Here is a 243793-nt window from a genome sequence, read left to right as displayed (position 1 = left end):
GAGACATGGTAAAATTGGATACAATTAAGAATGAATAACTCATTTTATCTCATCATAGCATGTCTGGTGTTTTTGTAGTCCTTCCAAGCTGGACGTGCTGGAAAGCTGCCTCCTGGAGGCCACAGGTACTTGGAGAAGCCGCTGGCCCAGGACCAGCGGAGCCTTCTCCCCAGCTACCTCCTCGGGTCATTTACCACATCTCTCTAGGCCTCCGTTCAATTATTTCTGAATCGACGGATAAATTCCTTGGTCCCTGAGACTCTTTCTGAAGGTGATTCTATGAGCCTTTCCCCTATAAGAAATACTGCTCTTGAATTTTAAAACACTTTTTGTTTTGGGTTTTTTTTTTTAATGACTTTAAATTTTGCTGGAAAATATTCCTTGGAAAGTATATAAAGCCTGTTAGATGGTTTTAAGATTCTTTTTTATTTTTTAATCCCAGAGCATGATGCACATGTAAAACGTTCGAATTCCCAGGGTACCAAGGCCTCAGGCACGGGCGCTGGAACCTCCGTGGGTTCAGCCAAGCCTCACAGAGAGGAACAGGAGAAAGGGCGGCTTGGCAGCTGCTGGGGTAAACAGGCCTGCAGGAAAATGAACTATGAGCCAGCCAGTTTCTCTTTTTCTTGCTTAGGAAACTTGTGCCCACAGGGAAGGGCTGTGGAGCCTCTGCAAGAGCGATGGCCCAGTGCGGAGGGGGTGTCTCCTGCCTCCCCACCTGCTGGACCGAGTCCTCCCGGGCCGGCAGTGTCTGCGAAGCGCTCGGCCCCCTCCCCCTCCCTCGCCTCCTCGCCTAGTCCCGCTGCCGTCCTAGCAAGTGATGTTGTCGGAGCAGGCGCGGGCCGCGGAGCAGGCAGCGCCCGCGCTCCGCTCGGCCGCGGGCCGACTCATCGCAGTCGCAGCCGCTGTGGGCTGGAGGGTGGGCGGCGGAGCGGCGGCTTCGGCTACGGTCTCCAAGGGCCGGGTGTCGGCCACGCCGCGGGGTCCTCCTCGCCCCCCGCCCGGGGCTGCGCTCGGGCGCCCGGGCCGCAGGGGCCGCGGGAGGCGGGCCGGGGGCGCGGCGGGGAGACGGCGCGGCGGAGGCCCGCGGGAGGCATCTCTGCGCTCGGACCGTGGCCGGCGTGATGTCCACCAAGGTCAGGAAGTGCAAGGAGCAGGCGAGGGTGACCTTCCCCGCACCCGAGGAAGAGGAGGAGGAGGGCGAGGACGTGGACGCCGAGCCGCAGCGCCGCCCGCGGGGCTGGAGGGGCGTCAACGGGGGGCTGGAGCCGCGCTCGGCGCCCTGGCCGCGGGAACCGCTCGGCCACCGCCCGCCGCCCTGGTCTCCGGGGCCGGACATGTGAGTACCGGCGGCTGCAGCCCGAGAGGGAGGCGCCCCCGCCGCCCCGCGACGTGCCCGGGACCCCAGACCCAATCCTGTCCGATTCTGGGACCGCGCCCTGGGTCTTGTGCGGCGTGGAACCGCCCCGGGAGCGGACGCCGCGCGTGGACACTCCAGCCCTTGGACACTTCCCTCCTACAGCCACGGACATCGCGCGACGGCCCGCGGGCTGGGAACCCCTGGGAGAATGGCCCCGGGGTGCCCGCGCCCCCCGGGGGGGTTCAAGGAAGGCACAGTGCGCCCGCCGCGGGCACGCGCGCTGCCCCGACTCGTGCCCGCGTCCCGGCGCGGAGCTACCCCGGGAACGTGGGTCCCCGCGGCCGCACGGGGCCGTCGGGGCGCGGGGAGGGGCCGTGCGCCACGCGGACGCGGTGGACGGTGCGCCGGGTCGCCTGGGTTGCCGACGGCCCGGTCACAGGGAAGTCCGGGTCCCGAGCCCCAGCGGGTCCCCCGGGAGAGAGCGGCGCGGGAACCGCTTCGCCGGTGACCTGGCTGCAGTCCCCGGGCGGCTCGGGGTCGGCAGCTGTGTCTTTTTTAAGGGAAGGTCGAGGTCGGCGCTCGGGTCTGTCCGAAGCAGCAACTTTGCTGCATTCCCAGACCCGCGAGACGCAGAGAGGATGGGAGAGAGGGCGACTCGTTTCGCAGGGCGCGGGCTCTCGGCTTCTCTAGTCGCGTGCCTGGGGCGGTGTGCGGGCTTTACTGTCTGTTTTAGGGGGGCGCGCACGTCTAGGTGGGACCCTGCGGTCGGACCAGGCTGCCACCTGGGCCCGGGGAGGTGGCTCTGCAGCGCCCCCTGCTGCCGCGCCATCCAGGACGCGGGGGCCGCCCCGGACACACAGACCCTGGGAACAGGCCTCAGAGGCTGGGAGTAGAAGGCGCAGGGCAGGGTCCTGCTGGAACGTGAGCGGCGCGTCCCGTGATTGTGTTCAGTTATTGCTGAAGATCGGCCTGGAGTGGAAGTGGCCCAGCCGATGGGGGGAAGTAAGGGGATCCCCGGGGAATAAAGCACCACCAGCTCACCTCCCTGCCTCCCTGGGGTTTTAAGACATGCTCCATTTTTTTTGTCTTTCGTCGATTAGGTTTTTGGAACGCTGCTCAATTTCTTGATTCTTTAACATTTTTTTTCTTACACCTTAAATTCACACTAAATCGGACACCAGAGCGCTCTTAGCTGAGAAAGTAGGGCGGAGCAGAAATTACTCGCGCTTGGCCTTTTGAAGTTCGAGGGCAATCACACAACGAGGCGAATGATCTAGCGGACTGCCTGGTCCGCGGGGGGCTAACCGGACGCCTTCCTGTCTGTGGGCTGAGCTTGCACAAGGACGTACTGCAGGGTACTGATTTCCTCAAGTGGCTGAGAAGACCCAGTCGTCCTCAGGAGCTAGACGGAAAGCAACATTTCTTCTGGAGGCAGGGCAGCAAGCTCTCCGTGTTTATTTGAGGCCTGTGACTAGGTAAGGTCGGAGACTGGCTGGCTCTCCCTTGCAGACGCAGCTCTTTATTCCATCTGAGTAGAACGGCCAGGTTTCATAGCTCAGGGCGTGAAGCAGCCGCCCTGGTGCAGGGAGTGGGGGCGCGGACGGAGAAGGATGGCCCCGGGGACACCGAGAATGGAGCCCCCTTCCACCGAGAAGATTCCTCAGGGTGCTGTGTTGTTCATTTCACTGCTCCACGCTGCGGGGTTTTATTTGGGAATTTTAAACAGACTGACTTAGCAGGAGGAATGTCATCTGTTACATCACTGACAAGACTTAAAAAAAAATAGAACTCACATCAATCATTGATTCAAGATTTCCTTTATTCTAATTATTTGCTGGCCTCAGACCAAATCCTGGGTCGTTGGCAAGATGACCTCATTTCTGGAAAAAAAAAATCTGGGGGTTGTAATATAGCTGATGAACTCCAAAAAGGTATTTGAAGGCACTCTCATGAGTTTCAATTCAAAGATATTTCTTAAGAATTTGCACGTGCAAAGCACAGCCTAGGCACAGCATGCTGAGAGGTGAGCATGGCATCTTGTCTGCACTCAAGGAATTTAAAGTCTCAGGAGGGGGAGGTGGAAATAAAACTGATCGAGAACACATATGTTAAGTTAGAGTAGGATGAGCACCATAAACACACACACACACACACAAGGATAGAGCTATGAAGTGTCAAGTGCAAAGGAGAGACTGACGATATAAGGTTGTGGAGAAAGCGAGGAAACCTTTGTGGCCCTTACAAGATGGATAGGCCACTAGACAGAGAGAGAATGCGTGATTAGTTCGAGTCCTCTCCCTCCTTCATCCCCCTCGACATGCCAGTCATGTCTAGGGAATATGAGCTGAGTTTGGTTGGAACACAGAGCGTGTGTAGGAAAGCAGAGTGATGTGGCCATATGTGTTGGTTTGGGGCATCAAGGTGCAGGATCTTGTGTTCCAGGAGGAGGTACTAGGGAGTCATTGATTGTTTCAAAGCAACAGAGTGATCAGAGCCACTCTGAGAGCTGGATGGATTGAAGTGGCAGTTGGCAGATGTGAATGAATGGATTAGGGGCCATTGCAGCTATCCAGGCTGAGATTAGGACCTGTAACAGTGCTGTGGGTGGGGCGGATAGAGGCAGTGAGATCAGAAGAGGGAATAGACAAATAGAATCTTTGGGAATTTGCAACTAACTGCCCAGGAGGTGTTTAGAGAGAAAGCCGGGTCTGAGATGACTTGGTGCCTTTTACCCAGATGACTCAGAGATCACCAATGTCATTGTCAGAAAGAGAAGAACAGGAGGAGGGTCTGTTTTTTTCAGATAATCCCGACAGAGATGCCAAACAGAAAGGTGGACATGCAAATTCACAGAGAATTTGAAAGTCTACTACCTGATGGGAATTGTTCCAGAGTCCTGTGAGCACAAGGAATGTGATGGGAAAAATAAAGGAAGCCTTGGTGCCCTTATCGAGGGGAAAATATTTTGTTAGAGGCAGAGAGAGAGAGAGAAAGGACACAGAAAGGGAGGAAGGCACAAGTGGTAGTAAGGCCTGCCTGCCTAGAGAGGAGCTTCAAAAAGAGGGGAGAACTGACCCAAGGTTGTCAAAAAATCGATAAATCAAGAAAGAAACTCAGGGGTCTACTTTTAGTAAGAAGAATCGATCCTCGGAGTAACATCTGTGAAAAAAAATACCCCCCAAACCTTAGGTCTCCATGCTGTTATCTTCCACAGAGAAAGTTTCTAGAAAAGAGCATTCTGTTTTAGTTTTCCTTCCGAGGAAGTGCTTCCATAATAAAAGCAGTAGTTGGTGTTTGCATAATACTTCATGCTGTCATTTATACAAATTAACTGGAATCACACCTCTGTAAAGCAGGTTTTATCATTGTCATCCCTTGGCAAAGGAGAACATTGGTACACAGAGGAGTAAAGTCACTTTCAAAAGGTCACTTGGCAGATTGGTGACAGAGCTTCCGTATGCCATGCAGTGTTACTAAGGACGATGGCCGTGCTGGCCATTGGAGCGCTGGACTCGTCTGCCCTGCATCTCTGCAGCCTGGTCCCCTCTGCCCGGCACCTCCCGTTCCCACACCCCGAGCCCCCGGCATACTCTCCACTTCCCGTTAGGTGGTGTTTTTAGATTCCACGTAAGTGAGGTCATGTACTGTTTCTCTTTTTGTGTCTGGCTTATTTCACTTTGCGGACTGTCTTCCAGGTTTATCTACGTTGTCACAAGTGGCAACATCTCCTTTGTTGAGTTGAATAATATTCCATTGAGATATATATATTCGTTATCACAGTTTCTTTGTCCACGTAGCATTTAATGGTCACTGTTGAGTCAAGTGGTGTAGTTTGATAACGTTTCTTTTTTAATTACTTGTTTTCCTTGGAGCAAAGATTTGTCTGATCTGTTCTTGGTTGCTTCTTTAGCTACATCTTCAGCCTCTGTGTGTATTTCCTGTACACATTCCTTTTAAAACCCTCTGACTTCTTTTGAATGGGATTTTCAATTACTGCTTTCCTTCAGGAAGCTTTTAGAAAAAAATAATTGTCTCTCTATTAGTGCTATTCTGAAATTGCAAGATAACATCCTTGGCATTGGTCTTCTTCAGTATGTGAGCGGGACATTTGATGAATCCTTTCACTGTCTGGGGATCATGCCCTGTGGTTCTGGAATGTTTTCATGTATTATTTCTTTTATTATTTCCTACCCACTATGTCCAGTCTTCTTTCTGGAATCCCTGTTATGGATGCTGGACCTCCTGAACCAACCTCTGTTTTTTTCTCTCTCCTCTTGTTTTCCAGTGCTTATCTTTCTGTTCTTTCTGAAATGTTTCCTCGACTCCATCTCCGGATTCTTCCACTGATTATTTTCCATTTGAGCTATTATATTTTTGCTGTCTAAGAGCTCCTTCTTGTCTTATGACTATTCCTTTTTATAGCATTCTTCCTGATTTCAAAAATCCAATATCTTTTAAAATATTTCTTAGGGGAGGAAGGATTGGGAGGTAATAAGCCTGGAGCTGTTATTCTGGAGATGGGCAGGGCCCCCTGGTCTTGGCTCCGCCCCCCGACCCCGGAGCCTGCACTCCCACAGCTAGAACGTCTCTCCCTATTTCTCCAGCTATTTCACAGCCTGTCTTTTTTTTTCTATTGATTATGCTGTTACAGTTGTTCTATTCCCCCCTTCATTCCCCTCCACCCTACCCCCCCATCCCCACCATTACCCTCCCTTTAGTTTATGACCATGTGTCTCAAGTCTTTAGATTCTATATTTCCCATGCTATTCTTGCCCCCCCCAATCTATTTTCTATCTACTGTCTGTGCTACTTATTTTCTGTACCTTCTCCCCCCATCTCCTCCTCCCACTCCCCTGTTGCTAACCCTCCTTGAGATTTTCATTTCTATGTTTCCACTCCTGATCTAGCTGTCCTTTTAGTTTGCTTTCGTTTTAGGTGTGGTTGTTAATAACTGTGAGTTTGCTGTCCTTTCACTGTTCATGTTTCTTTAACTTCTTTTTCTTAGATAAGTCCCTTTAACATTTCATATAATAAGGGCTTGGTGATGATGAACTCCTTGAATTTGGTCTTATCTGAGAAGCACCTTATCTGTCCTTCCATTCTAAATGAAAGCTTTGCTGGATAGAGCAATCTTGGTTGTAGGTCTTTGGATTTCATGACTTGGAATACCTCTTTCCAGCCCCTTCTTGCCTGTAAGGTCTCTTTTGAGAAATCTGCTGACAGTCTGATGGGGACTCCTTTGTGGGTGACTGTCCCCTTAGCTCTTGCTGCTTCTAGGATTCTCTCCTTCATTTTAATCTTGGCTAATGTAATGATGATGTGCCTTGGTGTGTTCCTTCTTGGGTCCAACTTCTTTGGTACTCTCTGAGCTTCCTGGATTTCCTGGAAGTCTATTTCCTTTGCCAGATTGGGGAAATTCTCCTTTATTATTTGTTCAAATAAGTTTTCCACTGGTGGCTGTGCCTTTCCCCCTTCTGGTACCCCTATAATTCGGATATTGGAGCGTTTAAAGATGTCCTGGAGGTTCCTAAGACTCTCCTCATTTCTTTGAATTCTTGCTTCCTGACTCTTTTCTGTTTGGCCATTATTTGCTTTCTTCTGGTCCACTCCATTGATTTGAGTCCCAGTTTCCTTTTCATTGCTATTGGTGTCCTGTGCAATTCCATTCATTTCAATTAGTTTCACCTTCATATATTTGTCTAATTTGTGGCTATAATCAACCAGTTCTGTGAGGATCCTGATGACCAGTGTTTTAAACTGTGCGTCTGAGAGTTTTGCTATTTCTTCATCGCTTAGATCTATGGGCTCTGGGGCTTTGAAATCTTGCGACATTTTTGGTCTGTTCTGGCCCTTTAAGTGTGAGAAGCAGTGCCTTGGACTCTCACGTCGCTGGGTTGTGACGCTGTATGTGGGGGCGTGGTCAGAGCGGGAAATGGCGGCGCCCTCTACTGCCCCTTGCCGCGGGGACCCGCCTCCCCGGTCCAACCGCCCACTCCCTTGCCTGTCCGGTCGCGCACAAATGTGCGACCACAGTCAACACGCAGCACTGCTCCTCCGCTGTCTCCCCCCGCGGTTGCTCGCCTGGTGGCTCGCTCGGTCACTCACTAGGTCCAACCCTGCGCCTGGATTCCGCGCCTGAGTCCGGCTGACCGAGTCCTCCTGTGCAACCCCTCACCAGCTGCTGGTTTCACCCCTTACCGGTCAGGCCGAAGAATTTGTTGTTAACAGACTTCCGAAAAGTTCAATTTTCCGTGTTCTGGCTGTGTTTTCTGTTGCTAATATTTAGTTGTCTCTAAACTTGGTTGTGTGAGAAGGCACGGCACATCCACCTATGCCTCCATCTTGGCAGAAGTCCCTAGAAGTCACAGCCTGTCTTTCTTATAGGCATGAGATTTGTCATTTGATCATGTCACAGTGGGGTTAGAGATCTGGGGGAAGGGTCTCTACCTACTCATTATACACAGGTTGAGCCAACTCCCCATTTTTGGCTCCTGCCCATCTCTACTTTCTGAAATTTCTTTGGCCTTCAATTCCTGGGCCATCTCTGATGCAGCGTAGGGTGGATCAGCTTCTTATCACAGGCTCTGTCGCTGGACCTCCCTTCTCTCCGCTAAGTGTCATTCCCCAGTCTCTGCCCAAGTCCTTTCCGTCTACCCTCACGGACTGTGGGTGAGGTTACAGATGTCTTTGGGTTTCAGGAAGATGAAATCTATGTTGCTGTTCTTTGTTCTCCCTGTTGTTTAGTGATGCGGACTCTGGCCAGTGGTGTTTGCGGTGTTGTGGATGCGATGAACAAATTCACACGGACTACAGAAGTCCTGTGGAGAAAAAAGGACAGCACAGCCACTCTGAGTGAGAGAGAGCCCCAACCCTTGCCTGCTTTTATTGCCTTCTAATAGCATACATCAAAGAAGATTTTCATTCATTATGCTCAGGTTTGCTTTAGGTGAATACTTTTTACAGAATACAAAGGAAAGGATGTTACTGATTACTTTTCATAGATTAACAAAGGGAAAATGTTGCCAATGCAAAACAACAATAAGAGTGATTGATCTGGTTACACTCCATCCTTGGGAGAATTAGCACAGGCTTCAGGAAGTTACTTTAAAAATATGCAGTAAACATTTGCAACTTCAATTCAGGGCGAGGGAGTTTTAGCAGAAGCAGCCTAGGTATAGTGCAAGCCTGGTTCCCCATGGGAAAACCTGTCCGTGGGTTTGGCTCCTGTGTGCTGACTTGAGCCTGTTGGTTTTCCGATAGGGCTGGGCTACATTTGCCACACCAAGCTGATCCGTTCCCTGTGGTTTAGGGCAGTAATTTTGGAGAGGAGATGGGGTAGGAAGGGCCTTTTTATTCCATTATCTTGAAACCAGGCACCCCTACGATGTGTTCATGGCATTCACTTAGGGCCTCAGGAAGACAGTGTTAGAAAATGAACCGAAGTCACAGAGGGAAGAGTATTCCGAATCGTGAGCATTCTTACTAGGCAAGTGGAGTAGAGTGACCTGTGTGGTGTGGACTGAGGGTTGTCTGAGGTCCCGCCTCAAATCACCTGTGTCCCACCCGAACAGGACCGGCTCCCCTTCAGGAGCATTGCCCAAGCGACAGTGAATGGCCACTGGGCAGCCTTCCTTTTCAGCACGCCCTCCGCACTGCACGGCAGCAGCCTGGCCTGGGCAGTGTGGACGCGGATGGCCTGGGCCCCGGTAGGAGGCCTGGGCCCCCGTAGGAGGCCTGGGGGTGTGAGCCGTGGGGTGGCCGACTCACACTGGTGCATGAGGGGATCAGCAGTGACTTTGTGAGGATAATTAGGATTTCATAGCATCTTGTCTTTAATGCAGCATCTAGGTCAGGGATCTTCATCTACAATGATCTCGTCCAAAAGAATTCCCCTTTTTTACTTTGTACTATTCAAATACTAGGTGGCAATATGGGTTTGGTTCTAGATCTTCTTAAACAAAAATATCCCCAAGAGTGTGACCTGTCAAGGAAAGAGTGTGACCATGGTAATATTCCTTTGCATTTCTAAATATATTTTTTCAAGTAGGACTGATTCTCTGTTGGATGTGGATTCTCTGTGGAAAAGTAGGTCGCAGGGTGATGAGACGGGTGCAAGCATCTCAGACCCCAGACTTCTGACCTTGGAGACTGGTAGAAAACCAGGTCCCTTTGCTTCTAATAACATCAGCTGTGTGTGTGTATAAAATCGATACCAATATATATATATATATATATTAGTGTATAACATCAGCAGCATGTATATATTTGACACTAATATGTTCAAATAGAGCTTCTTCTGGGTATGAAGAAGTTTTTTATTGTGTTTTTTGAGTGCCATCAGCCGCGTACCAGAAGCCAGACACGCAGAGTGTGGGGCGCCAGTCTCTGCTCTCAAGGGTGCGGAGTGTGCTCCAGGAGACGAGTGGGAGAGCAGTCGATGGCCAGAGCAGGCTCCGGGGAGTCCCTCGCCAGGGGCCTTTCTGGGACACGGAAACCTCCAAGTTCCAGAAGGCATCTGCTCCACTACGTTCTTGCGTACCTGTGTCTAAGAAATATTACCAGATGCCATGCTGGCAATGGTTAGGGTGGACTTTCAGAAGGAACACACTGGGAAGTGGCTTCTTGCCTCTGTGGTTTCAGCTGCTGAGGGACCCGGCACAGCCTTAGTGAGCCCACTGACGGGGGTGGGGGGACGGTGGAGAGAGGGGCCCAGAGCCCCCCTCCTTGAATACACACAGCCCCTCTGGCTAGTCGCGAGGACATCTGCCAGATTCGCGTGTCTACTAGATGAAGCTAAATGCTGTGTGAAGAGTTGTGACGTAACACAGGCAACACAGCCTCTCAGGATGTTCTTGGCTGCGGAGACCTGACTCTCTCTAGAGATGCTGGCGTCTCTATGTTTTAGTTTTTTTGTAGCATCTTTAGGGATGAAAGCAGCACTTTCCTGCTTCTCCAGAGTGCTGTGCCTGGCCAGTGGGGTTGGTCCTGTGACATTGTTGTCACTCAGCTGATCGTGGTGTCGAGATGCAGCCTCAGGGTCGGAGCTGTGGGGCATGGCCCTGCGGGAACATGTGTCCCGTCCACCAGACTCCGGTCACACTGATGGGGTGCTGTCCTCGAGCCTTGCACGCTGCATACTTAGGGGCTCTAGAGCCACAGCGTGGCTCCCAGCCCACAAACACACACATTAACAGATGGCCCCAGTGTGTGTTTTGATGATGTGACCGAGACCCTTCATCAGCTGCCCTTTCCTCCAACCAGGCACACTGGCAGCTAAGATGCCTGAGTAGAGGCAGGTGTCCCCAGGGGCAGCTGCCTGCTTGCCAGGGGGACAGTGGGGTCTATCTTTGACTTTTTTTCTAGGATTTTCATGTCCTCTGTCAGTGCCTGCTGCTGCCCATGGTCATTACCACTTCCGATCAGCACTGTCCCAGCACCGTCCCCAGCCTGGTGGTCACTGGCTGACACTCTGCCCCTCCCCTGTGCTTTGCTCACCACTTGTCTTTCTCGGCTTCTTCTGCCCTTCACACGTTGACAGACGGGACCCTCGCCAGTCAGCACACTTTCTTCAGTGTGAGGAACGGATTAGTCCAAATCCTTCGCGTGTGATTCTTGTTGCCTTGGCGCGTGTGGGTGGTGGCATCGCTTGGCCTGCGTTCTTGCTGGGTGGATGGAGCAGTTGGTTAAGTCTTCACCTTTCAATAAAGGACTTCAGGTGACTTCTCTGATAATGTCAGTCATTGCTGAGAGCTACAGAGTTGGCGATTCGGTCCAGAGAGCCACTGAAACTGTTTTCGACAGAACCGAAACATTCCAACATGTAAACTAAACATGGACTTTAATAGTTTGATCTGCACACTGGTGCTCATTTTTCTTGCTCCCCAGACGCAGCGTGGTGAGGTGGAGAGAGCCTGGCACAGAACCTCAGAGTCCTGTCTCCGGCTCTCTGCCCTTCAGCGACCTTGAAGCAGTTACTGTTCTACCAAGTCTCTGCATCCGGGGAGCTGGGGTCAGTTCACAGCATTTTTGAACATCTGCTGCATGGTGTCAGGCTCTGTCGAGGTGACCGAAGTATGAAACAAAGTAGGAAGCATGAAGCATTTATCTTCAGTTGACCTTAGGGGACATGAGTATCCAAGGAGACAATAAACAAGGAGATGAAATAAAGTTAAGTGCACAGATTCAGGGCAGACCAGCGGTGTTACAAAGTGTGGGCTGGAGTGGCCAGGAGGGGTTCCAGCAAGGGTCAGAAGGGCTCAGTGCTGCAGAATGAGCAGAATCTTGCAGGTGTTCTAGTGGTTACCTGTGAAACCTTACCCCTAGCTGATGGACCTGTAAGGCAGGCTGGACGGTGGAAGGTAGGGTTTCAGCCGGAGAAGGGCGGAAGCAAAAGCACGCCCCCAGGTGGGAACAAAAGGCAGGTGGAGCAGGTCGAGAAAGCAGACAACTTGCAGGAGCAGCCACGCGGTGCTCTTCTAACTCACCTGCAACAACAGGCCTTCCTCCCGAGCCCCCCGCCTGCTGACCGGGAGAGACAAAACTGAACCAAGGTCCAATCCGTGGTTCAAGTTAGTTTGTAAAATTTTGTTTCGTGTTTTGCTTGCTCAAAAGACACTTACTCTCATTCAACAAATGAATTAAGCAATCGATAAAATAAGCAAAAGGCTGGCCCTGCATTCCCCAGCCTGGCCAGCTAGGGCAATGAGTCTGTGCCTTTAGCCTGTGTCTAAGGGGCCTGTGCTGGCTGATTGCCACCCCCACCCCTCCGTCCCCAAAAGAGGTCGGAGTCTGTTTATGGTCCACGTGTCCGCCCTGGTTCGGGGCACTCCAGAGAGTTGCTACAAGGCCGATTTCACTGACCTCGGGTGGACAGTATAAAGCACATTTTCTTTTTCAAGAAATTCTCTCTCTTAGATGGAATCACTCAGACTCGCGGAAAGCTGGCCTTCCCCGTGTTCTCCTCTGTAGCATCTGGGCTTGGGGGAGGGGGTCCTCTGTGTCCCCTGGAGAGGGAAGTGTGTACGTGGTGTCCTCTGGCTCTTCCGGTCTCTGGGCGATGTTTGCTGTCTACTCGGGTGCTGTCTGTTAGCGGAAGTGACTTGACCTGGGCCGACCTGCCTTTGTTAGAACCCGGCTGGGCTCCCACGGGCAGCGGAGCGGGACCCCCGCAGCATGTAGCCTGTGTCCCGCTCAGAGCGCGGCGGCCGTCCTAGTCTTGGTGTGGGCTCCCTGGCTGTCACTGGAAGGGTCCACACTGTGTGGAGCTGCCGGTGGCCCGAGAGCCCCCACTGTTCTGTTACTTGGCCAGACTGGGCCGGCCCAGACGTGCAAATGAAACGTGCAGGGCAAGACCGCCGCCTTCGGTGGCTCCTCAGCCCATCGGACCCATGTGCTGACTTCTCCCCTCCCTCTTGCTTGGTCTTGTCCTCCTGCCACAGCACCGGCGGTGCAGCTGCCGTGGGGGAGGGGTCTCGTCTTCTGTGACAAGGGCACCACGGGACCAGGCTCCTTCAGAGCCAGTTAGAGAAAAAAGGAATGGGGCAAATCCTTCCTCAAGACCATTTCCCTCTTCCCAAATTCTGTTTGCAAAATCTCATTTTTTCCTGCAAAGAGCTGCAAATGATCTTGATCTTGCTCTTTGCGCTTGCCCTCTAAAATCTGTCTTCTGCACCGCTCCTGGACACACCCACTCACCCAACTCTATGGGACACCCCGCACTCCCGGGCAGGGGTCCTGAGTCAGCCAGGGCAAAGACCTTATACTTGGAAAGACACGGAGAGCAGTGCTTTACTCGTTTTTCAAAAAACACCCTTCTCATCCAGGCATGCCCTTGATGGCACAGAAGTGAGCTGAGTGATGTGTTCACAGGCAGCAAATGGCAGGGGAAGAAGGCTGGCGGGGCCTCTGAAAGTCCACCAGGGGTCCCAGTATTTTTTTTGTGCTTTTAAGACACAAGTGAGGGTGGGAGCAGAGTTGAAGAGGAGCGAGGTGGGGGGATGATGACTGTGGGGCCCACGGAGGAGTCGGAGTCAGACCCGGCAGAACCCCAGGCTGTGTCTTACCTGGGGCACCCTCTTGTAAGCTCGGTTCTATTATGTAGGAAATAGGAAATAATTCCTGCATCAGAGCATTGTAGGAGAGTCCCACACGACAGTGTGTGAGACATACGTGCACCTCAGGTCCTCGGTCAAGGGTGCTTGCCTTCCCTCACTCGGTCTCTGCGGACAGTGGCTATGACGATCCAGCCGTGACCTTGGAAGGTGACGCGGGTGGTGAGGCCTGGAGGGAGGGTCCTAGACGAGAAGATCTGAGTGCAGTGACTGACAGGGTCCAGACAGTGAGTTGCAGATGACCTTGGAGTTGCTGAACCTGGATGAGCAGCCTGAGACACTGGGCACTGGCCTCAGGGAGAAGGGATTGCATCTGTGGGACCTGAGGTCAAGTGAGAAGACAGGGCGGGGGAAGAGACTGGGGAACTCAATGGGACAGACACTTGTTGAGTATGTGCCCCCGGGGGACACAGGCTGATGACAGATGAAGCATGACCTTACGCTGCAGAGACTGGCAGTGGCTGCTTCTATGAGGAAGCATTTACTGTATGAACACTCTATTTTTAAAAAAGAATTTAGATAACCATAAAACAGGTCTAAAACACATGGAATATAGATAGGGTGATTGATTTAAAGTCTATATGAGAAAAAAGGACTCATGGACGTGGACAACAGTGTGGTGACTGCTGGGGGGAGGGGGGTCTAAGGGGACCAAATGGTGATGGAAAAATATCAAAACATTAAATGTTTAAAAGTCCATGTGAGAGATCATTTAGGAAAGAAAAGACTGTCAGCAGTCGGGAATAGGACTGGGAAGGTAATGGGCAGTTTAAGCTCTACACTAAGTTCCTGGATACCGTGGGCCAAGAAAAAAAATTTAAAAGGCCACGGCGACATAGTTTATATTGTTAAATTAAAGGAAGCAAACTTATCTAGAGTGAGGGTCACAGGCAAGCGCCGGTGTCTGGAAACGAACGGTCTCTGGTCCTGTTCCTCTGGAAAGCCTTTTATTGCGGACCCGAGGTCGGGTCTGAACGGCTCCCAGGGTTCGGGTTCAGGCGGCCCCGGCTAGGGGTGCGCGCGAGGGGCGCTGTTAGCCGCCCACGGGGCGCTGCGGCCTCCAGCCAGGTCAGCCGCCCGCGGGCAGCAGCCATTCCCCCTAATCGCCTGCAGCTGCTCTTTGCGTTGCTGCCCGCCAGGTCCATGGACGGAAGCCCATCCCTGAGGCGCAAGACGGTGATGCGGGAGAAGGGCCGGCGCCAGGCCGTGCGCGGCCCGGCCTTCATGTTCAACGACCGCGGCCCCAGCCTCACGGCCGAGGAGGAGCGCTTCCTGGACGCGGCCGAGTACGGCAACATCCCCGTGGTGCGCAAGATGCTGGAGGAGTCGCAGACGCTCAATGTCAACTGCGTGGACTACATGGGCCAGAACGCGCTGCAGCTGGCGGTGGGCAACGAGCACCTGGAGGTGACGGAGCTGCTGCTCAAGAAGGAGAACCTGGCGCGCATCGGGGACGCGCTGCTGCTGGCCATCAGCAAGGGCTACGTGCGCATCGTGGAGGCCATCCTCAACCACCCGGGCTTCGCGGCCAGCGGGCGCCTGACGCTCAGCCCCTGCGAGCAGGAGCTGCAGGACGACGACTTCTACGCCTACGACGAGGACGGCACGCGCTTCTCGCCAGACATCACGCCCATCATCCTGGCGGCGCACTGCCAGAAGTACGAGGTGGTGCACATGCTGCTGCTGCGTGGCGCGCGCATCGAGCGGCCGCACGACTACTTCTGCAAGTGCGCGGACTGCACGGAGAAGCAGCGGCACGACTCCTTCAGCCACTCGCGCTCCAGGATCAACGCCTACAGGGGCCTGGCCAGCCCGGCCTACCTGTCCCTGTCCAGCGAGGACCCCGTGCTCACCGCCCTGGAGCTCAGCAACGAACTGGCCAAGCTGGCCAACATCGAGAAGGAGTTCAAGGTAGGCCGGGCGCCCGCCCTGCTCTGCTCTGCTCCCCAACCAGTGGCCCCCCCAGGGGATTTTAGGTGGCCGGGATTGGAAGAGTCCTTCAGAAGGGACGCCAGGATTTTCCCTGCTGAGCGTGGTGCTGTGGAAAATGCGCTTTTGGCATGGGGCATGCTGGATCCAAGAGCGATAATTCCGGGGCTGCTCTGTGTTCTCGATAAGCTCTGAGCAGAACGCAGAGACTTCTCTTTTGTCTAAAGGAGATACTGGGTGTGACCGTCTCCCTTCCAAATTCTTCCTCCTTTTTTGTCATTAGTTGTCTGGTGGGACCCAACTTGCGAGTAGTTACTAGTTCGCGGCTCATCGGCCCAAACACTCATCTATCCCCTTTAGAGTGAAAGTCAAAAGACAGATGGAAGTGCTACCAAGGCCCTTTCATGACTATGATGAAAGTGCCTCTCCCAGAAATCCACGGTCTCCTGTTCAGCCTGGCCGATATAGCCCCATAGACATCGGTCTGCCCAGAAAAACAAGGACAGAGGGGTGTTTTGCATTAGTGGACTTTTAAAAAATGAGTGAACTTTTTTCCTGGACATCATCTCCAAGCAACCAGTATTATTTATTTCTTTTTAAAAAAATATTTTTTATTGATTATGCTATTACAGTTGTCCCATTTTCCCCCCTTCACTCCCCTCCACCCTGCACACCCCTCCCACCCACACTCCCCTCCTTTAGTTCATGTCCATGGGTCGTACATAAAAGTTCTTTGGCTTCTCCATTTCCCATACCGTTCTTACCCTCCTGTTGTCTATTTTCTACCTACCATCTATGCTACTTATTCTCTGTACCTTCCCCCCTCTCTCCCCCCTCATTCCCCTGCTGATAACCTTCCATGTGATCTCCATTTCTGTGGTTCTGTTCCTGTTCTACTTGTTTGCTTTTGTTTTGTTTTAGGTGTGATTGTTAATCGTTGTGAGTTTGCTGTCATTTTACTGTACATGTTTTTATCTTCTTGTTCTTAGATAAATCCCTTTAACATTTCATATTTCTGAAAACATTACACATTAGTGTGGGCCGTTTTAAGAATTCGGTTGCTACATCCTTCTCTGCCCTTTGGGTGGTTCCACCATTAACTCTGGGGCAGAGGAGCCGGCGCAAGCTGTGGGCACAGGTGGTCAGGCTGGTTGCCCCAGGATCTTGTCTCCCGCTGTCCACCTCAGAGGGGGGCTGCCGACATCAGTTCCCTGACTCATTCTCTGGATGCTACGTTTCCCTTCTTCTTAGTTCCGTGTTCCGATGACAGACACCAGGCAGAGTGATTGATTATTGTCTTCAGATCTTACTGCAGTTTTTCATGCTTATGTGAGATTTACACAAATGCAACAAGCAACACAAGTCAGGCCAGGGGGCTGCGAGAAAATGGGAGGGAAGTTTTGTGGGTTTTTTCTCTCCTCCATACACACCAAATCCCTAGATATTTATCATCCTTCATCTTGTCCAAGAGGAGCCCTGGCTGCAGGATAATCTCATTTGTTATTACATTAAATTTTTTCTTATATAAAAGCCACAAAATTTTTATATTTACTATGAACATTTTGGAAAATGTGGAAAAATACAAAGAATAGAATAAATGTTGCCTTATATCTACTCCCTTTGAAGAGATTCAGTACATGATATTTGAAAGACTTATTTCCTTGGACCCATAACTCAGAACAAATCAAAACCTCAAATCCTGTTTAGAGAGAATAGGAAAACATTCAGGTAACGTAGTTCAAAATGTTACCTCTTTATATTGGCATAGGAATAAAAATATAACTGTAAATTTATTTGTGACTTTAAAATATTATTCTAAACTTTTTATACATTTTGCCTGATATATATTGAAAAGCGTATAAAAGAGATTCTACAAAAGGGGATATTTTCTCAGACTACATTTTGATATTTATGAAAGGTGGTAAAGTATGCAGTTCTGCTCAGAGAAGTCATCTCAGTGAAGCCAGGGTTAAAAATTCTGTCATTCAAGTGTTCCTCAGAAGTCGGCTAAGTCTATATTGATAATACTTAGAATCTCCTTTACCCCAACTGAAAGAATCACCTCTGATAACCTTTCAAAGGTAGAAGAATATCACAAGTAAAGAGGCAAAAAAAAAAAAGAAGGAGAAAACACAATCAAGTTTGAGAAGGCATGCACAAAAGCCACCAGAAGTCCCAGGATCCCCGAAAGTCATCTGATCTCACCGTGTATCTGAATTATATAGGAAGCACTTGGGTAGCAGAACCTTCTCTGAGTCAAAGCAGAGTCAGCTCTTCTGAAGTCGTGATCCCCAGGGCCCACGGGCCCTCCCTGGGCTGAATGTCCCTTTCCTCCCCACTCGCACCGTCCTGTTAGTGCCTTTCTCCCTGCCCTCCCCTCCCCTCCCGGCCCTCTTGTTCCACATACATGTCATGTGTCAGGGCTTTAGACAGACGGAGAGAGTGGCTCCCACAGCTGTGACCCTGGACTCCCCGCTCCGAGGGGCCGTGGACGCAGACACTGGTGGCGGAGACGAGCAGCTGACCTCCTCTGCCCTGTTTTGTGGTGTCCTCTGTGTTCCTTCCACAGGGACTGGGAGCTCGAAGTCCCAGCTCTGAAATGAAATCGTAGACAGTGTGTTCCCCAGTGAAAAGCAGGTGATTGTCCCCTTTTCCAACAGCTCTCCCTCTGTCCCCACCCCCCCATGTCATGGCCTGTCGGAGCCAGCGCCTCACCCCTCACGCTGCTCAGGCAGGGGCTTCGGGGGACATTCCGGTTGCCGTGTCGTTTCCAGAATTCCTGGAAGAATACAGGAGCCCTGCTGCAGAAAATACGTGGAAGTCATTACCCCAAGAGGCTGAACGTTCTCAGATAGATTTAGATGAATCGGTGGAGGACAGCATGGTGACAGGTCATTAGAGACCGGCGGACGTGGCCTGCAGCTGTTCAGAGAGACGGAGCACTGGGCGGGATGGGCTGGGGCCCAGGCCTCCACCCGTCAGAGGCAAGCAAGCCGGCCACTTAGTAGGCCGTGAAAGTGCAAAGTGAAATTTCCTAATTCTGAACCAGGGATGCATTTGTTTGCAAAAAAAATAAAAAGGAAAGGAAGAAAAAAAAACTATTTGCCTTTCCTGTGCCACAGTTTTCCTCTCTTTAAAGTAGAAAAGCAATTTCAACTATTATCATGGTAGGGCTGTAAGGAAGAGAAAAATGATTATAACCCTAAAGCAAGGTAGCATTTTATGGCAGGATGACAGTCTAGGAGTCATTGGGCTAACCAGACCTCTCATTTTACAAATGCAAAGCCAGAGGCTATCCCCTAGGTCCCATCTGGCAGGCCTAGGTTTGGGAGTCTTGGGTCCCAGTCCTAAATATTCCATCTCACCTGCCATACCTGGTAATACTGAAGCCCTACTATAGTACTTGATGTGTGCTAAGCACGTTCTAAGCATTTAATCCAGTAGCAGTATTAGGTAGGCTTATCCTCAACAGAGAAGCTGAGTAACTTTCACAAGACCACACAGCTAGTAAGTGGTAGGTGCAGCATTTGATCCCAGAACCCCTGGCTTCCGATTGATGCTGCAACCACTACACTGTCTTTGTTATTAGGGAAAGTTTCGTCAGGACCCAGCCTGCTTCGAGTTGCATTTCCATTTCCCCCTTCAGGATAAAAAGGGGTTAAAGAGAGGACAAAAAGGAATGACAACAATGAGGAATATCGTTGATATGTGTGTGCTGAAGGCCCCAGACAGGCTGCCGTGAGGACAGAGCGCCGTTGCTCCCCCCTGCCTTGTGCGGGGGCTTGGGCTTCGGCTTCCACTCCAAAATGCGCAGCCGGGCCGTCCGATAACTTTGAGATGGCCCATGTGATGATGAGTGAGGACAATGGAGCAAAAGCAAATTAGGAGACAATTACCAGAAAACGCAGAGCAGACAAGTGGTCTGAGTTGTGAGGCAGCACCCCCTGGCAGAACTAGCTGGTCAGCAGACTGCAGGGGGTCCCTTTTGCCCCTGGGGAAGGGCTGTCTGCTCCCGTTTGCCCGGGAGCTCTGTGCATGTTGACGACTTGCTATCACACGACCGCAATAAAAGAAATGCCTGTTATCTCCAGTTCTGATCATTATCTACACAGGGTAGCAGACTCCTTCCAGCAGGAAATGTTTAAATTGTTAGGAAAACAAAGTGCTGTCCTTGCAACTTGTATCACTGATCTTTCAGTGGATGTGAAAAAAACCAAACCAACCCCATTGTCCAGCTTTCTTCAAGACTGAACAGTGTACAGAGTATGCTTTTTAAAGATAATGAGTCATTATTTGGGTATTACTGCAGAAGTGGTTCCTATGTGTTCTTCAGGCATAGAAAATAGTCTCTTTTCTCTCTGCTCAATGGTGCCGCGGCCATCCTAGGTTGTACCAAATCTTACAGAGCAGTGCAAGCTGAAGAGTAATGCAAGGAAATTTCATCTAAAAAATTGTATTAAAAGGGGAGCTTTCTATAGAGACAGACGTGGATTTAATACTTCTGGACGCTCTAATAAAATATTTCATCAGGCTTTCAGGCATGGCAGGCAGATGGATATGTAACTGACACTCTGCATAGAAACCAGAGGCTGAGCATTTTATTAATTTTATCAGTTGCCTGGTCCCAACTTGAATGGAAAGCAGACAGAAGTTTTTATTCATTTTATCTGTTCCCTTATAAGGGGAAAAGGATTAACTGTAACTGTTCTTTATCTGAATGTCTGATATCTGAAATGGAAACTATTCTAGTCTGTGTAGCCTTTAAACAGTGTCTCTCTTTGTGTTTATTTTAGCAGGTGATGTGATTTTTGCCCATCACATTGCATAGATTAATTATTCAAGGGCCAAAATTGGAATTCTTCATGCCTTTTTAAAAAGTATCATTTAAAATGTAGTTTTTAGATGCCCAGAATCTGGAAATTCTGCTGTGCAGTGTTATTTGGTTGGTTATCAGAAAAATACCGTGTCTCAGGACATGTGGAAAGGAGGAATTCTGTTTTCCCTGAGTGCACCAGATTAGGTCACCATCCAGTTAACCTTCTTAATGGGCTGGAATTTTAGTGAAAGCCATAGAAATGGAACTGGGGTTTCTGAAAGGAAGACCCTTGCCCAGGGACAGTTGTTGACACGGTGACAGGAACCTAAGGGAGAACTGGAGCTCCATCCGGGAGGTGACAGGGAGGCTGCAGAGTGGCCTCTCCATACCGGCCCATGCACTACATGCATTTGCTAAAGATGTGAAAGATGAACAGGTGATTTTTAGCAGGTGTCAGTTCCAGTGGCCTGGACCTTTTCTCTCAAGTGTCGATACTCAGCAGCCCTTGCCAATGCAGTGACGTATAGTCAGACACTTTTCTTCCTTCAGGTTCTGCAGGACATGAATGTGTGCCCTGTAGACAAAGAAGGAAAAATAACCTGCTCTCTATGCTGGCACCTGCCCATCTCTTTACATCTCTCGCACACCAGTCATTCCCAGACGTCGGGACTGGGGTCTGAGAATGGCTGTTCTGACGCGTGGCCAGGTGCTGCAGACACCGCAGGTGTGTGGGCTGCACGGTGAGAAGCAAAGTGTCCATCGGGGCAGGGGCTCAGGAACCAGTCATGTTAGTCTCCCCTGCGGCCAATCTTCTACGTCAAATCGCCGCTTTAGAAAAATCACCATTTAAAATGTTTTCATTGTACAACAACTGTAGTTTTTTAATACAATTTAAATAAAATAACCGATAACAATTTTTTCACTATACAAAATGGCTTTGTGTGGGCTTTAAAGAAAACTGTTGTTTATCTGCACAAAAGAGCTACAACTCTTTTGGATCCTTTAGTCTTTCAGTGGTAGCGTTTAGCCAACACCACTCACTACATACAGACCAGTGACCTAAGTGCACAGTGGTTTGGGAGCTGTCTCGTATGGTGGGCAGCTTGCAGAAGGTCCTGGCTCAGGGGGTGGGGGGTCAGATCCAGCCACGTCTAACTCAGCAAGCCTAGCATCCACATAGGGACCGCAGCTCCCCAACCGGAGGACGGGACACCTTGCTCTAATGCACAGAAAAACCTCAACACTTCCCATGGGATTAAAGCCAATTCTTTGTATTAAACTCCAAACCTCTCATTCGTAGAATGACTATCGGAAGTTGTCCATGCAATGCAAAGACTTCGTGGTGGGTGTGCTGGATTTGTGCCGAGACTCGGAAGAGGTGGAAGCCATTCTGAACGGAGACCTGGAGTCGGTGGAGCCCGCGGAGGCGCACAGACACAAGGCCTCCCTGAGTCGTGTCAAACTGGCCATTAAGTATGAAGTCAAAAAGGTGAGCGGCCCTCTTCCTTCCTGCGCCAGCGTGGAAGAGGCGCGGAATACCCACCATGCCATAATTCTAGGACGTTTTCTCTTCCATAATGAGAATAGACATTATTAGAAAATAATGAGAGATTTTTCTTTATGAGAGAGATGAAGGGAAGTATGGAAATGTTGGGAGTCAAATATCGAGCTTCTGATCCTTCCCATTTGTTGTTGGTTGTGAAACCTTGGATAAATTATAAGACATATTTAAATTTCAGTGTTTCCCATACAAGGAGGATAAAATATTTCTTATCTACCTCAGAGTAGTGGTGGGATTTCAATGGATTAAGATATGACAAAGACATCTGTACACCGCTGGTTACAATGCAGTTAACAGGCTGGAGAACGGGGAAGGTCCTCAGCTGTGAAAGGCCTGTCAGTTACAAGATAATGGCGGGGCTGGCAGAGGTTTTGTCCTCTCAGGGAAAAGAAGAGAATGTTGAGTAAGATTGATGTTGAAGCACTTTTAGAAATCCGTCTGGATGTTTATTCACAGGTCTTGCCATTCACATCTCTTCTCGCGTGCTCCTGAAAGAGGAGGATTGATTTCCGTTGTCACAGGTTCTCGCTCCTGGCTTTGGAAGCGTCACATTAACAGTGACAGCTCAACTGCAGGTGTGCGTGTGTTAACCAGGCCGTCTCACGGAGCGCGTGTCCCCCTGCACGTCCACTTTAAGTAAATCGATGTATAAATGATAATGTATGAGGCGTCAGCAATAATCACCTTGCTGCCAGTCAGCTCTCAGGACACAACAACAAAAAGAATAAATTGGGAACTGAAAGGAGGTTGAAGACTTTGCAGGTGATTCTGGGTAGTTTGTTTTGTGCTACCCAGTGAATAGCAGTAAAAGTTTTAACTTGGAATATTCATTTGATCAGCGTGTATGAGAACTCTATTCTGGAATTGCCCCAAAAGCCCCAAGTCAAAAAAAAAAAAAAAAAGCCCTTTTTTCTCTTAAAGGCTACCTTTATCGTTCATTCAGCACTCACCCATTTCCACTCCAGCAAAGAGGGAAAATACGACACCCATCCTTCCACCCTCCTTCCCACCACCTCCTTTGTAGTCCCCAAGAAAAATCTCTTCCTGGGTCACAAGGCCGCATGACCCCCCTCCGCCAGCTGTGGTGCTGGAGCAGTCAATGGCCGTGGGAAAGGCATTTCAAAATAACGTTAGGGTACAGAACTTTCCCCCCAATAACAAAGCAAGCTCATGTTTATTCAGATCAACTCCTAATTTCACCAAGGAGCCCAGTGTGATGTCATGGTGGCCTGGTAGGTCCCCGAAGAGACTCAGGCAGCTGCTCTGGCCACTGCCCAAATCCGCCCCAGGCCTGGGTCCGGGCCTGAGTCTGCTGACCTCTCGCTGGCTCCAGGCTCCCGGGCTGGGGTCTTCCCTAAAAACCGCACCTGGGGCTCCCCGGGGCCTGAGAGACTCAGTGGCAATTCATGCAGAAATGAAAATATAAACACTGCGTGGGAGGGATCTGAGCAAGGATTTAAGGAGTGCTTCCTCCTGCTCTCCTGTTCTCTCCACGACAGGGGTAAGTGTAGCTGCAGAACGATCATCTGGAGGGGAGACAGGCTGCAGTTTAAACACACACGATTACCCCTGTGTGTGCAAGAAAGCTCAGAAGTGGAGCCAGGCAGCGGGAGCATGAGGGCTGCGTGCCCCGCAGAGGTTTCGGGTGCGTGTGCCAGTGCAGCCCCGACCTGACCCTGACCCCAGGCAGCCCCGGGGCCGGGTGTGTGCCCGACTCCAAGAGGTAGCAGAGCATTTTACACCTGGCCGGTTCAGAATCCAGAAAACTGCCATGTAAGTTCTCTGTTCATGTGCCACGAGTCAAGGACGTTAAAAAGAATGTCATGATCTAGGTTCTACCCACGAGAGTATTTTCTTTTAAAGTGTGTGAACCAGGGCTCCAGCAACGAAGTCACAAACCAAGCAGAGCGCTCCTTCCCTGCTTCTGTCCCGAGGACACCCACATGGGCAGCTCTGGTAAAGGCTGATCTGATGAAAAGACAGTGTAACGTGAATTCTTTTTTTTAAGTTGAAAATTATCTACAAGTTGTTTTCCATCCCTGCCCTAAATGGTGGCTCAGTGTATAAGAATCTGTCGGTCATCTTTAGCAGGAAAAAACTCAGTGCCACCGTAGTGCTGTTTGTGGAGAGACTGAGATGTTCTTGTGTGTCAGTCATTCTGCCTTCAAATCAGAAAGCCTCGAATAAGGGTTTCATTTTTGGGATGATCTCAGTGTGCTGGCCGCCGGGGTCAGGACGCCGCAGGCAGATTTCCTGAGGCTGGCTGGGGCTGGCGCTGCAGCATTACGGGGGCTTTCAGGGGATGATGCAGTCGAGGGTGGGGGGGTGAGGTCGCTTCCCTGTTGTGAAGTCATTGAAAGGAGCAAAACTCTTCTCTGAGAGGGATTAGCTTGTCTGCCCTCAGCCACTGCTATTGCATTAGTTTTATTTTCCTTTTCAAATGTTCCCTGTGTGCCTTGTTAGGGTTTAAAATCATTGGAGGAAAACAGCCATTTGTGTTTTCTTTCTGTGGATTAAAAGAAGTCACAGAAAGTGATGTATGAGATAACGGACACCATACAGTGGGGAGGGCAAAATTAGGAGGATAGCAAACATGCCTGTTAAGCAGAAGGGTAAAGGATGACAAGAAAAGCGTGAACATGATTGGGCTGCTGTGTAACACAGACAAAGTGTCTGCACTGCGTGTACAATCCTCTGTGCGTCACCTGTGTGCTGTGCGGAAAGGATCCATTTCCATCCGGTCTTCCAGTGGCCTTATTTGGTATAATTAATGCCATACAGCACATCAGCAAATTTAAAGACTGGCTTGAGGAGGAGGACTGAGGTGAGGGAGCAGCCAAACTACAACATGAATATTTCTGTCCCCGAAAGCCTAAAACCTGCGAAAGAAAGGCTGGACACTCCCAAGAGGGAAATCTGCCTGCCAGTTCCATACAGTCACGCCCACCTGCCTGTTAACTTTGTGGGCATTTTCTGTCCTGCTCAAACCCTTGGCCTATACAACATGCAGGTTGACTTCCCAAGCAGTGGTCTGATTTGGTGACATCACATCCTGTGGTTGGATTTCCCAGGATGCACCTCTCCCCATACAAGCCAAGCCTGGCTACTGTCACGGGCCCGCCTTGTCTTTGCATCCACCCAACTTCCCACAAATGCAGACCCTGGAAACATGTCAGACACCAAGACATTTGGACCAACATTCAAATTAGGAGTATGTTAAATGCTGATCATTTATCTTGGCAAGCATAGGGGTGCAGGCCTCCATTCTAATGGCTGTTTTTCACGTGTATTGATAGTGTCCTGTGTGCCTGTGACTGGGGACCACTCATCACTCAACAGGGTGCTGATGCCTCATTCTCATCTTCCTGTACCTGGGGCCTAGCTAGGCTCCTCGCAGGGGCTTATGCCGACTTGGAGGATGAGAGAGTGTGTTGAGTGAATGAGACAAACAGTTAGGGACGTGGAGGGGATGAGGGAGGAGGAGGGGTGAGCAGGAAGGAAATGATCCAGTAGCCACAGGGGCAGCCGCAGGAATATGCAGTTTTGGAAATCCCAGGAAATGGTCGCAGAGACCCTGGAAGGCTTCAACCTTGATTATATCCACACGTACCATGAGTGCAAATAATGACCCCATTGACCTTGAAATAGAGTTTCCCCAAACCAGAACTTTGGGACAGTGGCAGAATCTTGAGTTTGGAAAGAAGGTCTCATATAATTTCATGGCTGGCAATGACCAGTGACCCCCAGGACCTAGGAGTTTTATAATTGAGTTGAAAGTAATTTATAAGATCCGATATTCTTTTTCATATGGAGCTCATCAAGCCAGAAAACATAGTATCTTCCTTTTAGTACTTTTAACTCTCCCAAACCCTACCAGTTTGTATTATTGAAAAAAAAATGCAGTCAGGTATTTCAAATCTGGTATCTGTAGACTCAACCTCAACCACACCTGTCATCGACCTCTCCTCCTGCCACCAGTGGGGTCACCGTGGGAGTGGGAGCGGGGTCTGGGGAAAGCTGTGCATCCACTGCCTGCCCTGGGGGCTGAGGTTTTATTTTTTATTAGCGCTGTTTTAGTTGAAAGTGCCGATGGAAAACTCTACACCAGTAAACGGGAACCTCTCTGCCACCCTGGAGCTGTGCTCTTGGTACGGAGCCTGACAGTGTGCAGAAGTGTCTGGAGTCGCTACGAATCATGAGGGTCGGTCGGTTCAGGAACCAGGGCTTGGTTGTAGATGAGCCCCGTGTCCGCTGGGCACTGCCGCTGCTCCCTCTGCCTCCCCGAGTTTGCAGACACCTCTCAGGGTGCTTCCTAATGGGTTTGCTGTTGCCGTTTATCCTGCTTGTTGGAAGACAGCGATGCTTTGATGTTTGCATTGCTAAACTCTTTTTCTGAAACTCTGTTGGCACTTCCTGTTGATGTGTGAATGACCCTGAATAATTCCCGAGCTTGGGCAAACTGCACCTGACTATTCAGAGACAGGCAGATCCAGCTGCAAGGGGGCACCTTTTGGCGTCGGGACCTTTACGTGGGCCGGGTGACGTGTACAGTCTGCTCCCTGAACAAGGACAGGGCCTTATAGAAGTCCCAGTTCTTCTCAATAGATTCAGGCAGATGGGTTAACAAAACCAGATGGCAAAATCAAACACGATGGTGGGGACGAAGGAAGTCTACATTGTTCATTTTCCCTGATTAGAACTGTAGTTGTGAAATCACTACTGCAGGTAAATGTGGCTTTTTTCTGACCTGTGGCCGAGGAAGCAATAAAAAGAGCGCAGATTACTCAACAGGAAGGAAGCGACATTGGATGCCAGCTCCTAGAGCCCTGCAGTGTGGACTGAGCACAGAGCCAGCGGGCTCACTGACTTATTGCGACTCTCGTGCAGGTTTGCAGCAATTGTACATTTGTACACACCAGCCCCATCCTGTATGTATTTTCCCACAGTGCTTTAGGGCTCGCTCAAGAACTTAACACATTTCCCTTTTCACCGTAGTCTACAATAAACCAAATGACTCTTTCCTCTTTCCTGGGAACTGAAAGCCAGGATGTGACGTGTCCATAAAGGAGGGACTCTGTCCCCAGATTCCAGAAAGCCTGAATTACTGAGAGCTTCAGGTAGAAAGAGCTGGTTCAGGACAACATCAGTTTCGCCCTCTTGTTTCCACTTTTGTCCTTCTATGAGTCCTGGAGCAGTGTGGGAAGATGGAGGGAAGGCGATGGAGGATAGGACCAGAACCTTCCAGCACCCATGTCCTGGGAGCATGCGCATTAATATCTTTAGGAGGTTAATCTTAACATTCAGCAGTCGAACTGTGGCTGATGGCATAGTAACTCTCCTCCTTCTCTCTCCCCCCAGTTTGTGGCTCACCCCAACTGCCAGCAGCAGCTCCTGACCATCTGGTACGAGAACCTCTCAGGGCTGCGGGAGCAGACCACAGCCGTCAAGTGTCTGGTTGTGCTAGTGGTGGCCTTGGGCCTTCCGTTCCTCGCCATCGGCTACTGGATTGCGCCTTGCAGCCGGGTACAGCTTTCTTACACTCTGTGTTACTATGTCCTTTTGGGATGAAAAAGAACAAAGCTGCCTACTCCAGGCTCTTAGCAGTTCCATCCTGAAAGTTAATTGACTCCAGCATGCAGATGCTGCTTTGTAATGACCGGATCCATTAAAAAAAGGGGTGAGAAGGCATTCGGTGCCAGTGGGATAGATGGCCTTTGCAGGCACATAATGCTTAGGCTTTTAAGATAAAAATCCCCATGGTGGGCAGTACGAAGAGCTGCCAGAGTGAAGGAGCAGGTGCTCTGGTTCTGTTGACAGCTTGATAAACGGAGAGCCAATGGCCCGGCCCAGCCTGGGGGGGGACGCGGGAAGGCCCCACTGCAAGGGCTCTAAGACACATCAGCCCGTCTGCCCAGGGTGCTCGTTGGGACCTGTCCACGCCATCCGTGGCTGGTGTGCGAAGCCCAGCTGCAGGCGTGGTGTTTCCCAGAGTCCAAGAAAGTGCAGGTCACGTGCCCCAAGCTCTTTGTTCTTCTTCAGAAGAACAAATGTAGACTTTGGGCCTGGGGGCTTTGGCATCTTTAGATGGTTTGTTTAGTTTTGCTTGACTCGTTTTGTTCACGACCTTTCTCCCTCTCTCCACTTGCCTGTGGAAAGTCAGTCTCGTTGCGCCTTGGAGGACTGCTGACCACGATGGGGAGAGGGACACTGGGCACGCTCACAGAACTGGGCATGCTCACAGGACACTGGGCACGCTCACAGAACTGGGCATGCTCACAGACTCCGCATAGGTTCCCAGGGGGCACTGCCAGGGACAAGAGGCTGTTCTGAGATCCGTTAATCCTGTTTTTATATTTGGAAATCTGGTTTTGTTTAGGTCAGAGGTAGTTTCAGGCAAAATGAGTCAGGGCTCTGGTACAGCCCTGGAAGTCCAGCATCTCTCTGGCTTTTGTCGTATATTATGGAAAAGTATGTTACAACTCCTCAAATGCTAAAAGACTAAAGACTAAAAACTAGAAATAACGTGAGAGAGCATACCTTAAACGCAAAAATCACACCTCATGCCAATAATTCCCCTTTCTGGGGAAGAGGTGTTGGGGTCCAGTTTTCAAGTGTTGGTCTCTCCGGGCAGCTCAGCCAGTGGACACGTGACATCAGGTCCGGTGAGGGCATCTTCAGTCCGCTGGCCTGTTTCTCTCCACCCAGAGAAGCACAGCTTCTGGCCTGGGGACTCGGCCCAGCAGAGGAGCAAAAGGAGGGACCTGAGCCGTTTCTACCCCCGTTCACACCTGCCACAGGCCCTCTGCCCTGTGGGGAAAAGACCATGTAGCCAGAATTCTCTGCACGTGCCCCATTTTTACGATAGGCATGCTGCTTTCTTTTCATGTTACTTAAAGTTTTAAAAGACCAACCTTTTAGAGACTTGGCAAGTCCCAAGAAATCACTCAGTGCTACGAATGTGGTCCCCCCCGCCCCCCCCCCACACACACAGTGTACAGCTGCGGAACAGCACGGTGACATGTGAAAGCATTGTTTGTTTTCCGGTAGAAAATGTGACGTTCATCTGTGTGCATTTATGGCCCATCCCAGGAGAGCTTGACAGCTCGTGGCTGTTTGTTAACATCAAGTCAAGGTTGTGGACGTACAAAAACACTTGTTTGAACTTGCAGTCTTTTGAGTGTGGACTGTGGTACTTGTTAAGGGCACAGACGGAGTTTAAAAGTGGGGTTTGAGCGTGTGGAATGGAGCACTTCCCTGATAAATCTACCAAATGTGCCTAAATCATGGGCCACAGAAGCCCTGGGGACAGGAGGAATTGTTTTCATTTCTCCTGGAACATGGGGCTTTTAAGGACATCAGATCACATGGGATTTTAAAGAAGTTACCTTAAAATAACTATAAAATGAACTTTAAGATGATCTTGTACTATTTATATACTTTTCCAGACTCAAGCATGACTTTCAATTAAATTGACCTACTTAGAGGTTTTAATCATTGTGTATCTACCTCTCTCTTCTAATTGGGATAGTAACAGACAAAATATTTATCCTGATTATAGTATTTTCTGCCTTTCTTCTATCATGCAAAGCATGACTTGCATGAATATTTAGAAATGAGAACTAAAATTTACTTCTATAGTGGTTGGGTTTTTTTTTAATTTTTGAAGGGTTTTCAGTGTGCTGCAGACACAGCATAACATTTCAGGGATAAATGAACAAGTCTACAAATTTATTGTAACATTTCAATTATAAAGCAGTAGAGGATTATACACTGCAAACTTGGAATTTCTATCCCTAAACCCTAAAAACCTTGACATTGCACAGTCTTTCAATGTAAAAATAAGAACAGCCAGCGTAGGCCCCGTGATTTTCAGAAACGCGTCTGTGAATGCAGTACATTCTAGGACGAGCTGGGTGTTTAGAAACAGTGAAGGCCGAAACCTTTGTAACTTATTTTTGTGGGAAACACCCTTTAAGAGGAGTGATTTTCACAATGTATGGCTTTTCAAAACCAGAAGCAAAGCTTTGAAAGTGTTCTCATTTCATCTGTTTTTAATCCTGTGTAGTGATTTGCGTAGGCGGAAGCCGGATTTTCAAAAGTGAAAACAAAACATTTTTTTTGCCTTATCACAGCTGGGGAAGGTTCTGCGAAGCCCCTTCATGAAGTTTGTGGCTCACGCCGCTTCCTTCATCATCTTCCTGGGCCTGCTGGTGTTCAATGCCTCTGACCGATTCGAAGGCATCAGAACGCTGCCCAACATCACGGTCATCGACTACCCCAAACAGATCTTCAGGGTCAAGACCACCCAGTTCACGTGGACCGAGATGCTCATCATGGTGTGGGTTCTTGGTAAGCCCTCTGAGAGCCACCCAAAACAATGCTCATTTGCCATTTTCACTCTCTTTTTTTTTAAGTTGAATTTATTGGGGTACCATTGGCTAATAAAATATGGGTTTAAGGTATACAATTCTGTAATGCACCATCTGTGTAGTAAGTTGTGTGTCCACCAGCCCAATGTCATTTTCTATTTAAAATGTTATTTTACATTGGATGGCAGCAATATCACCATGGTTAGATTAGTGAAAGAGTGAAATAATCAAATAATTTGTCAGCTTGATAATGCTAAAAGGTATCCTAACACTAAAGCTAAAATTTTGTAAGTAACACGAACCTAGTACTAATATACTATGTTTCAGAAATTGAACTTCAATTATTGAATAAAAACGTAAGATTTTTAATGTGACTCACTGTGACAATCCCATAGTTAATTGAAATTCTCGTGAAGTAACCCCAATGGCTATTAACTGATGAGTAAAGAACGCTTATATTATTTTAGTTTGTGAGGTTTTCGGGGAGAGTGTCCATTGTCAGAATGGCTGTCACTCCCCCTGGTGACAGCCCATTTGGTGTAGCTGTGTTACAGGGGAAACTGAGCAGTGTGGGAAAACAATGGGTACGGGACCCGCGTACTAGTTGACCGCTAATCCGAAGCCGTCTTTATACGCCCTCTGTTTTGCCCAGTGAGTTCCGTGGTGTCCTCTCAGTCCCTGATTGAGTGGGCTCCTTCCTCCCCCTCCTGCATGGCCATGGCCTCCGTCTGGGTCCAGCAGTTATTTTATACATTTTACGTTGAGCTGTAACATTTCTTTGAAAAATCCCACAGTATTTTCTCCTGCTGTAGTCAAGGCAAGGAGCGCCCTCCCTCCCAGAGTAGAGTGTGCTGCCTCCCATTCCTCCCCACCCGCCGACTCCCAACTGCAGGGCCTCCCCTTTTCCTCACCCACCTGCCTACGGTGGGGGCCCAGGGTACAGGGCAAGAGGCGTGATGGAAGGTCTCCCGGGGGGCGGGGGAGACAGTTACTCTTACAAGTCCACAGTGAGGTGCTCACTCCGGCACTGTTTCTCCATTGACCACTGGGGTTTGATAACGAACCAGTGTCATTTCATAAACGTGAATTTGTCTGGTCCCCAAAAGCCTCATGGGGCAAACTCTGTTGACTCTGTGGCATTCTCCTCCTTCCTGCCCTCCCCCGTCTGCCTGAGCGGCGGACGTTTGGGCCCACGTGGCGGGGGGCCTGTTTCCCCCAATGTCAGACTGGCGGAGGGAGTCGTTCCTGTAGTGGGAGCTTCCTCTTCTGTTGACTCTGCCCGGTGAGCTGGACAGTCCGGGCTTTGGGGCGCCCTGGGGTTGGTGCTTCGCAGACGGGCCATTGTGTCAATGGGGATGCACGACTTTCTGGGGCCACGCCGTGAAGCCTGACATGTGCCCTCCGTGTGTGTTGTGACAGGAATGATGTGGTCTGAGTGCAAGGAGCTCTGGCTGGAAGGGCCGAGGGAATACATTCTGCAGCTGTGGAACGTGCTGGACTTCGGGATGCTCTCCATCTTCATCGCCGCCTTCACGGCCAGATTCCTGGCTTTCATCCAGGCCACAAAAGCACAGCAGTACGTGGACAGCTACGTCCAGGAGAGTGACCTCAGCGAAGTCACCCTTCCCCCAGAGATACAGTACTTCACTTACGGTGAGTCACCTGCCGCTGGGTCCCCATGTTTCAGGAAGGCTGTGGGAGCCGCACTTCGGAAAGAAATGTTGAGACGGTCATGTCGGTGTGAGAGGTGCGCTGAATGCTTCTGCACAGTAGAAGCAGCAGGAGCTTTCGAGCTGGATTCATAGCCAGGCTGTGACTCTCCCGGGCCCTGTGACTTTGTTCAGGTTCATTTAGTTTCGTGTGCCTTAGTTTTCACATCCATAAAAAGAAGGTGCTGCAAGGTGGGAGAAAAGTGGCCTTTCAGCCTCACAACCTAATTCACCCTGATGTACTGTGTTAGGTCATGAAACTGTCGTAACTGGGGAAATAGCTGGAGAAAGAGAGTGACAGAGTGACGGGGAAGGCGAGTCGCTGAGAGTGCGTCTTCCTGGAGGCAAGGCAGTAAAAGGTGCTAAACTGCCCGCGTAGGGGAAGAGGACAGAGACGCAGAGGAGCAGGAGCTACTCTGGCCTTCAGACGTGAGCCCGGAGAACCGGCAGGAATCCCAGAGGGGGGGGGGGGGGATGCTCACAATACACCTCTTACTGCCGGCGAGCAAGGGTGTGTTTGTGCCCCGGAGACCAGATCCAATGAACAAACGATCGCCCTTTATCATTAAAGAATTATAATTAAAGAATGTGTGTTGCACGTTCATGTAATATAAACCTCGAGTATCACAATCACCTGTTTATTTATGTGTATTCACGTGTCTTTGATGGCTGTCGCCTGAAGGGAAATCACATGTGCGATTTCAATCAAATTTTTAACCTTTCTCAGTCTCGGTGTCTGCACCTCTGCAAGAAGATGGTAGGGACACCAGAACCATTGGGTCTGTTGAAAACTCAGCGTCTGGTGCATATCAGACATTCGGTAAATGGTCACCTGTGTTGTTGTAATCAGATGTCTACGAGGCGTGCACTTTTCTGGGAGAGGCCCGGTTCACACAAAACTAACCACAGGGCGCTGCATCGACCTTCCGGGGAAGTGAGTGTAGTCTGCTGTGACCTTCCTATGTGACCTTCATAGGGTGTTCAGGGTCCTCATTTGGAATCTGTCTCCAAAACAAGGGGCACCTCAGTAGCAGTTTTTGATTTCCGGGAAGAATTGTGTTGTTCAGATACTGTGCGGACAGCGCTGTTGTGATTCGGTGACATTCTCACTTCTCTGACCACGACCCTTGACTTGCATCTGCCGTGAGACGAACCCACGTCCCCCCTGTGAGATGCAGAAGTTGTGGGGCAGCTGAGTTGCCAGGCTGAGAAACTGACCGGCCGATAAACCTAGTCAGTGAGGGGAACTCAGTGAGGCCGTCGCTTTGCAGTCCTGACCCAGGCTGTGTGCATCCGAGGAAGTGAGAAATCTTTCTCCATTCTTTGTTTTGCTCTGTTTCTGCTCAGTGTGAAGTCAGCCGAGTGTCTTTCTAATGGTATTTTCTCCACTGAGATAACTAATCTGGGCGTAGAATTCATATGTTTCTTATTTAACGTGACAAAGGAGAGCCCATACTGGTCATCGGTTCTAGAGTGTTTCTGACTGAGAGGTTAAGCACCCACCCACAAGACAGACCCTATGTAAGGTACTGACTCTGCATTGTGGGCGATGAGTGGAAAGTCAGCTTTCATCTCCCCCCTCTCTTCCCAGCCCGAGATAAGTGGCTCCCTTCGGACCCGCAGATCATATCTGAAGGCCTCTACGCCATCGCCGTTGTGCTCAGCTTCTCCCGAATCGCCTACATCCTCCCCGCCAACGAGAGCTTCGGCCCCTTGCAGATCTCTCTCGGCAGGACCGTGAAGGACATCTTCAAGTTCATGGTCCTCTTCATTATGGTGTTTCTTGCCTTTATGATTGGCATGTTCATACTTTACTCTTACTACCTTGGGGCCAAAGTTAACGCTGCTTTTACCACGTAAGTAAGATATCCAGAAAAAAAGCAGTACGAGGAAGAGCGGCCCCAACACGTCTAGAGGGAGCAGAGGAAAAGGTGCAATGATCGGAATGCAGACGGTGTTAAGAGTGGGAAAAAATCCACTAAAAATAATTAGCGCCTGTGTGTAATTACATTGCTCCAAAGATTCCTCTTTTGGAGCTTAGTGAGCATTTGACCCCAGAATGAGTCAGCATTCAGAAAAATCCTAGACAAAATTGGCTATTTTGAGAGAGTTGGGTAATAAAATTTTAATGCTGGATGTCTCTTACATCACGTATGACATTAAATTTAGTTTCATCATTTTGTAGCCATTACTGTTATTTCAAAAAAGAGGCGTCAGCTCTCACTTTAATGCATCACTAATTAGTCCAGGGAGTGGAGGAAGAGAAATCACAGCTAAGTGCATAGAGCCCGCTGTGAGGGCAATGCTGTTCCCTTCCTTTAGCTGTGCTGGTGACCACTGTGGAGACCCCCTCCCCCAGGAAGTCTTCCTTGATTAAGCTCCCTTAGTCTTTGTCCTTTTTAAGTTCTCTCAGCATGGAGACATCTGGACTGTAAGTTCACTGTCACCTATCTGGGTCTGGTTGTCACGAGGGGTGGCTCTCCTGTGCTGCAGTCCTTGCAAGTGGGGAGGTCGTAACCCCGCTGTCCGCCTTTGTGCCCTGTAATGCCACACCGGACACCAGCTGGACAGTCAGCAAGTTCCCCGTGGGCTCAGGCGGAACCTCCTGCCCTCCCAGGCATCAAGTTGTTTTGAAGTGAATGTCTTCAAATACTCAGTATGGAGCAGGTCTTAGGGGTGAAAGAGATCTGAAGCTCACTTGCTTTCAGTGAAGAAAAAACTCTGTTTGAACCCTGTGGGGAGGCACAGAGAGACATGCACACAACCCCCCCCTCCCCCAGAACTCTGAGAACTCACTTGACGCCTGGCATTTTCTTCGGGTTCTATGTGAGGACGGGGCAACCTGCTGAGGTGGAAAGAACACGGGCTTGAAAATCAGACCTGGTTGGGAATGCAGGCCTGCTGGGCTCTAGCTGTGGCCTTTTGATTAAGTTACTTAATGTGTCTCTGGGTGAGTTTCCCTACTTGCAAAACAAGCACAGAAAAGGTTTAAATCAGGTCGTAGTGAGGGTTACACGAGGTATTTGTAGAAAGCCTCTTGCCCACAGTGCGGGGCTCAGGACCTGCCGGCATCTGTCCCCTCTCCCCACCCAGGGAGAGACTTCACTGCAGACAGAGAGAGTGAAGGTGGGGTGCAAAGCAGCAAGAAGGAGAAAGCAAGGCAGGGAGTTTGTGACGTGTGAAATTAGCGGTGGTAACGCGGAGGTCGTAGTTCCTCTGTCCCCGCCTGGCATGCGCAGTATGACATCACATGGTCCAGTATTTTATGATAGAGCGACTGCAGGAACAGCAGTTTCACTCTGCCCTCTACCCCCAGGGTGTAGCACAACTTCTAGAACATAATAGGAGCTCCATCGATATTTGTTGAACCAATGAATTAATAAACTAGTACCGAAGCCTATAAATCTAGAATTATTTAGAAGCTGTTATAAGAAACCAAAAAAAGTTTTCATAAATCTTTTCTTCAGAAAAAGAACTTCCTTTTGTCCTCTCCTTTGCGATGGAATTGTACGTGCATAATTGTTTAGTTTAAGGATTGCCTTGCTGTTCATAGTGGTTACAACTGGGTTAAGTGACAAACCAGCCAGATTCAGCTGGCGACGCCCGCTGAAGGGGTAAAAGCAGGGACTTAGCCTGCTTTTGAGGGCCTCTGTGCTCTGGGTGGGGGTGGAAGAGTCGGGGGGGCGGCTAATTTAAATTGAGGGGAAAGAAGAGGAATCTTTCATTCTGTTGCCTCCTGTTCTCTCGCAGCTAAGCATGACTTTCAGCTAGGTAATCAATTCTTGTGACACATCATTCACTTGGGGCAGTGTCTGCGGCGAACAGCCTGTCCTCTCTCGCTCGCCCTTGGGCCTCAGGCTCTGAGTGCGCCTTTGTCCCCACGGGCGCTCACAGAGACAGCAGTGTCCGCCTACTCCCCTTTCTTGTTCAAATGGTAGAATATTTGTTACTCGCTACACCTTATTTTTTCACTTCAGACTACATCACCGCTACCATTTTGTCTAAGCCCGTGAGGCTAGACCGGTCTCCTTTTCCCCAAGGCTGCACTGTGCTGTGCCCCTGGGTGGGCATCTAGGGTGGTCTCACTCTTCCTGACTGCCGGGCTGCAAGGACGATGCTGGAAAACCCAATGTAGATTCTAAGCCACCTACAAAATCACAGGAGAAGGGGCTGGGAATTGTATGACTTCTTCCCCCGCTGACTTCAGGGAATTCTTTCCTGGTAACTTACAGAAAAGCTGGGCTTTGGCACCGTTCGGTTGCGAGTTCCTGAAAACCCGACAGAATGCTTTCTGTTAAATGTTACAAGAAAATGGCTCTGCTCCCGGGTTTGTGCTAGTGCTATTTCATGATGGCGTTTTGCATCTGTGTTCAGAGCCTAACTTGGTTTTGCCTTTGACTTTCTAACATTGAAAACTACTCATGTGTTGACTATGTACCTTATTCTTTCAACAGCGTGGAAGAAAGTTTCAAGACGTTGTTCTGGTCCATATTTGGGCTGTCTGAAGTGACTTCTGTCGTGCTCAAATATGATCACAAATTCATAGAGAATATTGGATACGTTCTTTATGGAATATACAATGTCACTATGGTGGTCGTTTTACTCAACATGTTGATTGCTATGATTAACAGTTCGTACCAAGAAATTGAGGTAAGCATGATTCCTACCTGTGGCGTCTCTCCTCGCCACCTGTTCTACTCACACGATCACACATGTGCTGTAAGCCCTGGGGATGCCCAGCTTGTGTGAACCAGGAGGCTGGACCCTTCTCTGCGTCTTCCTCCTGGGTGGATAGCCACACGCCTCCCATTGTCTTCCAGGAGCACGGTGGGGCCCGTGACCTCACCCTCACTCCCAGGGTGTATTTCGGAAGTTTTGAAGTCAGTGCTAGCAGAACCACTGGCCGTTGGGAAGTTACTCTCTCCTAGGTTAGCCAGCCAACTGCCTGAAAGGCCCCGGTTGAGGAATTACTAGACACCTGGCTAACATTGGTGATGTTCTTATCCAGTCAGAATTTTCAATATTCTAGAAATCCCTTTGTTTTTTGTTTTGGACTGGGCTCATTTGGAACCTTCTTTACCACTGTGTACGTGTTTTATGTCCTCCGGTTTAGTGTTGGGCATCTGCTTAGTGCTTCGCTGTCTGTTAAGCCCAGTGAGTCTCTGTGTGCTTCAGAAATATGCAAGATGGCGCTGTCAAAGCGAGGTCCTCCAGAACGGAAGCAGGGGCTTTGCACACCGGGTTGGGTGTGGCGATGGCAGTCCGGGGCGTGTGAGCCGAGTGAGCCCGCTTCCTCCACCTGGGGCCGCCTCCTGTCCTGTCTTCTGTCCACCCTTCTCCGGTCAGCATGTTATGCCCATCCCTGTGGGTAGTACCGGGGGTCAAAGGAGATACAGGACAGGAGTGGGCCATGGAGGGCCTCTTGTGACATTTGAGGACGTACGGCAGGCACATAAACCCCAAAGTGCAATTTCACCTGAGTGCGTTTTCCCCTTTGCTCGTGGGGTGTAAGGTGCTGTATCCACAGCCTACTGGAGGGGCAAGAGGGAGAAGGAGGGTGATCAGAGAGTGGGGACCTATTGTCGGACATGCAGAGTTGGCAGGGGAAAGAGGAATGAGTCCTTCCATCCTTCCTCGGTCCTGAATTACTCTCGTGCTTTCGCTTTGTTTTTGCACGGGGGACAGAAGTTCTGGTTGTTTCAGTGGGTGCACACAGAAGCTTATGGGAGAGAAAAATTTTTAAGAAATGGATATTAAGAAAGTGATAAAATATTATATGGGATAATAGAGACTAATAAGTCACTTATCTATTTCAAGAGCATAATTTAGGTTCGTTGTAAGACCCTACAGGAATCAATTACTAGAATTTTTAGTTTTTAAAATGAGTTCTTTCTTTTCTGTCTTGTGACACAGGATGACAGTGATGTAGAATGGAAGTTTGCTCGTTCAAAACTTTGGCTATCTTATTTTGATGATGGAAAAACATTACCTCCACCCTTCAGTCTAGTCCCCAGTCCAAAGTCATTTGTTTATTTCATCATGCGGATCATTAACTTTTCCAAATGCAGACGGAGAAGGCTTCAGAAGGACATAGAAATGGGACTGGGGAACTCGAAGTCCAGGGTAGGTATCGGACCCCAATCTTATGATAAATGTCATCTTTCTCCTTGTCTTTGATGTGTGTTCAGTAGTTTTTATGTGTGAACTTAGAGCTGGAAGTATTGTCTGTTCCATAGTCTTCCATAGACTAATACTTAATACCTTTACATCGTTTCCAGAAGTCACTTAGTCTATGCCTTGCTTTTGGTCATAACTGCATGTAAACTAACAGATTCAAAACAAACAAACAAGAAACCTCTTTAACTCGTCAGAAGTGGACAGAACTCTTTGTTCCTTGTGTCCGTGCGTCTCAGTTGTCCTGAAGTGAAACGGTTCGGATGGCATGTTTTCCTCGTGGCTGCACTTGCAGTCCGCACGACCACGGTCTTACTGGAACAGACCCATTGGGGGCTAAAAACATTTTCCTTCATTATAAAATCACCGCAAGCCTATGGGCACCCTCAAATATTCACCGGAAATGCCCCTTTTATAAATAATCAAGAATGGTCTGTCCTTGAGTGGTCTCGGTAGAGTCAAACTCATCAACAGAGGTGAGTTTCGTGACAGCAGTTCACTGTCGTGACCTTAGTTTTCAGAGACAGCCTGGGCATAGGAGACAGAAGGACACGGGCAGAACCTCAGATCTTAGTGAGCAAGGCAGCAGGAGTGAATGCGCCAGGCTGTGAACACGGCCGGCAGCAGGGAGCCCCGACACAGCAAGGCCATCTTCGTGAAAGACGGGCCCTCCAGAACAGGAGATGCATTTGCTCGGCTGCATCTGGGCAGAGGCTGGATTGGTGCAATTTAATTTCTCACTTCCTAAAACAGATGTGCCTTTCCAAGATTTGTAAAACCCTGGCCTCTTATTTTTTAAGAAGGTGGCCTTTGACACCTTTACACCTGGCGGTGGGCTCTTGAGGCTGCAGGGCAGCGACTGGCTGGGACATTCCTTGATTCCGAACGAGGCCCTGTCTGTGCACTGAGAGCAACAGTGTAGTGTAAGGAAGAAGCCTCAGCGTCACACCAGATTTGATTTCTGGTGCTTGTGGCTCATTAGCACGCACCATGGAGAAGGCTCTTCCTCAAGCTGAGCCTCACCTGTCCCAACCGAAAGAGGAGACTTCCTAGGGTTCTTATGGGGATGACAGAGGTACAAAGTTCCAGCCTCAACAAATGCCAGTGCCCTTCCTCGTTCACAGTTTACAGAGTGCTTTGCTGTACGTTTGAACCTCATGCAACATTGTGAGGTAGGTGTGACTGTCACTCCCATTTTATAGGTAAGACCACCGAAGCTGTTAAGTGACTCACTCGTGCAAGGTCACGGTGCTAGCCAGCTCGGGGCGGGTGTGGGGTTCAAGTCAGTGGTGGATGCCTAGCTCTTCCTGCTCCACCTGCCCCGCTGCACATGGCTGCCTCCTGCTCACAGCTGTGCTCTGGCTCGCTTCCTGCCCCACCCTCCTCCCCACCAGCTGCACCTTCCACCGCAGGGTGGCTGGTCTCTTAAAGGGGCCAGGCTCTGAATGCCGCCTTGGGCAAATTCTGCTGCTGCCGAAATGGACTTTGTTTCTCTAGGCGTTTAGTCACCGAGCCTTTATTATTGTCAAAGGAAGCCTCTCAAGAATGGGAAGACACGGCTCTTACACTTCACCCCTTAGAGGCATCGTTCTGTAGGCAACCGGTTCCACTGACTCTGTGCCTGATGTTGTGGTGATGTAGAGGACAGACACTAACAGAGACGGCATGTAGATGCCAGGGGGCTTCCTGGACCCCCTAAAGGACAGGTGGCATGCCCCACTCAGGGGTCAGTGGGAAGGACAGCTGTTCTCCTCGGAGAGGTGGCTGGAAATGCAGCGAAGGCTGGGCTCTGAGCTCAGGGGCCACGCCCCTGGATGCCCGACCCAGTCTCTGGTTAAAAACTGCCATTTTGATTTTATGTCTTAAATTGTATGTGGAGCTGCACTTCAAAATCTCATAGACACAGATACTCTCTGTGTACTGACTGAACTTAGCACAAATTTGGATGAATCATGCTTCCGTTTTGTTTTTTTTTTTTTTTAGAAGAAAGGAAGGAGCCTCCAGAACTCTTTTGTAATCCAGCCTCAGTCGGTGGTCTGAGACTGACCCCCAGTGGCTCCTAGGAGAGTTCTCTTCGCCAGCTGAAGTTTCCTCCTGGCTCCACGGTGGCAGGACAGAGTGGGGAGGGTCCCCTTCCTTCGTCAGGCACCCACATTCCCTGAGTCATATCCCTGGAAGACAGGCAGGCTGGTGGGGGCGGGGCGCTGACTTTGGAGCACACCTTGTGTGGGGAGAGTGGGCCCCTCGCTGCCCCAGGCAGAATGGTGGTGACCACATGTGCCTCCTGCCTTGGGGACTTACCTGCCCAAATTAAAACTGAGAAAGAAAAAAGGAAAAAAAAAACAAAATTCTTCAGCCCAGTCCTCTCCAAAGTTGTGAAGTCTGTTAAAGACTCCCGAGCCTCCGGGCTCTTTGGGCCCATGTGTGGGTCACCAATTCTGAAGGCTGCCCTCCGAGCGTGCGGGTTTCTGTTCAGGTGGAGGAGAGGAGCAGGGCTGGGAGCAGGGCCGTCACTCACTCCCGTGCAGCTTCACGGTGTCCCAAATTCATTGTGACTAAGCGGCCACGATTCTGGGAACAGTGACGCTTGCTCGGCACGAGCCAACTTTTCAAAGAATTTTTACGGTTAATCAGCTCTGCTGCAGCGCACGCTGCCAACATGCCGATAAACGTGAGCGTGTTGCTCACACTGATTTTTACCTTTGGAAACATATCAGATCACTCACAAAACTCGACTTCCACAAAATGTTCCTCCAAAGGGTGGACTCCAGAAGTGTTACCAAGGAGAGTAAAGTAGATTATATTTTTGATTTTCCAAATGAATGTATTCTAATTTACTAGGTTAATTGTATTTTTTCCTAGTTAAACCTCTTCACTCAGTCTAACCCGAGAGTTTTTGAATCACACAGTTTTAACAGCATTCTCAATCAGCCAACACGCTATCAGGTAAGCATCCATTAGACATCTCTCCTTGTCTATCTGTAATTCTGTGTGTGTCTGTGTGTGTGTGTGTGTCATGGGGACAATTAGATTTTTCAGATATACTATGAAGATAGAAGAGAGTATGTCCAACTATAGAGGGAATTTTATAAATCAGAGCCCAAGTTCTTTTTTTTTTTTTTAACTTGAGGAGGAATTTGTTTTGCTCTGTTGAAAACAAAGTTGTTGCCACGATTTCTGAAGGACACTTCCCCTGAGCTGGAGGAAGTGGGGTGAGATCCGGTGCATTTGGAAAATAATGTTCTGATTCACTTCTTCAAATTCATTTTCTCAAATGGATTCTTAGGCTGCGCTGTCTCATCGGTGCTACTTTAAAATACCTTTTGCATTTTGATGTCGGATGTGACATGTGAACACTATTTTCCAATTCAGAAGAGGTTCTAGTCCTTAATTTTCCATTTGGTTGATCACTTTTGATTATCCAATCTTTAGATTTATGATGTGCACAAGATCACAAGAACAAGGAATGAGGAATTTATAATGTGTGATAATGAATGATTATCATTGTTTATGGAGTTTTTCTATAGCAGCAAATTCTGCAAAGTTGCTGGCCCACTGCCAAAGCCTGACTTTTTAATGGTTATATATTCCATTATGTGACCTTACTTAGTCAGTCTTCTGTTGATGGAAATGGGTGCTATTGCCCGTTTTAGCTGCTGCAAGCCACACTGCAGTAAGTAACCTTGCACATGTGACATTTGAAGTGTGGAAATCTGTAGCACTCTCTGGTTCAAGTGTAAGTGCACTCTGATTTTTTTATTATCATCAAACTGATTTTGATGCAATGTGTACCAATTTAAATTCTTAAACTAAATCCATGAGAGTGCCCATAGCCTCCTTCATTCCCCAACAGCGTGTTACCAAAGATGTTTGTCTTGGCCTGATGGTGAAGATGGTATCGAAGTGTAGTTTCACTTCGCATTCTTTATCGTGAATGAACTTGACCCTCTCTTTACTTTTAGTGTTCTCTATACTTAAGACCCAATATATACTCACCTCTCTTGGTGGGCTTTTTGCTATGGATTAAGAGGAATTCTCTTAAAAATTACTTTAAGAAATCGACCCTTTATCTGTGGTATGAACTGAATTCTCCACCTCCCGCCCCAGTGTGTTGTGTCTTTTTAATGGTTACGAGTGTTTTTTCCAACTTTCTGATTTTTGTGTAGTCAATTTTACAAATGTCGTTATGATGTCAGATTGTGTGTCCTATTTAGAAAGATCTTCCACCATATGAGAAAAAAATTTGGAAAAACTACGTATTTTCTTTAGTACTCTCCTGGTTTAACTTTTTACTGGAAGATGTCTGACCCACAGAGAAGACCTTTCCATGCACATGTGAGACGAGGGTTCCAGTTTATTTTCCAGGTGATGACACCTGCTGGCCATGTTGAGTCCTCTACCTTTTCTATCCATTGAAAACACCACCTTTATCATTTACTGAATTCCTGTGTCTGTTTCGAGATGGTTCTGGGCTTTCTGTGCTGTAGAACCACATTATTTTAATTATTATAATTTAAAGGAAAATCACACAAATGAAATACATACACACCTTCACATGTCCTTACTTGAGGATTCTTACATGGTTTTTTAGGCTCTTCTGTTGGTTTATTTGTTTGAACTTTTGAGTCAGCTTGGGTAGTTTGTTTGCAAAATATCCTGTTGGTGTTTTTCCTGTGATCGTGTTCATCCAGGAATGGACATCTTTATAGTGTTCTGCCTTTCTTGTCAAGAACACGATGCATGCCTTTCCATGCATTCAGGTCTTCTCCGGTGTGCTTACTATCACTTCAGAGTGATCCTCATAATGCTCATATTAATTAGGATTAAGTTTGGTGCGAATGACACAGAACCACCAAATATACCAGCCACTGAGTGGCTCAGAGAAGATAGAAATGTCTTTCTCACGTTCAGGAAGTCAGGAGGTGGCCATTCCAGGCCTGGTATGGTCCCTAACGATGCCTGGGACCCACGCCTTCTCCACTGTGTCAAGCCTCGGGTTCTCATGGCCCAGGAAAGCTATTGGAGCCCTGGTTATTGTTTCTGGGTTCCAAGATACAATTAGAAGGCAACAGGGAAGAAAGAGAGGCCTCTTCCCTAGAAGGAGCTTCTATAAAGTAGCGCAGATAGCTCATCTGCAGGGGAAACTAAGAAAGAAAGTTTCAATTCCAAGTGGCCTTGTGCCAAGCCAAAAAACAAACCAAAACAAAAAACAGGGAAGGGAACTGATAGTCCCTGCTGAAGTGGATTATATTGTTTGTCTTAGGCTTATCTTTCTGTCTTTACCGGTAATGATATCTCTGTTACTTGGTTTCCAAGTTTCAAGTGCTATCTTTTGACCCCCCAGCCCTAAAAGATGAGAAAATCAATGTGCTTGTTTATCTTGCATCACGTTCCCCCTTCTCCTCCTAGTTTTTGCTAGTTAAATCATTAGAACTGTAGGAGAGGGGGGGAAAAACCCTTCCTCTACCCATCAGGTTTGGTACTGAAGGCCTATGAATTAAACTTACAGAAGACAGATTAATTGGAGGGGGGAAATACAGCTTATTTATACATGCAGAGCTTGGAGGCACAGGAAATAAGTAACTCGAAAGGGGCAGTTAGAATGTGGGGTTCAGATACCTTCCGGGAGAAGCGGCAAGACAAAGGAATGGAGGTTTGGGCTCCTGGGGGTGGGAAGTCCTGGGAAGGTAAATAAGTACGTTTGCAGGAGGCTGCTGGGAGAGACTGGGAGAGACTGGTCCGGGGCTCTAGGAAGGCTGGTTTGTGCAGACCTGTCTCCGAGCCAGCCTTCTGTCCCGGTGACGGTGCGGGAGGCTGGAGGGCCAGCCCTTCCCCTAGGGAAGCCGAAGTCCTGCTTTTAGGTGGGTGGGAGGGGGCAGAGATCGCTTTCCTCATTTTCTGCTTCTCAGTTGCCTTCGGTTCAAAATAAGCCCCTGTGGCATGTTTTGGGGTGGCCTCTTCTGGTCCCCTTCACCACCCTGTCAGGAGTGCAACCCATGTTGGTGTTAGTTTGAGCCCCGCAGCTAGTCCGTTTGCCAGTTGTTGCCATAGTTTTCTATTCATTGCTTTGTTGCCAATTTATCTCCTTATAGAGTCTTCAAGAAGAGATCATGGAAACTACGTTTTCTGAGTTACTTCGTGTTCTCAACTGTTTTCTATTTTCTGTACGTTTATACTGACCGGCTCTAAAAATTTTGGACATGACTTTATTTCTTAAGGCATTTGTGAACCTTGTCCCCACTCCTGCAGTGGCGGGTTCATGGGGACACTTTGAGGCCAGGCTGGTTGTTTTCCGGCTGAGGTTGCAGTTTGAAGGACCCAGGTTTTTTGTCTTTTGGCTTTTTTAATCTTTTAAATTCAATAATTTGCTCTTGGTTGTTCCATGGATGGCTCTGTGCGAATTTTTCTGACACACAGTATGGCCATTCCATCTGCACATTCAAGTCTTCTCTTATCTCTGAATGATCTTCTTATGTCTTGAAACCTTGTTTGTGCTCCATTGTCTGGGGCTCCGTCTTCGAAGACTCCAGCTAGATGCCTGCTGCGTCTCCCCTGTCTTCCATGGCTACCATTTTCTTCTCTGTTCCCTTTCCATTTTCATCCATGTCTCCTTTGGCCTCTTCTTTCTAAACTGTATTTTGTCTCGTCCCTTTTCAGGTATGCTACCTCTGATTTACCTTTCATTCTGGTGATGATTTTGGTTTTCCCTTCTTGAAAGTTTTCAGCTTATACATCATCTCTATTTCACTGAGTGCTTCTGGAAAACATGACTTTTCTTTATAATTCCTCTTTCAACCCTGTATTCTAAGCTTCTGTAGACTTTATTTCAAAAGGTCAAGGGAAGTTCTCAGCCATGAATGTTAGCTCTTAATATTTCCCCACACCCCCAGCTGACCTTTTCTTAAAATCTTACTTAAGGGGAAAAAAAAGGTAAGTATTTCTCTGAATTCCATTAAAGAAAGAGTTTGTTTTTCTGTTTATGATTCTCCTTGTTGCTTTTGAGTAATTGAGAAGTGGAGAAATTCCTAAATTCCCTGTCAAATTCAAACTTCTTGTGGCTGAAAATTGTGTTGCTTCTAAGTGAGGTGATTCTTGCTAAACGCCTGGAGACCCCGAATCCTGCGTCTTTCACATGTTTTCCAAGGAGAAGGTTCCCTCTGCCTGTGGAGTCATCCTCCGCGCCTCCCGGAAATCGGTAGTAGAGAAAGAAACTCGGAGGGAAAAAGTCTCAGCTTTTCGCACACCAAACTTGACCCAAATGTCTTACTTATATTTAGATAAAACCTCTTTATTACGGACTCTGTGAGTGATAACAACAATTACTTGTTGTGTATTTTTGTTTTATGCCGTGTGATTATAATATGCAACTTACCTTAAAGAAATTCCAGGTCTTAGTCTGCTACACGGGGATTTCTCCTTTAAGGTGGTCCCTGTGGGACACAGTAATTCTAACGCTGCTATCAGGATTCGGAGCATTTTCAGAGTATCTCTGAAGAGTCAGTCACCTGACACCCTGGACAGGCTGACCTTTGCCCCTGGTACCAGCTGCACGTCATTTTGGCATTCGCATGAGTTGTCTTTCCACCATGAGCTGAGGGACAGGCGGTTTCCACGTAGCGTCACGTGTGGGGTAAGCCGGATTGCAGTTCTGTGTGCGGTGTCTGCTCGCCCTGTAGAGAGGCTCAAACGCAGTGCAGTGGTGCGTAAGTGTATTTACGCCGCAGATGTTAAGGTGAAACTTTTTGCGGGGCACACAGAAAGCTGAAAACACACCTGGTTTTGAAGGGGGAAAACTCTAGGCTGGTACCCACCATCTTCCCTGCAGCTGAAGGGAGACATGGAGAGAGGTGCGCCTGCCTGCTTCCCTCTCTTGGTGAGGGGATGTGGTCCGAGGGCCTTGGCTCGGGGTGCTTCCAGGAAGCCGGAGCACCGTGTGAACTTTCCACATACTTTCTTCTCCCATTATCATCCCTCTGGACATAAATGTTAGTTTTCATAGACTTCTTCTAGCATGGTTTCAGATAATGCTACAGAAATAGTTTAGAGACTGTACTAGGGAATGTAGCGATCTTAGTCTTCAGATTTTATCTTTGCAAATGATGCTCACAAGAGCTGACCTTTTCTAAGCAGGAGCTCTGCTTTTACGTGCTTCTGACAGCTTCATCCACGCAGGGCGGGAGTGGAGTCTCATGGCCCCCGGGAAGTAGATGAGGAAATGGAAGCTTTAAGAGTTGAAGCCAACTTTTGTTCCCTCGGCTACAAAAGAAGTCATGTATCCAGGAAGAAGCCAAAGGGCAGACACGCTTTCACCTGCGCTCACTGTGGGCTGGGAAAGCGCCCTGGTGTCGGTCACCGCCGCCCTAACAGTGACCACAGTTCCACGTCCTCTGCCCTCTGCGTGGCAGGCCCCGAAGGGCCGCCTCTCTGACTGGGCGGGGTGGGTCTCCAGGCTTTGAGAGGCCGCGTGGGCTGCCTCCCCTTGCACGGCTCCCTGAGCTGGAAGTCGGGCTCCGACTTGGGGTGGATCTGGTTGTACCCCTTTCCCCACGGACAGCCAAGGACCCAGGCCCGTTTGTTGAACAGACAATACTTTCCCCCTGATGGGGGTGGCTGCCTTCCACGCAGCCAAGTGGAAATTTACGTTTGCCAAGGAAAGAAAGCACAGATGGCCCCAAGGGCTGTTTCTCTCTTACCCTCGTTCCTTTTGCCCCGACAGTTGCCAGGGGCAGGTCTGCTGGCCAAGATGGGTGACGGGGGCACGACGCCAGGCTCCCTTCTGTATAATCAACCCTAATCTTCAGGAGTCGTTGCCTTGGGCGCCCCACTTCCCTTGGCTTGGGGGGGGCACCACCCTCCTTTCCATGCCGGGGGAAAAAGCTTGTGATTCCCGTCCGTGTCTCAGTGTTTTTCTTGTTGGGGAAGGAGGAAGCATGTGGTGGGTTCAGTGCTGGCCTAGTGACTGAGTGAGCCTGACAGGAGGTGGCTGGCCCCAACTGCTGGTGGCAACCTGGACTTAGATCCTGGGCGCCTTAGCGTCCTTGGTCATCACCAGTTGGGGTTGATGAACAATTCCAGGACAATAGGAAAAGTCCACTTGGACATAAGGTTCTCTTTTATTGGTGCCCTTTCGTGTATAAATGTGTTGAATTGTCTTAATGGAGTCAGATTTATCGATCTTTTCTGTATGGTTTATTCTTTATGCTACCCTTTTTGAGACGTGTTTCCCTTTTCCTTTAGAAGGTGTCACTTGCTACATTTAGGTCTTTAGTCCAGTTGGTGTGTGGTGTGAGGCAGGGGTCCGGGCTCACCCTTCCCTCCGGCACAGTCCATCGTGTCAGCGCCACTCGTTGAAGGGTCTCTCCCTCCAGCCACTTTCACTGACACACATTTCTTCATACAGGAATCTGCCCTCACTGTCCCCTAAACTGAATTACACCCTGGATATGTCCACCTGTCCTAGTGAATTGTCCCAGTGATGTTTCACTGGAGTAGGAGCTGTGTTCATTGTTGTATACTGGGTACCTAGTTCCCTGGCCAGCACGGAGCGGGCTTTCCGTAAATGTTGGTACAGGAATGAGCGAGTTCAGGCGAATGGTGTCCACCCAGCTGTGAGTCTGTCCCACAGTCTGGATTCCACAGAACTCGACTGGTTTTTCTATTGTACCGTGGCTGGGACGGTCAGCTTTGCCTGTGAGCCGCCTCTAGATCGGTCATTATTTTCTGAGACAGGTGTTTCGGATCTTCCCAGATCCTTTTACTTGACATTGACCCCTCCTGGGTCGCTCAGGTCTGTAATTTCTACGTCTTTAAAATGGAGATCTGCTTTTCATTCTCATTCCACAGGAGTCCTTCCTCATCTGGGGTTTCAGTCACCTGCCACCAACTGCGATCCAAAAATGTCATGTGGGAAACTCGAGAAATAAACAGTCCATCAGTTGAATTGTGTGCGTTCTGAGGAGCAGGATGAACTCTCTAGCCGTTTTGCTCCATCCCACACAGGATGTGAATCAGCCCTTTGTCCAGCTTGATGTCCTGCCTGTTGGTCACTCAGTAGCTGCCTCAGTTATCATGGGGACTGTCAAGGTGTCACAGTGCTTATGTTCAAGTCACTCCGATTTGACTTAGTGACAAGAACAGTGATGAGGGCAATTTGGATATGACAGAGAGAAGCCGTAAAGTGCTTCCTTTAAGGGAAGAGGTGGAGGGTCTCCATTTAACATGGAGAGAAAAAAGACCACACACTGAGGTTGCTGACATCCCAGGAGAATGAGCCTTCTCTCCATGAAGTTGCCTAATTTAGAAAGTCAACTTTATTGTAGGTTTCTGTGTGTAGGAAAGAAGAGTATATATGCAGTTTAGTACTATCTGTGGTTTCAGACATCCACTGGGAGTTCTTGGAAGCTGTCCCCTTGGACAAGGGGGGACAACTGTGTCTGCATTTGAGCTCAGGTCACTGTATTCTTTATTATCTTCTCAATGTGGTATTTGCTATGTGCCCAAGAATACGTGTACCATAGGAAGTTTTGGAGTATAACTATGGGCACACCTAGGAAGCCACCTCCTGCCATAGAAGAGCATTACTGGTCCACCACCTCTACCGTGGGCACTGCCCCCCAGCCCACACCCTTGCTGCCGGGTCATTGGAGCCTGAAGTTGGGATCTCTCCCCCTCTCACTTTGGTTTTCTTTCCAAATAATAGGCTTATTGCATTTGTAGATCATCCTGAAAGTGCATTAGGCAGACTGACTTCTTATTGAGCTTTGTAAGAATGATTTTATACTTTGTGAATTCAGCTGGAATTTCCTGTTTGACACTTATGCTTCTAAGATTCTACCCATGCTGTTGTATGTGGCTATGGTTCATTAATTTCATTAGTGAACACAGTAACATCATATTGTGTTACCTACCATGACCTGTCTGGTCTCTTGTTGATACTTGTTTACACTGCTTTCAGTTTTTGTTTTTTGGAGTATGTTTTGCTATTTTGAACAAGATTGCTATAAATGTTGTTTCTGACTCTTGGTCCACATACACGGATGAAGTTTTTCCAGGTGCTGTGCGAAGGGGCAGACTTGCTGGGTGAAAGAGCCCACCATGTTCAGCTCTAAACGGAAGCGCCAGACTGCTTTTCATGGGGGTTTATTTATACTCATGCCGCCATAGCATCGATTCTCAGCTGCCACGAGAATGTTTAAAACACGCAGCACCTGACTACCTAGTCATGGGCACTGGCCTCGTTTCCCTTAGATTGTCAGATAAGAAATGACAACAGCCAACACAACAGTAGCCATCCAGTGTGCATGAATCAAAATTATACCTATACTTTTGTCAGATCAGCAAAAAACATATTTTTTGGTGTGCCGAGGAATTTTATTAATTAGTTTATGCGTGCCATTACATGGAAGAGGTTGAAAATCTCTGCACAGAAGTATGAAAATCCTATTGGTCCACACCTTCTCCATCACTTGGTATTATAAGATTTATTATTTTTTTCCTTTTTGATGTAAAATTCCATTTTCCTTGTAATTTACATTTTCCTAAGAAAAGAGTTGAAGATTTTATATGTTTGTTGAACATTCATGGTTCCTTTTCTGTGAAATCTCTGTCTTTTGCCCCTTTTTCTATTGGCTTATTGAGTTTGTCGTATGGAATTAAAGTTCTTCATACACTGGATCCAAATTCATGATCAGTTATGAGTATTGCCAATATTTTCTCCCAGTTTGTGGCTTGCCTTTCTACTTTCTTTATGGTATCTTTATAAACAGAAGTTTTAATAAAGTTTTAATTGTAACGAAGTTGAATTTATCACCTTTTCTATTGTAATTGGATTTTTTATCTTGTGAGAAAACATGCAGGTCTACAGTGAGTTCACATCCTTCTGTACTGTCTTTGAAGAATGTAAAAGCTTTGTCTTTCATATTAAGATCAGGTGGAATTCATTTCTGGGCCTGGTAGGAGGCAGAGCTCGGATGTAAATTTTCCCATAGGGATAAACCATTATCCTGTGTGAGTGTTCATTGTGATTGAATATGTTCACCCTACATCTTGCTATGCAAGGACAGTGCACAACCTAGCAGAATAAAAGAAAAGGTATTGGAAGGAAATACACCAAAATAGCAATGGAGATTCTCTTTGGTGGTGGGATAATTGAATTTATTTCTTTTGCTCTTCTCTGTATTTTCCAAGTTCTCTCTACTGAGCACAGACTCAGTTTTGTTTTGTTTTTAATGGAGAGAAATAAGGTCATGTCCATGATGATGGTGTAGGGCCAGCACACCTTAGAGAATCCATACTGGAAAAAGAAGTCAGGAATTCAAATCTTCCAACTTAACCTTTTTAAAAAGCTTCTTCCATTCCTGGGGGTGGGGAGGTGCTTGTGAATTATGCAGTTGGTCTCAGTGGAAGGTAACAGTTAAATTCCACAACCTGCGTGATTCCTCTGTGGAGAGTCATATAAACTCTCTCCCCGAGCTGTTTGCGTGGCAGGTATGTAAGACTCTTCAGAGAGTAGCGCCCAGGTTACTCGTGTGCCTCACTGCTGATACACTCATCTCTTCTTCTCCAACAGCAAATAATGAAAAGACTCATAAAACGCTACGTCCTGAAAGCACAAGTAGACAAAGAGAATGACGAAGTAAATGAAGGTAAGCATCTCCAAACCGAGAAACACCCCCTTCCAAACTTACATAATGAACTTGGAAAACTTCACAGGGAGGGAGACTTTAAAAATCCAATCTTAGGTAACAGTGTGGGTCCCTCCAAGACTGGCAGGAGAATCTTAGGTTTCATTTCCAAAACTCTGTCTCTTTAAAGAAACAGCTCGACCAAGTCAATCAGCGACAACTTATCCCCCCTCAGAGTGCTCTGATTCTTAGAATGCAAAGACTGTTGTCTCTTTTGCTTCCCCATTACATGAGCCTGTTGGTAGTTTCTATGAGTTCACAGGAGTGCCAACACCTTTTCAGCGATGCAGGTAAAATAATGGTTGGCTCAGATGGAACCTACACTTCAGAAAAATCTTTATTTTTGTTGTCCAAAAAAAAAAAAATCCCTAACCCCCTTTTCCCATCTATTTTTGTCTTTTGCCTTTCACATTTCTCCTCGGCTCCTTACTTAAATGTGCCTATTTTCCCCAGTAAATCCTAGGCAGGGCACCTGTGTGAACTATAACAGTTTTCCATGAAAGGCTGGGGTGTAGGCCAACGCACCAGCCCAGAGATGAAAAGAAACCGGCCTGGGGAGATAAGGTGAAACTACAGCTTATGACCCCAATGAGGTGCCTGGGCCTGTCTGTACTGATAAGATGACAAAGAGCGCAAGGCGACCACGCTTTTGCTGGGCTGTGAAGCTAGTACTTGATTAATGCCAGGAGTCCCTTGCAAATCTGAGTCAATCCGATGCTATGTGTTTGTAGAAAAGCAATCTGTAAATATGTCAATGAGAACCAAGCAAAAATCTAAATCATGCTGACCCAGAAAAAAATCTACCTTGGCAACATTACAAGGCAAATGAGTCTACATCATATGATTTTTCACTCTTTGATCTTTTCTAAACCCAAAGAGCAAATTACCAATTGTGGTTGTTGTTTTTTCTTTAATGCAAATACTTTAGGTGAATTAAAAGAAATCAAGCAAGATATCTCCAGCCTTCGTTACGAACTTCTGGAGGACAAGAGCCAGGCGACCGAGGAACTAGCCATTCTAATCCACAAGCTCAGTGAGAAGCTGGCCCCCAGCACACAGAGGTGCGAATGACTTGCAACCTGGAGTGTGGCCCAACTATAGCACAATGTGGGCAATAATATTTCTAAGGATGAAGTACTTGAAAAACCATGGTGTGAATTTTTAGTACCAACTATCTTTATCATGTAAATCTTCAAAAATTAGGTCTTAATGATTTTACTGTTTTATCTCATGCAAATGGTCTTCATTTTAACTGTCCGCATTGACATCAGGAACAATGACAAGCCATTGCATTTAAAGGCCCAATACTGCCATTTTTGTCCATTTGAGAATGAACTGTACTACGTCTTTGCACTATCTGTTTGCCTCCAAGAGACTGTGAGGAAACTCCTTGGGGACAGGGACCATGTCTCACTCATCTTTGTGTCTCCAGCATCTAGAACAGTGCCTGGTACAAAGTAGGTGCTCAGTAAATGTTGCTGAAACCAACTGAACTGAACTGCCAACTAGATACAAGTACAAGTACAAATACAAATGCCATCACTATGTAGAACACCTTCCCTTTTGTCCAAGTGCTGAAGGGATTTTTTAAAAAATAGACACTGAAGACATTTTACAAGCAGCTGTGACTTGGTCAGATTTTCTTAGACTTTTTGGCATCACTGATAATCCTAGAACCTTTGAGTCCCAAAGGAAGAATTTAATAATGAAATGGGTTCATAGAAAATATAACTATGTTACATATTTAAGTTTCATAGAATTGTTCAAAGCAACACATTAAAGATTTTTCTAAAGTAAATAGTGTTTGTTTTCTGTCTTAGATGGTCATTTGTTGCTTTTCAGTCATGTGACTTTAGTCAGTGGGATGGCGGATTTTTATAAGGGGGCTCCATAGGGTTGTTATTTTGTTATAAACTCCTGATTTCTGCCTCTGCTGCTTTAATGCTAAATAAGGCATCGACAGCTGACTTCCTGCCTCGTGCATTTGCTCCTTCCTGGGTTTTGGAGGGCAGCTCACAGGCAGAAACAAGACAGAGCAGTGGTGGTGCCCCCGGAGGGGTGTGTCCCAGCATCACCAGGTGGGTGTCCTTTCCCTTTGACACCTTGCTTCCAATGATTGACATCCTTTCTCTGATGAAAGCATTTCAGTTACACTTTCTATGCAAAACAGGTTGTGCTGTGTCTGTATTTGAGTTCATACAGATAGTCTGTAACTGAGCTGGACACTGGTAATGGCTACACTGCCTCCTCATGACTGTAAAAGGAAATAGGCCAGTAAGTTCCTTGTCTCTTCACTGAAACACTCAAAGCAGGGTTTTTTTTTTGTTTTTAAATCCAGGTAGGTTTAAATGTCTCACAGAGTTAGACTTAACACCCTGATTCTCTTCAGGCTGTCCTGACAAGTCTTAGAGGAATATGAGTTGTGACCACACCCCAAAGACAGTTTTATAGGCCCTAAACACCAACTAAATACGTGACACTTAAAAAAATCATCACTCTCACACTGCGAGCTCTCTAGACATGAAGACAAAAATGAACACGAAACAAAACTACATGAAGCTCTTTCAAGACAATTTCTTAATTTCTACTTCTTGGGATTTCAAACCATTAAAATTACGCAAAGAACTTGATACATTTTTGCTACCGTTGTAGACTATTTCATGAACTTTTGTGCTATTCTAATAGTACTTTGTCTTAAACGTTTTTCAAACTTGATGTATTTCATGTTATGCCTCAGAACTGAATAAAATATTGAATTTTTTCCTTGTTATAGGTTGCTCTAGTATATGAAAACAGTAAAGATATGGAATTTCCAGAATGGACAATACTCTCGGTCTTACAGTATTGTCTAGGATTCTAAGTGTGGGCATTTTTTAACAGAATATTGAGTAATACTCCTGATTGGGAGTTGGGGAAATGTCGAGTGGAAACGTGTGGGATTCTGCTGAAGACATTCAGCCTAGGGTCCTCGGGGTCTTGAGGAAAGATAAAGCTCACAGCATGTTTTCAAGTCCATGCCTCCCGTGACTGTGGAACCCTCAACACAGAGCAGGCATGTCCTTCTCTGGTACAGGCTGCATCGTGCCCTCTCCCCAAGTTCATATGTTAAAGTCCTAGCCCCCAGAGCCTCAGACTGCGACTGTATTTGGAGGTGGGGCTTTAGAGATGATTAAAATGAAGTCATTAGAGTGGGCTTAATCTGACCTGACGGGTGTGCTTATCAGAATAGGAGATGAGGACACAACCCAGCGGGAAGACCAGGCAGGACGCAGGTTGAAGATGGTCAAGGAGAGATGGCCTCAGGAAGTTGGTTTGGTTCCCTACCGACACCTTGATCTTGTACTGCTATCTAGTTAGATCTTATTAAAAAGTGAATTTCTGTAGTTTAAACCAGCCATCTTGTGGGACTTGATTATGCTGGCCCTATCTTTCCAATCCCCCTAAATTCTATAGAATTCTGATACAATTCTGTGTTATCCTATCTCCTCTATGGCTATTTTTCAATTTACTTCTAAAGTTGATCTGTGTTTTTGTTGAGTCCACTATACATTTCCCCCAACTGCTACACAGCTAACTGATTTCAGGGCATTATTATTTATTTTAATATGGTTATTTTAGCCTCGGAAATTGTCTGGAATAACTTGGGACCTAGGCAAAACCTCATACCCTTCTGTTGGAAATAATTTATCTTCCTAAGAGGCACCTCTTCTCAGGGGGTTAATCCTTGTTTCACAATCATCTGTGAACTCTTCCTTAGTAGACCACAGAACCCAGGAAAGGGACAGCATCTACTCATCCACAGTGTTTCTGTAGGCAGAGCATGCTGTGTGCACCAAGGCAAGACAGATGGACAGGAGTCCAGGAATGTTAGCTCTAGGTCACATCCTGGGTCACCATAGGTCACAGCAGTCTGAGGGTCCCTGAGGCCTTTCGGGGGGGGGGGGTTTGAAATCACGTATTCTCAGAACACTGAAACATTATTTTCCTCCAAAAGCCATGCAGGTTAACACCGCTGTACTTCAGCATGAATCAAAGCAGTCGTTTCAAACTGGAGTACTGATCTCTCTTCTTCATGCCCACATTAGCAGGAAACAAAAGTTTCAGAGAAAAATGTTCACTATGAAGCAGTAAAAATAGGTCATTTTGATTTCAGTCTTGAGTATCTTTTTAAATATCCTGGGTGATGATATGGGAAGTATGCATAAAGCATTTCTACCAAACACCAGAGTACATTAGTTGTCTCAAGGAAAAGCACTGGTGTGATTATTATTTGGGTTGCTAGCTGAACTCATTGCTTTGTTTTCCCAAAAGCACAACTGACAAAGTATGATCATTCAGACTTTGCTATTTGGCATGCATGTCCTTATGAATTGAAGAAGGAAACATCATTTCATGGAAAGCAATTGACATTTGTTGTCAAAGCTTAAAATTTGAGCCTTGACTCACAAATTACAGTTTCACGACATTCATATCCACTCTGAGGTTGGCCACTTTTCAATACTTAAAATCTTTTCTGATGAAATCGTTGGTGACAGTAACAAAAGGGACTTTTGGATGTTGTATGATGAGGCCACCTTCCACATTGCAACCTACCTTCAAAAACTACCACTCGTTGAGTTTGGACCAAATGTCCTTCATATACTTCAAAAAATCCACACATATACGAATAGACTGAATGCAAAAGTAGACCTGGGAATCCCCTATTACTATCCCAGGGGACAGTAAACAGACTTGCAAACAACGCTAGTCTTTTTATGTTTTGTATTTTGGAAAATGTCATTTTTCACTACAATATTCATGCAGTGATTTTATTGTTTTTAAATTTCACTGATACTTTCTAATATAATAAATATCAATAGATAACTCATATAAACAAACGGTCTGTGAGTTCCTCCAAAGTTTTTAAGAATGTTATAAAGGGATCCTAAGACCAAAAGTTTGAGTAGTGCTGCTATAAGCTGACGCCTATAACGATGCATCTTTATTCCTTGAGGGATCCCTTTGCAATGTCTGATAAATAGGTACGAACTTACCCGTCTTCGCTTCAACCCTTTACCTCCCAAACGACTTGGAAGGGTGGCTCAAGACCGCGGTGCGGGTGGAGCGAGGGCTGAGTCTCCGGTCTCCCTGGAAACCACGGTTCCGGAGCTCAATTCTTCTCCGCCTCTGATTGGAGCAGGTCGGGAGAGGGGCGGGGCTCCCCTTTCGACCAGAGTCAGAGTAAACGTATTGACGTCACGCCGGACGCCGCTGCCCCGACACCCAGCGTTGCGTTCGTGCCGCGGCCGTGGGAGCTGGGGTCGTACCTGAGAGGGAGCGACACCTGTGTCCCCTCAGAGGCCTGGCTCCCGGCAGCCCCTGTGCGTCCGGTCCCGGCCGGAGCAGTCCTGCGCCCTAACCGCCGTCATGGATCTGCATTTGCACCGCGCGGATTATTTACAGGTAAACCCGAGGGGGCGGGGCGGGCTCCCTGCGGGGACGCGGTCACTTCTCCCACTGACGTCGTTGCGGTCGCGGAAAGCGGAGCCGGTGGCGACCCGCGGGGCTGCGAGCTGCCCTCCTGTCGCTCTCCTCGGGGGCAGCTCCGGCTCCTTCGCGACAGCCCACGGGGACTTGAAAGAATGTGGCGCCTCGGGCCTCGACGCGAGCCCGCATCCCTCTGACCCCGAGTCGCCGTCCTCAGCCCCTCCCCGGAGCGCCCCCCATTTCGTCCGGACCCCGGGCCAGAGAAGCCGAATCCCCTTGAGGATCCTCAAAGTAGGCCCTGGGCCGCTGAGGACCCAGAGGCTGGGAGGAGGCGGTTGCTATTAGAAACGGCCTCCGCCCGCGGAGCCGGCGGTCCTCCTCTTCCTGCGTCCGCCCCAGCTGCTCGCGCTGCGGATCCCGTTCGGCTGCCCTTCCCGGGAGTCTCGCCGAGCACCCGCCACCTTGCTGGAACCCGGCTGCAGCTGCTCGCCGTGTCCTGCCGCGCTGGTCTCCTACATGCCCTTGAATCGGTCCCCTCTTCTCGGTCTTCCAGCCGCCCCTCCCTCCAGGACCTCCTTCCCGGGCCTTGCCAGATCTCTGTTTAAAACCCCAATCCAAAGACACCCTTTTAAACTTGAACACTCTGGCGCACGGAATAACGCGGAGGGCTGCAGTGCACGCGTATCCGTTCTCGAGGGCCGTTTTCTCCAGCTTGCCCCCAGCTCTCTGTGCGGGGCTCGTGACTGTTTCCCAGGGGTGCTGTTTTCGTCTTCGTGCCTTGTCTAGAATCATCTGCAGCATCAGGTTTACTGGGCGCCATTGCCGTCAGGATGTTTGGTGTTTTAGCAAAACTCTTCTTTGTTGCATTTTTAATAACTACTCTGTTTCCGAAGGTGTTTAAATCACTTTACAAAAACGTTTTAACAACTGTACGAACTAGTAAAAGAAGACTTCTAGAAATATATTTTTGTGAAGTATCTTGTCAGTAGTGGTGCAATTTTTCTTTTTATTGGCTTGACAACATAAATTTCGACAAGGGTAAATTTTACATTTTGGGTCTGTTTCCCGTCTTCTGACGTTTGCAGTGTATTTCATTAGATAAGTTCATTGCTGGTAACAATAACTACTTCCTGTCACTAAGCATTGCAGTGAAAAACAACTGTGATCTGACTCTGCGGATCTCTGGGCAGCAACTCAGATCACAGATGGGCGAGGGCACCCACGGGTGCCGCTGTGTTCCCTTAGGTGGGAGTCACTGCTCAGAAGACCATGAAGCTGCTTCCTGCCACCCGGCACAGAGCCACGCAAAAGGTACTGTCGAGACCGGTTCTGTCTTCTCCTTAGCTCTGACATAGCCAGGGTTGCCCGTCCTTTAAGGGTAAGTTGCTCCTTTCCACACAAAGATGAATTTATTTATTCAATAATTTGAACAGAAGTTGGGATACCAAGGGACATTTACAAATGGTAATCTTCTTAGACATTATTATATACAATTGGTAAGCAATACAAGCAAATTTAATTAAAACTATATTCTGTTTTCCTGGAAATAATTTACTCTGTGTGCACTCGTGTGCCCCAGGTTGCGTATGTGAAAAGAGAATGTAAAACACAGTTGAATATAGAGAAAAATGCTTCTTTAAAACTTGATTATATTTTTAAGAGCAATTAGGTATTTCAATGTTAATTTTATATTTAACAATATTGATTTTTATTGTATATTGATCTTACAGGATGAGATAAGACAATGATCATTCTTAGTAGACTACTAGGATGTTTTCATAGCTACAAAATAAATACAATATCCTGATATATTAACATTTGTCAAGATAAATCAACAGATTTCTGATTGTCATTTATTATATTCAGTCCACTAAATCAGCACATTTCAAACTTTTAGGCCTTAGAACCCTTTTACACTCTTAAATTATTGAAGATCCCAAAGAACTTTTGTTTATGTGATTATATCTATCACAAATATAAATACTTACTGTATTAAAATTCAAACTAAGAAGTATTTAAAATATTTACTACTCTATTTTAAAAGTACTACGCCTATTACATGTTTATATAAATAACATCTGTGTGAAAAATAACTTTTCAAAAACAGTTCAGTGAGAATAGTGGCACTGTGGTACAGTTGCAAATTCTTTCATCTTGAATAAGCAAAAGTACATGGATTCTCTTGTCTGTTTTCCTGTAAGTTTGCTGTGATGTGTTGTTTTGGTTCAGCTACATGAAGTAAATCTAGCTTACACAGATACATAGTTGAAAATAAGGAAGAACATTTAACTAACTTATAGAGATAATTATGGCTCTTCGTATTTGATGCTACCCCTATATTTGACAAGTAGTGATCCCTTAAACATTAGGACTAAAGTGGAATCACAAACCATGTTGATTAACTTTTCATACTTGGATACAGTAAAATTCATTGGTCCATCTTGTGTTTTGAATGGATCTTTTACTCATGCGTGAATTTATAGCATTCTGTGCTGGTCATTGGAGGTTATTGTCCCTTTGAGTTATACAGATCTTCCAGATGTTGACATATTTTATTATAGAATATCAAGCATATCACATCTGTTAGTGTCACTGCTAGTCTCATCAGAAAGGTTCGTAGTGTGAAGCTGCCATTCTCACTGGGCAGACACAGGTCTTCCTAAGTACTGGGTTGGCCAGAAGGTTCACTTGTTCTTTTCCATAAGATGGTTCTGCTAGTGCTTAGCTGTCTTCAACCTCATTCAAAACAATTTTGTTAGGTTGTATAGTGACAGCTGTCATATCGACGTGCATTTAAAAAAATGTCAGAATTGGTGAATTTTTGTGTGGCCATTTTAATACTGAAGATGGAAGGAAGCATGCAACATTTTTGGCATACAGTGTTTTACTATTTTAAGAAAGGTAAAAACACAGCTAAAATGCAAAAAAAGATTTTGTAGTGTATGGAGAAGGTGCTGTGACTGATTGAACATGTCAAAAGTGGTTGGCGAAGTTTCGTGCTAGAGATTTCTCACTGGATTTCTCCACAGTCAGGTAAACCAGTTGAGGTTGATAGTGATCAAATCAAGATATTGAGAACACCATGTGAGAGACAGCTGACATACTCAGAATACCCAGATCATTAAAATTATTGGTAAAAATGAAAAACGTGTCTTTTATTTTACAGAAAAAACAGCAGAATTTTTGGCCAACCCAGTACTTATTTTCCCTTGAAAGCTCAAACTGTACCATATCAGCAAATATTGTCAGTTGTTTTCCTTTGAAATAACAGGCTCACTTCAGTTCTTGGTTGTTCCTTCATTCTTAAACGGGGTGTTTCTTAAAGAAGAGTGGGTAATTCGGCTCCTCGCACAGACAGTGATACAAGCGCTTTTCCGGAAGACCGTTTGGGTGTGCAGGAGAAGTGGATAATGTGTACTTCCTAGTTTCTCATACTAAATGTTAAAAAGACATGTTCAAGGGTTAAAATTTAATAAGATTAATCATTTTTATTGCTTCATGCAGGACATTCTTGCATGAAACTGGATTTTTTCTCCTTAATTCTCAAATGGTGATGAAGAGTATAGATTACCAATATGGTTTGGTGTCATTCTTGTTTCTTGTCAGATACCAGTGATTTTACCCACCATTACTGCTGTACCATCGCTGCAAATACCAACCTAGTGAACAAGGGAAATAAAGACTTAGAAAAGCACTGTTGACCGGGCAGATTGCCCTGCAGGTCATTTCTCGTTGACTTCCAGGTGTCTAGGGACCACTCTTTCGGAATCCTTGGGATAGATTATTTTACAGATTACTGAAGTAGGATATTGTCAGAAATTAAAACCGTAACTATGTCTTTTTCCATCTTTTTGAAGGTCTGTGAATCTGAATATGTAAACATAATTATGTGTGAATATTCACTGTTCTAGGGAGAGAGCCCACAGCCTCCATCAAGCGCACAAAGGGCTTTGTGGTCCGCGTAGAAAGTTAAGAATCAGTGGCCTGGGGACAAAGTCTGCAGTGTCAACATTGTTAAACTTGAGACTTGTTTTATACCCTAACACTTGGCCAATTTTTTATGTTCCTTTGTGCTTAAAAAGAGCATTTATACTTTGATTCTTGGGATGAACAACTTATTTACATACACACTCACATTCCTAAATGTATAAATATGTTCATATATATTAGATCAAAAATAGTTGTTTTTCTAACCCCTTACGTTTTGTCTTCTTGTTATCAGTTTTTGAGAAAGTTGTTAAAATCTCCCTCTGCATTTAAGAATAATTCATTAGTCACATTCAGTAATTATTGAAGCCGAGTGATGGATACATGGGAATTCATTGTATTCGACTTTTGCATATGTTAAAATTTTCTCATTAAAAAGGTTTTAAAAATATCAAATAGGTCAGTCACAACCTTATTTGATAATGTTTTGAAAGTTAATCTTAAATTGTTCTTATGCTCCAGTTAAGGGAAAAAACGTTTACCTCCCCAACACATCTGTCCCTAGTCTCTCAGTCTGTTCGCGTTGCAGGGACAGAACACCTGGCCTGCTGCTTCCACAATGACTCTGCACGCACTTCTCTTTGGCTGTTTCCTGTAACTCTGGAGTTTCTGATTTCTGCTTTTAAAAATCATAATTTATATGCTGAGCATATTGTTTTCTCCATACATAGTTAGTAGGGAGTAATAGTCATAATAATTTTAGATTCTCTTCAATGTGTTACAGGTGGTTATTGGAGACCATGATGGGGTAGTGTTGTGCTTCGGCATGAAGAAAGGAGAAGCAGTGGTATGTGTCGCTTTTTTCCAGGGGGAAAAAAGGAATTTGTAAAAGAGAAACACACTACTTAATGAAGAATTTTAGGTTACAAATGTTCTAAAATACAGTGAAACATGGTTGTAAGGGAAACAGTTGAAGGACGAGGCTACAGCCGTCACAAGAGTCACTTGCCAGATATTAGTCGAACACCTGTGGCAGCCGGGGTGATTTATCAGTTTTCCAGGCTGTAACAAATTACTGCAAACTTAGAGGCTCAGCCCAGCACGTGCACTGCTGTCTCAGCGTTTCCCTGGGTCGGGAGTCTGGGCCCAGCGTTTCCCGCGGCTGCCCTGTAGATGTCAGCCAGACGCAATTCCTGTCCCGACTTGGAGCCCTACCCTGGGCTCACGGGGTTGTCCTTGCTGTTGTAAGACGGAGGTCTCCACTTTATAGCTGTCTGTGTGTCAGGGTGGTCTCGGCATCGTGAAGCCCCCACAGGTCCTTGCAGTTGGTCCTTCCACAGTCTCTCTCCCAACACGGGGACTCACTGCTTCCGAGTAGCGGAAGGATCTGTGGGGTCTGCTGGTGCGGAGTCTTACAGAGCACAGTGTAGCCTGGAGTGACTGTCCCATCACCTCCGCCACCTCCAGCAACCTCATCCAGGGTCTGATTATCACGTGGTCACTTCACAGATCATAGTTTACAAGTGATGGGTTCTAGGTGGGAACTTTCGAACGCACTACATTGTATATGGAATTTGCAAAAAGATAAAGAGGGTGGAGCTGTCAGAAACTTAGCATTTCCATCATTCATAATCCTCTCAGATATTTTAAAGTCACAGGGGCAGGGAGGGGAGGTGAGAAGAAGAATCTGATGGCAACAATAAAATGGAAACTAAGGAAGAAAAAATTAATCCTAATGTTTCTTATTAAATAGAGAAATAGTAAGTGAAGGTTTCCAGTAAATTATCTAGTTCTTCATTTATACTGCGAAATTTATAAATATTATAAAGAAACCAGGAGAGACTGATTTTTTAAAAGAACTTAAATTGTACAGACATGTCCATTGGAACCAGCTGGGGAATCTTGTTAAAATGCAGATTCTCCTTCTGGGGATCTGGGGTGGGGCCTGAGATTCTGCATTGTTAATCAAGTTAGTGATACATGCTGCTGCTTGGTGAACCCTACTTTGAGTTGCAGGAGTTTAGATTTTTTTAACTTTATTGTTGACACTATCTTTGATGTTCCTCCCCATTTCCTCCCCCCCCACCTCCACCCAGCCCTGCTCCCCCCTGCCCTCTGGCCATCACCTCACTGTTGTCTGTGTCCATGGGTTACGCATGTTCTTTAGCTAATCCCCTCATCTTCTTTCGTCCAGTTCCTCCTCCCCTAGATTTTAATGATGCCATTGAAATATGTGTGGGAGTAAGTATTCCAAAGTTTGAAGATACTTAGCAAAAAACCCTACTGAAGTAAATACATTTGTGTCAAAAAGTATTTCTGTGTGATAGAACCATCATATTTCTGTGAGTTTAAGATCCCAGCACTTTTACAGTAGAGGAAACACTTGCAGTAAACTTGTCTATTTATTTTTCCCCGATGATTTTTGCAGGCGGTGTTCAAGACCTTACGCGGGCGGATGGTTGCAAGACTGGAACTAGGGGGCGCTCTCAACACGCCCCAGGAGAAAATTTTTATTGCTGCAGGATCTGAGATTCGGGGCTTTACAAAAAGAGGAAAACAGTTCCTCTCTTTTGAGACAAACCTCACTGAAAGCATTAAAGCTATGTATGTTTATCTTCTTCTTTATCTTTCTATATACATTTATAATATTTTGGGTAGGTGACAAACGATTAAGTATCTTAAAAGGTTTTCTGGGACATAAAATTGACTAAAGGTATTTTTATTAGTCAGAAATTAAATTAGACCTAGACTCAACATGAAATCAGTTGGTTGTTGAAATATTTCTTGTTAGGACTTTTGTAATACTTATATATTTATGTTTGACTGGTTGGTTCAGTTATGATTCGTGATCAAGGTATAAAAGGAAGAAAAGTGAAAGAAATCTCCGACATTTCAGTTCTGTTTCTTTGCTGCCTCTGGAAGTGGTCCCCACTCGCCTGTCCTTCCCAGCTTGAAGTCTCCATCCCTCTCACTCTTGTCAACAGTAGTGATTGCCGAGAAGCACTTTGGACAGCGTGATGCAAATATAATGCAGATGGATTTCAAAATGAAATTTCAGATCTTGAAAAAGATAAGCAGTGTCATCGGGTTGAGAGAAGTGAAATTCAGAGAACTGCTGCAACTGTGCAGATCCACAGAGCGAGGCCACCCCGGCAGTAATTAAAGCCGCAGAACTCGGGGAAGGTGGTTACAGGGTTCGGAATAAGCTTTGTATGGAATAGAGTTTTAGATATACCCTAGAGGTGGAGAAATAGGTGAAGCCTTCAAGTAAAACCATACTAACCTCTTTATGACTGCATGGGAATAGCAGCTGGAAGTGAAAGATACACACTAATATGTAGTTTTTGACAAATTTCAGCTCCTCCCTTGAAAACTTGATTCAGTCTTAAGATTTTGGAACATCGTTGTGATTATTGCCTAAATTTTATTAAATATAATTTGAGACAAGTTTATTTTCATTTCCTTTTTCAAGATAAAATTCTAAGGAAGGCATTTTTTCCACTGTTTATCATTTAAAGTAGATTATCTTCAAATAGCCTCTTCTAGGCAATACTGGGTTGTGATAAGAAGGCTAACTCTCCAGTTAAAAACGGCCTGAGTTGCAGTTCCCTCCACTGTCCACTAGTTGTGTGCCATTAGGCACGTTACTTAACATTCTTCACCCGGAAAAAGGGATAGTGATGGTCCCCGATTCACAGTGGTTCATACACGTGAATCACTCAGGACAGTGCCTCGCACCTAGTACACATCACAAACAGTTACTTTTTGACACACTGTTTGTCTTCAGATGCAGAGTTATTATCTTGACTTTGTTTTCAGTTCTGACCTCAATTTTTGAGAAGCCTGAGGCCTTTTAAGATCCTCATTTTCAGTTGTAAGATAAGTGTTGTACCAAAAAGCTGGAAATAAAGTGGGGGGAGTTGGGGGGAAAAAACCTGTTCATTAAGGCTGTGATAAAATGATAAAACTGTGTAAATAAACCTTCCATCTCTAAAATACTAGATTTTTATGCTTATTTTTAAAATACGGGTGTTTTAAAGTACTCTGGATGTTCTCAGGCACATATCCGGCTCGGACCTCTTCCTCAGTGCAAGTTACATCTACAGCCACTACTGCGACTGCAAAGACCAGCACTACTACCTTTCAGGGGACAAAATCAACGACGTCATCTGCCTGCCAGTGGAAAGGTTGTCTCGCGTGACACCAGTCCTGGCCTGCCAGGACCGACTGCTCCGAGTTTTGCAGGTGGCTACTATGTGCACTGTTACAATTTTTCCTCAGTTGGGTTAATGAGTATTAGTTAATGAACAGTGTCTCCTTGAGATAAATTATTGATTACTATTGATTTCAATAGGACTTTAAATGTCCTACTGAAAATTATATCTGGGAATTTTAAAAAATATTTTAATTGATAAACTAATTTTTTTTTACTTGAGGCAACTGTGTTCAGATCTTTGGCAAGTTTTTAAGAGAAGGCTTGTGTGGAAAAAAGGATGATTTCCCCACCTGCATGATTTCTGAGCTAATACAGTGAGAATGGAGTACCTTCAAAGAACTATTCTAGGCTTTTATAATAGTTTCCTTCTTTGTTTTTGTTTTATCTTTTCATCACCCTCCCTCTCCCAACAAATCAAATCAAAGGAGAGGCTCTTGGGTTTTAACAAGAGATAGTTGAGATCAGTGTTGTATCATTTGAGTTTATCCACTCTTTATAACAGTATGTGGAACAGAATAAGCCCTCAGTACATATTAGTTAGGTAAGTGATTGATGGTAATATTAAAAACCATAGTTTGCTAAAACAGCTGCTTAAGGCCATTATTAGTAGTAGTACCTGTTATAACTGTGTCTTCTTGAAAGTAATTTTTCAATAAAATACACACACCAGGGCCCGTAAAAGTTTAAGTGTAAGGAACATGTAACAGGTGGTTGAATCGGTTCAGAAACTCGGGCCGTCAGTGGTGCAGTTGAGCAGAGTCCAACCGCTTTTTCTGTGCACTGCTGGCTGTCTCTGGACTGCATAGCAGGTGGCCCTTCGTGGCATCAGCCTTTTCATAACAACAGGAGACATCCAGTGGTTCTGTGAGGTTTGTTCCCCATAAGGTGAAGTAAATAATGCTTAAGGCTCTCTCTGGAGGTAAGAATGATTGATTTCTCCCCTTGTCTGTGCTCCTCCTACACATGAGCTGTTTGAATTCAGCTTTTAATAGGAACAGGCTGTCGTTCACTTAGGGATTGATGTGACTGAATTCTAGGATTCTGCTTCTTTTACAGGAAGTCCATTAGCTTATGAAAAAAATCCCTAAGGATTTATGGAAAGCAGAGAGTCAGTCTCCCCTCTGCCCTGCGCACCCTGGCTCCCATCTGCCTTGCTAGGTGGTCTGCCGCCCCAGAGGGGGCCTTGTTAAGGTGTTCTGCTGTGTTCCTGTAGGTGTATGTGGACAGCTAAATCTTTTCATGCTAGTTTAAATAAAAGATAGAGCATATGGCTCTCTTGTATGGTTTCTGTATATTTAAATTTTTATTGCAAGTTTGCAAATTCTTTATATTGAATGCTTTGTCATAGAAGTTCTTTCCATGGGAGTGTATTTCTGCCTCATTCTTTCCAGCTTCACAGATACCATGCCCTAAAGAAAGGCATTACCAGTGGCCAATGGAAAGAAAGACAAAAGGACCTAACCTGTTCCTGTCCCTAAATGCAGGCCACCCTGCCTCTCACTGCATTGGGTTTGGGGAACACCCAAAGGCGAGGCCAGACTTTCCTTAGGACGGATGCTGGGCCTGTCCAGGTCTCTGAGTGTGCTCTGAGTGGGAGCCTTGGGTCAGGCCAGACGCAGGCCCCGTGCCTGGGGTGCTTCATCAGGGACCTTGACCGGTGTCAGGTTTCAGCAGGCATTTAAAACGAAAAGCATTGCAAGTGGAGAATATTTTAAATATTTTTCATCTTGATCTTTATATTTTATATATTATATTTTAAAGTGAGTTAACGTATGCAAAATTGCTCACAAACACAAGTTAATATTCACAACCTAATTTTTTGTGCAGTTTTATTCTAGAGTTCTTTAGGTGAGTATTGATGTTATTTCTGCATGCCTGTGTTCCCTTAAACTGATGCTCTGTCTCGGTTTTAAAATGCTCGCTCTCCCCCAGGGGTCAGACGTGCTCTATGAAGTCGAGGTTCCTGGCCCACCTGCTGTCCTGGCCCTGCACCACGGAGACGGCGGTAATTGGCACCTTGCTTTTCACAGTCAGAGGGCAGTGCCTCGTGTGCGGTCAGGGTGCTTCAGGTTCCAAGCCATTTCACTGCACTTGAAGTGGAAGTGGGTGGGGACTTGTGGAAGGAACGTGAACCGGAATTGAGGCATGGCCTTGTCTGACCACTTGCCAGTCACTACCGGTCATGAGTTATCAAACTTTGATTTTCAGTTTTCTCATATTGAAGTCGGATGATAAGGAAGAGTTGTACCTCAGATGATTATAAAATCGTGTGACTATGGAACCAGCTTCCCAACTTAAGTTTTCTGTTGTTGCGTACATTATTTTTAAATGAGGTTATTGCATGGAAGTCGGTATATATGAAAATATTTTAATTCGAAAGAGATGAGTGCGGGATAAACATACGGTGACTTTACCTGTAACTAGGTGACTCTGGGGAAGACCTTCTGTTTGGAACATCGGATGGAAGACTGGGACTCACGCAGATCACCGCATCCAAGCCGATGCACAAGTGGGAGATTCGGAATGAGAAAAAGAGGGGAGGTATGTTTTTGATGTAGTTCAGATTCTGCAATTTTTGTGATTATTAAATAAAATATCCTAGATTATATAGTTCATTCTGCTTCATCTGACAAGCAGTCAAGGACCAGCGTGACCAAGTGCACGAGTGCGGCTGAGACGCAGCCAGAGAGGCGGGGTAGGGCCAGACACACAGGCCCCTGTGGGCCTTGGGGAAGGGTCGGATTGTCATCTGCGTGCAGTGACGCGTTAGAGAGTTGTAAGTGGGCTAGGATGTGATCCAGTTCACCGCAACAACCAAGAACATTCCGTGGAAAACAGATTCTGAATGAAGCAGGTCAATACTGTCAGTTAGGAAATTATAGTAGCAGCTGTTGCCATTCATCCTGGCCTGAGCTCAAGGTGCTGGTAGCCTGGACTAGGCTAATGGTCTCGCATGTGCAGAGGAGGCAGAGCAACAGAGTTTGCCAGTGGGTTTGATGTGGAAGTGAGAGAGAGCAGCCAGAGAGGCAGTCTCCAGTGCTGGCCTGAGCAGCTGGGTGGTGTCATATGGAGATGAGGGGGAGGAGTGGGTGCTGAAGAGGGGCGGGGGGGTTCTGCTGGGCGGGGAAGGTCCGGGGTGCAGACGATGCCTCCGAGAAGATGCTGAGTACGGACTCCAATCTGTGAGTCTGCAGCTCTGGAGAGACGACCAGAGCTGGGGACGGGAACTCGGAGGCCACTGCCGTGTGGAAGTGGACCTGGGGGAATGTGGCTGGAAAGGAAAAGGACACCTGAATGTGGTCAGAGTGTTGCTTTGTTTGCTTTTGTTCTCCTTTCCCCATTCCGATTCCGTTGTTCTCTTTTGGTGTGCACTGGACTGCGGTACTAGTATTGTTAGTAACTTACCCCTCGCTGTTTCTACAGGGGTTCTGTGTGTTGACAGCTTCGACATTGTGGGTGACGGGGTTAAAGACTTACTGGTCGGGAGGGATGACGGCACGGTGGAAGTGTACACTTTCGATAATGCAAACCAGCCCGTCCTCCGCTTTGAGCAAGTAAGTTCCTGTTGGAAAAGACTGTGTGCTTGTTGTCAGTCGAGGGGTTAGTTATAGAGATGACTATGATGGTTTGGGTTCATTAAATGGAACATATCGAAATCTCGTGTTTGGCTCCATATGTTGCTGCTTTAATGCTATCAGAATTTTCTCTAGGCTACTCTTGCATTTGAATGTAACAGACTGTTGCCTTCGAGCTGGATAATCAGTTTTTTTTTTTAATTTGGTTTCTAAATACCATATATATATATATCTCTTAGCTACTGTTGTAGCTGAGTGGTACATGCCAACATGTGCATCATTTTCATTGTCTTTCCCCAAATTTAAAACCACTGGAGTTTTCTGACATTTGTTCTGGGTTTTTGCCTTTCTGACCTCGGTGTCTGTGTAGAAAGTGCACATTAGTGAACACGTGTCGATGTCTGTACACAGGAAAGTGAGTTTTGTGGCTTATTGTTGTAACATACCTGAAAGTGCTAGTTACTAATGAAGCGCTTGGTCTTGACTCGGTTTTAGGCGCTGTCTGAAAGTGTCACCTCTATCCAGGGTGGCTGTGTCGGGAAAGATGGCTATGACGAGATTGTAGTCTCCACGTATTCAGGTAAGGCAAATGGTGGTAGGTGCTTTAAGAAAGAGTCGATAATAAAAGGTATACATTTAATACATTGCTTTTGATGACTTTTTAAAAAAAGTATTATTAGTCACTATTTTTCATCCTGATTTTAATTTTTTAATTTACTTTTTAATTGAATTTCTTGGCATGACATTGGTTAATAAAATTATGTAGGTTTCAGGTATACAATTTTGTAATATATTATCTGTATATTGTACTGTATGTTCACTATCCCAAGAAATCATGCTTATCTACAGCATTAAAAACTTTATTGGATAAAAAAAGTCTTGATTTATAAAACAGTTAATGTGTAAATAATACTTTTCAAGAATGCTTGGGTCCTGGCCAGTGTGGCTCATTGTAGCCTAAAGGTTGCAGATTTGTTTCCTGGTCAAGGCACGTGCCTGTGTTGTGGGTTCATTTCCTGGTCGGGTAGGAAAAGCAGCTGGTCGATGTCTCTCTCTCACGGTGATGTTTTTCTCCCTATCTCTCCCTCCTTTCCCTTCTCTCTAAAATCAATAAACAGGTCCTTGGGTAAAGATTTAATTAAAAAAAATAAAGGAATGCTTGGCATATCACTAGTATCTTTAAAAGTTAAGTGATAGTCTTTGCTTTAAAAATAAATTTGTGTTTTGTTACTTAATATACATTTATATAAGAAATAGGTATTTCTTATGAAAAGAGGTTAGTTAACTTAACATGACAATAATTCTTGAAAAGCAATTCTTAATTCATCAGCTATTTTTGTAGTTGCTAGAATATGTTGATTCCATACCTGAAAATTAAAACTATAAATGAAAATATTTTAGGCAAAGTAAATATAGTCTCACAGAATGTTTAAGTACCGTATTTTTAGGACTATAAGATGCTCCGGACCATAAGACACACCCAGGTTTTAGAGGGGGGAAAATTTAAGGCAAAAAATGTAAAATATTTAATAACCTGTGACCCTGCTCCCACCCTATCCCCCCACCCCCCGCACAGTGGGCTAGGTAAGCTACATTTGCACTATAAGACTCACCCCAACTTTCCCCCCAAATTGGGGGGTAGTGCATCTTTTAATCAAAAAAAATACAGTAATTTATTTGTGGTTTGAGTATTTTCCAGTTTAACTTCTGGTTTCTGTTTTGGTTTGGATTTTGAAGAGGAGTAAGTCCTCGGAGTAAGGGAGGTTGCTGCTGATGGACAGAGGGGCGTGTAGCCCGGGTTCCGTCCGACACTGGCAGCACCTGACACACGACTGCAATTCTCCCCCACAGGCTGGGTGTCGGGTCTGACCACGGAGCCGGCGCACCGGGAGAGCGGGCCCGGCGAGGAGCTCAGGCTCAGCCAGGAGATGCAGAGCAAAATTTCTTCCTTACGGTAACTTTGGACTTTGGTTCGCCTGTTTATTTTCATTTCCTGGAGTTGTTGTTTTATTACTTACAGGTACAGTATATTAATTATGTAGGAGGAAATTACACAGTTAATTCATTGATTACTTAATGAAAGTTGATCAGTTTGAGAAAGTCAGCAGTAAGTGCTGAGTAATATTTTGGATTTTAGAAATGTACGTTTTGTATGCTTTATCGTATATTGAGTTTTTCTTAGATCGAGAATTATACATGTTGTTTAGTTGCACGGAGTCGCCGTGTTTTGGTTTTTACAGGCGTTAGGAAGCAGCTGACACGGATGGCACTGTGCCTCCTTCATTCCGTGTTTACTGCCCCCGCGGGCCTTTCTGAATCTCTGACTTTGGCTTATCAGTTGTCTCAGTGGAAACGGGTAATGTTGACTTCCTCTGACATAGGGACTGCTTCTGTGGCCTGGTGAACTTGCCAGTTCCTTTGCAGTAGACTCGAGTAGAATTGCTTCACACAACAAAGAAGCGGGAGTGGCAGAAACTGTTCATGACTGCTCTTCCTACTGCAGTTCTTGCCGAGCTCTGGGAGGAGTGAGGGCCGGTATTTTTGGTGGTAGTTGAGGGTGACAGAAGTGTCCAATGTGGCAAGTGACACTAGTTCATGAAAGCCACACCCCAAGTTCTCCACACGCCGGCTCACCTGAGCTATCAGGACAGCAAGCTGTGACGTTCACGCAGTGAGGATGGCACACAGAGTTGATGACGACTAGCTCCCCTCCTCGGTGCCGTACCTCATCAGTGTCCAGCCCAGTCTGCCCCTCCCGATGTGGCTCGTGAGGAGCTTCTGTCTGTCCTGTTCACTCAGCACCTGGAACGTAGGTGCATGTGATGCACTCGGATCTTCTCCTTGTCACTGTGCACACCCCTTCCAAGGTCCTCCCCAGACTTTCCCTCCTACGCCTGCGTGGCTGAGCCTCACGTTGTTCTACCCCAGTGACTGTTTGCTTTATTAGCACACGGCCTTTTGCGGCACCTGGCACGACTGTCCGCTCCGCCTGTGCAGTTCAGTCTCAGCAGAATCCTCTCCAACACCAGTGTCAGCTGTACCACTGGCTCATGAACACCCCTGTGGTCCCCATGTGTGAACGCTCAACGGCCTCCTCCTGTTGTCTCTGGGCTTTTTTATGTCTTCCTGGAAGACAGTTTCCTGCTTGCTTGTCATTGAGTCTAGTGTGTTCCCATACCCTGTACCATCAGGTTCAGGTTCCCCTCTGATGAGTGCTCTGGGCACCTGTGTCCAGATGGCCGTGTTAGAGTCGATTGCAGCCGCCTCCATACGGACAGCTTTTTATTAATATTGCCAGTGTGGGACTGAGGAGGTGTCTTAATTTTTAGATGAGAGACCAACAGTGTAGAATTGTTTGGTCAGTCCTGGAAGGAAAAATTTCGTCACTATTAGTGTTATAGTTATAGCTCAACCAATATAAATCCATTTCGCACAAGTATATTCTCAAAATTTTATAAACATTCTAAGACCCTCAGATGTTTATACCTGTAGATGACAGTTATATAACTTTCCTCTAGGAGTGAGCTGGAGCAGCTGCAGTTAAAGGTACTGCAGGAAAGGGAGAGGTATCAGCAGTCTTCTCAGTCGGACAAAGCAAAGTCAGCAGTGCCTTCTTTTAGCATAAATGACAAGTTCACCCTGAATAAAGACGATGCCAGCTACAGCCTTATTCTGGAGGTACAGACAGCGATAGACAATGTCTTAATTCAGGTAAGCAAAGTGTCTAATTTCTGTGTTTTGTGTTTTTGGACTAAATCGCACATGAGTCAGTCATATGCACTAATTATCATCGAACACTTGTAGAAGGTAATTTTATGTCTTTTAAATGTTATATTTAACTTAGATGGTAATTTTAAAGTTTTCCTTAGTCTTCCATTAGATTATCAGTTTCCTCATAGATTATCTAAATTATAGCTTTACTTTTATTTATCCTGTACATACTAAACAAAAGACAGATGGACTTAAGTTTCAGGGTGAGTCTGAAAGGACATTAAGGATTTTGTACTTTGGCTGACCTTCAGGGAAATCTTAACAGAGATGTGACTTAGAAGACTCCAGGGTTTAATGCTGTTATCAGAACCTTCAAATACTGAAAGAAATAGCCTGCTGTACAGTTGCTCATTAACCACCAGTGCTCAGGTAGGTCACTAGGCAAATCCTGTACAGCTTCATTCTTCAATACATTTAGTGATTTTCTTCTCTAGGTTGGATGATATTCAGGGAGTGGAAAAGGATGATAATATAATGAATAGAAAGCAAGCAAACAATAGCAAAACCCATCAGAAAATGAGAGAAGAACAAAGGGAGGAAGAAGACAAGGTTTAAAAAGATGTTGAGGTGATGAGATCAGATTATTAATCAAAACCTGAAGGTGGAAGTCTCCCTTATCTAATGTGAGCTCAGGGACTGTTGTTTAACACTAGGGACACATTTACATAGAATGTTGCAGCGCAGCAGCGTCACCCTCCGAACTGCTTCTGCAGGGGCGGGTGACGCAGGGAGGGGCTGGAGGACCCCCGGGGTGTGAAGTGCAGCCCCGTGCAGCACAGGGAAAACGGTGTTGCACTAACGATGTGGGTGCCAGGTGGGTCCACTGTGTAAAGCACGTGACAGTCTAACTGCTACACCGCACACCTGAAACTAACATCAGATAATGTTGAACGTGAACTAATTGAAAAACAAAGCGTAAAGAACTTCTTCCCCAGAGGAGACCAGAAATTATGCCTTTTCTTGTGTTACAGCTGGGGTTACAGTTGATAAAAATGAACTAATACAGTCAGAGTGGCAATATTTGCAGCATATGGTAAAATTTTTAGCACCAACAAAAATAGAGAAGTGTATATTTTTAAGGGGGTAATGAGAGATGATGTTCTATGACACCTGATATTTCGAATTAGAAAAAAACGGGTTATTACAGTATTTACCATTTATTATATTTAATTCTAGGAGTACATATTATCAAATATAAGTTCAGCGAATTCATGCTTTCCGATTTAAGGTGAACATGAGGGAAACCCTTACAGAAAGTAGGTTTTGGGGAAAATGTCAGTTCCGCGTCTGAACTCCTGCTGCTGTTGTTTCTAATGTTGACTGTAGAGCGATGTCCCCATCGATTTACTTGATGTGGATAAAAATTCTGCCGTCGTCAGCTTCAGCAGCTGTGATTCCGAGGTGAGTAAAAAAGGTGAAGAATTCTTCCGCGCTTTCATTTCTATTTTGTTACTTTGAAGGAAGCCTGTGAACACCAGTAGGGTTCCCTGTTTCTTCTTAGGTTTGTCCTCTCGTAACCTTTCCGTCAAAATCTGCTTCTGCTCTCTTTCTTTATCCTCAGATAATCCAGAAACTGGGTGTCGTCCTGCATTCCTGCCTTTCCCTTATCTGGGAAATCCAATTAGCGCCCAGCTCCCGCCAGCCCTGCCCGCTGGCTGTTCTGCCTCCACTCCTGATCATTTCCACTGCTGTTAGCTGCCCAGGCCTTGCTGGGCTCGAACCCCTTGACCCATTTTCTGTGTTGCTGGGATGGCCCCTCACCTCCAGCTGTGCTACAGACGGCCACTAGAGAGGTTGTCCTAAAGTGCAGACATCCCTGGGTCACTTGTTTCTCAAAATCTTTTAAAGCTTCCTTGTTTCTTATTGCGTGTAAGTTTAGATTCCTCACCGTGGTGTAAGAAACTTTCAGAATTCAGCTCTTGGTCCCATCTCCCACTTACCTGCCTTCCCTTCCATGTCCATGATTACTGCCAAGATGGAGTTCTTCACCTTTCTGGAAAATGCTTGCTGTGTGGTGTTGCACATTCCTGCCTTTCAGTGTGATCTGTTCCTTCTGCCAGCTAGCCCTTCCTTGCTGTTTGTGGGCTTGTTGAATCTTGCTTAGTGTTCATTCTGCTGGGCCCTTGCTGTGTGCAAAGTACTGGGGTTGAGATCCTTGTCAGAGCTTCTGGACACGCCACTGTGTCACTTCTTTGCGCGGTGCTGGCGGAGCAGCAGGTGCGCTCCTGGGAAGCAGGGTAAACCAGGTCTGGAACGGCCGCATTGCGGAGCAAGCCTGAGCAGGATGCAGAGTCTGGGGTTGGCAGGGGGTCACGCAGAGAGAAGAAGGGAGGAGCAGAACAACAGATAGAGAACAAAGTGGATAGGTGTGGGAGGGACTAGTTTTCAATGTAATGTATTGTAATTTCATAGGAAGGCTTTCTTTTCTTGATGAGAGATTTTATAACAGTTGTATTGTTATATTTGATTTCTCATCCTGTTTATGAATTAAAATAAACATTAGAGCTTTCATTTTTATAATCATTTAAAAATCAAGTTAATATACACATAAAATCTTTCATTTCTAAATTACTATGAAAGATAAACCTGTTTTATTTACATCACTGCTGGATTCTTTGAAATGAGTGTAATTTAAAACCTGTTTTCTGGAATGATAGTTTTATAAAAATCTTACTGTGGAGATTTCAAGTATATACCAGAGTAGACTCGTGTGATTGTGCTCGTCAGTGCCCTCGGCTCGTGGCCAGCCTCATGTTACGCTGTGTACCCTTCCCTTCCTCATTCCAGCCTAACCCCCGGCATGTTATCTCTTCTGATCGGTTGCATTTTATCCATAAATATTTGCGTGCCAAGCACTTGTTTTCAATCACACGAAAATGTACTTATTTTCAAGTCAGTTGGTCCTCTGTGTTTACTGAGTTTAAATGATTTGAAACGTAATGGTCAAATTTTCTTTTTGACATTAACATCCTTTGTATTTCTTAGGTTATTTATTAAAAATAGGGGAATAGCAGTACATGAAAATTACATATCAAATATTTCATGTTTCTACTTACAGTTCATGAACTTAGGTGTATTTTTTATTTTAGTAGCTTAATATTTAATTTTGAAAAGTTACAATACCTGAAATTACCTCTGCAATTTAATTCAACAAAAACGTATTGAATTCCTCCAGTAGGCCATGAGCTGTGCTATTTGGTAGGAATGCAGAGATGAGATATTTCTCAGTCTTCTATAAGTACCTGTGAAAGTCAGAGACATTCTATACCCGACATTGATGTCTTTGTCTTTATAATATAAACACTAGGAGTTTGCACCATCCGTTACATTTTTAGAAGAACGATTAATATTTCAACACATTGTTATAGAAACTCCCAATGGAGAAAGCATGAGCATGAGCTTTGGAGTCTTAAAGATGCGACTTTGAGTTCCAGTCTCATTACTTACCGGCTTTGGGGGAGTTACCCAACCCCTCCTCGTGCCTCAGTTTCTTCATCTATGAGAACTTGCTGAGTCAGGCTTCCCCCGCTGGGCTGCTTGTAGGAATAAGCCCAAAGCATTCAGCACAGGGCCACCCAGAGGACAGGTGGACAGGAACGGTAGCCATTATGGAGGCTGCTTCTGCTGTCAGGTATCTGGATTCATCATTTTCTTTCGTTTTGAATTCTTCCCAGTCCAATGACAACTTTCTTCTTGCCACATATCGGTGCCAGGCAAACACCACAAGGCTGGAGCTCAAGGTAAAAAATGTCTGAAATTACCTTTACTTTAAAGCCTTAACTTGGTTTGTTATATTCATACAGCTTACAACATGTCTTTGCATTAAATTTCTCCCTAAAATGAGTCATTTTGGAGTAACGAGTTGTGTATGATATGTTAAGTTTTAATTCAGCTCTGAGCACTATCTGCTGTTATCACTTCACCAAGCACCTTCGCTAAAATCACTAAAATCCCTTTAACTGGAAACTTTCTGTCTAGTTTTCCATTATGGAAAGTTTCAAATATATGTAAAAGTGATGAGTCCAGCTGCAGCAGTAACAACTCATGGTGACCTTGTTTATATTCTCACTCGCCAAATTACTCCAAATTATTTTGAAGCAAATAACAGATATTTTATAATTTCATTTGTCAATATTTCGGTTTCTATGTCTGCGTATGTACCAGTCGTGATCCCGATAAGGTCACTTTCTTGTTGAAGTATCTGAGCATTTGCCCTACATGGCTCCCCGGGCTCCCTGACTGCATTCCAGTGATACCATTGTCTGTTCCAGAGAAAATCTTTCACAGTTTTTTTTCCAGCGATTTAGTAACATAATCATTTCTACAATTACATAATGATTTTACATATTGATTTTAGCACACAGGTCTATTTTAGTTACTTAAATTTGTAGTGTGAGATATAAACATTTTTTATTTTTGATACATTTATGATCTAAAAATGAAGGACAGCTATAACTTTTTGCTGCTGTTGCTGATCTAAGACCCAGAGTATGTTACTTTCAAGAGAGATGCTGCTACACATTTTTTCATATCTGGTTAAAGAATTCCAGTTAAATGTATTTTTTTTCTAAATAATTTATTCTAGTCCACATAAGTCCCCTTTCATGTATTTTAAAAGAAAAGTGGGAAACTGGGATAAATTTATGACTAAGATATATATTTAAGTATATTTTATGTAACCTAATTAAGCATTTTAAATTACATTTTTACTGAGCAAGATGTTGCCAGATAATTTGGAAGTAGGCCTAAAAAATATTAAAAACTTATGTTTTTTCAAATTGGATACAGTAATTTTTAAAGTTCAGAGAAAAGACTAAATCCCTGAAAGAGTCAAGGAAACTACAAGAAAGAAGAAAAGTTGGGACTTATCTAGCCATGTGGTAAACATACTGTAAAACTACTATCATAAAGTTATTGTAGGGTGTTTGCAAGGCCTAAAATGTTAGGCCATGCAACAAAATACCATCTAGGAGTAGAACTCAGCACACAGTTATGGAAACGTAATGTGTAACATTTTTATGTAGGGCAAATTCTACTAAGTTACTATTCCTTTTTAAAATCAGATGTTGACACAACTGATACCCATCTGGAAGAAAATTAAGTACATCCTTACATCCTATGTAAAAAATGCTTAGGTGAATTAAGTACCTAGTTATTTAAAAAAGAAGGCAATTTACTAGTCTGCCAGATAGATAATGGGTGAATATCGATGAAATATTAAGACCGCCCCTAAGTTGTTATAAAAAGACTAACCTAAGAAGGAAAATAGGCAGAGGATATGGATACTTTATTCACAGAAGAGGAAATCAAAGTAGCTAACAAATATTAAAAGAAAATGTTCTACCTCATCATTAGGGAAATTCACATTGAAATAACAAACAGACCAGTTTCTACTTATCCAGCAGGTTGGCCCGCGGTTTTAAAGAGAGCCTCCCCGGGGGCGGGGCTTCCGGAAAGAGCACTCGGTCACAGCAGGGGGGTGCGGGGGGACATAGGTGCTGGAGCCCCTGTGAAGAAACAGGCAGGCGGGGGCCCATCTGGAGGGCTCTGTGTCACAGCGGTCAGGTCACCGTGACTTGTCGCACACACCATTGAGGGACTGGTGGGTTTAGTAGCTGTTTATTCATTCCAAGGAACATCGCACACCCGCGATAAAGTGCTCCTGGTAACATGGAGTGGATCCCATGAAAAACAAAATGCAGATAAGATCCCTACACATGTGTGTATTTTAAAACTTATGAGGGCATAAATATGAAGAAAGGTGTGGAAAGGAACTCACCTGTCTGGTTTGGCAGGTTATGCAGCGGGATGGGAGTGGGAAGAGGCAGTGTTTTGGGACAGGCAGCAATAAGGGAAGAATGTGGTTGTTAGAAGTAAAGACAGAGGTGTTTATGATATAAATAGGACTATTTATGTGGAATTACAAGTTCGTTTTTTGTACATCTGCATAGAGAGACTTACGAGAGGACAACCACCAGAAGCACAACTGGTGGCTTTAGATGACTGTTCCTTCTGATTTTTCTTTATTCAGACTTTTTAAGTAATGAAGATGAAGTACGTAATCAGAGAAAGCATTATGACCTTTTATTGTGGAAAAATTATGTTCAGTGTCCTCTTTAAGATTATGTGTAAGCTAACTCTTTAAAAAGAAACCCTAAAATATAGCTTTTTCAGGTCTACTTTTTAAATTTTCTTTCAGTGTTTTTATTCTTTATTTTTTATTTTCTTTTTGTCTTCCCATTCAGAGCAATATTTGCAGTGTAACATTTGCAAACAGTCTTGCTTTAAACGTGTATTTATGTTTCTATTCAGGTAGAATATTGACTTTGTTTTTCCTTTCACATGCCAGGAAAAGTGTAAGTTAAAATATCAGAGCAACCACCTTTGTGATACAGGAGGGGCTGCGATCATGGCCCGGTTTGCAGCTGGGAGCAGCCCTGCAGGGCGGGGAGCAGCTGGACAACCTCTAGCCCCTCCAGGGTTAGGGCTCCCCAGCTCAGTGATCAGCTCCTTCCCTCAGCTGGGCCTGAACTCTCGGGCGGCTGGCCAGCCATGCCCGACACAGCCCCAGGGTCTCTGGTGTCAGTTCACGCCTGCTGCTCCATCCCCACAGACAGTCCCAAGTTACGTTCTTGGAAGCACTTTTCTCCCAGCAGATTTTTATAACAGCAGCTTTATGCTATAATATCCTCATTTCTGAGAAAGTTAAATATCCCACGTAAGTTTTAGTTATTTGGAAGACTCATCCCTTCAGCAGAAGTGTCTGAATTTTAACCATTTTTGATGTGAATCTTATATGTGTTTTTAAATATGATAGGGTAGAATGTGACAATGTATGTCTTTTGGCATGACATAGCATTGCTAAGCGTAGATATTTCACCTGAAGTGTACAGTGGGGGTAACTTTTATAGACAGATTAATTTTGCTTTCAATTGCCAAAATGTTTGAAAATCTTCCTTTACTGATAAAAAGTAGTTTTTAATAGAATGTCACTATTTTTTTCAAAATATCACAGAACAGATTAAGGCCTAAGTACTTGATTACTTGTGTTGAACATTTTAAATACAGTGTTTACATTGCTAGATTATTCTTGTTTTCTGTTCTCTCTTGTGTCGGGCCAGATTCGCTCCATTGAAGGCCAGTATGGCACACTTCAAGCCTACGTGACCCCAAGAATTCAACCCAAAACCTGCCAGGTCCGCCAGCACCTTATCAAGCCCCTGTCGCTCCATCAGAGAGCCCATTGCATTGACCATGACAGGTAGGACAGAGGAGGGCAGTTTGTTTTTAGGACAGTACGTGGTGCAGATGAACTTGCCTTTCATTCTTGTAGTGTGCGCTCTGGTAGGTACTTGCGCTTTTTAATTTAAATGCTGTGGATGAGTGTGTCTAGCGGATACCAGGCTCCCTGCCTCCTTTCCGAGGCCCTTCGAGCTGGACTTCTGTCTCTCCCAGAGACTGCTGTTCGGAGACCAGTTCCCTCTCAGCACTGTCCTGAGCAAATGGCCTTTAGCTTTTCCGTTTTCTGAAAACTGGACCTTGACGTGTGAGCCTCAAACATGTATTTCCTTTCTGTTTCAGCTTAGGAAGTCACTCTAGCACCCAGCCTTTTGGCATCTGTGCACCACGTAGGAGAAGAGGAGTTGTTTGGGCCACACATTAAGTACATTGTGACACGTAATCACAAAAAATCTTGTAGTGCTTTCGGTAAATTTGTAATTTTGTGTCGGGCCGCATTCACGGCCACCCTGGGCTGTGTGCGGCCCGTGGGCTGCAGGTTGGGCTCCCCCGCCTAGAGCAGTTGGTGGTGGTGGTCCCTGTGAGTTCTGGCTTCCCTTCTAATTTAAGAATCCTCCTGTTTATATAGTTTTTCTCTTTCTTTCCTGAAGATGAGAGACCATGGCTTAAATGAAGGGGAAGGGAAAGAAACAAATTATCAGATACTTCCCCTGTGCCATCCATTGTGCTAGGGGCTCAAGTACCAGTTAAGTCTTAGAGCAAAGCAGGTAGTAATGCCTCCGTTTTACAATGAGAAACAGATGTTTGGAAAACAAGTGACTTGCTGACATAAAGAACAGAGCCATGATTTCAGACCAAGGCCCATGTTTTTTCTATTGCAGTTTGTAACTGTAAAGATAGGTAATTTAAATAAGCCGTAGGAAAAATATTCCTAAGGAAGATTTTTTGAAAACATTGAAGAGGCTAGATTCTTTTGGGGGTGTCTTCCCGCTTCTGAGTCAAAGTTGTCATTAATGGCGGTAGTGTGGCGTGCTGGAAGGGACAGCAGACGGAATCAGGAGACTCATTATGCTCGTACATCTGTTCCTGTGTGGCTTTGGGGAAATAACTTAACCTCTCTGGGTTTTCGTTCTCTCATCTGCAAATGAGAGGGTTGGTCTGGGTGATCTCAAAAGTTCCTTCTGGTGTTAGGTTCCTTAATTCTGTATCTTCTTAAGATTTCTTCTGAGCCTTAAATTCCACAAACCTGACATTTTCGTAACTCTCTGTAATTATTCACTTGACTTATTTAAACTCTGTTTGATACACTTTATTCCCTTGTCTGTGCGCACACGTGTGGTTTTGCAGGATAGAAAGTTTCATCCCACATCCCTGCGAGAGAGACGGTATTGTTCCTTAACATGCCCGGCGGCCCACGCCAGGCAGAGCAGGGCTGCACCCCACGCCCGTCTCACGGGAAAGCCCGGTTCTGGGCCTTCGCATTGGGCTTCCCTGAGAGGACTCGTCTGCCTGTGTTTGGGTAGTTTGTGTAGTAGAAATACTAGGTGAACTTTAAGAATTATAAAAATATAAAGTCATGAAAAATGAAATCTACTGGAGCAAACTGCATTTTATTTGTAAAGCGTGTTGTAATGAAAAGCAATTTGTCACTTAACTGAATGTTAAACGCAGGGGTATAGATAAGCACTCATTTTTTCCCTGTGAAATCAAAATGCTGATTTATCTGATGGGTAAGATTAGTCTGAGAAAAGTTAAATGGGCGCTCTTATATTTGTTGAGCTACTTTCGCAGAATTCTGCCTGTTAATGTGTTCTGTACATAAAACCTCCCCGTGTCTCCAGACCCATGTGTGTGCCTCTCCTGTGAATTGCAGACCCGTGAACACGCTGACTCTGACAGGCCAGTTCAGTTTCGCTGAAGTTCACTCCTGGGTGGCGTTCTGCCTCCCCGAAGTTCCTGAAAAGCCTCCGGCAGGCGAAAGTGTGACATTTTACTTCCAGAACACCTTCCTGGATACACAGCTGGAAAGTACCTACAGGTAAGTGTAATCCTGTCACTGGCTCACAAAGGTTTGGATATAAGCAAAGTTCTAAATTTTCTTTTGTTTGAAATAACAGAATTGAAACCTATGCTGTTCAAGAGAATCTATTGAAAAACAAGTAAAAGTAATGCATTTTTTTAAATGACCGAATAAAAATTAATGTGAAGGTCAGTACATTTCCCATTTCCGATAGTGACCAGTTAGGAAAAAAGAACCTTTCAGATTAGCAATAACAGTAACAGAGTGTTTGTATCAAAGCGGCAGGGACAGTCTTTACTAGAGATACGCAGAAGTTACATGAAGAAACTTGAAAACTGTATTGACATGAGAGCCTTGATACAATGGGGTAACATTTCACCAGTCCTCAGTGTAAAGACATAGATCCTAATTCCAGTAAAAATTCCAGTGGAATTTCTTTATGCAGAAATAGGAAATGGTACAGGACCTCAGAGCCAAGGATGTGCAGGTCTTGAAGGTACCACGTTCTGAGGTGGAGTTGCTGGCTGTGCCCCTCAGTTCACATTTAAATATGCTTTATATTAATAATGTGTATATAAAGAAATCTAAAATGAAATCTAAACATTAGTTATAAGAAATCTAAACATTATTTACTGGAAATATTTTCTTCTAAAGTTATGCTTTTAAAATGATTAATTTTGTAGAAAAGGAGAAGGAGTTTTTAAATCTGACAACATTTCTACTATATCCATTCTAAAAGATGTGCTCTCTAAAGAAGCTACAAAAAAGAAAATTAACCTCAACATATCATATGGTAAGAAAAAGAAAAATGAACCTTTTTTTGTTTTGTTTTTTGGTTGTTGCTGTTACAATAAGAATGTTTCTGATCAAAATAACTTTCTTATTGTGCCTGGCTGAACTCCTTTTAGAGATAAATGAAGTATCAGTCAAACACACCTTAGAGCTAATCCACCCGAAGCTGGAGTACCAGTTGCTTTTGGCTAAGAAAGTGCAGTTAATTGATGCTTTAAAAGTAAGTATATGTGTCGTGGACTTACAGTCATTATTTGGCTCTGATGAGATTTCTAAAATTGTAAAGACTTTAAAGTTATACCGGATTGAAATGTGGACATTAAATTGCCTCTGTTTTTTAATTTAAAATAAGGAATTGCAGGTTCATGAAGGAAATACAAACTTTCTGATACCAGAATATCGCCGTATTCTAGAAGAGGCAGATCACCTACAGGAAGAATACAAAAAGCAACCTGCACACCTTGAAAGGCTCTATGGTCAGTGGACTATTCCAGAACACAGTGCCGTGTTTCTTTCCTCCTGGCTCTTTGTGAAGGACCGTTTGAGGGAGGCTGGGCAGGGGGGGCAGGCCAGGGTTGCAGGCAGTCATGAACCTGAGACAGCCGGTTTGTTGCTCACAATATTTATTTTGTCAAGTTTATTTTAATATTTAATACTTTTACCTGACAAAATGCAAGTGAAATTAAGAACTGAAATAAGTTTAACAGTATGAGTTTGTATATATGAAAAAACCTGGTATGAAGCGAATATAACCTATGAAGCATTAACATTTAGGCTATATTTCATACCAGTAATTTTCAGGTTTTGTTGCTATTGTGAAGTATCAACATGCAGCATTGATTTTTTTAAGCATAACCGAATAGGGGATATATATGTGCTGTGTCACCCCAAGCTCATTTTGCTTTGGTGGTAGAAGTTGGCTGTTTCACAAATTATGTTGAAAGAGAGAGCAAGAGGGAGGCGCAGCTTTAGTTTTGCGATCTTGACTTGAGGCCTGCTGTGCACAGCACACTTAGTTAATGATAGTGTCTTCATGATCAGGTAGGATATTTAATCCTTACGGCAGCTTTGCAAGGTAGTTGATGTGATCTCCATTTTTCATATTTTTAAATGTGAGATCTGAGACTGAAGAACTCGTCGTCACATGAGTAGTAGTGGAAAATCCTATAGACCTCCTCACCCCGAAACGCGTGCTTTTTGCATTAAGTCTTCTGTAGTTAACTGGTGTCATCAGTCTGCACTGATCCTTCAGCCCGTGCAATGACTTTCTTATACCCAGAGACCTGCTCACAGACTCTGATAATAATATCTTAGTATTCATTGTATGGCAAGCACATGATTTTATCCTCTTAGTAACCGATGTGCGGTACACAACCACCATCTTTCAACACCGATTCCAAAACCCAGAGAGCTTTGAAAAGCAAAACTTCTCCGTAAATAATTTCATATCAAATCTGACTTGGTCCGACTTAATTTGATGACAAAAGCTCACTGAAACCAACATGAGTGTATTGTCTTTTCCTTCCACTTAGTGTGATTATCCGTACGTTTTGTTGCTGAAACGTTGCTCTGTTTTGTTCTCAGATGCTGCCACTCAGTCCCCTTGGGGATTATGTCATACATGCTGTCTTCCTTCTGTTATCTTTCTAAACTATGACAAATTCTGAAACTCATCTTGCATGTAGCGTGAATTATTCCCATTATACAACTGAGAGAACTTGAAAGGTGAAACAATTTGCCCAGATTTTTGAAACTAGAAATATTTACCTTCAGGTGAAATCCCAAGAGTGGTTGTCATATAGCTGGAGTAGTTTAATTTAAATAAACCTGTTAAGAACAGAATCTCTGCAGTATGTCAAAGTGGTCAGCTTCTCATGAAAAACAGACCACTTGCCATATCATACACACCAGGAGCTGTTCAGAACCCGCCAGCAGTTGGTTTGGAAAGAGGGTTATTAGCCAAATGATTTATATTTTGAAACTTGCCTTTAAATCCCCCCCAAATAAATATTTTTAAAGCATCAACTCTTTTAGGCTTGTGTATAAATAATGGCATTACAGGTACGTAGAATAGATTATCAAGCATTTACTTTTATTAAATCTATGTCATTAATTAAAACTAATCAGTGACAGGAAATTAACATTTTCTTTATAGGCATGATCACCGATCTTTTTATAGATAAGTTCAAGTTCAAAGGTACCAATGTAAAAACCAAAGTACCTCTTTTATTGGAGATTCTGGACAGTTATGACCAAAATGCACTGATTGCTTTCTTCGACGCTGCATGAAAATGTAAGCAAGGTAAAGTCCCAGAGCAACTGTCTAAATGTTTAAATGAAATGTTAAAACAAAATTATAGGCTAACTAACTGTACATAGTTTTACTTAAAGTATTTTTAAATATTATATAAAATATTTGATATGACTTTTTAATGTTTCTATATCCTTTGATGATTGCAATAATTTAAAAATAAATAGCATTTTTATTTTAAAAGTACAAGTGAAATTATTATAAGGAATTTAAATAAAATTTTTTGCAAGTAGATGTTTTAACTTTTATGTTGAGAGATAATATTTGGAAAATAAAAATATACTGTGTGGGACAAAAGTAGGTTTACAGTTCATGTGGAAAACAGTAGAATGAGTAAATAGCAATATTATACGAGAATCAACTGTCACGCTCACTCACAGCTGTAAACCTACCCTTGCTCCACCCTGTATTTAAATACTGACACCCACAGTTATATGTATAAACTGCTTTACATTTTCTAAAATGTATTTATATTCATTAACTCATTGGATTTTCACAACATACATTATTTTGTCAAATCATGTAAGAAAACTGATTTTCCCTGAGGTTAAGTGATGAGGAGGACATGCCGTTATTTTGTAAAGCTGGGACTAGAACCCGTGTTTGGGCACCTGGTCCGTGTCCTCATTATTATGTGTGCTGTCAGCCACGGAAATGACCTGCCAGCTATTGCTTCTAGAGGTTGAGGCCGATGCACTGTTGTTTGATGGTGACCGTGCTCCATGTGTGCAATGCTCATGTTGGCTCAGCGGTATGAACTGTGGACGGGGAGAGGCGTAGAACCAGTGCGGGTGGGGGGGGCAGGGCACCCTTTCTAAAGGTGATGCTCTGGAACCAGGAGATCCGCGCAGCCTCCCTGTGAGCAGGGCAGTCAGTAACAGGGCTGCCTCTCAGGTGTTCCTGCACCGAGATCCACGCATTTCCTTTATATCACCTGTGAGGGACAGGAAACGAGACTTTAAGGCTACGGTCGTGTTGTCCATTAACCTCAATTCGTACTTATTCATATTCAAAGGAATGAGGAATATTATATTTAAAGGTTGCTTTAAAATGGCATGAAGATTATAATGGAAAATAAACTTTTTTTAAAAAGATTTTATTTATTTATTTTTAGAGGGGAAGGGAAGGAGAGAGGGAGAGAAACATCAGTGTACGGTTGCCTTTCGTGCATCCCCTGCTGGGAACTGGCCTGCAGGGAACCAGCCTGCAACCCAGGCATGTGCCCTGACTGGGAATCGAACCGCGATTGTCTGGTTCGCAGGCCCGTGCTCAATCCACTGAGCTACACCAGCCAGGGAAAATAAACTTTTTAAGAAGGGCATACTCATGAGTTTGTCAGAAAACAGCCATGCTTCTTAAATATATTCCATTATATTTGTTACATGTAAGCCTTGTTGTAGATTAAATGTGAACATTTGTTAAAGGTACATATGGCTAAACGGGTTTTATTTTAATAAGCTCAAATATTTTACTATAATCAAACCACCTTCTTTTTTTTAAGTCCTCATCCGAGGATAGACCAGCCTGCCTTTCTCCGTGGAACGCGTTATTATATCTGGGTCACTAGAATTCACTGGGTACTTTTCATTGGCTGCTACGGCTTGGGAAATAGTAGATAAAAATTAGTGACTGTCTAGTTGAATTTCTCGTAGTGCACTACAAGAAATTGTATATTTGTTATATATGGATCAACAGTAGTTCAGGGTGGCACCTCATTAATTAATTGCCTCTTCGGTAGAAGTAAAAAGCCTAAGACCGGAGAAGCACCTGATGGGAGGTGACAGTGTAGTCGGTCACCTGAGAACCGGGGCCTTGAACGGACTTGGGCACGCCCCGTGCCCCTAGGACAACTGCACGCCAGGTAGATAGACACGCTTAAGGACCAGGGCAGAGAAGGGAGAGTGGGAGGCACTGCGGGACTTGAGTGGCTCGGAGGGTTCTAGACCCCAGGGAACCGGTCTGACTAGCCGGCCTAGAGGCCTCGGGCAATGGCAGCGCGGCCCGCTGCTCTCTCCCCTTTGTCGGGGTAGAACGGCCTTCGCGCGGAGAGCCCAGGGTCTCCAGTTAAAGGCCGCGTCCAACCTGGCCCCGCCCTCGCCCAGCGTAGGCGGGTTCCCTCCCGCTGGCCCGCCCCGCTTCTCGTTTGTGGGCGCGACCGCCTTCATTCGCCTGCGACTTGTCGCTCGGGTGACGTCACGGGGCCGGGTCCTTTTCATTGGCCCATTTCAATAGTCGCGGGATACTTGAACTGCAGGAACAGACGCTTCTCCGGCGGGCTGCTGGCTGAGTCTGGGGGTGACCTTTTCCCTCCACGCCCGGCGGTGCCTGCTCCTTTCGCGGCCTCGCCGGTTCTCAGCGATCCCGGGCGGGAGGGCGGGCGGGCGGGCGGGCTGGCCCGGGCTGCGGCGGGCGGCTACGACTGGAGCGCTGCTCGGCGCGGCCGGTCGGCGGGACCGAGTGCACGCTGCTTGGCGCCGCAGGCTCATCCAGCTCTGCTCTCGGGAGCAGAGATGTTGGGCAGCTCTGCGGCCCGCGAGGCGGGCTCGGCGCTGCTCACAGTGCAGCAGACAGCACCCGAAGAGGACCAGGAGAACATCGACCCCGAGAAGGCGTCGCCCACCCAGCAGCCCCGGACCCGGGCCGGGCTGGCGGTGCTGAAGGCCGGGAACCAGCGGGGTCCAGCGCCGCCTCAGAGGCCCAAGACGCGACGGGTAAAGAGACGAGCAGTAGTTTTGCATGGGTTTACCAGGCAGAGGAGCAAGAGCACCCTCTGGTCTTTTTTAGGGAGGTCTGGGTCTGGAGCCCCCATGGTCCCTGGTTTTCTGGCGTGCTAGGTTGTAACTGGGGTAGTTTCTTTCTCGCACTACTCTCTTCCCCAGCACTGTGCATTCGCAGCTTGTCTGCCCTGTTGTATTTTCTCTAGATAATGGGGTCATACCAAGCCCTGCCATACGAGTGTGGTCTTGGCCCGCCTCTGCATCTTCCTCTTCGCTTTTAAACCCCCAGGCTCTGGGAGCCGGCCTTCCTGCCCCCTCCCGGTAGAGGGAAGTTAGAGCTTACCTCTAGTTTAGGAAAGAATATAAAAAATACTTGGCTTTCGGTAAATTCCGCCATTTTACCAGAATTGCTCTGTTGCTCCACCCCAGGGGGAAAGCGTTTTTGCCATCTCTTTCCTAAACTTGTCATCTTTTGGTCATTCCATCCCTCTTGTAGCCTTTAGTTTTTCATCATTGCAGTTACTGTGATACTCTCTGATCTCCCCCATAAATGCCTGTGACAAATGGAAACATCCCTTCTTTTCCTCAACCACTCAAACTCTCTTGCCTGGATTTTGCCTCAGAAAGTTTATGTTCCTGATGGAGTTGTTGGGGGTAAAAACACAGGTTGAGACCCAGAAGGGGAAGAAAGCAAAACTGTACTTAATAAGCTCAAAGCAGGTTATTGGTGTCCTTTTAGGTTGCACCCCTTAAGGATCTTAATGTAAATGATGAGCATGTCATTGTTCCTCCCTGGAATGCAAACAGTAAACAGTCTGCATTTACCATCCATGTGGATGAAGCAGAAGAGACTCAAAAGAGGCCAGGTGAACCCCAAAACACAGAATGTGAAGATGTCCTGGCGTTTAATTCAGCTATTGCTTTACCTGAACCGAGAAAACCACTGGTACCTCTTGATTATCCAATGGATGGAAGTTTTGGTAAGTTTTAACAAACACTTGTATCAGATCAATGTGAGCATAGTTATTAAATAAGTTGGATTAATGATATTTTGCTTTTTAAGACATTATCGTCCCTGACCCTTACTACATAATGAGTTAGGTTTAATGTCACAAGTTTTTAAAGGGTGTGAGTTTTCTCAGACCCCACAGCTAATACATGACCCAGTGACCTAAAAGGATGGACCCAACTGGGTGCTTGTTCAGTACACTGCCAGTCTCATCAACTTAACTGGATCTCAAACACGGATTTTTATCTGACCCTAGAAATGTTTCCACTGTTGGGAGGTTGGGTGTCGGCTGGATTCCCTCCCAAGACTCACTTGGTGCACACCACTCACGGAGTGCCGTGTGGGGTCAGCTTTTATGTGTGGTGCCTAAATCTCTCCAGCCTTAAATTCACTTTCTGTGAAACCAGTCTGAGTGATCCTTGGGTGCCAGAGGAGCATCGTCCTCCTGTGAGTCAGGAGTGGAACCACAGGGACTTGTACTTGACCTGAACAGAGGCCAATCCAGACAGCCGTGCTCACAGTGCATGCGCCTTCTCCACCACTGCACTCTGTTGGTGGGGGGTGGTCTGGAAGGAGCAGTAAAGTCCTTCAGAATTCAGATAATTTATGTATTCTTATTTAAAATTTGCAGCAAATTTAAACCTCAGTGAACCTGGAAGTGAAAATAATAACAGGTGATGTTTTCACTTCAAAAGATAATTTAAAATCACAGAAGATGAATCACTTGTTGAATGTGGTATTAGCCCTGCTTGAAGCTATTGCTGAGACTGTGGTTTGAATACATCCAGCTCTGGGGGTCTGCACACTATCAGGGCAGCTCCTGCATATTGTCTCGGAACCTGGATGGTAACCCTGGCCCAGGGGAACCGCCCTGCCAATATCCCTCGTGGGAGGTGAATGAAATCCTCGTACTGATTTTCCCGATACTGTTTTCCTACCAGTATTTTTTCTTGTTCATTAAAATCATTCTGCAGCTAAGTTGACAGAGGTACTAAAAACCAGAGAGAAATAGCCTATGTGCTTCATCACGGGTGCAGTAAATGCTTTGATAGCATGGGACTCCCTGCAAGGGCCATCCTTTCTGGCTATTAAATAGAAAATTAAACCACGAACATAATCGTGCTTTTGAACTCCCCCAGAGTCACCACAGACAATGGATATGTCCATCATATTGGAAGATGAGAAGCCAGTGAATGTTAACGAAGTCCCAGACTACCACGAGGACATCCACACCTACCTTAGGGAAATGGAGGTAAGGGCTCTCAGGACCCACTCGCTGTGCTGCTGCCTAGTCACTGGGGAAATGGAAGTGAGAGGACGTTTGTAAGTTCTTACCTGCCAGCCCATTGCTCTGCTCTATTGCTGTACTTAGGTTCTAGCATGTAGCAGCTTGCTTAGTGTGGAATAATGTAACTGCAGTGCTTAACACTATGCTGAGTAACTTTCTCAACAGGTTAAATGTAAGCCTAAAGTGGGTTACATGAAGAAACAGCCAGACATCACCAACAGTATGAGGGCTATCCTCGTGGACTGGTTAGTTGAAGTAGGAGAAGAATATAAACTACAGAATGAGACCCTGCACTTGGCTGTGAACTATATTGACAGGTTCCTTTCATCCATGTCTGTGTTGAGAGGAAAACTTCAGCTTGTGGGCACTGCTGCTATGCTGTTAGCCTCGTAAGTCAGCTTGGTTTGTTGGGGTAAAAGTGATCAATACCTTTCTGTATAGGGAAGAAATGTGGTTTTTAACAGTGTGATGTACATTACACAAAGCAGAGAGTCGGTGACTATCTCAGTGGTGACGGGGTAGATGACACTCTTTTCTAATTCAGGACATAATTTTCCCATACCTGGGTCCCAGGGCACCTTCTTGAATGAACATGTACACTGGCTACATTTTAACACACCAAGACCAGATTACAAAGATGAAAAGTGTGATTCCTTCCATTAAAAAAGCTTTTTCTGGCGTATGAGCTAAATCCTATCTTCATTAAGACATGAAAACTAAATTCTGAACAACAATAAATATAAACTAAAAAGAGAATAAGTAAAGTAAGTTTTAAAACTTAAACCTGAAATGTTTATTTTTCTAAGAAAATTTCCTAGATTTGCACTTACTGGGTGAACTCCGGCATTGTTCCTATCTTGGGAAGTCTCGTGCCTCCCATTTATTTCCTTGACCGCCCTGGGAGAGGCATCTTCAAATCCTTTGTTGATCTGGGTCTTCTAGTTGGCATTCACCCAGTCTCTGCTACACATGGTCGGTTCTCAGTGGAAACAGGCAGTCGGAGTGGGTAGGTTTTGAATTCATTGGGTGTACTCTGCTAGACGGATTTCAGAATTGGATATTCATGCTCCCGCCTCTTCAGGCACTGATGACTTAAAACTGTTTTCATTGCAGGAAGTTTGAAGAAATTTACCCCCCAGAAGTAGCAGAGTTTGTGTACATTACAGACGACACCTACACCAAGAAGCAGGTTCTCAGAATGGAGCACCTGGTCCTCAAAGTCCTTGCTTTCGACTTGGCCGCCCCAACCATCAATCAATTCCTCACCCAGTACTTTCTGCACCAGCAGCCTGCAAACTGCAAAGTTGAAAGCTTAGCAATGGTAAGTTCTTTTTATTCTGCTGAAGCAAGATTCTTCGGGCACCACTAGGGGCAAGCCCTGGTTTCATTATATCGCTTTGGTCAAGGGGTTTAGTTTCTCAGGCAGGTTCATGCTGCAGCTGAGAAGCAGCCTGACAAGATAATAGAAACTTAAGTCTTGGGACATCATGGCCAGAAGAGTTGTATTAAAAGTTATTAAAAGAGGAGCCCTGACTGGTGCGGCTCAGTTGGGTGTTAACCCCATAAGGCAAGAGGTGGTCAGTTTGGTTCCCTGTTGCAGATTTGGTTGCCATCTGAACTGCATAGAGAGGCAACCAATGGATGTTTCTTTCTCCCTACCTTCTCTCTTTAAAAATCAGTAAATAAAGTATATATTTTTTAAATCATTGAGAGAGGAGAAACAGTGACGGAATGGAACAAACACTAAGATAATGGCTGTGTCTGAAAGATGGGGCCACAGGAGAAAATGGGGTTGGGAGGCAGAGGTCGCAGGTTTGAATTCTAGGTCTCGTGACCACGAGCGTGTCCCTTCGTGTTGCAGTTTCTGGGGGAGCTGAGTCTGATTGATGCGGACCCGTACCTCCAGTACCTGCCCTCAGTGATCGCCGGCGCGGCCTTTCACCTAGCACTCTACACAGTCACGGGTCAGAGCTGGGTGCGTACCGTGTCTTCTCGTGGCTGCATCGCACGCAGCAGGGGCTTGTGCCGGGGGAGTTCTGTGCCTGTCCTGCACAGCTGACGATGGTTCAGGGGTGCTGACCCCGGAGGCCTGTTCAACACCGTCTCAGTGCGTTTGTCGGGTAGGACTTGAACGGTGCACTTAAAAGAACCCTGGCTGTCTAACCAGCTCGGGGAGAGCAGTAAAATCGACCCAGGTCTGCATAAACAAGATGGCATGCTGGCCTGAGCACACTGGGAGACCTGTTGGCACTGAAATTTAACCCAACTCAAGCTCTGTGCCAACTCCAGTTCGGTGTGTGCTCCTGGAAGTGTAACTCAGCAGCTTCCCCTCCCTCTGTCCCGGGCAGCCTGACTCCTTGGTGCAGCAGACGGGATACACCCTGGAGAGCCTGAAGCCCTGTCTCCTGGACCTGCACCAGACCTACCTCAGGGCCCCGCAGCACGCCCAGCAGTCGGTCAGAGAGAAGTACAAGCACCCCAAGTAAGACTGGGCATGAGCGGCTGGCGGGAAACTGGCTTTTCTGGGCTATTCCATGGTCAGGGGTCCTTGACATCTGAATCACAGAGCCTCCTTAGAGGCTGTTCCCTTAGCAGGCCCTGTGTTTCTGTGGTGTATTTGAGGGGGGTCGGGGGAGAGGGTAGGTGCTTGTTTTGTGGACTGGACAGGTTTCGTTATCCTTTAAAACATCATCAGAGGGACAGAAAGCATTTCTCAGTGAAGGTTACTAAAGACGGGTGCTCTCCCCACAGGTACCATGGCGTCTCCCTCCTCGTCCCACCAGAGACACTACAGGTGTGGCAGGGAGCAGCCGCCCCCGCTTCTAAGGTCTGACTCCGTCCGAGGACAGGGTGTGGTTTTTACTGTAGGTCTTTACAATCATTTCTGGACACAGGCGTTATTCTCAATACAAATTATGCTATTTTTAAGTGGTTTTAATTTGTATATCTTTTGTACATGTAACTATCTTAGATATGTGGCCAATTTTAAGTGGTTTTGTTAAAGTATTAATGATGCCAACGGTCAGGATAAGAATAAGAATTAATAAATTGATTTAGAAAACCTGGATTTTGTAAGTCAAATTTAATTTGAGGTAAAAATTTGACTTCAGGATTTCACTCAGAAAAGTTATTTTCTCCTATGGGGACTTAGGGAGGCTTCTAAAAACTTTAAGAAAAATAACTATATTTCATAGTTTCAGGAAAACAGACAGTGGTTCTGACATTTTCCTAAGCGTCTGGACCATTTGCTGACTTGCATAATTGAAGCGAATCTGGAATAAATCTGTTTATTTTTTGGTCGCGATGATGCTAGACTCTGAGCCCTTTGGACACACTAAGAAAATGCTTCTAAACTCATCAACTTTCACAATTAACTAAAGTGACAATTAAGACCTGTTAAGTTCTCCAGAAGGTTTATTAAAAACACAATGTAAGTACTATATAAAGAAATGAGTAGATTTTATAATGGATTTGTGAATTAAAAATACCCAAGGTTGCTGGCACTTAAATAAATATCCTTTTAATAATTATTTACATAAATACAACCACGTGCGCTTTAATGAGCAGGTCTCTTCTTTTTCCTCTTTTTCACTGGTTTTTTACTTGGTGCTTTTTCTTGTTGTGCACTGATGGTCTGTGTTCTGTGAATAAAGTAAGTTAACGTTTACAAAGTGTCAGTACTGGAAGCTGACTGCGGGGGTGGCACACCCCACAGTGCTTGTCACGTTCTGGAACCACAAAACTCAGGCCTTAGCACCCGCACCCCCACCCCAGTATGATACATTTGCCAACTGTGAGTAAAACGCAGTGACTCTGAAAGGCATGCGAGCAGTTTTACAGAATTAGCTGCTAGTGTTTACAACCCTGAGGTTGAATAAACCAAAGAACAGCTGGATAGCTAATGAAAGGTGCGTCTCTCTGTCCACAGTGGGGCAAGATGAGAATAGAACCAGAGAAAGCAGCCAGAAACTTACCTTATTTTCTTTGGACCCTTGCCTGGTTCTAAAATGACCATGTCTTCTTCCTCACTGTCGGACAGCACTATGGGGGCATCTTTAGGGAAACAGAAGTGGTGTGAGTGCAGGCAGACCTCACGCACTGTGCGTCCCTGTCACTTGCTTTGTATGAGCTGAAGGCTGTGGCAGCCCTGAGTGTAGAAGTCTCTCAGACTGTTTTCCAGCCGGCTCAGGATGGCTAGCATTTTTCTTTGTAATAAGGGGTTGTTTGATTAACGTATGCACATTGTTTTATTTACTGGAAAGCAAAAAAACACGTGTGACTCGCTGTACTGCAAGGGCCTGGAAGCAAACTGTAGCACCTCCGCAGTCTGCCTTCATTCTCTGGGGAAGCCTCCACGTTGGTTTCCACGTGGGGGACTTGAAAACTCCATTTCACCACAGCAGCCCAGGCCACTCTGGGTGTAGGCTGGCAGACCCACCCGTTTCCTTCCTTCCCTGAAGCTCTGACACAGCACGTACTCCACCGCCCAAACATTCTCTATCACATCTCTGGTCACATCCGAACAGAGAAGGGGGGGGGTCTGCACACTTTACAGACACACAGCATCTCACAGAGCTGATCTGGAAGCTGAACACGCCAAGTCGCCAGTTCTCAGGACCAAAATTTTTCATTTCTCCCTATTACAAACAGCACTGGAAAGAAAATACCCAGAAGCACAATTGTTGGGCTGAAAGGCACGTAAATCCCCCCAGATACTGTTCCAGTTTGCACCGCGAGGAACGGCACATGAGGCGGCACTCCCCTGCACGGCCTTGCCGGTGCTGGTACTCGCGTTTGAAAACTACTTCCTGTCTTTTTGCCTGCTCTTCTCTTGAGACTTCACTAGTAACATAATGTGGATTAGTCCTTTTCCCACTTGGCTGCTGGTTTATCAGTTCTTTGTATTTTGAGTTCTCAGTTTCTCCTTTTGTTCATATGCTTTAGAAAGATGACCAATTATCTTAGGCCTACCTTTATTATTCAGCTGAAAATACTCGCCTTCAAGCTCACAATGAAAGGCCCTAGCTGTGCACCTTATCAGCCTTAGAAAAGCAGTTAACAAATATATAAAGGGCACAGGCTACTTGTTCAGTGGCACGGACACTGAAAAGCTGGTGCTGACATGCAGTTTTTGTCAGTAAGGGAATGACTAACCAACGAGGGGTGTCCAACACCGAATTCATGTAGCACTTGGACTGGCTGGTGGCCTGGCAATCACACAGCCTAAAGCTTCACTCGCAGTCCCAGGGAGAAGCCTCTCGCACGCTGTAAACTGGAAGTGACCTCCAATAGCGTGAGCGCTGGGGAAGCGAGTACCAGTCCCGCCTCGTGGGGCTCTTCCCTACAGCTCAGCGGCAAGCGGCCCGGATGTCACGGACTCAGGAGTGCTCCATCCCTGGGCCCCAGGCCTGGAGCCTCGCCCCTGCGATGTCTGCCCCCACGGCCTAAACAGCAGATCAGGGCCAGTTTCCAGGACGGGCCGAACACAAGCTCAGTTTTCTTGAAGAAAAAGTGCCCACAGGTACAAGCGACATCTCCAGAACACAAGGGTCACCCAGAACCGCCTGAACCCCAGGTAACTCCAGTTCTGTGCCAATGCCGCTCTCCTGCGGTAGCCACAGGAGGCTATTTAACGTTTGTGTTGCCCAGAACTGAAGTGTAGGGGCCAATTCTAGTCACGACAGCCACGTGTCAAGTGCTCAGCAGCGCGCATGGCTAGCGGTGCTGCGCCCGACAGCACACAGACAACACTTCTGACACGCAGCAGGCGCTGCTTGGACAGCACGACTGTCAAACGCACGTGATGTCACAGCTCCCCGTCTTGGAAACTGAGCAAAGAGGAAATGGCATGCAGGAATAAGACCTTTAAGAGACCTCCTTAATGGCTCCAGACACACACACGTAAGAGAAGGGAGCAGAGCGTGCCGACATTAAGAATGCAACTGCAGGCCGCACCAGAGCCCCCGGCCCACGGAGGTGAGCACCGTCTCTCAGACAAGACCTGCGGTGCACGCGCTTCATAGTTCAGTTCCCATTTAGATCAGAGCGTCTCTGCTCCACAAACAGGAAGGGCTGACACATGAAACTAAGGCCCCTGTCTGGGGGAGACCTTCGTCTGTAAGCAGGGCTACACCACATACACACATGACAGCACACGTAACATGTCTACACATGCATGTAACAGTGTAATGCATACATCAACCACGAAGCAGCACCTACCCCGGCTCCCAGCGCTGGGGACTTCCACGCCCATGTCCACTGTCACACTGTCGAGGACAATGGCTTCGTCACTGCCACCTTCCTCCTCATCTTCCTTCTCAGAGTCTTCCAGATCGCCCCAGGAGTTTTCTACTCCTTCTCCAATCAGCGCGGTGCCAGGAGTCCAGAGCACAGGGTTGGAAACACTTCTCGGTTAAGGAAACCGACTCACACAGACACGGCTACGTGGTGCAGCGCTGATAAAGAATGAACGCATCTCCCTCTGAGACTGAAGGGCGCCTCAGATCCTCGGGGGGGAAAAGCTGACTAGGAGCTGGACTAAGGGTGGCTGAATGATGAAGAAAAGTAGAACTAAGGTCTTAACTCAGGTGAGGTTTTTATGGACACAGTGAGAGAGCGAGAGACTGCACATTTTAGCTGTAGGACAGTAACAGTGCATGAAGAAAAAGCAATGTCAAAAACAACATGTGACAGTATATAGAGGGCCTGACCACGCTACTGAAAAAAAGAACAATTTTCAAAGGAAAGTGAAACGCTACAAACTGGCTCTTTAAATAAGAGATGGCCCAGAGTTCTGCAGGAAAACTGAAGAGGCGCGGGTGTCACACTGTCGCCCTGACTCATCACCGTCTGTGCCCTAAATGTGCGCGCTCACAAGGCGCAGAAGCTGGATCTCAGTAGCTCGCCCTGCACACGCCCAGCAACGGCGCTACGGACCCCGTCACAGGGAAGAGGGGAAAGGCCGCCCAGTGAGGATACACTTCGGGGGGAGGCTCGGCTTCAGCGATGATCTCTTCCGCTTTCTCCTCCACGTCAGAGGTGTCCACCGGGGCCTTCTCCATTCTAAATGCTGTGATCCTTTGATTTGCTATGGACTCCGCAAAGCCAAACTTTCCACCCTCTTTCCTGTGTGGGTTTTTTTCAGGGGGAGGGAGGTTGGGGGGGGGAATGGGGTAGACAGTAGATGGAAGAGAAGACAAAAACCAAAAAACTTACCTTCTGATGGATGAGAAACATTGGAATAATTATTTGACTAAGCCAACCTCACCAGTTTCTGTGCCTATCAAGAGAAATAACACCACGCCCCTCCCACTACCATCTACGGAACCAGGTGCTGGCGCTGCTGAGCGCCTGAAGCACGTTACTCTGTGAGCCCCGAACCGGCCACAGGTGACCGCAGGTGACCGGCACTGACGTGCTGGGTCACGGGTCCTGCCTGAGGCCACGTGGTGAGAAGACGGGATCGACCCTGTCTGGGTTCTTGCAGGTAACTTGATTTACTAGATTCTTTTCCCTAAGAAAATGTTACAGTTTGAAAGAAAAATATGTGGCTTTTCAATACAGATTGTTTACACTGGAATACAGCAACCAGTTCAATCAACTTTCAAAAAACATTCAGTATATATGCCACTGAGATTAACAGATAAGAAAAGACCCAAGTGTGTGGTCACCCCTGGGCAAGAAAAACCGATACAAAAACCATTCAGCTCTGACAGAAACTCACCTAACTTTCTGGTCATTCTCCAACGCCTTCTGTATCAGCTCTGTAATTTCCGCTACTTTCACCCCAGCGATTTTACTACACCTCAAAACCTATTTATAAAAATGGATTGTTACTTAAAGACAAACCAAATAGCTTTCTCTAGCAAAACCAAGAACATTAGTTTTTCTAACTTTATAATTTAAGCCTGACTTTTTTCCAAATATGAAATTAACACAATAAAGCAAGTTATGAGTTGTTTCAAAATACGTGAAGGACTATCCCGTTAAGGAACAGACCCAAAAGCGTGCCTGTAGCACTAACACACGGCAGTGAAGAGGCCACAGGTGTCTGCTGGGGGCTTGGGGCACTCGGACTTCCCTCCAGGGAAGTGAACCAGCATGGCTGCAGAGCACCCCTGGAAGCTTCCAGAAAGCAAATGTTCTCGGGCTTCAGAGGCCTAATGGATCAGTTTTTCTGGAAATAGGGGTCTGGGAAGGGGCACAATGCTGGTAATGATGGTGATCAGAAACTTCTGTCTACTGTACTTAACACAGGCTGTGCAGTGCAACCTGCTTATCCTTGTTTTCCCAACAACCAGGTGCTGACGTCACATTACTCCCTACTTTACAGATACAGAAACTGAGGCATGAAGACGTGCAGAGCTGGGCCCACCAGCAGCAGCCACACCAGTGGTTCCTGGTGGTTGGTTTCCTGACCCCGTGTGAATCTGACATGTTGCTGGGTTTGGGAACTGCTTGTGGCACCCAAATGCTAAGCTATTTTTTAACCTCACTTCTATTTTTGACACCTTTTGGGGGAAGAGAAGTCTGAGTCTCTTCTTTCACTGGAAAGTACAAAGTGTCCCTCTACCCAGAAGGGTCGGACTCTAGAAGGCCACAGTGGGAGCAGTGGGGGTGAGGGAGACACCTTGCAGCCACCGGTCAACAAACTAATGAATCCTGGAACCAGACTCTAACACGTGCCAGAATCAGTCACTGGCAATACCCTTGCTGGATTTCAGTTACAGAGAAGGAGAAAGCTTCTGCAGGAAGAGCCTGTGGGTCCCGGGGCGTGAGCGGGGGCACTGACCTGCTCGTTCAGCAGCATGATCCCCCCACTGGACTGCAGGGTGCAGATCTCGCGGTGCTTGTTCATGGCGATGACCAGCAGGCCGTCCATGACGCGCTCCTCTCGCTCGCTGGGATCCACCAACAGGAACGTGCTGCAGTGAACACGAAGTGGACCTGAGTGCACCCGAGGCTGGGCTCTGGTCTGCCTCAAGGTCATGGACAGTCTCAAAGATAGCATTAATAGAGTCGACTCAATGAAGGCCTAAGTCTGTGGATCTGAGTCACTTTAATGGGAAAAGGTAGAAAAGAACTTTTGTTTCTATGGACACAAAATGATGCTAGATGGATATTGTAAGTTATTACAGTAAAGTGGCATAAGTTCCTAATGGTTTTATTTAAATGATATGAAACTGAAATCAGATGCTATCACTTTAAGTAACCTGAGGCTCTTTAAGAAAAATGTAGACAATGTCATTAATTTAAAGTCTCCTTAATGGCCTGTATGCTGAAGCTCTTCCAGGTTCTAACAGCTCATTCAGAAAACGCTGCACTTCGGCCCTGTCCCACGGAGCCCCTAGGCCCGCGGGGCCCTGGGCCCTGAGCCCCGGAGAGGTGCTGGCCCACACCGAGGCGCGCCATGAGTGCGCAACCCTGGCTTCCAAAGACGTGGCGGGAACGAAAGAATGTGGAGCACTCCATGAACAATTTTTAAGACACTGGTCACACATTAAAATATCTTAGTTATATTAAATACAATAAACATGTAAAACTTAGATTTACCTGATTCTTTTTGCCTTTTAATGCCTGGAAACTTTTACACTGCATACATGGCTCACCCCTGCTGCCTGCCGCTGCTGGTCTAGTTCCCTCCAGCGAAGCTCTGCACTACAGCGACTGAAGGCTGAAAGCTCTTCTCTAGTTCCTACTCCTGACTGTTCGAGTACCTTATTTATGTACGGCTCGGCTTTCCTCTGCAGGCACTGTTCCGGGGACCAAGGAAACGGCGGGAGAGCCGAAGGCCCCGAGATGTTGCCCACTGGTGAAGCATCCCCAGGACTGATCCCAGAACCGCTGCGTCCAACAGGCTCGAGTCCCGCTGCCGTTGACCGCAATAGTTCCCACCCACTGTCCCGGGTAGAGCCCGGCCCACAGTCCTCCCAACACCCACACCTCCAGAGATGTGGAAAGACGGCACGCGACCATACGGCAGTGAGTCCACCCAGCTGTGACACACCTTGAAAAGACAGGCGTGGAGCCCCTTCCTTACAGAGTTTGCCACTTAGGTCAAGAACCAACTAAAGCCCTCAGGAAGGGCCAGGCCTATAAATGCAAATCCTTTTCTGAACTGCGAGGTGCTGGAGTGTTAAGGGGGCACACGTGAGTAAACGGCCGAGCCCCAGCGGCACCGGCCGCAGTGGCCGAGACTCACCCCTGCTGGAAGAAGGCGAAGCTCACGCAGATGGGCATGTGGTGGACGCTCAGAGGGACCGGGTCCCGCTCCTCCGGAGTGTACTGTTGGAAAGTAAAAGTCACGAACCTACGAAAGAACCACCTTGCACATCAAATGTTCAAATAAAACATGAAACTCCATGAATCCTTGGTGAGTACCCAAATCCCTTCTTTTTCAATCACCTATCTGACTTTGCCGTTCACATGCCTTTCAACTTGACGCATCTGTCAAAAGCAGCACTGGGATCTACATCACCCACCACAGAGCCACTCATTTTAGTTCATTTGTAACACGTCTACAGTCACGGAACTATCCCAATGCAGTTCTTTAACATTGCCATTACCCCCCCACACCCCAACTTCCCTCAAGCCTGTGCCCAGTCAGCTCTCACTCCCGGCCCCACGCAAGCCGTGAGCTACTCCCTGTCTCTAAGGCCACCTTCTGGGGCATTCCACGGGGGTGGGGCCAACCAACTCTTAGTCTTTTACATTGGCCCCCTTCAGCTTAGTGTGCTTCCCCTGCTGTGGCACGGATCAGTGGTCTGGTCCCCGTCACTGCTGGACCGTGTCCCACGGTATGGACAGGGCACACTTTGTTTCCGTTCGCCGGCTGACAAACTGGGTTGTTGCCAAGTTTTGGTGATTACTAACATGCTATGAATTCACATAAAAGTCTATGAATGAACACACACTTTACCACCAGCAATAACTCCAGTTTTCTTTTTCAAATGACACCTTTTTATGTGTGCTTATCACTTTCCACTTGTTTTTGCTTCCTTATACCATCTCCCTTCTCTAAAGGACAGGTCTCCATTGTTAAAAAAACACCCGTGTCCCGACCTCTGAATCTTTTACGAGTCTGCTCCAGACTGATGCCTACAAGCAGCATCCGGACGGACTGCTCAGGGAGGCTGGTGTCCCCTTCTGTAACTCCAGGATGCAAACCACCCCCACAGTGGGCTTTCATTGTTCTCGTACACACTTTACATAACTTAAAGAAACACAGTCAGCAAACGAGAGAAAGACAACATAAACTGCACAGGCCAGTGGTCCCGCCCCCGCAGCAGCACCAGCGCCACCTGGGAGCTCTGCCCGAAGCACAGCATCATGGGTCCTCCCCACCCTCCTCTAAGAGTGGGGCCCAGCACTGCTTCTAAGAAGCTTCTGATGGACTCTGCCACAAACGAGCACGCTTCTCGCTGTGCAGTAGTTTCCACCCACGCAGCCCCTGAACATGAGACAACCACTTCATCTAATGCACAATCCAAGAAGTCACCTACTTCTATTCTAGAAAGCCAGGCTGGGGTGCGCTTTTACTGACACTGTAATACAGGGGATTTAAGCCATTTCAGAGACAATTTGACATATGTAGCGTCGGCCTTACGGACAAGTTTCAGAGCACACCCAATCTCCACCGACCACGAGTCCACCGGTACCCGGTTCCTTTGCCCACAGACAGGAGCACGGCTCGTCTACTCACCAGCGTCACCTCATCTCCTTGGACAGACACATCTGGTCTGCGGAAGTGGCACAAGGCTACGATCGCGGCAATGCTGGCAGCATCAATGATGTTTCCGTCATGATTTAATAAATGTAGGTCCACGCGTATCTGCCAAACCTGAATGTGAATTCAAAACAAACACAAATCGGACTGATCACAAAACCAGTGGCTGTTTAAAAGGAAAAATAACACTGTGTACCAATTCTTCTCTTGTGGTTAAAATGTGGGTGCTCCTTGTTATCAATAAAACTGTACTTAGAAAAATGTTAGGTCAGACCAACATCTGAAATACCAATAGTTTACCCTTCTAGGAGTCATCTGACAACAGTAAGATACACACTCTAAGTGTATAGAACCATTTTACATTTAACACTAGGATTTCCCTAACTCCAAGCATTTATGATGACAACCTTACAAGTAATGGAAATAGGAAGGTGTCACATTTAAGCATGGAATGTAGAAAGGCTAAGTGACTCTTCTGGAGTCAAAAAGATGGCCAAAATGCCCTAATCAAGAAGAAAGTTCTACTATTATATGCCGAACAATTTACTGAGAATGAGATTTGCAACGTGTATATAAGCCTATCCAAATATAAGGGTGTAGTCTGGTCTTCAATTCTGCATCCATAAAAAAGGAAAATATTGCCTATGTCTATGAACTTAAAAAACGTAAGAAAGTAAATTAAAATAAATGAAAACCACAAGTGGTTTGAATAAAACATTTTCACACAAATTCCAGTTGCTCTTTTCACAATGTTTTTGTCCCTTTACAGAGAGATGACACAAAGCTCTAGGGGTGGCCCTCAGGAGCATCTGAAGTGAAGTGGACCAGTACAGAAAGGATTGAAGGTTTGAGCACTAACGTACAGCTACAGGGATCCACGAATCAACAGTATTCATCCTAAGATTAAGAACTCTGGGCACATTCCCCACCTTTTCACCAGCAACAACACAGAGAGACTCAGTGTCTATACACTTCGAATTTCTGAGACATCTTTCCAAGAGGCGATTCAACTTCACCAAGAGGTCTGACTGCCTGTGAAAACAGGAATGTGCTAATGTCATGAACTACAACACCAGGTGTTAAAACAACAGCTCACTGCAGTTATAGTCTCCTCAGGTTAGAGCAGTTAGTTTAAGAAGAAGATTTAAATACCTGCCAGGTTCAAAAGCTGGGGCAGCCATCTGAGAGAGTTCAAGGTTAAAAAACAGAATTCCTTCTGTTGCCCTATTGAGTTTTGGAGAAACAAGTTCACAGGAAACCTGTCCAAGAACTCTGCAAAGACAAAGTACAAATCTGTTGATTAAATACATTTCCTTTCCAATTAAAAAAAATCTAAAACAAATACTAATTTTCGATCTTACTCTGAGTAATAATAACACACTCAGCACGATGTAGAGGTTGACATTATGTATAAAGTACAGTAAAATATATACAAGAATAAAATGCACATTGGTATGAAGAGATGACAAGAAAAAAACATCTTGTATTTACTATACTGATTGTTCCACAGATCCTGTAAAAAAAATCAATGACCTGAACTTTGCTTTTCTAAAACAAGTATCTATTAACACAAGGCAGCATGAGAACTTGAGATTTCTTAGTTTTCCTACAGCACATTCACCAACACTATCAAACTTCCAAATGAGTATTAAAAATCAAGTTCTCACATCACCCAGGAAAAGGAGGTAAGTAGGGTGTATGTACTGACAAGAAGTGCAGAAGAATTCAGTGCAATTGCTATGTGATACCCATGTGACAGAAAATGCACTTCTGATTAAAAGTGTAAAGTTTTTGGCAGCTACACAAAGTACCGTCCAAACTTCCTAGCTGCTCTATAAACTAGGTCATTAGGTTCTTTAAAAATAGGTCCCCCCATTGAGCCTCTAATTTGAATCCTTTGTTACCTTGTTTTCCCAAGTTCCACAATACAGCACCCGTAGTCTGTTCCAAACGAGATCTTGATGCTCCTGTAATCATAGGTTTGCCTGCCATCCAGGCGCTGTAAGCACAAGGTTCATCCGCTTATTCCTTCAACAGGTAAGGCGCGGCCGCTCTGAGTCGGGCCCTGGGCGCCCACCCCCACCTCACTAGCCAGTGGAAACTGGGAGCCAGGGCACTGGCCGTGGCTGGGCTGACTCGAGCCCTGAAAAGAACCCACTGGAACCAAATAAAACCTGGGGGGCTGGGGAGGCAGCGGGCGTCTGGCAGGGCTCCTCGGGGCCGGCGAGGGCCCCAGCCGGAAAGTCGCGGACGGCCGGGCCACCTGAGCGCCCACGCTGCCCCAAGTGCCCGGGGCCACGCACCTTCTTCTCCTCGATGGCGCGGAGGAGGAAGCGGCGCTCGCAGTTTGAAAGCGGTGTCTCCTTCATGATGGCGGTCCCGGGACCGCGAGCAGCGGAATCCGTCAGGAAGGAACCCGAGCCTCTCCACTCGCGCCCAGATCGCAGGCGGCGCAGGCGCTACGTCATCAAGGCTCTGCGGCGCGACCGGTGGAAGCCGGGGCCTGGCGGCAACACTGCGCATGCTCGGGGAGGGGCGGCGCGGGGCGTGGCGGGAGTGGCCGTGCGAAACCCGGCGGTTGAGCTAGGCGCTTTTCCGAGTGGTAGGGTGTGTTTCGTTATTCTTGAAGTGTAGCGGCGGAGGGGACCCGAAAATGTGCAGTGGTGTAGAAAGTAACCTCGGTGCAGCGCTGTCACACGGACCCCTTCCCTCAGTCGTAGCGGGGCGGGCTGGACAGGTGTCCCTGTTGCCGTGCAGGTGACGGAGGTGAGGCGTGGCCGCTGGAGCCCCCGCGAGCCGAGCGCGCGGCGGGTTCGGTGCAGGAACAGCGGCAGGGGCGGGCGGAGGTGGAGAGTGGGGGACACGGCAGGTGAGCTGGGGCGCAACCTCGGAGCCCTGAGAGGGCGACGGGAACTGAGGATGTCCCACTTGGTAACCAGGGGTGTCGTAACCACCCTTGGACTGAAACGAGATGTGCTGTGTCTCCAGTTAGGTTAAACCGGTGGACTGACGTGCACGGTCACAGAGAAAGCTTGGTGTGCCGGTGCTGCCGATCACCGAGCTTCGTTCCGAACGGCAGCATCGAGCAGCAGTAAAAGCAGGCACTCCAGCACCCGGGTTCGGGTTTGGTCCCGCCACGGGCTCCCTCTGGCCCTCGCCAAGTTAGCCTACGTGCTTCACTTTACTCATCCGCAGAATGGGAGTGACAAGCGTGTTATTTCGAGGGATAAAGACGAGTGCATGCGTGTGAAGTGCTTAGAGCAGTGCCTTGCATGGCGTAGGCACTAGCATTGAAGTGTTTGTATTTTGCTTCCATTTGCTTCAGGCCCTGGAACGTCCCCACAGGCTCCATTTCATTGCCTTAGTCCCTTTTCACTTTTTTTGTTCTCCCCTACCGCGGATACACTTTGTGCCACTTACAATTCATGGACTCAATAAATTTTGGACATTATTTGTGAGGGCCTCCCGAGTCTTAAGAATAATTCAAATGCTGGAGAAACTCGGAGGACAAGATCTTGTTCCTCAAGGAGTTCATGTTCTCTTTGGAGGAGACAATCAGTAGAAACAAACCAATAGAACACATTCACATGCTAGGTGCTATCTGAGAATGGGGGTGCTGTTTTAAGGAGGGTATCTGCAGGAAGGGCACACTCTGTAGAGGTGACATTTGAGTAACTAAATTCTTCATGAGGAGCAGCTGTGATAGCATCGGGAGGAAAAGAAAAGTGTTTCAAGCAGAAGCAGCAACGTCAGCCAAGACAGAGGAGGCGCTCACAGGGTCGGGAGACAGCACTGCTGAGTGGGAGGGGAGTGCGCAGAAATCACGGCCACGTGCTCAGAGAGTTGACTGATTTTCAGAATAAGCAAGGGGATTGCAGGATTCAGGGCATTCGAGTTCTTTAACAACATATGTTCGTGTTTATAGTACAGTTTCACAACAGAACTGGCTAAGCCCATCTTTTAAACCCTCGGGTTCTTCTAGTGGGTGTTTATTGATTTCTCTTTCCCTTCAGAAATGAAATAGTCCTTTACTGAAACAGGCTGTCCTTTCTTGCAAGGAAAGAATGGGTGTTGAGGGAGAATGGACTTTGGCTTCCCATGGACTTTGGGTGAGTTAAATAATTCTGAGCTTCAGCGTCTGTATCTAGGTTGGGAAACAATACTTTGTATTAAGTGGTCAGAATGAAAACCCCCAACACAATGTTCTGGACACAACAGGTATTCGAGTGTTAGTTTCCTTCCTCTTCTGGCTTGACAAGGCTTCCCATCAAACTGCCCGAGTCCCCCTTGGCAGCTTGCTCTCCTGGGACTGCTGCTTGGTTACCTTGTCCCGGCTTTCCTCTCCCTTTTGTAGAATTCCGATCATTCTTTCCTACTTTCACTGTTATGTTATTGTAATTTTAACACTGCAACATTTGCATCTTATTAAAGATAATCTGAAGGTCTGTAACCCATCCGCACTCACATGTACACACCATCATAAAATAGATTTACTTTGCTTTGGTTTAAGTAAGAAACTTTTGAAACACTGAAGAGACTAAAACACTGAACCTTGTTTTATGCCTACAGGTGGAAAAGTTTTTGAAGTTTGAGAAGAGGTTCAGGTAATGTTATACAGTCTGCTCTTTAAAAGAATCAGCTTGAGTTAGGGTGTTAACTTGGATGGTGTGTCTAAATATAACCTGGTTTTCTACAAAATGTTTGAGTATACATTTTCTGTACTCTTTATAGGACATGCTTTGTCCTTGACCAGCACCCTTCTGTTTCCTGGAGAAATGTCTTTTTCTGACCCCACGTGATTCTCAGGTTACTGTTAAGCAGGCATGGGTACAACCAGGCCTTGCTCATCATGGCCCCATCCCTGTCTTCTCTTTCACTCTTCACCCAGGCAGGGCCAGACACAGTTCTTCCATCAGCCTTGACATGTGAACTCTGGGAGAGAATAGCTCTTTCCCTCTCAAGGATTGTCCACCCTAAGGACCAGGCAGGGCCTGGACCAGGCAGGTGGTCAGGGGCCACCCTGCCAACACAGGGGGAGAACCTGTTTGAACCTGAAGTCAGAGAGAGGCCAGCAGAACTGAGAAATGAAGGAGACGAGTGGAGGGGGACAGAGTGGGCCCTGGTCCCAGGGCTTCCCGGCAGCGAAGCAGTACCTTTGCATTGGTCTTTGCTGAGTGTGTCCAAAAGGATCCTGACTCAGTACACTTCTGCTAGAGTAGAGTGATCCATATCTTCTTAACCTGTGTAGCAACCACTGAGTGGTCCTGTGCCTTGCGAATAAAAATGGGTGCGGGTCTGCCGTAGCACATCTGGGAAAGACTGGGGTGGGCGGAGAGATAAGTGAGGAAATGGGAGCTTACATTTTATTTACTGTGTAGTATGTCCTCGGTTCGATTGGTCTGTGATGAAACTGGTTTTCCAGAAACAATCCTGGGAAGAAAGAATGCGAAATGTTAGGATGTTTATCCCTGGGTGGTGGGATTCTGGGAAGTTTTTTTCTTGTGAATTGTTTTCTTTATGAATTTCCCGAATATTTTATAAAGCATATAAATACCTTTTGTCATCAGGGAAAGTGAAATGGAAAAAAATGTATATTTTCTTTTTCTTGTCCGGACACATTTAACTATTTCTTTTAGAAGACATTTTGGCTTCACCTACGTTTTTACATAGACAATGGTTTAATTTTTGTTGTTTATAGTTACCATGTGAAAAGCTTTTATACATCGACAATTGCTGTGGTCTGAATATTTGTGTTTCCCCAGATTCACATGTTGAAACCCTAACCCCCAAAGGCGTTAGTGTGAGAATGTGGGGCCTTCGGGAGGTGGGGATGGAGCCCTCATGTGTGGGATTAGTGATCGTATCAGAGAGACCCCACAGAGCCCCTTCCACAAGCTGTGGACACCATGGGGAGGCTGGGACTCCCAGCAGAGACACCGCCAACCACACTGACACCCTGATCGGGGACTCGCAGCCTCCAGAGCCGTGAGCAGCAAGTCTCTGCTGTTTCTGAGCCTCCTGGTCTGTGGGTTTCGGTTACCGCGGCCCGGCTGGACCGAGACTGCAACAACTGAACACTGATAATAGTATGTAGTGTGATGTAGTATGTATCTGCTTTCCATAGTTTTCCTTCACATAGTAAAATTTAAAAACCCTTGATAGTAGAGTATCAAGTTCCATGTTAGTTTCTACTGAATCATTAAAAGAGCTTCCCCTTTCATTTTTATTTGCTATGCTCAGGAATCTATATATGATCTCTCCTGTTACTATTATTAAGCTTTTCCTGTATGTTCAGATGAACAAAAGGTGGCCAGTACTGAGCTTATCATGACTACAACAAAGTGAGGGAGGATGGGAAGCAGGGGGCATTTGATTTCCTCTGCGTCCAGACTCGAGTGACACCGACTCAAGTGACACGTGGATAATCCTGGCCACAGAAGTGGGCACATGGCCGACGTCTTTCCACCTGTCCTCGTGGATGAAAAGAGGATTCCTGCTCACTGAGAAAAACCGGTAGGCAACTATGCGATTTAATGTCTAAGTGGTACGTTCCAGGAAAGTTCTGTGCCGGTGAGTTTCTACAAATAAAGTCCTATCTTAAATAGAATTATAAATAATAAAAGTAGAATTTATCAATGTGGGTTCAACTCATTGTAACCCAAGTAACTATTATAGGGTGTACTATAGGCAGAATAATGCCCCCTCCCAAAAGGCGAGGGAAGGGGTTCCCCCCAGCACCTCCCAAATGCATGAGGCCTTGCTGACACTGCGGACCCCTGACCTCCGGAGCTGAGAGACGGCAGGTTTCTGTCGCCTGAGCTGTGTGCTTGGTGGACATTTGTTACAGCAGCAATAGGAAACAAGGGCAGACTGCCAGATAAAATTCAGGGTGCCAAGTTGCAACTGAATCTCAGATAAACAACGAGTAATTTTTTTTGGAATAAGTATATTTGATGTTTTTCTATTACACTGGACATGTGTATACTAAAAAAAATTCTGGTGCGATCATTCCAATGTTCTCGCCATATCTCCTTCTGATGTTGGCTCTGTCCTTTTGAATGGTATTTTTTGTCTTTAGTGATGTTGTCTTGAGACCAGACATCACATTCAGGATGAACAGAACTGGTTTGGGAGGCCCTTCTGGATGAGATCTGCTCTCAGGCTCTCAGGCGTTTAGCGAGCTGGACCCCTGGGCTGTGACCTTTGCAGGTGAGGTGGTTCCCAGCATCCTGCTCGGGAGGCTGAGACCGGAAGTCCGGGGGCACAGGGGTGGGTGGAGATGGGGCTGCGTCCTCCTCTTCCTCCAGGTCAGGTAGGCTCTGGTAAAACCCCATCTTCTGGGCTCTGCTGAAACACTCCTGAAGAGGTCTCGCCAAGGGGAATTGGGTGTTCTGGCCCTGTATCAGAATGGGTGTTGCCCCCCACTTTTGCCGGGGGTGGGGGGGACGGGGTTTCCCCCAGGTTTCATGGCAAGAGCCTGATAGGGCTCCTGGGGCAAAGCGCACGGGAGGAGATGGGAGCCACCTGCCCAGTGCCGTCCAGCTGGAGCTGCCACTCTCGGGCCTGTCTGCGAGGAGACTCGGGTGGCCCGCCCCCTCGCCCCGTGGGCAGCCCCTCAGCCTCCTGGGGAGCTGCCTGTACCTGAGCTCCTGCCCCGCCCAGCGTCCTGCCTCACCCCTGCCTGCAGAGTGGTGGCAGGGGCCGCCCTGCAGCATCGCCCCTGTGAGGGTCTGTGGGGACCTGCCGGCTCTCGGTTTGCCTAGTTCGGGCGGGGGTGGCAGCTGTTTCCAAGCTGACCGCCGGCTGGACCCGAAACTGGACATCGCTGGAAGTGAGCCCTGAGCCCGACTTAGAAAGCAAGCATGTGGCACTGCGTGCGAGGCCCTAACTCGAGCACCGAGCCGCTGTAACCCCGGTGACAGCCCGACAGGGGAGGTAGGGTCACTGTTGCACGGCCGGGAAAGCCGGGGCCCCAGAGGCTGCGCCGTCTGCGGAGCGCCGCAGGGCTGGGAGGTCACGGACTCGGGACTCATTCCCCGCAGTCAGTCTCAGGGGACCACAGGCAGGGCGCGGAGAGAAGGGGGAGGGGACCATAGTCAGCACGAGCATGGAGGGTCTGAACTGCGACAGAGGGTTGCTGCAGTTAGTGGGGCGGCCGCCGTGAGGTGCCGAAGGGTCTGATCCTACCAGGTGCACCTGAAACCCACGTAACTGTGGTGTGTACCAACCGTGCGTAAACACAAGCACTCTAAAGAGATGGTGTTCGTGCCCACTACACTGGGCAGGTTCTCATAAATGGGAACTCGCTGCCTATGCCAAGGGGACGGTCTTCACCTTCACCCTGAACCAGTTCAGTTCCTTTCTCCACGAGGGTCTTTACTTCCTCTTTTGAGCATCTGCAAAGAAGGGAAAGTCGCTGTTACTGGATCACCCAAACGCAACTTCCTACGCTCGGACCAATCCGAAGCGAGGCAAAGAGATGCCAGGGGGTCCGCCAACTGCCCGGGAGCTCGTGAGCTGGCCGGTGAGCTCTGCTGTGCGGCTGCGCAGGAGGAGCTGTGCGCGCACTGGTGGAGCGGGCTCTTGGTCGAGAGTGCTGCAGACCTTGTCATCGGTGCCACGTCCGCAGCTCTCCTTTCGTCCCTGAGTCCAGGGGTGTCTCATCTATCTCCCTGAGTAACTCTTTGTTCATGCTAATGATTTAAGACTAAAAGTTTCTACCCCGTTCCTAAGGTCGCCTGGGGAGGGAGGCCCAGGCTGTTTCAGAAGCAGCAGCTTCAGCAGGCTGGGGGCGCGTTCGGAGCCACGCTGGCTGTCTAGTTAGGCAACCGGTGGTGTCCTGTGGGCATGGGTCCCACAAGCTGTGTGGTGGCATTTTGAGAGAGCACCTCAGGGGTGGGCAGCCCCTAAGGGGCCCCGTGGTGCCTGCCTCCAAGTGTTCAGGGCCTGTGTGGTCTTCCCCCTTTCAGTGACCCTCCTGTAGCCAAAACACCCCCCCCCCCCCCCCCCCCCGTGGCATTGAGAAGGTGACACCTCCGGGTCAGATTACAAGACACTGACTGCCATCTTGCTAGAAGATTCTCTTCCTTGTTGGCTTTGATGATGCAAGTCTGGGTTGGGGGGCCCACGAGCCACAGCCCACCCAGCACTGAAGGCAGTGGGCACTACCGAGGTGGGTTTGCAAACAGCCGCCCAGGTCGAGCTCGCAGGCAGCCCTGGTGGACATCTTGAAATGCAGTCAGAAAGTAGGCGGGGAAGGCAGGCCCGCCTGAGTCTGCCCCGACTCCTGCGTGCAGAAACCGGGGTGGAAAGTGTAAGGCGTAAGGTGGGCAGGAGCAGTGGGCAGCGGATGCAGTTTCTAGCAGCTACTCTTCTGCAGTTAAGCATTCTTCCCGGGGTCTGTGTTCCACTGGTTTAGTTCTGTCTTGTTGGCGGGGCAAAGAAAGTCCCTGTTTGATATTTTTGCAACCTCTGAGTTCATCACAATGCTGCTAAAAGATTTTGTGAAGGAATTCGGAGCACCTAAAATGCTTGGTCCATATCACGGAAGGGTGTTTTCTTTAGCGACCAGGAAAGTGTTTACTGATCTCTAAGAGGCAGCCTGAAGGGACGCATGAGCTGTATCCCAAGCATCTGGCTGGAGTTCAGTACTACACCTCTGGGAATATAAAATGCAGGGAATGCGCATTTTATACATGCACATTCTAATGGCTTCTAATGTGCAAATGCAAAAGCCTCTGCCAACTTTGCTTTTACTTAAAAAAAAAAACACCAAAAAACTGAGTATGAAAGGGTAGTTTTTTCAAAGTTGTTGACAAAATTCCATTTAGCAGTGGGCTTTTTAAAATCTGAACTGATAATGTTATCTAAAAAGGAAGAATGCATGTTAAATCTCAGGTATGAGCACTTATCTGTAAAAAGAAATTTCAATATCACTTATAAACAGAGACTAAAAAAAAGCAGGTTGAACTTAATAGAGATTGTATATTGTGTCTGATGGTGGCATTTTTCTTTAATTATTTTGTTTCTGATATTGCTGATCAACATCATGTTGTGTAATGAGTAAAAACCTGAAGGAATCCAGTCACTTGTATAAACATTTTCTGTGGCCCCACTATGTGCCAGGTCCTGTCCCAAGCACCGGGACAGTGCAGCAAACAGATTAGCTGGGGTCCTTGAAGCTCATGCTGTAGCAATGGGCGGGCAGGAAGGTCACCTATTCACCATAGAAAAGCAGCTGAGTGACACCCGGCAGTGGTGAGTGCCACAAAGAGACAGGACGCTGGGCAAGGGGCATGGAGGTGGTCCTACAGATGGCATGGCCTGAGAGGGGCCTGTCTGATGATCAGATAGGGAGGCTTTTCAGGCAGCCCGAGACCGGTGGGGTGGAGAGTTGGGTAAGGGGACTTTAGGCTTCAACATCATCAGCTCGGCTGCAAGCAAGGTTGCTGGAGACAAATAGGGTGACTTCTTTGAGGCTCTTTGGCAAAGACTTCATGTAGCTGGACGTGATTTCCTGAGTGGGAGTTCAGTGGATGAAGAGCCCAGGCTCTGGAGCCAGCGGCTTGGTTTATGTTCCAGCTCCACAGCCTCCCAGCTGGTTGACCTCAGGCACAGGCTTCAGCCCACATTTAGCAATTAAACATCAGCTACAGTTGGACTAGGTTTCCCCTGGTCCAGTAGTCTTTATTAAGTGAGGCCAGCACCAGTCACTCTGCACAGATGTAACAATGTGTCTTTAGATGCAAAGACTGTGCAGCTTTCCCCTTTGCAAACCCAGTTTCCCAAGTTGCTTTCCTGGCCTCCAGGAAGCACTGGAGCCAGAAATAGCTTCCCAGACACCTGGTTTGAAAGAGGTATAAAGAAGCAGTGAGTTCTCTGAAGTCGTCTAAGAATATCACTTATTTTTAAGATGCAGCCTTCGTAGTGGGCAGGGGCTTTGAGAGCAGACGGCCTGTGGTGTGGGTGCCGGCCTGGAGCCTGTGGCATCTTGGCCACGTCCCCTCTCAATGGAGTTGTTGGAGTGGACACTCGTTAGCACTTCTTCTGTGCCGGGCACTTTCTGAGGGGCCTGGGCACGTTAGCTCACCCCTCCCCACAACCCTTCACGAGGTGGTCACCACCACTATCGTCCCCATGTTACAGGTGAGCAACGGGACCGAGCTCAGGCGACTTTCTCAGTTAAGTGCCAATGTCAGGATTTGCGTGGTGCTGTCTGGTCCTAACCAAGTCTGTGTGCTTCACCCACACTCTCGACTGCCTCCTGGTGATCACGGTTCCTCCCTCACGGGTGGCACCATAGTAAAAGAGGCGGTTACAACCCTTAGCATAGAGCAAGACGCAAAGTAAGAGCTCAGTAAACGTTTGTCGAATGACTGACTGTGCGAAGTCATGGTAAGTGATATCATCGTAAATAGAACGCCTGCACACTCTGTTGTGGCTGAGCAATTTGGTTATGTTTCACCACTTTAGGGTCCCTGAGTAATTACATCAGCTTTGTACATCCGTTAGTCTGACGACCTGTCGATGACCCATTTTGAGAGGACATTGGGTTCCCTGGCAAACTGGTCGGGGCTGAGCTCCTGCTGGCTCCTGGTGGTCCCCTCTTGCGCTTCTGAGTGCTCGCAGACCATCCGTTTGAGGATCGGTTTCAGGATTTTGCTTGCCATCCTGTGTTGAGCTCATCATTTACATCTTTGCGTTTTTAGAACTTGGGGGACTTCTAGTTCTCTCCAGGATGAAAATCTGCTTTACGTTCCTGGTGCGCTTCCTTGGTGATGGAGGCCACTGGAGATTGTCTGCATAGTTTTGTTTTGTTTAATTGATTTTGAGAGAGAGAAACATCGATTTGTCGTTCCACTCGTTTGTGCATCCATTGGTTGACTCTTGTATGTCCCCTGACTCTTGATGGAACCCACAACCTTGGCAGGACAACTCTCCACCAGCTGAGCCCCCCAGCCAGGGCCAGTTTTTTAACTGACACAACGGGGTGATTACATTGTACTCCAAAAGCACTGGAACCACACAACTAGCAACTCCTATTTCAAACCCCTAACTGTATCCAATTGTGGGGTGGATAAAGTTAGATTACTCATCTGCTAGAGGAAATTTAGGTAGGATGTGAGTCATACAATCTGACATTCTGGTGCTATCTAAATAATTCTATTTCTTTTAGCTAAACCATATGTTTTAAAGGTGTGAAAAAAATAAGATGTAAAATTTTTATACATTGCAACCCTTCACCAGTCAGACCTTCTACACATTTGCATTTCTGAGTTATACTTGGACTGTGAAATAGGTCAGTCATTTTCGTTGCAGTAAACCTTTCCAACTGCATTTTTCCTTAATAAATAATGTCTGATCACTTGATATAGCAAGGAAGTTAGGCTGCATACCCTTCTTTTGTTCTCTGCCCAGACGGCACTGGCCAAAGCCGAAGCTTGCAGTAAAGGTGCTGAGACATTAAAATGCATGGTCCACGATCTCCCTTCTTAAATTGTCAAAGGTCAGTTGTAGATGAGAATTAAATTGTATAATTTCATTTGGTCACGGTAGCATTTCATCTGTACAGTTGACATGTAAAGTGATCATTTTAAGTTCCTTTGGGAACAACAGGTAGACTCAGGGTCCCAGTGGGGTGGGTCTGGCCTTGGCCGCGGAGCTTGGAGTTGCTGCACCCAGCCAGTTTTCTCTCCCCTGCTGTGTTGGTGTGTGGGGGAGGGCGCGGGGGGGCGCTGCGGGGAGTTGCGGCACCCCTCAGAGAGCAGGTGCGGAGAGAAGGGAGCCAGGCCTCCGTGGGTCTCAGAGGGACACTCACCTGCTGTTTGAGGAGTTGACGTCTATGTGTATACATGTGTGTACATGTGCGTAGGGGGGATTTAGGTGGACTTATTGTACCTCCTTCTTAAAGTGATAATTCAGTCTCTTATTTGACTGTTTAATATCATCTGATACCATTTACCTTGTTGAGAATCTTTCCCTGGGACTCACGTGACCTTCTTGAAATACTCTTTCTCTTGGCTTCGGTGACTAAAGGGTTTCCCCGCAGGTCTGGCCATTCCTCTTCAGTCCCTTGTGGGATCCCTTTTCCTCAGTGACCTCCGAGTGTCAGAGTTCCATGGGCTTCTGTCCCAGAAAATGTCTCTTTTTACACGCTCTCCCTGGCCTTCCACGTCCGTGGTTTGCTACGCGCTGTGTGCTGGTTCCCCCCGGATGTGTCGCCCTACACCGCCCCTCGGACTCGGGGTGTCTCCAGGTGCTCTGACTGCCTCCCCCCCCGTTTGCCCCCTCTTAGGCTGCTTCTGTGAACAGGAGCAGCTCTGGAGCCCGTAAGCCGGGGCACCATTCTCGACCCCTTTGTCACCTCCCACACCCCGTCTCCTGAAGCGCCAGGTCCGGTGGAGGCCGCCTGCTAACCCCCACCCATCTGCTCACTCCAGTCCGTTGCCATGGCCACCACTCAGGCCACCGTCCTCTTGTGCGTAAATTATTGTGTCAGCCACCAACTTGGCCGCTCAGACTCCGGTCCTGCCTTCTTCACTCATGTTCCACACTCGGTCTGAGGCTCTGGAAACACAAGTCTGACCTTGCTGTTTTACATACAGCCCTTCTGTGACTCGCCATTGCTTTTAGGATAAATTACAAGCCCGACACTGTGGTTTACAGGGTCTCCTGTGATCTAGTCCCTGTTTATTTCCAGTCCCATCTGTAAGCACCTGTCTTTTCCTAACCTTCAGCTTCACTGGATAATTTCCAGTTACTCAAAGGCACCAGGTTCTCTCTCACCTCCAGGCATTTTCACTGGGGTTCTCCCCCAGCCTGAACTCCTCCTCCCACATTTTCTGTCTGGCCACCTCCTCACCATTCTCCCTGTGCGCTCCGAGAAAGCTCGAAGTCTTCCCTGAAACCGCGGGCTGGTGAGCGCCCGGTGCCCCTGGACTGTCGGTGGCAGGCACTCCTGGGGCTCCGCCCGCTGGCTGTGTCTGACCCGCTGTCCCTCCTCCTCCTCTCCACGGCACACGGCAGGCGCTCAGCAGCTGTCAGACACGGGAGAGGAGCCAGAACAGGGTGAAGATGGGAGCTCACGCCTGACACCACTGTGGGCCCACCCCGCGCTCCCTGGCCAAAGTCACCTCCCCAAGTCACCTCGCATTCCTGATGTGCCCCAGGCACCATTCAAAACTACTTCCAGACGTTTACTTTTTCAGAAATCCTGAGTAGATGAGGATTCTCATGCTGAGATGAATAAGGTAACTTGCCAAAGGTCAGACATGTGTCCACTGGATGTTTTCTCTGGAAGGGGAACCGTGAGTATGTGCCATGTCTAACAAGATAGATGAGTAATCGTTTTATAAAAAAAAAAAAATCCTGTAAAATAATTGTGACAGGATGGAGGCATAGGTGGAGACGCTGTGCTTCCTCACGCAACCAAGTTTAGAGACAACTAAATAATAGCAACAGAAAACACAGCCAGAACACAGAAAAATTGAACTTTTCGGAAGTCTGATAACAACAAATTCTTCAGCCTGACCGGTAAGAGGGGCGAAACCAGCAGTTGGAGGAGCGGGGTTGCACAAAAAACTCGGTTAGATGGACTCAGGCGCACGGAATCCAGGCGCAGGGTTGGACCTGGTGGGCAACTCAGCAAGCAATCTCTGGGAAACAGCGAGGGAGCAGGGCTGAAGGTGGACTGTGGTCGTGCATTTGTGTGTGGATAGACAAGTGAGGGAGTGGGCAATTGGACGAGAGCCAGCAGCCCCAGCAGCCGGCGGCGGCAGAGGGCACCGCCATTTCCCATCTCTAACCCCACCTCCACATATAGCATCATAACCCAGCGACCTGGGAGTCCAAGGCTCCGCTCCTCACACTTAAGGAACGCGAACAGACCAAAAATGGCTCAAGAAGATCTCAAAGCCCCAGAGCCTATAAATCTAAGTGATGAAGAAATAGCAAAACTCTCAGACGCACAGTTTAAAACACTGGTGATCAGGATCCTCACAGAACTGGTTGATTATAGCCACAAATTAGACAAACATATGAAGGCAAAACTAATTGAAATGAATGGAATTGCACAGGAAACCAATAGCGATGAAAAGGAAACTGGGACTCAAATCAATGGAGTGGACCAGAAGAAAGCAAATAATGGCCAAACAGAAAAGAGTGAAGAAGCAAGAATTCAAAACAATGAGGAGAGTCTTAGGAACCTCCAGGACATCTTCAAATGCTCCAACATCTGAATTATAGAGGTACCAGAGGGGGAAAGGAACAGCCACCAGTGGAAAACTTATTTGAACAAATAATAAAGGAGAATTTCCCCAATCTGGCAAAGGAAATAGACTTCCAGGAAATCCAGGAAGCTCAGAGAGTCCCAAAGAAGTTGGACCCAAGAAGAAACACACTAAGGCACATCATCATTACATTAGCCAAGATTAAAATGAAGGAGAGAATCCTAGAAGCAGCAAGAGCTAAGGGGACAGTCACCTACAAAGGAGTCCCCATCAGACTGTCAGCTGATTTCTCAAAAGAGACCTTCCAGGCAAGAAGGGGCTGGAAAGAAGCATTCCAAGTCATGAAATCCAAAGACCTACATCCAAGATTGCTCTATCCAGCAAAGTTTTCATTTAGAATGGAAGGACATATAAAGTGCTTCTCAGATAAGGTCAAGTTCAAGGAGTTCATCATCACCAAGCCCTTATTATATGAAATGTTAAAGGGACTTATCTAAGAAAAAGAAGCTTAAAAAAGATGAACAGTGAAAGGACAGCAAACTCACAGTTATTAACAACCACACCTAAAACGAAAGCAAACTAAAAGGATAGCTAGATCAGGAGTGGAAACATAGAAATGAAGATCTCAAGGAGGGTTAGCAACAGGGGAGTGGGAGAAGGAGAAGGGGGGAGAAGGTGCAGAAAATAAGTAGCATAGACAGTAGATAGAAAATAGATGGGGGGGGCAAGAATAGTATGGGAAATATAGAATCTAAAGAACTTGAGACATGGTCATAAACTAAAGGGGGGGTAATGGTGGGGATGGGGGGGTGTGCAGGATGGAGGGGAATGAAGGGGGGAATAGAACAACTGTAACAGCATAATCAATAAAAAAATAAATTTAAAAAAATTGTGACAGACTTCAATTCTCTGAAACAAATCATCATATACCTTCAATCTTTACATTGGAAAATGTCATTTTACCGTACATCCTTGTTATGAGAAAACTGTTCAACAAAACTCTCTTCCAGAACCTTCGCCAGCAGTATGTACGTTATGTAAGATTTCAGTGAAACTACCTTCCCTCACTCAGAACGGCTCCTCAGCCTTCCCCAGGAGGACAGGTGGCGTCTGCATTGTCTCTGGGCGTGTGAAGGTCACCGTGGCGGGGCACTGTCCAGCCGGGCTGCTGGTGAAGACCCTCGGGAAGTCCGCGGGTGTTGGGAGCTGCGCAGCCCCCAAACTCGCCGCCCACCACGCACATGGGTGACCCACCGGGGAGAGGCCGGGGGCAGGGAGGGGTGCAGGAAGCCAGGGGTCCAGCGTGCGTTCTAGGGTGTTTTTTATCACAATCCCCCTGAGAGCCTTTAGAAAAACTGTATTCCCTCTAAAATACTTTAAATGGGCATCTAAAATTTTTTATTAGGAATTTAAATAGTAGCAGAGGGATTTGTTACAGCATATTACAAATATCTATACTTTAAAATAAAGCTGTTTTCTCACTCTTTGTTGGTATAAGTACCACAGTGATTTGAACTCATGATCATCCATGTGAAACATTAATGAACAAGCTCCCACCCTGGCTGGTGTAGCTCAGTGGACTGAGCACGGTCCTGTGAACCGAAAGGTTGCTGGTTCGATTCCCAGTCAGGGCACGTGTCTGGGGTGCAGGCCAGGTTCCCAGTTGGGGGCGTGCGAGAGGCAACTGAGTGATGTTTGTCTCGCACATCAAAGTTTCCCTATCTGCCTCCTTCCTTCTCCTCGAAAAATTAAGTAATTAATTAATTAAAACAAGCTCTCTCTGACAGAAATGTCAGGCGCAGCGAGAGGTGTTTGGGCCCCGGGCCCCACCAGGTGAAGCAGCGGGGGCACGAGAGGGGACAGGGAGCGCTTCACTGGATTGTGTCACAGCAGGGGGCTTCTTAGCAGTGGGAGGACGTTCTGAGACAGAAGGAGCCCTTGGCGCTCCTGAGGCTGATAGAGCTGAAGCCCCCACCTGTTCCTGACCTGGCTCCTGGCTGGGCTGCCTGGGGCGGCAGGCAGGAGGGTAGTTTCTTGCCACCCAGACAATAAACTGCGGCTCTTAATGAGATGGGCGGGGAGGACGTGTCACCATCCCTCCATCAAAGGGATTGGTCGCGGGTTGTTTCTTAGTTTGGCAGCGGGCGCCGTTGAGACTAGGAACAGGTAAGAGATCCGTCTGTCTAGTCAGAGTGGAAACACGTGGACAGGGGAGTGTGAAAACAGACCCTTTATGCGTGACTGTGTGAAAGAAGCCAACACTGATCGTCTCCTGCTGCGTGACCCCCACTGGGCGGCCTCCGGGAAAGCGCAAACCCAGGGAGACAGTGGAAGGCGGGGGTGGGGGCTGGGGAGGCAGGGCACGCGGGACTTCCGGGAGCGCGAAACTCTTCCGAGCGGCACCAGAGTGGTGGCACGTGTTGCTGCGCATTTGTCCAGACCCACAGAATGTGCGAGAGTGTCCCGGAAGGGCAGCACGGACTCTGGTTGGTAACTGTGACCCTGCGGGCTCACCGGTTGTAGCCGGTGCAAGGACCTGGTGGGGACACGGATGTGGGGGGCTGTGGGTGTGTTAGGGCAGCGGTGCGTGGGGACTCGACTTTCCCGTCCATTTTGCTGTGTATTTAAAACTGCTCTTAAATACAAAGTCTATTCAGAGGGGGAGGGAGAGGGGCACCCTGGGTGATTTTAGGAAAGAGTACCTGGAAGTGGAAGATCAGCACAGAACCACACAGCTCTCCACGGCCACGTGCCCTTCAGGAAGTCTTCATGCACCCTGGGGACTGTGGCCTAAGGGTGTGGGAGGGCGAATAGAGGAGAAAAATGTGGGAAAGAAGAGTTATCACTGAATAAGTGAGGGTGGAGAAAACGAGCGTGGGTTTTACACTGCACCCATCAGAACTTAAATCCTGTGTGTGTGAAAACGCAGCCACTGAAAAGCTGCAACCTGAGGGGCAGCGGCGGCAGGTGCAGAGTGGTCCACGTGGGTAGCGAGGTGGGCGCCCATATGGCCAGGCTGTCCAAGTGTAAATGCCTGGAGTCGTATGGGGGTCCCTCTAATTTAAAGGAGCATTGGGTAAACCCCAAGTAGAGGCCAGCTCAGCTGGGGCGCAGGCTGCCTGCATCACAAAGCGAGCACAGGAGGGAAAATAAGAGTTCAGCGGGGAAGGAGGGCTAAGAGGAGACAGCACCGAAGTTGCCCCAGCAGCCGGCCAGGGCCTCTGAGAGCGCCGGGGGCGTCTCGTGGTTGGTTGTTTGCTCCCGGCCTAGACTCCCGCAGGTCTCCCTCCGAGGGCACCGTGGCTGAGTGGCGCTCTTCAGGGTGATTGTCCCTGTGGAGAGGCCCGGGCTCCACTGAGCCGCTGGGTGGTTTGTGCCCGGTGCCCAGGGGGTGCTCTGGGGAGCAGCAGGCATGCGGCTTAACCCAGGAATGACTGCTCCCTTGAAGGGAGAGGGTTGGGCCGTGGTTGGTGTGGGCAGTGAGCAGGGCCACCGATCAGCTTCTGCTTGTGGGTCACAGGCCTCCCAGTGCTTGGGGTTCCTAGCCCACCCAGTCATTGCAGCCGAGGCAGCAAGTCCCCCCTTACACCGTTCTTCCACTTCCCTGGTTTGGGCGAGACCGAGAAGTCATCGGAGCTGTGGAGCTAACGCAGGGAGAAGCACAGAGAAGGCCGCAGACAGAAACCTGAAGGGATCGGGGCAGGAGGAGGAAGCCCCTTTCTGGTGACTACAGGGAGATGCAGAGATGGATGGAACTGCCACGTGGCTCCTCACCTCTTGCAGCAGACTTGGTTTTTCATCTGACAAGATACACAGGACAGAAGAAAACACGAAGAACCAAAAACTACGCAGGTAGCAGGTGCTGAGTTTCGTATAACAAGTTGTCTGTTCATCTCTTCTCACCGTTGAGAAATAGTGCGGCCACCAGCAGCAGTGGGTGGAGAACGGTGACAGTCACAGCCCCCAGCTCAGCCAGACAGCACCCAAAGAGGGTGCGAGGACGAAGGCCCCGAGGAAGAGCCAGGTGTGCACTGGCCCACGGGGGTGTGTGTTTTCTCTGGGGCTGCCCAGCTTCACTCTCATCCCTGAGTCATTGCTGTAACGGGGCACCTAGTCCGACCCAAAGTGTCCACCACGGAGGAAAGAAGACCCGAGACGTGTGGGTATGTTGACGCCACTGGTTTGCCAGGCGCCCCGAGCAGTGTGTCACAGGTCACAGAGAGGGACAGGAAGTCTCTTTACTGCCGAGCTTATAATCCATAGCGTTTGAACTTGGAAAGTGCTTAAATACGTGCTCTCTCTGTGGTGCTGACCAGCCTGGTGTTCAGATGTCTGGGTCCGTTAAGCTAAAAGAAAGCCCGTATGGGTGGAGTGATGGAAAGAGACTTGGCCTCTCGAGGGCCAGCAGCCTGTGGTCTGAAGCAGCGACTTCGGGGGGAGGTCTGAGGTCTGGGAGGGCCTTTGGATGGATTCGGAGTGGCCTCCAGACCGCGGATGCAGAGGCCAGAGGGAGGGCCAGGTGTGCGGTCTCTGGTTGCTGGTTTACAGCGCGATGCTAAAAGGGCCTGCAGGAGTGTTTCCAAGTGGGGGCCTCCGAGTCTGTCCCCGGAGTTTCTGTTGTGGACCCCAACCAGCACTGGTGACCATGGGTTTCTGATACACCGCATTACAGATGCCATGGTTTCTAACCGGCACCCTGGCCATATGCTGTTGTCCCGGAAATAGGGGAACCCTAAGGACAAGTATTTTCACATGCACCAAGTGGCACGTGGTTTTCTGCTCTAAGCATCTTTAACTCGACAGGAAACAGTTCTTTAGGAGGGATATGGATATGCTTCCCACAACCGACAGCCAAAGTAGATCATTTTCATGTTTTAGGTCACGTGGTAAAGCCCTTGGATTGCTCCAGGTGAGTAAAAGATGTTCACAAGAGTGGTGCATGCCTGCATGGGAACACATATTAGTCCAGGACCTCCAGATAAACAGAACCTCCAGTAGGAGACATAGAAAAGATTTGTTACAAGAAATGGCCTCACACATAATTACAGAGGCTGGAAATTCCCAGGACCTGCAGTGGGCAAGCTGGAGACCCAGAGAGAGCTGGTGGTGTAGTTCTGGTGCCCACGGGCCCTGGGTGACCAGGACCACGGGCCCTGGGTGACCCTGACCACAGGCTGTGAGTGGTATTTCTGGGTCACATTTCCTGAATGACTTTTAGACCAGCTGGAACTCACTTCCCCAGAACAGTTTCCTCTAAGTTGTTGGGGAATGTGGGAAAGAGAGAAACATGGGACAAAGTCGGACTCTATTAGAAAGAGGAAGGAGGGATGAGGTGCATGGTAGGCAACCAAAGATGTCCAAGGTCGCCCGGCGAGCAGGAGACGAGGCCAGGATGCAGACCTGTGCAGCAGGGTGTGGGGTAGACGTCGGGCTGGGGCCTGGGTCGGTCCGCTGCCAGCCTGAGCCCCAGCGTCCGCCTGGGTGTGATGTGAGCATGCTCAGCCGTGCAGCTCCAACAGACACTCCCCTCTGGGGCACAGATGGCAGTGATGTGTCCTGAAATAGTGAGGGAGTGATGAGTTTTCAGCATTTATCACTTTTGTTGTTGGCATAATTTAATTATAAGTTTATCTGATTTAATTTTTAATAATAGCTTTGTTTTAACAACGGCTTGCAAAATTTTTTGGAAAAAAAAATTTATGAGCCAGCTGCAGCATACCCCTGAAATAGTGTGTGTGTGTGTGTGTGTGTGTGTGTGTGTGTGTGTGTGCGCGTGTGCGTGCACACGTGTGTGTGTGTGTGTGTGTGTGAGAGAGAGATCCTCAGTAAGATGCCGGGTGGAGCCCGGTACCTGAGGTCTGTGCAGTGACACTAACAGTGCCTGACGTTCTCCTGGCGAAACACATTCTCATCCAGCGTCCCACCTGTGTCCTGCCCTCACAGCCAGCCGTGGGAGAGGCGAGCGAGGCGTGTTACGAGGGCCGGGACTGAGAGGCAGGAGCGGGCGTGCCCCCTGACGGGTGGGGCTGAGACGACGCCTGGGCCCTGGAGGCTCCAGGGCACGGCCCGGTCCCCACCATCCAGTCTCTGGGGACCCCCAGCTGTCCCTGGAGCAGCCGTGGCTCCCAGGCAGCCAGCTCAGTAATCTGGGATGTGTGTGTCTGGCCTTTCGCCCAGAACTCAGCCCCGGGCTTCCCGAGTTTTCACACCTAAAGATGGAATGAAGCTGGAGGCCCACCGAGAGGGTAACGAGAACCACCGTACTGGCGGCTTTGACAGCCGGACTCCCAGATGGCTCCAGTGACCCCTCCCACTAGTGTTCCTGTCCTTGGACCCTCCAGTGGGCGGGGCTGACCTGGGTGACTAGACGGACACTGCAGAAGGACAGCGTGGGACTTTGGGAGCAGCCCCACAGGGCGCTGCAGCTCTGGGGCGGGGCCCTCGGGCCCGCTGACATCTGTCACCTCATGAGAAACCCCAAGCCAGAATCACCCAGAATCCTAACCTCTTACCCACAGGAGCTGTGAGAGGTGGGCAATGGCGATGTAGCTTTATGCCACGAAGTTTACTGGTGATTTGTTACTCAGCGATAGGGAAACCTGTGTCTTTCAAAGCTGCACCCTATGGGCGGTCTTCAGAGAGGTGTCAGGGACTTGAAGGAGCGTTTCAAGGAAGTGGCTTGTTGTGTTTTGTTTTTGCTTTCCACCAAAGAAACAATTTTAAGTCGGCTCTGGAAAGCTTTGTACAATATAACTTTCTTAACATGTGCTTTGCCATTACGCATTTCTGAACGGCCTGCTGCTGTCCACGGGAAGGTGGCTGAGGCTGGAATCCACCCTGAGCCCCCACTGTCCCCTTCAGTTCCTTTGGGTTTCTGGCCACCGCATCACCTGCTCTTCAGGAAAGCCAGGACCAGGGAAACTAACAAAAGAAATTACTAGCGAGAGAGGAGGGTAGAGGTCCCCCTGGAATTTGAAGATTATTTGCAAAACACCAGCCCGGACACCCCCTGGGAGGCTGACTGGGGCCTCTCCCTGCTGCCCCAGCCATTTAGGTCCGCTCCCAGAAAGTCCCCACCGGTCCGGGGGTTCCGGGGAGGAGGCTCTCCTGCCTGCTGCCAGAGAGTCGAGACTCAGGCAGGGATCGCGCCAGCGCCTGGGCTCTTTCCCCAGTTGGCAGAGGCCGAGCGCGGACCTGAGGAGCCCGAAGGTGGGCGCGCGGGCGCGTCTCCCCGCCCGCTGCACCTGGTGGGGCGCGCACGGCCGCGGAGCGCGGCGCCTCCGGCATGGAGTGGGAGCTCAACTTCTTGGTTTACCTGGCGCTCTTCTTCTTCCTGCTCTTCTTACTGTTCCTCCTGCTCTTCGTGCTCATCAAGCAGCTGAAGAACTCCGGGGCCAGCACAGCCGGGGCGCTCCAGCCGGGGCGCCTCTCGCTGCACCGGGAGCCTTGGGGCTTCTCCCACGAGCAGGCAGTGTGAGCTGCACGGCGCGGGACTGGCGGGAGGGCGGGCGCAGCTGGGTCTCGGCCTCGATTTTCTGTGGGCACGGCCGCGGAGGTTTTGGGGCCTGGGCTCCTGCTGCGTGGGCAGGTTGGTTCCCTCGAGGGAGGGTCGGCCAAGGGGCGAGCTTTCTCCTTTCACCTCCTCCGGAGGCTCAGGCTCGATTGCGCTCTGGTGCTGGGGACCGCAGGTGCCCGGGTCTGGGCTGGTGCCGTGGCTCTGGGAGGGAACCCGAGCTCTCCCCTTCTCTGGGGCGGGCAGAGAGGAGTTCAGCCTTTGGAGCCGGAATGGCTTTGGGCACCTACCAGCTCTTCCTCCAGGTCCAACTGCATTTTAGCTTGTACCCAAGGGGTGGAAAACTAAACTATTCAGGTAATTCAGGCCAGCCCCTTCCAAACAAAATCGGATGTCAGACCAAATACCCACATTCTTGAGAAAGAATGTGGGTTTGGGGGAGGCAGGAGGAAGCAGGGTGCACTTCAAGCATTTCAAGTATTGCAGATACTGCTTTCATGTCGGTGCGCTTTGGAGGATGCTAAATGCGGTGCGACCAGGAGTGCCAGGGAGAGCAGAGTCAGCAGCCCGGTGTTTATGAGGAATCCTGTTCTCCCCTTAATCCCCACTCCTGTGCTAGCCACCCACCCCGTAGAGGTGCAGGGGTGCTGCACGGGAACCGCGGGAGGGTGAGGTAGTGAGTCCTTTGGGGTTGCCAAGGAGCCTGGCTAGCAGAGGAGCCGTTTGCCTGTTGCGGGGCCGCGGGAGAGGGACAGGAAAGAGCAAGGTGGTCATTCCAGGGCCGAGCAATTGCGGAGGAGGTGTGGGGAGGAGTGGACTTCTCACCAGGGTGCCCCGAGCGCCAGCCAGACCGTGTTAATTTGGAAAATAACCCCTCCATCTCACGGGTGCTTTTTTCCTGAGTATATGTGGTCTGGCGCCTGGGGTGCCCCCAGTGTCAAGCCTCAGTTACAGCTCAGACCAGGAACCTGCAGGGAGGCTTGGGGACCCGAGGTGGAAGCAAGCGGACCACCCCGGGTTCCACTGGTTGTGGCTAGACTTATGGAGACCCCGGGTCTAAATAAGCGAGGGGTCCGATGGGGAGATGGGCGTGGTGAGACAGAGGTCCACCCGGCACCGGGACCAGGGAGCTCCCCAGGAACCCAGGGACCAAACCGATGCGCGGGCCTCGGCGTCCGGGGAGAGTGGGGCGTGTTTGCAGTGGTGATGCAGTGGTTGTAATCACAAGTTGCTCTTTTGGAAAACAGTGTGGGGGTTCTTGAACCTGAACTGAGCAATGCAGATCTGTGTCTCACAGGGAGTATGGGGGTCTGGCCGCGGTGGGGCAGAATCTGCTGTCCGTGACTCGTCTGTAACACTGAGAATACGGATTCATTTTTAGGCACAAAGAAGGACCATACTGAGAGGCTAAAAGCAACAAAATACTGAATTTTGCCTGAGTTATTAACATAGAAGTGAAGGGGAAGACAATTATTTTGATCATTCAAGAGAAGGAAGAAGTTGTCCCACTGAGGTGAGTAACTACGGGGAGAGTTTATGGCCCAAGACTTTCAGGTAATTTCCTTTGTTGTCTGTTTCACTTTGCTGGAATAGACCTGTTGTTAATGAAGTACATGGTTTATTTTCAACACAATGTCATGGACAAATTCTTACATTATGTAAGTACACACCTCTCTTTAGCAGGGCTCTAGCCAGACTGGACTTGAGCTCCCACTTGGACCCCCAGAACAGCGGCGGTGCTTCCACACTCTGCTCTGGACAACACCCCTCTAACTGGTGGACGCCTCTGCAGTGCTTTAGTTACAGGTTGTGTGGTTCCAATGAGTGTGAGGTAGTGAATGGGGAGTTATGGTCATTTACAAGAATGGAGAACAGCCACTTCATACTTTGTAAGTAACCAGGATATGAATCAGTCCAGCCTCCTGCCTGACTCCCTGACTTTGCGGCCCTTTTGCCCCCCAGCTGCTGGTGTTTGGGGGCGGCCCTCAACTCTTGTGGACAGGAGTCGCAGCGAATTCAGAGCCAGTGTTTAATGCCATCCCGCACGAAGCCCGTCTCTCTGCCGGTTCTGACTCTGTTTCCTGTGAAGGTGTGGTTGCCTTTCTTGCTAGTGCCCAGGGCCCTTCTGCCACCTCCCGGTCATCTCACTCGTCTGTTACTTAGTTCGCATTCACCGAGACTGCACCTGGAATGCGGCCCTGCACTCGGGAAGTGGGGCTCCGCACGCTGGCTCTCAGGAAGCGGAGCTCTGGTCTCACGCCCTTTGCTCTGTGAGCCTCTGCATTCGAAAGTGGGACCCCGTCCATGACCCGCCTTGTCCTGGTCCTTTATCCAGGCACCGTTTTTCCAAAACCCCACATAGACCACTGCTGGCGTTAGAACCACGTTGGAACTCACCTTTTTACTCTCTGTCCACATGTGTGGTCAGAAGCTCTGCCCCCGCCGGGCTCTCGGCTGCAGGCTGGACGTGGTGGCCGCTCCGTCCCTGACCACACCCTGGTCCTTCCAGTCACTGCGCCTTCCTGAAGACGACGCGCACGTGAGTTCAGCGTGCAAACCTCGGAAAGTCGGGAACTTGTGAAATAACCGCTCCTCACGTACGTGCAACCTGATTATAGGAAATGCCTATGTTTTACTCCCAATAAAAGGTTTCTAGTGACTCTTCTTCAGCAGTGTTCGAAGCTGAGTTGAATTTCTTACATTATAAGAAATGGACCATGATTCGATTATTATGTAATACTAGTATTTTATTTCAAGTGTTCTTAATTCATTACCGCTTCTTGCTCTCCTCAAACATTAACCACCTGCGGGTGAGGTGAGCGACATCACTGCGCACCCCCATTCATCACGTGTCGAATGGGGTAGATTCCAAGGGCTGAACTTCAGTTTTAGGGCCGAGCTGCAGGTGCAGGATGGCCGCCAGCTGGTGCGACCCTGCAGAATCCTTGGCAAGATCCCCCCCCCCAGAGCACCGTGCGCTGGGTGTCTTGGGGGCGGCGCGGGGCCACCGTCTGCGTGTGGCTCACTCACAGGGGTGGGAACTCAGAAGTGGGCGAGTGAAAAATACGCAGCACCCCATTTTTAGCCTGACATTTCATTTTTCCAGTTTGTCTGCAGTTTCAAAATAAGTGGAATAGTTAAATGGTTTAAAAGGCCCGAATTCCAAACATTGTGAATGTGTAGACCATTTAGATAGCGGGAAATACTTGTTTTTTCTAACTCGTGCCCACTCACCAGGACTTCCAGAAAGCTAATGGTACTGATTTGGTGCAGAGAAAGCATTTGCGGAGCCCTCGGCTTTGGTTTCAGTTTTACAGCAGTGCCGAGGTGCTTGTGCTTAACTAAACCCGCCGTTAGAACTCCGGGGTCGTTCAGAGAGCGCTGCCAGGTGTTTGTGCCGCCCCCAAGGGGGAAACATCGAGTTGTCGGTCTCTGGTGTTGACTTTTTTTTGGTTGGCATCAGTGAAATAAATTCTCAATTCTGCATTTCTTATGTTGTTTACCCCAAATAAATGAAGTTATACATTAAATAATGACCTGATTAATTATCTGAGCCGTGGGCATCTTACCAGGAATTTGGGTGAACACAGGGCAGGTCTGTGTTTAAGACAGGAGTCAGAACCTACGAGGCACTCAGAAAACTTCCCGGTGGACTATGCCAAAATTCTCTTCTTTTCCTTAATTGCAGCTATTTTATATAATAAGCCTAGTCATTTCCTCCAGTCCTGGTCTGTGTAGAGGTGAGTCCAAGTTAAAATTTCTGTGCTCGCTTTTGTTTTATTTGTTTGACCCTGGAGTTACGTGAACTGCCTGAGCGATGCACAGACTCCTCAAGGAAGGTGCTTTCACTTTTGGATGGAAGTCTGGCTTTCCTGCGGAACCGAGGAGGACGGCTCTCGACGTCCCCGGACCGAACGGTGGCTTAGACAGAGCAGGGGGTCCTTTTGCCCTCTTGTAAGGAGGAGCGGTCGTAGGCTACTGCCCTTGTTGCTTCAGTGGCTCCCAGATGTCAGGCAGTGTCAAGGTGGCCCCTGAGGTTCCTGGCTTTTCCTGTCAGTTCCCTGACAAAGACGGAGGAAGCGCCAAGGGCATGCCAGGTCGCAGGCGCTCCCTCGGAGAGGACGTGCTCGGGCGCCCACAGCTTCTCTTACATCTCCTCAGCCAGTGTCATTGGCCACCACAGAGTCACCTGAGAAATATAACAGCCTTCCACAAAACTCTGCATTCTCACAATAAGGAGGAAGGAGATGGTAGGCCTCGGGTGAACAGCTCACGGTCTGTGCCACGGCTGTGAAATGCAGTCAGTTCTCAAGGACCAGGACGCTGGACAACTGTCAGGGACCCGCCAAGCCCCGCGGCTCTGCTCAGAGTGCACAGGGAAGACGTGCTCAGCTTCCACCCCAACGCGCCCCAGGACCAACCTCGTGTCTCGGCCAGAACAGGGCCCGCCCCCGGAGGAGCACATGCTCACAGCCACGGCCGTCAGCTCCGCGGGGGGGGCTGGGGTGGAGCAGGCCCCCCCTGGGCTGCTCCCTGTCTGCCCCACTCTCTCCCCCAGTTTCCCTGCCAGGTGTTTGGAGGAGTCTCGTTGGTGTATCCGATCCCTCGCCGAGGACCAGCCCTTCCACGCACAGGGGAGGGCATTCTATGTAAAGAAGGCTGCCTTTCCCCTTCTGTGACTCCGCTGCCAATCTGGGAGTATTCTGGGAGGAAAAGTGCTTCTCTGGGCTGCTTCCACCCGCAGCCTACACCCTGGCTGAGCACAGGGAGAAGCAGCACTTCCCACGGCCGGGCTGCCCGAGAGAACTTCCTCTGGCGACAGAGATGTTCTCTCTCCGCCAGCCACGTGTGGGGCTGGGGAGGGAGTTTTAATTCTGTTTAACTTGCCCATCTGCCTGCGGCGAGTGGCCCTGACACCGTACAGCGTGGCACAGGTCTCCGTCCTTCTCGTGCTTTAGACCTAGCAGGCGAGGTGAACCACATCACGGGCCTGGTGTCCTGTGGTCCTCGCTGTCCCGTGGTCCTCTCTATCCCACTCCACCGCAGAACTTGCCTTCCAGAGGAAAAGGAAAAAAATGGAACCGCCTTGAAGACGCTCACCTGATGTCTAGACATTGCGTGTGTTGGCAGAGTGGTCCCCAGAAGCAGGCCTGTGACTCCAGTGACGAGTGGTGACGGGGAAGTGGAGGTGTGGGCCCGAGTTCCCGGCAGGCACCCCAAGTCCCTCATCGGGGGCACCAGCAGAGGGCGTGTTCCTTTGTGCCACCCATTCTGGGTTGCTTTAGTTTTGTAACGCTGTGGCTGCTAAGTGATTATGGCCTGAGTGTTTTTCAAAATACTTAACGCTTTCTATTTTTTAAAAGACTGTGAATAAAAACGTAATTATATGTCGCTCATTTTTTGTGTAAATTATTATTACCCATATTTTTTAGGGAGTTAATTAGGATGAGATTAATGGATAGAAGGAAACAGTTATTTTCATGTCAGGTTTCCTTTTTAATGGGCATGTCTCTAGGCTGACTAATGTATCTTCTAAAAACGTGAAGTGACTTTCATGGCATTGAGAGCTTGGGTGGGACACGGGGGCAGCAGTGGGAGTGGGCTCCTTCTTGGTTAGGCATCTGGTGCCGTTTCTACCCTGGGCATCACTCGGACCTGTTTCTCTCCAGGCGCCCTGTTTTGGGTTGCTTGTCTCATTGTTGACTTGTAAGAATTCTTGCAGTAACCTAGACGCTCTTCCTTTATGAGAACTCTGCTTTGCAACAATTTTCTCCTAGCTTGGGCTAACCCTGTTCATTTCCTTGACATGTTTATTAAGTATCTACTTTGTTCCAGACACTGCTTAGGTGTTGTGGAAACGGGGGACAAGGCAGGCAAGGCCCCTACTGTATTGAGTTGAGGTGATGTCTCCTTGTGAGGGATCCTTGCTGCCTTCCATGACCCCAGGCTGTCTGGGGGTCACCATCATCTCAGCTTTTCAGGGTGTGTTCCCATTCAGTTATTGATAGTGTTTTGTTATGGATTACTGTTTCTTCTTCGCCTCTCGGCTTGATGCTTTTTAAATGGCACTCTGCAAGAAGATAGAACAGCTGGTACGGAAAGATGCAAGTTGTCGTGCATTTTACATCTGCCTGACACCAGATAACATTGGCTGGCTAGGATGAAAATGCTGCGTCTCTTGGCTCCTTGAACTCTCCGTCACAGGTGGCGAGAGCGACACCTGCATCACAGGACGTAGGTAGGCCAGAGGGAGCCGGCAAAGGCTGGCGACCCTCCCCCACCCCAGGCACAGCAGCAGTGGGGCGCTGCCCCTGCCCCTGAGTCTAAAGGGGTGAAGGGAAGTGTGGCTTTAGGACCCAGGAGAGGGACACAGCCTGCCCCAGTGCCCCTGGGGGAGAAACAGAGGGAAGACATGCTCAGATCATACGATCTGCCCAACTCTTCCTTTCTTACTTGTGTCTTCCAGGGGCCAGCCCGGCCAGCAGCCAGAGGACAGGGAGGTCATGGATGTCCCTTTGGGGACACATGCAGGGTTGTCAGGGTAAGAAGCCAATCTGGAGGGTCAGCTGGGATGTGACGCAGCACGCAGCTCTTCTTCAGGGTGTGAATGGCTGCACCAGGGGGCTGCACCCGGATCCTGGCTGGTGTCACGGAGCCCACACAGGTGGGCACTGAGGTTGCTTCCGGTTTTTCATCAGCGTGAAGAGAGTGGCTTTGGAAGTCCTCTGCTCGGTCACGTACACCTGTCGTGATGTCCCAGGGTACCTTCCTAGTGTAGAATGTTGGTTAAAGCAGGTGCACGCTTGGCACAGTATTTCTGTGACTGTTAGATTTATTTCCAGAAAGCTCATACATGTTTATACTTCACCCAACTGTGCGTGAACGGGTTAATTTCCTTACATTGTTTTTATAATGATAATGTTTTTATAATGATAATGCATTATTATTACTTTTTTATTATTTAATTTTTTCCATCACCATTTATCCCCCTCCTTACACCGTTGCAAAAAACTTTTATTACTCTTTTATATCTTTTCTAATCTGATAGATTAAAACAACCTCTGGTTTAAGATCACTGGTGACATTAAACATGTTAATAATTCAATTGGCTATTAGCCAGTTTTTTACTTAGTTCATGCACAAAAAGTGAGTAAAAAAGTTGTTACATTGTTACAATCACCTTATGTGATATCAGCTCCACAGCAAAAATGATACAGAGAAAGATAGATTATCCTGTTGACATTTGGCCCCTGGGTCCTCACACAATCACTTAGGTCATTAGCTTTTCAGGGACAGGTGTGAGTGGACACACTCACCAGTGGATGCACGTGGGAAGCTGAACTTGACCCTCACTCCCAATGACAAAGCCCAGCATAAACTCTTCTTCCTCACGAGAGCCCTATACCCTTCCTCTCTTCTGGAGAGGCTTCTTTTAGAAGCTGGCACACTCTGCCATCCTCTCTGCTCTGCTCTGGACACCTTCCAATTTGCTAATATTCCAGTTGAAATACGGTGCTGCTGGCTTGGGCGTGGGCAAGCCAGTCCTCCCCTGCCTCTGGTAGGAGTGTGAATTTGAACAGGAGGGGGACTTGGCAGTGCTATTCACAGTTCCACTCACACAGGCATGATGCTGCCGTCTCCCGTCTCTTCTTACAGTGGGACAGGCCTGAGCTCAGTGCCCTAGGCGCCTGCAGTCAGCTGGGGGCTGCCCGGGCCTTGGGGAATCTGGACCCGGTGGACTGGTGGGTCGAGCAGAGGGTCGGCCTCCAGGACACAGCAGGTTAGAGAGCAAGGCAGCCACACACAGCTGGGAGCCTGGTAGTGTGGCCTCGGCCAGCTCAGTGCTGAGTAGAAATAGCCTGTGACTCAGAACTTTCCTTCAGGCTCCCTGGATGCCTGGTTAGTGGTGAGGCTGCTTCCAGACTCCCAGCATGCGGACCTGGCTGGCATATTGCTAGCCTGGAGGGCAGAGGCGAGGCTGGAGCCAAATGAGCTGGAAACCACTGGCTGCATCTGGGACATTCTCTTCAGCCTGCCAAGGGTGCAGCATGACGCCATGGCCCGCAGAGGGTGGTGATGCTGAGTGACCACAAACCGGGTTCTGAAACGTAAACCTGCTGTGAAGTGACATCAAGCCTGCCTTCCTCACGCCCTTTCCTGCTCTGCCTGCTGGTGTAAAACAGGACCTTTGCCAGCCTCTGAAGTCAAGGTTCCCGCCCCATCCCCGTGATTCTCCCACTGCCCTCACAGCCTTGCCGTGGAGCTGTCTGGCTGGGCTCCTCGGGCCGAGTGTGGAGGGCAGGCTATGGACGGCAGCTCGTCCCATGGCTGCGGCCGCCAACCACCGCGACACGGGGCCCTGGGCCCGTTTTCCCCATCAGTGGCGCTGCCGTTTCCGGTGCCTGACGGGACAGCCCACTCATCAGCTTCTGAGTTTCCTTTCTCTGTCGGTTGTGTCCAGCTGAGGTGGTCTCCAGATCCCACTCTCAGTGCGGGCTTCCCATCGGCCTGGACCGCCACGCTTCAGTCCTGCGCCCGCCCCTACGTCTCTCAGTCTGCTGCCTGAGAGCCACGACGGACCCGCAGCCAGAGCCCCACCACGTGTGAGGCCTGTGACCCCGAGCGCATGCTGGGCCCGTAGGCCAGCGAGTCTGCCTCGGTGCCGTGTCCTGGCCCTCTGTGAGCGTTCTGGTCAGGGCATCCAGCCGGTAGTTTGTTAGCTTGTGTGTGGACGTGCGAGAGCGTGTTCTGGCCCGGACCTGTGCTCTTGCCTTCTCCAAAGGCCCGTGTCCACTCCGACACCAGCGCTCCTCTCGGGTCTCCCCACCAGTGCCTCCTGCACATGCGCAGGTGTGTCCGGGCGATTCCCTTCCCGGAAGTCTCCAGATGGCGCCCTTGAGCCGGAAGCACTCCTTCCGGGTCACTCGCAAACAGCCCAAGTCTGTGCCAAGCTACAGCCCAGGATGCTGGGCATTGGCGCCACCCCGTGAGGAAGCGGCCATCACCTCTGACAGCCTCCTTGGTCTTTCCAGGGGGCCACCCTTTCCTGGCGGGAAAGGTGAAGATGCACCTGTGCCCTGGGGGCCTTCAGCCTCATGCCGAACTGCCGAACAGCAGAGACTTTGGGAGGCTCCAGCTCTGTGCTGCGTGCGCAGAGGAGCCCCGAGCTGCGGCTGTTCCGGGCTTCGATCGGGCCGTCAGAGTCGCCGGTCTGACTCGGATCCTGTCCAGGCCTGGAAAGTGTGGGCTTGTAGTCAGTGAGTGTCTGGGCGGCGGGGGAGGAGACGGGGCTGCAGTCTAGCGCTCCGGGGTGAGGTCTCGGGTGTCCATGGGGCCCTGACAGGCTGTGCCCTCGTGTCTGCGAGGCCCCTGCCCAGCAAGTGGGCAGTGGGGCCCCCAGGTCTCCGTCCCGGGGAAAGCATGGCTCCCCTCCGGCCTGGGTTCTGGGAAGAGGCTGAGGAGCAGGGGCCGCGCGCTGCCCTGTTCCCTCGCACTGGAGACCGCACTGCGCGTGGAGTCTCCGGGTTGTGACAGAAGCCTTTCTGCACGCACAGCGGGTCCTCGGGTAGGACATGTGATGTGTGACAAGACGCGAGCTCGAGCCTCCAACAGCAGCGTCTCCCCACAGTCCTGAGACTGTGGGGAGCTCGGACCTCACCTCCCCCCCCCCACAGTGGGGGCGGGGAGGGCAGCTTCCACCGCATCCCGTGCATCTTCATCCCGTAGTGACCATGGTAAAAGGGTCTCACTGTGAAGGCTGCATCCAATAGCAGGCGCTGTGCGGATAGGACAGTGGGGGTTGCAGTCCCCACAGCGCCCCTGGGCAGGCGCTAGTGTCATGCCGCGTCGTTTCCCTCCAGCTCCTTTCTTTTCACACTCTGCACCCGCAGCACGTGGCATCTCCCACTCACGCTCAGTCTGGGGCCTGGGTCGGAGGGGACTCGCCCGTTTGAGGGAATACCTTCCCGGCATGACCCCAACTCCTTGTCCCACACATGAGACCTCTGGCTACCAGGTGTCTCTATCGGGACTATAAAAAATACTACTAAAAAAATACCTCCAAAAATACTGCCCGGTGACTGTGAGGTGACCCACCCGCCTCCAACAGTCGGCTTGTGACTTTAACTGGTGAACGTGCTTATCAGAGTTGAAGCTCAACTTCTTTTGTGCACGCACATTTCAACTATTTCAGGGCACCAGACAGGACTGTCAGAAAGATGGCTGGTTTGGAGGATTTTTAGATGTTAGAACTCCGCACACACCCACGCCTTCGCACGCACATTTCAGGCTTGCCGTTCTCAGCTCCAGCTCTGATGGTTTCCACAGATGCTCAGAGTAGCGCCTGCCAGGCTGGCGCTCCTCACATGGGCAGCCAGTGGCAGAGGAGGGGTGCAAACACGCACTCCAGGGGCATCCAACCTGGGATGCCCTGTAGGTGAAGCCCTGCCTTCGAAGTCTTGGGAGAATCCAGGCCTACGCCCATGTGCGGATTTTGTTGTGTCTTCTACAGCATGTATCAGCCTCATCAATGACAAAAGTGTCATTAGATAATGTGGCTGTGGCTGGGAAAGGTGGCCTGCTCGTCCCATGGCCGGCTGTGATTTCTGGAAGGTCAGGAGAGGGTGAGCCAGCCAGCGTCCCTCAGCACGGATGGGACCCTAACCATGTCTGTCCCTCCCAGGGTCCCTTGGGGCTTCTCCTCTGGGGTTTGACCTCTCTTTGCTGCTGAGATTGTCTTCCATTCTAGATCCCAGCCCTTCATGTTTTGATTAACGTCTCGGTTACTTTTCAGACAAGCATGGTCCTGCAGACCTGGGGTCAGTCTGTGGACGCTGCAATGGACGTGCGCTCCCTCTCAGGACAGCACCCCTGGACTCCCTCCCGACTTGGCCTTCCCTATTAGACAGCTGGAATTGATCTGAATTCTTTCTCTCGTTTCCATACTGTTCCAGCCGTGAGGTTTTTGGTTTGTTTAGAATTAACTTTGTAACTAAATAATCTATAGAACAGCCCACGCATGTTTCCAGAACAAATTAAAAATGGCTCCTAGAAATACACACAAGATCAAGGCGAGTGGGTGAAGGAGAAGCGCGGGACTAATCGCAGTTGTGCTGTTACTAATATTTACGATCATGCTGCTCAGTGTGCTGATGGCAAGTGTGAGTGGGGACCGTGAAGGAGAGGGAGAATGGCCGTTCGTGGGGTCTGGCTTGGAGGCCCTGTGTGTCCTCAGATGTCCTGAATTCTGGCTGAAGTTGGAGTGGAAATGACTCTGATGCTGTCGACACGTTTTGGTGAATTCGGGGGTGCACCTCTGTTTCACTGTTGGAATTTTAACAGTCCCCTCCCCTGGGCACTCTACTCAGGCCGAGGTGTTGTAGTTGGTGAAGGATGGCAGGAACGGTGCTGCGGAACGTGCTGTCACGGGACTGAGCTTCCTCGCCCTCCCCCTCAGCACCTCTGCTGCTCTCCGCATGCTGCGCACGTCGAGACTTTACTGGGGGGACATGCCCGTCTCTGGCGGTGGCTTGGGCGCTTGTCCGTCACCACCCCAGTTGAGCAGGGGTTATGCCAAGGGCCCCAGTGAATCCCCATGTGCACATCCGCCTCCCTGTGCCTGCCACGTGACAGTAGCTGTCACCTTCTCCCGAGGAGCCTGACATGCCCAGGTGGCAGTGGTAGCTTATGGGACTGTCCCTGTGTACCCTGGCGGGGGACCTCTAAATGCAGAGGACCCCAGGTTGAAGGACAGGAAACATGTGTCCTCCAAGCAGATCACTGGGAGTCATAACAAACGAGCTATTTCTGCTTGCATCCCTCCATCCTGGACTCATAGGTTCTACCTGCTGGCGACGCAGCACCATTTGAAAGTCACCTGATGAGGCAGGTGTATCATAGGGTCTGGGGAGGATGAGGCCCTACCCTCGCAAAGCCGTCTAGACAGTGACGTGCTGATGAGAACAATGCAGAGAAGCCGAGGAAGAGCCACATGGGCGGCTGGAACGTCAGGGGTGAGGGCGGCATCAGCACGCAGTGACCAGTGACGTCAAGTGGAAATCTAACAGAAGAAGGCACCTGGGGTTGGATTGCACCGGCGGGTGTGGGAGCAGATGGTACACAGGCCTGTGTTGGAGCATCCTGGCGTGACCCAGGGGCAGCGAGCGATGGGGCTGGCTGGCGCCGAGAGTGGGAGGGAGCAGCAGTGGTGACAGGTGACTGTGTCAGGTCCCTGTAGCAGGCTGACATCCACTCTGGATAGACTGAGAATGCTCAGTCCCTCCTAGAGGAGGGAGCCACGTGCAGAAGACGGTCTGAGGCACGCCGCCCGGGCTGCGGTCCTGGCGCTGCCACCTTTCTCCAACGCAGTAACAGCTGCTTGGGGGCCCTTACCTGGCGAGTACGGAACAGCCAGTGTCGCGGTGAGCGGTGAGCGTGCAGCCCAGCCCCGCCCATGGGAGGGCAGTGGGGCCGGTGTGGCTGGGGTCACGTGGTGGCTGAGCTCCAGCTGGGGCAGAGGCTGCAGCCTGTGGAAGCGCCTGCGACACCCTGGTCGCAGCCGACTTCGGGAAGGCTCTGTGCCTTCAGGGGTGAGGCTCTGAGGCCGCACAACGGTGGCATAAAGCAGGTGTTTCCAGAGGACAACAAGAGTAACCTGTTTTGAGAATTAACATGTTAATTGACTAATTAACATATTAGTCATTTTAAATAGCAATGTGAAACCACTTTTTTTAATTTAATTAATTTATTTTTTTGAATTGATTATGCTGTTACAGTTGTTCTATTCCCCCCTTCATTCCCCTCCACCCTGCCCCCCCAACCCCACCATTACCCCCCTTTAGTTTATGTCCATGTGTCTCAAGTCCTTTAGGTTCTATATTTCCCATACTATTCTTGCCCCCCCCCCATCTATTTTCTATCTACTGTCTATGCTACTTGTTTTCTGTACCTTCTCCCCCCATCTCCTCCTCCCACTCCCCTGTTGCTAACCCTCCTTGAGATCTTCATTTCTATGTTTCCACTCCTGATCTAGCTGTCCTTTTAGTTTGCTTTCGTTTTAGGTGTGGTTGTTAATAACTGTGAGTTTGTTGTCCTTTCACTGTTCATGTTTCTTTAACTTCTTTTTCTTCGATAAGTCCCTTTAACATTTCATATAATAAGGGCTTGGTGATGATGAACTCCTTGAATTTGGTCTTATCTGAGAAGCACCTTATCTGTCCTTCCGTTCTAAATGAAAGTTTTGCTGGGTAGAGCAATCTTGGTTGTAGGTCTTTAGATTTCATGACTTGGAATATTTCTTTCCAGCCCCTTCTTGCCTGTAAGGTCTCTTTTGAGAAATCTGCTGACAGCCTGATGGGGACTCCTTTGTAGGTGATTGTCCCCTTAGCTCTTGCTGCTTCCAGGATTCTCTCCTTCATTTTAATTTTGGCTAATGTAATTATGATATGCCTTGGTGTGTTTCTTCTTGAGTCCAACTTTTTTGGTACTCTCTGGGTTTCTTGGATTTCTTGGAAGTCTATTTCCTTTGCCAGATTGGGGAAATTTTCTTTTATTATTTGTTCAAATAGTTTTTCCACTGGTGGTTGTGTCTTTCCCCCCTTCTGGTACCCCTATAATTCGGATATTGGAGCGTTTAAAGATGTCCTGGAGGTTCCTAAGACTCTCCTCATTTCTTTGAATTCTTGCTCCTTGACTCTTTTCTGTTTGGCCATTATTTGGTTTCTTCTGGTCCACTCCATTGATTTGAGTCCCAGTTTCCTTTTCATCTCTATGGGTTTCCTGTGGAATTCCATTCATTTCCCTTAATTTAGCCTTCATATGTTTCTCTAATTTGTGGCTATAATCCACCAGATCTGTGAGGAAGCTGATGACCAGTGTTTTAAACTGTGCGTCTGAGAGTTTTGCTATTTCTTCGTCACTTAGATTTATCTCTGGGGCTTTGAGGTCTCCCCTGCGACATTTTTGGTCTGCTCTGGCCCTTTAAGTGGGAGAAGCGGCGCCTTGGAGTCCCAGGTCGCTGGGTTGTGACGCTGTATGTGGGGGCGTGGTCAGAGCGGGGAAATGGCGGCGCCCTCTATTGCCGCCGCAGCCGGTCCAACTGCTCACTCCCTCACTCGCGCGCAATTAGGCAACCACAGTCAACACGTTGCACCGCCTCCCCACTGTCTCCTCTGTAGTCGCTCACCCGGTGGGTTGCTTGGTCGCTCACTAGGTCCAATCCTGGGTTTGGAACCCGTGCGACTGGATTCGCGTGTCTGGATTCCACGCCCGGGTCCGACCGAGCCCTCCTTTGTAACTCCTCACCCGACGCCGGTTTCGCCCCTTACCGGTCGGGCTGAAGAATTTGTTGTTAGCGGACTTCCGAAAAGTTCAGTTTTCCGTGTTCTGGTTATGTTTTCTGATGCTAATATTTAGTTGTCCCTAAACTTGGTTGTGTGAGGAGGCACGGCACATCCACCTAAACCTCCATCTTGGCGGAAGTCCCGTGAAACCACTTTTTAAAAATGTAGTGAAAATTGCCCTTTTCTGGGCACGAGTGCCATGTCTGGGGAGAATACGGCCAGTCCTCTTCCCAAACACTCTCTCCCAAATTGCAGCGTCGGGACACCTGCGGTGCAACTTCAACACAGGAGCGGCCACAGCAGCGTGAGTTCCGGAAAAGTGTCCCTTCTCCACAGGGGAAAGTGTTTTAAAAACGTTTAATGCTGTTCGTTTCTAATTTAAATGTTATTCACGGGAAAGCCAATGAAAACTTGGTACCTCTGAGAAAAATATTTTAAGTTAAAGGAAACCGAGCTCTTAGGTTTTTTTACTTTTAAATAGCGTATTATCGATAGGCAATTGTGTTATGCAAGTAACACTTATTTCTAGCATAGCTTGGTGAGCCAGGCATTGTGAAAATGAATGGCAGTTAACTTCTTCACACTCTGGGCTTAAACAGGATCAGAAATAGCGCGAGGTGACCTCAGTGTTGCCGCGACCTGGTCGGTATTGGCCCCAAACCAAGTGCCTTCTCCAGCTTTCCCAGGGTTTCTCTCCCCCCTGCGATCCCGAGAGAAACCACCGGGGGGCGATATCGCACAGCCCGGCTGCCCCACTGGCAGGGAGAAGTGGTAGAGTTTGGGGGAAGGCAGCTCCCGCCCAGCTGTTTCTGGTTTGCCATCTCAGCCCGCCGCAGCTTTTCCCCCTCTGAACGCAGCTCACAGGCCAGCCTGCGGCTTGGGGCTGCTTTCTCTCCAGCGAGGTTTTTCCAATGGGTTGTGAAATCAATTGTGTGGGTGAGAGGGAGCTGCTAATCATCCCGCAGGGACAGCGCATGCGCTGGGACTGCTCAGGGCAGACGGACAGGCGCTCACCTGCTATTCCAGTCCAGCATTGGGGGGCGGGGGGTGTCAGAGCAGGAGAGGCAGGCATCACACACAGAACCTGGGGCTCCGGTCCCACGAGACTTGCTGGGAGCAGGTGAACCATTTCTGCCGGAGTCAGGGGCAACAGAAACACCGGAAATGACCTCTGCAGGGCTGAGGCGCGTCTGCAGAGGACGCCTGCAGGAAGGTCACTGAGCTTCCGCTGCGGGCTGTCCCTGGTGGTGGCCTTGGTCCCCAGGCTCCCACACGAAGCAACCCCCATAGCCGCGCTCCTCCGACCTGAACCCCAAACTCGGGCCTGGGTCACGCCCAGTGCCCCCCAAACGCACTGCCTCTGCTTGGAGGATAATGCTTGTCGGGAATTGCTGAGGAATGTAAGCAGCTCCTGGTATAAGGTTATCCAAACCCAAACTCTGGTGGAATAGGGGCTGGCGTGGAATAGAAGCCCACATTTTCCCCCTCTGTGGGCTCCCTCCCCAAGGGCCAGAGCCTGGGGAGAGACCAGCACCAAGCCCCCAGCCAGCGGCCTCAGGACCTCTCACTGGCTGGTCTGACGGCTGGACATTCTCTCCCGTGGACTCCGATTGCCGCACGTGGCCTCCTCACTACCAAAGGCCTGGGGCGAAGAACCTCGAGTGCCTGTCTGAGATGCTTCCAGGATTATTGGTCAGGGTGTCATTATTGCCTAGTAATTAACCATGTTAGTCACACCCGCCACAGTGACCAAGTGTGAGGCAGTCTCTGTGTTCCATGTTTACTAACTCAGCGACCCTGTGCAGGAAGTTCTATCTTCACAGACGGACTGAGGGGCAAACAGGGTTCGTGGTGCAATATCGCACTGCTGAAAAGTGGGGGGCACTGAGACACGGCCGCCTGCCCGCCTGCAGAGCCCCTCTTCCTAGCCAGCAGGCCTCACCGGCAATGGCCCTGCATTGTTTGTGATGTACCAATGCTCGGGGAACCTGGTTAGTTTGCTCCAGGTGGCGAAACCAGGAAGACAGACAACACTTCCAGCCCTCAAAGAGGTCACAGTCCAGGGCGCCAGACAGATGAGCAAACAGACAGCTGCCATGAATGTAACAAGGACAGCCACAGAGCTCAGTGTCGGGTGTGGCATCACATCACGGTGGTGGCCGTGTCTCGGGGTCGTGTCCTGCCGAGACAGAAAGGGGCCCCTTGGGGGAATGAACCAGTTGACAGCCCCCTACAGTGATATGTCCCTGGCAGCGGCCAAGGCTGCTCAGACGCAGGTTTCCCTGAGCGCCCTGGCCTGAACCCTGCCCAGAGACAATAGCTGCCATTCGCTGCCGTCCTCAGGGTTTTACCACCCAGTTATCTTCTCAGTCTGGAAGATAACGATCGTAAAACATGACCTGCCTGAGTGGCAGCCGCAGCCTGCGTTCTCCTAGTCGGGAAGGCCGGTGGGCGGAAGCAGACAGTCACCGTGCTCCCTACGCGAGTCAGCAGCCCTGCTCTTCTGCGCCTGTTCTCCCATCAGACGGCGCTTCCGGACTGGACTGCCAGGCGGCGGCCTCGGCCTCCGGTCGGAGCAGGAGGGTGTGAGAGGTGTTTGGAGTCTCTCCCCGCTGCGCCAGCCGTCCCTGTGCTGTGCTCCGTGTCTGAGTCCATAGGAAGCACGGGAGGTGGCGCCGCCGCTCGGAGGCTTCCCGTGGAGGCCGTGTGTGTGCCCTTCCCGCTTTCACCGAGGGCCTGCAAGGGAAGTGTGGTCCTACGGAAAAAGCCCTCATTCCAGGAACACCTGTCCGAGATGTGTGTGGTTCTCAACCAACCCAGTGGGGCCATGGACTTGGTGTCTGGCTTCCCAAGGAGAAAAGAGAAAGGCTCTCCCCTGGGTTCTAATGTTGCAACCTGGGTTCTTTTTTAAATATATTTTATTGATTATGCCATTACAGTTGTTTTATTCCCCCCTTCATTTCCCTCCACCCTGCACACCCCTCCTCCACCATTCCCCCCTTTAGTTTATGTCCATGTGTCACAAGTTCTTTAGAATCTATATTTCCCATACTATTCTTGCCTCCGCCTATTTTCTACCTACCGTCTATGCTTATTCTCTGTACCTTCTCCCCCCTTCTCCTCCCACTCCCCTGTTGCTAACCTTCCATGTGATCTTCATTTCTATGCTTCTGCTCCTGATCTAGCTGTCCTCTTAGTTTGCTTTTGTTTTAGGTGTGGTTGTTAATAACTGTGAGTTTGCTGTCCTTTCACTGTTCATCTTTTTTATCTTCTTTTTCTTAGGTAAGTCCCTTTAACATTTCATATAATAAGGGCTTGGTGATGATGAACTCCTTGAATTTGACCTTATCTGAGAAGCACTTTACCTGCCCTTCCATTCTAAATGAAAGCTTTGCTGGATAGAGCAATCTTGGATGTCTTCGGATTTCATGACTTGGAATACTTCTTTCCAGCCCCTTCTTGCCTGTAAGGTCTCTTTTAAGAAATCAGCTGACAGTCTGATTGGAACTCCTTTATAGGTGACTGTCCCCTTAGCTCTTGCTGCTTCCAGGATTCTCTCCTTCATTTTAATCTTGGCTAATATAATTATGATATGCCTTGGTGTGTTCCTTCTTGGGTCCAACTTCTTTGGGACTCTCTGAGCTTCCTGGATTTCCTGGAAGTCTATTTCCTTTGCCAGATTGAGGAAGTTCTCCTTTATTATTTGTTCAAATAAGTTTTCCACTCGTGGCTGTTCCTCTTCCCCTTCTGGTACCCCTATAATTCGGATGTTGGAACGTTTAAAGATGTCCTGGAGGTTCCTAAGCCTCTCCTCATTTCTTTTTTGAATTCTTATTTCTTCATTCTTTTCTATTTGGTTGTTTCTTTCTTCCTTCTAGTCCACTCCATTGATTTGGTTCCCATTTCCTTTCCATCACTATTGGTTTCCTGTGCATTTTCCTTCATTTCAATTAGTTTAGCCTTCATTTTTTTCATCTAATTTGTGACCAAATTCAACCAATTGTGTGAGCATCCTGATCACCAGTGTTTTGAACTGTGCATCTGAAAGGTTAGCTATCTCTTGGTCACTTAGAATTATTGGCTCTGGGGCTTTGAGTTGTTTTTCTTGAGCCATAATGTTTTGGTCTGTTCATGCCTGTTATATATGAGGGGCAGAGCCTTAGGTGTTCACCAGGGCAGGGTGATCCAGGTCGCTGGTTTGTGATGCTGTATGTGGGGGCGGGGTCAGAGAGGGGCAATGATGCTTGTTCCCCTCTTTCTCGGGATTTCGGTCCCCTCTGCTTCTTCCTGCAAGCAAACCGGGCCGCCCTGGTGCTGGGTCCCGGGTGTGTGGGCCTGTGCACCTTCCAGAACCCTGTGGGTCTCTCCAATAAACTCTCTGTGAACCTGGGAGCTTCTCTGGCACCTGGACCCTGAGAGATTTTCCAATTGGTGCTTTTAGGCTTTAATTCCCATCACTGGGGCCCTGGCCTGCACGGTCTGTCTCACTGCTCACTCTTCTGCCTGGTTTACCTGTGGGTGAATGTGTGACCAAAGTGAGACAGCTGCCTTGCACTCCCACTGGTTCTGCCCGTTGCCACCTCACACCTGGGATCCACCAACCACCGCCTGTGCGCCTGGGTGTGTCCGGCCACTTTTTCGTGTGCGACCCGCTCCGCCAGCCGCTGGCTCCGCCCCTCTTACCAGTCTGGCTGAATGGTTCGTTGTTGTTGGACTTCCCTACAGTTCAATTTTCTGTGTTTTGGTTGCATTTTTGTTGCTAAAACTTTATTGTTGTTAAACTTGGTTGTGTGAGGTGGCACAGTGTTTCCACCTACGCCTCCATCTTGGCTGGAAGTCCACAGCCTGGGTTCTAATGTTGGCAAAAGGAGGTGATCTGAGGGAGACCTCTCCCACACGCCTCCTAGGTGGCCGGGGTAAAATGTGTCGGAGCAGGTCAAAGCGTTAAAAAAGCCAGTAAGAGCTACTCCCAAGCTGGTGCCCTTGCCCCGCGTGGAGTGGTGATGTGGCTGGGAGACTGGTAGCCAGAGGGCCGTGGGGGCCGGGGGCCGGCTGAGGCGAAGGCCCTCGGAGCAGGGGCTCAGCACTTCGAGGCCCTTGAAAGCATCGGATCGGCACCTCTCCACCTTCGCTTCCTCCTCTGCCCCAAACAGACGCAAAATGATTGTTATAAAGCTGTTGCAGGGCCAGGATCAGAAACTGGGGACGGGGAGGGGTGGCAGACAGGGCAGTGGCCACAGCAAACCCCCAGGGGAGCAGGGCTCTACCCCTCCCCCAGCAGGAGTCACCTTGCTCCACTGGGCCACTCCCCTGGGGACATCTGTGACCGCTGCCACTGCCCCTCCAGGGTTGCCTGGCTCCGGTGTAGACTGTTCCTGTATCTGTGGGCCCCAAGTTCGCTCTCTGGCAGACCCAGGGCGTGGCCCTCACAACACAGCTGTTCCTCAAACAGCTGGGGCGGGGCCCCCGTAAGGCTGCTCTTGTCCAGGGGACACTTCAGTGGCCTTTGTCTCACCCATCCTGCACTCTCGTCCCTGGGGACCCCACTCTGCACCAGGCAAGGCCAGGTAACCTGTGACACAGACCCGTGAGACTGCCCGAGTCATTCTCGTGTCCAGGTCAAAAACCAGGAAGCGACCTCGGGGGCCCCTCAGCCCGATGCCACACTGACACAGGGACCCCCGTGGAGGGGCAGCGTCACACTGCTGTGGTGGGTAAGGTAGGGCCAAACCCGGGTTCCTGAACTCAGAATGGGCAGGGCTCGGGCCAGACCACAGTCCCGGCAACAGGTCAGCAGGCAGCGGACCGAGCGTGACCGGGGAAACCAACAAAGAACGGCCCGGCCCCCACTGCCTGATTCAACCCCCACCCGTGGCTCCTCTGACAGAGGAGAATGGCGCCGGGCACGTGCGGCTCCAGGGGCCCTGTTTCCCCTCGGTCAGACGGCAGGTGCCGGTTTGGTGAGGAAGTACTCACACGCCAGGGGCTGCGTTCCCCTTATTTCTGGGTAGTGGTGCTTTACCTTCAGGGATGAATTCTGTGGACGCAGCTCTTACCCCAAACTGAAGGATTCTTAAAGGACCACATAACATGAAAAGGTGGGACCTTGTTACCTAGCAATTGTGTCATCCTTTACTATGAAGGAAGGAGAGAGAAAGAAATGCAAAGCAAAGTTATTGGTGTGAACATTTTCCCTGGAAACATATAAAGAGTTCATGTGATTTTTAAAAAATAAGCTTTTAATTGTAGAATAGTTTAAGATTTACAGAAACGTGGCAAAGATGGTGCCAAGAGTTCCATCCATGCTTTACCCAATTCCTTTTTTTTTTTTTTTAATAAATGAAAAACTTTTTAAGATTTTATTTATTTATCCTTAGAGGGGAAGGGAAGGAAAGAGGGAGAGAAACATCAACATATGGTTGCTTTTCGTGTGTCCCCTGCTGGGAACTGGCCTGCAACCCAGGCATGTGCCCTGACTGGGAATCAAACCGCGATCCTCTGGTTTGCAGGCCTGCGCCCATTTCCCCTCTTTATTAAGACCTTACGTGAGCCCTGGCTGGTGTGGCTCAGTGGACTGAGTGCTGGCCTGCAAACCAAAGGGTCGCCAGTTCAATTCCCAGTCAGGGCACGTGCCTGGGTTGCGGGCCGGGTCCCCAGGAGGGAGAGCACAAAAGGCAACCACACTTGGTGTTTTTCTCCCTTCTTTCCCCGTTCTTTAAAAATAAATAAATGAAATCTTAAAAAAAGATCTCACAGGAGGCCGGCCCACACAGCACAGCAAGGGAACTGCCACTGATGCGCCATCGCTCACCCAGGTCCTTCCCCTGCCAGACCCCCTTTGTTTCTAACGCCCGCGATTGTTCAGGACTCCAGCTACGACAGCTCGTGACGTCGCATAATCGAGTCTCCTTAGGTTGCGACAGTTTCCGAGCCTTTCCTTGTTGTCGATGGCTGTGACCGTGTTGGGAATTACCGGTCAGGAGTCTCACCTCTCAGTGGGACTCGTCTGCTTCCCCCTGGTGATTGGACTGGGCTTGCAGGTGTCTCGGAGGAGGAGCACAGAGGCCACGCGTTCTTCCTCACAGGCAGTGTCGGAAGTCATGCTATCACCATGACCTCTGGCTGTCGATGCTTATCTTGAGCGCCTAGTGGAGGTCGTGTTTGCCCAGTGTCTCCACGTAAAGCTGCCCTTTCCGCCCTTTACTGTCCTCTGTAGAAGGGCGTGGCTCTAGGGCTGTGCAACCCGCAGCCCGCATGCGGCCCAACACAAAGTCACGAACTTACTTCAAACAGTACAAGAGTTTTTTTGTGATTACAAGTCACAGTGTATTTCACGGTGGCCCAAGACAACTCTTCTTCCAGTGTGACCAGAGGCGCCACGAGGTTGGACCCTGCTGGGCGGCTGCCCACCCTCAACACGTGGAGAACCTGTGGTCCATTTTGAGTTAGTTTTTGTGAAACGGGGAAGGGCTGTGTCTGACTTTATGAATTTATTTTTGCATCTGGATGTCCGGTTGCTGCAATTAAAGTTCCAATTAAAGACGACCCCTCCTCCACCGAGTGGCCTCCGTGCCTTTGTAGGAGTTGGCCGACCACTCGTGTGGGCAGCCCTTTTGGTGACATGGACTTGGGTCTGGAGGGAATTAGCTTTGATTTCACTTGCACTAGTTTGTGCCATTTAATCTCTGACTCTTCTCTGTTCACGTGTAGCTCTCAATCTCGGCTGTTGGCAGCGACACTTCAATGCAAGAAACAACAATCTTCCATTTCTTCTTCCAAGGGAAAGGTGAACAGACTCTGAGGGTGAAAAGGGGAACTGAGCAGCCCTCCCCTCTAACAAGAGTGTCCATCCTGTGTGATAAGGCAGGACTCCCAGGAAAAGCCTTGCTCAAGGTCATGCAGCTGATCAGAGATAGGACCACTAATCAGTCAGTGATCAGTGACTCACTGAGGACCCAGCCAGGCCTGTCACTCCACGAGGTGGCCTTGCTTAAACAGAGGCTTCTGCCTGTTCCATCTTTGTCCCCAGTCGCACTGGTCTGTAGCTTCTCTGGTGACTCAGTGTCCTGTCACCCCGTGGGCTGAATGGAAAGCCAGCCCCTGGGCAATCACAGGACCTCGGGCCGACCGCAGGGCCAGCTCCAGGGTCCAGCTCTGGGAGACAAAGGTGCAGTTTTGAACGGCAGCCTGACCACCCTCTAAAACCTTTTAACAGGCTTGGAAAGTTTCACTCCCGGTGGCAGGAGAAACTCAGGGAGCAAACGGCGATGTTATATGCGCAATCTCCGACTACTGTTGGAAAAGTCAGTCCCGGGGACCACCCTGTTCATAGTAGTCAGGAGGGTAGTTGGCCCCCCAAGGAAAACGTCACCCTGTGGGCTGAGCACCACGTCACGGGGCCGCTCTGCTCTCCGGTGAAGAGAGGAAGGGATCACAGATCACAATCAGCAAAGACTTCCTGATAAACCTGTGAAATCTGCTCTGCTAAGAGTGCTTTCATTCATGTTAAGGGTTCGAGCAAGAAACCCTAAAACTCTGTTCCTGACAGACTGACTCATAGTAAGCCCTCAGATTTCTTTGAAATGTTATCTACTGTTTGATCCTTGCTGCCCTGTATTCCTGTGTATTACAACCCAATAAAAGGCCCTGGAGGAGGGGGCTCAAAGCCTTTTTCCCCCCAGAGAAACTGGCCACTGCCCACAGCCCTTTCCCTCCGGGAAAATGGCCACTTCTCCTCCCCAAGCAGATCACATCATATCTCGGTCATATTTACTCTTCATCCGTGGCAACTGGGGGGACTTGCAAAGGAAGTTGCCCCCACACCTAACCATGTTAAATAGATTGGTAACTCTACGAGTACTTAGGCCTGTGTGCAAAACAGAGTACAAGATGCCCCCAAGTCTTCCATACATTATCCAAAGCAGCAAGATGACACTGGACAGTGGAATCCGGCTCTGTGAGTTGAGGGGTTAATTTTTTCTTTTATTAACTTTATTGGGTCTGCTACCATAACTGTCTTGCCAGTTCTTTTAAAATATATTTGATGCCTCTACATTTCTCCATTACTACCAACAACATTGCAACTAATTATAAAGCCATCAGTTATTAAGCACCTACTGTGTGCCTAATGTTACCCTAAGCATATTCGTGCTCCGATTCTACACCTTTCTCTGAAACCCTGTGCGGTAGATCAGAGTGCTGTCATCATGCTGTGCCGACCAAGGAAACATCAGTCCTGTAGTGTACGTTCAAAAGTCGTCAGCACTTGCGCTCATGGCATCTCGGTCAGCTCTTCCGCTCCCTAACGTCCCCACCCACAGGCCGCTGCCCGTGGGCGGGTTGTTTCATTAACTCCTTGGAAGGCAAAAATGATGGCAGGTGTTTCATTTCTCCACATAAAAGAGACTCAGAGAAGTCAAACCTCATAGTAGACTTTTCTGTAGAGACCACTGTCCTCTCAAATGTATTTCTTAGACACTCACCTGGTTAGAGGGCAAAGGAGGTGTGCGTCTGAGGGCGAGGACGGGGCCTATTCCGGGAGAGCTGAGGATGATGGTGGGGCTTTCTGTCCACGCGCCCTGCCCGCCGGCGGGTGAATGAGTGCACTGTAGTCGTGCAGCTGTGAACACACAGGTGGTAGTTAGTAACGAGAGAGTGCAGGCGGGGGTGTACCGGGCAACCGAGATGGGGGTCATAGTGATTTTACAATGCTTGCTTTTATTTCCTATTTTTAGTCTGCCTAAAATTAGATGCTTTTCTCAGTGTTTCGTGCCTTCAAGTGAACATTGGGCAGCGTGGACTCAGAATACACCTCTGCACTGTTCAGGCTGAATGGGGATCCTCACATTCTCGTGAGAAGGGGGAAAGCATTTTGGAAACCTAAGTGGTTTGACCAGGCAGGGTCCACCATCCTTAGATCTAAAACGTTGTGAGGCGACAGCTGTCACAGTCGACACACACGCACAGCGAGGCCTCGTTATCACAGCTCGGGCTCTGGGCCCCTCGGCCGTGGGCCCCTCACACACTGTCAGCACCCCCTGGCCCCCCTGCACAGACGTCCCCGAGTTTGGGAAGTGGGGGGAGCGCCGCAACATCCATTCCTTTCATCTGTTGTCCTGAGCATGTTAATCACACCCCAGTGTTTTTGGTGACCGAGTGTCTGGATCAGTGCATCCATTTATATATATTTTTTCTGGTTTTTATGGTCTTTCCTCCCAGTGAGTCTTTTGAGGTAGCAGAATCTCAGCTCTGCTCACCAGACTTTCTGCTTAGTGTCCTAATGTCCTGCTCCACGCAGTGTCAGGTCAAGGGTCAGACTTGGTTTCCAGCCACCCTTCTCACTGGCCTCCTGGTCTCACAGACTGCAACTTTTTCTCTCAGCTCCAAAACTGCCAAAAAGTCTGCTGCCTCGTCTGTCCCTTAGCGACCTCCTGCCCAAATTTGGCCTGGATTCTTGGCTCTTGCCCCATACTTGGAACTGGCAGGTGTCCCAAAGGAGGAACCAGCTGCCCACTGTCCTCTCCAAGAGCCTTCCTTCTCCAGATCCTGTTGCTCAAGCCCTTGCTTCCCCAGCAGCCCTCGGGCGCCTCCGGGCCGACGCCTGGCTGAGTGCGGCCCACAGCGTTGCTGCTCTTCGAGAGAGAGAGAGAGAGAGAGAGAGAGAGAGAGAGAGAGAGAGAGCGCCAGCCTCCCCCCGCCACACCTTCCTGGAAGGTGTTCCTGTGTGTCCTTCATTCCCTGAAGGTGAACAAACAGCAGGAATAGTTTCACCACACATCCCTCCCACGGCACGAGCTGCATGCTTGATTTCAGGAGTGATCTGTCACTCACAAGCACATGGTGCCAGGTTAGTGCATCTGATCATCTGTCATGTAAATACTTAGGAATCTTTGATAAATCTTAAAATGACTATCTGTTCATAATCCTATTGGTGCAGTTTATAGGAGTTTCAACTAGCCAGCAGAGATATTGGGGAAATGGGATTTTATTTTTTATAACTCAGTTTCAGTCTTAGGGTCCCATTTTACATAAGTGGCAGAGACTTACTCGCAGTCGGCTGGGGGGTGGCCTGTGCACCGTGTCTCAGTGACTGAGTCACTGAGACGGTGGGTCGGGGAGCTGTCTAGTGCTCAGCGTCCTCTGTCTGTGCAGCGCCCACCGGTGGGGGCTTCGTGCCGTCTCGCCTGCCTTCATTCTTGAGTGTGAAGAAGGCTTTCGGGTGCTTCTGTTACATTCCTGTGGGTTGAATTGGCCCCAAATGTCGGGACACGCTCTTTTCCCCATGAAACGGCCCTGCCCCAGCTCCCCAACTGAAGCTCAGCCCCTGCTCCACTCTGGCTCCGCCTTCCCAACGTGAGGGAGCGGTGCGCGCATGCGCGGCAGTGCTATCACGGAATTTCACCCCAATAGTTTACTTCTGCAAGTCCTTTCAGTTTTACTAAAGACCTAAGATTTATTTTTAAAGATTTTATATATTTATTTTTAGAGAGGGGGGAAGAGAGGGAGAGAAACATCCATCACTCGGTTGCCTCTCCGAGACTAGGGACAAACCCACAGCCCTGTCACGTGCCCTGACCTGGAATGGACCTGGTGACCTTGACCTTTTGCTTTTCAGGCAGAAGGACCTGAACCAACTGAGCCACAGCAATCAGGGCGAAAGGCCTAAGATTTTGAAACTAAACCCTGGAGCAGTTTGCTGTCGGTGGTCGCCCCGAGGCAACGAGAACAGATTAGCGGAGCTGAAGAGGGGCCGGTGAAATAGTGGAGAGTGAAACAAGGTGAAGCCTTGATTAATATTTCAAAAAAAGTAGTGTGCTACGTGTGTGCGTTCAACTCTTACGTGCTTGCTTACTGAGCCCCCCCGAGTGTGCGGGCACCGCACTCGACACTGGACACCAGAAGCCCGCACCTCGGCCGCCGCCTCCAGAGCAGACAGAGGGCACGCACAAAGGGGCAGCTGTGAACCTGGGGTCAACTACGGTGAGCAAACACTCACCCTCCCTCCCCAATTACAGAAAATCGGCAGTAAAGGGTTTCTCTGAAGGCAAACAATGACGCTCTTGTAAGTAGAGGCTGTGGCAGCCACGGAATGTTGGAAACTGGGAAGCAGGTGACAAGTGGCCCAACTGACGTCACAACAGAAACCAACCAACACGGGCAGGGGGGAAGGCTGAGCTGGACGCCGGGCCTCAGAGATGCTTAGAAGTACCCGAGCAGGGGCAGGCGGTGCCGACACCGGGAGGGTCGGGGGCAGGTCATAAAAGAAACAAGCCCCCAGCCAAGATGTGGTCAGCCGTCTTCTGCGGGGAGCCAGCTGGAAGCAGAAACATGGAGACAGACAAGAGCCAGGGGAACGACCCAGCCAGACCACCCTTCAGGGTCGTGTACCGACCTGTTCTAGTCACTGACGGGCAAGGGTCACTCAGCACCTAGGGACAGTCTGTGCCATGACAGATAGAACGAAGTCTAACAAACGGTTGGATAGAAACAACGTATGGGGCAGAAGGACACCACAAACATGCGAACAGCACAGCTGACACCCTGGCGTGGTAGGGAGGGGCAGACACACATCTGGGAAAGGATGAGAAGGCTATAGAATGGGGCTATTCAGAGACCAAAAACCTGCTCTTTGAAGTTAAATATAATAGAAAATTTCAGAAGCAAGTTTGGGAGAGGTTTGAGGAAATCTTCCAGAAAGTCAGTTGAAAAGAAAGAAATGGGAAATGGAAGAGACCAGGAAAATGTTAGTGTTTGGGGAGCCCAACGCCCTGAGAGTGGGGGTTCCAGCAGGAGAGGGTGGGGTGCGAGCAGACTGGGCCCTGGGCTCTGAAGTATCATCGTGAAGCGTCATCGCTATCTCCCTGAGCTCCGGCCCGGAGCTCAGACCCGAGCGAGCACTCGGCGCCCCGCACAGGGCCACGGGGACAGAACCTCCCCCCCCCTCCGCCCCCCGAAGGTGAGCCAGGCTGGAAGTGCAGGCTCTGGGAGGTAAGGGCAGGCCCTGCAAGGAGGCTGCACACAGGGACAGCCCCCGGCCACAGGGCCCAGGCCCCCTCCTCTGGTTGTGACTGGCACAGCCCTGTAGAAGTTCAGATGGAAAGTGATGTCAGATCCTGGTTTCTGTTCCCTGTCAAATTTGCTAGTAAGTATGAAGGCACATTAAAGACAGTTCAGACCTGCAAGTCCAAAAAAATTTTACCTCCTTTTCAGAAAACTACTGGAGAATGGCTTTCATAGCAGAAGGAAATAAACCCGGAAGAAAGAGGATCCAGGAAATGGGACCTACGAACAGGAATGAGCCAAAGGGATGGATGCCCAGGTGGGTTGTCCCAGTTCACCTGGGCCTGCAGGGGCCAGGTGGGGGACTCACAGCTGCGAACCTGGGCCCCGCGTATCCTGGAACCTGTTAACCTGTGTATCCTGGAAGCTGGTCTCCAGGATACCAGGGAGGGGACCCCCATGTGGAGGGCTGGCTGCAACTTGAAACAACCGGGCCAGGCAGGGAGGAGAAGAGGACTCTAGAGCGGGGGGGAGGGTCTGGAACTACGCCCGGGGGAAAACACGCACACGTATGTACACACATGTCTGTCTGTGCGCCTATTTCCTGGGGACTTTGAGTGCTTTAACTAAATCCCTCTGGGGGGAAGAGTTTCAGGATAAGCTGTGGATGTGTTACAGGACGGGGGCCTGGCCCTGAGCAGCTCCGCCTCTGGCCAGCGGCAGTGTGCGGGTTCCTGACTCCACGTGGGGAAGGTTTCACAACAGGCGTTCAGGTGACTAAGGGTACGTTTGTCAAAGCCAGGAACAGCAAGACGGGGGGGGGGGGTGCTCGGCACACAGGAAGCAGCAGGAGAGCCAGACCCAGCTGCCCCAGCTCACGAGGACGTCAGAGAGAAGGGGGCTCTGGGGACAGGCACGTGGGGTTGTCCTGAACTGAACTGCTGCTGCCCACTGCTCCCCTGGCTGCAAGCCTTGGGGTCCCTGAGAACGTAGGAGAGGTGTGACCGTGGGGGGAGAAGAGAGGGCAGAACTCGGAGAAGGGGATGGCTGGCCTGCTCTTTGAAGGGAGGGTGTCCCCTGGGTCCTTTGTCCTTAGGCTCTCTCTCCTCTCTGCCGCAGGCAGAGGTCTTGGGGGAGGTGACGGCGGAATGTGCACCGGGGCTCCAGGTGTGCCCTTTCCAGGTTGTGGTCTCCGCTGATTGGCCAGCCCTGGGTCCATAGTCATCGTGCAGCTGGTCCTGACGTCACCACCTGGTTTCACTGCTCTTCTGGGCCCGGGGCTGACACATCATCAAGGCCTGGATGTTCGCTCCGGGCAGGTGACCTTCTGCATCCAGCTGTACTTCTGGGGCCAGTGGGCTCAGCTGTCCGTCTCGGCGTCCCTCCTTGTCCTGGCTCGCTGGCCGTCTCAGGCACACGGTCTGTGAGAGCAGTGCGGTAGCGGGGACAACCGGGGAGGCCAAGTCCTAGAGGAAAGTGAGGTCAGAGGGCATTAAATTAGCACGGCCCCTCCATGCGTGGTTACGTACACAGTCACGATACCGTCCATGCCGAGCACCGCCCAGGGAGGGATCAGAACTGCCGATCCAACGGAGAAGAGGAGCGAGGGGGCTGTAGAGAGAGAGGGCTCCCGAGCTGCTGCCGTGATTGGTGGCTGTCTCCCGGGCATGGTGGCAATAGACGCTGTCCTTAGGGAAAAGAATGTCACTTAAACACCTGGGGCCCAATCCCAGGGAAAAAAGTTAAAAAGTTGAGAATATCCACTCTGGAAAATGGAAGTTAGGAGTGGGACTACGTAAGACAGGAGACTTCTTCAATTGCAAATGTGTTAGAAAAGCTTGTCTTTTAAGATTATGAGTGTGAATATCTTTGAAAGAATTAACATGAAATTACAGTCAACTGCTTGTATTTTAACTTCATTTGTATAACATTTTATCATTCCCAGTTGTTATTTTAATGGAGTCAAATGGGTTAGTTTTTCTTATGATTTGTTCTTTGTGGTCTTAATTTCTTCGTTAATGCAATATCAAAACACGACATAGGGTGAAAGAATTGCTAAAGTACATATACGTGTGTATGTATGTATGTGTAGTATATTACTAATTATATGACATTTGAAACATACCAAGCAATGCTTCATATGTGTTTATTAGACACACAAATAACTAAGATCCATAAGACATAATAATGGCAATACTATTCTGTCTGCAACATTTTATTTCTTTATTTTACAATCTGTTTCCTTAATGAGGGATTCATTGTGAGAAGACTTAATTGGTAACAAGATATTTTTTTCACTTTTCTATAGTTTAAGATATTTCATATTAAAAAGAGAATCTACTGGCAGTCACAAGACAGCCAGGCGAGGCTCATGGAGAGGAAGGTGCTTGGTTCTGGGGACCCGAAGAGGGCCCCTCACCCAGCCTGGGGCTGGGGGTCAGCTCGGAAGGACTTGGGGAGGTGACGACATTCTAGTGACAGCCTGGAGGTGGGGGCCTGCGGGTGGGCCGGGCGGCGGGGCAGTGCTTCCCTAAGAAAGTGCCGTGTGTGTGTGTGTGTGTGTGTGTGTGTGTGTGTAGGACATAGTAAAGGCCCTGCACGCCTCTCAGGCAGGTCTGGGCCTCACCCCCGGGAAAGGGCAGCAGCAGGGCCTGGAGCCTCGGCCAGGAGTTCAGTGTCTGTACGTGACTGGTAGCAGCTGGAGTTCTTTACGTGTTTGTTTTCTCCCGCATGACGATGCCTTCGGGCCCGTGTGCCTGTCTGCCTTCCTCAGCCGCCTTCCCCGCCTCAGTCCCGCCGGGACTGCCTGCATCAGTGCCCAATCCCTGTCCCCTTGGTCCAGGGGACCCAGCCCTCCCTGACCCTGCGTGTGCCAGTGCCCTGCCTGCCTGTCCCAGTGTGGCCCCAGCTCACAAGTGTGAGGACCTGACAAGGTTTTCCCCCTTTCCTCAGCCTTCTGTGCCCAGCCCCTCCTCCTCTGTCTCCTGGGATTCCCGGGCCCTGTGTCACTGAGCCCCAGGCCACCTGGCCGCACTGCGTGTGGAGCGAGGACAATCGAATGTGTCATTTCCCGACCTCGTGCAGCTGGAGAGAGGGCCCTGCTTGTGCTATGAACCAGTGGGTTCACTGTGGCGCGGGGGGCGAGACGCACTTTCTCAAAGGCGGTTTTGGGGAAACACGGAGACACTTTGCCTCACTCGTGGGGTGTGAAGGCCCCTTCTGGTTGGTGCTCTGGGTCCCCCGCTTGCCCTTGGGAGAGGGGCAGCCGTCCTTCCAGCCAGGAAACATCACTTGATTTTGGTGTTACGTGCTACTTTTAAGTGTCATTTTCTGACCGAGATGACCATAAACCTCTACTGATTGTAAGCACAAGGGGCCACAGTCAGACTGTGAGGACACATTCTGGGGAGGAGAGGAAGTGGCCAGCGGGAGGCCATTGTGATGGCCAGTGGGCAGAGGGAGCCGGTGCAGGCCTGGGCGGGTTCTCCGAGCCCACCACCTTCTGTGCGGTGTGGGGGGGAGGGGTTGAAGGCGCAGACGCACTGCCAGGGCTCTGCAGGAGCCCCTCTTTGCCTGTGATGATTTCAGGGGGACGGGGACGGGGAAGAAAAGGTCGCTGTGTGCTGCCACACTGAGGAATAGGATTCTGCTCCACCGCCAGTGACCTGATCTGAGTTAATTTCTGTGAAATGCATGAGGTCTGCGTCTATGCATTTATTTTTTGCACTCAGACGTGCAGGTGTTGCAGCAGGCCTCGGGGACAAATGACGGGTGAGGTTTGGGCAGGCTGGTTCCTTGTCCTCGGCAGGGGGTCCTGGCTGAGACGTGAGCCGAGGGCGGGGAGCTGGAGGGGCTCAGAGCTCAGGAGGCAGGTCTCAGCTGGAGAGGGGCATGAGGGCGTGTCATGTGGGGTGGCTGGGCTGGGTGACGCTGTGGCAGATGGAACACGGCGCGGGCTCCGCGAGGAACCCCTTACATAAAGGTGGCAGAACCCTGCCGTCACCCCACTGAGCCTGCAGATGGGCAGGCTGACTGAGCAGGTCCTGCGGCTGGTTTTGTTTCGTCTTCTGTGTCCCCTGTGTCAGTCCCCAGGACACAGAGTAGAGTTGTTGAAGGGCTCTCCGGGTGGAGAGGGCTCAGAGGACCCCAGGGGTGGGGGAGGGCCCTGAGAACGGCTGTGAAGCCTGGGGGGGGGCACAGGGGCGTGTCTGCTTTCTGAGTGGGGTGGGAGGGGGCTGACTCAGCTGCATGGAGGGTGAGGGATGAGAAATTGAAACCAGTCTTCCTGTTATTTCCAGGCGTCAAACAGGGAGCTTCTCTCCTCCTCCTCACCAGCACCCCAAAGCGGGAAAAAACCAGGCCACGGCCCAAGGCTGCACTGGTAAGACCATAAGGCAACACTGGACACACCCGAGAGACAAGGGCCCTGCAGAACCCAGAGCCCCCGCCTGAGCGCCCACCCACCCCCAGCCCAACGCTCTGCCAAGTCTTTCTGGAGTCCGGTTTCACGTTGTTCCCTTCTGAAGATCAGCAGTCATTCAGTTAATAGCAACCAATAACCGCTGTTAAAAATACCCATCCACACACCACAGTGGGGACAGTCATCCATCTGTGCTCCCACTCAAAACACTCAGGGAGGGCCACTTGAGCTGGGCAGAGCGCTAGGTTCCGGGGGCTGTGGTGGTCCGCCCGAGGCCTGGTTCCAGTCCTCCTACCGGCAGGCCGAGGACTGCTGCGGCTTCCTTTAACTCCCAGCTCCGAGGAGCTTCACCAGTTTAACACTCTCTGCCGGCAGGATTCCTAGGAGGATCTTCTACCTCATTACGAACCCAAGACCCACAGTCCAGGCTCCTGCTGGGACGTGTTTCTGGTTTACTGGATGCACACACTGTTTTGGATGAAAACAGTGAGATATCTCCAGCTAAATACCAGAGCGGTCTCTGCTTTTAGTTGCTGGTGAGCGCACGGGTCCCAGGGAGGGGAGAGCCAGCTGCCCCCTTGTAGGCCAGCACTGCTGCCACAGGACGAGGTTCTGAGACGGGTGGGGACCCACTGCCCCTACGGGCACTATGACCACTGAAATCTAAAGGGCCAGGCCTGGAAGGGGAGCTCATAGAAGGCCCGTGGCCTCCCAGGGTCGCCGCTGGGACTTCCCCACACGGAACAGAGAGGCAGGGGCTGGGCTGGGTGGGAAGGGCCCAGAGGAAGCGGAGGGAGCGGAAAGGCAGCCTGGACTGGACCCAGAGGGTGCACGCACACGGCAGGCCCCCACGCTGGTCGGTTTTGCTCCCGGCCTGCTGGGCCTTGGCCAGGGCCTGGTCCAGCTTATGCTCACATGTCTAGAAGTTCTAGACAACCACACCAGCGCTCCGTTTTTGACAAAACCTCCTGTGTGTTCCCCGCAGTGGACTGGTTTCTTTTGTCTTGTCCCGAACCTCCGCAGGAGTTGCCGAGCCCAGCCCACCTCCCTGCAGCATCTAGAGCAGCCGACTTCTGTCCAGCGGCCTGGGGGCCGCCCTGCTGTCTCCCGCCTCCCCATCACCCCAAATCTGCGAAGGGCCCTTCCTTCTAGCTTTGCCTTTTTGCCCTGGCCCAGCACAATATCTCGCAGTCCTTCCCTCTCTCCTATGTTCGCATTTTAAGTTGAATTCATGCAGGGCATCAATCAAACTTGAGTCCTATTACAGTTGTAGGGTGATTTTGAAGACAGAAACTAACACCAGGCAGAGGTTTGGGAGTTTCCCACCTAAGCCATCCAGCGCCAAGGGCCACCTGGGACATCCCAGCTGTTGACACTTTCAGAAACAAAAACAACGACCCAAAACTTAAAAACGAATTGGAAAATACCCTCCAATCCTCACGCCTTCTCTATCCCTAGGTCGAAGATGGCCTTGGCATAGTGACTGCCTGTTCCTGGAAAAAGACACCCACAGGCCGCTGCGTACTAGCGGGCAGACGGTCCAGGGCAGCGCCCCACGCCCGTCCCGCCGCCCTTCAGGAGAGGCGCCCTCTCGGGTCCCACCGCAGCCACAGCCCCGCCCCACCCGCCTGCCCGGCCTGGACGGGCGGTGCCCCACGCAGGCGCACTGGAGCCGGCGGGGGTGGGGGGGGTACGGGGCGGGGCAGGCAGCCGGGGGTGTTTCCGTTGCCCGGAGTAGCCGTCGGAGCCCTCCCGCTGCATCCCTGCGTCGTCCGCGCGCAGTGCTCCACGCTGCACTCCGCTCCGCTCCCGCAGGCTCTCAGTCCCTGTCTCTCTGTCTGGTGAGTGCGCCCTGGCCTGGAAAAGCGCCCTGCCGGCGGCTCGGGCCAAGCGGTCTCGGTCCCTTCGGTCCCCAGCCTCGGGGAGGGCGGGTCCCAGTGGCTCCGGGAGGTCGTCTGGTCTGTCCCGTTTCCAGCGCTGTCCCTTGTCTTGCAGGCCGCCTCCCTCTCCCGGACCTGAGCAGTCGCCATGGCACAGGTAAGGCCGCGCGCCCGTTTGCCAACTTTGTCACCGCGTCAGGGGACTTCTAGAATCGGCCCCGAAAGTTGAGGAGTAAAGAGAATCCGCCCCCGGGAGTGTGCGCCCGGCTCGCAGCGCCTCTCCCAGCCCCGACCCCCTCCTGCAGCGCGCCCCCGACCTGCTCTGGCGGCTCCTCGCCTGCCAGTGACGTGGCGGGGCTTTCGCGCTCTGCCTCCAGGTCCTGGAGAAGGGGCCCTCCCCAAAATCCGAAGACTCGCTAAAATTAGAACCGGAGCAGGAACGGCTCGGTCATGTGACGCGAGTGCATTTTTCCCCCTGGATTCCTTGGTTTCCGCCAAGTTCCCGGTGTTTGAGGCTGCGGGTGGGCGTTGGCTTTCTCCATGCTGGGCTTCCAGCGCCGCTTCTCCGGGTTGCTCAACCTAGTTTTACTAAAAGGAACTGTTCCTTAGGTTGGCTCTGAGGGTTTTTTTTTTCTTCTTCTTTCATGCAAAATATTAAACAGAAGATCTGCTTTTCTTAAGTAATGGACTGGGGGGTCGGGGTCCGAACTGAATTTGCCTCGGTTCTGTGTTGGGACTGGAGGGCCTCATCCTGGCTTTCCTCCCGGTTCTGCACATTTATCAAATATGTAGGAAAATATCGTTTGACGTATTTGAGAGCCTTTAAACATTGACCATGTTGTACAGTCTTTGTGAATAAAAAATACTACTGCTCAACAGTCCCTCCCCCCAAAAAAACCCCACCAAAACACCAACTTACTTTATGGGTCTTATCGATCTAAATGGCTTGTCAGAGTTCGGGTCATTTTTTTAAACAAGTGTTTTATGCGCACACAATGCCCTTCCTCAGAGTTCTTCTCTTCTCTCTAAAGCAGATCGGCTTACCTGAATCAAATGCGGTTCCGTGGTCTTTTCCAAGAGAAAACGGGAGGATTAAGATGGGCTGGCAGCTGTACTGAATTTGTACAGGACTCCTTTCTTAATCCCTCTGGTGCACTTAAGAAATATGACAATAAACCGGTCTCATGTTACTTTCAGTGGAAACTTGGGTTTAAGTTCTTCCCCGTGTAAAGGATACGTTCAGGTGGAATTGACTTTCCTCAGAATTATTTTTCCCATCTTGATACACGGTTGTGGTGATGTAAATGGTGATTTAGCAAGCTTCAGAGAATAATTCTCTTTGTCCTTGCTCATTTGGCCATTTCTTGAATCTCTCTTGTACGTTTACCCAGTGATGCCTGACAGTTTTCAATCAGTTCCTTTTAATTATGTGGACACTTGGCCCCAGGAAGCATCAGTGGGCACAGTTTTCTAGTTGTGGCCAGGAATGACTTTGAAGAGTGAAAATAGGGGGAAGGCCCTGAGATACACACAATGGGAGAGAACAGGGCCTTGTGTTACACAGTTACGTGTGTGATTTCTATCACAGTAGCACGCCAGGACTGTTTTCCTTCTTTTTTTTAAAGACTTTATTTATTTACTCTTAGAGATAGGGGAAGGGAGGAGAAAAGAGAGGAGCATCAATGTGTGGTTGCCTCTTGAGCGCCCCCTACTGGGAACCTGGGCCACAGTTCAGGCTTGTGCCCTGACTGGGGATGGAACCTGTGACCCTTTGTTTCGCAGGTCGCCACTCAGTCCACTGAGCCACACCAGCTAGGGTGCACACCAGGACTGTTTTTAATAAAAACCACGGTTTTTAGTTACCATGAGAGTTACAAGTACTGTTAAAGATGCAGCGTTGAATTTGCACTGACTTTGTTATGAGTCATCCTTGGAAGCTATTCAAGTACAACATACTGTTAAAATGTTTAATATTAAGACGGGTTATATTGTCTGTACGCACACAGCATGCAGAAAGCCCACATTTTGGAATTGCACTTTTCCTGTCTGCAGTTCCCTCCAGACCCCTGTGTACTTGGAGGGAAGCTTCGGTGTCAGGTTTCAACCGCCTTAGGTTCTACAGCGTCACCTCTGGTTGACCTACAGGTGTGGGGACTGGGGACCCCTGCTCTGGCCATCTGCAGACTCATGGCATCAGGTGCCTGAGTCTTAGAGGTGCACGTTTTGGCAGACTCAATCGTGTTATTAAAAATTAATGTCTCTTGTTTATGGAGCAGCTAAAATGCGGCCTTCCGCAGCAGTCGCTCTCGATGCTCATGAGCATCTTCCTTGCCCGTGTTTCTCTCTGTACGAGACTCGGGGCCCCTGGCTCGCTCGTGCGGGTTTCCCGTCTCAGGTTAGCGGGAGCCGTTTGTTTTCGCAGATCGTCTCACGTGTCGTGTTTAAGTGCTAACGGGGCATTCCGCATTCCTGGTTTGGGAAAATGGAGATTTGGCCGTATTTCGTAGGTGAACGATCCATTTAACACATTTTCCTTCAGTTTAAGGCTTTTGTGACTTTATTTCTCCTTAACATAATGAAATTCTAAAATATTGAGACTGTCCGAACTTAGTTTCATGTATAAGACTATTTATAAAGAGTTAATGTATTCAGGACAGCAGGAATGTCATAAAGGCAAAACCAGGCTACATAAGTTTTCACTAGAAACTTCATGAATATCAGAGTCACCTCCCCGGGGTGTAGTTAAACCGTACAAGGTTGGGTTAGGAATATTTTGGTTGGTTTGAAACCCCGGGCTGTGGGAATTTACACGGCCCAGGGTAAGTAGACAAGCAGGGTGGATGTGAGGGCTGTGAGTGAGTTCGAGGCGAGGGTCACCCCACAGAGGGGAGTGAGCGTGGGTTGCATCTCCTCACGCCGCTCACCCTGAGTCCAGTCTCCATGCAGTGACCAGGCCCCCCACTCCCCCGGGGTCTTAGGTGGCATTATCGGTCACCCATGGCCTCAGGTCCCGATTCCTGTCCTCGATTTGGAAGCTCAGGAAGCACTGGACCCAGCGAGGCGAGGCTGCCCCGAGGGCTCACTGGCTTCCGGAGCCTCCCCTCCCTTCCCTCCAGCGAAGCCCTGGGGGTCAGTGGTGGGCGTGGGCGCCCATCTTCTGGGTGTGCTTTGGGAGTGTGCACCGTGGGAGCGTAACAGTGCTCTTGCTTCGCAGATCCATTTCTGAGTAAATTTTGTTCACATAACCTGTGCACTATTCCAAAGCTTCACAAACACATCAGCTGGCTTTTTTTTTTTAATGTGTGCTCCTAAGACCTGTCTTGAAGTGTTTTTTGGATCCAGCCTTTCTGTGTGTAAAAAAAGCAACCCTTCCCTTGCCTTCTGGTTTATGTTTATCCATTTTGTTTTGGCATACCTGGTCTTTGAAGGTAGAGGACTTTTTCATTTAGAGCAAGAGAAGCACAGAGTGGGGAGTGTGGATAATTTTGAAGGTGGGTGTCAGAGGGGACTTGCATGTTTGGCCGGGCACCGTCTGAGCCTGCACGTGAGGTCTCTGGAGGGCTTCAGGGGCAGAGGAGGGTCAGCCCCTGCAGCAGCCGGAGGTCCCCGGGGGATGGGGGACTGAGCGACGGCAGCCAGGGAACCACAGGAAGGAGGGGAAGCCCTCTGTCTGAGTCAGGGCGAGTCACGCTGGCACAGCGCAGACCGTTTCGCGGGGGCGGGACGGGGTTTGGACAGGACATCCACCCCAGGGCTCTGCCCTCTGACTCATGCCTGTGCGTCACGTCTGTCCCCAAAACCACTGTGGGCCTTCGCCAGCTTGGGCGGTGACTCCGATCCTGTGGAATGTAGCAAATGTGGCCCGGTTGCTGGAAAGCCTCGGAAATGCAGCTGGCAGCCCGTCTCCTTCAGAGTTAGCGGCTGCGGTTCCGGGGGCACTGCCCTTCCGTCCACCGGTTCCTTCACCTCAGGGGTCACCTGTCTTCTCGTTCAGGGGAAATAAATCTGTTGTCTGCTCTGTCGCCCACCTTGCCCCTGCGCGTAACTTCTCCCTTTGTGACTTCTCCACAGCCCACAAACTGGATCGAGTGTTTTTCAAGTGTGTTTCTAAAAACGTTTCCATTAAGCCATGCTTTGTAACACGGGGGCCCCCAGAGCTGCTCTGCCTCAGGTCGCTGCTCAGTGTCCCTGAGTCTGGCCGTCACCGCCCCCTGCCCCCCGACACAGGTGCCCTCCCCTGACCCCCTGTGCGTTTGGACAGGCTTCCTCCCCTTCCGGAACTGCTCTCTCCTCTGCTTCCATCCTTCAGCTGCTTGGGTTTTCTTTTTGTTTCTGGGAAGCCGGGTGGCATCCAGGTCAGGACCCCTGTCCCAGCTCAGCTCCTCACTTGTCTGGTCACTTGGTGGTCTGCCAGACCGTCCTGGCCAGGGAGTGTCCCCCTGTGCCAAGGGGCTTCACTGGGACGGCCTGAGGGAGAGTGCTTCTCATTGCCCCACTTGGCAGGTGTTCACCGCCACTCCGACTGCAGGTGCCCTTCTCCTCTGGCTCTGGTTCCTGGCCCACCTTCTCCTGTTTCTGCCTGGTGACAGGCTCCGCTCCCAGCTCCAGTGCCCGCCCACACAGGACCTCATAAGGCTGTTGGGAATCACCCAGGGTCCGAGCTGCCTCCCGGCCAGGACCAGGCCTGGGCCGTTCCTTTCCACTGCAGCTGCTCCCGACCACAGGGGCTCCTTCCGCCTCCTCCTGTGGGCAGTTCCCACACGGCCTTCCTGTCCCTGGCATGGCCCATTTTCCTGTCCCCACTGCCGCCCAGGGGACACACCCTCGGAACTCCCCAGTCGCATGTCCTGAAGAGGGCGGCCCTTGAGGACAGATGGCTGGCACCTCCCAGCCTGGCTTTGCAGCCCCCACCCAGCCCTCCCTGGTTGGTGGAATATTTGCCCGTCACCGGGCCATCTCATTCTCCCGTGATTTTATGCCTGGAGCTGCCTCCCCGCACCTCTCCTCTCCCCACCCCGCCTGCCGACGGCACAGGCAACTCCCCAGACACCGTGGGGAAGTTCGTCCGATTTCTCCACACTCTTCCCACTTCGGCCCTTCCCCTCGTGCTCACGCCCCCTTCCCCTCTGGAGAGTGTAGGGCCGTTCTGCACTCGCTCCCTTTGCTCACACACTGTGTTCTCTTGGCTTTACCGACCCGGCCTTCCCCTCATGGTTGGTCCAGTGCTTGGCACGTGGGAGGCACTGAAAAACGGTGGTCGAGTGAACGAAGGAGCAGAGCCATGAACTAAATCATCCTCCAGTCCCGAGTCCTCGCCCCCTAAGAGGACTTGTGCTGACGGCTCCTTATGGTGACACCGGCGGTGCCTTCACAGAGGTGTGACGTGGTCCCACTGAACAGAGGCAGAGCCTTCCCAGCCCCCGCCCGCTCTGACGGGCCACCTTCTCAAACCCCAGCGGTTCACCTCCCACGGCTCTGCTCCCCTCGACTGTGCGGGCCCGTCTGCAGCCGCCAGTCTGCAGCCGCCCAGTTTCTCCAGCTGTAGAGCCTGCGGGTGGGACCCCGTTGCTCTGCGTGCGTTTGTAGACTTTGTAGACGGCGTGGCCGTGGTGTGGGCCTGGTGGTGGGCGCGTTTCCCAGCCGGTAGGATGGCAGGACGAAGCCCTTTGACTCACAGCCTCCCTAATGAGAGAAGGGGCAGAAGCCCGCCCCCCCCCCCCCCCCCCCGGTCCTGCCCCCAGGGGGCCGCAGTCCCCTGCAGCTCAGGGACAGAGCCCACGGGAGCCCCTCCCACTGTGTGCCCCCTGGGGCGGGCGGTCACCGGGAAACAGCCCTTGTGTCCTGGGCTGGGCTCTTGGCCTCAGGAGGACAAAATGGAGGCTTTCCTCTGGGCAACTGGTTGTCAGAGGGAGGAGGAGGGATCTTCCGTCCTGGAACAGGAGGAGAGAGACTACTGCTAGGAAAACCTGAGTCCGGCATCTGTGCAGGTGGCGGGAGAGACTTGACTCAAGACCATGGCAACACGGGAGAGAGATCGGGTTCCAGCCCCGATGCAGTGAAGAGGCAGTGGGCGGGGGGCAGCCGGGGCGCAGGGCACAGGGCGGGGGGACATCGAGGGTTGGGGAGGCTCCTGCCGAATGGGCCGAAGAGGGTCCCAGCAGACGGCGGCCTGCAGACAGGCTCCGCCACACGGTGGGGGGCGGGGGCAGGGCTCCTGCTGCCGCTGGGCGGGACCGGACCTCGTCCTAGGGGCCCTCAGAAGGGCCGCCTCAAGTTCGGTCAAGGACAGAGTCTGTCTGCCGTGTCCGTGTGCCCGTGTGCGGTGCAGGCGGCCACTCCGCGGGAGGGAGAGGCCGCCCGCGGGGCTGGGCTGCGGCGCTGGGTCCCTGCAGTCCTTCCCCGAGGCTCGCTCTCCGTCTCTCTTCTCACTTGGGTGGTGGTGGGGTGTCGTGGCAGGTGCTGGGGTGGAGGCTGAGGTCGAAGGGAACTTTCCCCTGGTAGTGGCGGTGCCTCCGGTCGCAACAACACACGTGTGACCGCGCACCTGGCAGGTAGTCTGGGCCCTCCCCTCGGAGGGAAGCGGGACGGCAGTGTGGAGGGACTTTGAGAGCGTTTGATGGTAAATACAAACACTGGGAGTCTTTACCGGAAGGTGAATGTGCGACTCGGTGTCAGGAAAGCGTCCTTCTGCTGACCGTCCAGTGACATGACAGGCACGCAGACGTGGTGGTGATCCGTTGTGAGTGCGGTAAAAAACGTGTCACGTCGGGGGGCAGCAGGGCGCCTTCGAAGGACCTCCTGGCAGGACCGCAGCAGGGCTCTGAGCCCAGAGACTGTGCTGTGCTGCCGTGTGCGTTTGCACGCGCCTCCCGGCTTCGTTGGGTCGTCTTAAAGTCCCTGCGACGTGAGCAGAAACAGGGCTGGAGGCTGTTGTGTGACATGAGTGTGCTGGGCGTGTGGCGCCTGGGCCAGGTCACGGCCGCCTGCTCCTGGACCAGAGGGGTGGGGGGCCTCCTGGGAGGGTGTCAGGAGGTGCTGGGGGCTTTGCCCCAGGGCGAGGACGGCGGGAAGAGGCCCTGGGAGCCGCTGCCACCGAGGCCCAGTGGGTCCTGCAGGGTCCTGCAGGGTCCCTGGGTTGGTGCTGCTGATACGCACGGTCGGCCGCCCACTTCAGATACGGCTGCACAGAGCAGACGGGCTGGTCAGTGGAGCCGAGGCTGGACAAGAGGGGGGCGGTGGCCCGCTGTCTCCGGTACGAGCTTTGCCGTGTCAGCCTTGCTGTGATTGACACCGCTGTCTCCTGCCGCAGGTTCTCAAAGGCACCGTGACTGACTTCCCTGGATTCGATGAGCGGGCCGACGCCGAGGCTCTCCGGAAGGCCATGAAGGGCCTGGGTAAAGTCCGCCTCCTCGGGGTTCTAGAAAAATGGGGCGTTGGTTTTCCCAAACGCAACGTCGTTGATTTGCAGGAGGACTCATTGGAGAATGTTTGGGGCTGTGCAGAAAGAGGGAAGGTTCACCGAGATGACAGAGTGACAGGACTGGCCGTCGGTGGCAGTCAGTGTCAGGGCTGGCAGCTGTCCGCTCTCCCCGGGCGGCACGTGGCGGAGGCCACGAGTGGACACTCCTGGGGGCCGGCGCTCTGCAGCCCTTCCCCGTCTGCACCCACGCCCGCCCCATTGCTCTGGTCCCGCACGTCCGGAGCCATCTGCTCTGCCCCCACCACCCTTTCCAGACCCTTAGGAACCTGTCTGCACACAGGTCCCGTTCCCAGGCCCCTGCACCAGGGCCCATGGGTGGGACCCCCTTCCCCAGACGGTCCACCCCACTGGTGAGCAGGACTCCCCGTTGCGGAGCAGGCCGGCGGGGTCGAGGCACCCCAGCCCGCCACTGTGCCCCCACACTGTGGTCTCTGAGCCACTGCCCTTCGCGGGGTCCCTGTTCTCCTTCCTGCTAATAAAAGCCTGCCCTTCTTCCTCTCGTCACTGTCTGTGACGACCGTCCGTCCTTCAAGTCGGGTGCCACCTTCTCCATGAAGCTTTCCCCAGACCCTTCCACCTCCTGTGGCTCAGGGGAGCCCCTTTGACCCCCACTGAACCCCAGACTGCCCCAGGCCCTGGCACGTCCTGCCTTCGCTCCCGGTTGGCCGTGTGCTTCCGTATTTGTTTCCCTAAACTGTAACTTGAAAGCAGGGTCGGCATCGCCATTGTCTCTCAGTCCCCAACACCTCGGGGCCGTGGAGAGCTGTGGTCTGAGCAGCTCTTTGTTGCGCTCCAAGGAGAAGTTGGTGCACTCGGTTTTTAAAAGTCGGGTGTGCCTTCCCCCTGTGTCACTGTGCGGCAGGGACAGGGGTGGGGCGTATGGGCAGATGCCACTGGATGTAAACGGTGCTGTGAGTTTTCTAGTTTAATCAGCTACGCAGCACAGCCTGCTTTCTGGGGTGAGGAACGGACGGGGCGGGCTGCAGAGACTGTGGAGAGAGGGGCGGGTGGGTGCCCAGCGGTGATGGGGGACCCTCCCTCGCAGGCACCGACGAGGAGACCATCCTGACCCTGCTGACCTCCCGCAGCAACGCGCAGCGCCAGGAAATCACGGCCGCCTTCAAGACGCTGTTTGGCAGGGTGAGGCTGGCCGCCCCTGGGGTACAGCGGTGGGTTTCTGCAAGAGCCTGAGACGTGTTGTGGCAAACATCACGTGTGGAACGATCCGGCCGTCCTGCTCCTTCTTTTGTTTTTCCAGTTGCTCAACTGCCCACTGTGGGCACACAGCTGCTTTTCCCTGGGTGATGGTCGGAGGGACAGCGCCTCCTCTGTGCCTCCCTCCGGGGCTGTTCCGGTGTGTGTTCCGGGCTGCCGGCCTCGGTCACACTGTGTTTTGTTGTGTGGAGACACAGCCTTGGTGGCTTTTGGGAGTGAAACTTGAATTAATGAGTTTTTAATTCATGCATTTAAATGCTCTTACCTGGTTTAGAATTCGAAGTAAACATTACATTTGTTACTCAATGAATGAGGGCCTGCATGAAAAACTTAGATGTCCTTTCAGTATTCAGAAAATTTTCATTTCTTGTTTCATGGAGAAACAAAGGCAAAGCAAAAAAAAAAGTCCATGTGGCGGGGGTGGGAAACACTCCTGTTTGATGACCGGAGGCCAGCTCCCCCGGCCCTTGGCCTCCGGCCAGCACTGTTGGGGCAGGAGAGGCCAGACTCTGCCCTGTGTGGAAATGCATGTGTGATTTTGGGGGGGATTCTCATGCTTCTCAGGACAGTATTTTTTAAAAAATAGATACTTTTGAGCACACTTTTAAAGTATTCATCCATTTTTTTAACTCTTGAAGTAAGAAAAACATCCCTTGGTAATCGTGACCTTCAATATGCACGTGACTTTGCTTTGTCTTGCGGGGTCGGTGGGTGTGGGGCCGGGTCTGGAGCTGCGGGGCCTCCCCGTCCTCGGCGGGGGCCTGGTGCAGAATTAATTCCTCAGAGTGGCGGCTCCCGTTCCCGCGTGGGGAGAACCTCTGGAAGGTTCTGCCTGGCTGACTCCTGGGTGTTTCCTGTGAGTTAGGACCTTCTGGACGACCTGAAGTCGGAGCTGACCGGGAAGTTCGAGAAGCTGATCGTGGCGCTGATGAAGCCCTCCTGGCTGTACGACGCCTACGAGCTGAAGCACGCGCTTAAGGTACTGGGGTCGCGGCTCCCGAGCAATGTGGTTCCGTTCTGGGTCGGTGATCACGTGACCCGCTTTTCATGTCAGAAGTATTGGAGTTATTCCTGCCAGGGTTTCTTGGAGAACAGAACTGAGGAGTCAGTGAGAAGAAAAAAGAGAGGAAAGCACAAGTGTGTCATTTACCCCTGACTGTGTAGTTAACTCAATAATTGGGGCTCTTTACATTTTTAATAACTTTTGTAGCCTTTTGTATTTTATTTTCATGCCTGTCTTTAAAATGTTATGGATTAGGTATTTTATCTTCTAAAATAGAAACTCGGCTGATTGGGTAACAATCACATCATTAATCATCTTAGTTAAAAAATAAAGCTGCAGAGAACTGTCGGGTAGGGAAGGGGGGAAGGCTTTCCTAGAAGTAGCAGGTGAAGTTGTTACGAGTTCACTGTAGCAGGTAAACCCTGTGTTTCCCTTGACGGGTGGGAGGAACACTGTAGCAACACTGTAGCAACACCTGCGCCCTGCGACATTTCTTTGGATTTAGGGAACAGGAACCCGCTCACTCATTCAAGGTTTTGAGTTTGAAGGAGGAAGGAAACAGATTGAGCAGCAAAGACAGCTGGCGGCTCAGGGAGCCTTCTCCGGAGGGAGGAAGGAGGGTCGCTGAGTTCAGAGCCGCTCTGTGCTCACGGTCCTCCCTTCCTGTGGTGGCGATGTTGGGACAAACCCAGTCCGAGGTCATCGGGAAAGGGCATCTTTGTGGAGGGCTTCTGAAATGTCAGCAGCGGCGGGGCTTCTGCCAGAGCAGACATCTCGGTCTTTCCAGTGCTTGATTTTGGCTCGAGAAATAGACAGATGAAGGGAATAATGCTTAAGCATCCTGTCTTTTAAAACTGAGTCTGGCTGTACCGTTGGTTGTGTCTCCTGATGTATCAGTGTTGGCATGACTTTCGCAGTCAGGAAAAGGGAAAGTTAGTTTTCAGAAACCCGGAAAGCAAGTCCCAGTTCAGTCTGCAATCACGACCGCTGCCGCAGGGCCTCTCTCTCTCCCCCGAGGACCTAGTGCAGGGCGGGGCTCCGGTTCTGAGACCCGAGTTGTTTATGGGTTGGGGCCCCTCTGTGTGAATCCATGCAAAGGTTACATTTTTACTAGTTCAGCGTCTTTATTATGTCTGCTTCATCGAAATGTTTTACTTTTATTTAGAATTAAACGGATAAAACCACAATTTGTATAAGCCGTATGTCTGTACGTGCACACTTATAGAAACGTTGTTTCTCATTAGACAGAAAGGGATGAAGAGGATTAATTGGCTGTTTCTTATTTCTGTCCCCGGTGGAACTCACTGTGCGTGGAAGTGGATGTCACGTTGGGCCGTCTTTATGTAACTCTGCACTTGGCCGACGTGTGTTCTAGGAAAACCACTTTCTTTGTAACCTCACTGACACGTTTTTCCCTGTGAAAACTGCGTCTCCCCACAGGGCGCTGGGACGAACGAGAAAGTGCTGACGGAGATCATCGCCTCCAGGACCCCTGAGGAGCTGACGGCCATAAAGAAGGCTTATGAAGAAGGTACCGGTTCCAGCTGTTTCCCTCGCGGCCACCGGAGCGAGGGCAGGCCCGAGGTTCCTAGGCCGGCAGGCGTGGGCGCGGGGGCCGGGGGAGGGGTGCAGGACGGGAGGAGCGGGCCGGTGCCCCGCTCTCTCCTCCAGCCTGGTCTCTCTTTGAGACTGGACCGGGCCCCGCCTGGGAGCTGTGTTTGGTGTCATGGTCGGACACCCTTTCTGAGGCTGAGGACTGAGCCTCTGTGCCACCAGTGATGGGCGGGTGTCCTGAGGGCACAGTGCCTGCTGGGGTACCCCCCGCCCCCGCTCCGTCGCGTGGCTGTCACGAACCACAGGGAGGACTCACACCACGCAGTTCCTGTCCTCGGGCGTTTGCGGGTCTGTTCAGGGCTGGCACGGCCTGGCAAATGGCACCAGGGTAGTGACACTCATACCAGAGTCAGACACCAAAAACACTTAGTGCAAGAACCCGCCCAGTCCCGGGTGCCCAGAGGGGCTGCAGGGCGCGGCAGCGGCTGAGCAGGGCTTCCACATGGGGCAGGTTTGGTAGGTGAGGAAGCAGGGCGTTTTCCGCCCCCCACCGTCTGCAGTGTCGTGGAGACTGGCCTGCAGAAAGCTTATCCAGGGACCAGAACCTGGCCGTTCTGTCCCTGGGGGAGGGGGTAAACTGAGGCAGCCCAGCCAGGCCACCTGCAGCAGGAGGTTGCAGGTGGCTGGGGAGCAGTCGGACTTGACTGGAAGGCGTGGTGGGTTCCGAGGCAGCGGGGGCCCTGCACTGGCAGCTGACTGACTGAATCGCGTTGCTCTCTGGGGCCTTTTCCAATAGAAGTTTCTGGCTTTTAAACTCTGAGTGCTGTGCAGCGCGACAAGGCGTGTCAGCGCCTTGGTGTGGGGAGGGCCCTCTTCAGTGGTGGCCGTCCAGGAGCCGGCGGGAAGGGCTGGCCGCTCCCACGGCCTCTTATTCTGTAGCTGGAAATCTCGGTGGGAAGGGGCACACTTCAAAGTGGCACTGCGCTCTCGGAGTTAACTGTGTTTGCTGCAGAGGAAAGGTGCCTTCTTATAAAAGTGGAAGGGAAGGCCGTGCCCACAGAAAGAAAACTCAGACTGTTAGAGGGCAGCTTTCAACCAGCAAGAATGTTTAAAACACGCTGCAGCCGATGAGCCACTCAGGGGCATGACCTCTTCCCTTAGCCGTCCAGTAAAAAAATGACAACAGCCAACACAACAATGGCCGTCTGGCGTGAATGAATCAGAACTGCACGTATGTTTTTTGTCATGCTGGCAAAATACGTATTTTTCGGTGTGCTGCAGAATTTTAGTAATTTCCATTACTAACAGAAGTAGCTGGAAGCGGTGGAGAATCGCGGTATCAGAGGACGTAAGACCGCTAAGACTAATGTAAGCCATTGAAAGAAAGCAGGGCCAAGTTCAGCGTCGGGATCGATGGGACCGCGGAGGCTTTCTAGGCCTCCTGTGTCTTCAGCTTCGTAAGCACGGCGGCCGAGAACGTTTCTAAGAGGCTGAGTCATGGTTTAGGCTTGAACTGAGTGCTTCGGGGAAACTGGACCTTGTTTTCGTCCAGCCCACCCACTTAGGCATTTGCTTTCCCAGTCGGTAGAGCACAGCGCGGAGAGCAGGCGTTGCCCACCCGAGACTCCCCCTCCGTCTCTGCCCTTTGACTGATGGGCCTGGGGGGGGGCTTTCGTGGGGGGAAGGGAGCTGTGAGCAAACACGCTGTCACTCTGTTGCAGAGTACGGCTCCAACCTGGAGGACGACGTGGTGGGGGACACCTCGGGGTACTACCAGAGGATGCTGGTGGTGCTGCTTCAGGTACGGGGGCGCTGTTAGCGTTTTGATTAAAAATGTAACAGTCTGAAGCTGGAGTGGCCTCAGTGCGCTCACCGAAAATTACTTTAATCACTTCTGGCACTTAATTGTTCTGACTGTTTGGTGTCTGTGTTGGCTTGTGTTTCAGAAGATCTGGCCGGAACTCTTAATAGCTGGCTCATAGTGTTTTGGGATATCACTGCCCTCTTTATGTGCAGACTTTAAGTTGCAGCGGGGCGGGTTGGCTTTGGACGGTGCTGTGTGAAAATGTGCAATATTGTAAGGACTGATCCTAATTGAAGCACATTTTTCCTAAGGAAAAAAGCTCTATGCAGTGGTCGGGTGGCAGTCTTGTCGCGTTTGCATGGTGATGCTCCTGTAGTTTAGTGACAGGACGATTCTGTCTTCCAGGCTAACAGAGACCCCGACACTGTCATTGATGAGGCGCAGGTGGAGCAAGATGCTCAGGTGAGTGAGACCGGACGGCTGGTGGCCGCGCTGTGGCCGACAAATGAGGAGCAAATCCGTGCTCACGAAGCACCTTCCGGCCGTGTTGTGACGGCATCTCAGACCGCCTGCCGGGCAGAGGGCCCCCGGGGGAGCACCGTGTTTTGCTGTGAATAATGTGCACCCGTGTTTTTGTGCGCATCACACATAGGATTGTTATGTCCATTTTTACAGCCATGGCATGCGATCATTATGCCCAAGTATAATGCACGTCCTTATTTTTCCCTCAGAACTTTGGGTGAAAAAGTGTGCATTACACACAACAAAATACGGTACATTTCTCTCATTTTGATGTGGCCAACAAAATGCTTTATCCCAAAGCCGAAATGAGTTAAAATGAATCACATATAAATAGCGAGTTCCGCCTCGGTCTGCCGCTTTTCCGGGCTAATGAGCACTCGCCAAACAACCACCAACCAACAGCCCACAGGTGTGGCTGATCCCGAGGAGCAGGCAGCAGGTCTGGGAGCGGCAGAGGGTAGAGGCGAAAGTATTTTAGGGGTGGGTGGTGCTTTATTCTACAGCAGACAGCAGATAGCTGTAGGATCCAGAAGCACCTCCGCCTCCTTAGATGGCGCTCTAACTGGGCTTGTTGTTCGGTCGGCTGATCTCTGGTGACTCCCTGGTGAAACTGCGCTGCAGTGTGCCCGGTCCCCACTGTCACCGTGGTCTCACCAATGGGGGTGTGAGACTTCTGAATGGAGAGCAGTGCGGACAGCAAAAGGCTCTCTTAAAAGCTCTCGACGAGTTTCCCTGCCGAAACCCAGCCAGGAGCCCCTGGGGGTCACCCCCTGGGGGTTGAACGGGCAGTAGACGACCTGCTGTGCTTTGTAACGTCCGTGCGTGCTGCACGGACCTGCCCCCCTCCCCGCGGCGTCCCGTGGGGGCTGTCTAGGATACAACCCTGTCTGGGTTTTAACAAGTTACCCACATCTCAGGACATGGACTGTGACTTAATGACGATGTTTGTGTGTAACTCTGCGTTTTCAGTAATTATGTGGATACTGGGAAGCACACGTTTTTCTGACGTAAAAAAGAAAACTCGGAACGCAAACTGTTCAACAAGTGCGTGTGAAGTGCCTGCTAGGTGCCGGGCGTGGTCCTCCACCCACAGCCTTTGCACACGGACCGCGATCCTTCAGGAACGTGGGGCCGGTCTGTGCTCCGGTTACCTTCCAGGTGCAGGGAGGGAACAGGAAGTCCCTTTCCGTCAGGCGGGTCAGGTGGCAGGAACAGCTGCGGCGCAGGCCCAGCCAACAGGGCCCACAGCTTGGCTCCTGGTCAGTCCCTTCCCTGTCCCTGGTGGGCGCCTACCGCTTCCTGCAGCCCTGCCCTCGCTCCCGAGAGACCAGAAGCCACGGCAGATGCTCTGGGGACCCTTGCCTTCTCCGTGTTAAGCCTTGACCCGCCGGCCTCCTGTGCGGGCTCCAAAGGAGCCCCAGACACAGCTCCCGGGTCTCTGAGTAGGAGTTGGTAGAGCCAGAAGGTGTCAGGTGGTGGGCAGGCGGATTAACAGGTAGAAGCCACGTGAGATGCAGAGCCTGGGGACCAGGGCAGGGAGCGGGGTGCTAGCCGAGGTCGGAATCTCCCCAGGCACTGTTCCAGGCTGGAGAGCTTAAGTGGGGGACGGACGAGGAGAAGTTCATCACCATCTTCGGAACGCGGAGCGTGTCTCATCTGCGGAGGGGTGAGTGCGGAGCAGGTACTGACGGTGGGCTGGGCTCGGTGTCTCTCCTTTTCGGTGGCCTTGAGAAACCTCACCGTTCCCCTCGCCGCTGCTGCAGCTTTTTCAGAACTGGAGATCCTTGTCTACCCAGTGCTGTCCGGGGGAGGGAGAGGCCCTAGACTGTCACTCCCAGTAAAAAGCCACGGGGCTGGGTTCCCTAGAAGCGTTTCTGTCTAGGTGGTGCTAACCAAAACCTCGTCTTTGGATAGTCATCTGTGTGTGTCATATCAGGCAGGAATTAACACAGTGTGGCAAGTGACAGGAAACCCTAGGTTTTAAAGCCCCTTGTTGCAAACGTGACAAGACTGCCACCTGACCGGTGCACGCATAGAGCTTTTTTCCTTAGGAAAAATGTGCTTTAATTAAGATCAGTCCTTACAGTATTGCACATTATCACACAGCACCATCCAAAACGGTGGCTTTAAAACCTGGGCTTTCTGCCTGGCTGGCGTAGCCCAGTGGATTGAGTACTGACCTGTGAACTGGAAGTTTGCTGGTTTGATCCCGTCAGGGCACATGCGTGGGTTGTGGGCCAGGTCCCCCGTTGGGGACATGCAAGGGGCAACTGATACACATCGATGTTTCTCTCCCTCCCTCCCCCTTTCCCTGAAAATACGTAAATACAATCTTAAAAAAACAACAACTGGGCCACCTGTAGTAGATTCCTTGTAGTGTTTCGGTGCCTCATTTTCACAAGGTGGCTGCCGTAGCTCCAAGCATAGCAACCATTTTCTCAGCAAGAAGAAAGAAGTGAATGAGTCATATCTATGACTTCTAGTAAAGAGAGAAAGATTTCTCAGAATCCTTTCCAGGAGAGTTATCCCTAGGTCTCATTGGTTATAACTAGTAAGGTGAGGCTGAGAAATCAGTGAATAAAATATCTGTAATCAGTTGTTTAGGGCCTGGCGCAGCGAGGCTCTGGACAGAATCAGAGATTTGCGTTTGGTGGGACCACACCCGGTTGGAGTCAGTGTGTCCTCTGGGATCGGTGACCCTTCCGTGATGAAACCGCCATTCTGTTCTGCAGTGTTTGACAAGTACATGACCATATCAGGGTTCCAGATCGAGGAGACCATCGACCGGGAGACCTCTGGTCACTTGGAGCAGCTGCTCCTTGCTGTCGGTAGGTACCTGTGCCGTGGATATGGTGTTTATGGTGTTAAGAGCTACACAAAGTATTTTACTCAATTTACGCTGTGTCGGAGACAGCCAGCTGTTTCTTCATGAACAGAATGGTGAGCAGACTCCTCCGTTTCCAGTGCGGTGTCTGTCCCGACGTGGGGAACGCGTGGTTACCTGGTCAGCTCATCCAGTCCTGTGGGCGTGCGGGGAGGGCTGTTTCCGAACGGTTCTGAAGCTGCACTGAGAGGGCTCTGCTCCGCCGTGAGCGGGGCCGGGGGGCTTTCTCCCAGAAGCCTGTCGCTGTTGCTCTGAGTCCCGTGAGGGTCGGGTCCCTCTCGGTACCGTCCTGGCTGCTTTGCGGCAGCTGGAGAAACCTGTGTCCCCTTGGGTGTGTTGAGAGAGGTGATGCTGGGCGTTTCAGATTGAATACTTTGGGAGTTCACTTTAGCTGAGTGTTCTGAACAATCTGGAAAACTTGGAGGCCCGAGGGTGAGCAGCGATTGTAGAGTCACGTAGTCTCCCAGTCCAGGGGCAGTCTTGCCGGCGAGTGCCCTACGGTGCTGGTTCCCCTGAGGTTGGAGTGAAGGCTCCGCTGCTTGCTCTGAGCTCATGGTTTCGAGTGCCCTCTGTGCCCTGGGCGTGGGGGGCACGGGCCGCCGGCGCCGGGAGCAGCACCGACGGCGGCCTCTCTCTGAGTCTGTAGCTCGCGGACGTAGCTCAGTGATCAGAACACGCTGGTGGTCGCTGGTGGCTGTTTCTCTAAGCGTCGGAAAGGGGATTTACCCCCATCCCCCTTGGAGGACTGTTACTTTTGCACGGTGAGGAATTTCCACGTGAGAGTTTCTGGAGCTCGGCAGATGGAGGACTGAGCAGCCCGCACAGCAGACGGGTGCAGGCTCGGGGGACTTCGTGCCTGTCACCAGCTTCCCACTGCCGGGCGCACTGCGTGCTGCTCTGCCCGCATCTCGGCTGTCACAGGACACGGACAGGACACTAGGTCTCAGTCACAGGCGGACATCCAGGGTCTGGGAAGGCTCGGCAGAGCAGGAGACTGGTGGCACTTGTGGGCTGGATTGGGATGAGACTTGTAACTTTCTCGGGGATGCAGGAGGTAGTGACAGAGCACCCGGAGCTGCCACAGCCGCTAGAGCCGGCAGGTGCTGGAGGACCCAGTGGCTCCGCCGGTGCCCCCACACCCTACGGCCCGCTGCTGTGCCTGAGGATGCGGAGGGCGGCCCAGCCCGGCCAGGGGGGGCGGGGGGGCCGCCGTTCCCTCCCGCGCCGGTCCTGCACACTCGCAGGTGGGGGCACCGCGGCGGAGCACCTTGGGTCTTCAGTGGCCTGAGCCGTTCCGTGGCCTTGGCCCTGACGCGCTGTCCCCTCTCCCCACAGTGAAGTGCATCCGCAGCGTGCCGGCCTACCTCGCGGAGACCCTCTACTACGCCATGAAGGCAAGTGTGCGCTACCGGGCCCCTCTCTCTGGTTGTCGTCCCCCTGCCCCGGGATTGGGTGTTAGGTGATGGCCTTGGGGACTGTGTTTCCCCCTTGAAACAGGAAGCTCCCTCCGACTGAGCGGTTTTACTTTCTTCACTGGTTCACCCCAATCGGGCCCGTGGTGCCCCGTGGCCTTTAAGCGACGTGCCGTCTCTGGTCCTTTTCCAAGGGCGCAGGGACGGACGACCACACCCTCATCCGCGTGATCGTGTCCAGGAGCGAGACCGACCTGTTCAACATCAGGAAGGAGTTCCGGAGGAACTTCGCCACCTCCCTGTACTCCATGATTAAGGTGAGGAGGCCTTTCCCCACCTTCTGTCTGGACGGGGCGGCAGGCAGGTCTGAGGCTCCCTTTGAAGCTGCAGGGGGCGGGGCTGCAGCCCGATGCGCCATGGTGACAGCAGCCGCAGCAGCGCACCCACCCCTTCCCGCGAGGACGGCCTTTCCCTGCCTGTCCCGTAGGCCTTCCTTCCCCTTCTGGTCCGTTACCGTCTCTGGCGCACAGTTCGGGGAAGAGCCAACCAGGTTGGCGCAGAGCAAGTGAAGGGCTGCGGGGTCACCGCAGCTCTGCCCTCCTGACAGCAGGGGCCGTGGTCGACAGTTACTTGTGCTTACGGCCTTCAGACTTTCTCCTCTCTCCCTTCTGCCTTCCCTCACCCGCGCTCCCGGCCCCCGCTCCTTCCTGATGAAGAGGAACGTGGGCTCCGTGGCACCGCAGCTGGGCCAGCTTTTGACTTCCTGCCTGTGGTGTGGTGGGGCCCAAGGGCCCTCGAGCCCACCTGCACACACCAGTGTGAGCCTCAGTCTGGCACTCTCACCTGTGTGCAGCCCCCCCAGGTCTTGGTGGCAAAGCCCTGTAGGCAGGTGGTGCCCCCACCGCCCCCCTTGGCCAGACACGTGCTGGGTGACACGCTGGCCCTCATCCAGAAAGCTGGGTGTGAGCGCAGCTGTGGAAGCTTCCCTGTTCCCTGTGATGGGGGGGGGGGTGCATTTCTCAGTCTTGGGCGGAGCTGGGCCCCCGAAGGGCAGACCCGGGCAGTTAGGTCGGCAGGAAACTGCCGCCTGATGTCTCTGGAGTGGCAGTGGCAGAGAGGTTGCCCGCTTGGGAGAGAAGCCGCGTGGGCAGGCCTTCTTGCCAGCCGGTCCCAGTTCTCACTCCCCGAGGTGTCTGGGAGCCGCGGAGGTGACAGAGCTTCTGGGTTTCAGGGGGACACATCCGGCGACTATAAGAAGGCCCTGCTGCTGCTCTGTGGGGGAGAAGACGACTGAGGGGCCCGCACCCCCGCTGCTGCGCCGCCTGCCGCCCTCCCACCCGCCACGGCCTGGCTGTGCACCCCTTGGGCGCAGGATTCCCCAGGCGGGCTGCTCCCCACCCTCCGCCCTGCATCCCCCTGCTGACCCTGGCAGTCCCCTGCACACCTAGGTCACTGAGGCTGCAGTCTGTGACACTTACGTTGCCTTTAAGAGGTCAGGCTGCTTTTAGGCTCTTCAGCAACTTCATGGATACTACTCGATAACCGTATCACCTTAACTGGAAGCTTAGCCTTGACCTTGTGAACCCCAGGATGGGTCAGCATCGAGGTCGCCACTGAATTAACCTGGAGAATCATGGTAGCTGTATTTGAAGATTAGCCATAAATAAACGTGGCCTCCCCTGCATTCCGTGTGGGCGTGTGTTTAGAAGGTTTAATTTATCTCCTGCACGGCGGCATCTGTCTTCAGGCTACTCAGCGGGCCGTGCTGTCTTCGGAGAGCACTGAGGACAGGGAACGCCCCCTGCGGTGTGGGGTGCAGGGCAGGTCGGGGGTCTGTGTTAGCTGTGGCCTGTTCATGTGGGGCTCCATTTTAGCCATTTTTTCCGTGGTGTTCACGATGCTTAGGAGAAAAGCTAATTTAATTGTATTTATTTTAAAAAATTATTTATTCTTAGAGACATTGGAAGGGAGGAGAAAAGAGGGAGAGGAACATCAATGTGTGGTTGCCTTTTGTGCGCCCCCTACTGGGGACCCGGCCCACAACCCAGGCATGTGCCCTGACTGGGAATCGAACTTGCGACCCTTTGGTTCGCAGGCTGGCACTCAATCCACTGAGCTACACCAGCCAGAGGGAGAAAAGGTAATTTTAAAACTTCACCTAAAACTTGAGAGTGCTGTTCTCCTGTCTCCTGTGTTAACTTTTGTTTCCTGTGTGTTTTTTTAGCTTGTTTATTTACTTAAAGGTTTTCAGTTACCGTTGACGTCCAGCGTTACCTCAGTTTCAGGTGTACAGCGTCGTGGTGAGACCTTTCTATAACGTAGGAGGTTAGCCCTGCGAAGGCCCGGTGCCTGCTGGTACCGCGTGTGCTTATCACGATGCTGCTGAGCGTGTCCCCTGTGCGGCACGCCCGTCCCTGGGACTGTTCACACGCCCAGCACCCTCCCCTCCCACTCAGCCCCTCCCGGCTCTCATCCGCAGCCCTCAGTTTACCCTGTGTCTGCGAGTCTGCGTTCCCCTCGTTTGTTCCTCCACCCGTGAGTGGAGTGGAGCGGTAGTTGTCTGAGTGACGCGTCTCACTGAGCACTGTAGGCCCCCATGCTGTCGAGGGGGTGGGGTGAGATTCATTCTTCTTGTGTCGCTGAGTAAGAGCGCACTGTGCGTGTGCGCCGCGCCTTCCTTGTCCAGCTCGCTGTCGTGGACGCTGCGGCTCCCTCCGCACCTCGGCTGCGGCAGACACAAGGGTGCCTGCATCTTTTCGAATCGGTGTCCTGGATCTGGTCAGGTAAATACCCAGACACAGGATAGCTGGGTTTTGCCAACCTGCTGCCTAAATTTACTGTGTGTTTACCTTTCTGGTGAGATTTTCACTTTTTTAGGTTTTCTTGCTACTAATCAGTGCCCTTTCTTTTCAGCTTAATAGGCCCCCTGCGACATTCCTTATAAGCCCGGCTTAGTGGTGATGAACTCCTTAGGTTTTGCTTGTCTGGAAAACTCTCCCTCTCTCCTTCAATTCCGAAGGACAGTGTGCTGGGTAGAGTGTTATTGGGTGGGTGGCAGGTGGTCCCCGCGACCCAGAGCTTTGAGTATAGCATGCGCTTCCTTCTGGCTGTGAACTTGGTGCTGACAAGTCTGCTGGCAGTCATGTGGGTTTCCCTTGTTCATAACAAGTCGGTTCTCTCTTGCTACTTTTGAAGTTCTCTTTGTGTCTTTCACTTTGACCCTTTAATTACAATGTGTCCAGTTGTCCGTCTCTCTGGGCTCATCTTACCTGGAACTCTGCAGGCTTCTGGGCCCGTCGTGTGTTTCTTCTCCCAGGTCAGGGGAGTTTTTAGCCATTTTTTCTTTAAATAAATTGTCTGGGACCCCACCCCTGTCACGTGGGTGTTGGCTGGCTTGACGGTGCCCCCTCGGTCCCTTCAGCCGCTCTTTTTTCACTCTTCAGTTTTGCTGCTCCGAGTCCCTCTGTCCTTTTCCTTCTCGTCCAGTCTGCTGGCGAGCCCTCTGCCGGATTTTAAAATTTCGGTTGCCGTGTTCTTCAGCCCTGTGCTTTCTGTTCGGTGCCTTCTTATATTCTCTCTCTCTCTGAAATTCTTTATTTATTTATTGTTCTCTGAATCTGGTGGGCATCTTCATGACTCTGTTTTGGGGACATTTTATGAGGTAAGTCACTGATCTCCATCTCATCAAGGTTGATTTCCGAGGTTTTATCTTCTTCATTTCCTGGACTCTGTTGGTTTCTGTGATTGGATGAAACTGCCCCCCTTCGTGCCCCGGGGACTCTGCCCCGGCCCTCGGTGGTGTCTCGGTCCTCTGTGCCTGTCCCCACTGCCCACCCTACTCGCGGTGGCTGAGGGCGGCCCTGCCCGGGAGGTGCCCCTGCTCAGGCACACGTACCTCTCCCAGGGCGAGGCTGGGAGACGGGCTGCTGCGTGCGCCCTCTGCGCCGCGTCTGGGGTGGTGGCCAGGCAAGAGCTGCTCCTCGGTTTGCCTCTTGTCGGACCGGTGAGACTGTCCCCCACTGGCCAGCCGAGTCCAGTGATGGGGGGTGGCCCCTGGCAGCAGGCACAGAAGCTGTTGTGTGGTCCAGGGTCCCAGGTTCCCAGGAGACACAGCAATGGCAGCTCGCACTGACACCAGGTGTGAAGATGGCCCCTGCCACCTGTGTCCCCAGCAGCCTGTGTCCCCAGCAGCCTGTGTCCCCAGTAGCACCCCAGTGGCTGGTGTAAGCATGTGTGCCTGGGAGCCTGGCCCTAGACAGACAAATAGGCCACTTTCACAGAAGGGCTGGTTGTGTTCCCCTTCACTGTGCCATGTCCTGGGGGTGGCCCTTGCTAAGAACTGTCATTTGTTTGGTCCGGTTTGATTTTGTATTACTTGAACGTGATTTTAATGACTCTGGACCCCCAGCCCTGTCTGTGGCAGTCCCTCCTGTGCCCAGCAGGTGGTGCTGTTGGCATAAACTTCCTTTCCTGTCATTCAAACGGCACTTTTACAATGAAACTTGAAAAAATTTCAGCCCCACAGCATATTCTTCCACAGTCTTCCTCACGCCAGCCCTCAGTAGGAAGCGAATCGAAATTTTAACCTCTTGCTTGGTTACTCGTCTGTGACCCTGGTTTAGGATGTTCAAGTGTTGTTTTTGTTTTTTTTTTCAAAAGCACTGGGATTTCTTTTTTTTCTCCTCATGATGTTTTATAGTCTGATTAGTGCCCGCCTTCTCTCCTGCTCCCGACCTCGTGGTGGAGCGCAGAGCACGTCCCTTCCCTGGTGAAGTCTCTGGGTGTTTCTGCAGACGAGGTACGTCGCTGTCCTGCTTGAAACCTGGTAGCAGGTAAATTCACCGACAGCGGTGCCTGGGGAGGAACCCTTTTCTGCACAGTGAGTCTGCCTTCCCGGTTTTGATATCTGAAATGAAAGAAGGTCCTAAACGTTTGAATTTACTTTTTCCCTCCTATTTTATTCTCATACACAGATGTCTGAAACTACAGTCCTGTCTCCTGCGGACACGTTTGTTTTCCCAAATTCTTTATTTCTGGTAGTGGCTCTAAAATCCTCCTGCGTATGGGTCTCAGAGCCCGGGGGAGAGTTGCGTACCTTCCCTCCCCATGGCCTTCGGGTTAAATTAGTGAGCAGGTGCAGACCATCTCCCCTCCCTCTGCCTCTCACCCGCCCCCTTCTTCCCCTCCCCTGCCGCCCCCCTCCTGCTGGAAACCTGGGTTTGGAATCCCGTGTATTTGGACGACCTCAGTGACTTCTTTGTGTTCAAGAAAAAAAGTCTTTATTTTCATCAAAGCAATGAAAGACAGCAGTGTAAAAAGTCAAACAGCATGAGGTTGAAGGAAAAGAAGCCCTTCTCCCCTCACTTCCCGGCCCCGTCCCGCCCCCGTTGGGGAGGCGGTCTCGAGCGTCAGCCATTTGTGCCCCCTTCCCTGTGAGTGCTGCTCCGTGGTGTTTCTGAGCCCGTGCCCTCACTCGTTCAGCTCCCATCTCCCTGTGGGTCCCCTGCTGTCCTCGAGGGGGACCCAGCTCTGCACAGCGTGACTCTTCAAAGCCCCTCCCTCTCTGTGACACATTCGTTCCTTGTTCCAGCAGCGACAGGGGCAGCCTGGAGACTCCTGCTGGAAGGGGGGACACAGGGACACTGCCACCCTTTCTGGCCCCTTTTCACCTGCTGACTCCTGTCAGCTGTGGCTTTGCCTTTTCAGTGGTCAGGGCTGAACCTGTTCACACCCTGTCTGCCGACCCCTGGACGTCCCTGTAGTCTGTGATTCCGTTGCCCTCCCTGGGCCTCGGGTCCCCTGCCCTGCGGCACCTGCCCCTGTTGTTTGGTGTCTGCAGGCGTTGAGGCTTGTGTGACGTCTGCGGCGCCTTCTCCACGTTGTCCCCTGGAATTTCTCTCCCGGAGCCCCTGTCCTTTGGTTGGATCAACTCCCCCCAGGCCGCACTGGGGACCTCCAGTGCCAGCGCGTGGCGGCTGACTCGCACACCGACAGCTCTCTTGAGAAGGGTGGTTCCATCTTTTTAGAAAAGCCCGCCCACCTGCCCTCTCCATCCGTGGTCCGTGCTGGGCTGGGGGAGGGCATTGGCCAGAGGGGCGCTGAGCTCCAGGGAGACCGGAACAAGGGGGGGGGGCAGGGTTCAGACGGTGCCCCGCCCTCTAGGCGCCGGGGCACGCGGGGGCTCCCACGGGCTCTCACGGGCTCTCACGGGCTCTCGGGCTCATTCCAACGAGTGGTCAGCACGCAAACCGCTGAGTCTCAGCCGGAAGGTGGTATCGGAATGTGCCTGGTGACAAAAAACAGCACGTTATTTTCCAGTTGGAAAGTCCAGAGGCTCTGCTCCTGACCCAGGATCATGAAAGGAGGTAGAAAATCATTATTTGAGTTTCTTAGCAATGAAATGGCTGTTATTTTGCTTTGTGTAATTGTCCTGGAGGGGAAATGAAAGATCTTTTGTAGGACACGGCTTCCCACGACCGTACTTCCTGCTGAAACCCTGGAACAGAATCACACTGTTATTATTGTAAGTGGGCAGCTTGTTTGAGAAGACAGTCTCGCTGAGTGGGGTGAAGACTGTGACCCACGAATTATCTTTTGTCCTGAGCAAGGAACAGACCTGAGCCACTGGGCTGCCCGCTTCTTCAGGGAAGTGATTAGGAGGCTGTGATTCGTCTCCATCCCCAGGGCACAACCCAGCTCCAGGCACCAGGGAGGCGCCTGCAGGTCTTGGGTTTAATGAGTGAATGGAAAGGCAGTCTTAGAGAAGTTCCAGGCCTTGCCTCTAGGGGGCAGAATCCTCGAGTGCAGACAAGCCAGCTAAATTCCTGAATTTGGGGGTTAATTCCAGCAAGGACTCCTCAGTCTTTTCACATATGATTCCCTGATGCGACTGTTTATTGTTTTGACTTGCCTTTTTCCTTGGCTACTAGATACTCAGTGAGTTTGTTGAAAAGGCTATTTGTGGAATACTTAAGTTTGTGCACATCTGTGAATGCCACTTTGTTGTCCTTCCCCTGCAGAACGACTTGGTGGTTTATAAAAATCTTTTTCTCAAAAGCTGTAGGCGTCCCTTTTCTTCACTTTGTGCTGTAGAAGGAACGAAAAACCAAAGGCCATCTCGGTAACCTTCCCTCCTCCCTCCACCTCCACCAGCCTCCCCGTTTATAAGATGTTTTCATTTATTATTTCAACTTAAAAGAATTTACCAGGATGCTTCTAAGAGTGAATTTCTTTTAGTTGGTTTCCTTGGAAAGAAGTGAACTGTTTTAATCTGTGAGCCCAAGACTCTCTTTCAAGTTTAGGTCATTGTTTATTTCTAGGCTTGAATATTTTCCGTCGTTTTGGTCTCTTCCTGGGGAAAAAATAGAATTCTTAGGTTGGGTCTCTTTTTGCATTCTGCCCGGCTTTCATTTCCTTATGAATCCCACTGCGCCTTGAGAGCACCTCGAATTTGCCCTCCTTCATCTTCTCAGGTTTCCGTAACGTTAATTCCGACCCCTCTGCCTCCAGCATGAACTGTGCTGTCGAGCATCTGAATTAGACGAGTTTCTGACCACCTGTTGCCCTCTTACCTGGCTTCCGGCCTGGTTTGCCACCTCCCTGCAGGGTGTCATTTCTGTGTGCCGGCCGCACCTTTTTTGTGCTGGCCACGGAGTTTACTCTTGTGTAGAAAATGCCAAAAAGTTCCATCACTTTTAATAAAAACACTGGTTATCACTTTCAGAAGACTGCTAAATCTTGTTCCGGCGAACACAGGCAGTTTTCTGAAAAGGAAATTAAGAAAACCAATGATAGCTTCACCAAAACTGTTGCTCACTGGAGTGAATTCCGCCACCGCTAAAATGTGGTGTTTGTGAAACCTGGTTCAGTGGGGTGCCGTGTCTCGGTCTGTCCAGCAGGCGCCCACGGCTCATTACGGTCAGACCCTCAGAACCTCCACGGTCGGAGGGAAGACAGCTGTGGGGCAGGAAGGCTGCAGACCAGCCGCAGGGGGCCCAGCCTGACAACGTGACACCCTTGCCCTCCGGGACACCAGTGTGGCCGTGCGGAGCTCTCGTCCCCTGGCCCACACGCCAGCCTCCTGTCTCAGCGGGTGTGGCTGCCTCCTCCATCCAGCGCCTCCTTGGAGGAAGACCCGATGGGACCCTTTTTCAGGCACAGCAGGGAGGAACAGGGGTGCTCACAGGTGCCGCTCCGCCCTCTCCGCGCGGAGCTGCACTGGGACCCCCGCAGTGTGCGGTGTGGGAAGGAAGAAGAGTGCCACTGTGCCCCACTAGTCAGAGCGCAGCTGACGCTGTCCAGGGAGGTACGGGGTTTGGCCTCCACGCAGATCACCGCAGGCTCGGTCATTCTGCAGACTCCCATGGTTCTCGCCTGTGTCACTGAACGTACATTTGAGCGGACGCGCTTGTCAACTGGAAGAGTCCTCTCTCAGGTTCTGTGACCCAGGAAGTAGAGATGTGAGGCAGGAAGGGCCCTGTGGCTGCCCCGGAAGGTCCCCTCCCCCAAGGTCAACGGCGGGAGCAGGTCTCTGGAGAAACTGCACAGACTGGGGACCCTGTCGAAGACCCGGGCAATGCAGGGACGGCGACGCAAGTCTCATCTCCCTTTAATGTGCTTGTTCGGTCTCTGCAGAAGTGGGTGGGTCTTGGAGAACGATGGTGGGATATTCTAGGTGTCATCAGGGGACTTCAGTTGCAGCTGTGTGAGCTGCGGTGCCTGTTACAGAAGTGAATCAGCCTTGACCTTGGAGTTCTCTTGTTGCTTATGAAAGTTCAAGTGTAGGGGTTGGGTTGGCCAAAAAGTTTTAGTTTTTTTTTTTTCCATAAAATAAAAGACACACTTTTTCATTTTCACCCATAACTTTATTGGTCTGGATATTTGGAGCATGTTGGCTGTCTCCCGCTATTGGCTTCTAGTGGGCAGAGGCCGGGGGTGCAGCCAAACATCTTCCAGACATAAGACAACCCCACAGCAAAGAATCATTTGGCCACAATGTAAACAGTCCCAAGAGACTTCGCAAACCACTGACACATTTGATCAGTCACAGCACCTTCTCCACACACTGCACAAATCTTTTTTTTTTTTGCATTTCAGTTGTGTTTTTACCTTTCTTGAAATAATAAAGCATAATATGCCAAAAATGTTGCATATTTTTCTATCTCCAATATTAAAATGGCTGCACAAAAATTCACTGATTTTGATTATTTAAAAAAGTATGTCGATATGACAGCTGTCACAATACAATCGAAGAAAATAGTTTTGAGTGAAGTTAAAGACAGCTGAGCACTACTTGAGCCATCGCACGGAAAAAACTGAACATTTTGGCCAGCCCGGCAGAGGGATCGGGGCGTAGCTGTGGGGCGGCCGCGGGTGGATCGCTGTGTGCCGGGTGCTGTGTGCTCTGCGCGGTGACGTCGGGGCTGGATTCTGCTCGTGGGGTTTGTGGGCCCGCTGGTTCTGTTGGGTTGTGGCACAGGGGCCCCGGAGAAACCCCGAAATCAGGGAGCCGAGAGGGGGGTCCTTTCGGTTTGTTCTCAGCGGGGTTCTTGTCTTAGTATCACAGTGGTCTCCTACCTCCTATCCAACAGTGACGCCTCATTTTATGGAGTTTGCTTTGGACATTTCCTGCCTTTGGAGAACTAGGGGTCCTTGTGCCCCCATGGACAGCAGCCTCTCCCTGCGGTTTCCGGTTCCCTAACACCTTATTCTTTATTTTGTTGGTGTTTAGTTTTCTGGTTTAAAAAATTCTTTTACCTAGTTTAATTCTTTACATTAAACCCTCTGTTTGTTTCCTAACAAAGATCTATATATCAGTGTATATCAAAAAACCACTGTATTCACTGATTTTTAACACCGAGTAGACTTTAAAAACAAAAGACAGAGACCTGGAGGGACCAGCCCTTGCGAATTTGCATCACGCACAACCCACTGGTGATTCTCGGTGCCCGCATCTCCCCGTTGTCAGCCCCGGGGGACGCCTGGCTTCCCAGCGGAAGGGAGTTTGCACTGACAGAGTCGGTCCAGGCCTTTCTGGCCAACGTTTTGGATTTTGCAAACGGAATCTTTCCAAACAAAGAGACACAGAGCTGGGCACCTGCTGCCTTGACCGAGCGGGACACATGCTGACGTAACACAGAGCTCGCTGAACTTCATTTTCGGTTTCGCTCTTTGAGAACAAGTAGAGTTAGACATCGGGCTGATTCTGTCCATCGCACTTTCTCCTGTGGCTCCGGGAAGAGTGTGGTCGGGCCCGGGCAATCCGGGACTTGGGAAGCAGCATCAGGAAAATGGGGGGAAGGACCGGAGATTCTGAGACAGCCAGGGCAGCTGCTGGATTTGGAGAACAGACACACAGGCGGAGACGAGAGGATGCATTGGGGTTTGGCTCTGAGAGGGTCTGAGCATCCCTGGGGCCAGCGAGACCTGGGGGTGGGGGCGGGGGTGGGGCGTTTGAGCAGCTTTACTGTGGGTGATGAATTCAGCCCCGCTCTGCATTTGTAGGTGTGTGCACACATGTGAGTGGCTTCTCACGTGTGCCCGGAGCCTGGGCTGTGCCCCTCTGAGCATGATGTCACGTAAGGACTGGACTTACTTTGGGGTTTCCTGCAGGTGACAGTGTGCTCAGCTTTGGCCTCATCTGTTGTGTGGGATCAGGAAACAGCAGGCCGGCCTATGCAGGTTCCTCTGCTGAGGGGACGTTTTTGGGAGTGGCTCAGTGGCTCTCCTTCCTGCTTCAATTCACTGCGATGCAAATAGGTTCCCCGAGAACCTGTTTCATCCTCACCTGAGGGACATGCTTACTGATTTTAGAGAGAGAGGAAGGCGGGGGTGGGGGAGAGAGAAGCATGAATCTGTTGTTCTGCTCATTCCTGCACACATTGCCCAATTCTGGTGTGCGCCCCGACGGAGGATCGAACCCACAACCTCGGTGCATCAGGACCACAGGAAACTTTGATTTATGGGTCCGTGGCTTTGTTTACTGCCTCCCTCCCCTCTGATGGGCGACCCTCCCGCGTGCCTTTCTGCTTCGAGCTGGCTGGATGCTTCTGCAGTTGCTCTGGACCTAAGGCAGAGTGTTCTGTTTTAAAAAGACGTTTCCAGATGTTCAAGACAGCTATTACAGGCAATTGATAAACGTTGCCACTTCCCTGCTAACGTAATGAGAGGCGTTTGAGAAAAGCTTTGATTCCTCACAAAGGAATCAGACTGTTGCCGGCTCGGTGTTTATGGGGGCAGGGTTTTGGGCTCCGCCGTCTTGCTGACATTACTCCTTCACCAGCCACTGTCTCTTACATGACCACATTCTCTTTACAGCTTTTTCACCTTCTGAAATAAGCCTCACACACAAATATGCTCGCTTAGTTCTGTTTCTCCTCACTGAGAAATCATAAGCTGTACAAGAGCAGGGACCTAAGCCGTTGCCCCTGGATGTCTCAATCGTCTGAACCCTGGTGGGCCCAGGGTAGATCTTCGGTAAGTACTTATTGGATTAACTCACCAAGCAGGGTTATGTTGCAAAGGCATCTCTGCATTCCCAGGTGGAAATGGCTCTTCCCGCCCCCCGCCGAGACAGCACAGTCTGACCCAGTGGGCAAGGGCAGGGTCACGGTCTGCCCGCTGTTTTTCTAATGCAGTCACAGCCCTTTAACCCTTCTGTGCCTCGTGAGGTCAAGTTTGAAGTCCTCCCATCCCTATTTCTGAGGAATGATATCAGGGTAAAATAAAGTCATTTCTGCAAACCTCTTAGACAAAGCTCACTATAAACCAGACACGGTGTAAGTACTTCCTGTCTGCTGCCGGCTAAAAAATACCATGTGGCCGGAAAACGTGTCTCCAAGAGGAGGGACTGCAGCTACAGAGTTACTCGGGGTTGCATAAATTTGGTTCATGGGCATAGATATCGTCTAGCAATGTCTTATGGGAATTGCCCAACCCCCCCCCCCCCAATCCCAAATTCGCTAAATCACTGTTAGGGTGGTTGGTGACACGGGCTGTGAAAGACCTGCAGAGAAGAAAGTCGAGAGTCAAGTTTTATTCACTCTCCAAGAGAGGAGAGGGGCACGGGGTGGAGAGATCACCAGCCTTCAGGGCAGGGAGGGGGGGCTTGGGCGCCCACTGCATTGTAATCGGATTAAAAGAGGGTGGGGCTGTGGTGTGGCCCCTGGGTGCTGGGGTGCTGTAACCCGAGCCTGCGGTTTGTCCCAACGTTCCCTCCGGCCTGTGGCTGTTGGGAGCAACTGGCTCTCTGCTCCTGCTTCCAGTCACGTCCAGTCCTGGGGACACGAGCTCGCAGGGAAAACAGCCATCCGTACAGTTGGGAAAATTGCAGTGAAAACCAGGACACTGCGGTTAGATATTACTTTACATTTATTTTACTTTTCATAGTGTAATCTTTATTAAAAAGGACATACCGCCCCACTTCAATATTAAACTAGGAATATATTGCCTGTAATTATACTCTCTGGTCTTACGTGCTGCTGGGCTAAATGTTATACCTGTTACCTTATTTTTTACACTAAATTCTGAAGCAGTGCTATTATGATTACTGTTATTTTACATTTATTTTCCAGTGACAGTAGACAGATAATATTATATTAGTTCTGGGTGTACAACATGGTGATTAGACATTCATACACCTTGCAAAGCGGCCGCCCCACCGGGTCCAGCGCCCGTCCGACCCCACGCCTAGTTACGGTGCTGCCGACTGTACATGCCCCCCGAGCCCCGGCCCCTGCTGTGCTTCACGTGCCGTGATCGGGGTTGTAACCGCCAGTCTGTCCGTGGGCGCTGCCGTGACTGCCGCTTCACAGAAGAGTCAGTGAGGGGAAGGACAGGTCACGCGGTGCACAGCAGGGCTGGGGGGCAGACCCGGGCTCGTCTGACCTCTGAGCTCAGAGGTCACACAGCCTGATGCCTGCAGGGGGTAGACAGAGAACTGGCACAGAGGGGACCCAGCGGGCGTGGCAGGCAAGGTGGCCAAACTGGCGGGCAGAAGTCCCCGTCAGGGGGCACTGCCATTGCACCTGCAACAGCAAACACAGGACGAGGAACCGCAGCCGCCACTCGGACACCTCTCGGGCCCAGTGTCTGAGTGTGCTGGGTGCACAAACGGCAGGGGCCCTCGTGGGGACATGCTGAGTGAGTGACTTCCGACCTGCCCTCCCGGCCACTGCTCGCTGTCGCTTGTTCCTCTTCGAGACGCCTGACAGACGGAGGCGCTGTAGCTGCGAGGAACACGCCCCTTCTGATCCGGGAGATAATCGTGCATCGTGACGCCTTTCTGTGCTTTCTAGCCGTTTGTAAGAGGACGCAAATAGTCCTGAAAAGTAGTTTTAGGGTCCAATAAGGGCAGTACTCAAATCGACTGTAATTCAGCCGTAGTTATGGCAACCAGGCTCTCTTTGGGCCGACTCTGGAAGCCCGTGCCTGCTGTGGGGTGGGGGGTGCTTCTCGCCCTTCTTTGCTCTCGTTGCTTTTTTAAAGGTGGCAGCATCAAAGGAAGCCACTCGATCGATTTATACAAGGAAAGCAAATATTGAATATTGAGGGAAAGCTCAATTTAATGAAATAATTTATGCACATGCCAAAAAAGAGCCAATTCTTCTTAGCAAGCAGTGTTATTGATCTTTCCCATAGAAGAATTGAACGTTCTTCACCATTTGCTATCATGTACTTTGTTTTTAGAGGGTGCGTAACTTAAAAGCAGTATTTGTTTAAGGTTTTTTGATGAGTTTTGCTGTGATGGCTGTGAGTCCCCTACTAAGCGCTGACATGCTGTGACGGCCATTCCACGCCGGCCGACATCCAAAATGTAACATGCACGCGTGAGGCCCTCGTGCCATTTTTGTGTTATCTCTGTATTCATTAGTCAATTCAGAGAAGAGAAATTTTGTCTGCCTTACAATTCAGCAACCAAATTTCAAGTTCTAATGAATAACTTCAAAGTGAGAAAAGTTTCTGCGATCACAAAAAAGGGGCCAGTTGAGAGTGAAGTGTTGGTTTTAGTTGGCTTGTGACTTCCAGTACCCAGGTCATGTCCACTCGACTACAGACCCGAACTGGCTCCCTGTGGCCCTGAGGGACCCCCTGTCGGCCCTGACATGTCCCGGGGCTCTCACACTATGATGACCATGTCCGGTGGGCCCCTTTCTGTTCGCAGGACCCACCGTGGTGCTGAACGCCACGGACACCGGCCAGGAAACGTGCGCTGGAGGCGGAGGCTTCCTGACCTTTCGAAGCTGTGACTAAACCACCTCTGATATTATCGGTTCTGTGTCACAGCACCCTCTTAGAGTTCTGTCTCCAACGAAAATACACACGACTTTCAATTCAAAATACCTAAAGTTACAAAGGCAACCTCGAGTTTTCATTTCTCATTGTGGTTTACGCTGGCAGTTTAAACTCACGAGGCACTCAATCCCCAGCTTTCCAAATACCCATTGGAAAGGCACCCAGAAAAGAACAGAGAGAAGCTTCAGGTTAAGATGGCAAATGGAGCACGTGCGTTTAATTGAATTGCACCCTTTCTAAAACTCCACTGGTGAACGTCAATCGAAAAATGGGAAAAAATAAATAAAGTGCAAAAAACAAAAACAAAAACTCCACTGAAGCTACCGGAAGTAATTTTTAGAGAGATAAACTGATAAGAAAGGGGGTAACAGGAAAGGGGAAAATTACAGGAAGTTTGGGATTTAAAAAAGCAGACCTAGAAATAAGTGCGTTGGCAGACCAAGAAACCCGAAGCCGCGTTAGCTGAGGGGGTCACAGGGCAGGACCCTCAGACGGCCCGGCACTGGCTTCCTCTAAGATGTGGCGGGGGTGGGCTTGGTGCGGACGGATGTTTGCCCCCCTTCTGGACTCTCCGTGGGGCCTTCCACTCTGGCAATGGAGGTGTTTTCGTTCTGGAAGGATGCTTCTCCAATCACTGTGTTAGCGACCCCCCCATAGTTTCTCTCTTCTCTCCGTGAAGCCTGTGGGTGCTGCAGCCGCTGAGCACCAACTCAGTGTGAGAGCCCCCCGCCCCTGGGCAGAGGGCTGGACGTGTGTTCTGGGGAGAAAGTCAAGGAGAGGGCCTCTAAAGGAGCAGAATGGGTGTTACTCACAAAAACAGGGTTCATTGACCTCATGCAAAATCAGTGCTGGATACACAGACCTGTGGGGCTCCCCCAAAGTGGGAGGCCGGGGTCCCACCTCCAGGGCCTTCTGGGAAGGAAACAGAAAGTCCGTCTCTTGGGCAGTTGACCAGCCCAAGAAAAAATGGTTTAATAATGTTAACACCGAAGTTTTTCTCCCAGAGCCACCTCCCCCAGTGCCCCAGAGCACATCAGCCTTGCCCTCTGAAACATAAGCAGATTTCCCCAGGGCTCTGCTATCCTTGGCAGACTTTTAATCTGGATGGTAATAACCAATACACACACACGCCAGAGCAGCAACTTGAAACAATTCAGCAGAAAGAAAAACAACGACTCTAACAAATTGAAAAGAGAAGATACTGCATGCATATGAGACAAGAACAGAACAGGAGTAAAAAGAATCCAGAGAACAAAAAGTGCTCACAGAAATTAAAAGCGTGGGAGGAATGGAAGAATAAAAGGTTGGAAGAACATCCTGAGGACATCTTTAAGAACCGAGAAGACAAAGACCAAGAGAGGAAATCACAGATACTGGGTAGGAAAAGCAGAAAGAAGCCCAGCATGTCTAGAAGATGAGTCACAGAGTGTAGGAAAGCAGGGGTGACTGACGCCCTTCACCACAGTCTGAGCAACCTTCCAGGCTGACCTGAATTGCCACTACAAAAGCCGGTCCCGGAGAGGCGGGCGTGGTGGAAAGGAAGGCGGTTTGTTTGCAGATGCCGGCCTTCTGGCAGACGGGGGCTCGTGTCAGAAGGTCGGTCTCCACCTCTCCGTGCAGGCAGAGGCTCTTACAAGGGGGAGAGGGCAACAGAACAGAGATGGAGCGAGGGGATTGAAAAGTTCTCTACCAGCCGACCAGCACTGCCCATTTCGATAAGGCAGGTGACAGATGGTCCCGTTTGCATCATCCTGGTTAGTCACCCCCGGCGTCACTTCCTCCTGCCTCCTCGGTCGAAGGTCAGCGAATCTCCGGGAGCTGGGACGCCTGAAGGTCGGAGTCTTCCGTCTTCTGAAGTCACTTCCTAGGCTTCTTATGCCAACATGCTGTTCTTGTACAAGCCACATCTGAGTCGAGTCAGCGTGTCCAGAAACTGTGTCAGAAGAATGGCGGGTGGGCTACGATCTGCCACCGTTAGGCCAGCGGTGATGACGTACAAGGACAGTGGGGATGAAAAGATGCTGCAAACTCGCAGACTGAAAAAGCAGCTCACATACAAGGGGTCTGGAGCAAACGGTCTGGTTTCTCAACAAAACCACCAGACACAGCAGGAAAATTCTGAAAAGATATTATTTCCCACACAGACTTGTATAACCACCGAACTCGCATATGCATATGAGGATAAAATAAAGACATTTTCATAAACGCAAGTCCCCGAAACTGCAGCTTCCCTGCACCGTTTACCAAGAAGCGAGGGGAGATGGCGCTGCCACTCTGGAGAGAACATTCCAGAACCGGGGACACAGGGAGGGCCCCTGGCCCGGAGTCCCGAGGGCTCACATGTGGGGCTGTGAAGCAGCCCCCGAGCAGGGCAGCCCCAGCGACTGTGCCCGAGGCACCCGGTGCAGGTCAGTGAGCAAAGCAGACAGAGCTGCGTGTGCCCCTCACGGGGCCTAAACTGTGGGGAGAGGAGTTGGAACGAGGACAGTCAGTAAGTTATGGGAGAGGTAAAAAGTTGGGGCAAGTGACTCTGCTCACAAGCTTTCAAAGGCTTCCCATTGCACGTAGGGTCAACGCCAAAGTCACCTCAGGCTTAGTCACAGTGGCCTGTCTGTAGTTTCTGGAACGTTCCAGGATTCCAGACACCTAAGGCATTGCTGTAGCTCTCCCTTCAGCCAGAACAATCCTCTTTCCAGGTGACTGCCCGCCCGAAAGGGAAGCCTTTCAGTCCTCCCGTGTCCCTTCCCCGCCCTCAGTCACACTGCTACTGGGGGCGGGGGGACTTGCAGGAAAACAGGTTCCAACAAGGGCAGTGGAAGGCCACCCCACTACCTGGCCCAGGAGCACGGTTCTCACTCACACCTGGGAGGAGGCTCCCCAGGAACGGCCAGGCCAGGGAAAGAGGCCGCCTGGAGGACAGGAGTCGGGCGCACGGCCCGGAGCCCGGCCCCGGCGCCAAACCAGAGCGATCCCGGGGCAGAAGAAACGATCGGAATTAGCGTTTTCAGAGGGATTATTGTTGGCTAATTTATGCAAAATAATTGATGTACAGAATGAGAATTCAAATTACTGAGCAATTCCCCTGCGGTGCCCACATCTTCGATGTCACCAGACACAGCCACCACGACCTGTGTCTTTCTTCCCTTTCCCGAACTGCATCTCAGGCTTACATGGGAAATGAAACAGCAGCTACAGGTCAAGGCCAGAGAACAAGAGTACTTTAAAATTAAAAGCTAAAGACAATGCAAGTTAAAATATATTCCATATAGATATATATCAACAGATACAGCTGGCGGAGGCCTTGGAACAAATTTTGAGGAAGTCTCCTTGAGTGCGGAGCCAAACACGGCAAATTTGAGAAACTTGCTGAGCGTGACAGGTCATTAATCCCGGAGCTCTGACATTTTAAAGCAATTACAGACCTTCGGTTAGAGCAGGGTGCCCAGTCCACGGACCACACGCAGCCCAGGGCGGCTATGAATGCGGCTGCACACAAAACCTTAAATTTACTTAAAACCTTTTTTGTTGCTCATCAGTTTTCATTAGTGTCTGTGCATTTACAGTGTGACCGAAGATGGCTCTTCTGCTTCCAGAGGTCGGACCCCGCCGAGGGGAACTCATGTTGGACCCCAGCCCCAACCAGACAAAACCCAGCTCTGCCCAGGGTGGGGGCCGCGTCACCCAGCGAGCGCGGTCCTGGCCGCCTGAGTCGGCCGTCCCTCCGAACCTGGACAAGGGGTAACTGGAAAGAAGTATCGCCCCAGAGCCACAGCCTGGGAAACAAGCGTCGTCAGCGCTTCGCCCCGGACCCCTTCTCCTGGCCTCGTCAAGACCCTGTGCTTGTCGCCTCGGGACTCCGAGATCGCGGCGGCTCAGCTGCTCCAGACAACACAGGGGAGTGGAGACTTTCACCCGAGGCCTGGGAGCCACAAAAAACAGCAAAGGGAGATGCTAGGACTGAAGCTTCGATAACTGCGATCAATAATTCAACACACAGGTTCACTCACACACCACGCACAGCAGAAAAGAGGTTCCGCGAACGTGGGGAGGAGACGCCAGAAGTAAGGCTCCTCCACTCGAAGCGCAGAGGTAAAAGCACGAACAGACGGCAACTCGAGAAAAGAGCTTGGAGGGCTGTGGATGAGGGTGTGAGGGCCGACCGACTAATAAGCGGAGGGATGCGAGAGCAGGGGGCCCAGAGCTCCAGGCAAGTGAAGTATCAAAGGCGCCGTGACTCCCAAGCAGGGCGAAGTCCCAAGCAGGTGCGGCAGGAGCGAACCTTTGAAGCCGGAGGGAACAAACAAACAAAAAGCGATGCCTCGCCTTCAGAAGGGAAACCATCCCGTGTCGGCTGCATTTTAAGCAGAGACTCTGAATCCAGAATCCACTGAAGGGGCGTCTTTAAGGTGCTGAACGCAGCTGTGAACTGAGACTCTTCCTGTGCTAACACCTTCCCAAACGGAGGGGCAGGTGAAGAAAAACAAGCCGTCGCCCGCAGACTTGCCCCACAAGGAAGTTCCTCGCAGGACAACGAAACCAGGTGGCAAACAAACATCCTCATTTTCTCCGTTGTCTCTCTGAATGCTCGTTCCCAGTCCCCTCTGCCCACACACTCCCCTGTACTCCGAGTGGGGGACGTGGCTGTCTTTGTAGCTTCCCTGAGATCCCCTGGGTAGGTAACAGACCGCACATTTAAAGGGCTCAGTTTTGCAAGTGTGCGTATACATGTACGTCCGTGAACCTGTCGCCACAGGAGAGTGAGCCTGTCTGTCACCCCGGAAGGCCCCCCCACCCGCTGCCTCGCCCTGCTCTCCCCCTGCAGGACTCTTTCGGGCTCACAGCCCACCGCCCTCGGAGCAGGTGTCCTGCTCAAGGCCCCCTCCCCTCTCAGGACCCCAACCTCCCTCGGGGCTACGCTGCGGCACCCTCTTCCCTGTCGGGCGGCGACCTTCTTCCAGGTCCTTGTGTTCACCAAAGGCCCATCACAGTCGGCTGGTCATCATCTCGCACCCCTGTGCCCCAGTTCAGTGTTTTGGGGACGGCTCGCCCAACACTGGCCCTTGAGTCCCTCCTCCTCCTTGTGTCCAATGATCTCCTCCAGCCACCAAATGCCATGGCGCCACCGCAGGTTCCTCGTCACCTCGCCCGCACCCTTGGCACATCGGTGACCCCAGGTGCCCTCCTCTTTGACTACGCCCTCCCTCCTCCCCTCACAGCCCACCCTTCCCAGGACCCTCCCCCCAGTACTTCTTCAAGCTCGTCAAGGCCTCCAAGCCATTGGCCTACAATTAATGATTCATTTTGTGTTTTAAAAACATTATGCCTTCCCTCCCTCCCTCCCCCAGCTTAAAGTTCTTAAGTTCTGTCATGGAATCGCTCTCACACAAACATGTTCATTCTCCTCTTCCTTGAACACATCGACCTAGGAAAACTTCAACAGTTGCAGCTGCGAATCAGCCTCCTCTTTGCCTGAGCAGCTAAGAATTCGTAGAGAAAATCAAACAACTCTTTTGATTCTTTTCATTTTTGAAAATGCCCACAAATCCCCTCACTCATACGGTCAGCTCGTCTGTGACAAAAGGTAAAAATGTGCAGCAGAGCAGTGACGGTCTCTCCAACCGCTGCCTCCCACCAGGCACAGAAATAAGCCCCTAACGCGTTAGGCCTGCGGCTGTTGAACTAAAAGAAAATATAGGTGGTAAACGATGACCTCAGTCTGAGTTTTGTCTCTTTCGATTCATCCCCAAGGGCTAGGGAAACAGGGGCAAACTGAGTGAGAGGAACTCTGTCAAATGAAAAAGCTCCCAAAGGCGAAGAGAACCGTCAGTGCAGGGGAAGATGATTATGAAATAAGAGAAAATATTGACATTTCAAACCGTGGATCTGATACACGGTTCGAAATGTCAATACAAAAACACATACAAAGGCCTACAACTCAATAGCAAGAAGCTTGCAACCCGATTAAACTATGGGCAGAGGAGCTCAGTGGACACACAGAGGACCCACAGCGATGGCAAAGGTGCTCCCCCGAGGGGCACGAGTATCAGAGGCCCAGGGAGGGGCCACCGCCCTGTTGCAAAGTGGGTGCCCGTGGACGTGGCTTTGTTAAAAAGCTGGAGATAACAAGTATGGGCAAGGATGTGGAGAGGAAGAGACCCTTGTGCATGTTGGTGGGGATGTAAGTTGGTGCAGCTACTGTGAAAAAACAGTGTGGGGGGTTGTTAACAATTGAAAACAGGTCTAGTGTGTGATCCAGCAGTCCCGCTTCTGGGCACACACCCCACTTCTGGACGTCGGGTTAGTGCTCCGAGGTCGCTGCTCACAGCCGTCGGGTTATAGAGACCACTCAAGTGTCCCTCCATGGCCACGCGGGTAAAGATGAGGTGCAGTGCTCACTCACACCCAGGGGCACACACACACCCACGTGTGTGTGTCCGTGTTCGGTGGAGCAGCAGTCAGCTGCCAGGAGGGCGCTGACCCTATCATTTGCTTCAATTTGGACGGACCCCGAGAACACGATGCCGCCTGAAATATGTCAGAGCGAGACCAATACTGTGTGACAGCCATTGTGCAGAACCCAAAAACCAGGGGCTCGGTGGAGTGGCGGCTGCCCCGTGTTGGAGAGGGGATGGGTGGGGAGCAATTGGTCAAGGGTACAAACGTCTGTTAGGAGACTAGTAAGTGTGGGGGTCCAGTGTGCGCCATGCTGATCACAGTAACTCAGCACATATTATAATGCTGTTAGGACAGGTCTTCAATGTTCGCACCAGGAGCAGAAAGGGCAACTCTGTCGCCGGAGGGAAGTGGGAGCCCTTCCCATCTGGTGGCTGCCATTTTGAAGTGTGCGTGTCAAATCAGCACATCGCACGCCTTATACGCCCTCAGATACTTAGGAATAAATTTAGCCACAGAGGGAAGATCTGTACACTGAAAACTATGACACTGATGAAGGAAAAGGAAGAACATGCAAAGAAATGAAAAGAGCGCATGTTCACGGATCGGAAGAATTAAAATACCCATACCAACCCAAACTATCTGTAGATTTAACGTAATCCCTATCAAAATTCCAAGGAAATTTTTCACAGTAATAGAAAAAAAAATCTTAAAATTTGTGTGGAACCACAAAAGACGCCGAACAGCCAAAGCAATCTTGAAAAGAACAAGGCGGGGGGGGGGGGGGTCCACTTCCTGTAGTGTCAAACTATACTACAAAGCTGTGGTAATCAGAACAGTGTGGTACCAGCGCAAAAGCAGACACATTATTCAGTAGAATAGGGTAGAGCCCAGAAATAAATCCATGCATATGTGATCAGTTAGTGTTTGACGAGGGACCCAAGAATACTCAATGGGGGAATGACAGATGAATGGGCGTGGAAGATGCGCTTTATATACATACGCATGCATATGCATATATACATGTACATAATATAATATTACTCAGCCACAGAACAAGCAGCCCTGCCCTTTGTGACCACACACACACCTTGAGGGCTTTGTGCTGAGGGGACTGAGTCACAGGAAGACAAGCGTTGGATGACCTCACTTATCTGCCGAATGAGGACAACGACAAAAGCCAAACACATAGGAATGGAGAACAGAATGATGATTTCCAGGGTGGGGGTGGGAGAAACGGGGGTGTCTGTGCCGGTCCCCAGGGACGAGGTGAACGAGCTGTGGAAGCCAGTGGGCAGCATGGTGACCCTCGGTGACGACAAAGTGCTGAATGCTCGCAGTCTGCTGAGAGAGTAAACGTCTTCAGCGCTCTCCTCCTGCTGAAAAATGCGCTCGAGCCAGCTGATGGGTGTGTTAGCTGACCTCGCACCAGATCTTCACACCACATGCAGCAAACTTACACCATGTCATGTATCGACTGTATCTCGTTAAAACTTGGAAAAGTGATCTGACCTCGTCAGATGTAAGAACTCAGTGGCACCGGCCCGGAACCGTCACAGCGTGTGGCTGACAAACCGGAACATCGGTGTCCTGCTTTGTCGCTTCTAATTCAGGGGATATTTCCAAATGCTTCCTGGGACGTGTACGAGGAACTTTGTCCATTTTCCTCTGGCCACCTCCTGGTAGGAAGCCAACTCAGGAGCAGCCATCTGCTGCCATTCGGCTGCAATTCTCCTCTTTGACCCTCACAACAAACAACCCTGTGCAGGGGGCACGAGAGAGCCCCCGGTGGAAGGAAAGGGCAACTTCGTGCTGTGTGTTAGATCCATGGGGCCTCCATTTCTTCAAACGTCAAGGACTAAAACAGCCAAATGCCTCCTGAATTCCTGGCTTTCCCCCATCACAGTCCGTCTGAGAGCTCTTGGTCCTGCACCCTTGGATGTGGTCTCTGGCCTCCTATCTGCTCGTGGCCAGACGCCGACCAAGCCCAGTGAGTCGCACAGGTGTTTAAACACCACGGGCCTGGGCTCTCCTGGGTCCTCCGTCAGGTGGAGAAGCAGGGGTGCGTTGTCACCGCTCCACCCCCGAGAGCTGGGGGGGGGGGCTGGCGGGTCTCTCTCGGACCCCACCCTTCGCCGAGGAAACGGGGGGACAGAACACAAAATGTGACCAGGAGACAGGCAACAGCATCCCAGACACTGGTGCGCCGCAGATGAGACAGAGGTGGGTAGTGTCTGAGTTTCCTTTGGGGCCAAAACACTGAAAACATTCTAAGTTTAAGGAACTAACTCCAGCATTTCTGACTCTCGTGGAACGTTCTAAACATCTCTCAGACCGGATGCAGAGAAGCACCAAATTATTGTTGATTTGAGTATGAAAATAAACTCAATGAGAAAATGAAAGGTTGCTTTCGAGATGTTTTTACATTGACTTTTTTATTTTTCGTATTTTTAAAGCAATGCATGCCAATGAATAAAAAAAAGTAGCTTTTCATCAAAACGTACAAAACTCAGTTAAGGCACCAACAATTCCCCTTCGGTCTTCAGTCCCCTGATAACCCAGGAGAGGGCAGCTTGGTAGCCTTTGCTTCAGTGTTATGGCCTGGGGTCCTCAGACAGGCTGAACTGTCAGTCAGAATTTTACCAATTCCCGAGACCTGCTCTGTGAGAAAAAATCAGGGATGGTGTAACCATGGCAATTAAATTCTTCCCACCGAGCAGAAGAGACCTGGATTTATTTTCTGATTGCTCTTTTAACATTGTCCACTGCCTCAGGTACACTGAAAATACAACAGAACCCTGATTAAAAATGGAAAAGAAGATTCATTGTCTGATGACTTCCTCTGCTTGTCCGCAGTAAAATAGGGAAGGTTCTGACAGCGGCCACGCCCACGCCGCCCTTCATCTCCCTCCTAACTCCCCGAAGCCTGCGCAGGGAGGAAGCGTCCGCAGGCCCTGGGTCCAGCCCCCGGTCGCAGGTGGTAAAGAAAGGTCTGGCCCTGGGGGTTTGAAGGCTCTTTCTCCCCTTCTGCCAGGCCTTCCCAAGTTGCCTCTGTGGGTGGCGGGGGGCAGTGAGGTGGGGCGGGGAGGGGCTTGGGGCCACACAGCGCTGGGCTTGTGTCGGGTTATGAGACTCACCTTTCTCAGCTGAAAGAGAGGGGTACTTTCTGCCTTGAGGGAGGGGATGCACATGGAGCCTCTGACCTGCTGTGGCCAGTAAACGCCAGCTGTTCTCCAGCGATAACGGACACTCCTCTCCTTCCCGCGCCGCCTCCCTGCCCCCAGGTCCCCAGAGCACTGGATGCACTCCGTGCTAATTTAGCATTTCATGCGTCTCTTCCGAGCCCCTGGAGGGCTCTGCTCATTAAGTGTCTGACAGATAAGTGCGACTTTGTCTTCGGGGTTGTTTTTTTCATGAGGGGAGGCCTGGAGTGTAACTAAACCATCCTTGAACACCGTGATCTGTCTGAATTCAGTAAATAATAGCTTTTGCTGTGCTGAGCCAGAAAGAGGTGACAAAGTATCTTTTAAGAAGAGAGGTGATAAGAGGCTCTCCATTGTAGAGCTGGGGGAGCTGTTTAAAACCTGCATTTCTCTGTGCAGCACCCCCAGCCCCCCGCCCCCTGAGGTGGGAATGTAAAGCCAAGGAGCAGAGGTGCCTTCGCCTGCAGAACCAGCTGCGGCAGGTCCCTGCTACTTAGCCGCTGGAAGGCAGTTCCACAGTGTGATGTGCAGACCACGGTGAGGAAACACGGCGGGGGGGGGGGGCGCTGCCGGTACCCACAGGAGGAGCAGGAGGAGTAGGAGGAGTGTGGGTGCAGGGGGAGGACCAAGGACGCGAGTGATGTCGCTGGCACTGGGGACAGTGTCAGAGTACAGCCAGCCTCACAAAACACTGCTGGGAGGCTGAGCGAGACCAGGCCCTGGACTCCACCCTGCGTTTGCCGGTGGAGGTCATGGGTGAGCTCTCCCGGCTGGTTTCCGTGGCGAGGCAGGGAGCACTGTGACATTTCCGAGGTTGTGCATTGGGAGGAGCTGCCGGGTTGGCAGACACAGGGCCGTCCAGACGCGGTCCAGGCTCGTAGGTCCCCCTCTGCTTCGTGACACGGCCTCACCAGGGGCAAGCACCATGGAACTGGGGTGAACGCTCCCTAGTCAGTGTGTGGATATCATGGTATCGCCGTCGTCATTGCTGGCCTGGATTAAATGCTTACGGTGGGCTAAGCCCTGTGGTAAATGATGCACAAATATACTTGTGTGTGATTTTATGATTCCATCAACTTTGAGAAGTAGGCTTTATGCCCAGTTTACAGAAGAGAAAAAAGCATAGTCAGAACCCCCACCATCAAATGATTCTCTAAGATCAGAGGCATAGGACATTACCGCAGTATCTCCTGTTGGGCAGGGAGAGATCCCTTACTTTTCCCCACGTCCACTGGATGTCTGTCATTCCAGAGCAAAGGTATCGAAGGTCAAGGTGCACCTGCAGTTGGTGCTGCTCTCCCTGACCAGCTGCCAGAGCCCACAGGGCGAAAGCAGTGCTGTAGGTTACATACTGGGCACCAGACCACGTGCCAGATGTTCTACCTGGTGAGCTAACCCCAGCAACGCCCACTGGGGCCCCGGGGGGCAGAGTGATTTCAGCCAAGGGCCTGTCCCTAACAGGTGAGACTCAGATGCCAGCTCGTTGGCCCCGCCCCTTAACCACGAGCGGCTTAAATACTCTACACCTGGGGATACTGCGCGTTCCCCTGGAGAGGAGGGATCCTACCTTCCTAGCCTTTTGGTTTTAGATAAATGCATTTTAGATAAATGCCTTAGGTAAATTCGTTTTAGATAAATGCCTTAGGTTTTCCTGCCGGTCAAGGTTTTGCTTCCAATCACTCCCTTGTTTTCAAATTCTGCTGATCCTTGAAGACCCAGCGCACCTGCTCCCGCGGGTCATTTTGAGCCCTCCCAGGGCTGGCCCCCCTTAACCCTCCATTGTCCTCTGACAGGACCCTCCGCAGGGTCGTGGGTCCTCTCCACTCTTGTCTCTCCTGTTCTGGTTTGTAACGTCCTTTCAAGGCGAAGGCTGTTTTCCATCGTGCCAGTCAGTGTGTTGGGATGACAGGGGTTAGTGAGACGACCGAGGTTTCAGGCGCGTGTCTCTGTGGCCCACGCAGTGCGCTGTGTGCCCGCCGCGCCGGGCTGTCTTCCTGACGTCTGCGTGTGGGCAGCGAGGCTGTCCTTCCCTTCAGTGACACTCGGTTCGTGGACCCCGTGAGTCTGAAACAAATTTCGGGCCCTTTTATGAGTTGTGATTAAAAATCCCCCAATTCACCGTGTGCTTTGTGAGTGCAAAATCAACAACAAGTACTTGTAGAAACAAGTACAGTGAATATATATGTGTGTGTGTGTGTGTGTGCGTGTGCTGAACATTCAGCAATAGATCGTGTGAAGTCTCACTTTTATTAAAACAACTCGTGGGCCAGGCAGCCGACATTGGGGAGGTTAGAACGGACATGTGCAAGTCCCTGATGGGCCCAAAGGCCTCACTGACCGTCGGCCGCAATACCACTCTTGTGCTCAAATCTTGAGGATTTGAGTTTGAAAGAATGAACCTCAGGAGACCTTGAACTATAGAGACTTACCCTCCAGCGACCATGGACAGGGACCAAACAAAAGAGGCTGAACAAAAAGGACAACATTTCCTGAGGATTTTGAGTGTTAAGCTCGGCACATTCTTTGAAACCCACGCTTGCTGTTTGGACAGAGGAAAATCATTAACGGCTAATGTGTACCAACCGCGTCTCGCTGGGCCCTGCGCCGAACAGTTTACACGGAAATGCTCGCACGTAAGTGCTCACAATAGAACCATTAACATTACACAGGTACTGGAGTCCCCAGGCCACCGCCACGGCCACGGAAGCTTAGGTGGGAGGGAGAAGCCGGCGGGGACCCAGTGGCGAACGGCTGTTCCTGCGGCAGGGCTCCGCCACCAGCCTGGCAGCGCCGTTTAAAAGTGCGGCGTTTCCACAAGAGTCGTTCTCACCGGAAACCTGCTCCGGTAACCGCCCTCCCTTCGCCACGTCCGTCTGGAATTGCCCTGGCCTCACACCCGTGGCTTCCACTCTACTGGGGCAATTGCTGATTCACCCACACTGAGCGGACACTGTTTTTCTCGGTCCTCTGGGTTCCTCCAGGTTTTCAATAGTGCCCCCCCCCCCCCCGCTTGGCTGGGCAACCCCGGTTTGTGGGTGCGCGGTCTGTCTCTGGCCTGCTCTGAATCGGGAGGCTGCACCTGAATGGTGGGTGGACCACATAGCCAAGCCCCTCAGGGGGTGTCTGTGACGAATCCACTCCCCCGTGGACACTTGGGGCCCAGTGGGGGGCGCTGTGCTACTGGGCCCTTGTTCGAAGGCTACTGCCGAGAGCCACGGCTGGGCTGCACAAGACATGGAAGGTTCAGCTTCGCCAGAGAGCAGCCCGCCTGAGTTTTCTTCGTCCGGCTCCGCACAGGTCGCTTTCCAGAGCTGCTGGGTTGGCCCAGACCGCAGCTGGCACCCCATTTCCCCTGGCGAGTGGCCGCGGGCAGGATGCTCACCGCTACTGAACGTGCCACGCACTGTGTGCCCCAACACGTGCTGTATAAAAACGGGTGCTGTGCACCCCCCGGAGCCCAGCGCCAGGACAGGGGTGGTCCCCTCCGACATGTGGTTTGTGCCTCTCTTTTCTAAGTCAGAGGGACGGCAGCGACCCAGTTGTCGGGAAACTGGTAGCTTCCTGTCCTGTCCTGTAACCCGGGTCTGCGGCCCGGGCGCCTGCTGGGCTGCCTGTGTTAGCAGCCTCAGGCCCCCCACCGGCCCCCCGCTTTGCTTCCTTCCACTAGGCTTAGACCTCACGCTGCTTCGCAATGAAAACAGCGTAGGCTCAGGTGTCTGGCTGCCCGGGACTTTGAGAGTCGTGCTCACAGTGTTCAGCGGTGCGACACTGAGTGAGTTCCATAATATTCTGCCTCCCCTTTCCGTTTACGTGGAGAGGACTCGGAGAGTCCCTGCGGAGACCGTCCTTGTGAAAGTGAACTGAAGTGACACCTAAGACCGTGGTTCTCAGACATCACTATTGCACTCTTGTCCTTTTTAAAAAGTTGTGGTAAAACATACGTCAGGCATGGAATTTGCCCTCCCAGGTGATCCCCAGGGCGCAGCGCGGCAGTACCCGCACCCCTGTGGTTGTGCGGGGCTCTCGGACCTGCAAGGCTGAGGCTCTGCCTGCCGAGGTTCAGCCTTGGCAGGGTTCGGGGTCCCTGAAGGATGGACGGCGCAGGCACAAGTGATGAGTCAGACACCTGATTGGATGCTGGAGAACAGCCAGCCTCTGTGGGTCTGACCGAACTCCCAGAGTCTGAGTTAGGCTTTACATTTATATTTATTTTTTATATTTTTATTTAGGCTTTATCTGTATAACATTAAAGGAACAGGTGCATGGCATGAACAGTTAAGGAGAAAAAACCAATACAGAGGTTACCAGGAAAAGTACAAGAATTTCCATAGTTTCAGTTATGTTAAACAGAAGTTGTTTTGACCAGGAGAACCATTAATCAGACAATTTGAAATAGCTGTATGGACAGAGTTTGAATGTCTTATTTTTTATTAAAGGTCTTAGAATTTGACATGGGGCAAAAGGGTACGCTAGACTGAGCAGAGGTTAGGAAATTCATTATAAGATCTTTGTGATGTCTAACTTAGCTATCTATCTTTCTGTCTAAAATGTTTCTTTATGTAATATGGACTCCGACTCCTTGGTAATTGTTTCCACGTGCTTAGTTTGTACTAGCTAACCAGCTTCCCTTGTTTCTTTGCCTGTCTACTTCTAATTAATAGATATTCCTGTCCAAGGTAGAGGAGGGGCTGTTACTCCATCAACTTTTAGACATTCAGGGGCTACCCCATCAGGGGGGACTTTGTTCTCTGGCCAAGAACTCATTTTGTACAACTTCATTGGAATTATGCGGATCATTGGACCTGAAATACAGGTGTCTAAAAATCCCACCACCTATTAACCACAAAGACAGACGTTCAGGGAGAGAGAGACAGGAAGTCCAGCCACAGTTGCCTCTGTCGTGCAGATGCATCTCATCCGTCCCGACTGTGTCCAGGGACGGCTGCTGGTCGGCTCCCGACATCTGGTCCCACCAGAAAACTGCCCCCCACGCCCTGCTCCCTGCAGCCCCCACAACCACCTTCTCTTCTGCTTCCCATCTCTGTGAGCCCCACTACTGGAGGGGCCTCGGGGGCATGGGACCCCACTGTATGTGTCATTTTCCACCCAGGTGAAGTCACTGAGCCTGGTGTCCTCAGGGCTCATCTGTGAATTAGCGTGAGTCAGCTGTCCTTTCTCTTTAAGGCTGAACAACAGTCCAGGGTCCGCCCGGAGCACATTGGGCTGGTCTGCTCCTGCCCTGATGGGCGCGTGTGTTTCCGCCTCTGGCCCCTGTGACCAGCGCTGTGCGAACTTGGACCCCCGTAGACGCCCTGCCTCCTCCCCGTCACCCCCCCGCACCTGCTCCGCTCTGTCCCCCCCCCCCCCGACACTCTCCGGCTGTGCCATGAGAAACTCACATTTCAGAGCCTGCAACCCTCCTCAGTCAGGTTCTGTTTTGCAAACGCAGGCCAAGAGGTCAGAGGACCTTTTAAAACACCATTCGCTTACTTACTTTCTCAGACTCAGCGCCCACCCCCCCCCCCAGTCCGAGGGAGCGTGGGGCCTCCTGCCTGCGCTCACACTCGGGTGGGGAGGGGACGGTGACAGCCTTCGCACACCCCCGTCACCAGCACTGCACAGAATTAGGGACAGAACTCCACTTCCACCAGGGGCTTGCTCTGCGTCCTCGGTGACAAAGTTCCCAGCCAAGCGAGGAAAACGTTTACTATGTTATGTTTTTCCTTTGGGCGATTCAGCCTCTGGCAATGTTAGAATTTTTGCCGAGGGAGCCCGGGGTGCTGCTTACTCACCTCTCCAGCTGAGTTCAGCTACCGAGTTCCAGACAGTGTGGCATTGGAGCCACACGGAGCAGCAGAGCGGGACAGAGAGCTCAAAATGTCAGCCGTCAAACCGCGAAACTTTTAGAGAGAGACCCAGGAGAAAATTTGGGGGCCTTAGGACTTGGCGAAGGGCTACAATGGACGTCAAGAGTATAATCAATAAAGGGAAAAATCGATAAATAGAACTTCATTGAAATTAAAAATGCTGCTCTGTGAGACCCTGTGCAGAGGATAATTGAAAAGGTCAGACAGCAGAAAATACTGGCAAACCACTCGGTTGACAAAGGACTGGTACTGGCCTACAGAGGGAACCCCCAGAGCAAATGGACCAAACAGTCCAAGTAGAATACGGACACCTGGGATGCCAGATGCGCACCAGGATGAGGTGCACCGTCGCTGCTGTTGGGCACATGCAAATTAGGATTCGACGAGACAGCACTACACGCTTCCAACAGCGAAAATAAAAAAATGACAACATCAAGTGCTGGCAAAGAGGTGCAGAACCTGCACCTCCTGCATCGCTGGCTGGGGTGTAACATGGGGCAGCTGCTCTGGAAAGTAATCTGGCACTTTCTTAACGACTTGAATGTACAAACCACAGGCTGAACAACCACACCCAGAGAAATGGAAGCCTGTGCCTGCAGGAAGTGCTGGACATTGGTCTTCATAGCAGATGCGTTCGTCATAGTCCCTAAGTGGAAACATGCAGCCTGTCCTTCTATCAGTGAATTGGCTACGGGCACTGGTTCATCCTCAGAGAATAACAACTGTGGTTGTGCCTGACGACTTGTATGGATCCGAGGGGCCGTGTGCTGGGTGGGAAAAGACGCCATCCAAAGGCTCCCCGCTGCGTGGTTCCGTGTCCTCAACTTGTGACAACTGGAGTTGGGGGACCGGTTAGAGGTTGGCAAGGGGCGGGGCGCCCGGGGGCGGGGCTTCCCGGTGGTAGAATGGATTGGACCCTGGTTTTGCTGGTGGTCCCGGCAATCTTCGCTCGGGATGAGATCGCACGGGCGCGCACACGGCACCCGCGCCGAAGTCCGGGGTTTGCACCACCCCACAGTTAAGTGAGGTCGAATCCGTGGGAGACACCAGCTGGGGGCACGAAACAGACGCGGCCTGCGTGATTTCCTCCGAGGAGAGAAAACGCAGGTCTCAGGTCTGCGCTCCCCAGGAGTCAGACCGGGGTGCGCACCGCGGCCCAGGGCGAGGGGGGCCTCTCCGGGGGGCGGGAGGCGGTGTCGGTGCAGGGCGGGGCAGCGCCCCTCCGGGAGAAGCAGAAGGGCGGAGCAGCAGCACTTTCCCCGGCCGCCCCTCTCCGCACCTGCCCGGTGCCCGGCGGAGCCTGGGCTGTCCAGGCATCAGACGCGCCGCGGCCGCGCGATGCGGTCGCTCAACATCACTCCGGCGCTGCTGTCCCAGCTGCTGCGGGACCACAACCTGACCCGCGAGCGCTTCATCGCGCAGTACGGACTGCGGCCGCTGGTGTCCGCCCCGGAGCTGCCGGCGCGCGCCAAGCTGGCCCTGGCGCTGACCGGCGGGCTGCTCTTCGCGCTGGCGCTCTTCGGCAACGCGCTGGTGGTCTATGTGGTGGCCCGCAGCAAGGCCATGCGCACCGCCACCAACATCTTCATCTGCTCGCTGGCGGTCAGCGACCTGCTCATCGCCTTCTTCTGCATCCCGGTGACGACGCTCCAGAACGTCTCGGACACCTGGCTGGGGGGTGAGTCCTCCATTCCCAGGTCCGTCCGTCCGTCCGTCCAGGGGAGACCCCCCCCTTCACCCTGCACCCACACGCTCTGCGGCTGGGACCTCCTGACGTTTCTCTCTAGCAAAGCAATGGGGGCCTTTCTCAGAACTTCCTCACCTGCGCTCACCTAAGATAAGTTTTTGCCGCTGGTGGTTCTGCAGCGCGGAGATGTCAGGAGGGTCCGCTCCGCAGGTGTTTCGGCTTCCCCGTTTCGTAGTTACTAATATCTGTTCGAATTTTAAATAAAAGATAAAACTATCCCATGTTCCCAACCTCCAGGCTCACTCCCCAACGTGCTGGTGTGGCTTTCAGATGGTTATTTGCTTCCCAAGCAGACGCATGGACTTGAAACGTGAGAAAAGCAAATACAATACATTCGCAGAAAAGAGTATATTGGACCAGTCATTGAAAAAGGGGGGAGTAGCAGGGCCAGGCCAGGGCAGGACCCCAAACCTCAGCCTTCCTGCCAGAAAGGAGGTGGCTTCCTTCCCTTCCCCAGTAGGGGCTGCAGTGGGGGGCCCGGGACTCAGTGAGTCATCTGGTGTGTGAAGGCCCCTGCCCCCCTGCCCCGGGGCCTGTGGTGCCCCTTGGAGGGGAAGCATCCGGTGCAGCCTCAGTCGTGGGTGGGCGCATTCCTGGGGCCACCGGGACATCCTCACAAGGTGTCTGGAGACAGAGGGCGGCTGTGAGAGCAGCAGACCTGGGCCTCCGGGCCCTTCGTTTGCACCCCTTTGCCCATTCAGTTTCCCCTCACGGAGGGGGTCCCTCCCCCCCCCACGGTGGCCCCCGAGACACCTCTGCTGTGTCTCGCTGGCACCGCCTTTCCCGTTGATTTGCTCTGGGTTTATTGTTCATGGATCAGGGTGCTGAACCTTTGATTCCCATCTCACCAGTGATGAAAAATTTCTCCAACTGGATAAAACATTTGAGCATGTAACGTGGCCTTGAACATGACATGTAACACAGAGAGCTATGAGTTGATTTATGGACTCGAGACTTCGCATGCACGCAGTGAAATCCCTGTGCTGGAGTGTCTGCAGGTTGCCCAGTGCGGTGAGCCCCATAAAACGTGTGTGCGATCCCAGTGCTGGTGAAGACAGGTGCAGGGAGCGTGCAGGAGCCGCCGTGTGCCGGGCTCCGGCCCTGAAGGACAGTCTCCCTGAGCAAAGCGGGACAAGCTCCTGGGAGTCGTAAGACTCCAGAGTGGAGGGGTTAGACTGGAGCCTCTGGGGGTCCATTTCACTGACTGGTGGCTCAAAACGTTCACTCGTTATAATGATTTTCCATTTTCTATACCATTTTGGAAACTTTAGGGTCCCTAGGAACATTTAAGTAAAGTAGAATTAATGAAAAAAAATCACCAGGATTATGGGGATTTTCAAACATCTTTTAGTTGGAATGATGGAAGCTATTAGCGAAGAACAGTCTCACGAAAGCAGAGAGGTATTAAAGCACACAGGAACACGGTGGGGGGGGCAGTGCTCAACCACAACAGGGCTTCGTAAGTAATATCAAAACCTGACCCTTGGGGCCAGCCTGCGGTGACCTCCCTGGAACCAGCTGTGCAGATGCGTGAGAAGAAAAGGTGTTCGAGGTCCGGGGACGAGGACGTTTTCTTGAGAGGTGGCGGGCGCAGCGCCAGGATTCACATAAAAGATTCTCTCTCCTTGGCACCACAGCATTGCACAGTTAGTTAATGTATTTAGCCATTCTGCTATTTTGGACATTTCTTTATACTAAATGAGGTTATTACATATTTGGTAAACACTTCAGTACAAAAATTACATAAAAATTCCACGAATTGTATTATTTCTGGGGAAGGACACTTGGTAATGCATTTTTTTTGGTCAATAACCTTCACACTCAAGAATTTTTCCCTAACATCTAGCTTGACCTGCTACATTTCTTCCCTAGTATACAAAAAAAAAAAAAACCTCCTTTGTTACTTGGCAGTGACTTGCGTTGACATTTTAAACAAGCTGGAACCACCTGGCTATCTACTTTTCTGCCCAAATGTTACTGTGGGGTCATTTCATTCTGTTTTTTTAAAGTCTACTGCCATTAGTGGAGAATAAAAAACCAATTCAGTTATCTTTCTAAAATAGTGTTTGTAGCTCTTAGAATAATGGAAAGTAGGAGGGAACTCCAGAAAAGAATAATTTTTCATCTTGTTTTCTGGCACAAACGTACAGCCAGAGGTTCTTCTTGTATCGTGAGGAAGGGGGCCCTCGGGGGAGAACAGAAGGACTAGAGTGAGCTTGGGCAATCGAAATTCAGGAAGCAGGCGTTCAGGGCAGGGTCTGAGAAACGCAACTCTGACTTAAAACCAGATGATCCCAGAAGGGAAAAAGGGAAGGACGGCCCAAGAAAATAGTGCCCCACTCGAGGAATGCTAGGATTACCCCAGTTTAAAAGGGCCACTTGTAAGAAAAAAGGCCGCAAAGGACATATTCCTGCAGAATAGCTTAAACCCACACAAGTCACGTGGGGACGGCCACAGCGTAGCAGGAGCCGACCAGAGTCACCAGAAAGAAAAGCTAACAAAGGCCGATGTTCCATAAAAGGGCAGAGACTGCCCTCGTGCCTATTTTGCTTCAGATTTCGAGACCTTGAAAAATGATTTCCACATTAAAAAGGGCAACGCAAAAAAGGTTAGAATAGAAATAAAGATCAAGATAAATTAGCAAGAGAGCATCTACCCACTTTTAAAGGAACTCCTGTCTTCCGCGTAGACGTTGGTCGAACTGTCAGTCCAGGGCTCATAAATACAGACGATGAGGATGACAGTCAGATAAAATATGGGCAGTGAACTCAAATATTTAAAAAACTATTGCATCCGCCATGTCTGCAGACCGAATCTCCCCCAGGGGCCGCTGGTTTGAGACCTTCACTTTAGAGAAAGCGAAATCAGCAGGGACAGGGATGGTGTGACCCGGATGGGAAGTCCTGGGTGGGAAGTCAAACTCCAGGACGGCTCCTTGTGGTGACGTGGCCAGGGACGGGGTGGTGGTGGTGGGGGGGGAACTGGAGGCTACTTCCTATCTTGGGACCCAGGAGAGCCGTTGCCCAGGCAAAGGTCGCACGGCTTTTTCCCCAACCTGTTTTCAAAGGCCAAGACTCCCTTGCCCCGTCCTCGCCCCCTTGCCCGTAAGTACCTACAATTTAGGAACTCGGAACCCTCGCAGGGGGAGAAGCCGTGGGCCAGCGCGCACTGTCTCCATTTTCGTGCGCCGCCCTTGTAATCGCAGACTTGAAACTTTAGGGCGGGGCTCACAATGAACGAACTGAGACAGTTGCAGAGAGACAGAGAAATGATCCTTCTTTCCATGTCTGCCCGGTTTGCCGCCACAGGTGCCTTTGTCTGCAAGATGGTGCCCTTCGTCCAGTGCACCGCGGTCGTCACCGAGACCCTGACCATGACCTGCATCGCCGTGGAGAGGCACCACGGGCTGGTGCACCCTTTCAGGATGAAGTGGCGATACACCCTCCGGCGGGCTTTCACCATGCTAGGTGAGGGCCTGCCCCGGCTGCCCGATGCCGCCCAGCCCCGAGTAAACAGGGGTGAGGGGGGCAGCTTCTCTCCCAGCTGGTTGGCACTCAAGGGCTAACATGAGGGCTTTGGTCCTCTCCCCGCCCACCCCACCCCACCCCTACCCCATCTCTCCCAGGGGTGCTCTATCTCCCATTTCTGATGTCTTTCCTTGGTTTAAGTCTCAACCATGGAAGCCTGGCCTCCCTGGACCTCGGCCAGTCCCTCAGTGGCGTTGCCACAGTGACGTTGATTAGGCAGGAAACGGCTGTTTGGACCTGAGGGGCCGCTGAGACACCTTTGCCAGGGCAGGCAGCTTTTCACAGGAGCCAGGAAAGGTGCTCGGCCAGAAGGACAGAGAGCAGGGTGCTGCCCCAAAGGCGGTGGGCCCTTGGGAACATTGGGTGCTGGGTGCTGGCAATGCCGGACAGAAATGTAGCCCGGCCACTTCCCGTTTGCTTGTGGCGTCCCCGAGTCAGCCAGGCTGGCGGGCTGGCGTGCAGGGCCCTCTGGAAGCGCGGCCGAGAGCCGAGCACAGTCGTGCAGAGGAGCTCTGCTTGAGCGTCACCGCTGGGCTCTTTATAAACCTAACGGGCCTCCCCGCAGTCTGAGTGGACAGGCAGCCAGATAACTGGAGCTTGAGGGCTCGATGGGAGCCATCAGCGAAGAGAACAGTTTTTCCCAACATCTCACTTGAGAGCCGTGAGTGAACCTTTCTAGACAGTGGGGGATCACGGGAGGACAGAAAGAGCTCCTGGAGGCTTTGCAACGCCAAACTCACTTGAAGTAGTTTGAAATGAATAGAAAAACCAACAGGGGAAAATGGCTAGTTCTACTGAGTCTCACGTGGCCTCCTTTCTACAAAGAACTCAAAGCCTCTTCGCTTTTAATAACGGACTCCCACCGTCAGGACTTTTAGAAGCAGCAGGTAGGTGTGGGAGGAGGACGAGGAGAGACGTGCTTAGTGGAATTATTTTAAGCGGGAAGAAGAGCAGAGGGGCCAGCACCCAAAAGCAAAGCTGGGGAAAGGCAGTCCTGGCTGTTTCCACTCAAAAAAGCCCCCGGGCAGGGAGGTTTTGAAGTCAAGTGGGCTCCTCTTCCACGGGGGCTTCCCTGCTGGGCTGCCCGCTGGCCCCCCGCACTGCCCCCAGCTCTGGGACACTGTGAAGTGGCCAGTCTGTCACACCCAGCTCCGCTGTCCCGTGGGACTGCGTGCCCTGGGCCGGGGAGGGCTGGCACCAAACTGAGCCAGTTAGAGTCGACTCCTCCCCAAATGCTACTGAAGACTAGAAAAACGTCTGGGCACAAGGGACCGTCGTAGAGTGGGGAGAGGACTAGAACAGGGGCACGGGGCGTGTGCAGAGGAGTGGGGGGCGGGTGAGGCCGGGGAGACCTGTGGGAGCCTCGGGCCGTGTCTGTAGAAGGGGCTCCGTGAGGGCCTCAGCGAGGGTGAGTCTCTGTTCCTTGAAATCCAGGATCATACGCAGTTTCCCCGGTGCCCCCACCCGTCTAGAAAGCGCAAGCGAGTTTGAGCTGGGAAGTCTCCCTCAGAAATGATGTCGGGCCTCTGTCAAGGTCGTCTGTTGTCTATTGCAAGGACGCCTCGAGAAAGCAGGTCTCTGGACCGGCTCTCTGGTTTCTGAGGCTGTGTGTGTTACGTAAGTGACCCTATAACGCCTGTGTTAGGTTAAGGTGAAGGCCCTTTCGGTTTTAAGCAGGAATTTTGGAGGGCGATCTATATCCCGTTTGAGATTTTCATTCGTTCAACAAACGCGTTTCTGCTCACCGAGCGCCTGTGATGGAGCACCACCTGGAAGGGGCGGTGGCCTTCGGGGCTCCTGGAGAAGGTGACTTGAGCCAAGTCCTGGAAAATGAGTGCATAGGTGGAGAGCAGGTTTAGGGGGCCAAGCCGGGGCGGCAGCCGTGGGGACATGGAGCCGCCCAACACCCTCTGGGATGTGGGGACGGAAACCAAGTCAATCAAGTCTCCGGGGAGGACTCGTGTGTGACAACAGGGACGGACAGGCGGGAGGAGAGGCAGGTGAGGCTCGGAGAACCTCGGGGGCCGGTCGGGCAGTCGGGTTTCCCCCAGAGGCAGTGGGACGCTGTGAAAGACGTTTAAACATCGACGTGTGTGTCTGGGAGACTCTTCTGGCAGCAGTTCTGGGGGCAGCGAGGGGGTGGCAGTGGGAACGTGCTTGGAGACGGCCGCTCGCCTCCTGGGTGGGGGTGGGGCCCGGGCAGAGCGCCCTTTCCGGTTCGAGAACGCGTCACCCCGCACTCTGCTTGGATGCGTCACACTCTGACGGTGGGACCCTTTTCACAGGTGTGGTGTGGCTGGTGGCAGTCGTCGTGGGAGCCCCCATGTGGCACGTGCAGCGACTGGAGGTAGGTTCACGGCCGGGACGATCACACTCTGTGGCACATGTGTCCTGCCCGCTCCGTGACGGCCACTGCCCTTCAAGCAAGTGGTTTACAGCCGACAGGCACGGTCTCAGTCACTGCTGCAGGGGTTTTCAGGTGGCCTCAATGTGCTCTAAGACTTTCCCGCCCTTGGCTTTATCTTGCTCTTCCTTGATCTTTTATCAGTGAGGCTAATGCCCGAAATACACTTTACTAGGGTCACTTTCTACATTTTCCCGTCAGCTGAACGTGGCTTTCCCTGTGCCCTGCAGTGCCCACTTACATTGTAAGAGTCCAGGGGTCACTCCCAAGTTTATTTTAAGCCACATAATTTTTTTAAGCTGTGTATCCTTTTCTGCCTTTTGAAATCAACCTGGGCACGCAATGCCCACCCACAAGGATACCAGATACGCCCTGAGGCTAGGGAAATGTAAAATGTGGCGGTGCTTGCTTATTTATATTTTTAAATTTTGTTTTTTTAAAGTATGGTTGATATACAAGCTAATATTGGTTGCACTGGTTTGGGTGTACATTAGTGATTCAATGTTGTTACACCTTACAATGTGATCACCCCGCTAATTCCGGTCACCATCTGTCACCTTGCAAACTTACCACAATATCATTGACGATATTCCCCTTTACCTCTCCCACCCGCCCCCTGCCCCTCCCGGCTGGTAACCATCTCTTTGGTCTCTGTATTTGTGAGGTTGTTTATGTTTTGTTAGTTTAGGCTTTGTTTTGATTTTGGTTCCAAGTGTGAGTGAAACAATATGGTGCTTGTCTTTCTTTGCCTGGTATGATTTCACTGGGCATAATTCAGACTAAGTTCACCCATGTCGTCGCAAATGGCAAGACTTTATTCTTTTTCACTGCGGTGTAATATTCCACTGCACATAGATGCCACACCTTCTCTATCCACTCATCTCCTGATGGATACCTAGGTTGCTCCCATGTCTTGGCGATTGTGAACAATGCTGCAGTGAACCCACGGGTGCTTATGTTCTTTTCAAATTAGTGTTGTCATTTTCTTTGAGTACGTAGCCGGAAGTGGAGTGGCTGGGTCACGTGGTAATTCTATGCTTTGTATCCTGAGGGCCTCCCACACTGCTTTCCACAGTGACGGCACCAGTCTGCATTCCCACTGACAGTGCCCAGGGGTGTGGCCGACCCTGGCCTGCAGAGTCCGCCTGTTGTGGCTGACCACGAGAATGAATGCACAGGCGACAACAACCCTGCGTGGAAAAAGGGAACAGGCACGACTACTCTCTCAAGGGGGAGAGTGTCTATGGTGCCTCGGCCACTCCCTCAAGAGGGCAGTGCCCTGACCCCTGCCTAGACAGGCTTTTATTGTTTTCCTGGGGTCTTGCATCAGAGAAAGATTTATTATCTATTACGTAGAATATTATTGTCTACATTTTAGGTACAACCAAAAAAACAAAAATAACATGCAGAGGGGAATGGTGATAAGCTGATTAGCTCTGTTCTTGGGAGAACTCATACAGGCTTTGGAAATCACCTTGAAGACAGACAATACACATTTGTTGCTTTAGACCAGGGTGACGGAGTTTTAGCAAGAGCAAGCCATAGTAGTCCGTATGCATTTTCTAGGCCTGATTCCCATGGGAAAACCCAGTTTGAAGGTCTGGCTCCTGCCCACCACCTCGCTTCTGTAGGTTTTCCACACAGAGCTGAGTCACATTTGCCAGACTTAAACAAACCGGTTCCCTACACAGGGGGTCACTTTTCTCCATATCTTCGATGGCACCTGTTTGCTGAATTCCTGATGGTAGCCAGTTCTGACCGGCGTGAGGTGATATCTCTTTGTGGTTCTGATTTGCATTTTTCTGGTGATTACTGATGTTGGGCATCTTTTCATATGTTTGTTGGCAATCTGTCTGTCTGCTTTGGAGAAATATCTTTTCACTTCCTCTTCCCATTTTTCGATCAGATTGTTTACTTTTTTGCTATTGAGTTATATGAGTTTCTTTTGTATTTTTGCTATCAACTCCTTATCTGATAGACCATCCGTGAATCCATTTTCCGGTCAGTGGGTTTTCTTTTTGTTTTGTTGACAGTGTCCTTTGCTGGGCAAAAAGCCGTTTAGTTTGATTTAGTTCCATTTGATTTGTTAAAAATTGTATTTCCCTTGCTTGAAGGGATGTGTCCAAAAAGACACCATGGAGGCCGATGTCGGATCCTCTACTTCCCAGGTTTTCTTTTCGGGGATTTATGGCTTCCGGCCCTGAATTCTTTAACCCATTTTGAGGTTACTTTGGCATATGGTGTAAAGAGAGGTCTGGTTGCTTCTTCCTTTTTTTTTCTTGCATGTGTCTGTGCAGGAAAGCGCAGCGTGGTTTGCGCTGTGAGTGGTGCACTGAACGAGGCGGGCTCCACACCTGAGCACAGAAAGCAAGTTCGTGCTGCCCCTCGCTCACTGCCTGTCAACGTGCCCTGGGTCTGGGGGGCAGCCCCGTCACTCCTCAGGTCATTCAGATAATGACATTCCTCTGGCCACTGTCAGTCACAAGAATAGGGACAGTGCAGTGTCACAGTCAAGTTGTCTGAATTCTCAATGAATTCAAGCCGTCACCTCCCCCCGCCCCCGGTGCTATGGGGGGGATGTGCCCCCCTTCGTCTCTGCTTTCCCACCTGTTTCTCTGCGTCCCCCTCAGCCAGCTCGCTGCCCCCGGGAGCTGCCCAGGGCAGTGGGGAGAGGACGGGGCAGCTGCTCTCTCCCTCCCCAGCCTCTGGTCCTGCAGGGAGCCACGCGGACTGGCCTGTCAGGAACGGCCCGACCGGCTGGGGGTCCATTTCATGCCCACAAACTCTAGGAGATTTGCCCATTTTTTAAATAAATTTATTTCAACATACGCTCTAAATGTAACTTAAATAGATACAACTCACTTCGTTTGTGGAAAATGCATCTAACCCAATTGGCAAAGCCAGTCCTTGCTGTCGGATCAGCCAAATTGGATTTGCTTTCTGTCAGGAAAAGTATGACTTCATTTTCCTAACCAGAGACATGGATTTATACGCACCCACAGCCTCCTTCTCACCCCTGCGTTCTGTTGGGGACGGTGCGCGTGCGCAGCGTCTTGGATCCCCGCCCCCGTGAGGGGGGGCACCAGCGGCCCCCCCACTTTGCTGCCACGGGGTTCGCCCTTGTGCTTGGAATAGGAGGCAAGTTTCAGGGGCGGAAGCAGCGAGGCAGCCTCACTGAAACGGCCATCACTCTGCCCCTTCGCTGCATGACACTCAAAGCACAACCTGTCAACACCCGCCACTCCGCCTTAGGTTCCGATGCCGAGCTTCACCCTCAGCGGGAGCCTGGCTGACCCAGGGCAAAGCACGAGGCCCGGCTGCCGTGGACTGCGGGGGCCTGGGTCAAGGGGGCTCCCCCAACACCGGTGTGGGGGCCCGTCTGTTGTTGGTTCCCCAGGTCAGGGGTGGCGAGGGGACTGTGTAGCCTGGACAAGGGACTGTGAGAGGGAGTGGGGATGCAGACCCAGTGGGGCGTGTCCGCCTGGGCCACTGTCCGAGGCGGTGGGACTTTGGAGAAGGGCACGTTTGGAAGTACTGGGTTGGTCAAAAAGCCAGTTTAGTTTTTTCCCATAAAATAAAAGATTTTTCATGTTCACTGATAACTTCATTGATGTGGATATTTTGAGTATGTCGGCCACCTCGTCTCCCACCATTGGCTTCCAGTGGGCAGAGGCTGGGGGGCTGCTGAACACCTTCCAATGCACGAGACGGTCTCACAGCAAAGGGTCATTTGGCCACAATGTCAACAGTAGAGAGAAACTTTGCAAACCACTTCTGACGTGTCCATCAGTCACAGCACCTTCTCGGCACGCATGAATCTTTTTTGTGTTTCAGATGCATTTTTCCCTTCCTTGGAATGATAAGCACACTGTGCCAAAAATGTCACCTCTTTTCTTTCATCTTCAATATTAAAATGGCTACACAAAAATTCATCAATTTGGTAAAGTTTCTTTTGTAATGCATGCGATATGACAGCTGCCACAATGCAATCTCACAAAATTGTTGCGAAGGAAGTTAACGACAATTAAGCGCTAAGAGAGCCATGGTGTGGGAAAAACGAAGAACGTTTTCGGCCACCCTAACGGCAGATCTGACACTGGTTTCCGTAAAACCCTGGGCGCGTGCTCTCAGAGTGTCTCTGTTGGGTCCGGACGGCTGCGCCTGCTGGGACACGGTCGTCAGTGGGCCCCTCGGCTGTTGGCCCTGGCGGCTCCATCTCCGGGACTCAGAATACATTTCCCTTCCATCCATATCCCGGTTCCAGGGAGTTGGGATCTCGGAATAATTCTTCACCGAGTGTTTTCATTCCCAATTAGTTGTATTTGTGAATAACACGTAGATCAGAACCTGAAGTTTATCTTTGGTGAGTACACAAACAAGCTTTTCCCCATTCGATTGATGATGCAGTTTGCTGGGAATAGAGGCAGAAATGTGTCTGAGATGTAAACATTTTCCATCTGGAAAGCTCTCGAGTAAGGAAAATGACAGCAGTTTTGATAAAGTCTCTAACTCTTATTCCTACGATCCAGAGAAGTGACTTGTTCACCGATTAAGTGTCTGTTTGTCCCTTACCAGCACCTGCCATTTTTGTGGACACTGTCCCAGTGCATTCGGACTGATGAGATGAGTCTGTCGGAAGCGGTGTGAACAAGCAGGCCTTCGGTAGAATAGACACCTCAAAGGCTTACCACTGAGCCTGAGTATTTATAGTTAGCAATAGGGTGAGTTCCAATTTCTCATTGATCTTAGACTGCAAAAGCCACTGGCTGCTCTTCCAACGTCCATGCGAGCAGCTGGGATAGAGCGGCCTACACCGGCCTCAACTTCCAGACGTCAGTTCTGAGCGTCTGTGGGCCGTCGCCGCCTGGTCAAATCTGTCTCCTCAACAGTGGAGGAGGCCAGCTAAGGTGACTTTGAGCTAGCAGGCTCGCCGCACGAAATGCTAGCTTCATGCCCACTCTGGTCGTTGTAGAAAGTTGAGTGTAGAAAGTCTGAGACAGACCAAAAGTGAACAGGGGTTGGGCCTCAGTTCCATGGGGAGTGGAAGAGGGCATGAAACTCTCAGGAAAGTAGGCAGTGAGGTGGGAAAAGCCTCGCTCCCGAACAGAAGCACTGCGGAGACCGCATGGCGCTCGAGGCGGCAGCCACGGTGAACGTGGGTGGGGGAAGCCCCGTGCTCTGCCGGCACCTGGCGGCCTCCTCCCGAGGCGCTGCCTGCCGGCTGTTCTAATGGCATCGTTCTCCTCCCGAAGATGAAGTACGACTTCCTGTATGAAAAGCAACATGTGTGCTGCTTGGAGGAGTGGGCCGGCCCCGAGCACCAGAAAGTCTACACCACCTTCATCCTCGTCATCCTCTTCCTCCTGCCCCTGGGGGTGATGCTCGGCCTGTACAGTAAAATCGGCTACGAGCTCTGGATCAGGAAGAGAGTGGAGGACAGTTCGGGGCTCCGAACCATGCACGGACGGGAGCTGTCCAAGATGGCCAGGTCGGTTTCATGAAATGCTCATCTCAGATTAAAATACACTGAACCGGTTGTGCTGGAAGGGGCGGCGGCCGGGGGTCTGGGAATTCCTGGGTCACTTAGGTGGAGCCACGTGGCGGGGACGGTGGGGGGAGCTGTGGACACGTTTGAGATCCTGTGTATGGCCGGAGAAAGGGGCGAGCTCACCAGCTCCCGAATCCAACGTGACCGTTGGAAACTTTCTGGGAAGTTAGTCACTGTTCTGTTTTCATCAGCACGTCAGGGGGGACGAGCTGTGGGTGCTGGCCTCTCTGCCGCCCACCAGCCCCACCGAGTGGGTAAGCCTCCTCCCTCCCCGGCCTCGCCTTCCCTGTGCCCCTGGGGGCCCAGCATGAATGACGGGAAGGGAAAGCCTTTGGAAACCCAAAGTATTTAATTAGCGATATATTTCATTTTTACCTAAGGGCATTGCTTTCCGATCGCATTCATTAACAGAAAATATAAAACACATCTTACTGCTTGTGGTACTTGTAGTTCATATGGTTCATTTTATAATCCACAAAGATCATAACAAAGATTCAAAACAAGGAGAAAAAATCTGGCAAGAATTCTGCCCAGGGGCTTGATGAGGTTTTAGCTTTTCTTTAAGTGTGCAGCGCCCTCTAGTGCCCAGTTTGCAGGAAGAACCCCTCCCTCTCTGGGTTCGGGTGCTCAGCCTCTCAGAACTGCCCGCTGGTTCACCAATCAGGCTTCCTGGGAGAAAGGGCTCCCACGGTGAAATAAGAAACAAGGACTGTGACTTTTTGTAAGTGTAAAGCACCAGGCAAACGTGCAGACTCCTTGCGTGTGCTTATCTCCTTCACAGAAGTAACGGAGAACGTGAGTTGAGGTCCTGGTGAACCAGGGTCTTTTAAAGACCTAGTAAAAGTCTACACCTCACGTATATCCTTGGGGCTTGCCCGAGTTCATAAATGTTGATGTTTTTCCATCACAGGGACCGGTGCTCTTCGGTACAGAATGAATCGGAGCTCAGGCACCGAAGTTAGATTGCCCATTTTAAGTTTCCCTGAGCCCCGGTGTGCTGGCGTCCCTTCCTTGCCAGTCTGTGCCAGTTCCTTGGCCTTCCCCGCCCCCCAGGTCCTGCACCTGTCAAAGGCTTGCTGGGCAGATTAATGGCACGATCCATGCCAAGCGTCTGGCAGGAGGCCAGGGGCAGAGGCCACGTCTCTCTCCGATTTTACGATGGGAGAGATGTTGAGGTGCGGGGAGAGCGGCGATGGGGAAGGTGACAAAGGACCCCCCTGTGCCCCATCGTGAACTTCCTTAACGTGGGTGAAGTCGGGGCAGAGAGGCCTGGGCTCGAACTGTGCGTCGTGGCTCTGTGACCGAGCTGACACCTTTGCCCCGACATGGGAGGGGCTGACCCAAACACTGTGTCCCCCTGGGTCCAGGAAGAAGAAGCGGGCGGTCCTCATGATGGTGACGGTGGTGACCCTCTTCACCGTGTGCTGGGCGCCCTTCCACGCCGTCCACATGGCGCTGGAGTACGGTGAGTGCTCGCCGCTCTCCCGTGGGGGGAGCGCTGCTTTGTTCCCTGCACGGTGAGTCCCCGATGCTCGCTGCTTCTGCCCTCGGTAACCAGGACCACCAGACCATGGCCTGGTAGATAATGCTGTGTGATGGTGGCCACATCTTCACAGCTGGTACAGAAGAGCAAGGAGAGGTTCTGAGATTCTCCCTGCATGCTGCGCCTTCTGCTCTCCCCCAGTTATCGCCGTCAGGACAGAGGGAGAGGCTGCATGCTGCTGATTGAGAGTCCTGATATGAGCCATGGGAATTTGGTTGCACGTGGGACCCCCGCCCACCCCTCAGTGAGGTTTCCCAAACAGGCTCAGCTGGTTCTCAGGTGACTGCGTTTCTAAATGCAAGTGAACATTGAAGAGCAGCCATTGCTCCCGGTTTACCTGCAGCTTGAGACCCCGTTAAAACTCAGGGACACCCTGACAGTGCGTGCCAGGTCCCAGGCCTGGCCTGTCAGGCGGAGGCCGGAAGAGTGAGGACGACACACAGAGGCGGATTTTCCCCAGACGTCATCACTGGCTCCCCTGCCCCCCAGGAGGTCTGGGAATTTCTCACCGCTTTTCCCCAGGTGTCCCCGCGGCGGGTGGAGACAGGTGGCAAACAGGCATCTACTGTAGGGTCATTCACACAGGTGCGCCCTCTCAAGCACGCCTCTCTATTTCAGGCGACTTTGAAAAGCACCACGACGAGGTCACCGTCAAGATGACCTTGGCCGTGGTGCAGATTGTTGGGTTCTCCAACTCCATCTGCAACCCCATTGTGTACGCGTTCATGAACGAAAGCTTCAGGAAGAACTTCCAGTCTGCAGTGTGTCGCTGCGTAGCCAGAGGACCCCGCCACCCTGCGCGGAGGAGGACAGCCAGGTGCCGCCCCGAAGAGAACGCCGAGGAGGAGACCAAGGGAGAGGCGTTCGGCGAGGGCAATGTCGGGGGCGGGCGGCAGCTGCCCGGGCCCGTCTGACGGGCTGAGAATTCTGCCTCAGGCTCTGGGCACTGGTTACAAGTTACAGCCCTGTCTCCATAATTAACGCCAGTCACAGCTTCACCGGAAGAGAAGAGTGTTCTGAGCAAAGGTCAAAGATGTTTGTTTCATCTTTGAATTCTGAGAAGAAAGAACCTTAAGTCATTTTTTCCCATAGAAATAGGACATTGCGCATGAAGACACAATTCTGAAGAGTCACTGAGCTGCCCTCGTGGCGCAGATGAGAAAAGTGGGTTTTAGCAAGTCGTGTACGCACTTGGCTAGTAGTTTTCCCCGACCCGGTCGATGTGATGTGGCTCTTTCCGTGTCGTTAAACCGGACGAGAAAATAAAAATAGTATCTTCGTCCCTGAAGAAGAGTCGCACGCTGTGGATGTAACTTCCAAGGCCCCTGGAATCTTTAAACTCGGAGACACATTGTTTCGAAGATAAGGCCCGTCCAATAATCCCAGCGTTGAAGGAGGTGGGGTGCGGCAGGTGACGCATGCAGGAGACTTAGAGGCCGACACCCGGCACCCCCGCTGTGCCCAGGTCCTGCCAGGCACCCTGCTGTGCCCACTGGCGCGTCCCTTCAGCCCTGGAGGCTCCAGCCGTGCCGCGGGCGCACCTGTGGAATGGCGCGCCCGGTTCTGGCCCTTCCATAGCTCCTCGGAGCTCAGGCTTGCCCCGTCCCCTCTGCCACCCTGCCACTTGTCCCCCGCCCTGCCCAGCGTCCCCCGTGTGCCTGCCTTGTGATGGCTTCTCTGCTCAGAAGGAGACAGATTCTCTGCTGAGTGTGATACATTTAAACCACTGTCTCAGATATTTGCATTTTTAAGTCTTTCACGCTCACCAGTGGGATGAACTTCTGGTTATTTGAGGGGGCTGTTTGTGCAGTTAGTCCATGAGAGAGAATCAGCTCCGTGCCCACGACCTTCCCTGCACCCCCGGGGACTGGCCCCCCCGAGTGGGCTCAGGCAGACCAGCAGGGCTCCCCACTCCTGCAGCTCACCCAACCCCCCTTCACCCCGACGCCTCCCACACGTGGTGGACCCCGCGCCCTGCTGTTTCCCCATCAGCATTGGAGACGCCCACGCCAGCGGCAGCCTCGTGGTCCAGGCTTCCCTCCTGCCTCGTTTTCCCACACTGATGCTCGGGCCAGGGGACGGGGAGGGCGGGGGAGCGCAAGGACTCCTGGGAACTCCCACCTGCTCAGCTTCACGGCGCGGGCCCCGGGGAGCTCAGGCCGCGGGGGTCTCGCAGGCGACAGACACTTTATTTCACGTGCGTTAACGTCAGTGTGAGTGGAGAAAAGCGCAGATGAAGCGGCGTGTGCTGTCCGGAGAAAGTGTGCTCTCGACGCAGGGAAACTAATGTCGCTGGGAGGACAGCTGGGACCTGGCGTGTGCGGAGACAGACGCGTCCAGTGTGTTTCTGTGCACTGTCCTCCTGGGCCGAGGGGTACCCCGCAGCCAGGTACCCCACAGAGATGGCCACTCCCCCACTAAGCCGTTAAAAACGAAACCGGTGCAGCGACTTCGGGGATTCTTATCTGGACAGCAGATGTGCACGCGACTCTCGCTAAAGGGGATGTGTTCGTGCTCCAAGTACGACTTCGTGGGAACCAGAGGGGTCCGCGCTGCTGCTAACCACAAGTGTTAACCGCGGCACAGCTCGATCTGGGGCATTTAGAGAGGAGGGCGTGATCTCGGCGTTTCCTGCAAAGCTGCCGGACAGCCGGCGAACGCGCTCCTGCCTGTCCCCCTTCTCCGCTTTTCCTCGCCGTGTATAATGTTTCAGAAACAAAAGTGGTTACAGCACATTTGTTTTCCATTGGAGAGATCTCTTTTGCTCTGTTATAAAGGTTTGGAAGAGATAGCGGGTCCAGCCCCCCACGGGAAACCCGTCCCGAACAAGCCAAAGCGGCCCTGACCTCCGGTGGCGGAAGGCACGCAGCCCCCGAGGCCACAAGGAGTTCCCCTCGCACCCGCGCAAGGGGCTGTGTACCGCGTTTCTCTCTCTCCTCCCCGAGGTCACAGTCCCCTCCCCCGAGTCTTTTAACCCCCTTGGTCCTCCACCCAGGGGTCCGCTGTCTCCCCCTTTCCCCCTCTCATTTCATTTCCTCTGTTTTTCCCTTGTCTGGTGCTTGGAGTGAGTTGAAAATGTCTCTTTGGACCCAGGAGGGGGAGTGAGGAGGGGGGTACAGAAAACAAGCCTGCTGCTCACTAGCACTCGGGTGAAAAGACTACGGAATCAGTGAGAAGATGGTCGCCGCTCAGACTGCGAGGCCCTTTATTTCGCTGTGGGTCGTTTTGCCAGACACAGTGCTGCCTTTCCTGCCCTGCCTCACAGCTCCCCGGGGGCCCGGACACCAGCCCGCTGCACGCCAGCCTGACTTAAGACTGGTCGCTGAGTCCAGAACGACTTTAAAAAGAAGGACCAGGCTGTGGGGCTTCTTCACCTTCTCTGAAGATTCGTTATAAATTCCAATAGTCAAGGACGTGTGGCCTGAGGACAGACGTAAATGCAGAGGAACACAGATACTAGAGCAGAGACACGGAACAAATAGGATTCAACTGGGTTCCACCTCCATGGCAACAAAATTCAGCGGGAGAAGGAGAGGTTTCGACCAAACGGCTCTGGAACAACTAGACGTCTGAGTACCAGAACCAGGCCCTTGATCCTTACACTGTGTATAAATAACTCACAATGTATCACGGCCTGAAATATAAGAGCTAAACATATAAAACTCCAGAAGAGGAAAGGCAAGAAAATTTTTTTACCCTGGAATTGGGCGAGGTGAAGATTTCCTAGGCAGGGCAGGGAAAACCGGAAGACTGAAAGAAAGAACTGATCAAATGAACTCCATGAAAATCCTCCCCCAAACCAGCAAACGAACAAACAAACAAACAAAACCTGTGCATGGAAATTCATAGCTTAATTCAAAATAACCAAATACCGGGGGACCTCAAACGTTTACCAGCTAGTGAATGAATAAATACGTTGTGTTCAAGCCTTTCAACCAAAGGGTCATTCAGTAGCTTTGCAACAGAAAGAATCAACGATCTCAACAAGAGAGGTTCGTTTGCAGAGTATTGTTGGCAGTGAAAGGAGTCAGGCAAAAAAGACCATACACCCCGTGACCCCGCACCCTGTGATCCCCGCACCCCACGACCCTGCACCCCGTGACCCCGCACCCTGTGATCCTGTACCCCGTGACCCCGTGACCCTGTACCCCGTGACCCCGCACCCCGTGACCCCGCACCCCGTGATTCCATTCGAACAAAATTCCGGAAAAGGCACAGCGCCAGGGCAGCGAACGTCGCCAGGGGCTGGCCGAGGGCGGGAGCTGGAACCCAAGGGCACAAGAGACCTTTTCGGATGCAGCAATGTTCCCTCCCTGGTGTGTGCTCGTCCTACTGGATGCAGTGGTTAAAATTTGAATTATATACTTTAAAAGGATGCATCTGTTGCATGAAAATTATACTTCGATTTTCAAAAGTACATGAGGGAATTTTCATTTTTCAATAAAAAAAATGCCAAATCCTTTTATTGGTTCCTTGACTGGGAAGAGAACCTGCAATCTAGGCATGTGCCCTGACTGGGAATCGAGCTGGTGACCTTTCAGTTTGCGGGGTGACACCCAGCTGAGCCACACCAGTCAGGACTTGGTCCATTACATTTGTGACAATATAGTACTTAGATCTGATAAGCAAACAAGAAATAAAAGGGCAAGGACTCTGCTTTCCTAACCACACGGGCCCCACGGATGGGGGATGACAGAGACAAAACCGAGAATGACGTGGAGGCCGGCCCGTCGGTGAGGTTTGGAGGAGCCTCTGGGAGATGCCAGGCCGTGACTTTCAAAGTGAACTACAGGTTTGTGCGTCCACACCCCCGTCACCAAGGAGGAAGCCCAGGCCTTGGTCGGCGTCCTCGGGTCTGGGAGGCGTCGGAGCCCATTTGCTCCTCTGAGGGGAACGGCCAGCTTCTCGTCCGAGTGGGTCCCCGATCGAGAAATGCTCTGCAGCGGCTCTGCCCCAACCCGGGGGTCCGATGGTGTCGGCTGCGGCGTGGAGATCCTGACCCCTGGGTCGCGTGGCCCATACCCCCGCAGCCCTGGAGCATCCGTGTCACACAAAGATGCCTGCCCTCGGAGCCCCTCGGCCCGGCCCCTCCACTCCTCCGGGAGACCACGGCGCAAACGTCCCTCCTGGTCACTCCATCCGGGGCTCCTTCCGTGTTCGCAGCTGGGCAGAGGGGCCTCAACTCAACGTTCTGCTTTGCTGCTTCAAGGTCGACCCGGAGCCACTGAATTCTGTTATCCGTAGGACCTGCCAGCTTTTTAAATACAATGGTGAGGAGTTATTGAGGAAAGAGCAGGTTAGCTGCCTCTCAGACGGAGGGTCTGCAGGTCCCTGAGGCCCCGGGGGGGTCCTTGGAACGCAGAACGAAAGCAAGCCCGCCCACTCCGGTGGTTGGGCTGGCGCCGCGTGGCTCCCCTTCCCTGGCTCAGCAGCTGTCTCGGAGGCCCCCTCTGCGCCAGACCCCGCCACCCTCCTCCCCTTTCAAGATCGAGAAGTTTCTTCTACTCGCAACTGGGTGCGGCTGAACAGGGTTGGTTGGCAAGTGAGAACAGGGTGAAGAATGTCACTAAAGTCAGGGAAAGCCATCAACTTAAAAAAAACACAAAGTTTGGGGGAGATCTCAGGCCTTTGTAACTTGCGCTCACCAAGACTTTCATCTCAGAGCTGTGGTTGTTGTGACTCAGCTATCAAAGCAAAAGTCAGAAAGGACACAAACTGAGATGACAATGCTCCCAGCTGCCTCACTAGGTCGGGGGGTGAGCGGGGGGCGGAGAGCTCAGCTCCATCTGGCTCACCTCTGGTCGGCCAGGCTGGGCCCTCAGCTGCTGCCACGTCACCAAACTGTGTGAACTCAGGGAGGCCTAGGGAGAGAGAAACTCTCTAAAATCAGTTTTTAATGAACCGTAAGTAGAAAGAAACTTTCTGAAATCAATTTTTAACAAACTGGCAAAGGTAATTTTAATAGAGGGGATTTCAAGGGGTAAGAAACCCATCTGAGAATCCTACGATTACACTGTAGGCATTTCAAGAACGACTGTTGTTCTCTGACCTTCGCCTGTGTGAGTGGGCTCAAACATAACTCAGGGACCGAGGGACGGTGACAGATGGCAGTGTGGGAAGACCCCGCGCTCACCTCCCCTTACGGACACCCCCAGCCCACAGCCACCTATACGAAGACTCCCTCGGAACAAGCCCGAAAAGGAGCCCATCGGCTCCTTGGCAACGTGTGAGCAAAGGGCCTGTCAGGGCGGTGAGGAGAGGCCGAGAAGTAGCCTCACAGCAAACCCCACTCTTGGCGTGACACCCCCATTTGGGAGGAAGCTCACAAACATGAAGCTGCTCCCTGAGGCGAGGGGTCTGTGCCCCACATTAGGCCCCATATTAGACCATCCTGGGGGATGAGCCCCTGACACTTGGCTTTGAACACCAGCAGTGTGGGGAGAACCACAGCGATGTGGGGAGCAGAGATCTGCTCTTAAGGGGTTTGTGCCGAGCCCTGCTCGCTGGACACCCAGCACCAGAGCAGCACGCAGGCTGGGAAGGGCTTCAGCTGCGCGGGGAGGAGACTCATTTGCTGGGCTTACGGCATCTGCTGGTGGGGGATGGGGTGGGGGTGGGGCTGCCAGGACTCGCCCAGGGCCGCATGTGCGGCCCCCTGGAAGCTGCCACTGCCAAGGGCGTGCCCTGCCCCCACACCCATCCTCGCCAAAACAGATGGAAACAGCGCACCCCCCCCATCTGAGGGAGGCTGAGGAGCTGTTCCAAGAGGCCAGTGGATAGAGGTCTGCACATCCCTCGAGAAAAAGATGACCGTCAAGCAGACACTCTAACTTGGCACCCAAGGAAACAGGAAGAAGAACAAAGCCCAAAATCAGTGGGAGAAAATTGTTGGGAGCCCTCTGCCTGGTTTCAGGAGTTGTAACCGCCTCTCATGGCTAAGGATGAGTGAGCAGCCTCTGGTCTGTGAGCCACAAGGAGACTAAGTTTGTCTCTGCTTCATCCCCCCGCCCCCAGAGCAAGGTCGGATAGTCAGAGATGGGTGAGACCCCTCAGAGGAGGGGCAGCCTAAGCCAGACTCGATCACTTGGGAGGCCATCATGGAAGGACTCAGGGGGCTGCAGCAAAGAGCGAGCAATGGACCCTCACCCCCCGGCTATTCTGACGTAGCCTGAGTCCCCATGTCCTCTGGGAGAAGCGCTTCCTGGCTCTGATCCACTTAAGCCTGAAAACCTGTGATGGGGGAGGCGGTGCAGCCCTTTGCCAGCTAGAGCAGGATCCAGGGTGATCGGGCATAAGAAGGAATTCCTAAAAGTCCTGTGAAGCCTGCTTTGCTAAGAGTGCTTTCATTCATACGATAAGGGTCCGACCAGGAAATGAGTATGTCTCCCAAAGTTTCTGCAACTCTCTTCCTGACAGACACTCACTCAGACTGAAACCCTCAGACCTCTTTGAAATGTTATCTACTGTTTGATCCTTGCCGCCCTGTATTCCTGTGTATTACCGCCCAATAAAGGCCTCTGGAGGAAGGGGCTCCTGGCCTCTTTCCTCTGAGAAATTGGCCACCTCTCCTCCCCAAGCAGATCATGTCTTAGTTGTGTTACTTTCATCCGTGGCGGACGGGGGGGCTTGAGGGCAAAGTCCCCCCAACAGGAACTAATAAAGATTGGAGCACAAAGAAATGAAACAGAGATAAGAAGACAATAGGGAAGGTCAGCGGGGCTGAGAGCTGGTGCTTTGAAAACACAGACAAAGTAGACAAAACTTTAGTTAGACTAAGGAAAAAAGGACCCAAATAAGTAAAATCAGAAATGAGGAGGAAAAGTTACAACTTATACCAAAGAAACTCAGAGGATTATAAGGGACCAGTATGAACATCACCAACAAATTGGACAACCTAGAAGAAATGAATAGATTCCTAAAAACATACAATTTTCCAAGACCGAGTCATAATGAAATAAAAGATCTGAGCAGACTGAGTACTAGTGAGGAGATTGAATCCGAAATCAAAAACCTCCCACAGACCAAAGCCAGGGACCAGATAGTCACGGGTGAATTCTTCCAAAGTTTCAAAGATTTAATGCTTATCCTTCTCAAATCTCCCCAAATTGAAAAGAAGTGAATACTTTCAAACTTATTTTATGAGGGCCAGCTTTACCTGGATACAAAAGCCAGATAGGAACACCCCCCAAAAAAATTATAGGCCAATTATCCGCCAGGATCACAGCCGCCAAAGTCCGCAATGAAACGTCAGCAAACGGACGTCCACAGGCGTTGATGGGGTTGGAGCCTGACTGAGGGGGGCTTGTTCCAGGGGTGCAGGGCTGCTCCGGCATCTGCAGGTCGGCCACCCGACGCAGCACGTTAACAGAATGAGACGTGAACACCACACGGCCATCTCAACAGGTAAAGAAAAGCACTGAGTAAAATTCAGCATCCATTCCCGACAGGAACGCTTCACAAAGTGGGACATAGAAGGAACTCACCGCAACAAAATAAAAGCCATAACTTTGCTAATAGTCATTTCTCAAGCGTCAAGAACATGATAAAGCTCAAATTTATAAAATGGGAAAAACTTAAAATACTAATGCCCGTAAAATATTTTGTACTTTAAAATGCAGTCTTATCAAGTGCAAAGTCCAAGAGGCTGCAATAAGAATTATCTTACGATTTCTGCCCTTGACGTACATGTCTGTTTCTCAAGCAGGTGGACTAACCCTATAAAAATACAGTTAACATTGAACAGCAAAGGGTGTGTCAAGCGAGAGATACAAGTATCTCCTCAGAAGTTTAGAGAAGGCCCTGAGACAGTCAAGGAGAAGTGTGGGAATGGCGGCTGAAAGGTGAAGGGTTTCAAGTGGGCGCTGGGTCGAGCGGTCTGGGGAAGAAGGAACGTTCCGGTAAGGAAAATAGTGCAGCAAAGCTTCCTGGGAGCGGTGAGGGGGAATTGGGTAGCAGTTTGGAGGAGACAGTTTTAAAGCAGAGACCTTCACAACGAGGGGGGCTGGTGTTTGGAGGGTCCGATTGTGTGATGAGGGGCTGGAACAGGCAGCTGTGGGGAGTGCACCACCGAGGGAGGGAGGCCCGAATGGGTGGCTGAGCCGGCAGGTGGGCCAGCGTAAGGCCCCGGTCAGCCTGGGCAGCGGGGTCTTGTAACACTTTCTAGCAATGCCCGAGAGTGAGCGGGGTGGTCTGGGAGACTCGGACCAGACTGGCCGAGGAGGCGAATAAACCCACAAAGAGCACTAAAGTCAGAGGTACTGTCCTGAAAATGCCACAGCTGTTCTGCCTTTAACAACGCAGAAATGATGAGCAAACGGGGAAATGGGCAGGGAGGAGGAGGAGAGTGGATTTGGACGGGAAGGCCGACCCTCCATCACCAGGCACGGGGGACAGCTGGGTTTGAGGAGGTTGCGAGTGGGAGTGGTGGCCCAGAACACTCGGGTGGGGCAGCCTTTTGTGACGGGCTCACCGCGCCCGAGGGCCGTCTGAGTGTCCTGGTTCCAGGGGACAGTGTGCTGTGGGGAGGAGGAGAGGGTGTCGCCGGCCCTGGGGCTCTGGCTCTGCTGGTCCGAGAGTTCTCCCTGGAGCCTAAAGTCTCAGTGAGGCTTCAAACTTCAGTAGGGGAAATGCTAGCTCCTAAGACGTTTGGAGAACTGATTAAGGCTTTGTGTTTCCATGGTTACACGTAACATCCTTACCTTCTGCAGGTCCTTGGTATTCAGTATGTGCCTGAGCCACAAAAAGGAGAGTGATTCGTGGCTGAATCACTTCTAAGATGTGCCTACTTAGTCGGGCTCGGGAGGAAAGCAAGTGAAAGCTCTCAGGGTAACGTTTCCTGCTGGTCCTCGGATGTGAAGGGGAAAGGTGACCGTCTGCGTCTGTCCCTGAAGAGCGTGGCCTGTGTGGACCTCTCTCCCAAGTCCCCAAGTCTTCAGGCACATTTCTGTCCGTGGCGCATCTCGGGCAACTGGCGCCACTCTGCGTTCTGCCGCCTCAGCTCCCATTAGTCTCTGTGCTCTCGTGTAACACGCGTGCACACACAGATTTCTGTAAGAGCAGGGGGCGGCTGTGCTGGATACACTCGGAGCCCAGAATGTGAACAGCCGTAAGTAGACGGACGTGTGTGGCCGACCTCGTGAACCGGTCCTCCCTGAGGCTTTGCAGTCTTGTTCCGAGGCCCAGCTGTGCGGGCTTGGGGCTCTATCGTGTTTGTTCTGAATACGATATCATCGTACTTGTGTGAGTTCTAGATGTCGCCTCCCCCGCTCCCCGCCACCTGTTCTCTCTGGTGGGAGAGCCCCGTTCTACAAGCTTCTCTGTAGAGAGCAGCATTTCCCTGCGCTGGGGACGTCAGCGACCAGGAGGTTCCTGGGCGGAGCAGGGTCTCCCAAACGTGCGGCCGGGCGCCCACAGGGGCACACAGGATGAACTTCGGGATGGGGTGCTGTCGAGCATTTTAAAACTAAGATATCATGTATTTGTCTTAATACGTCCCATTAGGAAAAAACCTAGTGGTTGTGTCCTTATGGCTTCTCGGATACATTTGCTCAGAAACATGCATAAGTTAAAATATGCAGTAGATTCTACAAACTGTTAATGAAGCGTTCGGCCTGACTGTGGAGTAGGAGTGACTGAAGTTTGGGGTCCCCAGGGCGCACTGCCAGTCACCCTCCCGAAACAGAACCCCTCCTGAGGGGGGGCCGAGAGCATCTTGGTGAGTCGGGGTAAGACGTCGGGGCGGACGTCCTGGAGGCCGGCCCTGGTGACCGACCGCTGGCTGCCCAGCCAGGCCCTGCCCCGCCCCGCCCCCTGCAGTCTGGAAGCTGAGGGCTGCGTTTCCCAGATGCCCTCGGCGTCACGCTGCACCTGACCCCCCATCTGCCTGGCGTCTAAGAGACACTCGGACCGCCCTGGCCGGCTGCCTCGGGACTGACAGGTGGCGATCGCTCAGGGGCATAACTGGACCTCAGGAGGAGGCCCTGCTGGCTGCTCCTGTGGCCCCTGCAGGGAGCCCAGACCTGACCGGAGACACCCCGACCCCCAACTTCAGTCCATTTCACGTCTGCACCATCAAGGCGCAGAGGGAGCTCTGGGCCGCAGGCAGTGGGACCTGCTCTGGTCAGTCGGAGGCTAACCAGCAGTTCTGGGGGGACCCCCACATTTCTGCCAGGGCTGGAGGGGCGGGCTCTCCGCAGAGTCTGCGGGAATCATCCTCACGAGGCGCCGTTTACGAGGCCGGGCGACTGGCACAGCCTGGCAGGTGCTGGACCCCATCGCCTGTGTCGTGGTCCAGGGTCGGATTTGTTCCTTCCAAACATACTCATTTCTCCGCTTTCGTACGCCTTCTTTTTCACACTTTTAAATAAAATAAACTGTGGGTAGTGAAAAATACAGAGCCTCTCTGGAAATGCCAAGATGGCACTGCCTTACCAACCGCACACAGAAGACACAGTGTGCTGTACTTCAAAACAGTGACACGCGTCCTTCCCGCCCCCCACCCCTGTGGCTCCGAATCTGCTGGCTTCCGTCTCCCAGGCACAGGTCGCTCTTCCCGCGGTGCTCTGTAGGTGGCGCCATTGCGGCGCTGTGGCAGGTCGGCTGCAGAAGAAGCGCGTCTTGGGAGCGTCTGGGACTTGAGCTCGGGGTTGGGCTGGAGCTGAAGGGTTAGGGGTGGGGCAGCTCTGCCTGGAAAGCAAAGGGGAAACTCGCTCGGGGGCGCCATCCAGTGGGTCTGCCTCGAGAGGGACCGTGCAGCAAGGTGGGGATGCGTGGGACAGACCCGCTCGGGGCTCACCTGGAAGTGATTTGCTCATTTTCTTCAGGCGGTAAAAGATGTTACTCTCTGTGTTTTACTCTCGGAAGAAAATACAGGCACCTCTGACCTGCCTTATTTCCCAGCAGATACGAGTCATCGCCCGCGGGGCCCCACTTGCTCCTTTAGAAGGAAACGCCCAGACCAGGCCACGCGAGAGGCCCGAGGCCCTGCGGGGGGCGGGGGGGTCTCCAACCGAGCCCACCCACCTTCTCACTCTGCCGAGACATGCACTTCACTTCTTGTCACACACACTTTTCCTCCGACTGCAGTTTAGTGGTCAGCTCGAGCTTCACCTAGTGGTCAGCAGCCACCTCTCCGCCGCCTGCATTGGGGTCTGGAAGGAAAAGGGCCTTGACTATGTCCCGCCTCTGGGACTGACACCAGTCCTTTGTCACCTCCGCACCCGGGAGGTGAGAAACCGGAGGCAGGATGGAGCGGGGAGAGGAACTGGGCATCTCGGGTGAAAGGAAGTCTCGGGAAGTCTTTGCCATTGAGGTCCTTCCTTCTCAGGCACCGGGGGGCGGGTGGCTGTGTGGGTCCCGGCCCCCGGGAGGAGAGGCCGCCACGGAGCACGGCAGCGAGGAGAGAGTGGACAGGGCCGGGCTTCGGCGCTGGGCGTCCCGTGTCGAACTCCCGCGTGACCCAGAGTTTCTACACAGCCCCGCCCCCAGTCCCTCTCGCGCACCCGTTGGAAACCCCAGAGGCGCAGGCGGTTCTGAGTGTGACTCTGACCCGAAGAGCCAGAGGGAGACCAGCGTAGGGACCGCGACGCGCGACTGGAAAAACGCGAACAAAAGCTCCCGGACTTTGCTTCCGCGGGAAAGCTCACGGAACCGTGTGATCGTAGAAGCAGAAATGAGCCTGACGTGGGGGGTGTGAGTCCCCAGCCCTGGCAGGGGGGCTGACGAGAGCCCCCGGGCTCTGGGGTCCCCGAGGGGTGGGCGAGTGACTAGTCCTGTCTGAACGCGCGCCCGGCGAGGAGGAACTGCCCCAGCGCCTCGCGCAGAGGAGAGCGTGTCATTCATCGGGACCAGAGGAAGCAGGGGGTGCGTTCAAGTTCATGCCCACGCTCCCACAGGCAGCAGGCCCCGGCGAAGGGTGGCAGCAGACAGTGCCCGGGGCCTGTCCCCTACCCAGCTGCCTTTCCGAACGGGACCGTTTCGTGGCTGAACTCCTCTCCGTCTCGTAGAAACCAGACACAGGGACGAAGGCCCCATGGGCCTGTGCTCAGGCTCTGCGTCCGCCCCAACCTACAACACCCAAACGGAAACTGCCTGGAGGGGCGAAGTTTTTTATTTATTTTTTTAAAGAGTTTATTTGTTATTTATGTAGAGAGGGGAAGGGAGGGAGAAAGAGAGGAAGAGAAGCATCAATGTGTGGTTGTCTCTCACGTGGCCCCCACTGGGGACCTGGCCTGCAACCCAGGCATGTGCCCTGACTGGGCATCGAACTGGCGACTCTTTGGTTCACAGCCTAAGCTCAATCCACTGAGCTACACCCAACCAGGGATGAAGTTTTAATAAGACAGAACCTTAGACAGAAATCTGAAGGTCGGCACACCTTGGCCATGTCACCTGGCAAGCCTGGGGAACCCCGCCCCACCCTGGCAGGCCTCGGGAGGAACCGCAGCCCCCTGTTGCTGTGGGTCTCCCGTGGGTGTGGTGGTGGTTGCCTAGGAGCCCTGGCCAGTCACCTGGCCGGAAGGTGTGGCGGTGGTGGAAACAGGACAGGTGTGCAGGCAGAGAAATGCCTGCGGGGGTCGCAGGGAGCCCCGTGTTTCGGTGCAGCGTGACAGAGGCCAGTGGTGTGGAAACAACGACCGCTGAGTGACCAGGAGTGGGCTTTCAGTGTCCCTTCCTGGTGAGGACCCCCCACTGCCCGCTGACGAAGAGCTGGTCCAGTCAGAGTCCTCGCTCAGCACAACCCCCCGCGGTTCTCAGCTGGGCACATCCCAGCTGATTTAAATCCCAGGACAGAGGCACAAATTGCCTGCAACTGTCACCCAGCTCACAGTGAAAGCTGGGACAGGGCCTGCCAGGTCTGGCTTGTCCTGATAGGATTTTATTGGTTGCTTTTTTGCATTTTATAGTCTTCTAATTCTTGTGCTTCTGTGACGCATCAGAGAGTAAATGAGGAACAGCGTGAGTGAGAGGCTCGGAACCACTGTGTACTTTGAAAGGTGGCTGATAAAAAGAACCCCTGAAGGTCTGGCCGTCCCCTGATGAATAGCTCCCCGGTGCAGACCTGCCAGGTCCCCACGAACGGAAGCCTCTGGTGGAGGCTGTGGAAGGGAGAGGGAGAATGCCCTGAGTGGCCAAGGACACGGCTTGCCCTTGGAGGGTGTGATTCAGATTCTGGGTTTTTTTGTTTGTTTTTTCCACACGTGGCCCCACCCTCTGGTTTGCAGAGCTTAAGGAAGGGGTGGGTCCATTTGCATAAGGAGCCCAGAAACCTTCTGGGAAGGAAAGGACGGAGAAAGCCCCCACCCCACCCTGCTCCTTGCAGTTTGGAATTAGGGAACCAGGCGGTGGTGGATGGAGGTGTCCCTAACCAGAGGCTGAGGGCACACAAGGACATCTTTGTGTCCTTAGGGGAAGCGAAGTGCCGTCAGCAGGTGGCCCTGGGTCACAGCTCAGCTGACTGTTGCACAAAGTTTGTTCAGGGCAGGAGGCCCCTCCACACTGGGCCCCATTTAGTGCCGCCCCTGGTGTGCGCAGGGTCCCAGGAGCCCGGGGTGTGGAGGTGGAGTGAGGAGAACAGGGAGGCAGGAGCACCTCTGCCCCGGACCAGGTGGACGTGTTGCCCAGGCCACAGATCAAGCCACCGTCTGGACCCCGTGAGCGACCACGCACCTTGTCCCAGTCCAGGTGCTTTGGGGTGTAAAGCAGTTTAGGCCCCGGTACCCGAGCCACGGAGTCGCTGCTGAGCCTACAGAGCAGGCTGCAGCTACAGAGCAGGAGGGAACGTGGAAGGCGCTTATTGTACATAAAACGGAACAGTGCACGTACGGTGCTCACTAGAGCTTCGCTCCTGATAAAATGCATGACAGGTAAAAGTCACTGAAACCTCACAGCAACCCTAATATTGTCATTTCACAGCCGGGGACACTAAGCACAGAGGATTTAAGCAGCGTTTCAAAGGTCACGCAGCAGTCCCCAGAGGAAGCGAGACTGGAACCCGCAGCCCTGCTCCAGAGCCTGTGGCGCTCCCTGTGGCTGCGTCTGCTTGGCTGTGACTGTGTGACCACCCTGAGCTGGGGCTGGGGGACCAGGGTGGGAGGGGCTCCGCTGCCACGGTGAATCTGGGAATTGTCAGCAAAGAGGTGGGAGCTGGAGCCACGGTGGGCGGGTGAGAGAAGTCACGGGGACGAGAGCGTGTAGAGGGGAGACCCTGGGCCAGGTGGCCGAGGAACACTGACCCGAGGGCGCCGGCGAGTTCGGGCGGTTCCGGTGGAGGCAGGTGCAGGGACGTGGAGGTGGTGGGAAGTGTGTCCCGCCGGGCTGAGGACTGAGTCGTGGGTCAGAAAGAAAGACATGAGTGGCAAGCAAACCCCGCCTAGCAATCTGGGGCCTAAGGAGGTTGCGGTAGCTTTTTCTCTTGCTCGGTGGGAAAGATAAAAAACTGAACCCCACAGGGGATGGGACCTTGTCGGGTAAGCCAGACTCTCATTTTGAGGTCTTCTTTGGAGTCTGGACCTAACTCTGGGGAGAAAATTGTTCAGGCTCAAGCGTGGCAGGAAAAATACTGAAACCCCAATCCACAGGGTTATAGGCAATGGGTTCTCCCCATTCTCCCCCTTTCGCTGGGCCTGGGAGGCGGTGAGAAATGGGCCTTGTGAGGAACAAAGAACTAAGAGGCATTTGACATCTCAATTTTTACTTTCTTTTTGATTCAGTCATCTTTCCCCCACCTTGCATAAATCCATTTTAGCTTAATGAAACATATTCGCTAATTACTTGGTAAGAAAAAGCAGAAAGCATAACCAATATTTACAAAAAAAGTTTGAGTCAACACTGGTCATTGCATTTAAATGAATGTATTGTATGAACTGTTGAAAACATTAAATTCTGTTAAAATGAAGTTTCACAAATTTATGTTATCTTATAAATTAACACTACACAATCATTCAGAGATATTTTTGTTTATTGTGTTGTCCACAGAAACCTAACTGATGTTCCTTTTTTGTTTTTTTCCTTAGCAGATTGAATTTTGTTTAAAAAGTAGCTACTTCCCCATTTAAAGGACTTCACAAGATGTTGTCACAAGTGCGGCCCCAGGGGCTATTTTTCATCTGAGGCTTCCTCCTCCTAACAGCCCCTTAGAGAGCACCCGCCCCCCCCCTCGCCCCGTGCCCGCCTGTGTCCCCGCTAAACCACACCCAAGCCTTTGTCTTGGCTCAGGAGAAGCCCAGAGTGCATCCTGAGTCTTTGCCAAAATCATGGCATTGCCAGCTGACTTGGACACTGGCCCTCAGTGCCCGCGGTGTTATGGATGAGACATGAGACAAATTCACAGGGACTACTGAGTCCTGTGGAGGAAAAGAGACGGCATGGCTACTTCCTCAAGGGGGGAGCACCTCAGAACAGCCTGGCCACTCTCTCGAGGGGAGAGTGCGCTGATCCTTGTCTAGACAGGCTTTTATTGGGTTAATTTGTGCAGGAGTTCAGGTGCAGCTCATTAGTCATTGTCAGGCAGTAAGGCTCAAACAATAGATACCATACAAAGAACTGCTAGGGCTCATTCTGAGTCAGGGTCTATTAGCTAAAAGGCTACAAAACTTTGGGAAACAAACTCGTTTCCTGCTTGGACCCTTATCATTTAACTAAGAGCATTCTTAGTAAAGCAGGTTTCACAGGATTTTACACATTCTTTCTCAGGCCTGATCTCCCAGGGAGCCCGCCCTGTCCAGCACAGGGCTGCACCACCCTCTGTCCTTGTTTCAGGCTTAAGTCAGGCAGCGGAAGTAAGGCAGCCAAGAGATTAGGAGACTTCTCCCAGACAGAATGAGGACCCAGGCTACGTCAAAGCTGAGGGGCGAGGGTCCATCACTCCCTTTCTCTGTAGCTCCCAAATCCTTCCCTGGAGCCTCCCTGCGATCGTGCCTGTCTTAGGTCGTTCCCCCCTTGGGGATCTTACCCGTCATTGGCTAACCCATCAAGCACTGGGGGCTAGTTATGGATGAAGTAAGAGGAGCAGAAACGGCGCTCCTGCCAGGGAGATAAGCTTTGTCTCCTTAGTGGCTTATGGTCTGAAGGCCGTTCACTCGGCCTTAGCCATGGTGGGGTTAGAGCTCCTGAAACCAGGAAGGCCAGTCCCCAGCACCAGCACATGCTCTTTCTTCCCTGCCACCCCCACTGTCACCCCGAGAAGGTGGACAGGAGGCCAGCTAGCGGCCGAGGAGGGCGGTCCACTGTGTGAGCTCTGTGTCCTCGTCCGTCACGGTCAGAGGCAGAGCGGGCAGCCGGGCAGCGCGGCACCGAGTGGAGGCGGGGGTCAGTGTGGACTGGGGGGCCCTGGGCACTGCAGCGCGTGGGCCTTGGACACGGTCGGCCGGGTGGGCGTGCCTGCTCCTGGGCGCGGAGGAATGTGGGGCACAGAGCCTGCAGAGGGTTGGGGTGACAGCCCTGCGTACATGCGCCAGGTGGGGGACGCAAGTCAAAGGGTGTCTTCTGCCACCTGTCAGTCGCACAGATGGGGGTGGCGTCTGGGTTCCAACCCAGACAGGCGAAGACCCACCATGGGCCACACGTCAACCGAGAAGACCCAGGGCCTGCAGCGGAGCAGAGTCCTGAACCTGCCCCGGGGCCGGCCCGAGTGCGAGTTGCACCAACACAGTCTCTGTGTGGCCTCCGTGGACGGAGGTGCTGGGAAGTGGGCACGTGTGGGCTGGGAATCACGGCCCCAGCTCCTTGCCTGGGAGGTCTCGCTGGCTGTGTCCCTCCACCCAAGGCCACCATTCTCTTGGCAGCCATGTCTTCTCTGACCTTTCCCCCAGACTCTGGTCACCAACCTCTCGGGGGTCCCAGTGTGGCCGCTGTACTCCCGGGATACTTACTTAGTCACGCTCAGTCCAAACCAGCAGGGAGTGTCGTGGTAGAACTGCAAGAAGGGATCTCCGCGTTCGGCGGTGCCGTGAACTCCCCCCCCCCCCCCCCCCGCCACGCATCCTGTTCACTCCCTCCCCCTGTTCACTCCCTCCCCCTGTTCACTCCCTCCCCCTGTTCACTCCCTCCCCCGGCTTCTCAGGGAAATGGGGATTGATCACTGTCCATTGCTCTGATGTTCCAAACCAACAAATTGTGGACTAATAGACCGAAAGGGAAGGAGTGGATCAGAATGTCCTGTTAAGACAGCTCTTCCTACCGACAATTGCAAGATTTCTGCACCCTTGGTGCCCCTTGGAAGTTGGGTTCTTTCTCTTCCAGGAAATAAAATGGGATGTTAAAGTTCTGTTAAAGTGGCCATGACGTATGGAAGTACTGCCTCTCCGTACTACAGCAAGGACCAGCACCAACAGAGTGAGCTGTCTCCATGCTGCCGGAAATGTCTTTTCTCCTCTGCTCACGGGGCCCTGCTGGTCTGAGGGGGGCCAGGTGACAACGCGGTGATACCTGTAACTGTGGGCTGACACCCTGCTTCCCCGGCTGTTTCAACTCCTCGTCTCCCCAAGATGGAAACGGGGAGGGGGCAAGGGGCCTCACATCCTTCTCCATTTGCACTATTGGAATAGTTTCGTTTAGCAGACTTTTTTATTTAGCTGAAATTTTCCCGAGACGTTCCGGCCTGCCGGCAAAGGAAGGCCCACAGTGGGACAGGGAACCTAGACCGATCCCCTGCTCAGCGTGGATTGCTCGAGGCCTCTCTGCGTGTGGAAAATGTCTCTGAACATCTGAACGAATGGACAAGGCTCTGAAAACGGGGCCGGGACCCAGGTCCGAGTCAGGGCAGGGCAGGGCAGGTCCCCACCGTGGGTCACTGATTATGCAGCATCTTGGTGACCACACAGCCCCGATGTAAAGGAAAATAAGTGACATGATGTCACTGGTGGCGACTGAACCATCCCTGAGGGGTCTTTAAGCATCTCATTTTGCAGAACAAACGCTGCCACAGGAAGGCAGTGGCCCGGCCGACCTGGCCTCGGCGGAGGAGAGGAGGGCTGAGTCCGATGTGGGGGAGGCGTCCTGGTTAGGGATGCAGATGAGCTGGGCTCGGGCTGGCTGGCCGCTTGCAAGGTGAGGCTGGAGAAGTCCTTCACACGACGGCTGTCCCCGTGCTCACATTTCCCAGAGGGTGCAGAGCCCCCGCGCGTGGAAGGCGTGAAGCAGGGCAGACGGCGCCCGCACGCGGCACAGGTGTCGTGCACCAGGTCACCCTTTCCTCTCCCCGACTGAGTGCCGTCTGAGCCGCACGCACTTAGAGACGGCCCCACACCCTGAGGGAACGTGGAGTGAGACTCGTTTCACAAAACCCCTGACCTGGCGCGGCCTTACTCTCTAAACAGTGGGCAGCCGTGAATCGGTACTGAGCACCCAGGGGCGGAATGGCGGTGGGGGGTTCCAGTGTTTTAGGGATGAGTAAAACACTCGTGTGCATGGTTTACACACACACGTGAAGGCTCTGCAGAGAGGGGCAACAGGACACAAATTCCGCCGTGGCCGAGGCTGCTCCCTCCGGACTCAGAAGCAGCTCCCAGTGACTTCCTGTGACCTCCCCAGTGAGCTCTCTCTGCGCTCCCCCCACCCCCGCCCCCAGCCGCTGGGAACAGGGCTCCTCTTCAGAAGCTGACTCATTCACCGCCTCAGGTTCAAAGGCGGTTTCTGCCTCCAGTTTCAGAAAAGACTCAGCGAGGCCCAGCGCCCGTCTGCGCGGAGCCTGATTTTCCCTGGCACAGGTGCAGGGCCGTCGGAGGCGTGAGGCTGACCTCAGAACGCAGGAAGGTAAATCTGAGGAGCCAGGGGATCAAAGGCAAGAGCAAAATTCAAACTAAAAGCAAAATACCAACCTTGCGACAGTTCTCGCAGCTGAACTCAGCTGCGATTGCTGATGTGCAGAAGGAAGTGGTGAGTCACCGGGGCTCCCCGCGGGCCCTCAAAGCGCTGTCCCTTGGGCCTGATCCAACTGCAGGGGCCTGGGACCTGCAGACTCTCAGTGTGGCCTCAGGGCGTGGCCTTGACCCCTCTGGTCTGGTCAGTGAGAACACAGGGTCCTTGTTTATTCAGTGGGTTGCAAATGGAAAAGAAAGATGATTTTCTCAGCTAAAATAATTTATACATTCATGGAGACTTAGGCAATACATACATTAATGGTGAAACAAACCTTGACTTTGTTACATAAACAGTTGATTGTGGTGAACGTATTCAGTGTCAATATTTAAACACCCCCCCCCCCCAGCATTGGTATGGTAAGCACTCTGGACACGCAGCACAGATCTGGGGGCAGGAGGGGTGCAGGATGGACAACAGATGGCCCCCTCGGGGACCTCTCGCCCCTGGGCCAGCTCCCAGGCCACCGCAGCTCCAGGCCCGGGTCTGGCTTCGCAGGCAGGTCCAGGCTCGGCCTCTCCTGAGGACGCAGCCCGAGCATCAGCCCGGGCTCCAGCCACAGAAGGCTGGGTGAGGGCTGGAGACTCGGCTCCCTTCCCCGCTACTGCCCAGCCCCAGCCCCTGGTGGGGGCAGTGATTCAGACTGGTCCAGCCCGGGGCAGGTAGGAAGCTCTTGGTGACACGGACTGGCCTCGGGCTACTCGGAGACGAGGACGCAGATTGTGAAGATGCTGGGCCACCTGGGAGGCAGGTACCAGCTCCCTGTCCCCTCCTTCACGGCCTCTGCAGTCACTTCCAGCAAAACTGCTTGTCCAGAAGCTCGGATCGTGGGCGCTGCGCTTGGGTGGAAAGGAGGTGGAAACATGGAATGATTTTTGCTCTGTAATTTTTCAATGAGGTGGACCTCTGTGTGCTTGGATGAATTCAGGAAGACTTCCCAAGTAACTCAGGACACAAACGCAAAGCTCAGAGCTGTCTCGGTAGATGCGGACGGCGGAAAGAATGTAAAAGAAACTTAATAGTTAATAGTGGTGGTGTGGGGCAGGGGAAGAAAGGCATATTAATTTTCATTAGAGCGTTCCTAATGCTGTTCCACCTACGAAACACATCGACGTATTCCTTTAAAAGATCACGATTTCTGAGGAGTGGTGTGATTGTGGGCACCGTTTAATTTCTCTGTGGGTTAACAGTGGAGCAGTGATTTTAGCGGCTCAGTCAGAGCATCGCATTCCCACTGGGAGCTGCAGGAGACAGTGAAGGGAAGGCTCACCCCCAGCCACGCAGGCGCTGGTGCGTGGCCCCCCAGGCGTGAGTTTACACAGACATTTCACACAGAGAGAAAAGTGGCCACGCTGTTGTGGGAGGGACCCAGCGCACTCCGGTTCTTGTGCGCCCGCCGTCTGGACTCCGAGGCTAGTGGGAGAATCCTCTGGAGCCATGCCCCAGAATCTCGCTCTGGTCCTCTGTCGCTTTCCACAGGTTTCCAACGAAAGTAAAATCTTAGAGCAGTGTGGGAGCCAGGAAATGAGAATCCCTGTATAAAGCCATTGGCGACTGCTTCCTGTTATTCTCTTAAAGAATGGGGGGGGGAAGGGGAAGGGTCATCAAGGAACATGTGTAAAGGACCCCTGGACAAAGCCAAAGGGGGGAAGGACCGAGGGTGGGAGGTGGGGTGGGTAGGGCAGCGGGAAGTGATGGGGAAAATGGAGAAAACTGTACTCGAACAACAATAAAAAAACAAACAGGTAAACGTTTCCAACCTTGGAAGTGACAAGCAAAGCAGGGGTGAGTGGAGAGTGTCCCTTTGCATCTTCAGTATCACCCACAAAGCCAGTCTCCCCGGTTCCGGCCCAGAACCAGGGGGTTCCTGGAATCATGGGGTCTCTCCCACCATCCCGCTGTTCAACTGTTACCAATAGCTGCCACCAGGTGGCGCAAAACTGAAGTTGGGACCCGCGTGCATTTGGATTAAGTTGCCCAAAGTCTTGCCACCTGGATGTGCAAAAAGCAGTTACTTCACCAGTCTCTGCCACATAATTCCACGCCCCGTGTTCGTCCTGACTTTGTAACAGCCCGCCCAGTCATAGCAAGGTTGTACTATCATAAGTAAAGATATCTCTTACAACCCAGGTGACCCGTTAATAATGCCGACTTCTGTTACAACTGGGTACGAATTTATGTTAATTGTTACTGCATCTGAGTCACCTTCAAGGAGGGGAAGAGATACACCAGAGAGCCTACAACACTTCCCAAAATGATTTTATTGTTTTTTTTTCCTAAAGAATAAAAACAAATTTCAGAACATAAACGTCTTTCCTAATGGTAAGAACATGCCTCTGACTGACATTAACAGAGTGGGGTCCCTGTCAGACATGCTGCCCCCCCACCCCATTCCTGGTAAAATATTAATGCTGCATCAGACACGGCGCTGAGCTGGGGAGCGTTCGGCGTCCAAGGGGCAGTTCCTGTGAGGGATCATTTTAATCACTGGAGACATGAAAATTTACTCTGCTATATGAAAATTAGCTTAGGAAATATAGTGCACCAGTAATTTATCTATAAACAAATTAAATCAGAGATTTTCTTTTTTTTTAAATAATATTTTATAGATTAAGCTATTACAGTTGCCCTGCCTTTCCCCCTTTGCCCACCTCCACCCAGGGCCCCCCACTCCCTCAGGCAGCCCCCATCATTATCATGCACAAGTTCTTTGGCGACTCCATTTCCTATGCTGTACATTACATCCTGATTGGTTATTCTGTAACCACCCATTTGCACTTCTTAATTCCCTCACCTCTTCACACATCCTCCCCTGCCCCCCTCCCATCTGGCGACCTTCCAGTAACTAACTTCTTTTCTCTTGGCTGCTTTTGAGTCTCTCTTTATCTTTAACCTTTGGCCCTGTATTAATGATGTGTCTTGGAGTGGGCCTCTTTGCATCCATCATAATTGGGACTCTGTGCTTCCTGGACTTGCATGTCTATTTCCTCCACCAAATCAGGGCCTCCACCAAATCAGGGAACTTTTCTTTCACTATTTTTTCAGACAGATTTCTAATTTCTCGCTCTTTCTCTTTTCCTCTGGCACCACTCTGAGGTGAATGTTGGACTTCTTGGATTTGGCCCAGAGGCTGTTTATACTGTCCTATTTTTTTTTGGATTCTTTTTTCTTCTTGTTCTGCATGGTTGTCTTTTGTTTCGTTATATTCCAAATCACTGATTCTCGGCTTCATCCATTCTGCTGTTGTTTCCCTGTACATTGCTCTTTATTTCAATTAGTGTATCCTTCGTTTCTGACTGGGTCTTTTTAATGCTGCTGAGGCCCCCACTGAGTTCCTTGAGCATCCTTATAACAGTGTTTTGAACTCTGCATCTGATAGATTGCTTATCTCCATTTTGTTTAGCTCTTTCTCTGGAGTTTTGATCTGTTCTTTCATTTGGGCCATGTTTCTTTGTCTCCTCATTTTGGCAGCCTCCCTGTGTTTGTTTCTGTGTACCAGGTAGAGCTGCTTTGACTCTGAGTCTTGGTCCTGTGGCCTAATGTAGTTGGAGTCCTGTAGGGTCCGGTGACACAGCCTCCCCTATCACCCAAGCTGGGTACTCAAGGTTCACCTCTCCTGTGGGCTGAGGACACCCTCCTCTTGTAGTTGAGCCTTGGTTGCTGTTGGCAGATCAATGGGAGGGATTTACCCAGACCAGTCAGCTGTGACCACTGACCACCCAACTCCACACTCTGTGGAAGATCAGCTGTGCAGGGGCAGTGTGGTGGTGCTCTGGGGTGGTCTGTAACTGTCTACCGGGTGTGCTGGCCCTGGGGTTTCCAGGGCGATGCAGGCCAAGGTCAGCCCCCACCTGTGTTTCACCCAGGGCACCCTGCCTGAGCTGTAAAGCAATCTGGGGTGGCTGCTGCTTGTGCTGGGCTGGGAGACTCCTAGGTGAAGCCAAGCTGTGAATCTAATTTGGCTGCCGCTGGGGCTCACGGAAGCCAGTTGTTGCCTGTTTGATGGGGTTTAAGAGCCAAGACCAGCCATTCTCATGGGGAAAGCAGCTTGGGTGGGCCTGTAAGTTGGGTGGGGGACAGCCACAGATATACATTTCATGCTGTATTTATATATGGTACTTCTATAAGAACCAGCACCAATAAACTAGTTTATAGAGCCTAAGATCAACATTAGCAAAGGCTGACAATGAAATGTTCAATGAACACATTACAATTTTATTTGTCAACTATACCACAATAAAGCTGGATAAAGAAAATACACATTTTCAGATTGAAAACTCAACCCGTCCATGCAGGATTTTAAAATTACGTGAAACTTGTTGCAGACCACTGAAGAAATGATACTGTGTGCCAGGACATAGAAATAAGTGATGGACTGCAATCTGTTTGAGA

At 50.8% G+C, this 243793-nt stretch overlaps 7 protein-coding genes and 2 long non-coding RNA genes across 15 annotated transcripts; 8 read left to right on the top strand and 1 right to left on the bottom strand.

Moving 5' to 3' along the window:
• The first annotated feature begins 822 nt into the window (after window positions 1–822).
• Window positions 823–53378, top strand: TRPC3 (transient receptor potential cation channel subfamily C member 3). Of its 4 annotated transcripts, none has more exons than XM_037129911.2 (13): window positions 825–1339; window positions 14610–15381; window positions 21516–21704; window positions 27135–27299; window positions 29909–30125; window positions 31565–31798; window positions 33446–33710; window positions 36309–36504; window positions 37768–37977; window positions 39153–39200; window positions 40891–40974; window positions 50597–50672; window positions 51640–53378. In XM_037129911.2, exons 1-13 carry the CDS (start codon window positions 1125–1127, stop codon window positions 51780–51782), a joined length of 2814 nt encoding a protein of 937 aa, XP_036985806.2. In that variant the 5' UTR covers window positions 825–1124; the 3' UTR covers window positions 51783–53378. The 4 variants fall into 4 exon arrangements, with proteins under 4 accessions (XP_053514576.1, XP_036985806.2, XP_036985807.2 ...); XM_037129913.2 differs by lacking the exon at window positions 825–1339 and adding an exon at window positions 2321–2835; XM_053658601.1 differs by lacking the exons at window positions 50597–50672; window positions 51640–53378 and adding an exon at window positions 42298–42550 and having other exon boundaries at window positions 823–1339.
• Window positions 53379–55963: 2585 nt separating this feature from the next.
• Window positions 55964–85455, top strand: BBS7 (Bardet-Biedl syndrome 7). 2 transcript variants are annotated; one of them, XM_037129889.2, is made up of 19 exons: window positions 55964–56153; window positions 57423–57488; window positions 60889–60951; window positions 62533–62708; window positions 64163–64349; window positions 66253–66325; window positions 66745–66861; window positions 67744–67874; window positions 68391–68475; window positions 69747–69849; window positions 71414–71606; window positions 72993–73067; window positions 75341–75406; window positions 78788–78927; window positions 80779–80943; window positions 81609–81718; window positions 81834–81937; window positions 82070–82193; window positions 83873–85455. In XM_037129889.2, exons 1-19 carry the CDS (start codon window positions 56118–56120, stop codon window positions 84004–84006), a joined length of 2148 nt encoding a protein of 715 aa, XP_036985784.1. In that variant the 5' UTR covers window positions 55964–56117; the 3' UTR covers window positions 84007–85455. The 2 variants fall into 2 exon arrangements, with proteins under 2 accessions (XP_036985784.1, XP_036985786.1); XM_037129891.2 differs by lacking the exon at window positions 57423–57488.
• An 89-nt stretch (window positions 85456–85544) lies between these two features.
• CCNA2 (cyclin A2) lies at window positions 85545–92107 on the top strand. Its single transcript, XM_037129882.2, has 8 exons — window positions 85545–86739; window positions 87485–87725; window positions 88894–89006; window positions 89208–89431; window positions 90156–90363; window positions 90904–91017; window positions 91391–91524; window positions 91794–92107. The coding sequence occupies exons 1-8, from the start codon at window positions 86539–86541 to the stop codon at window positions 91873–91875; spliced, it is 1317 nt and encodes a 438-aa protein (XP_036985777.2). The 5' UTR covers window positions 85545–86538; the 3' UTR covers window positions 91876–92107.
• Window positions 92108–92438: 331 nt separating this feature from the next.
• EXOSC9 (exosome component 9) lies at window positions 92439–103238 on the bottom strand. The gene is made up of 12 exons (XM_037129880.2): window positions 103071–103238; window positions 102672–102766; window positions 101920–102039; window positions 101697–101799; window positions 100744–100881; window positions 99244–99326; window positions 97834–97966; window positions 96766–96854; window positions 96021–96167; window positions 95262–95446; window positions 93017–93095; window positions 92439–92683 (listed from the first exon to the last, which is right to left on the bottom strand). The coding sequence occupies exons 1-12, from the start codon at window positions 103134–103136 to the stop codon at window positions 92599–92601; spliced, it is 1323 nt and encodes a 440-aa protein (XP_036985775.1). The 5' UTR covers window positions 103137–103238; the 3' UTR covers window positions 92439–92598.
• Window positions 103239–104785: 1547 nt separating this feature from the next.
• Window positions 104786–128393, top strand: LOC119037679 (uncharacterized). 3 transcript variants are annotated; one of them, XR_008390334.1, is made up of 6 exons: window positions 104786–104876; window positions 105337–105371; window positions 107157–107280; window positions 107846–107976; window positions 124889–125020; window positions 125191–128393. It is a non-coding gene; the product is annotated as an uncharacterized LOC119037679 (long non-coding RNA). The 3 variants fall into 3 exon arrangements; XR_008390333.1 differs by having other exon boundaries at window positions 105337–107280; XR_008390335.1 differs by lacking the exon at window positions 107846–107976 and having other exon boundaries at window positions 105337–107280.
• SMIM43 (small integral membrane protein 43) lies at window positions 123280–123471 on the top strand. Its single transcript, XM_037129969.2, has one exon. The coding sequence runs from the start codon at window positions 123280–123282 to the stop codon at window positions 123469–123471; it is 192 nt and encodes a 63-aa protein (XP_036985864.1).
• A 21295-nt stretch (window positions 128394–149688) lies between the features above and the next one.
• Window positions 149689–151617, top strand: LOC119037616 (uncharacterized). The gene is made up of 3 exons (XR_005080248.2): window positions 149689–149825; window positions 151056–151164; window positions 151524–151617. It is a non-coding gene; the product is annotated as an uncharacterized LOC119037616 (long non-coding RNA).
• Window positions 151618–156965: 5348 nt separating this feature from the next.
• ANXA5 (annexin A5) lies at window positions 156966–176703 on the top strand. Its single transcript, XM_037129955.2, has 13 exons — window positions 156966–157106; window positions 157261–157302; window positions 164455–164539; window positions 165671–165765; window positions 166706–166819; window positions 168284–168374; window positions 170119–170198; window positions 170607–170663; window positions 172296–172389; window positions 173456–173551; window positions 174943–175001; window positions 175214–175336; window positions 176251–176703. Exons 2-13 carry the CDS (start codon window positions 157294–157296, stop codon window positions 176311–176313), a joined length of 966 nt encoding a protein of 321 aa, XP_036985850.2. The 5' UTR covers window positions 156966–157106; window positions 157261–157293; the 3' UTR covers window positions 176314–176703.
• Window positions 176704–206112: 29409 nt separating this feature from the next.
• Window positions 206113–220458, top strand: QRFPR (pyroglutamylated RFamide peptide receptor). Its single transcript, XM_037129987.2, has 6 exons — window positions 206113–206452; window positions 209831–209989; window positions 212335–212396; window positions 217706–217941; window positions 219369–219466; window positions 220163–220458. The coding sequence occupies exons 1-6, from the start codon at window positions 206113–206115 to the stop codon at window positions 220456–220458; spliced, it is 1191 nt and encodes a 396-aa protein (XP_036985882.2).
• Window positions 220459–243793: the final 23335 nt, after the last annotated feature.

Source organism: Artibeus jamaicensis, unplaced genomic scaffold, assembly GCF_021234435.1.
Source record: "Artibeus jamaicensis isolate MK-2021 breed Jamaican fruit bat unplaced genomic scaffold, CSHL_Jam_final scaffold_537, whole genome shotgun sequence".
Lineage (NCBI taxonomy): Eukaryota > Metazoa > Chordata > Mammalia > Chiroptera > Phyllostomidae > Artibeus > Artibeus jamaicensis.
The sequence above is the reverse complement of the archived record's forward strand: the minus strand, read 5'-3'. Positions and strand labels throughout refer to the sequence as shown.

Coding starts and splice junctions, on each gene's coding strand:
- QRFPR (XM_037129987.2), top strand. CDS start 206,113: ATGCGGTCGCTCAACATCACTCCGGCGCTGCTGTCCCAGCTGCTGCGG. Junction 209,990..212,334: donor GCGGGCTTTCACCATGCTAG/GTGAGGGCCTGC, acceptor CCCTTTTCACAG/GTGTGGTGTGGCTGGTGGCA. Junction 219,467..220,162: donor CCACATGGCGCTGGAGTACG/GTGAGTGCTCGC, acceptor TCTCTATTTCAG/GCGACTTTGAAAAGCACCAC.
- EXOSC9 (XM_037129880.2), bottom strand. CDS start 103,136: ATGAAGGAGACACCGCTTTCAAACTGCGAGCGCCGCTTCCTCCTCCGC. Junction 101,800..101,919: donor CCAGCTTTTGAACCTGGCAG/GTATTTAAATCT, acceptor CTGTTTTCACAG/GCAGTCAGACCTCTTGGTGA. Junction 96,168..96,765: donor GAGAATGACCAGAAAGTTAG/GTGAGTTTCTGT, acceptor AAACCCACACAG/GAAAGAGGGTGGAAAGTTTG.
- TRPC3 (XM_037129911.2), top strand. CDS start 1,125: ATGTCCACCAAGGTCAGGAAGTGCAAGGAGCAGGCGAGGGTGACCTTC. Junction 27,300..29,908: donor GGATTGCGCCTTGCAGCCGG/GTACAGCTTTCT, acceptor GCCTTATCACAG/CTGGGGAAGGTTCTGCGAAG. Junction 31,799..33,445: donor GATACAGTACTTCACTTACG/GTGAGTCACCTG, acceptor CTCTCTTCCCAG/CCCGAGATAAGTGGCTCCCT.
- ANXA5 (XM_037129955.2), top strand. Junction 166,820..168,283: donor AGCTGAAGCACGCGCTTAAG/GTACTGGGGTCG, acceptor GTCTCCCCACAG/GGCGCTGGGACGAACGAGAA. Junction 175,337..176,250: donor CCCTGTACTCCATGATTAAG/GTGAGGAGGCCT, acceptor TCTGGGTTTCAG/GGGGACACATCCGGCGACTA.
- BBS7 (XM_037129889.2), top strand. CDS start 56,118: ATGGATCTGCATTTGCACCGCGCGGATTATTTACAG. Junction 73,068..75,340: donor TCAGCAGCTGTGATTCCGAG/GTGAGTAAAAAA, acceptor AATTCTTCCCAG/TCCAATGACAACTTTCTTCT. Junction 81,938..82,069: donor AGTTAATTGATGCTTTAAAA/GTAAGTATATGT, acceptor ATTTAAAATAAG/GAATTGCAGGTTCATGAAGG.
- CCNA2 (XM_037129882.2), top strand. CDS start 86,539: ATGTTGGGCAGCTCTGCGGCCCGCGAGGCGGGCTCGGCGCTGCTCACA. Junction 86,740..87,484: donor AGAGGCCCAAGACGCGACGG/GTAAAGAGACGA, acceptor GTGTCCTTTTAG/GTTGCACCCCTTAAGGATCT. Junction 91,525..91,793: donor GAGAAGTACAAGCACCCCAA/GTAAGACTGGGC, acceptor CTCTCCCCACAG/GTACCATGGCGTCTCCCTCC.
- SMIM43 (XM_037129969.2), top strand. CDS start 123,280: ATGGAGTGGGAGCTCAACTTCTTGGTTTACCTGGCGCTCTTCTTCTTC.